Raw genomic sequence first — 283,973 nt, forward strand, 5'->3', positions numbered from 1 at the left:
TTCAGCAGTGCCCACCAGCTGAACTTGGTGGGTGTGGCACTAAGCATTCCCCACCCCCGCCACGTCTTGTCCCAATCATCCTGGGAGTCACACAGATCTACAAATGTGTGCGTTTTAATTTTAAGATCATATCTAAGATGTTGCAAGGAGCCAGTGCCCCAAAGGGGGAAGCAGCAGGGCCTGTCTGGCCTCCAGTGTCAGCCCCCACTGCATCTGGAAACTCAAGCCTCTCAACCAGAGATCTGGGCCATGAAAGGTGAGTGGTGAGAGGGCTCAGATTCTGCTCAGGGCAATCCTGGAAAATTGAAGGTTGGCACCTGCCCCCTGGGCATGTGGGCTCTGTCCTCAGCGCTCCAGACAGTCTGCCCAGGTCTGCTTCCTGTGAGCTCAAGATCCTTTGCCTGTGAGCCAGGACATGTCACCAGTCCTGCAGGAATGTGAGAAAGTGGGGTAGAGGGTTGTCTTAGGGTAGAAGAAGAAGAGAACAAGTGCCCCCCCTTGCCCAGAATGGCTGGCCCATCAGGATGAAGGGGGACCCCACTACATGCCATGGCCGCCATGAGAAAATACACATACTTGCTTTGCAGCATAAACAGCCTTTTGGAAGGCAAGAGAGAAAGACAGAGAAAGCCAGGTCCTGTCATTCAGTGGTCCCTCATTGCTTCCAGCTGTGGCCACTGGAGCCCCTGCCCCTTGCCCCTCAGTGGCCTGCAGGCTTTCCCTAGCCCCTCATGATTATCCACAAACCACCCATCATTCCCACCCTACTGCACCCCACCTCTAACAGCCCCCTTTCACGCTAGCCTCCCTTGAACAAGTAGGTTAGCCGCCTCCCACATTGCAGCCCATACCCCACACACCCTGGGTCTAAAGCGGGAGGAGTCCTTCACGGTTTCCTTCCAGGCCTCACCCCCCCACACACACAACTTACTCCACTTCTCGCTTCCGGATGGCTCGGCCCGAGGCCAGCACCTCGGCCACCTTGGACACGATGGGGTCATAGTTCATGCTGGCCACAGCGATCACCTCATCACCTCTGAGGGGAAGGTGGCCAAGCCTGAGGACCAGCTGGCCATAGCCCCTTCCCAGAGGACCCTGACGGGCTGTTGTCCACCTGGGATAGGGACAGTGGGTGGGATCTTGCCCACCCACTGGTGAGGCAGCTGCTATGTGGAAAGGACCCGCATTTCCCTGTTTCTGTGTGCCGCTCAAGGCTAGGTTGAGTTCCTTCCCTACCTGTGTGACATCCCCAAAGCAGCGGCCAACATCTACTTCCAAGGACTGCAATGTACGTGCCACCTTTTGCAGCCACTCACCAATTCCGTCCCGTGCCCATCCCTTGGTGCCCCCCCCTACCCCCATCCCTCACTCCATCAGAGTGCTTTCTCACTTGGTGTAAAAAGCCACAAACTTCAGCTCTTCCAGGTCCCCCTGAATGATGACATCGTCGAATCCTTCGCCGTAACCTGGAACAGGTGGATACATGGATTGGGTGGGCTCTATGCCCTGGGTTGTTGTAATTCCTCCTTGCTAAAGTCCCCACTGCCCGGCTCCCCAAGTTCTTAGGTTCCTCCTCACCCAGCCCCCAGCAAGTTCCTCACTACTTATTCCCAGGGCAGTCACAGCCCCACCTCTCAGCCTCACCTCTGCTCCCCACTGACACTTGACCTAAACCTGCCCACTATCTTCCCAGCATCACCTGCCTCCCCTCCCCACCCCAAACTCCCCAGCATGCACTTGCACATTCAACACCACTGCCGCCCCCACCTCCACCTCTACCTCCTCTACCACCACCTCCACCATCACCTCCATCACCACCACCCTCACCACCATTACCAGCATAACGAAGGCTCTTGCCGAACATGGCTGTCCAGAGGTAGGGCACTGTGCCGATCTCAGCCTCTTGTGCAAGCATGTTCTGGGCCGCCACCCGCCCTGCAAGACTCGAGCCTGTGAGGACGCAGCTCTGATCTCCACACACACCCCACCTACCCTGGGAGCCATCCCCTTGTTCAACCTCTACCATCCTCTGTTGTAGCCCATGGGTGAAGAGGGAAACGATGCCTGGCCCTATGTCACCCACTGCAATTGAGTCATAAGGACCCTACAGGACAAAGTAGAACTGCCCTCTGGGGTTTCTAAGGTTCTCAGTCTGTATGGGAACCTACTGTCTCATCTTTGGTCCAGGGAGTGGCTAGTGGGTTTGAACCACCACCCTTAATCCCAGGGTCCCATAAGCTTGGAGTCCATTCCTACAAGACAGACTCATAGTAATCCTACAGGACAGAGTGGAAGTGCCCCCCGGGGCTCTCAAGGCTGTCAATCTTTCCCATGGCATGGTATCCATTGGGAACAGCAGCCCAATGCTTAAGTCACCAGGGTCTCATCAGCTGGCTGCTTCTCCTGGAGAATTTGAAATGAAATGGCCGGGCCTGGAAGGGCTGCCTGCTTGCTGGGGCTGTGTGGCCCAAGTGGACCATCCCAGGAAAACCCTTTGCTAAATGAGGGACTTCAAAAAGTTTATGGGAAAATCCCAGAATCTTTTCATCCTCTTTTCCCATGAACTTTTTGAAGCTTCCATGTATGTGCAACAGGAGTCCTGGGAGTGTAGTGGAGGTGAGTTGACAGATTCAATGGCAGCGAAATTGGATTGGATGTGTAGGTATCCCTGGTGGCGCTTTGGGTTAAGCCAGCGGTTCTCAACCTGTAAGTCGAGACCCCTTTGGGGGGTCGAACAATCCTTTCACTGGGGTCGCCCAATTCATCACAGTAGCAAAATGACAGTGACGAAGAAGCAACAAAAATAAGTTTATGATTGGAGGGTCACCACAACATGAGGAACTTATTAAAGGGTCACGGCATTAGGAAGGTTGAGAACCGCTGGGTTAAGCATTGGGCTGCTAGTATAGGGTCTCTGAGGCTGCACATCTTAAAAACCTTAATGGAAACCCATAGTCTCATCTTCCTCCCTTGGGGTGGCTGGTGGATTTGAACTGCCAACCTGGTGGTTAGCAGCTCAGCGCTAAATCCCTACACCATTGGGGCTCTTCGTCAGTGACAGATAAGTCCTCAACCTAATCGCTTTTGAGTTTTAAGAAGGGTAGATTAGCCCCAGGAGGGAGTACAAATCCAGGAAGACAGAGGCCATGTGAAGATGGCCAAGGAGCGAGCAAACGCTGGCACCAGAGAAGCTGAGACAAGATCTCTCCCCAGAGCCACGGCCCTGCACTTGGCACTATGAGAACAGAAATCTCTGTCCTTGGAGGACACCCACTGGTGGGGTTTCAGTAGTGCTAGAAGACTGCAGGGCACTCCCACTCAAACTCACTGACACTGAGTCCAGGCCACTCAGCAACAGGACTCAGCGACCCTACAGGACAGGGCAGAACGAGCCCTGTGAGTTTCTGAGACTGTGCCTCTCTGGGAGAGTCGAGAGCCCCATCTTTCTTCCAGCTGCTGCCCTTGAGATTACAGCCTGGACACACAAGCGCTGCATCACCAGGGCACCTGACACAGCACTATCAAAAACGGTTGGGGCACACAGCGACCTTGTACAGGGTTTCCAAGACTGGTCCATCTTCACAGGAGCAGGCAGCCTCCCACTGGCTCCCCAGGAGGAGCTGGTGGCCTTGAACTGTCAACCTTGTGGTGAGTAGCCAAATCCATGTCCAACCCACAGCACCATGGGCCCACCAGATGGTACCCACTGAGCCCAAGCCTCTAAGGCTGGATGGCCACCCCTCCCGATCTGTCAGGGGCAAATGAGCTAGCTGTGGCCCAAGGGAGGCGTAGACCCGGGCCCTCGGTAGACAGTCTTGGGAGGACGGGCAGGCCAGTCGGAGGCACACCGCAGGGCGTTTGTCCCCAGGACACACAGGACCAGGCGCGTGATGAGCTGAACAGGGTATTTGGTGTCTGGAGGGAAGGTCCCAAGGATGGGCTCACTGAATCCCCGACGGAGGCTGGAAGTCAGCCCTAAGCGGTGCCTTCAGGTGGACAGGGGTGGGCACCGCGGCGTGGGGGCGTGGCCGGGCGGTGGCCGTACCCTGCACATGCGCCATCTGCCAGTGTGGGATGTTGACCCTGCGGTTGTTCCTCCAGGCCAGCGGGAAGGTGACGGCGTCGCCGGCCGCAAACACACCTGGGACACTGGTCTGCATCATCTGTGCAGAGAACCGAACCGGGTGCCCGGGGTGGCCGGGGGTGGGGGTGTCAGGCTCCCGCGCAGACTGCACCGCCCCCTGACGCCCCCCCCCAATCTCTCCACAGCGCAGCCCCACCTTGTTGACTGGGATGAAGCCTCGGGAGTCCAGAGAGATGCCACTCTGCTTCAGAAAGCCCGTGGCAGGCACAGCGCCTGGGGACACGGAGGCCACGTTCTGGCCTGGCCCCGCCCACTCATCCCACGGAAGCCCCGCCACTGCCCCCCCACACCCCCGGGTGCGGCTGGGCAAGCCACAGCCTCTAGCCCCTGAACTGCTGTTTCTCAGCTCTGCCCTCAATAGGGGCACAAGGCTGGGCGTGGAAGGGGAGCGGGCAGTGGGCAGCGGGCACTGGGCAGCCTTCCTCATACCTGGCCCTAGGCACTCTCTCACTATGATTAAGTCCATTCGGACTCTTAAGGAGCCTCTAGGACAGTGCAGACCTGCCCCTGTGGGTTTCTGAGGCTGTGACTCAATGGGAGTAGAAAGGCCCCCGCCCCCGGAGCCACGGTTGGTTTCAAACTGTGGACCTCGCAGATCACAGCCCAGCGTGTAACCACTACCCCATCAGTGACGGTCCCATTTTACAGAAGTGGAATCGGAGGGTCAGGACGAGCTCCAAGTCACCAGAGTGTGTGTGTGTGTGCGGGGGGCGGGGGTGCTCGGCTTCCTGATGGGCACCCACTCACCAATGCCCACCACGCAGACATCAGCCCGCACGACCTTGCTGCTCTTCAACACGACCTCCTTCAGCTGGGGGGGTGGGGGGACAGGGAGGTGGGAAGGTTTGAGCAGGTGGGCCCGGTTCTGGGCCCAGAGGAGGCAGGCAGAGGGGACTGGGGACGGTGGCTCCCACCTTTCCCTCCTGAGCCCGAAGTTCCGACACCTCCGTCTGCATGTAGAACTTCACCCGGTAGTTCTCAAACATCTGTGGGGCAGGGGGCCCTGTGAGGGGCGCTCTCGGGGTCCCAGGGCCAGGCATGTGCTACATGGACTTGCCTTCATGAGGGCCCGGCCAACCCGCTCCCCCAGAAATCTCCTGAAGGGGGTTTCTTCCAACTCCACCACGGACACCGAGTGAGCTTTCTCCGACAGGTAGGCAGCCACCTCCATCCCTGTAGACGTGGGCAGGACAGCAGGCAGGCTGGCACCCTGTGCCTCCCCTGGCAGCTGGGCCACCCCATCCTTCCCCAGGACACCCCCCTCCCCAAGCTGCTCACCCAGGAAGCCAGCTCCCACGACAACAGCGTTGCGGCCCCGGGCCAGCCTCACCACGCGGTTGGCATCCTCCGGCGTACGGATGGTGAATACGTGCTCCACCTCTTTGCCTTTGCAGCTCAGGGTCTTGGGACTGAGGCGCTGGCCAGGTTGGTGAGGGGTACCCCACCCCTCACCCCAACCCTCCCTGCCTAGCCCAAGTACCCTGCCCTGCTGGGGTCCCACCTGCTTCCGGGTGCCAGCAACAGCTTGCTGTATTCCAGCTTGAAGCCGTCCTTGAAGACTACCTTCTTGTTCTTCACGTCCACGGTGACCACCTGCGATCCGCCAGGCAGGGCGTGGGCCTGGGCACCTGCCTCCATTGGTACCCCTTCAGTCCTCTGGCTACCCACACTGGCTTCCTTCCACTTCTACCTGCTGAGTCGTCCTTGCTCCCTGCCCTGAGCAAATTGGCTGTGTCCCCACAAGCAAGCCCCAGTGCCACCCCCAGGGCAAGCACCGAGATCACCTTTAGACCCGGGCCTGAACAACTCCCGCTGGGCTGAGGGACCCATGCAGCTCACACTGTCCACCTGGGCCTCAGTTTCTCCAGCCTGGGCCACTGACCTGCGCCTCTGTGAGCACTTCAATGCCGTAGGCTCGGAAGAACTCCTTGGGCCGGAGGGTGAGCTGCTCAGGCTGTGCCTCCAGGGACTGCAAGAGACACTGGGTTCAAGACGGGGCTGGGCAGCAGCTGCTTGGCTTTACAGTGGAGGGCCAGAGCCCCGGGAAGCCTGGGCCTGGGGCCTGGGTCCCTTGAAGGTGGCAGACAGGATTCAACAAACCACCAGACTTTCTGGGCCCCGTAAGGGGTGTGGAGTAGCCAGATCCCCAGGGGGCCAGTCAAGTAAGAACGACGCCTGGGTGGGCCTGACTGGGATGGCAGGACGGGAGGTCGGCCCTGCCCAGTCTTCAGCACCCCCTGTTCCCCACCTTGCTGAGCTTGGGCCGGTCGTAGGGGAGGTGTCGGTCCAAAGTGCACAGGACGATCCGATCGGAGAAGCCCTCTTGCCGCAGTGTCTCTGCACACACAAGGCCAGCTGCCCCTGCGAGGAGAGGCTGTGGGCCAAGGGACCCTCCCCAAGCCCCTCCCACCCGGCACCCACAGTCCGTCTCCCAACCTGCGCCCACAATGAGCACGTTGGTGCTGCCGCTGTGGCCCAGGCTCGGGGAGATACACTTGGCCATCACCTTGGTCCTCCGCTGCAGTTGCAGGGCCTGGGAGTGGAGGCAAGGGGTGGGAGGAACGGGCCCATTCATGCAGGTTCCCAGCCCACCCCACCCCCCAGGAACCAGCTGCCCTCCCTGCCTCTCCCTGGAGCCTCCGCCCTCACCTGCTTGCTGGCCCGGACGTACACCTTCTCCTTCTCCACCTTCACCTGCAAGGGTCGCATTGCTTAGCACCAGGCTCCGAGTCCAGCCCTGAGGCCAGCCACAGCCCATCTCGCACCCGGCCCCACCTGGAACTTGGGCAGACTATCCAGGCCTGGGAAGTCCTCTAGGTCCCCAGTGCTGATGTTGAAGCAGGCGCCATGCCAAGGGCAGCGTACTCGGCCTCGGGACAGCACCCCTGTGAGGGAAGATGCTAGGCTGGGGCCCCCACACTTGGAGGCTGACCCAGGGGGCAGCGTGGTCCCACCCCACCTCCCACACTCACCTTTCACCAGGGGCGCCCCATAGTGTGGACACTTGTGTCCCAGGGCATGGAATTCACCGGCCTCCTTCACCAGTAGTACCTTCCCCCAGCCCAGCTCCACCTCACGCATCCTGGGGAGGGTGGGCCTCAAAGGTCAAGTCAGAGCCAGGCACCTGCCAGCCAGGGGGCCAGTGGGGAGCTGCCCTGCCCTCCCAAATCCCTGCCCTCTGCCCCTACCCCACCCCTGAACCCTGGCGGGCCCAGCACCCACTGGCCATTCTCCAAGTCCTTGAAGTGGCAGACAGCAGCCTCCAGGTAGTCCTGGGCGCTGGGGTAGGGGTGGGAGGTGGGCAGGCGCTCCTCAGAGTGGAAGTGGCGGGCTGTGCCATTGCCCGGGTAAGCCCGGGGGCTGCTCTTGGCACTGGCTGACAGCTCTTCCTTGGCACGTTCCTTCTCGGGCAACACCACCTCAATCTTGAGCTCCACTGTGGACAGAGAGGCACCTGAGCAGGGCAGCCAGGCCCCCAAGTTCCACCCCACCTGCCCTGACACGGGCATCTCCTACCAAGAGCCCGAGAACAGACAAGCAGCAGGGTCAGCTGGGGGCTGTCTAATGCATGTCTTCCCCCCCCCCAATCACACAATTTGGAGGGAGACTGCAGGAGGTTTCAGCAGACCGTCAGGTGGAGGGTTGGGGTGGCAGTGGACACACTCCACTGCTAAGCAAAAGGGTAGAAATTCAAGTTCACCCGAAGGTGCACCTTTTGAAGAAAGGCCTGCCACCCCATTCCTGGAAAATCTGTCACAGAAGACCCTAAGGAGCCCAATTCTGCTCAGATGCACACAGGAGTGTCAGGAGGCAGCATTCACAGCAGGGCCTTTTCCAACCCTGCAATGGCTCAAGATAAATCGAGAAAAGACGGAGGCTGTCGAGGACCCACCATCAATACTCACAGAAGCAGCATCCAAGAGACCAAAAGCCACGGTGCATCGAAGAAATGAGAATGCAGAATGAGGCCGCTTCCCAATAGAAATGAACTCACTGCCACAGGGTCGATGCCAACTCAGAGCAGCCCTGTGGGGCAGGGTGGAACTGCCCCCTGGGAGTTTGCAAGAATGTAACTCTTGACAGGAGTTTAGAACCCCGTTCTCCTGTGGAGCGGCTGGTGGCTTCAAACTGCCAACCGGGTGGATGGCAGCCCACTGCATAGCCGTTACACTCCCACGGCTCCTTAAGACCTCTTTAGAGTATTGAAAAACAAGGATGCTACTTTGAGGACTGCTGAAAGGACACACTGATCTGTCTTGGAAGAAGTACAGTCAGAGTGCTCCTGAGAGGCCAGGATGACGAGAGTTGGTCTCATGTACTTTGGCCGTGCTGTCAGGAGAGACCAGTCCCTGGAGAAGGACATCCTGCTTGGTGAAGTGGAGGGGCAGCAGAAAGAGAAGGCCCTTAAGGTGATGGCTGTGTGGCTGCGAGGATGGATTCAAGCACAGGAATAATTGCCAGAGTGGAGCAGAACTGGGCAGTGCTCTGTTCAATTGTGCACGGGCTCGCTATAGGTTGAACAGACACAGTGGCACCTGAAAACATCCCCACTGCCTCCGAATGATGGTGCCGGCAAAGGAGACCGAATCTCCATCGGGGAGCCAAATGAACAAACAAATCTGTCTCTGGAGAAGCAAAGCCAGCGTGAGCTTTAGAAGTGAGGGCGGGAGACTTGGTCTCATGCACCAGACGATATTCCTGCTCAGAGCAGTCAATGCACAGAGAGGACCATAGGGCCAGCCCCACCGCGAAACAAGATGTCCCTCAGGGACTCATAGGGCTATGGGGGACAACACTGGAGGCACAGTGTGGGAATTGTGCCCGATCTGACCCCACCACACCAGGGCAAAAAGCTAAGGGGTGCAACAGAACAGCAAGGGGAGCAAAGCAATGAAGTCTGGGGAATACAAAAAATAGACTTTGGGGCCAGGGGGTGGCACCCCATTAGACTCGACCAAAAAACACTCCTAAATTGACCTGGAACTATTTATAGGCGTGTTTGTTTTTTGTCGTTGGTTTTGTTGTTGTTGTTTGGTGTTTTGCTTTTCTTTTGTGCTCTGCCATGTATTTGTGCTTATTATTGTCTCTGTAGGTCTATCTAGATAAGATAGGTGGGATAAACAATTTGGAGGAGAAAACAACCAAACTGATGGTTCCAGGCAGGGGTGGTGGGGGAGGAGAGACATGGAAGAAGGAAGGCAGTGAAAGGAAGTGGGTGTAAACAAACCCCAGAGGTGGTTGGGTGGTGGTGCAGGAAGTGGTGTTAACAACTCCGGGGACTAGGGAACAACAAGTGATCTAAAATCAATGGTGAGGAGGCCGTAGGATGCCTGGTAGGGCTTGATCAAGGGCAATGTAAACAAGTGAAGGTTGAACATGATAGTGGATGAAAGAACTAGGAGACAAAGGGAATTTATAGAGGTCTAAATACAATCATGTACATATGTAAATATATTTATAAATGGTGGAGAAATAGATCTATGTACATATATTTATATGTTAAGTATCAAGGTAACAGACAGACATTGGGCCTCTGCTCAAGTACTCCCTCAACACAAGAATACTTTGTTCTAATAACCAGCATTCTGTGATGCTCACCTCCCCAACACGATCGTTGAAGACAAAATGGGTGCATAGCAAATGTGGTGAAGAAGGCTGATAGTGCACGGCTTTCAAAAGATACAGTGTTTGGGGTCTTAAAGGCTTGAAGATAAACAAGCGGCCACCTAGCTGAGAAGCAACAAAGTCTACCAGCCTGTGTGATCATGAAGTGTCCATAGAATCAGGTATGGCATCAAAGACCCAGAACAAAAAATCATATCTTTGTGAATGAAGGGGAGTTTGGAGTGGAGACTCAAAGCCCATCTGTAGACAAGTGGACATCCCCTTACAGAAGGGTCACAAGGAAGAGACGAGCCAGTCAGGGTGCAGTATAGATAGCCCTGACGAAACACACAATATTCCTCTAGTTCTTTAATGCTTACCCCCCCCATTATCATGATCCCAATTCTACCTTACAAATCCAGCTAGACCAGAGCATGTACATGGGTACAGATAAGAGCTGGAAACACAGGGAATCTGGGACAGATAAACCCCTCAGGACCAATAATGAGAGTAGGAGGGGAAGGGGAAGGTGGGGAGGAGAAAGGGGGAACTGATCACAATGATCTACATGTAGCCCCCTCCCTGGGAGACGGACAACCAAAAAGTGGGTGAATGGAGACATATGTCAGTGTAAGACATGAAAAAACAATAACAATTTAAAATTTATCAAGGGTGAGGGAGGGAGGAGGGAAAATGAGGAGCTGATAACAAGGGCTCAAGTAGAAAGAAAATGTTTTGAAAATGATGATGGCAACAAATGTACAAATGTGCTTGACACAAAGGATGGATGTATGGATTGTGATAAGAGCTGTATGAGCCCCCAATAAAATGATTTAAAAAATAAGACGGTGTTTCTAATGTCTGAGTGTGCAATGAAACCTTAAAGGTGCACACAAGTTTGTGCAAGAGAGTGTATCTACATGTGTATATATAGGTGTTTCTATAAGTGCTTGTGTTTATATAAGTATGTGTCTGTGTGTGTGTGTGTTTGCATGTCTGCGTGTTGCATGGGTGTACGTGCATATTTATGTCTTTCTGTGGGTGTCTGTCTATGTATATAAGCATCTGTGTATATATATTTGTGTCTGTGTCCCTATGAACATGCCTGTGTGTCTGTGTGCACATCTGTCTATGTACATGTCTGTGTGTCTATGTATGTACACATCTGTGTATGTATATATGTCTGTGTGCCTATGAACATGTCTGTGTGCATCTCTCTATGTACATGTCTGTGTGTCTGTGTCTAGGTATGTACTTATCTGTGTTGACATGTGTGTGTCTGCGTGTGTATGCAGAGCATGTAGAAGGGGTCCGAGGCTCCCCACCGAAGCTCTCTCCCCAGCAGCACCTCTACACGGGCAAGAGTAGTGAACTGGAGACAAGCAATCTCTCCTTTCTACTTGTCTGCATTCTCCAAATTCCCTACCTCGTGCTGGGACTATTTTCCTCATTAGAAGGGAACAATAAACAGAATTTGAGCAGTGATAATCCGGACTCCTGGGTTGCTGCTGCGCGGGGAGGAGGGTAGAGCAGGAAGCTGAGCCCCGGTGCAGTGGGGCCTAAGTGGGGAGTGGAAGTCCCCCTCCAATGTCCCTAAGCCCACAGGCCACCCCTGTTCTACTTCCAACTCAACCCCAGCCAGATAACCCCAAAACAGAGAACCCCAAGTGTGGCAGCTGAGTCTCAACCTGGCCTTGTCCTTCCTGGCTTTGGCCAACACCACCCTGTCCACCGTCACACAGGCCCCTGCCTGGTCACCTCACTCTGGTCTACCCTGGCTGCTACACCTTCTTCTCAGCTCATCTCCCAACAACGGAGGCCCAGACCCCACAGGGGGCTCTCTGAGCCCACCCAGGCGGAGGGAGCACACGTGGATACACGTGGATACACGTGGTGATGGCGGGGGCAAGTGGGAGACGAGGAGGGGCTTCCTCCCACACAGACACTTTATGTCATCGCCTTACAATGTTTGCAGAAGAAATAAAAAGAAACACACTCTGGACTCCGCTGACATCAGCTGTGTGAACTGTGGCGAAGGCACTCGCAGGGGCGGCCTGGCGGGAGGCCAGAGAATAGTCAAGCCAGGCTGTCCTCATCTTGCACCTCCTTCCAGAAGATTCTACACTCCCAGATGCAGTCTCATAAATTCCCCAAGTCAAGCCTGCTGCCATCGAGTCAATTAAGTGGGTCCCTCTGCTCACCCTTCAGAACCCCATCAACCTGGTTTCCCGTCTCCCCGCTCCATTGGTGTCAGGACCCACTTTCAGCTCTGAGGCTCAGCTGCCTCTGATAAAAACAGGAGGGGGGGGGGGAGAAACAGCATGTGCCTGGATGATGATAATGAGTCTGAAGGAGACCATCTATGTCAGTAGTTCTCAACCTTCCTAATGCATGACCCTTTCATACAGTTCCTCATGTTGGGGTGACCTGCAACCATAAAATTATTTTCATTGCTTCTTCATAACTATAATTTTGCTACTGCTATGAATCAGGTGACCCCTGTGAAAGGGTCATTCGACCCCCAAAGGGCTCGAGACCCACAGGTTGAGAAGTGTTGATCTATGTGAACGTAGACTAGAAGCTCCAATTGAGGGTGCTCTGTCTCAGCTCTGAGCTTCCTAGCAGCTATGGGGAGGAGGGAAAGCCTTGAGATAGCCCTTGAGGCCTGGCAGGAAGCCCTGCAAACACTGAAGGCGTTGGCTGCTAAAGGCAGGCTTGCAGTTCGAGGTCTCCCAGAGGCACAGTGAGAGAAAGCCTTAGAGATCTTCTGATCCGTCCAAACCAGACTCTTTTCCATCAAGTCCATGCTGACCCAGAGCGACCCTACAGGATAGGGTAAAACTGCTCATGTGGGTTCTCGAGAGTAACTCTTTACGGGAGTAGAAAGCCTCTTCTTTCTCCCAAGGAGGATCTGATGGTTTTCAACCGCCGACCTTGGAGGATGGCGGCCCCACACATCATCATCGTGCCACCAGGCCTCTGAAAATGCTAACGGAGCATGCAGTTCCATCCTGGGACACCTGGGGTCCCCGCGAGTAAGAATGGACCCAACAGCCACTGATGGGCTTTGTGTGGCCGATGAAAAAGAAGATGATCAAATGCCAGGGAGGCACCTCCTCTGAGCGTGGAGCTCAGCAAAGGGCTGGCTGCGGGTTTGCTGTGAGAAGCCAGAGTCACTGGAGCCCTGGAGTGGGGGGGAGGGCTAGAGTCACTGGAGCCCTGGAGTGGGGGGGGGCTAAAAGGAGAGCTTCCAGAGTGGGGTAGCGGGGTGGCGCTGTAATTTCTCCCAATCACAGAATTGAAGAGAGGAGAAAGTGAATTCTGTCCCACTCTCCCCACCTCCTCCCGGCCGGCCCTCATTTCCTGTCTCACTCCCCAGCCTGCTCTGCCTGGGCACCTAACACTGACAGTCTCCCACAGGAGTCCTAAGGGGAGCTTTCTCCAGGGCTGGTCATGTCCCTTACTGGGGTGGACATGACCCCCTGGCCCCATTGTACACAGGAAGAACTGGAAGTTCAGAAGTGAAAAATCACCTGCCCCAGGCCTGGTGACCTAGTGATGATGCATTATGTTACACTAGCCACAAGGTCAGCAGTTCGAAACCACCACAAGAGACAGATGGGCTTTCTACTCCATACTCCAGTCAAGAGTTACCAAACCCATAAACAAAAACAACAATAACAAAAAACCCCTCACTGCCATTGGGTTGATGCTGACTCATAGCGACCCTATGGGACAGGGCATACCTACCCTTGTGAAATTCTGAGACTGTGACCCTTTATGGAGGTAGAAAGCCCTATCTTTCTCCCACGGAGCAGCTGGTGGTTTAAAACTGCTGACCTTGTGGTTCGCAGCCCAACATATAACCATGATGCCACCAGGACTCCTCTAACGAGTTACAGGCTCAAAAATTCACAGGGGTCAGTTCTGCCCTGCCATAGAGGGTCACTGTGAGTCAGAATTGACTCGATGGCAGTGAGTTTAGTTTGGGGAGGCCAGACAGCCAGGAGGGGGCAGCCCTGGGTTCGGGCTCAAGCACCTGCGTTCTTACACCACCTATGGAGTGATCAGCGTAGTCAGGCTTGATGGTGTCATGGGTAAAGCGCTGGGCTGTTAACCATAAGATTGGGAGTTCAAACCTACCAGTCGGTCCAAGGGAGAATGAGGAGGCTGCTTCCTAAAAGAGTCTGAAAAAGTCTCGGGAGCCATTCCCCCTGCCCTTTAGGGTCACCATGAGCGGAAATGGACTTGACAGCAGTGGGGGAGTGGGGGAGTGTCTCCACGAAAGCTGATGCAGGTACGAAAGCCAATGCAGGTGGCAGAGTTTCCTGCCAGCCCATCAGTCCTGCAGGCACCTGGCCAGTGCCAGCTGGCCTCCTCCTGGCACTGTCTCAGGGAGAAGGCTAGAGTCAGAACAATGAATGGCCTGAACCCCCAGAGACAGGAGGGCAGCAGGATTCACTGAGGTCAAGCAGCGCACAGCTCAGGAGTCAGGGAAGATGGACAGGCCTGGGCTCCCCCTGCTTCACTGGGTTCCCACGCAGACTCAGGAAAAGAAAGAGACAGCTGACAGGTTCCAAGGTAATGGAGCCCGATGGGTATCAGGTAAGGGGAGCTGGGGTGAACTGGCTGGGCGGGGCAGACCAAGCGGGGGCCCTGGAGGGGTGCTGGGCACCCTTGCCTCTCTGCTTGTCACGAGGAAGGAAAGTGGGGTCCACAGGAAGTTCCCAGTAGAGACGGGTCTCCAGTAAGGAGTGGGTCTGGTTCTCAGGACGTACATCCCCACCCCTGGCCAGAGGCAGCAGGGTCAGGCCAAGGGAAGGGTTTCCTGTGCACATGGGGAAATCTGCCCAGCAAGGCCAAGCTGGAGGCTCAAGGTCACACAGGAAGTCAGAAGAGCAGAACCCTGGGAGCCAATTTAAAGACAGGGAAACTGAGGCACAGATAGGTAACTTGAGTGTCCTGGGTCACACAGCCACTGAGGGAGGCTCTCCAGCCCTGGGGGGTTGGGGGACATAGCCCCCACCTCCACCCCTGGGCAGAAGGCATTCTCATCTCCCCTTTCCAAGAAGGTTCCAGCTACTACCTCATCAGCACCCAAAGCCCCAAACAAAAGAGGGGGGCCCACTTGAAGGGAGCAAAGCGAACAGCTCCAAGCCCCTCCCTGCTGGCTCCCATCTTGGGCACATTAACATTCCTAGCTGCTCCAGTCTGGCTTGACCTACTTCAAGTCCCACGGAGTGCAAAGCTGGGGCGGGGGAGGGGAAGGAGGGAGGAGAGGGAGCAGGTACCTGGCTTGGGCTTGGAGAAGCAGCCACCCATGGCGAGTGGCCTGGGGATGCAAGGTGGGCAGGCGTACAGGTGGTGGGCTGTCAAGCTGAGGCCAGACCCCTTGTGGAACCTTCAGGATGCCATCCTTGCTGGAGTGGCCACCAAGACCTGGAAAGGAGAGGGGCAGATGGGAATCAGGACTGGAGCTTCGATGGGGTTAGGAGGTGGGGAGAGACCTAGATAGACTATCCCACTTTGGAGCTGAAAGGCCCCCTCCCGTAAAGACAGGTCTCAGAGAAACCCTGTCGGCCCTGCCCCCCAGCAGCACTACCGTATCTCAGGTGCGTGCCTCTTCCCTGCACGCGTGTACACACACACACACACACACACACACACACACACACACACACACTTGCCTCTGACCCTCTGCGTGGGAGCAGGGGATACCCCTTGCCTTCTGTTGCTGCTTGATTTCCCCTTCCAGACTCCTAGAGCACCATTCCTAGGGCCCAATCCCAGGCTACCTTGGGCCGGTCAGCACCCTCCTGTCCTTGATTTCTCCTACCTACAAACAAGGAGGGGATTTGGGTCTCCCCCACCCCACCCATTGAGTCCCACTGGCTGACAGTCCCTGGGTACCCACCTTCTCAGAGGGCAGCCAAGGTTCTTCTAGCCCAGCCGGGGACTGAGTAGACCTGCGGAGGGCTGGGGTCCAGGAGGCAGTCCTGCCTTGGCCCTTCCCCCTGATTGAAACTGTGGCCAGGAAGGACTGGGAGGCTGGGCCGTTTCCCTGGTCCCCCAGGAAACCCAGTTCAGCGGGGAATAAAAGCTGCCTGCCAGCCAGGGCCCCATGGGGTGGGAGAGAGGATGGCAGTCACTGAGCCCTGCTACAGCCCATGCCCAGCTGTCTGGGCTGCCACCCCCCAACCCTGGTTCATCACAAATGCCCACTCCAGGAATGAGCAGATGGGAAACCTGAGGACCACAGGCTCGCTGAAGTCACACAGTTGGTGGGGTGATCCCACATGGCCGCTCCCTTTTTCCTGAGTTCTAAGATGGGAAAGGGTCCAGAAAGGCCCTCCCCACTCACTCTGAAGGCCCTGCCTGCAGGCCACCTGGTTGGGAGACAGGCCTTCGGATGGAAAGCCCAGGACAAAGGTTTGACCACCTTCTTTACAAGTGACCTCCTCCCAGCCCATCCACTGGCCCCTCTGTTTCCCCTGAAAGGTCTTCCTAAAATCTACTTTGAATGAGGCTGAATCTTACTAAGGGAGCCCTGGTGGCATAGGGGTTATGTGTGGGTCTGCTAACCACAAGGTTAGCAATTCAAAACCACCAGCCCCTCCTCAGGAGAAAGATTGGGCTTTCTATGCCTGTGAAGAGTTAGAGTCTTGGAAACCCACAGGGACAGTTCTACTCTGCCCTATAGGTTTGTCATGCAATGAGGTGAGGCTTATCCAGGCCGATTCCAGGCAGAACACTGGGAGTGGGCAGGGTGCCTCAGAGTCAAGGGGGCAGAGAAAGAGAAAGAGAAGTTGGGGAAGGGCCATTTCTCATCTCACCCGTACAGGTGGGCAAGTGGTGGTTCAGAGGCCACTGAGCAAGCCCACACTCTCCCCTTGGTGAGCCAGGCTCTATCAAACTTGGTCACCACCTACCCTACCAGCTGCTATGCCCCCACCCCCTAGGGGCTCCCCTCCACACCCAGGGCTTCCGGCTCCCCTCTGGCTCAACCCTGAATTCCTTCTGGCCAGTCTCAGGCAGTTGAAAGGTCAAGCCTGGGCAGAACCATCAGCTGCCCCCTCCCTTCCTGGGGACCCCTTTTGTGTAACCCCTTCCAAGACAAGCTGCAGACACATCTTCCCGTGGGCCCTACGGTGTGCCAGGCGGGCTGGGAGCCCCAACTTGGAGGCAAAAGTCCTCACTTGGGAGGGGCCCCCAAGTCTTCGCAGTCCTGATCTAACCACTGCTACTCACAGTCTTAACAGCAGTGGTCCTGGCAGAAGCGAGCCACCCCCACAGGACCCCGGTGCGGATCGATCGTCCCCTCACAGATAGGGAAACTGGGGGGCATACAGCTTCCCCAGACCCCGCTCCTGGTGCAGACAGAGCAGGAGCTCACTGGGGGTCTCGGACAGAAGTCTCTGGCCCATCTTCAACCTCTGCCTCCCAGGCATGATTCTCCACCAAGGATCGAGGGGGTCTATCCTATGCCTTTCTTCGGGGCTGCTGAGGACTTGGGGGGTGGAGTGCAGGGGTGGGGGTGGGGGGTCGCTGGATTCAGAGCTCCTCAGCCCCCTGCCCAGTGCGCTCTCAAGCTTTGGCACTTGGATGCCCCATCTGCTCCGAAGCTGGTCCTCGGCATCCAGCGTCCCCCCGCCCCCCTCGAAGGAGGGGCTGGCACCCCGGGACCCCCCCCGCCCCCCCCGCTCTTTCTCCCCTCCCCCGACAGCTCGCCCATCCCCACCCGGCCCGCCCAGGGTCAGGTCCGATCCTAGCGAGCACGCGCGTTGCTCTGGGGCGCGCAGGGGACGGGGTCGGCCCCGAGGAGCCTGGGTCCCGGGGGCCAGAGTCCCCCCGGGGCAGGCGCTCACCTGAGTTGGGCGCCGCTCAGAGCCGCTCCGAGGCGCTCGGGGCCGCGGCCACCGGGGCAGGGGGGGCGGGGCGGGGCGGGCGCTGCGGCGACACTGCGGTTGGGAAGCCCGCGGCGCCCAATTCCGCCTTTGGGGTCGGGCAAACCGAACTCGGGGTCCCAATGGGAGTCCGGGGCGCAGGGTGATCATCGAGGCTCCCTGGCTGATCCTGGGTGCCCCCGGTGTGGCAGGCACCCTGGACTCACGGGCGTCCTGTTCAATAAAGTTCAGGGGCGCAGGCTGCGGAGTGCCACGGACCGGGGTCCTGCTTGCTTGCTTTCCAAAGTCCCGGAACCATCCGTGGGTGGGAGGGCGGGGAGCTCAATCGGTTGGGGGAACCTTCCTGAGAAAGAGAAAGCCGAATCATGCCCAACCTACCTGGGCCAGCTTTGGGGATTCGGTATCCTAGCCCCCTTTGCCTTCTCCGTATACAACAGGATCTTTTGGGGGGGGGGCGCTCACCTCAAGGTCAGCAGTCTGGAACCCATAGCCGTTCCAAGGGAGAATGAAGAGGTTTTCTACTGCTGAAAAGAGTTAAGAGTCTCTGAAATGCCCACGGGCAGCCCTAGGCTGTCTGATAGGGTCGCTACGAGTTGGAATCCACTTGCTCCACGCAGAGAGTTTGGTTTGGCTGGTAGTACAAGATCCCTAACATCAATTTTTATCATGTGAGTCATTTTTTGAGTGAACCAGTCAGTGAACAAGTGCAGTCATAACGGTAACCATCATCAACTTCTACATCCAGATTTTAAAAAAATCAATTTATTGGGGGCTCGTATAGCTCTTATCACAATCCATCCATGGATCCATTGTGTCAAGCACATTTGTACATTTGCTGCCATCATCATTCTCAAAAACATTTGCTTTCCACTTGAGCCCTTGGTATCACTCCTTATTTTTCTCTCCCTCCCCCCCTCCCTCCTTCAGGAAGCCTGATCAATGCATTGTTATTTTTTCATGTCTTTTTCATGTCCAGGTTCTGCTTGAGTACAATGACGACTCCTGGAATTCCCATTTTCCTCAAGGTTATCCATAGCTTGTTATGATTCTCACGGGCATATGCCTTGGCACAGCCAATGAAACACCAGGAAGCATCTTTCTGGAATTCTCGGCTTTCAGCCAACATCCTTCTGACGTCAGCAATGATATCCCTGGTTCCATGTCCTCTTCTGAATCCAGCCCGAACCTCTGGCAACCCCCTGTGCATATACTGCTGCAATCGTTGGATGATCTTCAGCAAGATTGTACTTGCATGTGATATCCATGATATTGTTCCATAATTTGTGGGTTCAGTTGGACCACCTTTTTGGAGAATATATACAAATATGAATTTCTTCCAGTCAGTTGGCCAAGTAACTGTCTTCCAGTTTTCCTGGCATAGATGAGTGAGTGCTTCCAGTGTTTCCTCAGCTTGTTGAAACACTGCTATCGATATTCCCCTGATTCCTGGAGCCTTGTTTTTGACTAATGCTTTCAGTGCAGCTTGAACACCTTCCTTCAGCACCATTGGTTCTTGATCATATGCTACCTCCTGAAACGGTGGAATGGTGACTAGATTTTTGGGGTACAGTGTGTGTATTCTTTCCATCTTCTTTTGCTGCTTCCTGCACCCTTCGATATTTTGCCCATAGAATCTGTCAATATTGCAACTCGAGACTTGAATTTTTTCTTGAGTCCTTTCATTCTAAGGTATTCTGAGTGTGTTTTTCCTTTTTGGTTTTCTAACTCTAGGTCTTGGCAGATTTAATATAATATTTTACTTTGCCCGCTCACACTGCCCTTGGAAATGTTCAGTTCAGCTCTTGACTTCATCATTTCTTCCATTTGCCTTCACGACTTTAGGAGTAAGAGCAAGTTTCAGTATCTCCCCTGACATTCACTTTGATCTTTTCTTTCTTGTCTTTTTAGTGATCTTTTCAAAGTTTTCTTCCTGTATGATATTCTTGATGTCATCTCAGAGCTTATCAGGTCTTCTATCATTAGTGTTCAATGCATCACTGTTCTTGAGATGGTCTCAAAATTCAGGTGGGCTGTCCTAAGGTCATATTTTGGCTTTCATAGACGTTAAAGAGTTTTCTTCAACTTCAACCTGAACTGACATATGAGCAATTAATGGTCTGTTTCACAGTCAGCCCCTGGCCTTGTTTGAGCTGCCAATATCCTGCTTCTCCATCAGCTTTTCCAGAAGATAGAGTCCATTTGATTTCTGTGTCTTCCATCGGGAGTAGTACACATGCGTGGTGGACACCATTTGTGTTGTTGGAAAATGGTATTTGTGATGAACAAGTCATTGGTCATGTGATCTCCACCTCCATTTCTATCATCAAGGCCCTATTTTCCAACTACGATTCCTTCTTCTTTGTTTCTGACCTTGGCATTCCAATGACCAATAATTCAGAACGTATCTTGAGTACATGTTTAGAATTCCCCAATTTCTGCACCACTAGCTTTCGTGGTTGGTGCATACATTTGAATAATAGTTGTATTGTTTGTATTTTCTCTTCGATAGGCCTTACCTTATCACAGACAGCATTGCACTTCAAGACAGATCTTGAAATGCCCTTTTTGACAATGAATCCATCACCATTCCTTTGGACTGTGTCCTTCTCAGCATAATAAACCATCTGATTTGCTGATTCAAAATAACCAATACCAGTCCAATTCAGGTTGGTAATGCCTAGAACATAGATCTTTATGCATTCTCTTTCATTTTTAATAACTTCCAATGTTCCTAGATTCATATTTCACACATTCCAAGTTCCGAGTACTAACTGATGTTTGTAGCTGTGTTGGTTTTGTTGTTGTTGTTTTCTCATTTTGAGTCATGCCCCATCAACAACTGAAGGTCCTGAAGGCTTTACTCCATCCATGTCACCATGCTGGACTCTATTGGAGAAGGCAGCTCTTCCTCAGTCATATTTTAAGTGCCTTCCAACCTGAGGGAGAAAGAGGACACTTTCTGCTTCCATATAGAGTTACAATCCCCCCACCAAAAAAATAAATAAAAGAGTTACAGTCCCAGAAACCTGCGGGCCAGTTCTACGCTGTCCAATGAGTTGCTGTGAGTTGACATCAGCGACTTTCCGAACTGAAGTGCTCACTTTCTGGCCCTGTCTCTGACTCAAAATGTCTAGCCTCTATTCATCAGGTTTTCAGTAACTGACAATGTTTTTTAAACTATCCACAGGGCTTCGCATAGCTAATTCCGCTGAAATGGGCAGCCCATTCCTACTTTGTAGTCTGCTCTTAGTCTGGAAGCGCTGCTGAAACCTATTCCCTTGGGACGACACTGGCGGGATTTGAAATGCCAGTGACACGGTCAGCAGCACACACCCTATCACAGTAGGACAATGACAGGCATATGGTGGTGATGGACTGTAGCCCAATACTGTCCTCACGGCCGATGGAGGCTTATTTCTTTGCAGTCACTCTGTTCCTTCCATTTTATTTCCTATGGTAATTGTTTTGCGTTTCCTTGATGTATCACCAACGTTTGCATCCGACTTACCCTTTGGGAGCCTGCTTACAAGGATAAGTAAGAGGAAAATGTAGGCCAGTTGTCGAGTCAGCCTAAGTTTACAATCAGCACCGTATTGTGAGCAGCACCATGCGACCGAAAAGGTGGCCTGTGTTCCCGTGAGCCGAGGAGCGGCTGCAGCTGCAGCACCCTGGTTGAATGAGCATCAGAACGTGATGAGTGTGTCCCGTATCACAAACCATTGTATTCAACTCAAACATTCAATACAAGAACCTCTGGCCTTAAGTAGATGCCTGCTGAAAGCCAGCCATGCTTAACCTGGGACTTTAAAGGTTTTGCCCTTCCTTAATAGATTCCTAAGTATTTTATTCTTTTTGATATGACCGTGAATGAAATTGTTTTCTGATTTCCGTTCCAGTGTACTTGTATATAGAAACACAACTAATTTTTAAAAAGCCTTTTATTTGAGTCTTCCTTTGCTGAAATCTGGGGGTGCGCTGGGGAGATGCTCACAAAAGGCAAGTCAGACATTGGGTCTGACTATCCCAGTTCATTAATCCTAAGAGAAGCACCTTTTTGCATTTTAACATCTCTTGATTAGGAATGTATGTTTCAGTCGATGCCATGCCACAGCGAAATTGGCAGCATATTTTTTTTCCCACAACCTATTTTTTGGTGCTATCTTTAAAAAAAAACGTTTTATTATCATTTCATCCACATACCATACAATTCAATAATTCCATCATATCAGGAAGAGCTGTTTAATCATCACCATAATCAATTCTAGAACATTTTCTTCTTTCTTGTACTCATTTTATTCATGTACTGATATTTTTTAATTGTGACAAATTCCATGTATAATTCAGTACCATCGATTGTACTCTTCGGTTTGTACAACCGTTACTGAGTTCCTTGTCCAACACCATTCACATAACCTCAATGCCCGCTAAGCAAAACTCATCTTCCTTCACCCATGATAACCATTGGTCAAATTTGGTTTGTTTGTTTGTTCCTAATCATTTTATTGGGGGCTCATACAGCTCATCTAACAATCCATATATTCATTGTGTCAAGCACATTTGTACATATGTTGTCATCATCCTTTTCAAAACATTTTCTTTCTACTTGAGCCCTTGATATCAGCTCCTCACTTTTTTCTTCCCTAGCCTACCCTCCCTCCTTCCCGTCTTCCTTCCCTCCCTCCCTCATGAACCCTTGATAATTTATAAATTATTATTATTTTCATTACATAGAACTGTTGTCCCCCTTAACACACGTTTCTGTTGTTCATCCTTGTGGTAGTTACATAATCTGGTGTCAACTTGCAAAGGGGTGAAGCCTAGCCGGTCAATCGGGTCACATCTTGATGACCTCATTTAGAGGTGCCACGGAGATAAATACCAGGAGCTCACTGGAGGCTAGATACGCACAAACTCTCTGCTCGTCTTCTTGCTGACGAGCCAGATGTTCTATGCTGATGGAACCAGGATCCTTGGGCTGGAGGAGCCACATGGAGACTCACGCCACACTGAGATGGTTCCACGGCCACTGCATTCACAAGACTTTCCACCCACAGGCCTGTGATCTTCCTGCATTTGGCATCATTGCACGGCTGTGCGAGTCTAAAGAGGAATTTATGGACTAATATTGACATATGGCGTAATATTGGACTTATGGACTTGATCTGGATTGGGCTGCGATGTTTTCTCAATATTCAATTGCTCTTGTATATAAAGCTCTGTCTTATAAATATATGAGTGTCATGAATTTGTTTCTCTAGTCAATTGGTGTGTGTGTGTGTGTGTATGTTTATACGTCAATCATTGTGATAAATTCCTGTTTCTTTTTGTAAATAGTTTTCTTGATATAGTATTCACTAGTTAAATTGCTTTTTTAAAGAGTTGTATAGAAAAAAAAATAAAGAGTTGTATAGATAGCATCTAAATCAGTTCTATTGCTCCCGCATTTATTGTTTGCTCCCCAAATCCCCTTCCCCACCCGCTCCCGTCCAGGATAAACCCATCAGCTAATGTCTCTATGCATCCACTCCTTCTGTGCTTCACAAACTCAGAAACACCACAAAAAGAAAACAACTGCAAGAACATAATAGTTAAAAGATGAAAATAAAAATAAAGAGTAAGTAAGACAGAAAAGACCACCATCAGTATTTTAAAAGCCAGAGCAGAAATTTGTGTTTTAGAACAAGCGAGAAATATTTGAGCCGAGACTCAGCAAGTTGGGTCAAGAGGGAGGTCAACTGACCGAGTAGCCTATTGTACCATGGTTCTACCCCCCATCATTACATCAAGCTGACGATCATCTCTGTCTGATAGGGAAGCTGTCCCAGTCCCGTGCCTGAGGCTCGAGGGGATCTGCCAGAGGCTGACGCTGACTGCAGGTGGGTTTGGGTTCCCGCTGTCCTCTGCAGCCTTCTACAAAGTAGGTAGTCACAATTTAAGCTCTGATATTTCCCCCCACATCACTTTCGGATTTTGTTATCATCATCTTTGGATCACACAGCCTGGTTGTGTTGACTTTTTACCACGTAACTTTGACGGGTTTTCTTTTTTGTTTTTATTTTTATTTTTTGGATGGGTTTTCGCATTAGCTCGTTACACTTGTTTTGTGTTTTGTTTTGTAAATTCTGCAGGGTTTCCTACATGGACGATCATGTCATCTGCAAGCAAAGATAGTTTTTACTTTTCCCTTGGCGATTTAAATACCGCTTCCTTCCTTTTTCTTTACCTCCTTGCTCTGGCTATAACTTCTAGTACGATGTTGAATTGAAGCGGAGAAAATGGGCATTCTTGTATTGTTTCTTATTTTAAGGCAGTGGTTCTCAACCTTCCTAATGCCGTGACCTTCAATCCAGTTCTTCATGTTGTGGCGACCCCCCCAAGCATAAAATTATTTTCGTTGCTACTTCAGAACTGTAATTTTGCTACTGTTATGAATCAGGTGACCCCTGTAAAAGGGTCATTTGACCCCCAAAAGGGTCGCAAAACACAGTTTGAGAATCACTGTTTTAAGGGAAAAGCTTTCCGTCTCGAACCGTTGATCATGTGTTTCCTGTGGGTTTTGCACATGTGGGCTTTATTGTGTTAAGAGGTTTCTTACTCTTCCCCGTTTATTGTGATTTAAAAAAATATATAATGAAAGGATGTTGAAATTTATTGACTACTTTTTCAGTATCAATTTAGATGCTCTTGTCCCCTTGTATTAATGTGGTGTGTGAGGGGGCTTTAAAAAGCTTAGACAGTAATCACTCATTTCCACTTCTCATACAAACATTCAAATAAAACATAATGGGGGGAATAGGGAGCTAACAACAATGAGCAGCAGAAGAAAACATTCTGAAATTGATGGAGGGGATGATCGCACACGTTCTTAAAATGACTGCATGTTTACATTGTATGACATGTGAAGTATATGCCGATAAAATGTTGTTGTTTTAAGCCTGGTCATGGCGTCTATACTGTTACGTTTGGCCTGGCTTTGGCATCAAGGTAATGGTGGACCTCTAAGGTCAGTTAACAAGTGACCCCCCTCCTCCTTCTTTTTGGAAAGAAAAAGCTGGAGAAGGGATGGGGTTAGTTCCTCTTTAATTTTCTCTACCCTAAAACGATTGAGACCTGGATTTTTCTTCTCTGGGAAGTTTATGGTTTTTTGTTGTCAAGTGTGATTGTAATCCATTTAAGTTAAGATCAGATAATTCCATTACACAAGCAGGTAACTCTAAAGCTGCTGTGAAAAATCTGGACAATCAAGAAGGATTTCTTTGGAGACTCTGCCCTTAGTCCTCTGTTACAGGAAATGTAAGATAGTTGTCCTCACAGGACATATGGACCATTGATAATTAATCATTAAAGTGGTGCGTGCTCTATTCTTTGGGAAAATGCTGGAAAAACTAACCCATCGACTCTACCAAGCATAATGTCCTTCTTCAGGGACTGGTCTCTCTTGACAACATGTCCAAAGTAGGTGAGTCGCAGTCTCTCCATCCCTGCCTCTAGGGAGGACTCTGGCCATCAGTCTTCCAAGACAGATGGGTTTGTCCTTTCACAGTCCCTAACTACTATGAAAATATTTTGTTTCTCTCCTTTCTTGTTGCTGCTTTTTGTTGATTAGTTTATGTTTCTCCCTACCTTTTAAAAGTGTTTTGTTGGGCATACAACTTTCCTCTAGTTCCTAAATGCTTCCTTCCCCCCGCCGCCCCCGCCAACTATCATGAGCCCAATTCTCCCTTGCAAGTCTGGATAGAGCAGAGGATGTACACTGGTACAGATAGGAGCTGGAAACACAAGGAATCCAGGGCGGAAGATCCCTTCAGGACCAGTGGTGAGAGTGGCGATACTGGGAGGGTGGAGGGAGGGTGGGGTGGAAAGGGGGAACTGATTACAAGGATCTACATGTGACCTCCTCCCTGGGGGATGGACAACAGAAAAGGGGGTGATGGGAGACATCGGACAGGGCAAGATATGACAAAAATAATAACTTATAAATTATTAAGGGCTCATGAGGGAGGGGGGAGTGAGGAGGGAGGGGAAAATGAGGAGCTGATGCCAGGAGCTTAAGTGGAGAGCAAATGTTTTGAGAATGAGGAGGGCAATGAATGTACAAATGTGCTTTACACAATTGATTTATGTATGGATTGTGATAAGAGTTGTATGAGCCACTAATAAAATGATTTAAAAGAATATTTTGTTGGGAATTGGCTATGAGTTGGAAGGGTGTGTGTGTAACAGGCTTCGCCACGGCCCCAGGGTTCTCCGTGCAGAGTCTAAGTTCTGCTCTACTGCTTATCTGCTCTGTGACCCAGCCGTCTGGAAACTCCTCTGACCTATATTCCCTGAGACAGGTGAGGGTCGCTTCATGGCCTCCCTCCTGGGATGCCACCAGGACCCCCTGACAGGTGCAAAGGCGAAAGAGCATTAGGAGGTGGAAGCAGAGGGGAGCTGCTGGAATTTGGTGTGAGAGACAAGACAGGGGTGACAGAGCAGTGTGGGAGAGCTTTGGAGAAGCAGGTAACCTGGGAAATGTCTGACACAAGTACATTTCTAGTGCCACCCTTGGCCTTAAAACTGGGCTCGGGGCTCCTGATGACCTTGGTGGAGCAAAACAAAAACCAAAAAAACCAACCAACCTCACTGAGGTCAATCCAACTCACAGCGACCCTGGAGGACAGGGTAGAACTGGACCTGGTGGCTTTCCGAGACCGTCTCTCTTCACTGGAGTAGAGAGCCTCGTCTTCCTCCTGCGGAGCGACTGATGGTTTCAAACTGCTGGCCTTGTGGTTCGCAGCCCACTGTGCCACCAGGGCTCGTCCTTGGTGAGGCATCAATGACATCATGAAGTAAGAGTTTTTAAAAGAGAGGCATGAGTTTAAAAACAAACCCAACGGGAGGCTGGGAGTGCAGCCTCCCTGCGGGCCCTGAGACCTGGGAGAGAGTTGATGTGGAGAAGGGGCTCAAGCAGAGTAGGGAAACCCCGGGAGGCGCACTGAGCCTTGACCTGCCTGAGGTCTTGATATTGTTCCAAAGATGATTCTACCAACGCAGGAACCATTCCAGCAGTCTTGACAATACAGCCAGGGTTTGGGCAAAGTGGGGGAAATCATGGCCCAGTCGGGAGGTGGTGTGGTGACCAGGGTGGCTGAGGACCCTCCAGTTCCAAGAGACAGCTCTGAAGCTGGGGTGACTGAAGTCTGAGAAGATGAGGAAGACAGGGAGCAAGGAGTCTGAAGCTGAGAGAGGGCTGGGTCCCTGAGTCTTCCTAGTTCTGCACCTTCCCAATCCTACATCAAGGCATCCCCTGCCTTCCCACCCGTCCTGAGAGCATCCCTCGGTCCCCACTCACCTGAGCTCAGGTTCTCCATGCCATCAGAAGCAGGTGGTTTTGTTGTTTTTTTTTTTAGTAAGTGAGAAAGCGGGGCTCTGCTTCAATCCCTAACACAGGCCAGACACTGTCGCCCTCTGGAGGCCATTCGGGATCCTGCGTGGAAGGGTTAGGTTACCGGAGGAGTTTCATTCCAGTTGGGGAAGAAATGGGAGGGGCTCAGTTTTCCTAACTGACACCAGGCATGTTGAGGAGCGTGACTCAACAGAGTCAAGATTTTAAACAGGGGCCAGAAGGGTTAGGGGGCCTGGCCCAGGACAGGGTACTGAGGCAGGTGGGAGAGAGGCAGCAGCTGCAGAGCGGTGTGTGCAATGGAAGCCTATGCCAGGCTCCTTTCCAAGTGCTTGACTGCAGCCCAGCCTGTCCCCAGATAGACATGTCGACATGGGTCCGGCCACTGTGTCCCCGTGACCCTCTGGAGTCTCTGGGGCTCCTAGCTCCTACGGACGTCTTAGGTCAGGATGATGAGCTGCTGCTACCTGTAGGTCCTGGTTCCTGGCTCTCGGGGGGCTTTGCACAGGTGGTGACAAAGCTGAGAGCAGATGGGCTGGAAGGAGCTTACCAAGGGGGGAGCGCCCAGACAGATGGAGCAACGTGTGGCCAGTCTGGAGGATGCAGCATAGGCCAGACCATGTAGCTCCAGTGCCGGATCTGGGCAGGGATCTCACACGGGGACAGACTGGCATGTCAATGCCAGGGAGGGTCATCGGGTGAGGGGTGGGCTGTCATCACAAGCATGTTTAGGCAAAAGACACAGCAGTAGTTAGATGGTGAAGTTAGGTCCTGATGGATTGGGAGAGGGCAGCAGGGCATAAAGGTGGCCATGACCTTCTGAGAAATTGCTGTCCTCAAACGTTTGGAAGCCCTGGTGGTGTAGTGGTTACACATTGGGCTGCTATCCTCAAGTCCCTTGTTCAAAACCACCAGCTGCTCCAAGGAAGAAAGACGGGGCTTTCAATTCCCTTAAAGAGTGACAGTCTCAGAAACTCACAGGGGCAGTTCTACCCTGTCCTGTAAGGTCGCTATGAATTGGCATCAATTTGACAGCAGTGAGTGAGTCTCCAAAGCCCAGCGACAGCTTGGTTGGTGTGAGCTGCCAAGGTATCTACGGGTTTGTAATAACACAGTGTTTTCTTTCTTTTTTTAAAAAAATGGAAACCCAAAGGATTATTTGGTATTATAAAGACATCAGATGGAAATTCACCAAGATTTATATGGGTGACAACAGGATGGCTTCAGAGAGTACATCCCAAGTGGGGCAATACAGGACAAGAAACAAAGACATTACAATAAGATTATTGATTGGTTTGTCTTTGATTGACGGGACACACACACATACACACGCACACACACACACACTCAAAAACTCACTGCCATAGACTTGATACCAATTCATAGGGACCCTATAAAGCAGGGTAGGAACTGCCCCTGTGGGTTTCCAAGACCTTATTTCTTCATGAGAGTAGAAAGCCTCATCTTTCTCCCAAGGAGCAGTTAGTGGCTTCAAACTGCTGACCTTGTGGTTAGCAGCCAAACCAGTGTTCTTTTCAAGAGGGAGGGCTAAAGCAGAGGACCACTTCTAGTGGGTACTGATGCTTACATATGTTGGGGTGGGCATAAACATGTTCTTATACATCACTGGTCAAATTATAAATTAAGGCAATCCCCAGGGAGGGAAATTTGACAATAGCTACTGTTATGGATTGAATTGTGCTCCCCCAAGTAAGGGCTAAGGAACGAGCCTGGTCGAGTAGTGGTTATAAGTTGAGCTGCGATGATCCACAGTTGGCAGTTTGAAACCACCAGAAGCTCCGAGAGAAAAGTTAGTGTCGAAAACCTACGGTGGGAGGGATGAGGGAGACCTCACTATGAGTCAGCATTGACTCAGTGGCAGTTTTTTTTAATTAAATACTTTTATTGGCAGTTCTTACATCTCTTATCACAATCCATACATCCGTCCAGTGTGTCAAGCACATTTGCACATATGCTGCCATCATCATTTTCAGAGCATTCTCTTCCCATGTGAGCTCCTGATATCAGCTCCCTAATTCTTCCCCCGCCTACCTTCCATCATGAACCCTTGATAAGTTCTACAATTTTTATTTTCATATCTTACATCATCCTCCGTCACCCCTCACCCACTTGTTCTGGGTCTTTGATGCCTGATACCTGATTCCATTGACACCTCGTGATCACACAAGCTGGTGTGCTTCTTCCATGTGGCCTTTGTTACTTCTCAGCTTGTTGTTACTTCTCAGCTTGTTGGCCGCTTGTTTATCTTCAAGCCTTTAAGACCCCAGATGCTGCATCTTTTGATAGCTGAACACCATCAGCTTTTAACACTTGCTCTAGCAGGGCAGAGGCCAAGAGGTTGTGTGACCGAGAGACTGAGGATCAGGGAGAGACGTGGCTGGGAAGAGGAGGTACAGACAAAAGAACTGTAGCCTTAATGTTTTCTGATCCTGATTTGTAACCTCTTAACTTCCCTAATGAACCTCCATACTTGTAAGTATTGTCTGTGAGTTCTGTATGGTCATTGCAATGGACGATCAAACCCAACAGTGAAGCAAGAGTGCTGTGGGAGAGGCAGTAAGCGTTAGAATAAGGCATTGGTGGGATTCAGAATTGATAGCTAATTTTGTATTGAGTTTGGCAAACGGGTTGTTAAAATGGCACTTGTAATCTGGGGTCTCTCGCAAATGCACATCCCTTACTCTGACTTAATGTCCATTTGTGCAACAGCTTAGTACAAGCACCCCTCGTAATGTTCATTCCATCCATAGGTATGAAAGATTAGATAGAACTATGCTTGTAATACTTATTTATGCATTTCATAAAACTTGTGATACTTTTGATGAAACACTGCATTTTTATTTCCCTGTGTTTGTTACTTCTGTAAACAAACATATAACTTTAAACGCCAGACAACCAGAGGGTGACGTGCCGTCATTTGCTTCAGCTTTCGGTAACGCCCCAAATTTCCACAAGACCTCACGAGTGCGTTAGTATCCCCCCAATTGGTAAAACCAATAAAAAGCTAGGGCACAATGAACCAAAAGAAATGTTAAGGGTCTATACAAAACCAAAGTTGCTGAGTTAATTACTTCAGACACATTCAAAAATATAAAACCATCAATTTGTCGGGCATCCCTGGGAACAACTTTTGGAAAACACTGTAAAGAGTCTGAAAAAAAGACTCATAGATTGTGAATATTTAAAAGCATGTTGTAACCAATTTCAAGACAGGAATGAACTATAATTTCTCAATTTTTTGAAACCAGATTACTGGACTATCAAAGAAGTATTAGTTCTATGGAAAGTAACTAAAGAACAATTGGTTGTATCTAAGTTGACATTTTTTAACTACCAAATCGAGTTAATGATTATTGAGATTTCATGGAAAACATTCTAAAAATTCCCGGAATTATGCAGTCCAGAATGTGTTCAAAGAGCCAAAAACATTGTCAGAACAACGGCTGTTACAGTGCACAGAAGCAGAAAGAGCTTTTTCAAAGATGAACTTATTATGTTCAGAGAAGAGAAGCCGCCTGCTTCTAATCGATCGAACACAATGACCATTCATCTCCCTGGTCTACCGTGAAGGAATGGGACCCTACTCCTACAGCACAAAGTTGGTTACAGGTAAGTCACACAGACCATGATGCTCAGATAAAAGGGAGGAATACTGCAAGTGAGGACGCCAATCAGGAAGCAGGATGAACACGAGGGAGGGAAGGGGGAGGGAACATCAAAAGAGGAGCAGAGACTAAGGGCTCAAATAGAAAGGAAATGTTTAGAAAATAATGATGGCAACCTATGTACACATATGCCTGATACAATTGATGTATGGACTGTTGTCCGAGCTGTAAGAACCCCCAATAAAATGATCTTTAAAAAAAAAAAGTATCTTAAATAAGTTTTATTATTTTTTGGTCAGGTATTATGTACTCCTTTTTCATTCATATCTTGAAATTATTCCTTATAATCTAGTTTTGTGTGCCTCTTTCTTTGTTCTCATTTCGGTATTATCTGTATGAAATAATAAACTACCTTTAGCTTTCTTTTTTATGTCCTCAAAATGGTCCCGAGGGCAGGAAACTGGTTGTGAAGTTATTCACGTCCTACCACTGGGATGAGGTAAAGGAGGTTCGAGGGTCTTTCTCTTTTTCACTGCCTCTCTACTTCACCGAACATGATGTCTTCCTTTTCGGGTTTCTAACTGCAGCGCTTGTGTTCCTCAAACGATGAATGGATAGACAAAGTGTGGGTCACACACACCAACGGAACCAGCCAGTCAGTGGAGCTTGGAAGATGTCATGGTGAGGGGAATAATCCAATCACAAAAGGACAATTGTTGGAGGAGCTCAACTATATAAGAAGAAAAGAGAAGGCCAATGCACAGAGTGTAGAGACCAACGTTTACTGGTAATTACCAGGAGCAGAAGGAGTTTATGGGAGTGGAATAATTGCACAGCTGTCGATGGACTGTAGGCCAATGTCAATATGGCATGGGTGTGGTGGCGGACTCCTCTGCCTTCCCACGGGGAAGACGACGGTTTAACTGCATCCGCTGCCCAGTTTCTATGTGGCTGAGATCAGACACATCTCTTTGCAACCTTTTTAGCAGCCAGCTGTTCCTCCATGGCATTCTTGACCGGGCTTGACTAAATGTTGCAATGGCCATACAGAACTTACAGACCATAGTATGGCTTATTATAGGAAGGCAACAGGTTATAATTCAGGATCAAGGACATCCAGATCTGGTCATTACCAAGGCTTTTAGAATGTGGTTTCTGATTTGCTGTGGACATGATCATAGACAATTTCCCAGGAGGTTTTTGTCTTTGCTACCTTGCTAGCAAATAACCGATTGGGGACATTGCTGAGATACAATACAAGAAATATTGAAGCTTCACACATTTCCTCTAAGTTTTATCTTATACTCAGTAAACGTTTGTTTCTGCTTTTTCAAGATCTGTGATAAATGCCTACTGGACGACGGTGGCGCCTTGAAAAGGGCTACCTTGAAGATGAACTTTTACAAGATTTTGAGCCAACTAACAACAGATGGATGACAAAGACATGGAGAGAGACTTGAGTTTTCAGAGGATTTGCAGAAGAGCCTGAGAGAATACATTATGTTAGAGCCATTTTTAACTGAGAAAAGCCCTTAGGACAAGAACCTCGCTGGAACATACCTGTAGGCTTCACAACCACTGGAGGGTTTCCAGTGACTCTTACACCACGCTCCTTTATCCCTTTCTGTCTCAGGGTCGATCTTGCAATAAATGGTTTTTTCCTTTTTAAAAAAAAAAAAAAAAAAAAAGAACATCCAGATCACAGCTCTTCAATCAGGATCTTTTCCTAGCTGTGCTGGCAGCTGGCCACTCTCTAGCCCTGGACCACACGGACCCTTTTGGCCTATGCTCTGCTGGACGAGCGTTACAAAATTCCTTTATCATCCACCAATAAATGCTTGTTGTTAAGTGCCATCGAATTGGTTCCGATTCATAGCAACCCTGTGTACGACAGCACAAAGCATTGCCCGGTCCTGCGCCAGCCTCACAATTGTTCTGATGTTGGAGCCCATCAATGCAGCTACTCTGCTGATCTATCTTGTCGAAGGATTTGCTCTTTTCTGCTGCCCGCTACTTTACCAAGCTTGACGTCCTTCTCCAGGGACTAGCCTCTTCAGACAACTTATGCAAAGTATGTGAGAAGTCTCGTCTTACTTGCCTCTAAGGAGCACTCTGGCTGTACTTCCTGGAATACAGATCCGTTTGTCATTTTAGCAGTCCGTGGCACTTTGAATATTCATCTCCAGCTCAATTCAAAGGCACTGATTCTTCTTCAGTCTTCCTTATTCAGTGTCCAACTTTCACATACATATGATTGAAAAGACCATGGCTGGGGTTAACCTCACCTTAGTCCTCAAAGTCACTCACCTCCCTCTGCCTAGACCTTCCCCTGCTTGGCATCTGCCTTTGCCTGAAAGGGTATCCACTAGACCGATCAACTACCAATTTTACTCCCTCTGGCCCCTAGTTCCTTTTCTTGGGTACGTAGGGCCTGGATGGGCAAGTGAAATCTTTGGAGCTATGTGATTACATGCCATGGGGGCATCTCACACCTGGACTCCCTAAGCTGGGCACTGGTGACAGACGGGGTCTTGGGCCAACTGATAACATGGCTCCAGTCTGGTGACTGAGAGGACGGCCTGCAAGGCAGGAGGATGAGTGGCAAAACACCAGAGATGTCCTAGGTCCGAGAATGGGACAAGACAGGGCATCAATGTTCTAAAGGGGGCTATAGGTAAGCCTGCAACAGGGGAGGGGCCCCAGGAAGTCAGTGTCATGTTTGCCAATGGTAGGTGTTTCCAGGCCTGGCCAGTGGCCTCCAGCGACCCGATAAGCAGTCCCACAACCTAAGGTCACATTTCTGAAGGGTTCTGAGCTCTGCCCAGCACTGCTGACTAACACACCTACCTTTTCAGACTGAGTTTTCAAAGGCATCTCTGGGGAAGTTCTCTCCCCCATCTCTGGGCCCTGTGAACATCCCCTGGTCCTATTTTCATATCAAAGTGTTGTCTTTCAAATTCAAGATCATCATGATGCTCCTAAGGTTTAGGCTTCCACAAGAACACTTGGCCCTATCAGCACACATAGGTGTGAAACAGGTACAGGTGAGACCAGTTATGTGTAGAGGGTTGAGGGCAAGAGGCAAAGGCCCTGGGTGAGAGACCCCCTGCAGGCCTCCCCAGGAGCCTCTCAAGCTAATTCTACTAGAGGGCCATCCAGAATTCAGTACAAGGGCATCCATGAGGGGGCTTCAAAAAGTCCTTGGACAAATGCAACTAAAAGTTAAATGGGATTTTTCCAGCAACTTTTTGAAGGTCCTGCATAGACTCGGATTATGGAAACCAATAGATGCCATCCCCTAGCCTAAGCTGGGATGAGGTAGCCTACATGCCCATGACTCCCACTCAAATCAGACTATGAAGGAAGACATGCAATTCAAACCCATCAGCCACTCCTCGGGAGAAACATGAGGCAGCTTCAGAAACCTCATGTTACGAATTAGAATCGGCTCGAAGGCGGTGAGTTAGGAAGAAACCCCAAGTTCTCCTTGGTGATGCAACATGTGGGAACTAGGGCTTCATCCTCAAGCCCCTGAAGGCCAACGCTGAGTGCCAGACTCCCCTGGAGTCACTCCCACCCCCAGGGAGCTTGGAACCAGCTGCTCTTTCTTTTCTAAGGAGGCAGTATGTGGTTCTTTGGGTGCCTGAGTGACAGAAGGGGCCACACAACCCCATCCTCTGAGAAACACCAGTGGTCCCAGGGCTGGCCAAAGCTTGGGAGAGGCTAGAGCTGGAGACTGCTGGGAGCACTGTGCAGACACGGAAACACCACAGGCGCTGTCATCGCCACCGCCGGCTGATGTGAGTTTTATTGAGACAATGTACAAACAGGCCATGGAAAACAAGGGTCTTGGCGCCAGGACCAGTAACGCAAAATGGAATACAAAAATAAAAAGGCACTGATCTGTTAAGAAAAAGACACTCGATGGATTCTAAGAATATAAGTCATTTAATACTGTTAATCTTATAGCACAAAATAAAACAAGCTATGATCCCCAAAAATAATTTTAACAGCATAACACAGAAAATATTATTGCCTGAAATTGCTGATCTTTTAAGTTACAGGTCAAAGGGTTTTGTGGTGCGATGATGGTGTCGGTTGAGAACACACAGTGAAGATCGTCTCAGAAGCAAGGCCACGGCGCCTCCTGTCCCAGGGAACCGCCTCTGCTCCAGCTCAGTGGCCACACTGACAGCAGTTACCAGGGACAAGGCTCTCCAGTCCCCGTGGGTGGGTCCTGAGGCAGAGCTCAGTGGAGTCCACAGAAGCATTAGTCTGAGGTCTTGGGTTAAAACACTTGAGAAGTCACTCGTCTGAAGAGGTTAATGAACATACTGTTAAAGGGTTAAATTAAACACACCTGGCACAAAGACACAGCATCCCTTTTCCCAAACAGATGTTCATATTCCTCTGAGCCAATGTGACAAGGGCAGTGGCCTGGGGCCCGACCGTCCTGTCTGTAAACAGCTGTGCAGTGCCATGTCGGGTGGGTGCTTGGGCTCCAGCTGTCCTTTCCTGTGAGTCAGCGCTCTGGCCCTGGGCACAGCAGGGGTCCATTCTGGTATCCCCAATGGGTCAAGTAATGGGTCCTTCCCGTGGGTTGTGCCACATGATAAGACCACCCAGCTCAGAAGCAACCCAGATGACTCCCATGGGAAGGGTCCTTCCCAGGGGAAACAAGTTTTGATTCAAATGATCAAGGGCCTTTAAGTCCATGATTTATTTTCTTCCCAAGTTAAAAAGACAACAACAAACAATCAACAGCCACACTCATCTTTTAAGTGATGTACAGAGGAAAGAGCACAGTGACCAGTCACAAGATGGCCCCCTTGGCAGCGCTGCGTTGTGAGGCGCAGGTGGCAGCTCCAGGCAGGTGGGGGACCTGGGCACACTGCCGCTCTTCCCAATCAGGGTGGAGTGGAGGTGAAGAAGAAAGCAGATCTCCTGGCCTGAGTGAGAATGACGGGTACCCAATAAGAAGTCCCTCCTTTTGGCACAGATACCTGGTTTGGGCTGAGACCTGTGGGTGGTTCTGGAAAGGCCCTTGTGGGTGAGAGCCCCGAGCTGACTCGCTTTGGGATTGACCCTACATTAGAAAGGGGGTGGGCTCTGAAGGACTCCGCTTGAGGTGGGTACTGCCAACAAGGCTGAAAGGAACGCTGGCATTTCCTACACATGGAGATGGCAGTTCCCAAGCTCATACCTGCTAAGCCCCTCGGCACAAGTGGCTTTAAACAGCCTGAGGGCTTGTACCCTCTTTGAACAAAGCAGCATTTTCTGCCCTCTATGGAACCGCTACTGCCAAGGGTGGAGTGGAGCCCACTCAAGGCCGACATGGTGGGCGAGCAAGTTCGTTGGGTGGGCTCACAGGGAGATATGTCACAGGCAGGCACCATCAGAGCAGAAGGCAGCCATCGTTCTCACTGGGCAGGGAGGGCTGATTGCTGTTTTCTAGGATATCCATGGCCAAGGTGATTATTTTCCCAATGAACCATGAGTTTTGTCACAGGTTCAGGAGTCTTTGCTGTAGCCTGATGGGATAACTGCTGCAGAGAGAAATGGAAGAACAGCTGCTTGGCGGTTCTGTCACCAACATATGGTCAACACTGCCAACCCCTCTAAGTGACAGGGCTATGGTGCCAGTCTCAAGTCAGCAAACAGCACTGAATAACCTCTCTGTAGGTTGGTGTGACTCTGCGGAGTGGCTGAGAGGGAACGGACGGTCCTGGACCCTTTGTCTGTTCTGTGCACTAGACTTGGGCATGGGCACGCATCTGTACTCGCTGACAGGTGTAAGCCAACAGGGTAAAGTTTACAACCATACTGGCAGATGGGTTAAGGGTTCGCTTCAGTCACTACTATGTGTTAATGTCAAAGGCATTGGCTGATTTCCAGAACATGCTTTCCCGCTGGCCTGAGAACTTAGTGGATGTTAAGACTCAGGAGCCAGGAGTAGGAGCAGGAGCAGGAGCAGGAGCAGCAGGAGCAGCAGCAACAGCAGTGCCCGGCCTGGCCAACCTCAAGAGAGCTAAAACAAATGCAACAATCCTGCAAACCACTTTACTCTCCAAAGAAATGTTAAACTCCAGACCATAAAGGAAGGCATCCACTGGAAAGGGGGGCAGAAAACACCTTACTTGTGATAAACGACTCAGTCCCCAGCAACGTAAGAAACCGTTTCCCCTATCAAGGCTTTTGAGGACAATGCAATAATCCAAGAGGCTGTGCACACACACTGCAAGCCATGTTGATGGGTTCTGGTTTGTTAGGGTTTGCTAGGTGTCAGAAGGAAGTGCGATGGCACCACCAGGACAGTGAAGGCCCAGGCCCCGCTGCAGCAGCCCCCTGCCCCCAACCCCAGTTACAGCAGCCTCTCTGGAAGCTCAGAGGCACATGGCATCCTTTGTGATGTCCCGAAAACCTAACCTGCTGCTTCTCTGCCTGTTTAGAACTCACACACACACACACACACACACACACACATCTAACTAATCAGTCTTCCCAAACCAAACCAAAAGCAAAACCAAGCCAGATTTGGGGAGCTTAGGTCAAAATCCTCTCGTCTTTCAAGTAAACGTCCTCTGTTTACCAAAGGGACAAGATGACGGCAGCTGGGTCCGGTCCGTTTGGTGGACCCCACCTTCAAATGTCCGCCAGACTCGAGAGCATCGGTCACAGTACCATCAGGAGAGGGAGCGCCTCTCCTTGTCAATACCCCTTCACTTCTGTGAGCTTCCACTCGGATTTCCAGTTTCTGATCCAAAAGAACTCTAAAATTGGCTACTCGTTGACAGTACTATTATACAAATACCAGGAGGCAGCAGCCTGCTGTGTGCATTCCAAATGTGAGAGAGAGAGCGCCCATCTGCAGAGAGCACAGAAGGGCGTTGCGATGCAGTGGGGCAGGCCCATGAGAGAGGAGGTGTTCCCACTTGGAAGGAGACTGTGACAGGCAGAACATGAAGCAACTGGAACAGGCAGAGGCCATCATTCATTTTCGTCTGGGTTTTGAGGGTCAAAGATTTTGACATGCGTAAAGGGGAAGAGCCCTTTGCGCCCATTCACCTCGCCTTCCCATTGGCCATTTATATTCATCCTTGTGACCTTCACAATGTCACCAACCTGCAGGGATGGAAAGAGAGGACAGTTAGCACTGTTTCTGCCACACAAAAAAAATGAAAAGCCAGTTCGTACAAGGTTACAGACACCTAGAAACGGTTTTTGGAGGGTCTGTCGTTCTCGCCCCGTCAGTGCTCAGATGTAAAGGTGACCTCACTGATGGCACCTCTGATGGTAAGCACAGCCGCCTTCTCCTCTTTCTTTCTCATATGAGCTGTTCACGTCTACAGGATGAAAAGGGACATCTGACTCACTGAGGATGGTTCACTCTGCCTAAGAAGGGAACTGCTATCACAGAGACCTCCCACACGTGCTACCTACAAGCTGCTGCCTGTCTTCCTGCTCTGTGCAGCTTTTTGCATCTACTTGTAACTGGAAAAAACAAATCAAACTCACTGCCATCGAGTCAATGCTACCTTATAGGAAGAAATGAGCAGAAATGCAGCTGTGGGCTTCCAAGACTGTAACTCTTTATAGGAATGGTGCTTGGCCAACCTTACTGAATGTTTGGATCATAAAAATCTATAGGAGCAAAAAAATTCTATAGGTGCAAACAAAGAGGGAAGGAGAGAGAGTGGAACACATCCTGGCCCACCAAACCCTGAGGACAATATTCTTTCTCAGAGCAGCCAATGCAGAGAGGACCAGAGGGCCAGCCCCACCACAGGACACAACATACCTCACTGACCCATAGTGCTTCAAGGGATAACACTGGAGGCACAGTGCAGGAATTGTGCCCCATCTGACCTCACCACACCAGTCGGGGCTGAAACGCTAAGGGCGTACAACAGAGCAGCAAGGGGAGCAATGAAGCCCCTGGGTAATACCAAAAATAGACTTGGGGCCCAGGGCGTGGCAACCCATCAGACCTTGAACTATTTATAGGCTTTTTGTTGTTGTTGAATTTTTGGTTGTTGTTTCTGTTGTTCTGCTCTTTTTTTGTGTGTGCTTATTATTGTCTCTGCATGTCTATCTAGATAAAATAGGTGGGGGATAAACAACCCGGAGGAGAAAACAACAGAACCAACAGTTCTGGAGGAACACAGGAGAGGGAGAGATGGGGGAAAGGAAGTGGGTGTTAACAAACCCAGGGACAAGGGAACAAGTGATCTAAAATTGATGGTGAGGAGGGCATAGGATGTCTGGTAGGACTTGATCAAGGACAATGTAACCCAGAGGAATTACTGAAGCCCGAACATGGTGAGTCAAAAGTAAAAGAAACAGAAAAGAAAGAACTAAGAGGCAAAGGGCGTTTATAGAGACCTAAATACAGGTATATACATATGTAAATATATTTACCACATATACTCGAATATAAACTGACCCGAGTATAAGCCAAGGTACCTAATTGTAACCTGGGAAACCAGAAAAAATGATTGACTCGAGTATAAGCCTAGAGTGAAAAATTCAGAAGCTATTGGTGAGTTTCAATCAAAACAAATGAAAATAAAATTACTAAAAGTTCAGACATCAGTGGGGTAATATATTTAAATATTTATTTTAAATAAAAACATAAATAAAAGGACAAGTCATTTCACATTAGTAAGCCAGCAAAGTGGAAAATAGGTTCAACAAAAACAATAAGGTATCAACAATGAAACCTTAAGAGTATTATTCCCTGAGCTCAATCAGCAACCAAGCTAAAATGTAGAGTTAAAATCCTTCAAAACTGGATTCCTCATCATCATCCGTATCCCAGTGCAGAGCTTCAGCTGGTGTGAGGTCATCATAGACGCTGTCCTCACTGAGATCGCCGTCATCACCATCACTGCTGTCATTTTCATACAAAGCGCAGTCTTCACTGCCATCTATAGCATTACTAATACTACATTTCTGGAAAGCACATCGCACCATGTCTTCTGGAATGTCTTCCCATGCATCTCGAACCCACTTTGCTATTGACTCTATGTCAGGCTTCATGAGATTTCCTCCTTTTGTTAGTCAGGCTTGACCAGATGACATCCATTCATGCCACATCCTTCAGACACGGTCTTTAAAAGGCTTATTCAAAGATACACGTCATAGGACGGCTCTGATTAGTTAGATAAGAGTAAACACATTCAAAGCCCTGCAGTGTCAGCAGGTCTTCGAATGAACAGTGGAGAAATGGCAATCACCTGCGAGATAACGGGTGCTCGTCCAGTTATGGAGGGTGGGGTGGAAGCAAGATGCTACACCTCGCTGGGGTACCACTGACCCATGTATATGCCGAACCCCAGTTTTTCAGCACATTTTTTGTGCTGTAAAAAACTCGGCTTATACACGAGTATATACGGTACATATAATGATAGGGAAATCAATCTATGTACATGTATTTATGTTAAGTATTAAGGTAGCAGACAGACATTGGGCCTCTTCTCAAGTACTCCCTTAGTGCAAGAACACTTTCTATTAAACTGGCATTCTACAATGCTCACCTTCCCGACATGATTGCTGAGGACAAAGTGGGTGTGTAAGCAAATGTGGTGAAGAAAGGTGATGGTGCCCGGCTATCAGAAGATATAGTCTAGGGTCTTAAAGGCTTGAAAATAAACAAGCAGCCATCTAGCTAAGAAGAACAAAGCCCACAAGGAAGAAGCACACAAGCCTGTGTGATCATGAGGTGTCAATGAGATCAGATTATCAGGCATCAAAGGACAAAAAGATCTTATCATTGTGAATGAGGAGTGTAGAGTAGAGATGAGCTAGTAAGGGTGCAGTATAGCAATGATGAAGCATACAACTTTCCTCTAGTTCTTTAATGCTTCCTCCCCACCACTATCATGATCCCAATTCTACCTTACAAATCCAGCTAGACCAGAGCATGTACACGGGTACAACTAAGAACTGGAAACAGAGGGAATCCAGGACAGATAAACCCCTCAGGACCAATATTGAGAGTAGGGATAGCAGAAGAATAAGGGGAAGGTGGGGGGAGGAAAAGGGAACCAATCTCAGTGATCTACATATAACCCCCTCCCTGGGGGACAGACAACAAAAAAGTGAGTGAAGGGAAACATCGGTCAGTTTAAGACATGAAAAAAAAAAAGTAGGGCAGGGAAAAAAAATGAGGAGCTGATACCAACGGTTCAAGTAGAAAGAAAATGTTTTCAAATGATGATGGCAACAAATGTACAAATGTGCTGACACAATGGATGTATTTGAGCATTGTGGTAAGAGTTGTGCGAGCCCCCAGTAAAATGATTTTAAAAAAATCTATAGGCGAATCCACACAAAAAAAGGAGGAAATACAAAACGGAATTTCAAAGTCTCATGGAGTCCAAACTTTCTGGAGCCATGGTGAAACCCTAAATGAACCTCTGAAACTATTGCCGTGAGTTCATCTTTAAAACCCAAGCCAACAATATGACCCCAAAGTCTTCTTTAATCCAAACAACTATTTAGCTTAAATAGTAAAGAAGTCTGCCTTAAACATTACACTTTTAAAAGAAATATTTACCAAGGAACATCAAAAAATCCCCGGAAAAATTCTATAATCTTTTTTCATTGTCCCTGAACCTTTAGTAGTCCCCTCAAATATACAAGGCTGCAAATGCTGTTACTTTTTAAACATAGTCAAGTACTCCATGAGAATTGTTTTCTTGGTTTGAAAACTTAGAGGACTAAGTTTTGGGGACTGACATAATTAGTTCATAGGAAAGTTTATGTTGTACATTTTCATTTGGTGATTAATGTCCCAGGGGTCTGAAAAGTGTGGGAGTGGCCATTTCAGACACGACTACTGCTCTTTATTTATCTGCAACAAGACAGAAAGAAATCCAAGAATCAGAGAAGGAACTGTTCTACATAATGAAATGTCTCTATGAACCATGGCTTCCTCTACCTTGAGACCAAAATAACTAGATGGTGCCCAGCTACAGCTACATTCTGTTCAGGAGCATATTCCACAGATTATGGAACCATGGAGACAAGGAAATCCCCAAGACTACTGCCCCAAGACACTCTTTAATCCTTGAACTTGAATGATACATTATCAAAAGCATGACTGCTGAAAGAACAGTTCTTCACTAAATGAAAGAACTTCTGCTCTGTGAAGAGACTGAAATGAGACTGGCAAGGGGGGAGTCCTCTGAAAACAAAAATCTTAATTCAGGATGCTGAGACTATGTCCATAGTGGCTTATCAAATGTAACAAATGTCAAAAGAGGAAACTGGTGAGGAGAGAGAAGAGGCATGAGGGCACTTCAAAAAGTTTGTGGGAAAATGGAATTGAGAGAGTGCATTTTCCCACAAACTTTCTGAAGCCCCGCATATGTAGAAACCTCCTACACTTTCTGTAAACTAAATTTTTAGGGGTGCATGCATCAGAGGCTTCCAAGGTCTGATGCCTTTGTTTTGTTCACTGCTGTATCCTCAGCCCCACTACCAGCCAAGCAAGCAAGATCAGAGACATGTTTTTGGAGATGTCCAAGTTGAGAAAAGAGGCCCAATGGATTTGGACACCACAAAAAGCTAAGAGCATTGGAAAGATGGCCTGATGAAATGCCCCAGCTTATCCTTATGGCTTGTCTTACTCTTAGATTTATAGCAATTCCACCCTAAATCGATTCAAGCCTCACTTGTGATCTGAGACCTTATTCTTTTCCCCCACAATATATTTCACAGGAACTCTGGTTCCCCACCCATCCTAGGTATCCCCACCACTACCTCCAGCTTCCAAAACATCTCCAAATGTCTTCTTAACCCATTCCAGGGAAAAATGTGCAACTGCAGCTCCACAGAGTACCCAATTTCACGCATCTAATACTCCCGACTATGTGTATTCTGGGTTAAGCACCATTCGGAAGGTGCTAAGAAATTTCCTTCCTCCCCTTTCCAGTTGAGACCATGTACTGGAATTCAAGTGTTATGAAAATGTTTAAAAAAGAGGACCTGATGCAAGGGGCTTAAGTGGAGAGCAAATGCCTTGAGAATGATTGGGGCAGGGAATGTATGGATATTGATAAGAGTTGTGTGAGTCCCTAATAAAATGTAAAAAAAGAAAAGAGGAGAAAAAAATGATTAGGGCAAAGACTGTACAGATGTGTTTTATACAATTGATGTATGTATATGTATGAACTGTGATAAGAATTGTATGAGCCCCTAATAAATTGTTAAAATTTAAAAAAAAGAAAATGTTAGAGGGAGAATGAAAAATATGTTCTAAATGATTTAAAAATCCACTGCTTATGGGACAAGGCAAGTCCCATGTTCCCAATGAATGGAGCCGGTAAATTCTTCACTTAGTCCTCTGTAGATGGTGGAAGCCCACCATCTCTCTCCGTGTCCTTTTGCCCAGCATGCCCAGTGCTTTCATTTTCCTGCAGCAGTGCATGGGTGTTCTCTCATTCACACAACCTTCTCTGACAGCCTCACCTTCTCCCACTTCACTAAGCTAACTTCTGTTTATTCTTTAAGACTCAGTTCACGGATTACCTCCTCCCAGCTTTCCTGATCTGCAGTGCCCACCTACTCTCAACAACTCCCTCAACCTTTCTCCTAACCTCTGATCATAGCACTCACAACAGATTGTCTTGGTTTACTCGTTCTTTTATGGTCAAACTCCTAGGGAGCAGGATGCAACAGGGCACACCCAAGAGGGCTGTGGGAATGGGCGATGAAAAACAAATTCTCAGCAACTTTCAGAGCCAGGATGTAAAAACTAAGACTTGACTGCAGGCTCACCATCTTTCTGGAATCACACCAAGTCTCAATGGTGTCATAGAACGCAACTCTGACCACATGTGCTGTTTTCCTAACGACTCCCTTCTGGTCTGCTCTGCTCCAAACAATCTCTTCTGGTCAATGACCTATTTTGGAAAAGAGCTACCTTGCCTCCCTGAACCTGAGAATGTTCCAGTGGGGCAACTTGTTCCACATGGCCCTCACAAGCCAGGCACCCGGAACACAGAGAGCTATGCTAGTCTCTGGGTATAGGGACATGCATTATCACTCATTATGATTCACAAGACCAGAGTTCCCTGTCTCCTCACTTCTGAGAGAAGAGCGGTCAATGAGAAAGAAAGAATAACTCAACACAGATCTATTTTAAATTCTCTCTTCACGTGCAGGAATGCCCCTTAGAGAACCAGGCTTTATGAAGAAAACAAAACCACTTGTCAAATAATTTCAAGGCACAAACCTCCTATGTGCTACTGTCCAGGGGCCTTGTTACTGGCACATTTTGTCCTACTTGTTTCACTGTTTCTCATTTTAATTAGAATACTTTCCTTAGTAACCTAATTGCAATAGTCCCAGAGGAAGAGTTGTTTTTAACATGATCTGACAGGCAGGCAGCGGTGTTCTAGCAATTTTAGAAGATAAATAGATTCAGAATGCTGAACCACTTACCTACACTACAGTCAAAAGTCCGCCTGCATACAGACTAAAGAAGGCGAGTGAGAGGAGTGGAGCCCAGGTCTACCTCTTGGGCCCCATCCTCACTCTGTGAGCTCTGTGAGCTAAACAACGCCTCTGGTGAGATTCAGATAGATGGGTTGGCATCACAATGAGGCTTTGGGTGTGACATCCCCTGGGGTTTAGAGAGAGAAAACGGGTAGAATGGCCAATTCAGTGCCCTCTGGAGTACCTTCGGGCCTTTAAGTGGCTCTGCTACAGAAACTGAGGTCCTTCTGAGCACTCTCCAGACCCCACCCAGAAGACAGGAGTTTTTTCAACACACACTATAGAGCCAGAATCTGCAGACAAGAGCCCTCAATGGAGTCTGGTTTTAAACCTGACTACCACTAGCCACTCCATGGGAGAAAGATGAGGCTTTTTACTCCTGTAAAGAATTAGTCTTGGAAACCCACAGGAGCAGCAGTGTCCTGTCCTGTAGGGTCAATATGAACTGGCATGGACTTGATGGCAGTGAGACTCAAATGACAACTCCATTCCAGATATCTTGACTGGGAGGGGACTCAAGACCCGATGCTTGCCATTGCTCTGACAGGGTTGTGTCAGTGAGTTATGACTAGTTATAGTTATATCTATATCTATGAGTTAGTTACAAATAGTTATGACTCGTGCAAGTCATTCCAACCCTGGTTTAGCCACCCTAGTGCCCACCCTGCACTGAGGTGGCAGACATCAGCTAAAGGCTGAAAATTTTTGGAGAAAAATGCCATCAAGTTGATTGTGATTCATAGTGACCTTGTAGAACAACAGATGGAGCTGCCAGTGTGGTTCCAAGATCGTAACTCTTTATGGGAGTAGGAAAAACCTTTATCTTTCTGGTGGTTTCAAACTGATGATCTTGTGCAGGGGTCCTCAAACTTTTTAAACAGGGGGCCAGTTCATTGTCCCTCAGACCCGTTAGAGCGCCAGACTATAGTTTTAAAAAAAAAACCATAAACAAATTCCTATGCACACTGCACATATCTTATTTTGAAGTAAAAAAACCCAAATGGGGCAAAAACACCCGGTGGGCTGGATAAATGTCCTCAGCAGGCCGCATGTGGCCCGCGGGCTGTAGTTTGAGGACGCCTGATTCTTGTGGTTAGTAGCCCAACTCATAACCCTTAAGGCTGGAACCCACTGTGTAAATCGGAGGGCCCCAAGTGTTCAAAGTACCCAAACTGTTTGACAGCACTGAGATGTGCACTGGGGGGTGCTTGTGTGGGGGAAAAGGTGGGCTTGGCTAGAGTTCTTTTAGGCACTGCCTCTGCCTGTGTGCCTGTTCTTCATAAAAGTCACAAGCCTTAGGGTTTCACTCTCCCCTTCCCCCCAACATGAGAGGGAGAAGCAACTGCAGACTGAGACAGACCTTCAACTGATAATTCACTTAGGCAGTTTACCTCAGGCTCAAAGACAACTGGGGACAACCAGAGGGGAAACCCACAAAGAATAAATCACAGCTGCCCTCTTATTGGTTAGGCTGCGTGTCCTGTGGTGAGATTTGCTCTTTGAAAACAACAGCATTAGTTACATCAACCTTCTGTATGAACCTGGGTTATCTCGCAACCCTCCCCAGCTCCAACTGAACAGTCAGACAGTCACCAACCTCATCTGAGTTTCTGTCACATGAGGGTTCAAACCTTGTGGTTAGCAGCCCAACGTATAAACACCCCTCTATGCCACCAGAGCTCCTTAGGGGATCTGTGAGGCCAGTTAAAATCATAGTAGGGAGATCAGCTCAAAAGGTTATGGTACCCCACTATCATGATCCCAATACCACCTTGCAAATCTGGCTAGACCAGAGGATGTACATAGGCAGATAGCAACTGGAAACACGGGAATCCAGGGCAGATGACTCCTCCAGAACCAGTGATGAGAGTGGTGATGCCTGGAGGGTAGAGAGAATGTGGACTAGAAAGGGGGAACTGATTACAGGAATCTACGTATAGCCTCCTCCCTGGGGGAGGGACAGCAGAGAAGTGGGCAAGGGGGAGATGTCAGACAGTGTAATATATGACAAAATAATAATAATTTATGAATGACGAAGGGTTCATGAGGTAGGGGGAAAATGAGCAGCAGATATTAAGGGTTCAAGTAGAAGGCAAATGTTTTGAGAATGATGATGGCAACAAATGTACATATGTTCTTGACACAATGGATGGATGTATGGATGGTGATAAGAATTGTATGAGCCCCCAATAAAATTATTTAAAACAAAGGTTATGGCAAAGGGGTCACACTTTGATGGATTTTCCTGATCTATCAAGGGGTGATCAGAGGCTTGTTTTAAGAAAACAGAAAACTGCAGGGGTGAGATAAAAGGCCAGTAAAGTTGCACCATGGGATCCACCCACCACCCCACCCCAATCACAGCAATGCACTTGATTGTTCTTTGCAACAAGGGCTTACCCTATCCACTCTACACTCCTGATCTGGACCCTGAAGGTGGCTTTTTGTTCCCCAAACTCAAAGGACATTTCAAAGGAACATGATTTGAGTCCCTAAAAGATGTCAAAGTCATTGTTTTGATGTAATGCAAATTGAAGAACACAGAATTCCTCAGGGAAAGGTTAGAGATGGAAACACCATTTTCAAATGTGCACAGATGTAGATGGAGGCTGTCAAGAACAGTAACTTCCTTTGGCTGTTTCTGTGATCTTGGAGCCAATATATTTTGAGTCACCCTCATATACAGACACTGATTTCCGCAGAAAGAATATTAAGTTTGCTACTGAGTGACACTTCCACGACAGTTTATGGTTTAGAAAGTATTTCCATAAATGGAATTTCGTTTGGCCTTCCCAAAAGCCAGTGAAGGCAAAACAGAGACATTCACTTTACAGGTAAAGGCAGAGAAGCTCAGCGGTTAAGTGGCTGTTCTTGGGGGCACACAAGAAATGACAGAGAGGGGAGCGGGGAGGGAGGGGCAAAAAATGAAGAGCTGATACCAAGGGTTTAAGTGGAGAGCAAATGTTTTGTTGAGAATAATTAGGGAAAGGAATGTACAAATGTGCTTTACACAATTGATGTATGTATGGATTGTGGTAAGAGTTGTATGAGTCCCCAATAAAATGATTAAATAATAATAAATTTAAATTACAAAAAAAAAAAGAAATGACAGAGCTGGGACATCTTGGACAACCCCCCCCCCCCCTTACTAACAGGCTGGGCTCACCTCATTGTGTGCACCTCACAGTGCAGTTAGAAAGAAAGCATATGGAACATTCTCCTAGCACTCAGAACCGTAAAACAAACCCCAACTTTTTATTTTATTATCAGCTTCTGCCATCCCTGCCCACTCAAGTCTTCGCTACCATGGAGCCTGTTGTTTCTGGTCATCTGAACTTAGCAAATGTCTCCCTAAACATCAACATGCTTTTATAAGCAAGAGGTTCACCAACACTCATCTTTAGGACTGGTGTGCCTTTCAGGATGCCATGCTAACAGGTTAATCTCTGGAAAGTTTATTTTTGCTGTTTTTTTTCCCCTTAATTTAGTTAATGCATAGCTAGAGGACAATGATTTAGGGATTGAAATACCCACGTTCTCTCACATGCTATTATAATTCATAAAAAAATCCAATAAGCTAAGCCTATTATTTTACACCCACTCTGCCTACCTGTAAAGAAATTCTAGCCATTCAGTACTATTTCTCTTCAACTGGTCATAGAGTTAGAAATACAAACGCTAATAAACAAACAAACAAATAAATAAATAAATAAATAAAAGGAAATACAAAAGTGTACAAGTGGCTATTTTTGAATGTGAATTTCCCTCTGAGTCCTGTGTCCTTCTGAACCCCCTTCTGTTGCTGGGATGAAAAGCAGCTACCGTTTGCTTTCAAACGTGGGTAAGTACTGCACGGGTTCACTTTCAAGCATATCTTTCCCCTTTTTGTTAGGGCAGTATGTTCAGGTGTTGCGAGTACTCATCTCAACCGACACTGCTGCGTGGTCCTCATCCTATCCATGTGAGCACCCAAGAACCTTAAACCCCTCACCTTCCTCGAGAGGAACTAACTGCTCGTGCAGAGTTCTCAGTAGATACCCAAACCACCTGAAATCACTCTCTCTCTCTCTCTCTCTCACACACACACACACACACACACACACACACACACACACACACACACACACGGGTAGGTGGGCCTTGGGTAGGTGAGCCTTCACAATTCAAAGCTGTATTGTTTGAGGGTCAACTATATTACTGTATATACTCATGTATAAGCCAAGTTTTTCAACACATTTTTAATGCAGTTTTTGTGTTAATTAGGTGCCTCAACTGATATTTGGGTCAGCTTATATTCGAGTATATATGGTAAAATGTGGATTTTTTTTCCCCACTGTGCAGGAGGTTCTCTGATGCTTTGGAAGAAGGAAAGAGAGCAGGCTGAGAGCCTAGAAGAAAAACCAAGGATCAGGCAATCCCTTCATGACAAAAGCATTCTGTGATCTCCCTAGATCACTTGGTTGTCACAGCCCTGTGAATATAACCTGAAATCAGCAGCCACCACTGAGCAAACACTCAACTAGAACTAAAAACCAAATGTCGAAGGGCCACCCCACAAGCCATCTTTACTTTACCTCTAAGGCCAAGGCGGTCTTGTCATAAGCACAGGGCACTCTTTTCTGGATTGCTTTCGCAAAGACAGGTCCATTCTGTGTGGATGGCAAAGGGTTGATGGCTGCCCCAGGAGTACTGGGAACCGCAGGTAGAGGCGTTGTGGTCTGAGGTTGAGCGTAGGCATGGGCAGGTTCTGGAATTCCGTAACTGTTGGAATTCCGGTTTCCGTGTTTCCCGTGTGGGGAAGACCTCACCAACTTTTCGACATAAGGGACAGGGATCATGCCGACCCGGCCGTCCTTGTTGCGGGCGCTCCACCACTGTTCTTCAGGCTTCTCGATGATCACGAGGATCTCGCCCTTCTTAAAGGGCAGGTCTTCTGCATCATTCCCAAGAAAATCATAGAGAGTCCGCACATACTCCAGGTTTTCTTCTGCGGCCGGCAGGTTAGGGGCGGTCACTGATGCCAGGAGTGGGCTTGGATACCTTAAGTGAGACAGAAAAATCACTTTTGAGAGAAAAATCTTTTCACATTAAGATTTCACAAACTTTTAAATAAACCACTCTTCCCTAAGTACCCTGGGTAGTACAGCAGCTTGGGCTCTGGGCTATTAACTAAAAGTTCAGTTGTTTGACTTCCTTGGTAGAAAGATGAGTTGGCCCCATAAAAACAGAGCCTTGAAGACCCTTTTCCTATAGATTCGAGGAGTCTGAATCCGTGGATTTGGTGTTCTCTGCGACAATGAGTCAGATACCTTTCTGTAGTCTCAGTTCTGCCACATCACTTTACTTTATGCAATCCAGAATATGTCTTTTTAAAAGACATGCTAAATGCATTCATACACCTTTCCATTTCTCTTTCACAAGACTGTCTTATTTACATAGAGATACCTGGTCTGAAGTTACTCTTTCAATCTCAAGTTCAATCTAATGGCCCCTTCCTTAAAAGGTCATTCCAAGACCTCAGCATACCCTGGCTCCCTGCCCTGATCTGTGGCACATCTGCCCCTTTCCCCAGGGAGGGGAAAAGAGGCACACAGGGTTCTGTCACTGACTGGACATTAAGATCATGCTGAGGGCCTATGAGAGAGGTCTTGTGTCTCTCCAGATAGGAAAACCAGAAAAGCGCTTATCTACTTCCCAGAATTAAAAATAAAATAAATAACAGAAAACCCACAGTGCACAGCTCATCACGAACCTCTTTCCTCTTTGGGCTAAAAGACAATTCTTAGAGCCATGTGCAAACCAAAGATGAACCACCTGTCAGCTTGGGTATGCATACTTTTTCAATTTAAAATCTCAATTGTGTTTAAGAACTGATATGCTCAATATCCAGTGAGATGAGACATTCTGTGAAAAGATATAAAAACAAACATCCGGGAGATGATAGTCTATTCTTTTTACATGGGTGCATGCATACTGAAAAGTATTCTGAGCAGCGTTTTATCCTGTTGTATACAGGGATGCTATGACATGGTACCTAATAACAGCAATAAGCATGCTCTTTTGTAAGCATGAAATTGTTCAGAGTAAAATTTACATGCACGCATAGAAGAATCAGTTCTCTAGTGGGACTGTCTTGGGTCTGGTGACCATTCTTTATCAGCCAGGCATTTTATAGTGGGGACCTCTCTCTCTCTCTCTCACCATCACTCAAAGTTCTTTTAAGCTGCCTCACTGCTTGCTCCCACAGCACCTCTCCCTCTGGTCACACCTTTATTATTAGACTTGAAAATGTTCAAGCCTCGTCTCTCTCAGGATAGCACACCCATTTGATGACTGACCACTACCAGGCTGTCAAGGGGCGCCTATTAAAAAGGATTCTTTGTTTTCCTCACCCTGGATCCTCTCTCAATTAAAGGCCCACAGGCTGCTACTCTCTACCTTGATCCAGATTCTTTAGGTTGCTCTCCAGTAGCGACCCTTCAGGTTCTTGTTCCACAAGCCTAACCAGAGCTGTTGCTGACCAGCAAATCTTCACTGGCAAGGCATTCTAATTTGTACAATACCCTGACTGTCTCAAAGGCAAGGAGAAAAACAAACACTAGGTAGTCCATTCTGATGGAGGGAGACCCCATAAGATCTTAGCAGCTGTAGTCTTTCAGCAGCAGATTGCCAGACCTTGCTTCTGTGTTGGCTATGGGTGGATTTGCACCTCCAATGCTTTTGGCTAACGGCCAAATGCTTAACTGTTCCCTGGGACTGCTTCATGTTGTGTTCCCATTAGATGCTGTGAGTCTAGCACTCTGGTATGAGACACATTAAGTCTTGAAGTTCCTGCTAATTGGATAGAAAATTGCAAAGACAAATGGAAACAATACACATTTACAGCTCTAGTCTTCTTTTCATCCTGAAAACATTCAGTCTAATTTCCCCAAACAGCATTAATTCTGTTAAACAGACCAGGAGAGAGCCTGTGTCCCACCTGACTCACTCTTGCTCCGATTTCACTGCTCCCCCTTCAAAAATTGTAATAAGACAGCCAACTCTGGAATCACTGACATTCCCACTAGTAAGGGGGTGGCCCCTGTTATATATTAGAAGGAATTCAATGTTTCAAGAAGCCACGGTGGTATAGTGATTATGAATTGTGCTACAATTCACAAGGTCAACTGCTCAACACTACCTGCCACACCCCAGGAGAAAGATGAAGCTTTTTATTCCCATAACAGTTACAGTCTTGGAACTTCACAGGGGCAGTTCTACCCTGTCCTATAGGGTCACCAGGAGTTGGCATCAACTTGATGGCAGTGAGTTTAGTTTTATAAAAATGGTTTCAGCCTCAAGGTCCTGTAGAAATCATTTTATTTGACTTACTGGCCCCTTTTCGGGAAAAAAAAAAAAAATTTACTCAGCGCCCCACCCCCAACCCAGCAATGAAGTATTTTTGTACTATAGCCCATATTCCAAGATAAAGTATAAGTATCTGCTTTTGAAGCCTCCCCGGGTTGTTCCAGTATCACCCACCACTTTGGAAAAAACACTGATCTAGTCTACTTGGCTCATAAAGACAATTCTTACATAGGCGAACATTTTGTGGAGGTGAGCCTTAAAACACAAGAGAAAAGTTGCACATCAAATTGCTAGTGGTCGTTTTCAGGTGAGAGGGGCATAGACAAAAACTGCCATAGACAACAAAACATATTTCTTGTATCATATCTGAATCCACTTCAGATAATTTAAACTACTGATCAAAAGCAAGTCTAGGGTTTACTGACGGAGTTGAATTTTATGCTGATCAAAGTTCCTGGTAACGCTTCTCTCATTCTCCTCATCATTAAATACCAGGTCTGAGTTCCCTTAAACACTGATGAAGGGGAGGGGGAGACAGTGTAACAAGAGACAGCCCCGTGGTTCCCCTCTGTACTCTCAGAGGTATGAAGCCTAGAGTCTCTTTCTTGCTCTGGTCAGCTGGAGCATCTTTTCTGCTTTACAGCACGGTTGTTGTTTTTTTAAAAAAGGTGGGTTGGAGGGAATGAAGAATAGAATTTCCAATTCTCAGAGACTAAACTTTCTGGGTGAGCCCAGGAAACAACTATCCTGAGAAAATCTTTAAACGATAAAACCAAAGTATCCCCTGAAGCCATCTCAAAACTCATCAACAGTCTAGCTAACCACTGAGCTTTATGCTCTTTGATGAACTTTGTATACGGTGTCAAACTGATAAAAATAACTCAGCAGATTTGATTGGAACCTTAAGGAGAAGTGAGTTTATGTTAATTGGGAAGAGGCAATTCAGAAAAACAGTAAAAACAGCTCAAAGAATGTAGTCCAACTGAAAGTTATAAACAACTCAAAAGAATGTCACTGACTTAAAGGCAGGAGAGAATTTTTTCAAGAGTGAAAAAAAGCAAAGAATATCACTGACTTACACATGTAGAAACTTGAACTGGCAGATAGCTTGCCACGTCTATTCTCAACAACGAAATAAATGAAATTGTCCCGAGAATAAAGATTACTGTCAAGAAACCCAATGAAGCTCTTTTATTCTATAACACATAGGGGTTTTTTCATGCATTAGAATGAAAAAGAGAAACAAAGAAAAGAATGGAATATTCCACAGAATTGAAAATGCAGAAATAAACTCACACGTTTGATTTCGGACAAAGAAAACAGTCTCTTCCAACAAGTGGTGCTAGGACAACTGGACCTCCACAAAAGAAAAGAATGACGCTGAGCCCCTATTTCACGTAAATCCATTGCCACTCACAGAGATCCAAGGCAGGGTAGAATTGTCCGAACGGGCTAATGCTGAAATATTTGCAGAAGACCAAAAAACCAAACTCACTGTCATTGGGTTGGTTCTGACTCATGGTGACCATGGAGGACATGGAAGAACTGACCCCTGTGGGTTTCTAAGACTGGAACTCCTTGCAGAGTAGAAAGCCTGATCAGTCTTCTGCAGAGAGGATGGTGATTTTGAACTGCTGACCTTGTGGTTAGCGGCACAATGCGTGACCATTGTGTCACCAGGACTTCAGTCTGATTCCTGCAGAGCGGGCTTGTGAGTTTAAACTGCCGATCTTTCTGTTAACAGACAAACTTAGCCATGGAGTCGTACACATGTGAAAATTAACTCAAACTGGATCAAGGACCTAAAAGAGAACTAAAGGACTAATTATAAGGACTAAAAAAACTCAGAAAACAAGGAAACGCTTCAAGACCTTGTGTTTGATGGTATGAACAAACACATGCACACCCATGTTCATCAGGACACTGTTCACAAAAGCCAGAAGATGCAAACAACCTAAATGGCCACCGGTGGAAGAAGGTACTGCACAGCTTAAAGAATGATGATTAGTACCTTAAATGACATAAATTTGAAGGATGTTATGCTAAGTGAAGTAAACCAAAACACAAAAGGACAAATAGTGTATGTGATCACTGATAGATTAAACTCTCAGCTAATTAAAAGTAAAAAATTGGTGGGAGGGAGGGCCTGTGTGAAACTTTGCTTTTGACAATAGATTTTCTTAAATAACACCAAAAGCATGAACACAGAATAGATGAAAAGAATCCATACAACGCAACAAAAACAAAGAGCTTGAATGGCCATTTCCCCAAAGAAACCTACAAATGGCCTTTGTGCCCACGGAAAGATTCTCATTACACATAACCCATAACCATCCGGTTAATTCCACCTTAGAGTTTGAGACCATTATGAGAGCAGACTGTCTCACCTTTTACCCTAAAGAGCAGCCAAGAGGTTCAAATTGTTGACCTTGTAGTTAGCAGCCCAACACTTAACCCACAGTATTTGTGTGTGTGTGCTTCTTTTTAAAAAACATCATTTTATTGGGGGCTCTTACAGCTCATATAACATTCCATACATCAATTGTATCAAGCACATTTGTACACATGTTGCCGTGATCATTTTCTAAACATTTACTTTGTATCTGAGTCCTTGGTATCAGCTTCGTGACCCCTTGATAAATTATACGTTATTATAGTTTTCATATATTTTTTCTTTTTTAAATCATTTACTGGGGGCTCGTACAACTCTTATCACAACCCATAATACATACATCCATCGTGTCAAGCACATTTGTACATTGGTTGCCCTCATCATTCTCAAAACATTTTCTTTCTACTTGAGCCCTTGGTATCAGCTCAATTTTCCCCTCCTTCCCCACCACGCCTCCCTCACAAACCCTTGATAATTTATAAATTTTTTTTTGTCTTACACTGTCTGACGTCTCCCTTCACCCACTTTTCTGTTGTCCGTGCCCCAGGGAGAGGGTTATATGTAGATCCCGCTTTCTACCCCATCTTCCCTTACCCTCCTGGTATCACTGCTCTCATTATTGGTCCTGAGGGGTTTTTCTGTCCTAGATTCCCTGTGTTTCCAGTTCTTATCTGTACCAGTGTGCATCCTCTGGTCTAGCTGGATTTGTAAGGTAGAAGTGGGATCATGATGGGGAGATGGGGAGGAGAAACATTAAAGAACTAGAGGAAAGTTGTAATGTTTCATCATTGCTATACTGTACCCTTATGGCTCAACTCCTCCCCACGACCCTCTGTAAGGGGATGTCCAGTTGCCTACAGATAGGCTTTGGGTCTCCACTCCGTACTCCCCCTCATTCACAATATGATTTTTTTGTTCTTTGATGCCTGATATCTGATCCCATCACCACCTGTGATCACACAGGCTGGTGTGGTTCTTCCATGTGGGCTTTGTTGCTTCTCAGATGGCCGCTTGTGTAACTTCAACCCGTTAAGACCCCTGACGCTGTATCTTTCGATTGCCAGGCACCATCAGCTTTCTTCATCACATTTGCTTATGCACCCGTTTTGTCTTTAGCAATCATGTAGGGAAGGTGAGCATCATGGAATGTCAGGTTAATAGAACAAAGTGTTCTTACACTGAGTAACCCACAGTATTAACAGGGTTCCTTTTCATTCTTTGTTACAGATACAAATGAAAACAACTAAGAAATCCCATTTCACACCCACCAGAATGGATTGTTTTGGGGCGGGGTGTGTGTGTAATTTGCACTACATTATCACTGTGGGTTCAGTGTTGGAAGCAGTTCCTGAAGAAGGGTAAAGCAGCGAGTCAATGAAAAAGAGGAAGCCCTCTGTGTAATAGACTGACTCAGTGACTGCAACAATGGGCTCAAACATGGCAACAATAATGATGCTACAGGGCACTCCGGGTGCTTCCTTCTGTTGGACACAGGGTTGCTGTGAGTTAGAACCAACTTGATGGCGCCAAACAACAGAATAACAACTATTTTCCAGAAAAACAAACAAACTTGAAAACAAGTGGTGTCCCAGAAACTGCAGTGGTGATGTAGACTAGACATTGGACTGCTAACTTCAAGGCTGGCTGGCTGCCCACCAGCTGCTCCACAGCAAGCAGATGAGGAAGATTTACAAACTGAGGAAAACCCTGAGGTACAGTTCTACTGAGCTGTACAAGGTCACTATGTACCCGAATCAATTCAATGGCATTGGGTTTGGGCTTTTGGGGGGATGGGGGTGGGGGAAGGGAACCCTTTTGCATTGCTAGCGGGAATGTATACTGATGTTGCTTCTGTGGAAACCATTTGGGTAGTTCCTCAAAGTTACACACACTCCTGGGTACATACCAGTACTTAAAAGACACAAGGGCAGAGGCTCAGCTACTTATACACCACTATTCACTGCAGTGGTATTATTAACAGTCATCTAAGTGTCCAATGGAGGAATAAACATAAGGTGGTATATAGGACGTTTCCAAAAGTTCATAGGAAAATGCCATATTATCTGTCAATTCCATTTTTCCACGAGCCTTTTGAAGCCCCTTTGCATGTACAATGGCGTATTATTCAGTCATGAAGAGAAACAAAGCTAGGGCATCAATGACCTTTGAACACAGGCCGAGTGAGAGGACTCTGACATTAAAGAGCAAATACTGCAGGATTCCACTTAAGAGTTATGTGAAATAGGTAAAGGAGACAAAAGTCTATTAGTGGTTACAATGTGTTAGCAATGGGGTGAGGAATTGAGCACACCGTTCCTGTTTGACTTAATGGGAAAACAAATTTTTTAACGAATAGTGGTGATGCTTGCACAACGTGGTGAATGTATCAAATGTTACCGCACATATCTGAGAAGCCCTGGCCTGTGGTGGGTTACCTGTTGGGACACTAATTGTGTGGTCAGCAGTTCAAAACCAAAAGCCGCTTCATCTGGGGAAAGGCGCAATTTTCTACTCCTCAAGAGTTACAATTTGGGAAACCCATCACACAGGGCCGCTATGAGTCGGAACCAACTCAATGGCAGTGGGTCTGGGTATATATTAAAAAAATGGTTAAAATGGCAAATTGCTAAATATATTTCACCACAATAAAGTTTTAAGAAATTGTCCAATATTAAAACAACAAAACTAGAGAACAAAACAGGCACCAGGCCTTAAATCCAGAGGTAGACACTACAGTTAGGCACGTTACTTCAGCAAAAAAAAAGAACCATGAACCAAGAAGCACGAAACACAGGCTTCAGGGGTCAATTCAACCAACTTCATTTATTCTGTTTGGAGCACAAATCAGCATCGCCTGTTTAACAATGGGCCAAGGCTCTTCTAGCTGTCCAAAGATAATTTTTTGTCAAAGGCTACTGACATGTCAAACCCCTAATGTCAAATAGACCATCTGGAATTTCTCACACGGGAGAGAAGAAATTAGAGATAACAAAGTACATCTGGCCAGGACGCACTCTGGTGTGTGCACTGTGACTGCTCTGAGATTAATCGAGAAAGCACACCTCTTATTGACGGCAATAGGCTAGGGGTGACAGCAGAAAGCAAGCAAGCTGACCGTGAGAGGGAAGGCAGGTAAGCGAAGGAACTACACTGGTGTGATTTCCACAGAGGAAGTTAAAGGCATTCAGTGAGGAATCCAAAACCTGGAACAAAGTTGTAAAGGGATGGCAACCAGGGGACAAGGGAGCAGATTCATGGGGCTGCACAGAAGGATGGGAGGAGTTGGGCAAGCCAGGGTGACAGAAAGATCCATGTTGCATCTAGGAGGGCGCCTGTATGAAAAATGTGGCTCTCAATTTTGTGGGGAGTGGAAGCCACTGGCCCATACTTTCCCTTCTAGAAAGGATCGCCCTATTAGCATCAACTTTTTGAAACACTGTACATGATAGAACCTGCCACCTCAAATGTGAGCACAAAACTTTGCCTATAACATCGCTTAATGAACGCTTGAAATCAATTATAAAAGTCACCATCTCAAATTAGGGCAGTAATTTATTATTACAATCTCATTACAGTGGCTCTAATATTCTGCCCAACCTCTCCTACTAAAATTGCATATGCTCCAAGTTAACAGCATCTGTAGCACTGGGTGATGGCAAGGGTTAACTAAGTGTTGAGAGCTGCTCACCTCAGGCTTGAACCCAGTAACTGCTCTTTGGGAGAAAGAGTGAGTCTGCCTCCATCAAGATGGACACCCTCGGAAACCGTAGGTGGCAGTTCTATTTGAGTATGAGTAGGGCTATGAGTTGGCATGGACTTGATAACCATGGTTAGGCTTGCAGGGTATTTGGGGGGTGGGGTGGGTAGGGTGATGGTGACAGGGGCCAGAGTTGAACATTTCCCCAACCCCAATACAGTTCATTATATAGTATTTGAGCAATGTATTCTGATCATGCTTCCTCTGTCCACTTAAGTTATTACACTGTCCTGGCTTTATTTTGTGTTCCTCTAGTCAACAGGAGAAAAATATGCTCCAGTTGGTGCTTCATTTACTATCATCTCTCTCTCACTGCCATCAAGTCAATTCTGGCTCATAGCAACTCTACGCTAGCGCTTAACATTTATAGTGCATTGGTAAGTTACCTATGAAAACTCAGAAATGTAAACAAACTCAGAAATGTCTTATCTCGAAAAATCTGTCCCAATGATCTGTCCTCTTAAAATAGATACAAGAAACTAACTAGACACTGAGAAACTTAAAAGAATTCTAGGTAACTTCTTCAGCTTATATTTGGCATACTTTAAAAACTATCTACTTAAAAAAAAACTACTTCTCAGGCAACCTGATAAAATACAAGGGACTTCAAAAAGTTCATGGAAAATGGAAATGATATAGGCATAGTCCCACCTACATTTTTAAGCTACTCCCCTCCATTCAGCACTTATTATATAGCAAAGTAGAGCAAACAGTTGAATACTGTTTTACTTGGAAAGCAGTTCAGATGGTGTAGAGGACTAAAGTTGGGGTGCAAACCACAAGGTCAGCATTGGAAACCACTGCTCCTAAGGAGAAAGGCTTTCTATTCTTGTGAAGTTACATTCTGGGACACCCACAGGGGTAGTTCCACCCTGTTCTATAGGGTCACTGCCAGTCAGAATCGAGTGGATGGCAGTGAGTTTGGATTCGGTTTACTTGGAAAAGTGGACAGCAGATGCTCGAGTGACACTGTGGGTTTCTAACTTTAAAGCAGATAGTGAAATCATCAGCCTGAAAACAAAAACATTGGAAATTGTGCACAGATAGAATTTAGACAAGTGCCAATCTAAATCTCCCTTATGCTAGACTTCCTCCACCTTAGGGAGGGTAAACAAAATACCAAATGGTTCTCTAGTTTAATCAAGGTCCCAATGCGAAGAGAGAATGCAGTAAAAAGAAGAAAAAAAAGATCTTCATCCTTGGTGAAGCCAACTAACTTTTATTTCTTGGTAATTTATACATTACTGGACTAGGCTTGGAACCATAAGTCTGTGGCTCAGACCCACCAGGATGTTCCACGGGAGAAATGTGTGGCTGGCTTCTTCCATAAAGATGAAACAGGCTTACTATGAGTCAGAATCCACTTGATGGCAGTGGATAAAATCTATAAGGGGCCTTTAGTGGCACAGAGGGTTAAGCGTAAGGATGCTAACAGTGGTTCAAATTCACTAATGGGTGAGTATATGGAGAGGGGGTGGTGTTAAGTGTGTTTGAGGCTGGCCGCTGCTTTAAAGATTCAGTCTGGAAAACCCTGGAGAGCAAATCTACTCTGTCCTGCAGTGGCGCCGTGAGTCGGAATCCACTTTATGGCAGTGGGTTGGGCTTGGGGCTTATTAACTAGATGAAGCCTGGTTCCCGTCAAACTTAGCGGCAGAGTGATCAAAGCCTGTTCCGAAGATTTCCACCAGAAGATCGGAGACCTATAATCGCTAAGGCTGCACGTTACTTGTCAGCTTAGTTCCACAGACTGAAATTCGGAGTTCGGAACCTGGGGCGGTGAGATCGGCGGGGTGCCCCCCAAATCCGATGTTACGGCGGGGGTCCAAAAAAAAAAAGACCAAAAACCCGCACACCGACAAGAACCCTGCATCCGCATGAATGCCACAGAGCGCAAGTGACAAAAAGGCACAAAGCAAACCTTTTACACTAGGCACTGGCTCTCACCCACAGTGACCCAAGAAGACCCTGACGGAGCCTAGCCTTCCCTTTCGAACGCGTTCGGGAAGCGAATCTGGTTCCGGATGAGGGGCCCCGCCCCTCCCCACCCCAGCGCGTCCCCGCCACCTCCCGGGTCCCGTACCTGGACGCGGGCTCGATCAGGGTGGTGGTGTCCAGGTAGTGGATCTTGTAGAACTCCAGCAGGGCCGGCAGGTGGTCGAACTCCTGGTCCCCGATCTTAAAGCGGCGGTTGGGCAGGGAGTTGATGATGTAGTGGGAGACGCGTGAGTTCTCGGACACGGACAGCACGTAGTCCCCCGGGCAGGTGGACGAGTCGCGGACGAGGAACATGCCGTGGCGCTGGCCTTGGAGCCGGGTCTGCGCCTCCTGGCGAGACACCGGCCCCATGTACCAGGCTGAGCGATCCGAAGAGTCGAAGCGGGCGGAGGACATGGTGTCGGGCTGGGCGCTCGCTGGCGGGTCCGGGCGGCGGTTCTGGAAGCCTTTGCCCTGCAGATGGCTGAGGGGCCCCGGCAGGGCCTCCGGGCACAGCTCGCGGCGCGCTCACTGGGCTGACCCAGCACCTTCCCCGCGGCACCGGGCCCGCAGCATCCTCCGCCGCCGCTTGCCTCACGGAGGGCGCCGGCCCGGGGAAGGCGGAGCGGGCAAAGACGATACCCGGCGGAGGCCGCTCTGGGGGGTCTCTGGCCGGCTGGTGGACCGGGCGTGGCTCCAGTGACTCCCAGCCTGGAACAACGCGGCACTGCACCCCTAAAGTCGCGCACTGACCCCCGCCGCCGTGCGAAGGACCAGAATCCGAGGAACGTCGCGCCTCCGGGCCGCTTTGGCCCCGACCGTTCCCAAGAGCCACAGCAACAAAATGGCGGACGCGGGAGAAGCGGCCAGCCACCTCCCCCTTCCCTCAGCGCGCTCGCTCTGCGCACGCGCAGCCCTCGCGCCGCGCCGGGGCCCCTCGCACGGCGCAGCCAATCAGGAGCGTGGTCACGGCGCTCCGTGGTCTGCGTCGCCCGCGCCTGCTCCCGCGTCCCCCGAGCGAAGGAAGGCGGCGACGGCGGCAGGGGCGACGGCGCCGGAGCCGCAGCGGCGGGCGGCACTCCCTTCCTGGGCCGCGGAACGCCTAAGGGGCCGCTGCCATCACGGCGCTTGACGCTGGCAGCAAGACTGCTGGAAGTCTGAGGAGCGGCATGCCGAAAACCGTCTTCTCGGGAACAAAGAGTAACGTGCCGAAGCGAAGGCGAGAGATAGAGCGGATCGTTGAGGTGACCAGGCGCCCCTCAAGGGTCCCCCCACAACGAGGGCCTGGCCGACCGGGCCAGTGGGACTGAGGTGGTCTCCAAGTAGGGGGATTGGTGGCTCAGACCCGACGTGCTAGTTAGGCTTCTTTACGGAGGACCGTGATGGGGCAGTGGGTGAAGTGATAGGCTGCCAATCGCAAGATCCGCGGTTCAAACCCACCAGCCTCATCTATAGCCTCAGATCCCCTATGGGGCAGTTCTCCTGTGTCCCACTAGGTCCCCGTGAATGGAATTCAACTTGACAGCAAGTACCAAGGTGGGTGTGAAGGTTGGGTTGTCTGGAAAGCTATCCATCACAAGTAGGAGGGAGCATTTTAAAATCGTGGACAAATTCTATTATCTTTCCATTCATCTCCCCACGAACTTTTTGAAGCCACCTCTGGTACAGTGGTTACTCCTTCCAGCCTGATGATACGACCGCATCACCGACCCCTTGCCCTTTGGTTACTTTTCCAGCTTTTGATTATTTCCACCCCAGCTCAAACACCCATTTCAGGACAGCAGGTGTTTTGTCTGCTGTGTGTACACCTGTGGCTTGGAGTTGACTCAGATATTTGTGGCCTGAATTACGAAAACACAGCGACTGCCTGAGATCCCGTTCGTGCTAGCACTATTCCTGGAACTGAACAAGCAAGAAAGGCCGCCCCAATGGTCCCTGTGCCAATGGAATTTTACTTGGCTCTGTGCACCCTTCAGGTTAAACATACCCTAGTCTGGTCATGAGTGGAGTAATGCCCTAGATACAGTGAAGGCCAAGGTCTAGTGCCTTCTATGACTCAGCATCTGTAAATTTTCATCTTCCCCAAAGAGACATGCAAATTGTATGGCTCCCAGGTTCAATTTTAGTAGCACAAAATTTGAAACATTAAATTCACTTCTATAATTTAGGCTATGGCTACCGGTTTATGTTTGCCCTCTCCCCCTTTGGGAAGAGGCAAGGAGAGAGACACTAATTTTCTTCCTGCCTCCTAATATAGATCGTGTCTCTGCCTCTATTCCCTGGTGGTGTAATGGTTACACACTGGGCTGTGATTCACAAGGTCAACAATCCAAACCTACCTACCACCAGCTCCTTGGGCTTTCTACTCCCTTAAACAGTTATAGTCTTGGAAACTCTCAAGGACAGTTCTACCCTGTCCTATAAAGTAGCATCAACTCAATATCAGGGAGTTTGTTTTTCTTTTAAAAAAAATTGTTTTAGCCTCAAGGTCCTGTAGAAATCGTCTTACTTGGCCTACTGTTCCCTTTTCAGGAAAAAACAATTACTTGGGCAGTTCTACCCTGTCCTGTTGGGTCACTATGAGCCAGCACTGACTTGATGGCAGTGAGCAAGTCATTTGTCTTTAGCTTCTAAATGCAGAAGCTCAGTCCTTCCTTTGTCTCTCTAGCTTTTCCACTGTTAGCCTACTCATCATGATGGCATTAGGGCTCACCTCCCTGTTGGTAACTCCAAAACACGTATTCTAAAAATGGATCCAAAAAAAGGCCACATCCTATGATTACCATGTAAACCCCGCAATTCCAGCCTAATATAATACTTATCACATTCTATTGTAGGTGTTTATAAGTGTCAGTTCCTCCCTAATGTAAGAGCATCTTAGAAGCTGTCAAATTCGTTTTGTTTTCCCAGTGCCCACATATAATACATAGGTATACTTAATTTTTAAGAATTAATGGTTTTAAATGTTGTCTAAAGTATATGATAGGGGAAACATGTGCTTTAATTAAATAAACATTATACCAGTGCTGCTGGCAAAGTTGAAGATTACGCCGAAAGTCTATAGGAATAAAAGCCAACTTGTCCATGAAAAGACAGTGAGGGGAAAAAAACCGATCCCTTTGAAACAGCTACAAAGAACAAAGCAGGTTCACAGTGGTTTGTATCAACAGTATGCATTTTATGACAACCCAAGGTCATCAAGTACCCTCATCCAGAGGCTCAGAGGGATTGAGTGACTTGCTTCAAGCTACGTAATTTGTGAGAGTCAAGCCATCATTCCTTTTTTTTTTTCCCCCATCATTCCTTCATGTATTTTTCCCTCGTTGGTTGCAGCTTATAAGCGCTCTTCAAACTGTTCGTGGGACAACGGAATTAAAACAAAATAGAATTTTTCCTGAAATGTTTTGAAGTCCCTTCATACACAACCACACACATCTGTTTAGTTTCTACACAAACAGTTCTGTGACACTGGTTACATCATATTGCGTCACCTCTTAATACGTCTACCTGTGTTGTCTCAGTAAAGTAAATCACCTGATGTCAGTGTGAACTCAGAGCACAATGCACAGGTAAACATTCTTAATTAGGTTAAACTGGTACTTAGTTTAACAGTGGCTTAATGGGATAGATTTGGTCAAGGTTGAAAGATTTTTTTCCCCTGGTATTCAGGGGCTCCTGTCAATGGATCTAGGGAGTCTGGTTTCCTATAAGCTGGAAATTCTGCTTCATGCTCTTTCTCTTTGTGATCTCTTGGATTCTTCATCACAACGGTCTGTAATGGTAGCTGGACACGGTTCCTCCTGCTCTCATGCTAATGGAGGTAGTAGTTTATGGAGGTAATTAAACCTCAGATAATTTTCTTTGCCAACTCTTGGGTCTCTTACTTTGCTATTACAGCCCCGTAGAGGCCAGTTATATTTGACCACTCATAAGCTTTTTTTTAAAAATCATTTATTGGGAGCTCTTACAACTCTTATTAAAATTCATACATCAACTGTATCAGGCATGTTTGTACATATATTGCCATCAATCTTTTCTAGACATTTACTTTCTATTGAGCCCTTAGTATCAGCTCCTCTCCCCCCTGCCTCGTGGCCCCTTGATAGATTTTAAATTATTATTTTCATATCTCACACCAACTGCTGTCTCCCCCCATGGTTTCTGTTCTTCCCGCTGGAGGGGGTGTGTGTGGTTATGTGACAAACATTGTGATTGGGTTCCCCTTCCCTCCTCTCCCCACCTTCCTCCTACCCTTCTGGTATCTCTATTCCCATTCCTATTCCTGGATTCCATGTGTCATGAGCTTTATTTCTTATCTATACCTGTGTATATGCTCTGGTCCAGTCCAGAGTGAGAAGCAGCACTAGTAATGACGGGGGTGAGGAAGCCTCAAGGAACCAGAGGAATATTGTGTGATCTATTGGTGCTCTTCTGCACCCTGGTTAACTCATCCCTTCCCTGTGACCCCTCTGGGGGGATGTGCCATTGTCTATAGATGGGCTTTGGATCTCTGCTCTGCCCCCCTTTTTCTCAACAATGTGTTTTTGTTTGTGTGTTTGTTAAGAATCTTCCGATGCCTGTTATCCCATCCCGATGACACCTCATGATCGCATTGGCTGGTATGCTGCTTCCATGTGGGCTTGGTGCTTCACTGCTGGTTGGCTGCTTGTTTAACTTAAGACCCCAGATGCTATATTTTTAATAGCTGGGCACCATCCACTTTCTTCACCACATTTGCGTATGCACCCATTTTGTCTTCAGCAGTTATTGGGGGGAAGGAGGGGTGAGCATCACAAAATGCCAGTTTGTTAGAACAAAGTGTTCTTGTATTGATGGAGGGTAACTCATAAGCTTTTAAGACCCTGTGTTAGCCTGGGTTGTCTAGACAAACAAACCAGTAACACTCATCTATGCACAGGAAATAATTTTATATCAAGAAGCAACTTAGATCAAGAAGGTACTCCAGCCCAGTTCAACTCAAGTCCATAGGTCCAATGCTAGTCAGGGCCCTTGTCCGTAGCTACAGGCTGATAACAGAAAGATGAAGCGGGAAGCAGGGAGTTCTCAGGCTGGTGAGTGCAGAGTCATGTGGATCCAAGGTCAGTGGAAGCATGGCAGGGCTCTGACAGCTCTCAGGGTCCCTACTTGGGGCCACCCCTGGAAGCAGACACAGATTCCCAGTGAAGTCCCAGCAAGGAGGAAGGCAAAAGGGCACAGTGGAATCCTCTCTGTTTGATCTTGCTCTTTATTTTTATCTTGCTTTTATACAAAAGGCCACGCCCACAGGGAACTGTCATCAACTTGATTGACAAACTGAACTCAACCCGCAGTCAGGAGTGTCTAGTTGGCATAATATCTAGGTACCACAGACCCCTTGTACTACTCATCAGATAGAAGAGAAACTTAAAAACCAAGTTAGGCCAGTTGACTAAAAAGACTGACGAAGCTTTTCTAGGCCATCTTGGTCTGGAAGTTCTCTTGAAACTTGATCAGCATCAGAGAAAAACACAAACTTACACTGACAGATGGGTAGTAGCAACACATGTACATTGGCTGGGATTTAACCTCATGCATTCACTCATTTACTGTCATTGAGTGGGGTCCGACTCAGCAACCCTATAGGACAGAGTAGAATTGTACCTGTTGGTTTCCAAGACTAGCTCATTATGAGAGTAGAAATCCTCATCTTTCTCCCATGGAGTATCTGGTTGTTTCAAACTGCTGACACTGTGGTTAGCAGCCTACTGTGTAACCCCACTATACCACCAGATGCTTAACCTAGGTCTCCCTACCAGTGAGCCATCACTGGCCCCATGGGGTATAGGTTGTGTGGACAAAGATGACACAGGATTGGCCATTGTTGATATTTGTTGGGAGCTAGGTTATGTGATGTGTGTAGGGGTGTTTAATTGTATTATACTTTTGTGTATGTTTGGAATTTCTCATAATAAAATTTGTTTCAAAAAGTCCATTTTAGAAATTCCTTTAGCACAAGTGTACCATTTTTACTAAAAATGTTTCTTAATGCCATAATACATTAAAATTGAAATGCATGGAGAAACAACAAGAAAGCTTTATTTATATTTTTTTGTTTTGCTTTTTATTTACATTTAAAAAGTCATTTTATTGGGCTCTTATGACAGTCCATACATCCATTGTGTCAAGCATATCTGTACATATGTTGCCAGTATCCTTTTCAAAAACATTTTCTTTCTACTTGAGCCCTTGGTATGAGCGCCTGATTTTTTCCTCCATTTCTCACTGCCCCACCCTCATGAACCCTTGATAAATTATAAATTATTATTATTTTCATATCTTACACCGGCTGCTGTCACCCTTTACCCATGTTTGTGTTGTTCAAGGAAGCATATTCTAAAGGGATTTCTTTCTTCACTTGTACAATATCATGGTTTCCATATAGTCACACTTTTTTTTAAACGTTTTATTAGGGGCTCATACAACTCTTATCACAATCCAACATATATCAATTGTGTAAAGCACATCCGTACATTCATTGCCCTCATCATCCTCAAAGAATTTGCTCTCCACTTAAGCCCTTTGCATCAGGTCCTCTTTTTTTACCCCCTACCCCCTCCGTCATGAGCCCTTGATAATTTATTAATTATTATTTTGTCATATCTTTCCCTGTCCGATGTCTCCCTTCACCCCCTTTTCTGTGGTCCATCCCCCAGGGAGGAGGTCACATGTAGATCCTTGTAATTTGTTCCCTCTTTCCAACCCACTCTCCCTCTACCCTCCCATTATCGCCACTCACACCCCTGGTCCTGAAGGGATAATCTGCCCTGGATTCCCTGTGTTTCCAGTTCCTATCTGCACCAGTGTACTTCCTCTGGTCTAGCCAGACTTGCAAGGGAGAATTCAGATCATGATAGTGGGGGGGAAGGGGAGGAAGCATTTTGGAACTAGAGGAAAGCTGTATTCTTCATTGGTGCTACTTCGCACCCTGACTCATCTCCCCTAGACCCTTCTGCAAGGGGATCTCTAGTGGCTGACAACTGGGCTTTGGGTCTCCACTCTGCACTTCCCCCTTCATTCACTATGGTATGATTTTTTTGTTCTGATGATGCCTTATTACCTGATCCCTTTGACACCTCGTGGTCTCACAGGCTGGTGTGCTTCTTCCATGTGGGCTTTGTTGCTTCTGAGCTAGATGGCCGCTTGTTTACCTTCAAGCCTTTAAGACCCCAGATGCTATCTCTTGATAGCCAGGAGTCTTACACTTTTTAAATTTTTGTTATGTATCATTGAGATGGTTCCACCACATGGGTGTCCAACAGAATGAAGCTCTGCCCCACCAGCACCAGCCTCACAATCATTGCTCTGAGCCCATTCTTGCAGTCATTGTGTCAGCCCATCTTGTTCAGGGCCTTCCTCGTTTTCAGTGGCCACCACATGTATACTTTACTAAGCATGATGTCTTTTTCCACAAACTGGCCACACCTGATAACTAGTCTAACGTATGTCAAATGAAGTCTTACCATCCACACACCTAAGGAACATTCTGGCTTTACTTTGTTCTGGTATATTTAACACTAAATTTAAGAACATTTTTAATATCTCTACTACCTATCTAACAGTTTTGACACATGAGTGGAACTGCACCTTTAAAAACCAACTTAAAAACAATAATTATACATTACTAACATAAGTGAAACAATGTAGAGAATATATGTAATATATACTATTAGAGAACTTGTAATGTTTAACATTTGCTATAATGGATTTGCTGTAAGAGTTGTTTGGGTCAGTTAGTATGACTGTCTTCACTGCATTATTTGTCTTTACATTTGATGTTTACTTTCTAAGAACTTTTGACTATGCTTATTATTAAAATAATGCTTTCATGAATAAAACCAATATACTGGAATTAATATTCCATTTATATTCATGTCAAATTGACATGTGTCCATAGAGAGATATATCACACAAGTTCAAGATTAGAAGGATTAGAAGAAATTAAATTTGAGTTTTTATTTGAATTGTTAAATGGATAAAAGTCAGCCTAAATAAATATGCTTGAAATAATTGATGTATGGAATGTTACAAGAGCTGTAAGAGCCCCCAATAAAGTGATTTAAAAAACAAAACAAGTCAGCATAAATAGTAAGCAAACAGTCTCTAATTTCCGTTGAAGAAATCGAAATGCGTCAAAAATGACATGTCCTGTAACTCTAGTGTTAATATTCTTTGCCCGTATTCACCACCACCTAATTTAAATGCATCAATTTTCTCCAGTATTCCTTATTCATTTTCTAGCTTTCGCATGCTTATGAGATGATGGAAAATACTATAGCTTGAGTCAGATACACCTTAAAATCTCTGAAATCAAACTTACAGCCTTTGCATCAATTTGAACTCATAGCAACTCAGTAGGGCAGAAGAGAACTGCTCCTCAGCGTTTTCAAAGCTATAAATCTTTACAGTAGGAGAAAACCTCATCTTTTTCCCAGGAAAAAGTGGGTTTGAACTGCTAACCATACCACCAAGGCTACTAGGCCAGGTGCACTTTACTACTATGACATCTTTTTTACACTTTAAAGAGCTTTTGTGCAGCAGATTGGCCCAATGCAATTATGTCATTTGATTTCTTGACTGTTGCTTCTTTGATAACTGCAACTTTTCTATCTTTATCATGATGCTGTTTTCTATTCAGTTGTAAGGAGGTTGCTTTCTTTGTGTTAAATTAAAATTCATATTGAAGGCACTAAGGAGTCTTTGATCTTCATCAGCAAGCTCTTCAAGTCCTGTTCATGCTCAGCAATCAAGATTGCGTCACTTGCATATTGAAGGTTGTTAATGAGCCTTCCACCAATCTTCATGCAAGTTCTTAATTACATAGCCTAGCTTCTCAGATTATTCAGCAGACAAACTGAAAAAGTATGTTGAAAGGATCCAAGCCAGGCACATACCTTTCCTTATTTTAAACCATGTACTCTCCTCTTGTTGTTTAATGACCTCATGTTCTATGTATACATTCCACATGAGCATAATTTAGTGTGGAATTCCTACTCTTCATAATATTATTCATAGTCTAATGCACAGTGGAATGCCTCTGTGTAGTCGGTGAAGCACAAATACTTTTCTTGCATTCTTTCAACTAAGGCAAATCTGATGTCAGCAATGCTATCCTACTTCAAAGTACATATACAGCCATTATGGGAAACAATGTAGTGCTACCTAAAAGGTGAAAAGAAATACGAGGTGGCACAGCAATCTTGGCATATACCCCAAAGAAGTAAAGAATACTCACAGAAAGATCACAGGGAAGGGATGGGGCAGCCAGAGTGCAGTATAGCACTGACTGAACACACAACATTCCTCTAGTTCTTTAATGCTTCTTCCTCCGCTATCATGACCCCAGTTCTACCTTACAAACCCGGCTAGACCGGAGCATGTATACTGGTACAATAAGAGCTCTCACACTCACTCACTCCACAACTCACTCACTCCACAGCTCACTCTCTACAACTCACTCACTCACTCCACAACTCACTCACTCCACAGCTCACTCACTCACTCCACAGCTCACTCACTCATTCACTCCACAACTCACTCACTCCACAACTCACTCACTCTACAACTCACTCACTCCACAACTCACTCTACAACTCACTCCACAACTCACTCTACAACTCACTCACTCACTCCACAACTCACTCACTCTACAACTCACTCACTCACTCCACAGCTCACTCACCCATTCACTCCACAACTCACTCACTCCACAACTCACTCACTCTACAACTCACTCACTCCACAACTCACTCACTCTACAACTCACTCACTCCACAACTCACTCTACAACTCACTCCACAACTCACTCTACAACTCACTCACTCACTCCACAACTCACTCACTCTACAACTCACTCACTCCACAACTCCACAACTCACTCACTCTACAACTCACTCACTCCACAACTCACTCTACAACTCACTCACTCACTCCACAACTCACTCACTCCACAGCTCACTCACTCCACAGCTCACTTACTCCACAGCTCACTCACTCCACAACTCACTCATTCACTCCACAACTCACTCACTCTACAACTCACTCACTCCACAACTCACTCACTCTACAACTCACTCACTCACTCCACAACTCACTCACTCCACAGCTCACTCACTCACTCACTCCACAGCTCACTTACTCCACAGCTCACTCACTCCACAACTCACTCCACAACTCACTCACTCCACAACTCACTCACTCTACAACTCACTCACTCTACAACTCACTCACTCCACAACTCACTCACTCCACAACTCACTCACTCTACAACTCACTCCACAACTCACTCTACAACTCACTCACTCCACAACTCACTCCACAGCTCACTTACTCCACAGCTCACTCACTCCACAACTCACTCACTCACTCCACAACTCACTCTACAACTCACTCACTCCACAACTCACTCACTCCACAACTCACTCACTCTAATTCACTCACTCACTCCACAGCTGACTCACTCCACAACTCACTCACTCTACAATTCACTCACTCCACAGCTCACTCACTCACTCATTCCATAACTCACTCACTCCACAGCTCACTCACTCACTCCACAACTCACTCACTCACTCCATAACTCACTCCACAATTCACTCACCACAACTCACTCCACAGCTCGCTCACTCACTCACTCATTCACTCCATAACTCTCACTTCACAACTCACTCACTCTACAACTCACTCACTCACTCCACAACTCACTCCACAGCTCACTCACTCTACAACTCACTCCACAGCTCACTTACTCCACAGCTCACTCACTCCACAACTCACTCACTCTACAACTCACTCCACAACTCACTCACTCTACAACTCACTCACTCCACAACTCACTCACTCACTCCACAACTCACTCACTCTATAATTCACTCACTCACTCCACAGCTGACTCACTCCACAACTCACTCACTCTACAATTCACTCACTCCACAGCTCACTCACTCAATCACTCATTCCATAACTCACTCACTCCACAGCTCACTCACTCACTCCACAGCTCACTCACTCCACAACTCACTCACTCACTCCATAACTCACTCACTCCACAGCTCACTCACTCCACAGCTCACTCACTCCACAACTCACTTACTCACTCCATAACTCACTCACTCCACAATTCACTCACCACAACTCACTCCATAGCTCGCTCGCTCACTCACTCATTCACTCCATAACTCTCACTTCACAACTCACTCACACACACACACACACAAAAAGCTTTCAACACATTGACTCCAGGACAATTAAACCACCCAAGAATCGACTTGTAACCTACACCCCCAAGGGACGAACAACAGAAACGTGGGTGAAGGGAGAAAGCAGAAGGTGTTAGATATGAAAACAATAATTTATCAAGGGTTCATGAAGGGAGGGGCAGAAAAAGCTGATACCAAGGGCTCGAGTAGAAAGAATTTTTTTTAATGATGTCAACATGTGTACAAATATAATTGATACAATTGATGTATGGATTGTTATAGGAGCCCCCAATAAAACAATTTCTAAACACAAAAAAGTAAAACAATATAAGAACAGATATGCCCATCCACGTTTACCATGGTGCTATCCACAATAGCATAAAGATGGAAACAACCAAAGGGCTTACCAGTGGAGGACTGGATAAGTAAACTCTGGTACATACACGATATAATACTATGCGTCTCTTAAAAACAGAATGGTGGCACAGTAATGTGTTGGGCTGCCAGCCACAGGTCATCAGTTCAAAACCACAGCTGCTCTTTGGGAGAAAAATAGGCTTTCTACTCCATAAAGAGCAAAGAGTCTGAAAAAAAAAAAAGAAGAGTGAAGGTGGAAAAAAAAAAGAGTGAAGATGCAAAACCCACAGTACCCTGCACTATAGGGTTGCTATGAATCAGAATGGACTCCATCATGGCAACGGATTGTTTATTTTTTGTTGTTTTGTTTTTAACTATGAAGCTGTCCATAACCTCATGACATGGACAAAATAAAAAGACATACTCAGCAAAGTTAGTCTATCTTATAAAGACAAATAGTATATGACACCTATTATACTTTTTTAAATTATCTACACCAAAAGAATCCCACTTTGGAAAAAAAAAAGAATTACACTTTGAATACTGTAGGGAGGCTAGGGGAGGGAGGTAGATAAGAAGAAAGGGAGTGGGGCATGGGAGAAATATATTATCATTTCAACATATGATCAATTAAAAAAACAAATGTCAACCAATTTTTTGTACCACTAATGATGTTTTATTCTCATCTTTTTTTTTCCAGTATGATTTTTAATTGTAAATGAAGTGAGGGTTTACATTTCATATCACCAATTTTGTTTTCAGTTTAAACTACTTATCAACCTCCCCAAAAGCTTACCCTCTGAGTTTTCTTTCATGCATTACTACTTTCTCCTTGATTCAAGTGAGTACTAGTCAACTCTCTAGTCTATTGTTTTATCTTCCCTCCCTTGCCCTCTCCCCCTTAGTTACCTCCAAAATCCTTTCCCTTTGGTATAAAAGTCTTTGACTCACTATGCCTGTCTATCTGGACAAGATAGGTGGGATGAACAATAGGAGGAGAGAACAATGGGACCAATTGTTCCAGGGGGGACAAGGAAGAGGGAGAGCTGGGGGGAAAGGAGGGAGGTGCCAATAAACCCAGGGACAAGGGTGTCAGGGGAAGCCAGCCCCTAACACATCATTACGGGTCCGGTAGGCGCAATTGTACAGCGATAATAAGTAAAGATCATAGTAAAGTTATTGAGAGCATGAGAGATAGAAGTGAAGTACTGAAATAAATGGAGTCAGACACCATTCATAGTAGCATGCTCACCTCTGCCCCACTCGATGGCCCACGTGGAGAGAGGGAGAGAGAGATCTTTAATGCTAGCCCAGGCTTTTTATATTCTCTGGGGACGTGCAAGCCCCCTAATTACAGGTGAGGACATATGTCCCAGGAAGGAGATGTGCTATAATAGGAAGAGGAGGGATTGGGGATATACATGTGACAAGATGGGCGGATCCTAGGTTTAGGATGGTGGCTTAACTTTGACCTATTCTCTAGATCTCCATAGGAACCATTATCAGTAGGGTGTAAACCCTACCAAATAGATGACTGCAGGTGTCCATTGTCCTTAACAGCAGGGAGTGGGACCTACAGCCAGACTGGCAACTGATGGCCCTCAGGGAGGATGCCTGTGAGCATCTGACCTCCCCCCACACAAGGGAAGAGTAAGTGATCTAAAATTGATGGTGAGCAGGGCATAGGATTCTTTGGGGGTGGGGTGAGAGGGAGGACTCAATCAAGGGCATTGTAGCCAAGAGGAATTACCCAAACCCGAATGCGAATGGAGGCCAAGCATGATAGTGGGATGGGAGGAAAGTAAAAGGAAATAGAGGAAAAAACTAGGAAGCATTTCCCAGTTCATTTATAGAGGTCTAAATATAGGCACATATATATGTAAATGGATTTATATACAATGATGGGAATAAAACTATGTACATATATTTATTTATAAAGTATTACGGTAGCGGATGGGCATTGGACCTCCACCCAGGTACTCCCTCAACCCAACAACAATTTGTTCCACTAACATGGCACTCTGTAATTTTCATCTTCCCTGACATGATTGCTGAAGACAAAATGGGTGCATAAGCAAATGTGGCAAAAAAAGCTGATGGTGCCCCGCTATCAAAAGATAAAGCATCTGGGGTCTTAAAGACTTGAAGATAAATAAGCAGCCATCTAGCTAAGAAGCAACAAAGAAGCACACCAGCTAGCGTGATTACGAGGTATCGATGGGATCAGGTATCAGGCATCAAAGACCCAAAATAAAACAAGCAAAAAGCATATCAATTCCCATGAGGGGGAGGGCAGAGTGGAGACCCAAAGCCCATCTGTAGTCAATTGACATTCTGACAGGGAATGGCCACAAGAAAGAGAAGAGCCAGTCAGGGTGAGTATAGCACCGATGAAACACAACCTTCCTCTAGCTCTTTAATGCCGCCCCCACTGCCTCACTACTATGACCCCAACTCTATCTTACAAATCTGGCTAGACCAGAACATGTATACCGGTACAGATAAGAGCTCGCAACACAGAACAGATAAACCCTTCAGGACCAATACAGGGAGCAGTCATACTAGGAGGGTAAGGGAAAGTGGGGGCAGTACGGGGGGAACCCATCACAATGATCCACATATGGCCCCCATCCCAGGGGGACAGGCAGCAGAAAATGGGTGAAATGAGACAGCAGTCAGGACATGAAAGAAAAAAAAAGAACTTATAAATTATCAAGGGGGCATGGTGGGGGGAGGGAGGGAGAGTGGGGGAAAAATGAGGAGCTGATGCCAGGGGCTCAAGTAAAAAGAAATGTTTTGAAAAAGATGATGACAAAACATATGTGCAAATGTGTTTGATATAATTCATGGGTGAATTGTTACAAGAACTGTAAGAGCCCCCAATAAAATTAGTTCTTAATAAAAAATCAATATGAGATATCGCTGTGTGTTGAATGTAAATTCTTTATTAAGGCTTAAGTTGTACTTCAGTATCTTCCAAACAACTATTCAAAACCGCATAAGACTGAAAATAATATCAGTTTGTGAATAAAGCTGCTGGGCTCTGTCCAGAGCCAGAGACCACAGTCCCTTTATGGGGAGTTGGGTTATTCGAACTTTAATGTGGCCACAAGGAGCTGGGAAGAGGTGGGATGGGCAAACAAAAACCAAGCTTCCCTGCTGTTAGTTGTTGCTCGCTGTCCATTCAATTGGTCCCGATGCATGGTGACTTCATGAACAAATAAATGAAACACTGCTTTGTCTTGTACCGTCCCCCTGATTGCTTATGGATTGGACGGTATTCTGTTGTCAGCCACAGGCTTTCCAGTGGCTGACATTTTGGAAGTAGGCCATCAGGCCTCTCTTCCTAGCTTGTCTTTGTCTGGAAACACAGCTGAAACCTGTTCAGAACTAGCACTATATAAGCCTCCCAAGGAGCTCTGATGGCCTTGTCAGGTAAGCACTGGACTGCTAACCACACCAAGCCTCCTCTGACAGAAGAGATAGCTGTGCGTGAGGTGGATTGGCCAGGAATCAAACTCACGTCTCCCGCATGCCAAGCGAGAATTCTATTGAACCACAAATGCCTTTCCGACTGCTTAGATGCTGCCATTTTCTTGATTCGGCGTTTGCCGAGTTGCTGGAATCCTTTGGTTTCCAGAGTTTTGACAAAGGTGGTTCTACTAATTTCTGCTCGCTCTTCGTTGGTGTTTTTTGGAGCACAGAAGAATGCTGCTGCTCACAGTGCTGTCTTGTTCTGGATTTCATTCTCTGTTCTTGCACCAAAGGAAGTATGAAGTCCATTCTTCTGTGTCTTACTTAAAAAAAATGTTCTAATATACCACACATTTCTATAACCAAACCCAAAACCAAGCTTACTGTGTGTCTGTACCAGTTTATTTCTCCATTGTTGGACATTTTGGCTATTTCCATCTTTTTGCTATTGTGACTAGCACTGCAATAAACATGGTGTGCACGTGTCTGTTCCTGTTTTATTCTGTCCCTTTCTTTGGGACATACAGCAGGTGGAGATATCGCTGGGTCATATGGTATTTCTATTCCCATTTGCTTAAGGAAGCACTATTCTGGTTTCCATAGTGGCTGTACAATTATGCAATCCCACCAGCAATGTATGATCTTGGCCTGGATGTCACCTTTAGTAAATTGTTCATGTATTGTGCCCATTTTTTATTGGGTTATTTGTGCTTTTACTATTAACGTGTTGTTTTTCTATAGATTCTTTAAAATTAGTCCTGATTTGATGTATTACTGCCAAATATGTTTTCCCAGTTTGTGGGTTTTATTTTTACTCTCTTAATGGAGGCTTTTCATGTACCTAAATGCAGTATTTTTAGAAGATCCTGCTCCTTTGTTCTCTGTAGTGTGAGCATTTTTCATTATGTTTGGTAATATATTTATGCCCTGTATCAGGGTCGTTAAGTTTGTCCCTATTTTTCACTGGTGATCCTTATATTTAGGTCTTTAATCCATCTTGAGTTCATTTTTGTACATAGTGTGAGGTATGGGTCCTGTTTAATTTCTTGCAGGTGGAGGTGCATTTATTCCAGTACCATTTATTGAAAAAGCTACTTCTTTTCACTTAAGGTGTTTTAGTCCTTTATAAAAAATCAGGTGTTTAGAGGTGCCCTGGTTTTATTTCTAGTTTCTCTATAAATCCATTGGTGATCATATCTCTCATTGTAGCAATACCAATCTATTTTGATTACTGTGATTATATAGTACAGCGGTTCTCAAACTGTGGGTCACGTCACGACCCATTTGGGGGTCAAATGACCCTTTCACAGGGGTCGCCCGATTCATAACAGTAACAAAATCACAGTGATGACATAGCAAAGGAAATAATTTGATGGTTGGGGGGGGGGTCACCACAACATGAGGAACTGTATTAAAGGGTTGCGGCATTAGGAAGATTGAGAGCCACTGGTATAGTAGGATTTGAAATTAGGGAGTGAGAGGCCTGTTAGTTAGCTTTTGTTTGTTTGTTTGTTTAATATGTGATATTAATTCCTTTTTTTAGCTATGTAATTCCTTTAGAGATCTCTTCCTTTATACCACCCAGATCATTTCACCCAAGTCTCTTGTCTCTCTCATCAGCAATGGTGAGGCGACACCCTTCCCTTGGGCAAAAGAAATCCATGGTTTGTTGCCTTTACCAATAACAGAAACATTGGAAAGCCAGGTGGCAAACCTTTGCCATTGGCATCTTTCACATGAACCATATCTAAAGAGCCAGGATCTCTCTCTATATATTGGTGATCATATCTGTTCTTCCCAGGTTAGCACCTACAGTCACCATACACACCTGACCAGTACTGAACTTGATGAACTCTTTCCAGTCTCCAAATCCATCTGAACGGTGTCATTCACCCTGATGAGGGGATCAGGGTAGCACATGGTGGGAACATCATGAGTCCCCAGGTGAGGGATTCCTTTTGTGTGTCCACAAAGATCTTTCTCACTTTGCACAACTTGTACTTCATCTCCTCAGGTTTAATACGATCAACAGCCAAGCAATCCTTGGTGCCATAGATCAGACAGAAATTCTCCCCAGTTTTGTCAATGCTGATGACAGCCATAAAACCAGCAAGGTAGTTTATATCAGTTCAGACCTAGCCATCAAATTTTTAAAAATCATTTTATTGGGGGCTCATACAGCTCTTATCACAGTCTGTCCATCCATCCATTGTGTCAAGCACATTTGCGCATGTGTTGCCATCATCATTTTCAAAACATTTTCTTTCTACTTGAGCCCTTGGTATCAGCTCAATTTCCCCCTCCCCCACCGCATGAACCCTTGATAATTTATGGATTTGTTTTTCATGTCTTACACTGACTGATGTCTCCCTTCACCCACTTTTCTGTTGTCCATCCTCCTGGGAGGGGGTTATATATAGATCATTTTGATCGGTTCCACCTTTCTGCCCTACCTTCCCTTACCCTCCTGGTATCGCTACTCTCATTATTGGTCCTGAGGGGTTCATCTGTCCTGGATTCCCTGTGTTTCCAGTTCCTATCTGTACCAGTGTACATCCTCTAGTCTAGCCGGATTTGTAAGGTAGAATTGGGGTCATGGTTGTGGGGAGAGGGGAGCATTAAAGAACTAGAGGAAAGTTGCATGTTTGATCGGTGCTGTACCGCACCCTGGCTGATTCGTCTTTTCTTTGTGACCCTTCTGTAAGGGGATGTCCAATTGTCTACAGGCCATCAATCTTCATGAACCACTGCATATAAAAATTTTTTTAACTTAATTTCCTGTCAGAGCATACTTAAATCGATTTAAAAAATTAGCAGCGGGAGACATTCTCAGCTTGTGGGGAGCAGTGGATGGACGAGGAGAAAACACAGCAGTGAGTTTGTCCAGCATCCAATGCTCTGGAACAGCTATGTGCTTAAGATGCTTCTCAGGACCACGAGCCATGGCTGCATTGAGTACCAGCTTTAGTTTTTTAGTAGTGTTTTGCTGATCCTGTGTTTCTTTCCTTTCCATATGAATTGTTTTAGGTTTTCCATTTCTTAGAAGAATTATACTGGGACTTGGATCAGAACTGCATTGACTTTATAGTGTTTTCAGTAATACAGAGTCACTGTGAGTCAGAATGGACTCATTCCAGCAGTTTTTTATTTTAGTATTAGGGCTTTTCTATCTGTAGGATTATGTCCTGTGAAAATAAGGAGAGTTTGGTTTCTTCTTTGTCAGTTTGGATGCCTTTGATAGCTTTTTGATGCCTTATAGCTTTGGCTAAGACTTCTAGGACTATATTAAATAAGAGTGGTGATAAAAGGCAAACCTTTTATGTGTTTGGTTCCTGTTTAGAGGGGCAATGTTTTCAATTTCTCTCCATTAAGTAAGAAGCTGGCTGTGGTTTGCAATATGTTGCCTTTATTATTTTGAGGAATTTCCCTTCTATTCCTATTTTATTAAGTGTTTTTGTCAAGAAGAGATGTTGAATTTTTATTAAGTGCCCTTTCTGCCTCTGTAGGTATAATCTTATGGTTCTTTTATTTTGTTTATATTGTGGGTTAAATTGGTGATTTTTCTAATGTTGAACCATCCTTGCATACCTGGTGTGAATCCCCCTTGATCATGTATTTTTAAAAAATGTTTTGCTTAATTCTGCTAGCTAGAATTTTGTTAAAATGTTTGGTATCTATATTCAGCTACAATGTTCAATTCTGGTGATATCTATGTCTGGCTTAGGTATCAGGGTTATACTTGTTTCATAAAATGAATTTTGTAGTATATTATCCCTTTCTATATTCTGAAATAGTTTATGTAGGATAGGTGTTAACTCTTCTCTAACTGATTAGAATTTCCCAGTAAAACATCTAGTCTTGGACTTTTTGATGTTGGGAGCTTTTAAGTGACTAGATCTATTTCTGCTGTGTTATAGGCCACGTAAGGTTTCCCACATCAATTTGTTATTTAGACAGGTACTGTGTCTCAAGAAAAATTTCCATTTCTTGTAGGTTGCATGGGGTGAGAGGTATGCTGGTTTTTGCCCCAAACTGGCACACTGAGATGGCTGGTGAGCAGGTGCATGATCGTGGTGGCAAAACCAATCCCCGTCTACCATAATCAGGCCTTTTTGGTCACACACTGTTACATAATCTTTTCAGAACCTCTAAATAGAAAGCTTGATTAACAGTCTGACCTGGTGGCATGAAGTCCAAATACACTATGAGTCGGCCTTTTCATCCATTTGAGAAGTTGATGGAAGTCCAGAACAAGGTTAATCATCAATTGACATTTCACTTTTTTTGAAACAAGGGAGTACTTGAGTAGAGGCTCAATGTCCATCTGCTACCTTAATACTAAACCTTTAAATATATGAACATAGATCTATTTCCCCATCATCATATATAAAAATATTTACATATGTACAGGCCTGTATCTAGACCTCTATAAATACCCTTTGCCTCCTAGTTCTTTCCTCTATTTCCTTTTACTTTCCTCTTGTCCCACTATCATGCTCAGCCTTCATTTGGGTTTCAGTCATTCTTCTTAGTTACATTTTCCTTGATCAGACCCTACCAGGCCTCCATTTCCCTCCTCACCATTGATTTTAAATCACTTATTATTCCCTTGTCCTTGGGTTTATTAACACCACTTCTTTTCTCCCGCCTACCCCTCTCCCATGTCCCCCCCAGAACTGGGGGTCTCGTTTTCTCCTCCAGATTATTTATCCCATCTATCTTATCTAGATAGACACGCAGAGATAATAATGCACAAAAACAAGACAGAGCAAAACAAATCAACAAGATGAAACAAAACAACAAAAAACCCATGACAAAAAAAGCGCCTATAAATAGTTCAAGGTCTTTTTTTGTTGGTTTGTTTTTGTTTTAGTTTTTTTTTTTTTTAGTTCAAGGTCTTTGTTGGTCTTTAGGAGTGTTTTCCCCAGTTGAGTCTGATGGAGTGCCACGCCTTGGCCCCAAAGTCTATTTTTGGTACTTCCTGGGACTTCCTTGCTCTGCTCCCCTTGCTGTTCTGTTGCACGCCCTTAGTGTTTTGCCTTGGTGTGGTGGGGTCAGAACAGGCACCATTCCCACACTGTGTCTCCAGTGTTGTCCCCTGTAGGGATATGGATCAGTGAGGGATGTCGTGTCTCATAGTGGGGCTGGCCATATGGTCTTCTCTGTAGATTGCCTGCTCTGAGCTTCGTGCCGGTATGTTGTATTCACGTCTTGGTCTTGGAGCACTGGGTTGAAGTCTGGTCCCTCTTTTCCTGTAGACATATAAACAACACCCTCCCCTTGGGTGGATTAGTGTTGTTCCCCCACTACCCATGTCTTTCCCCTCCCCCTCCTTTTTAGTTGGCTACCATATGTACCCTGGATTTGGTCTGGCCCCTGCCATACTACCTGGACCTCATCCCAGGAATGTATGTATACAGTAGCTTTTTCCCTATGCCCTTTTGCTTTGTTAAACTTACTTCAGCGGACTCATGTTGTACTTTTGTCTTTTTGTGCTTGGCTTACTTTGCTTAGCATGATCTCCTCCAGTTCTTCCAATGCAGTGCTGTGGTTCATGGGTCCATCCCTGCTTTTTAGGGCTGCGTACTACTACATTGTATGTATGTAGCACACTTTTTAATCCATTTGTCTGGTCCCCATCTTGCCCCTCCCATCAAATCTTCCTGTTTCATTTCACTCTGTGTATTGCTTAAGTAATTTAACATTATCATTATTTATCAATAATGAAGTCTTATATGACTATTTTAGGTCGCTGCTGTTATTGATACTTCCCTTAGTATATTTTTAATGCTGACGTTGTTTCTACAAATTTCTTTTAGTTTTTCCTTTTCTGAAAATTATTTTATTTCTCCCTCACATTGAGGGATACTTTTGCTGGGTACAGGATTCATGATTGGCAGTTTTTCTCTCTCAATATTTTGACTATATCATTCCATTGCCTCCTTGCTTACATGGTTTCCATAGAAAACATGAGCTTATTATTATTGTTGTGTGTGATCCATTGAGGTTTTACATCACCTTGCTGGCCCCGGAGTGGCCAGGGGTTTTGAACAACTGCCCTTGCAGTTTCCAGCCAAGGAGTCAGCTGCCACGCCATGGCAGCTCCTGCTCCATAGAGCTTTTTATTAGCTGATTTTTGTAAATAAATAAGATCACCCGGCCGTGCTTTCTGAGATTACAGGTTGTTATTCTTTTTACCCTGTGTTGCTCTCAGGATTATTTCCTTTTCTTTGATGTTAGAAAATTTAACTGTGATGTGTTATGATAATTTTCTTTGGGGTCAATTCCATTTGGGGTTCTCTGGGACTCTTGGAAAGTTATTTTCTATTTGATAATAAGGTTAGGAAAATTCTTTTAAAATATTCCTTCAACTATTTTCTTCTTTTTGTTCTATATTGTTTATCAAGCATAAGTTGTTTCTTTTGATGGTGTCCCATAGGATTCTTAGTTTTTGGTCTGTTTCTTAATAGTTTGACAGGTTGACTAGAGAAATAAATCCAGGGACACTCATATTGGTGTAATAGTGAGCTTTGTATAAAAACATAATTATATATCAAGCAAACATTCCAATCCAGTCTAGATCAAGTTGATAAGTCTGATACTAGTCCATAAATCCCTCTTCAGACTCATGCAGCCACACACAATGATGCTGAATGCAGGAAGATCACAGGCCACTGGATACAAAGTCTTGTAGATCCAACGGTGGTGGATGTATCTCCAGTGCTCTGGCTGCCATCAGTGTGGCTCAAAGTGGCTCGTCCACAGGAAGGTGAAGCAGAGAGAGGGGCAGCAAGCCATTTATTTCAGTAGCCTGCCAATCAAGCTGTGACCTGATTGACAGACTAAACTCTGCCCACATATTCCTACAGTGGCCTCAAAAAGCTAATTATCACACCATTGTTTCAATGTTTCTTTCAAACTATTTTCCAAGGTGAACAAGCGGCCATCTAGCTCAGAAGCAATAAAGCCCACATGGAAGAAGCACACCAGCCGGTGCGATCACGAGGTGCCAAAGGGACCAGGTATAAGGCATCATGCAAAAAAAAAAAAAGAATATATATATATATATGTGTGTGTGTGTGTGTAGGTATATGTTTATATATATATGTATGTATGTGTGTGTGTGTGTGTGTATATATATATATACCATAGTGAATGAAGGGGAAAGTGCAGAGTGGAGACCCGAGGCCCAAGTGTCAACCACTGGAGATCCCCTCATAGAGGGGTTTAGGAGAGGAGACGGGTCAGTCAGGGTACAATGTAGTACCGACGAAGAACACAGCTTTCCCCCAGATCCTGGATGCTTCCTCCCCCCAACTACCATGATCCGAATTCTACCTTGCAGGACTGGATAGGGCAGAGATTGTATGGGAGCTAAGGCGCAGGGAATTCAGGGTGGACGATACCTTCAGGACCAGGGGTGTGAAGGGCAAGGCTGGGAGAGTGGAGGGTGAGTGGGTTGGAAAGGGGGAACTGATTACAAGGATCCACATGTGACCTCCTCCCTGGGAGATGGATGGCAGAGAAGGGTGGGAAGGGGGATTCCGGATAGGGCAAGATATGACAAAATAACAATCTGTGGATTATCAAGGGCTCATGAGGGAGGAGGGAGCGGGGAGGGAGGGGAAAAAAAAGAGGACCTGATGCAGAGGGCTTAAGTGGAGAGCAAATGCTTTGAGAGTGATTAGGGCAAAGAATGTACGGATGTGCTTTATACAATTGATGTATGTATATGTGTGGATTGAGATAAGAGTTGTATGAGCCCCTAATAAAATGTTTAAAAAAATATTCTGATAAACACTAAAAAAAAACCTGTTTTCCAATTCTAATATCTTAGTTTTTGCTTTTTATATTAGCATTATTAGTTGTCAAATTATTCCTAGTTTTTTATTTTGTCAGATTGCTCTGGTGCTTTCCTGAATTCTTCTATCTTCTGTTTTGTCTGCATTTCTGTCGATTTTCCCCCTCCATTTGTTTAAGACAGCTGAAGATCATTCTCCTAGATTTCTTCATGGGTACATCTAAAGCCTTCACATCTTCCAAGACTTCCTCTATATCCAAACCTCTATATAGTCCCCTCAATTGCCATTTCCCCCCTTGGTTTCACATGTGCACAGAAATTGGTTATTACCTTGGAGATATATCTCTTTAAGTATTTATTCCCGCAAAGAACAGCACTCCCTGAGCATTTGGGGTGGCTCTTGAAGAGCAAGAGTGGCTAGGTCACTCGGCGCTAACCTGTCCTGAGCATGGATTTATGGCAGGAAATAGTTGAACACTGCCCATCAAAATCCTGGTCCTGAGTTTGACTCCTGACTTTTCAACGAGGGTAATCCAATGACTAAGAACAACTGACATGAAGTGGGAGAGAAGAGAAAGCCACTTTCTTGGACTGATCACCTGCCCAAGCTGCGTCCCCTAAGTCTGTACATCAGAACGAGTCCCAGGGTCTATTTCAATTAATCCTCTCCGAGTGTGCACCAACGGGCAGGCTATGTCTCTCTAAACCAGGCGTCCTCAAACTATGGCCTGTGGGCCACATGCGGCCTGCTGAGGACATTTATCTGGCCTGCCGGGTGTTTTGCTAGTTTGCTTTTTTTTACTTCAAAATAAGATACATGCAGTGTGCATAGGAATTTGTTCATAGTTTTTTTGAGTCCGGTCCTCCAATGGGTCTGAGGGACAGTGAACTGGCCCCCTGCTTAAAACGTTTTAGGACCCCTGCCTAAACTTTGGGTCCTTAGAGAGATGAAGTTTAAACTCTCCAATGCTACTTTTACCTCAATGCAGGTCGTCTATTTTGCATTCCCCTGCATTGGCTAGTTCCTTTGGTATGCCTGTTAGGTTTTGAAAGTAAGCCTTCAGCTGATTTGAATCATTCCTATCTGTCAGGAATGCAGTGAGTGGACTGTGACTTTTTCAACTGGAGAGCTGGAAGAATATGTGAATTTTCTCACCAAGTTCAATCCCCTTTGCTCTTCCCCACTGTGGACTTGACTCTCCCTGCCCAAATTCATTGGGAGAGAAGTACTACTGTCCCTCTTTGTGGTGTTAATACTGGGGTGGATGTGGAGACATCAGACAGCTCTTTTCCCTCTCTTTCTCTGAGTGCTGGGTAGAGAGGCAGCTGCTTGGTCACCCTTTCAGGACAGCATAGAATCATCCATAGCTTTTTAAAGGGTTGTTCTTTGCTCTGTCCGCCTCCCTCTGAAATACCAGGTTGTAATTGGTAGAGTTTTCTGTTCGTCTGAGAAGGTTTAGAAATCAGGGTCTTGAGTTTTTCCTTATTTTTTAAATTCAAATTTTGTGTGAAGAGCCTCTAGCTATGCACCCATAGTTCCCCCAAGATTCCAAGACCAACCCCCTGCTTCCTGTCAATTGATTGGATCAGGATTGTGATCTGCATCCCACCCTGATCTTTAAACTGATTGGCTGCTCATAGCTGATTCCATTATGGAGGAGATTACATTGTGTTACATCATATCACGGGGAAATCCTAGCTCTTAACTGCCCAACCACTGATAATCCCAGCTCAACTAACCTGACACCATTTTTTTTTTTTGGACACAAAATCGTAACTACCACAACCCGTATTTTTTAAAGCTTCAAAACTAGTTTGCTATGGCGACTTTCTTACTCAGTTTAGAATTTCTATCTGGGAGATAAATCTTTTCTCCTTCAGGGTAGAAGAATAGTGGTGATTGACCTTGTGAAAACCCATTTACAGCCAAGACCTTGATGACTTTTTAAGGAATAGCAATAGTTTGAGTCTCCTTATAAAATGCTTTTCAAACAATAACTTTAGTATTAGTGCTACATAACTTATGTACTATAGTGGGAAGCAAGATGATCATTTTGTAATAGACCAGACTAGAAGTTCAGGATTAGTCCATGTGGCTACCATCTGTTTTAGGATGGGTTTTCTAGAGGAGCAAAACTAGTGAAGTACATATAGAGAGATTTATTTAAAGAAAACGGCTCATGTAATTGTGAAAATTGGCAAGTCCAAAATCTGTGGATCAGGTGTCAGGATGGAGGCTTCTTCTGATTTGTGTGGGTGCAGAGGCTGATGAACCCAAAATCTGTAGGTCAGATGGGAGGCAGATGTAGTTAAAATCTGATTTTTAAGGCTGCTGGCTGACGTTTCCTCCAAGAACCAGAGGTCAGACTATAAGATAAATGCACATTAATAGAGACTTGCGAGCTTTGCCAGAACATCCATATATATTGGATGCAGGCCACACCCCCAAGCAAACTACTGGTCCTTTGATTGGCTGCTCACATCAGATCACTTAAAAGGGAGGATGCTTACATAATACCTGCCAAACCACTGAGAACCATGGCCTAGCCAAGTTGACACATAGCCTTAATCATTATGTCATCTGTTGAAAGGTGTAAGGTCATTTTAATGATACAGAAAGTGGGCAGAAGACTGCAATCTAAAAAAAAAAAAAGACTGCAATCTAATGTCCTCATTTGCTTTTTTTTTCTGGATGAAATTTACATTTATTTAGCACTTTATATTGATGTCCTCATTTGCTAACACAACACCAAAACATAAAAACCCAGTATACTTTCAACTTCTCTTTTCTTCCTAGTCGGGTTCCTGTTTCCACATTTCCCTTCCAAAATAGGGCAGTTTCTCTGGACACATTTCCTTCTTAAACCTAAGACTTTGTTTAAACCTCAAGATCAACTAGGGTACTTCCATTCAAATCCTACTCCAGAATCTGTGCAAAAAGTCGTCGCGACTGAGGTCAGGATCTAACTCATCTTGGATCAGGCAATCAGATCGGTCTGTGTCTGCAGCACATGAGTGACTTGATTATCTTGCACACCATGGATTCACAATATAAAAGTTTTAACCATCCAAGCAAGATTAGCATACTTCCTCTGCAATATTAGAAAACACAGTTCAAAATGGTTGTGCCAAAGAGATTGGTTATTTCCTTTGCCATCCAGCTCCAGATACAGGATGTCCAGAACTTATGTCTGCTTCTCTGTGATGCTCTTGGTTCGAGTTTCCTTCAGACTTTGGTTTCATCCTGTCTGGTCGCTAGAGGGCTGTAGCCGTGCCCAGCATTACATCCAGGCAAGACAGTGTCCAGTGGGAGAAGGGAACTGTCATTTTCTTTCGCCCCTTTTTGAAAGCAAGGTGTACTTCTTCTAAAAACCTTCTGGAAAATACTCCGCCAGAATCAGGTCTCATGCCCATTCCTAAAATAAGCACCCACAAGTATGAGGCTGGCATGATTGAGTTTGCTTCCCCCGGGGAGCACTGGAATGATCCAGAGGGGGCTGCAAAGGCAAATACCTACACTTTATCTGGGATTTTAAATCGCTAGGCGGGTGCTGAGTAATTTTTTTTTTCAGAAGAGGGGGTTGTATGCTAGTTTGGGAATGTATGACTTAGCCCAAAGAAGATTGTGGCTTTACCATAAAAAAATAAAAATATGACTGCGGGATGGACAGTTGAGCCAACACGGACTAACAAGGCTCCTGTTTGCTAACTCAGGAAAGGTTCTTTCTAAGATCCTGAGATACCGAACCCTTCATTGAGGAATAAACTCAGCAAATAATGGATGACTTCTGTGAGCTAGGGCTGGAGAAGCACAGGTGGGGTCATGGTACTCAATCCAGGGGAGATATGAGCACCAAGCATCTCTTGGCTCCTCAAGTAGCCTTCCTATAAATGAGGGTCCATGCTTGCCACTGTGATGAGAATTTCAGTTTCTAGCCCTCTTCTTACCATTCACTCAACAGGAGGCCACCGAGCACGTACTGTTTGCCAGACATCATGCTCTGGGGTGACATCGTCAGAAAGCTGAGGTCCCGGCTTTGATTTGAAAATTATATTTCTCCTAGTCAGTGAGTAACTACAGCTTTCTTATTTTTGCATGGATTGTGATTTTTGTTAGTGTGATAGTTAGATTGTGTGTCAATTTGGCTGCACCTGTAGGAGGATGGAAGTGGAGTGCAACTTCTCACACTGGTCACAGGCTGATGATGGCTCCTTGGGAAGGTGGCCTATTAGATAGCTACAAAGAAATGTTCTCCTTCCTGCAGGCATGGATCGTGCATCTGGGTCCTGGGCTGGCAGCCATCATGTGCCATGCCACCCCTGGGAGCTGCTGGTGGTCTGCCATGTTCCCTGCCACGAATCCACTTGACTCTTTCTCTATTAACCTATAGTCTTCCCACCTTCTGTTTCATTTTCCTGAAGCTGCATGAGTTGGGTAGGGCCTCCCACCGTGAGCCTTGGATTTGACTCCGACTGGGTTGGTCTGCTCTACAGCAGTGATGTTTGCTTTTATTTATTTACTTACTATAATTTTTTTTTGGTGTGTGTGTGGTTTTGCTTTCTTGATATAAATGTCTTTCTTGAGCATTTGTAAGTGTCCTGATTTTCACTCTTCTAGAAAACCCAGCCTAACACAGGGAGCCACCTTTTGGCCTGTGGGCCTAGGACTGCCACAATTTGGACCATGGAAGTCATGCCATGTGCTGCCCAAACTGGCCAACTGGCTTCCCTAAATGACACTTCTGTCACAACCACCATCAGCGCCAACAGAAGTCACTAAGTGGTGGCACAGTATGGTCAGCACTAGCCCATTGCAGCGAACTCCAATTTTAGAATAAAACAAACTAGCGGGAGTGGGAAGGGAGGGGGGAAATGAGCAGCAGATATTAAGGGCTCAAGTAGAAGGCAAATGTTTTGAGAATGATGATGGCAACAAATGTACATATGTTCTTGACACAATGGATGGATGGATGGATGGATGGATGGATGGTGATAAGAATTGTACGAGCCCCCAATACAATGATTAAAAAATCAAAATAAATAAATAAAACATTGAAAAACAAACCAGAAGGAAACAAGGCCCATTCTGTGGACGGCAGAAGCTGGTTTTGTCTTCATTTCTAAATGGCCTGGAGGAGCTCTGGGGCCTTTGTGGTTTTGTCTCCGACCTCAGCGGGTACTGCACCCTTCATGTGTTACCCCTGTGGGTGAACAGCTTCTTTTCACACCTAAGAGGACTAGTTTCACACCCTGCTCTGACATCACTTTCAAGTCAAGTCATTTGGGATGTTCTTCTGGGAAGGTTTAGCGCATTCAAAGGCAAACAGCAGCAGCAAGTCACTTTTGCTTCCAGTCCTCCTCTGAGCTGAGCTCCTTCTAGCACCTAGACCTCACCTTGGACCCTGGTCAAGGAACCAAATGCTTGTCCTAGGCCTTCGGCCAGGCTGCTGACTTCTAATCCGCCTTCACTGGCTTTCTTAACCAGCCCAGTGCCAGGGGATCTACTTTGGAGATCCAGCTGCTTTGGAGGGGATCATCATCTGCTTTCTGCTAAGCAGCCAGGAAACCAACTGAGGTTATGAGGCTAAGCCCCTGTTACTCTGAGGATTAAAAAAAAAGATGCAATGTGTTTCTTGTTAGTCATTCCAAGTCCTTCATCTCATCTGGCATGGTGACAGTCCTTTCCTTGGCCGTCTTTCATGATCAGTTTCCACTAGCCTCTCAGCCTCATGAAGATAGATGTTGTCAGAGGTCAACTCCTTACCAGCTACAGACTTACTTGCATTGGTACCCACATCCTCTTTACTTCTTTTTCTCAGAAAGAGGTAGCTCTTCTGGGGTCAGAGGCTGATACGTCTTCTTCTAGAGTAGACTTCTCTTCTTCCCTGCTCTTTCCCCTTAGCCTTTATATAAGGTCCAGTCTATCCTGTGATCCAGTGTCCCACATTCATAGCTGCATCTTTTCTTTCACAGCCGAGCTAAGAGAATGATCTCCTCTTCCTGACTTCACATTCCCTCTGCAGCCCTTATAATCTGGAGTCCAGTTAGAATGGCTCCTCTGCCTTCACTGTGTTTTCCCGACCGTACTTGAGGACGTTGATCACTCTCTCCTTGTAACTTTGCCTTTTACTTTCCGATCACTGCTTTCTCCTTATGTCTTGAATAGGGTTCTTCCTGGGCATTGCTTCTGGCTGTCATTGCCTTCCCAGGGCTATGTTTTGACTCTCCTGTTACTGCCCCTGTGTGGTTTCCTACACTCATATGACTTAACTCCCACCTATACAGTCAGTTCTTAAGAGGACAAAGGCGCATCTCACCCAAGCCATTGCCTTCCCTGTTGGTGGAAGCTGGGCAATAAATAAGGAAGACCAGAGAATGATGCATTTGAATTATGGTGTTGGCAAAGAATATTGCCCAAAAAAGGGAACAAATTAGTTTTGGGGAGCAGCATAGGCAGGATGCTCCTTACAAGCGAGGATGGTGAGCCTTTGTCTCATGTACTTGGGACATGTTATCAGGAGCGACCCGACTCTTCAAAGTGACGTCATGCGAGGCCAAGTAGAGGGCCAGCAAAAGAGAGGGAGATCCTCCACGAAATGAGATGGATTGACACAATGGCTGCAACAACGGGCTCAAAGATAGGAACGATTATGGCTGCAACAACGGGCTCAAAGATAGGAACGATTATGAAGGTGATGCGGAAGCTGAAGGAGCCAAGGATCTTCTTTCCGAGCTTGACTAAGTAAGTCTTTCCCTGGAGTTGGCACCTGACTTGGGACTTCTAGCCTCACCTTTGGACACATACATTTGTTGGTGAGAGCCACTCACTTGTAGTTTTATTTGGCTAGCACTACGTTACTAGGGCACCAATAAAAATATCAGGGACATAGTGCAGGACTAGGCAACTTTTTGTTGTGTGTGATGCAGGTTTGCCATGAGTGCGAGCCAATGTGATGGCAACTAACAACATAACAATGACTGGCCAGGACTGACTGAGGTTCTGGTGGTGTAGTGGACGACACATTGCGCTGCTAGACACACGGTCAGTGGTTTGAAATCACCACGTGGCTCTGCAGGAAAAGATGAGGCTGTCTACTCCTGTGAAGGTTTAAAGTCTCAGGAAAAGTAGACGTTCTACTCTGTCTTGTAAGGTTAGAGTCAGAATCACCCCATGGCAGTGTTTGGGTTTTGGCCAGAATCATCAGTATTATCTTCATCTCCTCCCACTCCTTCATCCCTCACTGGAAAATCCGCCATTAAAGTCTGCCTGATTGTGAAGATTGATTCAAAATCAACAACCATGGTAGTGGCAGTCAAGACATCAACCGAGTCTAAAATCACTTATGGCACTAATGATTGTACAACTTCTTGGTATGATTGAACTATTGAATTGGATGATATGTGGATGAAGTGCCAATAAAAGTGTTAAAGAGAGAAAACTTAAAAAAAAAAAGAGAAAACTTATTTTTAACCTCAAGTGTTCAGAATTTCCCTCAGAATTAAAATTTTAATCTCAAAAACAAAATCAACCAATGCATTGGATTGGACAAATCTCTAAAGTGCTCGAGAGCAAATATGTCACTTTGAAAACCAAGGTGTGCCTAACCCAAGCCATGGTATTTTAATTTCCTGTACATGTGAAAGGCGGGCCAATGAATAAAGACGACTAAGGTAAGAATCGATGCATTTGAATTATGGTACTACTGAAGAATATCGAATTTAGAACAGATGGCCAGAAAAAAAGAACAAAGTACCGTGGAAGGATCACAGCTAGAGTGGTTCTCAGAAGCAAGGATGGAGCGGCTTCATGACACATACTTTGAATACATTATCTGGAAGGGCCAGCTATCATGCTTGGTAGAGGGTAGGGGAAAAAGAGGAAGGTGCTCAACCAGATTAATAGACACAGCGGCTGCAACAATGGCCTTAAATCTACCAATGATCGTAAGGGTAAAGCAGAACTGGGCGCAGTGTTTTGCTCGGTTTATACTGGGTCACTGTGATAGGCTCAACAGCAAGTACCAACACAGCCTGCCCCATCCAGTGGTTTCTGGAACCCACCGCCCGTCCGCGCCTGGCCTGGAATCGCTCACAGTTGAGCCTCTGCAGTTCTTGCTTGGACCATTACAGAACTTTTCATGTTCGTCTCCTCCCAGGTCCCAGCTTGTCTTCTTCACCAGTGTAAGGGTGGTTTTTCCTTTTTAAAATACATATATGTATCTTCTCTAAATAATTCGAACATACTGTATAGAAGTCTTTTTTTTTTTAAATAGTTCAAGGTCTGTTTGTTGGCCTTTACGAATTTTTTTCCAGTCGAGTCTGATGGGGTGCTACACTCTATCCAAAGCCTATTTTTCTTGGTATTCCCTGGGGATTTCATTACTTTGACCCCCTTGCTGCTCTGTTGTTTGTCCTTAGTGTTTTGCTCCAGCGTGATGGGGGTCAGATTGTGCATAATTCTTGCACTGGGTCTCCAGTGTTGTCCCCCGCAGTGCTATGGTTTAGTGAGGGACGTCGTGTCTTGTGGTAGGGTTGGCCCTATGGTCCTCTCTGTGTGTTGGCTGCTCTGAGCAGGAATATTGTCTTCAGGGCTTGGTGGGCCAGGATGTCCTCCCCTCCCTCTCCATCCCTTTTCATTTCTCCCGTGTGTTCTAATCAGATGCGCCCCTCCCCCAAGCTGTAGCCCCAGAGCTGCCCTCTGAAATGCATTCTTCTGCAGGTGTGTATAGTAGTCTATGTCCATTCTCCCCTCCACTGATCTTGCAAGCACAATACGGTAAGTTCGTTGAAACAGTTTTTCATTGCCGCAGCTGTATGGGTAAATCATCACTTATTCTATCATTACCTGAGTTATGTTGTTTCTTTCTTTTTTTAATTAATTAATCTTTTTATTGGGGCTCATACAACTCTTATCACAATCTGTACATACATCAATTGAGCAAAGCACCCTTATACATTCGTTGCACTCGTCATTCTCAAAATTCACCTTCCACTTGGGTTCCTGGAATCAGCTCGCTTTCCCTTTTTTCCCCTCCCCCTCCCTCCCCCCGGTCCCTTGATAGTTTATAAATAATTATTATATCTTATCTTACACTCCCCGGCATCTCCCCTCACCCACCTCCCCATTTCCCATCTCCCAAGATTGGTAGTTATGTTGTTTCTAGGTTTGTGGGGTTCCCCCCACCCCCTCTTAGACACAAGGCTCTCACAACCAATCTTAGAGATCCGTGTCTGCTTCTTTATGTCTTTCCAAACTGCCAAACGGGGGACCATGTCACTTTCTTGCCTGCCTCTAGAGGAGACGTTCATCTTGAAGCTTTCCTATCAGGACCTATTTTCCTTTCTAGAACCATCACTCTCCCACAAGCCTTCCCCCACTGAGAACCACCTTCGATGGTTTGGTTCATGGTTCTGCCTATAGAGTATCTTCCCTTTGTAACCCCAGAAAAGTTTGCTGCCCAAGTTCAAGCTCCCGGCTTTTCTCATCACAGTTCAAGCTCCTGAAATCATGAGTGCCCACTGGGTCCACTGATGGAGAAAATGCTCTTGCTGGATACTGTGGTTTTACTAGGTCTGGTCCAGCCCAGCTGTCCGGCGCTTCCTCAGAACTGTCAGATCTTGAAGCAATTCCAAGGCAGGAGGTCAGATGTGAAGACAAGGGCAGGCAGGACAGTGCAGCCAGAGTCTGGAATGGCCTGCTCTCTTTCTCAGTGGGCTACAATACTGCCCTGTTGCAGGGGCGGGGCCGTTGGCGGGAAACCAGTTTGCAGAGTAGAGTGGCCTGAGGACTTCTCCCTGTGCCCCTAGGTGTATCTTTGAGCAGTCTACACAGAGGATGGCCATCTGTGGCTTCCAGGACAAAGGTGACTGCCAGAGGGCCTCCCATGAACGAAGTAGCATTTACATTTTCAAATGGTTCTAAAACAATCAAGAGTATTCCATGACATAAAAATGCTACGAAATTCAACTCTCAGTGTCCATAAAGTGGACTGTGTTGGATGACTGCCATCATCACTTGTTTACATACCATCTCTGGCTTCTGTGATGGGAGTGAGTAGTTGCCAGGCACTGTGTGGCCTGTGAGCCTAGAGGGTTTATTCCCTGACCCTTTACCCAAGTGTACTGAGCCCTGGCTTGGGTGGTGCTCCAGAGTGGGCTGGAAGGCATGGAGAGACCTGAGGAGCACGCTGATGAGGATGCCGGACAAAGGTGGTATTTGGTGCCAGATGTGGCCACGAGGACCAGACACCAGAGTCCACCAAGATGAGCTTGTCGAGTCCACCCTTTGAAAATGACTCTATAGGAGACAGAATCTGATTTAAAAAACAATTTCACATTTTATTTTATGGAGTCTAGTCATTTGTTGGGTTGAAAGCAATATGATTAAGTTCTGATACAGATGCCAAATAAATGCACCGCCCGCCCCACACAGCACAAGGAGCACTTGCCATGGACGTAATTTATCAGTTAAAGGTGATTAGCAGCGCTGGTCAACCGAGAAGAGGAAGTCCCTCATCAAGGCGAGTGACGCAGTGGCTGCCCAGTGGGCTCAGCCTTATAGCTGTGGGGATGGCGGAGGGCCGGGCAGTGCTTCACTCTGTTGGACACAGGGTTATGTGAGTGAAAACCAACGTCGCAGCACCTAATAGCAGTAGCAACAGCACTGGCAGCTTACAGGGGCTCCACAGCAAAAGACCTGGCTAGACAAAATGACGAGCTTTTTACTTAACTGGTGTATTATCTACTTTACATAGATAAATGAGAAAGAAATGCTAGAAAGGGTTCTAAGTAACTTATTCCCACCCACCCCCAAACACAGCAAAAAAATTGAGTTCTACTCAGGTCTTCTTACAGAATGAAATAAACACCCCACCCCAAAAAAAAAAAACACCCATCCAGGAGACACCCTCACGATGGCTGCTCAGTCACAACTGCTGTTAGAAATGGTTTCCTATGAAGGAGAATGCACTTGTTCTTAGGTTAGTAGCACACGTAATAATGCATCATCTAAAGGCAGAAAAGTCACCTTTTGGAAGGCACAGCTTGTGTCCAGCTCCCCAGTGGAAATCAAAGTCTGTGTTACAGGCTATAACGCCTGGCCAGGAGGAGCCCGTGCCCGGAGCCAACCCCAGCCTGGGCACCTTTGTGGCGTGTCCCCATGAGGTGTGCCTGGGTAAGAGGCTATAGGATGTTTTCTTTCTGATTTCAATCATCAGGTGAAACTGCAAGCAACTTCGCTTTATAAAGCAGCACCTGGAACCAATCACTGATGGCAGGAGAGCACAGTGAAGACAGAGCAGAACAAGATGGCATGGCATGCAGGAGCTAAGGAGTGCCTTGGCTAAGGCCTTAGAATGAGAACAAAACAAAACAGGAGCCCTCAGGCATGTCACCGGACACATTTCTAGGAAAATGAGGGTAAAGCTTTTTCCACATGCTTGTGGAGAAGAAAGATTGGGTTAGGGGGTCGGATATTGGCTACATCAACGTAACAAATGCAGGGAGGGTACAATGTCAGTTGGCTTCCAGTCAGTTACATCACAAATGCAACTTGGCGTCGTTCGCTAGGGAGACCGCCCAAGACTCTTCGTTGGGGACCTTGAAAGTGCATTCAGTTGACAAAACAGGTTCAGGTCTAGGTAGTTTCCCAAGAGTATATCTGATGGTGGAGCCTTGGTGGCCCAGTGAGTTAGGCATTGGGCTACTAATCACAAGGTCGGTAGTTTGAATCCATCAGTTGATTCATAGGAGAAAGTAAGACCTACAACCTTGGAAACCCTACATGGGGTCACTAGCGTTAGAGAGAGCCAAGCCACGGTATTTTCCATCACTGCATATACTTGAGCATAAGCCTACCGGAATCAGCTGGGCTTACAGAGTATATACAGCACCTCATATGCATATGAAAATTAGACACCGAATGAGGAAGACCAGAGAAGAATTAATGTGTTTGAATTGTGGTGCTGGTGAAGAATATTGAAAATACCATGGGCTGCCAAAAGGGCAAAGAAATCTGTCATGGAAAAACGTATGACCAGGGCGCACCTAAGAGCTAAGGATGGTGAGACGTCACCTCAGACTTTGGACATGCTGTCAGGAGAGATCTTGTTTAGTAAAGTAGAGGGGCAGCGACAGAGGAAGGTCCTCGACAAGATGGACTGACACCTTGGCTGCAACAATTGTGAGGACCGGGCAGTGCTTCGTTGCGTTGCGCAGAGGGTGGCTATGGTTGGAGCCGACTTGATGGCACCTACTGGCGACAACATGAGTTGGAGTCAACACAGTGGTAATGGGTGGTGGGTATGGTAGAGGAGGAACACGTTGTGACAGATGAGGGGGTTTCCAAATTCTCTTAGGCAAACGGCATCAAGCAATCATGGAATCGCTCCACCAACTTTTGGAAGACTCGTTGGACATGAAAGCAGGTCTTGGAGGAAGAAACAGGAATGGAGGGGGATGCTTGTTTGCACTGGTTTCAGACACTGGAAAGTAGTATTTGCCCAAATTCCCTCTGACTAGGGCTAGGCCGAGCTGATGTTGAAAGGGTTCCTTTTCTCGGTAATCCAAGAAACACTAACTGTGAGCCCATCGGATGAACAAGCCTACAATGAGACTATCTAGGCTATTCAGAAAATCCCCGGTGGCAGCGGGAGCTAGGGACTGGGCTGCTACCCGCAATGGAGGCATTCAAATGCGCCAGCCTCTCCTTGGGAGAAAAACGAGGTAGCCTGCTCCTGTCAAGACAGACCATCTGGGAAACCTTGGACGAGATGGAATCAACTCTATGGGTTTGGGAGTGACTCCCTGGGGCACTGTCAGTGTCAGGGAGCCTGTGTCGGCCGATGAGAACTGTCAGTACGATTAGGGGAGCCTGCATCCTGAGAGGGGCCTGAATCAAACAAGCTGCCCCAGAGAGATGGGTGGCCAAAGGCCTTTTGTGTGTCGCACAGCGGGCAAAATGACCAGCACGGTGCTGTGGGGTTGTCCTGCTCTCAAAACCAGTCCCTCTCATCTTACCACTTCTAGATTATTCTAATTATTTTTCTCTTTAAAAAAAAAAAAGAAAGAAAAGGCCCAAACCCCAAAGACCAGAGCCTTGTGGTGTCATTTCACTGGAAGTCACAAAGAAACCCATCTCCGAGAAGCCAAATGACAATGCCTGGAAATGATCCTTTTTGTGAAATAAAGCCAGCTGGAAGGGCTGGCATGGATTCCCTGTGCATGTGTGTGTCTGCGCAGCGTTGGGATCGTTTATGGCACGCAAAGCTCTAGTCCTGAAACTGGGTGACAGAGCAATGGGGTGATTCTGGTCACCGTGGCTCACCTCTCAGCAAGCGTTGTGATGGGGGGGTCCTGGAGAAGTCAGAAGACCCCAGAGACTACTAAATATACACTGGCCACAGACCAGACTCAGTCAGAAGGATGTGCCTCCCAAGAGGGTGGGTGCTCAGTGGAGGGAGAATCCTGAATGGTCTTTAGGCTTCAAGTCATGTTTATGGATTCTTTGTTCCCACACATTCTAGTAGGTCAGCCAGGCAGCCGTGACCAATCCAGACTGTTGCTAAGCCCAGAGGGGAGCACTAGAGATGGCCATGTGGGGTCCCCACTGTACTGAGCCCTGCCAGCGATGGTGCGAATGGGGCAACAGTGATGGAAAGTAGCCAAGGGTGCTCTGCCATAGTCCATTCCAAAATCTAACAGTCTTCTCTGGGGAGGAGGCTGAGGATCACGATTTGGGTGGGGAGGCTGCTCAACAAGGTGTGTATAAGTGTGTGTGGGGGGCCCTCTCTGCTCCTTCCCTCGCTCCTGCACACATGGCCCCCTCAGCACTCGGCTGAGGAATGAGAGTTACAGTCAACAGAGGAAGCGACTTGGGGTTTCCGAGATTGAAACCTTTCCCACAATCTCTCCCACTCCAGCCTGGTAAACATAGGCCCAGGGCATTCAGGGCCAGGTGACTGCACATGGGCCAAAACACTAGGTGTTCTGTGGACAGACCGCAGATATTGACCCCCAAGAAAAAGTGGAGACGCAGTTCCTTATAACCACACAATCTCTTATGACCCATGCTGGCACATCAGCAAAAAACAGAGTGCAAATCACATAATCAAATAGTCCATGAAATTTCCTGGGCGTTTCCAAAAAAAAAAAAAGAATTTCTCCACCCCATGCAGTGGACGCCTGGTTTTAAAGTTGCCGGACTTGCTTTTCTGTGCTTTTTATATTCACGTCTAACTTATCCACTTTGGTGGTGAGCCGGTCCAGGATGTCATCTTGCTCTTCCAGCTCCGTCTGCATCCCCAGAGCTATGTCCTTCAGGCGGCCCAGTCCCACCGACAGCTCTCCTGCAGGGGAAGGACGATACACAGGCCTCAGCACACAGTTACATCACTGGGTCTGCTTCTTCTAACACCGGCTCTGGTTACACGTCCCAAAATGGGTCCAAGTGAAAGGCTATGTGCTCAAGAAAAGGTAATTCCCACTTTTATAGACCCTTCGGGCCTCCTGCAGGGAGACCTACTGCTAGTACTTCGAGGTCTCCTGGTAGAAGCCTTGCTGGCACACTGGGTTAGGTGGTGGGTTGCTCGCTGCAAAGCTGGGTGCCCCTGCACAGACTTACCGTCTCAACAAAACCTCAACAGCACGGGTAGAGCATGTCTTAAGTCCCACGGAATCAATACCAGCTAACATCACATGCCTTGCCTAAGAGACGCAGTTCTAACCATCGCATTCTCCCTCACTGCCACTGAGTCAATGCTGACTCACAGTGACCCCAGCGGGTTTCTCCATGCGGATGGCAGCCCAACATGTAACCACTACATCACCGGGCTGCTAGCCATCACATTAGGGGCGAGTTAATTAAACGTTGACCCAATAGAGCAGGCTGGTGGTGCGATGGTTAGGCATTGGGCCGTGATTCACATGGTTGCCAGTTCAAAATCACCAGCAGCTCCTTGGGAAAAAGACTAGACTTTCTACTCCCAGAAACAGCGACAGTCTCAGAAAACCACAGGGGGTTGCTATGAGTTAGCACGGACTGGACGGACTGGACGGCAGTGAGAGTGAGTGTCTAAGTTGATCATTTTGTATGGCCCGCAAATGTTACAAATATCCAAATAGCTCTTGCCAGAATAAAGGTTCCCCACCCCTGCTGACTCCGTGGCCGTGGGTTGGGTGTCTTTGGTTCTGGCCTCTTGGTAGAGGTCTTGGGAGTGGTGCCAGTGGCCTGCATCTGAGTGTCCCCAGTTGTTCTGTAGCAGGAAGGCCTGGAGATCCACTTCTATCAAGATGACAGCCAAGAACCCCCCATGGGACAGTTCTCCTTTGTAACACAAGGGGTTGCCAAGAGTTGGAGCTGACCTAATGGCAATGGGATTTGGTTTTTTGGTCCTCCCCATTTTTCCAGAAACCCATCCAGATCCACACTGGTTTCTGGCTGCCTTGTAACCTCCTAGCAGGTTGTGGCACAGCACACGCTCTTTGTAAGGGAGAGCTGGCTGGCCACAGCCAGCCTGATCTGCTGCCCCTAAGCCCCATCTCCATGGACAGAACCCAACAGCGCCTCCCTTCCTGGCTCCCAGAGGTGAATCAAACCTGTGGGCATCTAAGAGGCAGGCCTGCAAGCTGGAACCCAAACTGAGCTACCACTGGGCCAAACTGTCCACTCACCAACCTCCGAGGGTGGCCGGAGTAGGGAGCCCATCCTGCCCTTGGGTTTGGGCTACCCTCCCAGGTCACACCAGAATGCTACCAAGACTCTCACTATGCTGCTGAAAGCCACTCACTCACCACTGCCACTCCCGAGACCCAAACACAGATCAGTGCTGGGAACAGCAGTCAGCTCACAGTTCCCACCACCTCCCGGTTCCACGTGTCCAGGAGCAGGCTCCCTGTGTGTGTCAGAGTATACATGTGTCTGTGGGTTTTCATGGCTGAAGCTGGAGAAGGTAGCCAGGCCTTGATCCTGAGGCACCTCTGGGTGGATTCAAACCTTCAACCTCTGAAGCTTGATTCTGATTTGAGCCCCTAACTTATCTGTACCACCCAGGGCTTTCTTGAAAAGAGTCAAAGGGAAAGAGAAGAGCTGGAGACTTGGAGCCACTCCCCTCAGGAAGTCAGAATACCCAGATACAAGAACCTGAGACCCCAAATCCCTCACTGACCCACAGCCCTACAGGGGACAACACTGGAGACACAGTGTGGGAATTGTGCCTGATCTGACCCCACCACACCGAGGCAAAACACTAAGGGCGTGCAACAGAACAGCAAGGGGAGCAGAGCCCGGAAGTCCCGAGAGAGTACCAAAAATAGACTTTGGGGGCAGGGTGTGGCACCCCATCAGACTCAACTGGGAAACACTCCTAAAGGTTGACAAACACACCTTGAACTATTTACAGGCGCTTTTTTTTGTCATTGATTTTTGTTGTTTTGTTTTCTTTTGTTGCTTTGTTTTGCTGTGTCTTATTTTTATGCATATTATTATCTCTGCAGGTCTATCTAGGTAAGATAGGTTGGATAAACAATCTGGAGGAGAAAACAACAGGACCAACGGTTCTGGGGGCATATGGGAGAGGGGAAGGTGGGGGAAAGGAAGCAGTGTTAAGAAACCCTGGGACAAGGGGACAAGTGATCAAAAATCAGTGGCAAGGAGAGGGTAGGAGGCCTGGCAGGGCTTGATCAAGGGTATGGTAACTTAGAGGAATTACTGAAACTAGATGAAGGCTGAGCATGAAAGTGGGACAAGAGGAAAGTAAAAGGAAATAGAGGCAAGAACTAGGAAGCAAAGAGCATTTATAGAGGTCTAAATACAGGCATGTACATATGTAAATACCTATATATGATAGGGAAATAGATCTATGTGCATATATAGTTTTAGTATCTATGTGCATGGATAGGTTTAGTATTAAGGTAGCAGATGGACTTGAGCCTCCACTCAAGCACTCCCTCAATGCAGGAGCACTTTGTTCTATTAAACTGGCATTCCATAATGATCACCTTCCCGACACGATCACTGAAGACAAACGGGTGCATAAGCAAATGTGGTGAAGAAAGCTGATGGAGCCTAGCTATCAAAAGAGATAGCGTCTGGGGTCTTAAAGGCTTGAAGGTAAACAAGCAGCCATCTAGCTGAGAAGCAAGAAAGTCCACATGGAAGAAGCACACCAGCCTCTGTGATCACGATGTATCAATGGGATCAGGTATCAGGCATCAAAGAACAAAAAAATCATATCATTGTGAATGAAGGGGAGTGCGGAGTGAGAACCCACAGCCCATCTGCAAGCAACTGGACATCCCCTTACAGAAGAGTCTTGGGGAAGAGACAAGCCAGTCAGGGTGCAGTGTAGCAATGATGAAACATACAACTTTCCTCTAGTTCTTAAATGCTTCCCCCCTCCCACTATCATGATCCCGATTCTACCTTACAAATCCGGCTAGACCAGAGGATGTCTGGTACAGATAAGAACTGGAAACACAGGGAATCCAGGAAAATGATCCCTCAGGACCAGTGGTGAGAGGTGGTGGTACAGGGAGGATGGAGGGAAGGTAGGGTAGAAAGGGGAAACCAATTATAAGGATCCACATACAACCCCCTCCCTGGGGGATGGACAACAGAAAAGTGGGTGGAGGGAGCTGTCGGTCAGTGTAAGATATGAGAAAATAATAATAATTTATAAATTATCAAGGGTTCATGAGGGTGGGACATCAGGGAGGGAGGGGAAAAAGTGAGGAGCTGATACCAAGGGCTCAAGTGGAAAGCAAATGTTTTGAGAATGATGAGGGGAACAAATGTACAAATGTGCTTGACACAATGGATGTCTGTAAGGATTGTGATAAGAGTTGTACGAGCCCCCAGTAAAATTATTTTAAAAAACACCAACTATGAAAATGGCAAAACAAACAAAAAAATAGCACCAGAAACCGAAATGGAATTGGTATTTTTAAAGACGTCTTCAATGGACGCTTCTTGGGTTTACTCACAACTCCCAAAACAACAACAAAACAAACTCCTTGCCATCGAGTCAATTCTGACTCACAGTGATCCTATATGGCAGGGTAGAACTGCCCCTGTGAGTTTCTGAGACTGTAACTGTTTATAGGACTAGAAAGCCTTATCTTTCTCCCTCATAGTGGCTGGTGGTTTCATACTGCTGACCTTGTAGGAAGCAGCCCAACGTATTTACCACTTCACCATCAGGTCTTCTTACACCTAGGATCCTCCACAAAGGGCCCTGGTGGTACAGTAAAGTATTTGGCTGTGAATGGAAAGGTTGGCAGTTCAAGCCCATTGGCCGCTCTTGGGAAAAAAGATGCGGCAGTCTTGCTTTTGTCAACGTTGACAGTTCCCCTCATCCCCAAATTGGCAGCTAAACAATAAAACAGGTAAGGATAACACTGGGGCTGTGTGTGGGGATGGGTGGGGAAGACACACCTTAGAATCATCAACCATTGGTATCTAAAGGGTTGCATTGGCCTCAGGACAAATTTTCAAAGGGTTAGGAGAGGAGGAGGAATGGGAACAGGATGCGGGGAGGATATGGGATGAGTGCTGATTCTATTGTGTGGTGCCAATCAATGAGAAGAAACAAGAGGTGCTCTAGGAGGCCTGGTGGGTAGTGGAGACGCCGCCTCGGGCTGGTGATGCAAGCTGTGAGTGTGAGCCCTCACACCTGGACAATGGCGGCCAGCTCTGTGCAGCAAGACATGACTCTCCGGTTTGTTTAGTTTGGCTTTTTCTAAACCAACGCGCTGCCAGAGGCTCAACTTCCAGCCATACATGCGGTGTGTGGGAACAGTAACTGCAGGGAGAGCTACACTCCTGAGAACCCACCAACCCAGCCGGGAGGAAGAGGGCAGCGTTTGACCCAGGACAAAGGTCCGCAGGCAGAGTGGGTTAGGAGAGGAGGGAAGGCAGGGAGGACGCGGGATGAGGAACGCATGGACTGCTGAATGGAAACCGAGCTGCTCGGTCGACCTTTGCCCAGCACCCAATAAACACTTAAAACAAACAAACCCCAGTCTTTCCCTTGTGTGAAGAATTTTTTTGGGGGGAATTCCATTTCTAGTCGCTTAGATATTAATATGTGGTCAAAGGGCTCCACATACAAATAGCTGAAAGATCCAAAGTCCAGACTATGGGAAGGCACTAAGAAATTATGCTTTGGGGGTAAATTTTATAGCGTTTAGGAACATTTTTGCAAGATGGGGTAAAAGTTTAGGAGAACACTGCCCAGCACACACTGAATGAGGCAGGTCCATTTGACGACAGTGGTTGCTGTGGGACCGTGGCACCCATCCCCACAGTGTGTCAGAGAGACTGGGGTCCCAGGGCTTATGGGAAGGAGGGGCAGTAGGTGTTTATTTCCTCAATAAGTACACGCATGCTCAGAAACATGGTGAGTGACCAGGCAATGAAAGGTGCCTAAGACATCCTCAAGGCTTAAGTGCCTCCTAGATTCCGCTAAAAGAATGGCGATTTTATCGTTGGTCTCACCCACTCTACTGAGGTTCCTGAGTGGGCCCACAGGAGGGTGAAAGCACTCCGCAGCATCAGGGAGGCTTCCTGGAGGTGGCAGCAGGTGGAGACACCCTGGGATGAGCCAGAGGATGCTAGAAGACCAGCTCACACTCCCCACGTAATAGTGCAAACAGCACATCGGCTTCTCCTGAGGGAGGCCGGTGGGTGGTGCCTGTCTGCGTGCTGGGCCCTGCCCTCTGGGGAAGCAGGAAAGAGAGAGGAAGTTTCCATGCTCCCTGGGCTCATCAACAGTGGGAAGACAGCAAGTAACAGCAGCTCTAACAGGGGACTTGCAGAGGACAGGAGGCGGTGACCAGCAGAAGGGTCCTGAGGCAGAAGAGATGGCAGCCTGGGGGCTGAAATGTGGCAGCAGCAACGCAGGCCAGATAGGGCTTCGAGGTGGGCTGGGGGTGGTGAGGCTGGAGGCCAGGGAAGGAGGCTGGTGGCAGCCACAAGGAGGCTTGCTAAGAAAGCCAGGCAGCTGAGCGGTGAATGGGTGCCAGGTCCTCTAAGTGTGTTATGGTGTCAGCTCATAAGGCCCCTGCCTGGCCCTCAGAGACTGAGTCCGCTCCTGCCCTCATCTCCTGGTGGAGAACACCAGGGCCCCTGCCAACTGACCCAGATGGAGCAAGGGGGTGTGGCTAACCCAGCTGAGGCCACTGACTGCCGCCCCAGCTCTCAGGAGAAGGGGGATAAGGGGACCGGCCCTTGAGATGCTTGGGGTATGTGTGTGTGAAGTGGCTGTAACTTGTCATGGGGTCTGACAGGGTGATGGTGAGCCAGGCACCAGGTTTCCCTCTTGAGCCAGCAGCTGCTACCTGAGCCACCTCACAGCCACCTGTGCTGAGGAAGCAGGAACGGAAGGAGGAGGGTGGGAAACTGAGGCACAGACAGGATGTGGGATAAGGGGTGCCCCATGGTGAGAACGGCACTCAGTGACAGGAAGCAGAATGTGTGTGAACTGTGGAAGGGACCACTGGCTTCTGGGAGGCGGAGGCGGCCGCATATCTTACCCAGGTTGTTGTCGATCTTCTGGTGGTAGGCACGGAGGTGCTGGTTCTTGGGGTACGGGTCACAACTCACAGCAGCACTAGCCCCTGCAGGGATGGTGTCTACTTGTAAACAGAAACACCAAAGAAACAATCAACAGTCATTTTTCTTTTTAAGTCACTGCTTCACAAAATTCATCTTAACCTGAGCGAATGGGTTCAGAGCTTAAGCTGTGAACACTGGTTTGCAGAGAGCTATGGGTAACAGTGGAAGCCCAAAGTCTATTCACAGGGCCCCCACCTGGATTAAGTCCTGGGAGACTGACCGTAGTAGAGGGATGGAAATAGCCTTGGTATCAGGCAGCGTGTACTGTAAGGGGGAGTATGGCAGACGCAGTTAGGCTAAAAAGTAGTGACTTATTATTTGATCTGCCTTTGGACCATTTTTAAAGTGGTTTCTGTTTTAAAGCGACAGGGAAATCCACATGGATGAAGCCTCCCGTGAGTCCCCTCCGATCACAGACCAAGGGTGTGAGCAGCCTTGCTAGCATGCAGAGCACACTAGAAAGGAGATGACAGCAGATGCAGTTAAGATTTAGCATCTTATCAGTCGATCTCCCTTTGGACCCATTTTAGAGTTGTCCCGAGTTTTCAGTATTTTCTGCTTTCTTTTCGATTGAGGATTTTGCTCTGATTTACTTTGTTATTGTTGTTAGGTTTGGGGGTGGGTGGGGGGTGTAGGTTTTTCTGTCTGTGAAATCCAGGATGGATAAATCTGCAGAGACAGTAACTGGCTGAATGGTTCCTTAGAAGGGCGGCAGGGGAGGCTGGGAGGAAATGGGGAGTTAATAACAGCGAGTACAAGAAAGGAGACACTATCCTAAAGTTGGTGGGAGTGATGATTGTACTACTCTTCGTCAGATGAGTGAACCTGAATTGTGTGAAATGTGAATTATATGCCAATAAGACTGTTGAAAAACAAACCAAATTCATCATAACCTGGAAAAATGTGGGACCAACACCCGAGTGAAGTGAGTAGGCTCTGGCACTGGGGCAGAAGTGGGGGGGAGGGGCGCTCAGGAGAGAGATGTCCATAGACAAGCGGGGGTTCCAGTCCTTTGGTAATCACAGCCAAACACCGGGGTTGCAGGTCAGATCCAGGTACGAGCCCCAGAATGAAATAGATCCATCTGGGTAACAAATAGGGCAGTCGGCCTGCAATGAGGCAAACCTGCTGCAGGCCTGCCAGCTCACAGGGCAGCTTTTCTCACACCAGGAGCAGCCGTCTTGCTCTTTGCTGACCCTCAGTTCTTCCTTCCAGCCTCTCCTGAGGCAGACCAGCGTGCGGTCCAGGCCTTGAAGAATGCGTCCCTGCAGGGCCAGGCAGTGTTTTGTTCTGTTGTTCACGGGTCACTGAGTTGGAGCCGACTGGACAGCACCTCACAAAAACAGAGGCAATCTGCATCCTCGGGCTCAGACTCAGGGCCCCTTCCTCCCCCTTTGAAGCCAGCCATCTTCAAATATTCACCTTTGTCCCCTCTTATTCAGGTAGTGATAGAGATTATGTCAACTTGACTCTCCTGGGTAAGGGGAGGGGCAGGGCCCAACCTATCAAATGGGTCACAGCCTGATGGCTACCTCTTAGGTGTCACAAGCCTTTGTGTGTAAGAGTGAAAGAGACTGGTGAGAGAAACAGCCCTCTTTTTCTCTCTTACTCTGCCCCTCTGCCTTCCTGCTTGGTAGCATTCTGCCTGCCTCCAGGGATGGCCTCAGTGGGTCGCTGTACCCTGAGAACTGTCAGTGCCCTGCTACGTGTCCACCAATCTTGGATCCACGTGACTGCACCCACCGGCCTGTGATCTTGCTGCACTCTGCTTCACCTGCTTCACCTTTCTGCACCACTGGCCTGCAGCTATGTGAGTCTGAAGAGGGCCCCGGCTTGCACTGGACTTATGGACTTGAGCTGGATAGGGCTTGGATGCCTTCTTGATACTAGATTACTTCCTGATATAAAGCTCTTTCTTATGCATAGATGAAATGTCACTTGATTTTGCTTCTCGGGCAGCCCGGCCTAACACACAGGTTTTGTGGTTCCTCTAGCGTTCTCCAGGTCAGCTGACGGGCATTCTTCACTGATCTCCATCCACACCCATTTTGACATGTCACCCCACACATCCACAGGCTCCGGGGCTGGGACGCCGACATCCCTGGAGCCTTTATCCTACCCAGCTCACGCGTTCTCCTGCAGTTGGCATTTCAGAGTTCTGAGCTCCAGGGGGCAGGAAGGGAGGGTGGGCTCTCTCTTTTTCAGTGGGTTGCAGCCTCCACTTCCTTATTCATCCTTCCATGGGGGGTGGGAGGGCAGAGGGGTAGGAATGAGCTCTACTTTCTGACACACTTCCAGTCACTTTCGCTTGTCAGGCAGCAGGGGAACAGCACCTATTCCATGCCCACCACCAGGACCCCCGAGGCCATAGGCCAGTGAGCACGGGGGCCCACTAACCTGAGTCGTCCAGCTTTCTGAGGTTTGGGTGGCTGGCCTGGTATTTTGACTCCTGTTCTTTACTTGTGGTTATGGCTTCTTTCAACCTTTAAAGAAAAGAGAGAAGAATTTGAGCAAGGGAAGTGGCCTCTCACAGTGGAGCCAGGCTTAGACACAGGCCTCCTAGACCCAGAAAACCCAGTACCATCCCAGCATTCCTTCTAGTATTTCCCCAGGAGCTCCTGGGAGCCTGGCAGAGAGCCACAGGAAGCTTACAGGGAAGTCAGCTCTGGCAGCTTAGCATCTGACCACAGAGCCCAATCTCAGAAAAAGGCCTATGATCAGGCAGAGGAAAGCCCCATGCAATGATTAAATGAGTACTTTGGACAGCAAGCCACAACCACAAGTCAGATGTAGCCTGCTTTCCCCCAGGGAGAGTGGGACAGCAGGGAATACTGGCTGATGCTCATAGCAAATCCCTCCTTTCCCACAGCACAGAGCTGCTCACATTGGAATGTCTTGTGGAGTCCCACAGTGCACTTGTACAAACTCGAAGGTAAGCACTTCTGGCTCAGAAGTGGGGCAATGGATTAGGCTGTTCACTACAGGGTCAATGGTTCAAACCCACTAGCAGTTCTGAGGCAGAATGATGAGGCAGTCTGTTTCCATCAAGATTTATAGCCTCAGAAACCCTATGGGTCTGTTTGTTTTGCTTTGTGTTGGTGGCTCAGTCATTTAAACAGTAGGCTACTTACCAAAAGGTCAACAGTTCAAGCCCACCAGCTGCTCCTCAGGAGAAAGATGAGGCTGTGTCTGCTTTCATAAAGAATTACAGTCTCAGAAACCCTAAGGTGCAGTTGTACTCGGCTCTATAGGGCCATAAATCAGAATCAACTTGGCAGCAGTGTGTTAGATGATCCAAAAATAAAAATAAGAAACTCAATGTTATCAAGTAGATTCTGACTCAGAGTGACCCCTCAGGGTACAGTAGAACTGCCTCTGTGGGTTCCCAAGACTGTGACTCTTTACAGGAGTAGAAAACCTCTTGTCCCCACTGAGTGGCTAGTGGTTTTTAATTCCTGACCTTGCAGTTAGCAGGCCCAAACAAGTATCGACCACACCACCAGGGCTCCTAGGTTAGATGATCGAGGACACTCACTCTGAACAAGTCAACCCTGGGTCACTGGTCCTTTGGCTGTGAAATTCATGGTTTCATCACTCTTCTCCTTAGTAGGCTTATCTTACCTGCTGACTAGTATTTCTCCCAGTCTGAGTCTGTCATGGGTCTCCACCTCCCAGGAGGAAGTCAGACTCTTGCAGCGGACTGTGAAGGGATGCACAGTAGAATGTCACAGCACCGCAAGGCAGCCTGGGACTTGGGGATCGTCAGGAATATGCCACTGAGTTCCCCAAGAGTGAGAGCAAGCCTAGAGTGCTGCCAGACTGAATGCTGGAGGGAGATGCTTGCCTTTGTGCTCGCTGGGTGACCAGCCAGCCTGCACCCCTCACGGCCAAATGTCTTTCATCTCTGTGCCCTCAGGTATAGTTGTTTTAGATACTGTCAAGCTAGTTCCAACTCATGGCAACCCTACTCACAGGAGAGAATGAAGCACTGCCTGGTCCTGCGCCATGCTCACTATCGCTCCATTTGAGTCTACTATGGTCACACATTGGACTGCTAACTGCAAGGCTGGCCGTTCGAAACCACTAGCTAGCTGCCCGTTGGGAGACAGATGGGACTTTCTAATCCTGTTAAGAGTTACAGTCTGGGAAACCCACAAGGGGAGTTCTACCTTGTCCTATAGGGTTGCTGTGAGTTGGCATTGATTTGAGTGACAGTTACATAATCTGTTGTCAATTTGAGACTCGTAAGAGTGAAGGAGTGGAGTTTAGCCTGTCAGTCAGGTCGCAGCTTGATGATCTCATTTGGGGTTGGTAAGGAGATAAATAGGTCACTGGAGGCGAGACACAGACTTACTCCCTGTGAGACATTCCTGTTGACAAGTCACATGGAGCTATGCTAGAGCCCTGGAGCTGGAGAAGCCATGTGGAGACCCCTGTCAGCGTTGAGATGTTTCTACAGCCACTGGATCCACAAGACTTTCACCTACTGGCCTGTGATCGTCCTATATTCAGCATCATTGCATGTGTTGCGCAAGTCTGAAGAAGAATTTTGTGTTAGTTCGGGTTGACTAGAGAAACAAATTCATAGACACTCGTATGTATATAATAAAGAGCTTTATATACAAGAGCAATTGAATATCCAGAGAACATCCCAGCCCAATCCAGATCAAGTCCATAAGTCCAATATTAGCTCATATGTCCTATACCAATCTGTAAAGTCCTGTTCAGATTCACAAAACACATGCGAAGACGCCAAATGCAGGAAGATCACAGGCCAGTGGGTGGAAAGTCTTGTGAATCCAGTGGCAGTGGACACATCTCAATGCTGGCAGGGGTCTCCACGTGGCTTCTCCAGCTCCACGGCTCTAGCACAGCTCCATGTGTCTTGTCAACAAGAATGTCTCACAGGGAGTCTGTGTCCCGCCTCCAGTGAGTTACCACCTCCAAATGAGGTCATCAAGCTGTGACCTTATTGACAGGCTAAACTCCATCCTTCACTCTTAATCCTCAAATTGACAACAGATTATGTAACTACCACAAATTTACAGATTGGTATTGGACATATGGGCTAATGTCGGACTTATGGACTTAATCTGGACTGGGTTGAGATGTTTTCTTAATACATAATTGACCTTTGATATAAAGTTCCCTCTTACATAAATATACATGTCTTTGGTTTCTCTAGTCCAGTGGTTCTTAACCTTCCTAATGCCAAGACCCTTTAATACAGTTCCTCATGTTCTAGTGACTTCTCAACCATAACATTATTTTTGTTGCTTCTTCCTAACTGTAATTTTGCTACTGTTATAAATCGGGTGACCCTGTAAAAGGGTTGTTTGACTCCCAAAGGGGTCACGACCCACAGGTTGAGAACTGCTGCTCTAGTCAACCCAGACTAACACAACTTGATAGCAGTGAGTTTGGTTTTTGAGCTTGGTGATATACTAGGAGCTCTGGTGGCATGGTGGTTGAGAGTTGGGCTGCTAACGGCAGGGTTAGTAGTTCAAAACCACCAGCTGATCGTTGGGTGAAAGACAGGGCTTTTGACTCCCAGAAAGAGTTACAGTCTGAGAAATCCACGGGCTCAGTATGAGTTGCCATGGCCACGATGGTACTGAGAGAAAGGAGCAGCCATCTGCTGAAACCCTACGGATCACGATGACCCAACAACCGTGCTGTGGGTGAGACAGGCACAGCTTATTGAAGCGCCTATTTCTAGAGGTCCAATTTATAGAGTTTCAACTGGGCTTTAAGCAAATGAACTTAATCACAAATCACAGAGATTTCTGGTTTCAGAATATGAGGGGCTTTCCCTTCCATGAGAAACAGCCTTTTGCAGCCCTCCAAGACACTTGATACAGACTGAAAATCTTGACCATTCGCCCAAGATCTGCTTTCTGCTGCTTTCTACCGGCCCTTCAGACCCGGGCAGCTGAAGCCACACTTACCTGCTGTTGGGTTGGGCAGCCAGGACACCATTCTGCTCAGGGCGGGTCTCTGCTGGTTTCGATTTAAAGTAATTGACGAACCCCCCAAACATGCTCTTGATGCTGTTGATGTGCCTCTGGCTGGTCTTCAGGTCTTGGTCCATAGTGTCCACCATCTTCTCAGTGCGTTCCAAGACGCCTCGCTGACGGACGAGTTCCTTGGGAAGGAAACGAGAGGGGCGGCATTACTTCCCTTTGGTCCATGTTTCCTCTACCTGTGGAGGTCGCGTGCAGTGGGGATGTTATGAGCCCTGTGGCATACGGACAGACATGTGTTGTCTCTGAAAGCACATTCCTTTGTTCCCACCCACTGCCCTCACCTCTCCTTGCCGTTCTGCTCCAGGGGAGGCTGGTTCACAGGACAGTATTCTTTAAGGATGAATAATTGAAGTATGAGCTTGCGGGGGTCAGAGTCTGGGGCCTGGGCTGGTGGTAAACCCTCACCCTCACTGGCCCCTCTGTAACTCTCTACCTGTCTCCACCCTGCACTTTGTCTGGCTACTTCCTGCCCAGAGATGGAGTCACCTGGATACCTCTTCAAACGACCTCCGTTCTTGGTGGTCTTCAACATTTACATGGTCCTTCAGCTCCAAAGATGTGGCCCGAGAACCTGGCAGGCTCTGTTCGTAAAACTGTTCCCTGACCATGTCCCTCAGAATATTCCAGGTGGTGGTGAGGGAAACAAAAAAAGAGGCTGGTGTTTTGGCTCCTCCTGTGTGTTAGTCTTAGACCATCTTTTCTAACAAAGTAGGGCTTTAAATGGAGTCTCCACTTATTCGCTCCAGTTTTCTTGTGTGCATTTTTTTACGGGGGTTGCTATTTAAGAGTAAGTCAAAAAATATTGTTACTGGGGTTCCAGTCCACATATGTAGAGAAACAGACCCAGACATGTCTCTAGGATCAGGGGACAGCTGCATGTAAGTTCTCACAGCAGCAAACTTATCTTCGTCTCCGTGTTGTTAGTGCCAGAGTCGGTTCCCTCCTAGCAACCCTATGGACAGAGCCGGAAACACTGCCCAGTCGGCGCCACCCACACCATTGTTCTTCCATCTGAGTCCGTTGTTGTAGTCTCTGCGTCAACCCATCTTGTCAAGGAGCTTCATCTTTCTCACTGCCCTCTACTTTACCCGGCACGATGTCCTCCTCCAGGGACAGGCCTTTCCTGACATGTCCAAAGTATGTGAGACGCAATCTCCCCATTCTTGCCTCTAAAGGGCATTCTGGCTGTACTTCTTCAAAGACAGATCTATTTGTTCTTTTGACCGTCCATGGTACTCTCAAGATTCTTCACCAGCACCTTCATTCAAATGCATTGATTCTTCTTCAGTCTTCCTTATTCAATGTCCAACTTCCACACGCATAAGAGGCAACTGAAAATACCATGGCCTACGTCAGGTGCACCTTCAGCCTTAAAGTACCATCCTTGCTTTTCGACACTCTAAAGAGATCGTGTGCAGCAGATTTACCCGATGCAATGGGTTGCTTGATCATCACTGACGGCTGCTTCCATGAGTACCGCCTGTGGATCCGAGCAAGACAAAATCCTTGGCAACTTCAAGCTCAAGACCCTCAAGGTCTTACCCTTTTTCGCTGCCCCCCTACTCTAACAAGCATGATGATTTTTTGAAGTCTTGTTCATTTCAGGAGTTTGAACTGGGAGATGCTTCGAGCAGCTGAGGGTAGGGGTGGGGGTTGGGAGTGGAGGTGTTGGGGTACTACCCAGAGCAGTCTGCATCCCCTGATTTCCAGCAGTGCTTTCTTCTCTGCCTCGGGCGGAGAGACCACCAGGATAAAGGACCCGACAATACTGTCCCCAGTTCCCCTTGAGGGCTTGCTTTCCTGTCTGAGCCTTTCAGACCCTCAGTGTACGTGTGACTGTGCTCACTTGGACGAAACACAGTATGTGGCTTGGCTGACGGAAGCCCACAGGCCGGCATGAGGCAGAGAAGCCTGTCCCGCACCTGGAGCTACCCTCTAAAAGGCTCTGTGTGTTGACACTGGGGCACACCTGCAGACCTGAGGGGAGGAGCATCAGCTGATGAGGTGACTAAACACACTGTGCTGGTGACCCCAGCCCAACAGGCAAGGAGGCAGGCTTGGCAAGGCACAGGCCAGGAGCATTAGGAGATCAAGCAAAGATGGCCTGGAGAGCCAGGCCAAGCTCCATCTTAGCCTGTACAAGGGAGGTTGCAGGTACTGCAGTCTCAAGGTGTTCCATTCCAGATTGGGGCCATCAGTCACCATGACAATAGGTTTCTGAGGCCACAGGGCTGTAAGCACCCTCAGTTCTAGGGGTGTGTTCACCAACTGCCCAGGTGTCAGGATTACAGAAAATACAGGTGCTTCTTCTCCCTTGCACTCTAGAAAAAGGAACTGGCTGGGAGGTGCCGTGCCCCAGGACCACCTGAAGAGGGCACTGCCCGCTCTTGGTCTGAGGCTTTCTGTCCAGTGGAGTGGTGCTGGTTGGAGCACATGACAGGGTACACAATGGCCTGAGGGAGGCTCCACCCAGAACAAAGGACAGTTGGGCCCTCCACAATCACATAACCCACAAGCAGGGTGTTCTGAGACTTCAGTGTGTAGGTCCATGTGAGTGCCCACTCGGAGCTAGGCCCAGGCCCAGGTGCTGGGCTCGGGAGTGAACTCAGCCACTACCAGTTTCTGCCTTCAGAGGTTACTAGATGAGGGAGGCCCAATCAGGTTCCTGACAGCACTGTGGTGTTTCCCTGAGTTTAGGCCCCCTCTCACAGGGGCAGAAAGAAAGGAGGCCATCGCACACACTAGCTCCTGTGGGAGTGGGGAGACGGATACTGCATTGTTAAGGCACTTCCCTGAATGGGTGGGGACATCTTTCTGGCAGAGGGGGCAGCATACAGCCTGGGGCGTGGCAGGGTAGAGGAACTGAGAAAGGAAATGGAGTTCTGCTCCTTGAGCCTGGAGGGCGGGGGAAGGGGAAACACCTGGCAGGAGGCCAGCAGGGCCCAGGGAGTGGGTGATGGGGGGGGGGTCTTCAAAGGACAGTAAAAAACCAACCTCACTGCCATCCAAGGCCATGCCAACTCACAGTGACCTTATAGGACGGAGTAGAACTGTTCCTGCAAGTTTCCAAGATGAATGCTTTAAGGGAACAGAAAGCCTTCTCTCCACTGGTGGCTTCCGGCTGCTGACCTTGCAGTTAGCAAACCGACCAGGGCTCCTTTCCCGGGGCAGTAGTCATCACCAAGTGCATCTCAGATGGGTCTCCGTCGTCCTGGCAACACTTCAACAGCATAGGCTTTTCATCCCATAATTCCCCCATTCTAGCTGGGGTTCAAATGAAGCACTGGGATTAAATGACACATTGCATTGGGAACATCGGTTGCACAAGACCTCTTCAGAGTTCAGTCTTGAGGTGGCTTTGAGGACGAAGTATGCGTATTTTCAATCACCTCATATGCATGTGAAAGTTGGAGAATGAATATGGAAGACCGAAGAAGAATTGATGGGTTTGAATTGTCATGCTGGCAGTACCATGGACTGCCAAAAGAACAAACAGATCTGTCTTGGAAGAAGCACAGCCAGAGTGCTGATGAGTGGCAAGGATGGCGAGGCTCCGCTTACATACTTTGGATGTGTTGTCAGGAGAGACCAGTCCCTGGAGAAGGACATCCTGCTTGGTAAGGTGGATGGGGCAGCGGAAAAGAGGAAGGCCCTCCAGGAGATGGACTGACATGGTGGCTGCCATCAATGGGCTCAACCACAAGACCAGTTGTGAGGGTGGCAGAGGACCGGGCAGTGTTTCATTGTTATGAGGAGGGTCACTGTGAGCTCGAACCAACTGGATGGGCCCTAACAAGAACTAGCGTTCTGGGTCACTGTGCCGGAACTGCTGCGAAGCCCTGTTCCAATGGACGACAGCTCAGGAAGAAAGGTTTGGTGATCTACTTGTGCAACGTCAATGAAGGGCAGCAGCATGGACCCCCTCAGTCCAGCCCATAACCTGTCACGGGGATGGCTCAGGGCGGCCCAGCATCTCCTTTCACTGCCTAGGGAAGTCCCCATGAGGGACGAGGACTTGCTGACAGCTCAACAACAACGGATCGACAATGCACGAAGGCCCAACTGGAGCCCAGGGGCTGAGCCTCAGGTTTGAAAGGCAGCTTGGTTGTTTAACTCCTTTCCACAAAGCCCACACATGCGCAGGTGCTGGGAGGATACAAACGAGGGGCTTCAAAAGTTTCCTGGGGAAATGGAATGAGAAGATGGTGGAATTTCCCCCACAAGACTTTGAAGGCCCTGCCTCGGTTGTGTACACAAGAAGCAAACCCAGACTCTCTGAGAAGCTGGAGAAGGTTCAGAGATAGGCTAGCAGTTAGGCTGTGTGAGAAGCCCTGCAAGGTGAGGAGGCCCGTGCCATGCATAGGTAAGGATGAACGTGCCAGCCTGAGTGGCCCATGCCTTCCCTATACACACTCCAAAGGGAGCCATGTCCTTGACCATCCCCTAGGAGGAGCCTCTCAGCCCTTGGAATGTTCTGCCTGACCGAAATGTTCCTGTTAGCTGGGAGCCAACAATGTCACTGTGTGGGTGTGTGGGTGTTGGGGGGTGGGGGAAAGAGCGGGGAGGGCGGGCCACGTGCTATCAGCCTGACCTCTGCAGGGGCAGTCAGCTGTGTCTGGGAGACCAAGTCCTAAGAAGAACCCTGAAGTCAGAGTTTCCAGGAGCATGCCTGGCTGATATGTGCTATTCCATATCACTGCTGGGACAAGGCGATGTAAGTTTCCCGCCAACATTTTGCAGTCCTCTTGTAAGCGCTGCCACACACTCCACACTAAGAAGACCACTGGATGCTCCCCAGTCTCCCCCAGACCCTGTCCCGAACACCTTCTTCCTTTCTCGAGTTCATTCTCTAGCTTCCCACTGTCATGAACGGCAGCAACCGTGAGGAGAAAGAGTACTGGTCAATGGCTGTAGCAGAGGGTGGTCTTACAGACCACCAAACAGCATCTCCCACCATCAGAACAGTCACTTGAGAGCCGGAAGGTTGGAGTGCACACAGCTGCCTCAGTTTCCCTCAAGGTGCTACCTGGCCGGCCAAGCTAGGGGCCTCAGTGGAAGCAGCAGGTCTGGCTGGATGCCCTGGCTCTGATGCAGCATGTCCTGATCTACCTGAATGGTAAGGAGACACCTTGTAGCCGAGGGGCTCATTCTATTAGTGTTCATGCACGCCATCTGTGACCAAGTCCATTCCGACTCAGCGTGACCACGTAGGACAGAGAAGAACTGCTCCTTAGGGTTTCCAAGGCTGTGAATCTTTACAGGAGCAGACTGCTTCATCTTTCTACCCTGATAGTCTGGTGGGCTTAAACCAGACTTCGTGTCCTAGTGGTTACACAGGGGGCTGCTAATCTCAAGGCCAGCAGTTCAAAAATGACCAGACGCTCCTTGGGAGAAAGATGAGACTTCTCCTGTAAAGAATTAGTCTCAAAAACCCACAGGGGCAGTTCTACCCTGTCCTATAGGGTCACTGTAAGTCAGCATCACCTCGATGGCAGTGATTTGGGTTCTTCATCTGGAGAGCAGGCAACACAGAGGGCGGGAGCCTGAAGAGGCTACCCCTCCTCTTCCTGAGCTAACTCCCACAGCCATCGAGAAGTTTTTGAGCGAGCAGCTGACTGCGTTCTCCACTAGCTTTTGCTTCAGGGCAGCTCTGGGCTAAGAGCTCTGGCCCCATCAGGACCACCATAGGTTACCTCAGAGGGATAATTCTGGTTGGTGCGACCCCTTAAGAGTGGAGGATGGCTCTCTTCGAGAACTAGCTTCTTGGGGTAGGAGGGCACCACCCTATGGGGCACCTTGAGCATATGCTCCAGGAGACTTTTTCCTGGAGGAGAGTGTGGCTGATCACTGTCTAGTGGGGGAAAGATACTGAGACTGAGGGGACCCTGAATGTGAACTCATGTAGGAAGTGCCAAACAAAAAAACCAAACTCACCGAGTCAATGCCAGCTCATAGTTGGTTTGAGTTCTTCCAATGGGTCTCTGAGTGAACTCAAACTGCCAACCATTCCTGAGCTGCGACATTCCTTCATCTAAATTAAACCTTCCTTAAGTTTGCAAAACCCTAAGGCCTCCAGACTAGGATGGCTGGGAAAGCAAGCCCAAGAGCATACTCGGGAAAATCCGACAAGGAAGGATCATAATGGCATCCAAACGTGGCGACAGCACAGGGGCAGGAGGCACTTCATTGTGCTGTGTGGGGGGTGCTCATGCGGCAGGGGCCAACTCGATGGTGGGCAATATCAAAGTAATCGGATTTGTGAGTTCTTGATCCTTTAGGGACACCTGACATGCCTGGTCACATCTTAGAGAGCTGCGGCCCGCAGGTCCTAGTCTAGTGGGAAAGAGAGCATCGTCCATTAAGGGTTATATGGGGGCCTTTTCCTGTTACTCACTTGAATGGGAAACTCTCCCCTCAGACTCTGAGGGGAAGGAGTGAGTCAAAGACCAGTTTGGAAAGTGGTGGGTGAGGCAGAGTGAGGCTGCCTGGGAGTAGCAAAAGATTAAGCAGTAGGCTACACACCAAAAGGTTGTGCCTCTAAAGGCCTGGTGATCTACTTTCCAAAAAGCAGTCACCGAATTCTGAAGCAAAGTCCAATGATTTCTACATTGGACTTCGGCTAAAAATTCTTGCTCTGAATTGTTGTCATGGTTGTCTTCCAATCGATTCGATTCTGACTCAGCAACTCCGTGGACACCAGAGCGAAACACTGCCTTGTCCTACGCCATCCTCACAATTGTTCTCATGTTGTTCTTGAGCTGAGGGGGCCCAATAAATGGCAACTCAGACTATCATATACTTTCTCTTTTCATACTCTGCAGAGTTCTGCCTTTATGAATGAGGGCTATCCAAAGTTTGGCCCAATTTCTAACCCTTGCTGCTTGTGTAAGTAGTGTTCAGCCACCGAAGTTGATAAACTGGTACAAATCATCAATCCATGTATTTCTGGTCTAAAAACCTGTCCTATACATGTACACTTTGCTTTTCTCAACAGTGTTTTAAATTCTATACCATTGGTTAAATTAATGAGAACATCAATAGAACTACTATATTCCCTGATAGGGATGATTTACAATGTTCTAAAAAAAAAATGATGTCTCTAAAGTGAATCAGGTATATATATATAAACTATAGCTGTAGGAATGGATTTTGAGCTTGCCTTTAATCATAGCCTTCATCTAAAACCAATTAGTTCTTATGACATGGGCCTGCTTAATACTTGCCCCCGTGATGAGATCACTTGAAGGAATGGTGCTGTAGCACAGTGTGGTGAAGAAAGCAGATGGTTTCTTGCTATCAGAAAGAACAGTCTGGAGTCTTAAGGCTTGTCTTAAAATAAACAGCCATCTAAATGAGGCAAATGCGAAGCACACATATGGAAGAAGCACAACAACCTGTGTGGTCCAAGGATGATAAACAACAAAATCCAAATCCTCAAGAGGGAAAGGTGTTAGAGCTTAAATCCTCAACACCTGGTTTTAGGAATGCTTTGGATGTCAGTGAAAGCCCCCAAGCCATTTGCATGGCCCCCCATTCGGATTAAGCCTCTGGTGAATCCCCTATGACTACAGTTCAGGGACAGGAATGGCCTCATTATCAGCGAGCACAAAGGGGAGATCGCTGAGGTTGTAGTTAGGTTAAAATGCGACACCATAGGGAAAAAATGTGACACCGTGTCATTTGATTTCTTTTGGTTCAATGTATATTTGGTCCAGTGTTTAACATTTTTGACTTTCTTTTCAAATGTCTTATGTCATTGGTGTTGGGTTTGTTTTTCTGTATGTAAAATTCAGGATAGGTCAATCTATAAAGACAGCAACTAGATTAATAATTTCCTATGGGCATGGCAGGGGAGGTTGGTGGATAATGGGGAGCTAACAACAATGAGTACAAGGAAGAAATGTCCCCAAATGAATGCGGTGATGGTCACACAACACTTATGAATATGATTAAACTACTTAAATATATGATACATAAATTATATGTCGATAAAACTTTTTTTTAAAAGTAATTACTGAAAAGCCAATGGTGGATGGTTCTACTCTGACAGACAGGGTCACCCTCCCTGCTGCATATCTGAGTTGATAGCAACTAGTTTGTTTTTTCTTCTCTGGGGGATGGGGTGTGAAGTGGCAGAGGCGATCATTCCTTCTCCCAGGGATTGTGAATGTGGAGGACTGCGTCAGCAGTATAAAATCTTGACCTTTAATCAATTGTTCTGATAGAGAGCCAGCCACCTGCCCAGACCAGGCCTCTTGGAGCAGGCTGGGGCTTGTCACCACAATGTCCAGTTCTCCTAGGTCATGGAACTGCATCCTCGATTCTGGCCGCAAAAGGCTCTTACTAGGTTTCTTTCAGGCTTTCCCTCCTACACTCTGCCGAGCACATCTCTCCTCTGAATTAGGGCTAGATCCATGCTTGTAACCACTCTTGTGTTCCCTGGGAGCTGCCCTCCCCTCCCTCCTCTTGTCTAAATGGCATCTTGAAAGGCAGCTTAATCTCATATTCTACTTGTTCTCTTTCCAAAGATTTCTCTTCAAGCAAATCTTCAAGTACGTGATCATTCACTGAAGATCTCAAAGAGCCCTGGTGGTACAAGGGTTAAGTACGGGGTGGATTAACCAGAGGGCCAGAGGTTCAAACCCACCAGCTGCTCCTTGAGAAAAAGATGAATCTTTTAGTCTGCGTACATATGTAAAGTCTCAGAATTCCCCAGGAGTAGTTCAACTGCCCTATAAGGTCATTATCAACTTGATGACAGTGCATGGGTGGGTTCACTTAAGACCTCAGGCCAAGGCATTTCCTGGAGACAAGAAAACCGTAGGTGTGAAATAAAGGACTACAAGATGGATGTCCTCAAATTAGGCTCAAGATAGGAAGGTGTGAAAATGATTTTGTAAGGCCAGGTGGCGAAGAGAAAAAACGCAAGACAGGATCAATGGAGTAATGATAGGGATGACGACTATTTGCAAGGTTAATTGATACACCCCAATACAGTCAGAGACTCTAAGCAAAAAGTCAGAAGGAACCTTGCCAGGGAAAAGAGCTATGGCAGAGGCCAGGAAAGAAAATGTTTTTGTTTCAAGTGTTACTTCTCAAATCTACAAATGCTTAAAGTGAATTCGTTTTAGTTGACCAGACCTCCTAACCCAGCGTTTCTCAACACCATTGGGGATCAAATGATGCTTTCACAGGGGTCTCCTAAGACCATCAAAAACACATAGTTCTGATGGTTTTAGGAACTGAGACACCTCTCCTCGATCCATTTCCATAATAATTTTATGGCTGGGGGTCACCACAACATGAGGAACTGTATGAAAGGGTCGCAGCTTAGGAAGATTGAGAACCACTGTACTAACCCATTGTAAAGAGCTTCCCCCCTCCCCCCCCACCCTGGGGCCCAAACAAAACTGTACCATGAGTAGACCAAGGAGAGTGTGCATGTAAGAAAAAAAACAAAAACCAGTCCCCAGTTAAGGTTCTACTCTCTGGAATCTTCTATAAATAGGAAAGAACTGGCAAGGGGGGATTGAAGCAATACATCATCCGATACCACAGTCTCTCTAGAACATCTGTTTGGGTTTGGGAAGTAGAAAACACTGCCCGCAACCATGGAGCAACCCAATAGGGCAGAGGAGAACTTCTCAGGGTTTCAAAACTGTCCATCAGGGGACCTTGAGAAGTCACGGTAACCCTAACTCATACTATGGCTTATCCAGCAGCCTTTCAAGACAGGATCTCAATGCTTCCACGGTGATGTGGCACAGTTGGGAAGGATAAAGACCTCAGGCCCACATACCTTAATGCTTCTGTCATCTGACACCTGTTAGTCACATTCCTCCCTGATGCCAGATCTCTCCAGGAACCCTGTACCCACAGTTCTTCGCAGGGAACTGTGGTTTACAAGACAGAAACGGTTCCTCTGTTTCCCTAAGCCAGCCTCTGCTGTTCCTTTGAACTTGGCATAGGCAAAAAAAAGAAGGAAGGAAGAAGTAAAGGAACAAGTAAACCAACTTTGAGGGGACACCCTTGACATCTTCTAAAGCACCCTTCAAGTTGCACATGAACTTTACAGAGCTAAACAGATGATCCTACACCAGGAAGTCACGAAAATACAAGAACCTAATTAATTTAGGCGACTGGAAGCCCTGGTGTCGTAGTGATTACACTAACTGCCAGGTCAGCAGTTTGAAATGACCAGCAGCCCCAAGGGAGAAAGACGAGGCTTTCTACTCCCATAAAGAATTACACTCCGGAAAACCCACAGGGGCAGTTCTACCCTATCCCAGTTCTACCCGACTCGCTTGGCGGCGAGTTTGGTTTGGTTGGAGAATGTGAGTTTTTCCAAAAGATGCTGAACATGTCTCGACGCCATGGGGCCGCCGGCCTTGCCCAGTCCGAAGCTCACCTCCGAAGTGGCCACCCCGATCTTCTCCGACTCGTACATGAGGGACAGCGACCGGTTGGTGCTGGTGGCCGCGGCCTCAGCCCTGCGCAGCACTTCCTGCCGCAGGCTAAGCTGCGGGTCGGCGGGCCCGTCCCGCAGGTCGCGGGCGTCCCGGCTGCCCTCGTCCTCCGCGTCATCGTCGTCGAACGGGTTGTAGCTCTTGGGGAAGGCCGACATGGTGGCTGCGCTGGGCTCAGTCTGGGCAGAGGGAGGTACGCCACCGAGGAAGGGAATGGCCTTGGCCGGGTCCGTCAGGACCGCCAACAGCAGCACCACCACTGCTGGTGGCCGGGTGCTGGTCAGCTGGGCCGCGCCAGGCGCCCCTCCTCCTTCCGCCCGCACCCCGTGGGCCCGCCTTCCTTCTTCCTCCTTCCGCCCGCAACCCGTGGGCCCGCCTACCTTCTTCCTCCTTCCGCCCGCACCCCGTGGGCCCGCCTACCTTCTTCCGGCCAGCGCCCGCGGGAGGCCCCGCCCCCGGATCCAACTTTCTCGCTCGGCGTCAGCGAGGGGCGGTCCTTTTTCAGGTGGCACCTCCCCTCGCGCTGTGGTGGAACCGCGCGGAGGCCGCGCTCCGCCCAGCGTCGGCTGTAGCGAGGTCACGTGCCAGGGAAGCCGGATGCGGCCGCGCCTGCGCAGCGAAGTCGGTGCGCGCGGGCCGGGCGCTGAGGTAGGGCTAGCCGGCTCCCTCCGCCGCGGAGTGCGACGATGGCGGCGGCCACGGCCCGGGGTGGCAGCGGCGCCTTCGGCTCCTCTTCGGGCGCCGGAGGTTCGCGGGATTTCTACTTCAACACGGTCCTGTCACTGGCCCGCTCCTTGGCAGTGCAGAGACCGGCATCCTTGGAGAAGGTAAACCTGGCCGCTTGGCTGCCGGCTGACAGGAGGAGGGGCCTGGAGGGCCCTGAGGGAGGCCGGGCGTGGGTCGCGAGCCGCCTCTGACAGGAGGGTGGGATGGGAGGGCGTTCGGGGATTAGTCAGCAGATCGGGGGAGCACGTCCGGGGGACAGGGAGGGGAGAGGATGGGCCGGCGGGAGTCCGGGGATCCAGCCTGGGCACAGCCTCGGCAGTGAGCAGGGCTGCGAACCTGGGGCTCGGTCACCGATTCCCCCTGGGCTCATTACACCTGTGACCTTGAAGGAGACGCCTGACCCCCCTCTAATGGGGGTGGGCGCTTTCACTTGGTGGCGCAGTTGGTTTAGCGGAGGATTAGGAACCGATCGGTTCTTCTCCCAAAAAGATTGACAGTCTCGGGACCACTGTGGGGCAGTTCTAGTCTGTCCAGTAGGGTCGCTGTGAGGCGGAATCAGTTCGCGTCGCCTGCGCTGCCCCCCCTCCCGCTCCCCAAGTGTCGGGGAGGAGCAGGTGACATCGTTTGTGCAAAGTGTTGCTTTGTCAACTGCAAGCCCAGAGGCAGGAGCGGACTGGAGGGGGCGAACTCTAAGACTGGTGGAGAGTAGGCGTTTGAAAGCCAAGGGGCAGCCGTGGGGCGAGGGGGCGAACTCTCAGTGGGCAGCGAAATTGAGCTTAGGGTGGCTTGGGAGCTGAAAGCCAAACTAACCCCAGAGGAATCTTGTATTTTGAGAGGTGAAAGGCACGTGAAAGTAGAAGGAACCCGGGGTTTTAAGGTCAAAGTAACTGTCTCTTACTGTGTCATCGTGGGCAGGTAATGTCACCACCCTCAGCCCCTCCCTGTTTCTTGATCAGTAAGAGAGTTCTTGAGTAAATGAGATGAAGGGTAAAGGTTGCCCTATTGCCATTGACCTGACTCCAACTCAAGGAGTAGAATTGTCCCATAGGGTTTTCAAGGCCTCATCTGTCTGCCCGAGAGTGACTGGTGGATTTGAATGCCTAACCTTGGCAGTTAGCACCCCAACATGTGACCAACCCACTGTGCTTCCAGGAGGACAGCAGATGTCAGTGCCCCTCCGATGTGTAACAGCACATAGCATTGTGTTAGCGCTGAAGGAAGGGGATTACTTTCCCAAACTGCTTTCTGGAGATGGAAAAAGGGCACACCTGACAGGAAGAGGAGAGCCATGGTGACAGGAGACCTGCCTGTTGCAGGTGGGGATGGTTTTCTAGCACCCTGGAGTGGGGGAGGGGCTGGGAAGGCTGTTTTGCCGCACGTGGGGCAAAGCAACTACTCCTTGACTTTGTGGTTCTAAAATGTGATTTCATCACTCACCTTCGGGGTGAGCCGGTTCTGGGAGACTGACACCAGTCTGATTTCTAGTTTAAGAATGATTGAAAGAAAATGGAAAGAGCTTGAGTTTGGGAGATATGGTTGGGTGCCCTTGAGTGGGTTGTGTATAGCGACCCTGTATACAACAGAATGAAACACTGCCCAGGCCTGCACCATCCTCACAATTGTTCTTATGCTTGAGCCCATTATTGCAACTGTTGTGTCAGTTCATCTTGTTAAGGCCCTTCCTCTTTTACTAAGCATGATGTCCTTCTCCAACGACTGGTCTCTCCTGACAACATGTCCAGAATACATGAGATAAAGTCTCGCCATCCTTGCCTGTAAGGAGCATTCTGGCTGCACTTCTTCCAAGACAGATGGGTTTGTTCTAACAGAAAAGTGGGTGAAGGGTGAAAGGAAGATGTAAGATATGGAAATAATAATAATCTGTAACTTATCAAGGGTTCATGAGGGAGGGAGGGAGGGGGGAGATGAGGTAGCTGATATCAAGGGCTCAAGTAGAAAGAAAATGCTTTGAAAAAGATGATGATAACGTATATACAAAAGTCAAATGTGTTTGACACAATAGATGAATGTATGGATTGTGATAGAGATGTCAGAGCCCCCAACAAAAGTATTTTATGTTAAAAAAAAAAAAGATGGGTTTGTTCTTCTGGCAGCCCTACCTCCTGGTCCAGTTGTGAGGATTTTAGTTTTCTTTACATTGAGTTGTCATCCTTATTGAAAACTACAATTCTTGACCTTCAGCCAATGCTTCAAGTTCCTCACTTTCAGCAAGGTGGAGGTATCTGCATATCCAACGTTATTATAAGCTTCCCTCTAATCCTGTTACCACATTCTTCATATAATCCAGCTACTCTGATTATTTGCTTGGCATAGAGATTGAATAAACACGTTGAGAGGCGACAACCCTGACACACACATTTCCTGATTTTAAAGCATGTTTGCTTAACTGCCTCTTGATCCATGCATAAGTTCCCCAGAGAATCTGGTATTACTTACTTAAAGCAACCCTGAGGAGACAGTACTTAGTGCTCAGCTGGTAGCTGAAAGGTCAGTGATTGGAACCCGCAGCCAACTGCTCCAAAGAAGAGAAAGCTGAGGCAGACTGCTTTGCCTTAGAAACTGTGAAGGTGGGCAGGGCCGAGGCAATTCTACTCTGTCCTGTAGGGTTGGTTGTTATGAGCCAGAATTGATTCAGGCAAAATGAGTTTGGTTTATTCTTGGTTAAGGAATCCAAGTGGTCCTGTGGGGTAAGTGTTGGGCTGCTCATTGTAACATCAGTTCAAACCCACCAGCTGTTTCATGGGAGAAAGAGGAAGTTGTCCATTTCTGTAAAGATTTATAGTCTCAGAAACCATATAAGAGGTTCCTCTGAGTTGGAATCAGCCTGATGACGGTGGCGGTTTTTAGTTTGGGGGGCATAATGGTTGAATGCTTTGCTGCCCATAGAAACTTCAGCAGTTTAAACCCACCAGACAGTCGTCTCAAACGGAGAAAAGACCTGATAATCTATTATTTCCTTAAAGATTTTGCCCTCAGAAACCCTCTGGGGCAGTTCTGCTCTGCCCTACACAAACCAAACTAAACTCACTGCCATCCAGTCAATCCAACTCATAGCAGACTTTTAGGACAGGGTTGACTGCCCCTGTGCGTTTCTGAATCTCTTAACTCTTTACAGGGTAGAAAGCCTTGTCTTTCTCCCAATGAGCAGCTGGTGGTTCCAAATTTCTGACCTTGCAGTTAGGAGCCCAGTGCACAACAACTACACCACCCACCAGAGCTCCTTCTGCCCTACCTAAGGGTGCTCCCAAGAGTTTATAAAAAAAACTCCATTCTCTTTTGGTTCCATTTCTCCACGAGCTTTTTGAAGCTCTGTTGTAGAGTCTTTCTGAATTGGAATCAGCTCGCTGGTACAGACAACAATGTCACGTGCAGATTGGTGTGACTTTAGGAAGGTCATCTCCCTGCTGTGAGTCTCTGCTGCCTCCAGTGAACAGCAGGGATGGCACTTGACAGGAGTGTTGATCCATGGCGTGACATGAATAAAGCCAGGCACGGGGGGCCACTCAGAAGCAATAGCTGGAGGGTGTCCCTTGGTTGGTTGTGTGGCTCGAAAGACGGTAGCCATGAGACCCTGGGCAGCAGATCTCCTCCACAACCCTTCAGTTTTCTAGGAGTCAGAAATCAGTGATGTCAACTGTTTTTTGTGGGTGGGATTACCATTTGGTAACCAAAACCAAACTCACTACCACTGAGTTGATGCTGGCTTATAATGATCCTATAGGACAGGGTAGAACTGTCCTTGTGGGTTTTCAAGACTGTAACTCAGGAGTAGAAAACCCTGTCTTTCTTTCCCCCCACCCCACCCCCAGTGGCTTGTGGTTTCAAACTGCTGACCTTGCAGTTAGCAGCCCAACATACAAGCACTATGCCACCAGGGCTCCTACAATTTGGTGATAGAGCTGGCTTAATAAATCTCCATTGCTCTTACCAAGAGCATGTACTCTTAGTCAGTAAAAGCCAAAAAGCCTGTCAGAAGTTTTATGGTTGGGTTCTGGGAAGAGAAGAGGGAGTACGAAGGAAGTTCTCTTGCAGCTCTGGCAGTGATGGCATTCTGTCCACCCAGCAGCACTTTGAAAAGCAGATCTTAAGTTCAACCTACCACCTTCTCAAGCCTTCTTCCCCACCACAAAAGGCACTCTGTAATTGCAACAAATTGTAATTGTAATCAAACTGTGCATTTGATATCTTGTGGTCACTGCCTCAGTTGTCAAGAGTACAATATGGTTTCAAGTTAATAACATAGTAGCTATGCGTTACAGTTTGGTTGGCGACCATGGCTCTCTGAGGGAGAAAGACGAGGCTGTCTGTTCCTCTTAGGCAGTGGTTCTCAACCTTCCTTATCCCTCGACCCTTTAACACAGTTTAATATAGTTCCTCAGCCATAAATTATTTTCTCTGCTACTTCATAACTGTAATTTTATTACTGTTATGAATCAGGCAACCCCTGTGAAAGGGTCATTCAACCCCCAAAGGGGTCGAGACCCATAGGTTGAGAACCGCTGCTTTAAAGCTTTACAGTCAGAAACCCTGTCTAGGATCACTATGAGTCAGAAGCAATTAAACATTTTTTATGAGGGTTTCTGGGAGCCATGGTGGCACAGTGGGGAGGTGTCAGGCTGCTAATAGAGTTGCTGATGATTCAAACCCACCAGCCTCAGAAGCCCTGTGGAGCAGCTGCACTCAGATGGCTGAGTTGGAATCAACTTGCTGGGTTTGGGTTAGGGTGTCAATTCCGTCATACCTTCCCTTACTTTTCAAAGTTGTGTCATTTTGCAAGAAGATGAGACTGTCTGCTCCCAGAAAGGTTTGCAGTCTCAGAAACCCTCTATTGGGTTGTGGTGAATAAGAAATGACTGGATGACTGGGTCTGGCTTTTGGGTTTTCTGTGCAAAAAGATGTTCACTGGGCAGGCCGATGTCCTTAGAAAGGCTTGCTTACAAGATTGGTCCTTGGCTGGCATCTTGGAATCTGGTGCAAACTCTGTTCCTTTCATTGCATAACTGATAAGAGTGCTTCACTGTGAGGGGGAAGCAGGGAGGGAGGGGGGAAAAAAAGAGGACCTGATGCAAAGGGCTTAAGTGGAGAGCAGAGCAAATGATTTGAAAATGATGAGGGCAAAGAATGTACAGCTGTGCTTTACACAATAGATGTATGTATGGATTGTGATAAGAGTTGTATGCGTCCCTAATAAAATGGTTAAAAAGAAAAAGAGTGCTTCACTGTGCCTGGATTGTATTAGGAGTACTGGTGGCATAGTGGTTAGGCATCCTCATGGTCAGCAGTTCAAAATCACCAGCTGCTTGGAGGGAGAAGATGATGGAAATTCACAGGGACAGTCTACCCCGTCTTAAAGGGTTTCTATGAGTCAGCATCGACTCCATGGCAGTGAATGAGTGAGAATTTTTCCTTTCACCCAAACAACTAACAAGTACATTTCTAGAAATGACTAGAGGTGCTTACAGAGTAAAGGAATGGCTGGTCCCCAGTGGGGGAACTGTTTGTTCATTCCTTCTGCTTCAGAGAGAGGTTACAGAACTTACTGATCTTGCTTAGTCCAGAGAGGTTTTACCCTTCAGGACCAGCCCTGCCCTCTCAGCCCCAGACAGCCCTAGCTCCCCTAAGGTGCTTCCAGTGGCATGAATGACCTAAGTCCTCTTATCTGCTGGCCCTGCTTGCTGCGCTAATCCCTGGCAGTGGAACCAGTTCCCTCCCTCCTTTCTCCTCCCTCCTCAGTAGCTCAGACCATTTGCTTTCCTTGATCAATTCATGCCATCATCCGCAGATTGCTTCTTGGTCACCTGTTGAGGGTGGGTCTCTGTTAGGCACAGGTGTGGACGAAATGGCCCTGCTGTGCTGCTCCCTTGAGAAGAACAAAGCAGATCTCTAAGCACCTGCTCCACTCTGCTCCTCTCTGGTATCCTGGCTCTGGTGACCAGGCTCTGCCATGTTCGGATAACCAGCCTCACCCCCTTCAGGCCCTTACCCTCTGCTCTGTGTCTGAGCTTTGAGCTTTTCCTGCTAAATGGTCCCCAAGACATGGGCTAGACCCTCCTCCTGAGAAGGCCCATTCAGCCCTTCTCCCTCTTGGAGACCCTTACACACCCACCTGCAGCCTGCTCCTAGATTCTCTCTACTTCCTGGCCTTGCTCTTGCCTCCTGGATATCCCAGAATGGAGTGAGCTCCCCCTGCCTCACATTCTCCTAGGTGTGCCTGCTTGTGCTTCTCTTCCCCCCACCCCCACAGGAAAGCAAAAGAATATTTTCTTGCTTTGTGTTTAGCCTATTTCAGAGCAATGAGGCCCTCAGCCCTGCCACACTGGCAGACCTGAGCAAAGCTGACAATATCCTTTACCCATTTTAGCCCTTGGTGGCAGTCTTCTGAGTTGGGCTTCGATCCTCAGCGTCTGCAGTTCAAAACCACCAGACACTCTGCAGGAGAAAGATGAGGCTTTCTACTCTCATAAAGAGTTACAGTCTTGGACAGCCACAAGGACAGTTCTTCCTGCCCTATAGGGTTGAATAACTTTGTTGAGAGGATTCAACCCTGATGCATACCTTTCCTGATTTTAGAGCATGTTGTTTTAGAGCAGTGAGGCCCCAGCCCTGCGACAATGTGCCTATCCTGGATTGGTTCTTTTGTTTGCTTACATCCTGTTTGTATTTTGCATGATTTTCTGTATATGGTAACCAGGATAGGTATATCTATAGAGACAGTAACTGGATTGATAATTATGTAGGGACATGGCAGGGGAGGGTGTGGGGAAATGGGGAGCTAACAGTAAAGAACATGAGAAGAAAATATTCTGAAATTGATTGTGGTGATGACTGCACAAATCTTCTTGATTTGGCTGACCGATTAAATCATACGATATGTGAAGGATATGCCAATAAAACTATTAAAAAAACAAAATGATTTTCCACCTCGGAAAGCCGCTGACACACTCAGTGAAAGGCTTGCCCATCAAGTCCCCCCAGCTCCCTGCACAAGTAAAGCCCGGTGAGCTGCTTCTGAGAAAACAAAGAGGAAACAGCCATTTTTCAATTCTGCCATGACACGCAGGGTCGCCAAAGGCAGGCTCCTGGTTGGCTATTAGAACACAGATCCATAGGTTCAAAGTAAGAAAACATTCCCCCAGAGAAAACGAGACGGCCTACCCAATCTGGATGACTGGGCCGGAAATAGCAGTTGAGAACCAGCCATCAGAGTGGTGGTAGGTAAAGCATTTAGGTTGAAATAAAGAAAACTATAATAGCAGCAATACGAGCTGGGGTATGATACCATTTTTAAAAGAGAAAGAATACCTTTTGTGATCTGAAACCTCTGGGAATAATCTTTCTGAAGAAACAAAATGCCCTGAGAACTAGAGATTAAGTATTAGTGCTATTTTGTTGTTGTTAACAACACTTTTAATTCAGTCCTTCTTAAATGTTGTGCCCTGAACAGAGTTAGCATTTTTCAGTGACTCAGAGTTAGCGTTATACACAAAGGTGAATTGATGATCACCTAGCAGCTTCTTCACTCACTGAGCCCCGCCTCACACAACAGACAGACACATCGATTCCTGGCCCATCTGTCTCATGAACTGCCCTCCAGCATCTGGGGAGCTGAACTCTATGATCAGGAGGTCCCAATCTCCAGACCAGCTCTGCCTGTGTTTAACTGCATAGCCCATGATGCCTGACAGCAACCTACCTGAATATTTCATATATTTCTGTGTTTGTCTTCTCTTCTGTAAAATAGTGATAAAGTGCCAAATGGTGTTTAGATGCAGAACCATGGAATTTCACTAAAACAAACAAACAAAACCCTCTAGATTCACTTCCATCAACTTGATGCGGACTCAAATTGATCCTAGAGGAGTTGGGTAGAATTGCCCCTGTGGGTTTCCGAGACTATAACTCTTTATGGGAGTAGAAAAGCCTCATCTTTCTCCTGTGAGCACTATGTTACAGGACTCCTCAATGAGATCTAAAAACTATGAAAACAAGAACAAGGTACCTTCCCTTAGCCTCAGTTTTTCTCACGCCTGAAAGGACCACTTGACCGAGTAGATTTTTCTGCAGTGTCTTCTCAGGGAATAAAACCATGTGATGCAAAGAGTCCCATCTAAAGCTGTGAAGGAGTAATGGTGCCTAGACTTATCTTTCAGCCATGAAACAACTGGGAAACAAAAGAATAGTCCATGAGCTAACTGGTAACAGGCCCACAGACTGGACTGTGTCCCTTAGAGAAAGAAAATGCAGCGAGCCCTCCACTGCCCTGGTTTCCTGACAAAAGATACATCTTATTTGTAGGGTTTCTGTAGTGTATCCTGTGCAGTGGGTAGAGATGAGTGGGGCCAGCCCTGTCTGCAAGAAGCTTATGGTTCGGGAGAAATGAACAAAGATAAGATGTGATGGAGGAAGGTCACTCTATTCATTTCTTAGGAGGAAACCTAAAACATTAGGCTTTTGTTCCCCTCTCAGTGTCAGTGTCTCAGGCTGGGTGCTCTACAGAAGTGAACTAGAAAAGTGTGTGTGTGTGTGTGTGTGTGTGTGTGTGTGTGTGTGTAGTAGTAGCAGCAGCAGCAGTAGTCGTAGTGGGGCAACAAAAAAGGGGAAGGCCCCCAACAAGATGGATTGACACAGCATAGGAACAATTGTGAGGATGGCAGAACTGGGCAGTGTTTCATTTTATTGTGCATAGGGTTGCTATTGGTCGGAACTGACTCCATGACACCCAACAACAACATAAACACACACACGGGAATCAAGCAAATGGCTCCCACATTGTAGAGATAGATGGGTTCTAAGTACTACAGCAGTGGCCTCCTGGTGCTTTTAGGCAGCTCTCACTCCCCACCTGGCCTGTGGGTCCTATGGGCATTGTCCCTGCCTGCAATTACTTCCTAGTACCCGCTCGCCCTTCCCCACTGTGCTGCCTCTGCCTCTACCACAGTGCTGGTGGCGGCCTCCTCCACCCTGCCTAAAACACTCATTTCCAATTGGGCTTGACCAGTTCCTTCTGTTTTGATCTCAGTGACAGGTACCTATTTAGAACCCCTCAGGAGCTTTCCTATCTCTGCTCTTGATCCAGTCTGGTTGGTCCAGGGGCTTCTACCATGCCCATTTCACAGGGGTCTGCTTAGTGTAAACCATGTACAATACCAGGAAATGGAACTTTAAAAAGCTCACGGGAAAATTCTATGATCTGTTTTCCTGTTTATTGGGAATTAGGTGGGGGGTTGTATTTCAAGTCATCATTGTTGTGTTCAACTACGTAAAACAACTCACCAAACCTCCCTTTCTTTAATTTTCTTTCTCCACCAACTTTTTGAAGTCCTCTGCAAAGAGGAGCCCTGGTGGCATAGTGGTTATTTAGCTGCTAACTTCAAGGTTAGCAGTTCTAATCTACCAACCACTCCGAGGGAGAAAGATAGGACTTTCTACTCCTGTAATGAGTTACAGTCTTGGAAACTCATAGGAGCAGTTCTACCCTGCCCTTTGATTCGCAACCTTCCTAATGCCATGACCCTTTCATATAGTTCCTCATGTTGTGGTGGCCCCCCCAACCATAAAATTATTTTCGTTGCTACTTCATAACTGTAATTTTGTTACTATTATGAATCAGAGGGAACCCCTGTGAAGGATATTCAACCCCCAAAGGAGTTGCGACCCACAGGTTGACAACGGCTGCCTATAGGGTTGCTATGAGTCAGTATTGAGTTTGGTTCTTGAGTTTTTGTGGTGTTGGGATACAGTAAAGACATAAAACCCATGGCCACTGAGAATTGAATCTATGTAGCTGCATAGTGACCCTTTATAGGTCTTCTGAGACTGTCCATCTTTATAGGAATAGACAGCCTCATCTTTCTCCCTCAGAGTGACTGGCCTTTCCATAAGTAGCCCAATGCTTACTCCATAGCGCCCCCCAGAGCTCCTTTATAGACACTTGAAAGATGTTATTGATGAGCCAAAGCCTAAACCCACTACCATCAAGTCGATGCTAACTGATAATGACCAAGTAGGACAAAGTAGACATGCTCCCTGGGAAGCGTCAGTTGTCAGTTTTTACGGGAGCAGACTACCTTCCCTTTCCCCCCAGAGCAGTTGATGAAGTCAGGCAGCCGACCTTGTGAGCAGCAGCCCAGTGCTGAACCCACAGCACGCAAAGCAGCAGCATGAAAAGTGCTTCTGGAGTGCCTGTAAGTGGTCCTGACCCGCCCGGGTTGACTGTGCCTGTGATCAACAGGGCGTGGTCTTGTCCATACCTCGAGCCAGCCTGCTAGTGGGCTGAGACTCAGTGCCGAAGTCCATGTACATGTCATGTGACCAGACATGGTCGATAAGAGCTTATTCATACCCAACAGAAATCCAGGATAGGCCCTCGAAGAAACATACTGCTAACCATAGCACTTGGAATTTTAAGTGCGATGGTGTTTGGCACGTGGAGCTTTGAATGAGTTGTCTTGCTCTCTGCTGCCAAGTCTTCCCTACATGTGATGAGGACTTCGTGCCCATCTTTTGTTGTTGTTATTTAAAATATATTTTAATGAAAACACCTTTCCATAGTCTTTTTTTCCATTTTATTTGGGGCTCTTTTTTAAAAAATTTATTTTAACAATTTATTGGGGCTCATAAAATTCTTTTCACAGTTCATACATATACATACATCAATTGTATAAAGCACATCTGTACAGTCTTTGCCCTAATCATTTTTTTCTCTTTTCTTCTTTTACATTTTATTAGGGACTCATACAACTCTTACCACAATCCATACATATACATACATCAATTGTATAAAGCACATCCATACATTCCCTGCCCCAATCATTCTCAAGGCATTTGCTCTCCACTTAAGCCCCTTGCATCAGGTCCTCTTTTTTTTCCCCTCCCTCCCCATTATTTGGGGCTCTTACAACTCTTGTTACAAACCATGCATCAGTTGTATCCGACATATTCCTACATGTATCCCATCGTTCTTTTTGTTTGTTTGTTTTCATTCCGTTTATTTATTTTTTAATCATTTTATTGGGGGCTCATACAACTCATCACAATCCATACATCCATCCATTGTGTCAAGCACTTTTGTACATTTGTTCCTAAATAAAATAATTTTAAAAATTAATAAAATTTCATTTTCTTTCCCTTTTAAAAGAAACATGTTTCATTGTGTCTAGTGATTGTGTGTTGAGCTGCAACCCACAAGGTAAGCAGTTTGAAACCACAAGATGCTCCATGGGAGAAAAATGAGGCTTTCTACTCCTGTAAAGAGTTACAGTCTCAAAAAAAGAAAGAAAATTGTGGCAGTTACATAATCTATCAACTTGTGCAAAGGATGGAGTCTATCCTGTCAATCAGGTCATAACCAGTGAGGCCTTTGTGTGGGCATCACCTTTTCATTAGGATTCTGGGAATTCCTGCCTTCCTTCCTAGAGGTGGGACACATACTCTCTGCTTCGTCTTCTTGCTGACAAGACACATGGAGCCTTGCTGATGGAGCCAGAGCCCTAGAGCTGAAGGAGTCACATGGAGACCCACGTTAGTGCTGAGATGCTTACACTGCCACTGGATCCACAAGACTCCCCACCCACTGTCCTGTGATCTTCTTGCATTCGGTGTCATTGCATGTGTTGGCGTGTGTCTGAAGAGGAATTTATAGAGTCCCATTGGACATATGGGCTAATATTGAACTTATGGGCTTGATCTGGACTGGGCTGGGATATTTTCCTAATATACAATTACTCTTCGTTATAAAGCTCTTTCTTATACATATATGAGTTTCTCTGGATTTGTTTCTCTAGTTAACCCAGACTAACACAAAAATGTTCTCAAACTGATTGTGGTATTGATTGCACAATTCTTGTTATGATTCAACTATTGAATTGTATGGTATGTAGATTATGTGCCAGTAAAACTATTAAAAAAAAGTTATAGCCTCTGAAACCCACAGGAGCAGTTCTGTCCTGTCTTATAGTGTCATTATGAGTCAGAATTGACTTGATGGCAGAGAGTTTGCTTTGTCAGGTGAAAGTTAACATAAAAATTAGGTGTTGCTATTGCTTTGTGTTCTTTTGCATAGGCATTTACTGAGAGGTGTGTAGAATTTCTTTTCTTTGTCTATATTTTTCTCTTGAGTCCCTGGACATTTTCCCTGATCATACGTGTAATGTTTTCCCATGCAACAGACTGTATAAAATACAAAAGAGTACAAAGAAAAAGAGCAAAGCCACTGGTCGTCTTGCCTTTCAAAACTGTGGACATTCTTTTATGTTTGAGTATAGCATTTTTTCTAGATACACACAAACCAAACCCCCTGCCATCGAGTAGATTCCAAGTCATAGGGACCCTAAGTAGGGTTTCTGAAACTGTCACCTTTATAGGACCAATCAGTTTTCTCCGTCTCCCTTGGAGTGGCTAGTGGGCTTGAACTGTCAGCCTTTTGGTTAGCAGTTCCCTGCCTGCCCACAGTGTTACCAGGACTCCTTTTTCTTTCTTTTTTTTTTAAGCAGGACTCCTTTTTCTATAGTGAAGATTACTCTAGTGAGTTTGTGGACATTTGGGACATTTTTTTAGGTCACTACTCTTAGAAAAATACCATTTCGTGTTTGAGGTAGTTTATTGTGCCAACCTGGCCGATAAAACACATGTGGGGCTAATTGAAGGGCAGAGGGATAAATGGCTCAGTGAACCTCCCCTTTCTTGCTTTGTGATGGTCCGACCAGGGTGCAACTGCCTTAGTCAGTTCCCTGCTTCAGCTTGCAAGGCTGACTTCCTGCAAGATATCTCTACGGAGAAGCCACATGGACCTACCCCGATGCAGCCCTGGGTGCTAGCGAAGCCATGTGGAGACCCCTGCTAGCGCTGAGATGCTTACACGTTCACTGATTCGGCTTTCTTCCTTCAGTCAGCATCATTGCGTGTGTTTTGTGAGATGGAGGAGGACTTTGTGGATTGGTGTTGGACATATGGGTTAATGTTGGACTTGGGCAGCACTGGGTTGAGATGTTTTCTTGATGTGCAACCTTTATATAAAACTCTCTCATACATGAGTTTCTGTGGATTTGTTTCTCTAAAGTACCCAGACTAACACAGTGTTATTTTAAAGGTTTTGGTTGTTGTTTAAGTGTTTCAATTTTTTTACCATTATAAACGACACTGGGATGATACCTGGAAGCTTCAAAATGCTTGTTGGGAACCTCCCTTATTTTTCAACTTCATTTTTCCACTACATTTTTGAAGCACTTCATAAATACATAAGGTTTGCCTGAATTTCTGATTTTTCCTTTAAAGTTTCTTCGAAGACAGAAAACTATCAGATGAAAAGCAGTGGTTTCCTGTTTGATACTCTCCCTCATAAAGAGATCAATGAAGATATGGATGCTATGGTAAAGTGTGGTGAAGAAACCAGATGGTGTGTGACTATCAGAAAGTATATAGTGTCTGGGGTCTTAAAAGCTTTTCTTCAAACAAGCAGTCATCTAAGCGAGGCATCGACTAAGTCCACATGGAAGAAGCACACCAGCCTGGGTGATCCAAGGATTGGAAAAAGTAAAATCTAAATCCAGAGAAGGGAGTGGTATCAGACCTCAGATTCTGAACACTTGTTTTACAGAGGGCTATGGATGACAATGGAGGCTCAAAATCCAGTTACAGGGTTCCTACGTGGACGAAGCCTCCAGTGAATCCCCTCTGACCATATCCAGGGATGTGAATAGTCTTGCTATCAGAGAGCATGATAAAGTCGATTGTGGCAGATGTAGTTAGCTTAAAATATAACACTTGCAGAGGCAGTGAATTACTTCATGTGACTCTTCTAGCCGGAAGTGTCTAACTCCCACCAAACAACCTTTCCCTGCATAGGTGTGGTAAGAAGGTGGGGGGAAGAATGGGTAGGATTCATTCATCTGTGCGCAATTGCAAATGGAATTCACTGCATACCATCCTGTTGAGTGTAAAATGAGCCCTCTGAGAAGCAGGAGGGGGCTCATTACAGACAGAACGAGGAGTGTAGTGCATTCTCTGGACCTGTGATCCCTGTGCAGTGAACCTCCTGGATCCAGAAGACAGCTACAACATCAGAGGAGCAGCGGCAGAACCAAGAGCCAGAGCAGGGAACAGAGGGATGGATTTCCCACCGCACACAGCAAGTAAAGCTGAGTGCTTTCATGCAGGAGGCTGGCTTATAGAATGGGGTGCCTCGGGGCATATAATAGGGGAAGGTGGCCTTGCCCCCCCTTAGAGCTGGAGCTGAATGCCTTTAGGTTGAGGCTTACCGCAGAATGGTATGCCCCTTTGGGCATTTATTAGCAGACTTGACAGAACTTTGTAACATGTTCTGATAAACAGCTCAATCTTGAGCATTTCTTACTGGCATTACAACTTGCTAACTTCCTTAATAAACCCTTTAACCGTGAATTTTGTCTGTGAGGTCTGTGTAACCATTGCAATGGATACCAGAACCCAGAGAGGTAAAAAAGAACACTAATTAAGACCTCACGACTCCTTATCATTTGATCTCCCTTTTGACTCATTGTAAAGTTTTTAGTTTTTAATATCTCTGCTTTCTATTGAGGGTTTCTCTGTCTTGTCGGGTTTTTTTTTACATGTGTTTGGTATGATTTTTTGTAGATGAAGTACAACACCCAAACCAAACTCAATGCCATTAAGTGGATACAGACTCATATATTGACTCAATGGCAGAGGGTTTGGTTTGGGGTTTACTACAGACCCTTGGCACTTGGTGGGTTTGGAAGCTGATCTGAAATTTTCCATCTATTTCCCAAGTTACTGTCTTTTTGGTCTGCTTGTTTACCAGGCTTCCAGCATATCTGGTGACATCAGGTGTTGCTTACTGAGCCCTTCATGTTCTGTGCGTGGTCCTTCAGTTTAATTAAATTTTCTTTTTTTTTTTTTAACCCCCCTGTGTTAGTCTGGGTACTTTAGAGAAGCAAATCCATAGAAACTCATGTATAAGAGAGTTTTATATAAAGGTTAAGTACACATCAAGAAAATATCCCAACCCAGTGCTGCCCAAGTGTACAAGTCCAACATTAACCCATATGTCCGACGCCAATCCACAAATTCCTCCTTCATCTCACAAAACACACACGGTGATACCGACTGCAGGAGGAAAGCCGAATCCGTGAATGTGTAAGTATCTCAGCGCTGGCAGGGGTCTCCACGTGGCTTCTCTAGCACCCAGGGCTGCATCGGGGTAGGTCCATGTGGCTTCTCCGTAGAGATATCTTGCAGGAAGTCAGCCTTGCAAGCTAAAGCAGGGAACTGGCAAAGGCAGCTACACTCTGGTCCAACCATCAGAAAGCAAGAGACCCAAGAACTAGAAAGGCGAGACTCACAGAGCCATTTATCCCTCCGCCCTCCAATTAGCCCCACATGTGTTTATCGGCCAGGTTGGTACAATAAACTAACTACCTCACCCACCACCCCAACGCCTGCCAGTGGTCCCAGTGGTATAGGCACTCCTCACGCAAGCACACACTGGGCCAGGTGTCTTGGTGAGCAGAGTGGCTGGGACGCACCTCTCTGGAACGCTGAACTGCTGCAGGCCTCAGTTTAATTTAATTTTCAAGAGAGCCCTGCACGTGGGCACCATTGCTGTGAGTCAGGTTGAGTGGCAGCAGTGATGGCCCAGGACTGGCTCTTACACTGGTGCTGTCCTTACTCTGGAGTGGTCAGTACTGGTCCTCCATTGTGCTCAGGCTACTCGGGCTGGGAAGGTGTGATGTGGTTGGTGTGTGCTGTAATTTCTCTGCCATTGAGTTGATTCCAACTCAATTGTGGCCCTCCGGGACAAGGTAGAACTGCCCCTGTGAGTTTTTCAGAGACTGTAACTCTTCATAGAAATAGAAAACTCTTTTTCCCTCATAGCAATTGGTGGTTTTGAACTGTGGACCTTGCAGTTAGCAGCCCAATGCATAACCACTATACCACCCTAGCTAGTCAGTCATTTCTAGAGCTGGATATATAGTTTTTAGGATCTTTCCGGGGGGTGGTGAGGGTGGGGTGGTAGGCTGTGGTACTACTGGTGTATTTGAAGGGGTGAGAGGGTCTCTAGCATTTTGTGGTTTGCTCCTCTCCGAGGGGTGGTGTGTTGCAGAGATTCATTGAGCTGTGGGAGCATAGCGGTATTTGGAGGTCAGATCTGTAACATTTTGTAGTTTGCTCCTCTGAGATGGTGGGTTACATGGGTTTGTTGAGTTGTGGGAGTATAGCTGTGTTTGGAGTACGGGTCTCTAGGTTCACTGAGCTGTGGTAGTACAGCTGTGCCTGGAATGCAGGTCTCTAACGTTTTGTGGTTTGCTTCTTTCTAGGTCCAGAAGTTGCTCTGCATGTGCCCTGTGGATTTTCACGGGGTCTTTCAGCTGGACGAGAGGCGCAGGGACGCCGTCATTGCCCTGGGTGTTTTTCTCATCGAGTCTGACCTTCAGGTAGGTCTCCACCAAATAAAAAGTATGTCTGCAGTGTAAAAGGGTACTTAGAATTTAAATCTTGTTTGCATAAAAATAGTAGATGCATGTGTAAAAACCCACTGCCTTCTATAGTCAATTCTGACTCACAGTCACCTACAGGAAAGAGTGGAACTGCTCCCCACCATCATTCATTCTTTCTTTCTTTCTTAAAGTTTTATGGCACTCCATCCACATATCATACAACTCAGTAGCTCAATCATATCGAGTTGTTCAATCATTACTACAATCAGTTTTAGAACATTTTCTTCTTCCTTGTATTCATTACTTATGTCGGTTTTTTCAATTGTGGTAAAAATATACACAGCAAGACATTCTCCAATTCAATTCCTTCTGCATGTATAATTCAGTGCCATTGATTATACTCTGCGTGTTGTACAACCATTACTGATAGCCTTTTCCAAAATAGTCCACCACCGTGAACATAAACTCATTACCCTCTAAGAAAAACGCGTCCTCATTCACCCATGGTAACCATTGATCAAGTTTGGTTTATTTTTTTATTAGTTTTCTTCATATTATACTCACATATCATATACTTACATAGTTAGTCACTTTTAAAGAGTTGTATAGACCTCACCACATGCGGTTCTAATGCTCCCTCCTCCCTCCCGAATTCACTGTTCACACCTCAGTTCCCCTCATTCTCCCCACCTCACTGATCTTGATAAAACGTTGCGTAAATTATTGTCTTAATGAATCTATTCCTTCTGTGCTTCATAAATTGGGAAATCTAACAAACAATAAAAAAACAAAATGAAACAGAAAGAAGAAAATAATAATATAAAGAAAAAATAACAAGAAAGAAAAGACCACCAATGATATATATATATATATGGAAAAATTAATTTTAATTTTTTTAATTCTCAGTTTTCTTTTATTTTTTAGATCATTTTATGGGGGCTCTTTCAGCTCTTATAACAATCTATACATCAATTGTATCAAGCATAGTTTTACAGTTGTTGCTATCATCATTTTCTAAACACTTACTTTTTATTTGAACCCTTGGTATCAGCTCCTCTTTTTTCCCTCCTTCACCCTCCCACCCTTGTGAAACCTTGATAAATTATAAATTATTAGTATTTTCATATCTACACTGGCTACCGTCTCCCTTCTGTTGTTCATCTTCCTGGAGGGGGGTGCTTGTTAATGCATTGTCGATCATTGTGATTGGTCTCCCCACATACCCCCTACCTGGTATCACTACTCCCATTTCTGTACCTGAGGGGTTTATCTGACCTGGATTCCATGTGTAGTGAGCTCTTACCTGTAACAGTGTATATGCTCTGGTCTAGCCAGAACTGAAAGGTAGGACTTGGAGTCAGGATCAGGGGTGTTGAGGAAACCTCAAAGAACCAGAGGAATACTGTGTGTTTCATTGGTGCTGTACTGCACCCTAGTTGACTCATCCCTTCCTTGTGACCCTTCTGTGAGGGGATGTCCTAATTTCTACAAGTGGGTTTTGGGTGTTTGGCCCACTTAGTTCTCAACAATATGTTTTTTTTGTTTTGAGTCTTCTGATTTCTGTTACCTGATCCATTGACACCTCATGATCACACAGGCTGATATGCTTCTTCCATATGTACTTGTTGCTTCTGTGCTAGATGGCCACTTGTTTTAACTTCAAGCCTTTAAGACCCCAGACACTATATCTTTTGATAGCCGGGCACCATCAGCTTTTTTCACACACATTTGCCTATACACCCAGTGATCGTGTCAGAAAGGTGAGCATCACAGAATGCCAGGTTGCTAGAACAAAGTATTCTTGAGACCACCAATATTTTTAAAGCCAGAAATTTCTGTTGTGAAACAGGTGAGAAATATTTGAGCCTAAAGCAAATTCATGTTGGGTCAAGAGGGAGGTCAGCTGACCAAGTATCATATTATACTATGATTCCATCCACTATAATCAAGTCTTCCATAATCTCTGTCGAATAGTAAAGCTGTTCGAGTCCTGCCGGTGGCTAGAGGGGATCTACCAGAGGCTTAATCTGACTAGATAGTCTTCAGATGGCGGTGTGTGTGTGGGGGGGGAATATGTCGATCATTGTGATTGATTCCCCTTTTCTTCCCCCCATCTTATCCTTACCCTCCTGGTATTGGTACTTTCATTATTGGTCCTGAGGGGTTTATCTGTCCTGGATTCCTTTTGTTGCGAGCGAGCTCTTATCTGTACCAGTGTCCATGCTCTGGTCTAGCTGGATTTGTAAGGGAGAACTGAGATCACAATAGTGGGGGGAGGAAACATTAAAGAACTAGAGGAAAGTTGTTGTATGTTTCATTCTTTGTGACCCTTCTGTAAGGGGTGTGGGGGAATGAGCTGATACAAAGGGCTCAACTAGAAAGAAAATGTTTTGAAAATTATAATGGCAACATATGTACAAAGGTGCTTGACGCAATGGATGGATGGATGGATTGTGATAAGAGCTGTATGAGCCCCCAATAAAATGATTTAAAAAAAGAGTGGCATTGAAAACTTTTGTAACACTTGCCCCAGGACAGCAGAGGCGGGGCCAAGAGACCTGAGTGACCAAGGGCCAGAGAGAGGCTTGCTTGAGTACAGCTGAGAGGAAGCTGTCCTGATTAAAGAACTGTATCTGGAGTCGTTCCTGATCCTGAATTGTAACCTGCTGTTTTCCTAGTAAACCTTATAATCATGAGTATTATCTATAAGTTCAATGTGGCCATTGCCACAAATTATCGAAGCCAGCAGAAAACTGGAGAGTGATGTGGAAGGGATGACTGGTGTCAGAATTAGTAAAAAATCTTGAGAACGGAGGCGTGTCTGACCTTCGCCTCATAGCCATCAGTCTTGGGCTGTTGATACTGACAGTGACTCTTCTCCCTCCTCTTGGTGAAGCTAGTCAAGTTCTGATGCCACCCACAGCCCACTTTTACACAGTGTCACCCTCTCCTCAGTTGTTCCTTACCCATGACCATTAATGCACTGCCTCCTATGATTGCTGTCTAATCTTTCTTTTGGATTTTTTTCTGCCTTTTTTTCCTTTACTTTAAATTTTACTTATTTCATTGGTTCTGTGTAATCTTTGAAGCCACTCTTACCACGTGGATCTCAGATGGACAGTTTTTAAAAGAACATCATGCTCAGTCAGGTATCTTTTAAAATATTTGGCAACATTAAATATTATTCCCCTTATGGGAAGCACATAAGAGGAAAGAAAAACAAAAATAACCAACGATAGATTATAGTGTTTTCACTGGGCTAATGTCAGATCTGAAGTGTAACGCTCTTTTTGAGAGGAACGAGGGAATGTGGAGGAAAGAAAGAGGACAAAGACCCTGGACAACAGAAGTGAGAAGCTCAGGACGGTTCAGAGGGTTTTTTCTTTTTGCCTTTTCCAGTTCATACATGTATGAGTCTAATCCAAACAGATCACGCCGGAACATGTCTCTGCAAACGGTGGACAACTACAAAGAAGCTCCCCCTGGCAACACATGCATATCAATCAGTCTTGCCCTCAAAAATGTGTCCAGTGAAAACAGCGCCTTCTGGGCGGATCAACTAGGCCAGTTAAACGCAAGGCCTAGATGCCAGCTCAGAGGGCTGTGGAGACCATTTTGGGATGTTTTAAAGGGGTCACACTGATAGACTTTCTGAAAGGACACAGGACGCTCATGGGGGCCCATCACAAAGAAGTTCCAAGAACATGGAAAAGTACATCAGTGAGAAAAGGCCAGGAAAACCTCTCCAAGGAATCTTCTAGCACTATGACAATGTACTTGACTGGCGCACTGGTAAAGCCAATCACAACAGGCACATCCCCCTGGGCCAGAGATGTACTGGCTGCTGAGGTAACGTTGAAGTAGCCAGCAGGGGTATGCCCATGGTGTGGGCAGTTTGGTCCCATTTGACATTGAGCATTGCAGAGACAATGCCAAAGTTGTCTGGGCAAAGGGATCATCAGATAATTCTGCATCAGTGCAGCACAGAGCTTGAGTCAACATGAGAGAGGATGTAAGGTCAGGTCTCACTCTTCTACAGCATATCTCTTCAGCCTGGCTCCACTTGTATTTGATTGACAGAAAATAGAGCCAATACCACAAATGCCTGCAATTTCATCCCCAAACCTTCCAGGAGCCACCAAGACCAGACTAGAGCCTGTCCAGAAGATCCTAACCTGGTGTCCTCTGATGGGGTTGAGGGCTGAGTCCCTCTCCATTTATGCACTTTTGATTGTGTGCACCCACACCTTCTAGGTGGGGACCTGCCCCCCTTGGAGACTTGATCCGTTGTCAAACCTTGAGCTCCAGAGAGTGGGGTGGACTGCTTCACCTTGACTTGACAGATCAGAGATCTGTTGGGAAAGAGGAAGGTGATTTGGTTGTGGATGTGGTTTACTTTGCTTTGAACTTCACTGACATGGAAAAGCTATGAATTAATGTATTAAATGTGATTTTTTTTTTCTTTTAGCACAAGGATTCTATCATTCCATACCTTCTTCGACTTCTCAAAGGTCTTCCCAAAGTGTATTGGGTAGAAGAAAGCACAGCTCGGAAAGGCAGAGGTAATTTTGTGTCATTTTTTCCCTGAATGCATATCTTCTTTGTTCTGTAAAGATCAAGTGTACTTAGGATGTTTCTAGCCAGTATCTTTCCCGGTGGTCGGTTGATTGTCTACCCCAGTATTGTGGGACCTTGACTCGCAGCCCCAGGATCAGGGAGGGAAGGCAGGGCTGAGCAGGCTGGTTTTCTCCATGTACTGAGTGAGCAAGAACTTTGAGACCTTCCAGAGCTTCGTCTTATGTCCCATTTGCCAGATTTGGATCACCTGCCTGTCTCCCAACTCTGTTACCCTTAGATTGACACACTCCCTTGTGGAGTGATATGAATTCTGTTGGCACAGTGACTAAAGTGGTTGGCTACCAACTGGAATGTGGTTGACAGTTTGAACCCACCAGCTGGCCACTCTGGGGAGCAAGATGCAGCAGTCTGCTTCCTTAAAGATTCACAGTCTCCGTAACCCCCATGGAGCAGTTCTTTGTCCTCTAGGGTTGCTGCTGTGACTCTGAATTGGCTCACTTCTGAATGGCAACAGGTCTTTGGTTCTCCTGGAGTGAGGTCAGTTTTCCTGGTGTTCAAAGGGATGAGTACCACGGATGTTGGGACTCAGCCAAGATGTTCACAATCACTAGATTTATCACTTTGCCACTGTTGCCAAGTCGTAAACAACCTCTAACAAAAGCATAAATGCATGCTTATTTCTTTTCTTTTTATAAAGAGCTTGGTCTAGAGATAATGCATACCTCATACACTTCCCTCACTTACAGTATGTAAGTCCATGTTTTCATTGTATTCACAGATAGACGTAACTAATCCCACAGTCAATTTTAGAACCTTTTCATCACCTCAGCAAGATCCTCCTACCCCTTAGCTATTATCTCCAGCTCTAAATGATTCCCAATCTGTTTTCTATCTTGATGTATTTCCTACATCTGAAGAAAAGAGAAATAAAAAGAGAGAGAAATAGATTTCCCACTTCTGGACTGTACAATGACTGGTATTTTATATATAATATATGTTTTTAATGACTTTCATCTTTCTCTTGGCATAATGACTCAAGATTCATCCATATTTTCCTGTGTATCAGTGTTTCATTTTTTTTTTCAACAACTGAGCAATGTCCCATTGCATAATTATGTCACTGTATGTCCATTGGTGAAGCTGAAGGACATTTAAAGTTTTCACCTTTTGGAACTCATAATACTGCTAAATAAATAAAATAGGAGGACTTGAAGCACTTGCTGATGAAGATCAAGGATTGCAGCCTTCATTATGGATTACATCTCAATGTAAAGGAGACCAAAATCCTCACAACTGGACCAGTGGTAAAATGATAAAAAGAGAAAAGATTGAAGTTGGCCAGAATTTTGTCTTGCTAGGATCCACAGCCATTGTTCATGGAAGCAGCAGTTGGGAGATCAGATGATGCGTTGCATTGGATAAATCTGCTACACAAGACTTCTTTAGAGTGTTGGAAAGCAAGGATGTTACTTGGAGGATTAAGGTACACCTGCCTGACCCAAGCTATAGCATTTTCAGTCCCCTCGTATGCATGTGAACGCTGGACACTGAATAAGGAAAACCAACGACAATTGATGCATTTGAATTATGGTGGTCGAGAAGAATATTGAAAGTACATGGACTGCCAAAAGAACAGACAAATCTATCTTGGAAGATGTAGAGCCAGAATGCTCCTTATAGAGGGAAAGGATGGCGAGACTTGGTTTCACGTACTTTGGACATGCTGTCAAGAGAGACCAGTCCCTGGAGGAGGGCATCAAGTTTGTTCAAGTAGCGGGGAAGTGATAAAGAGGAAGCCCTCAGCAAGATGGATTGACACGGTAGTTCCAACCATGAGCTCAGACTTAAGAACAGTCGTGAAGATGTACAAGTTTCTGTGTGAACACAGTCTTTCTCTAGAGTATATGCTGAGGAGTGGAATTGCTGGGTTTTAGAGTAATTCTGTTTAATTGAGGGACTTTCAAACTATTTTTCAAAACAACTGTCCATTCCTACCCATGGCTATGAAAAACTCATGGAAAAATTCCAATGTCTTTCAATTCCATTTTCCCATGAACTTTTTGAAGGCCTCTCACATATGTGACTTCCAAATTCTACACGTAGAGGTTTCCAACTTCTGCACATTCTCTACAACACTTGTTGTTGGACTTTTAAAATTCTAGCCATCTAATAGGTGTTCGGTTTCTCATTGTACGTTAGATTTTGCTTTGATTTTTTTGAGGGAGACAATGGAGAAATGAGTCCCAACGGAAATGGCCTTCAGAGAGCCTAGGAATATGGGGACATTGAGTATTCAGTGGTAGCAGGGTCATGGGCTTTCTGTCCAATTTCTGCTTCTCAGAGATTTCTACTTTATTGATACTTTGGTTTTCAGGGTACAAGAGCAACCAACAAAATTCAATTGTATTTCAATATAACAATAAAAGGGAATTAAGAAAACTTTGTAAACAGTATCAAAAAGAATAAAATGCTTGGGAATTAACCTAACCAATAATTTAAACCATGACGTGCAAGCCTTGTACCGAGAGAGAGAATTGAAAGAAGACCCGAATATGTGGAAAGACGTGTTCCTGGGTCAGAAGATTCAGTATTAAGATGGCAGTGCTTTCCAATCTAATCTATAGATTTAATGTAGGCCCTAACAGAATCCCAGCTCGCTTCTTTGTGAAAATTGAAAAGCTGATTCTAAAATGCGCATGGGATTGGAAGGGACGCAAGATAGCCAAAATGATCTCATCTAGAAAAGAACGAAGGAGGAAAACTCATCACCTTGCATTTGGGAAAGAATTCTCAGATAGGACATCAAAAGCACAAGCAACAAAAGAAAGATAAATTGGCCAAAGTAAAAAAAAATTTTTTTCCTATTCATCTTGGCAAAAATCTACATAAGACACCCATTCAACAGGTTCTGTATCAATTAATGCTTTTTATCACATAGTTACATTCTTTGGGCTGTTTCCTATTATTTCACCTCTATTGACATAGACTCACTCCTCCTATCCTCCTCACCCAACTTGAGAGTTATTGTCATCAATTTTACCTCGTACAAAATAATCCTTCGAAAGAACACTACTTATGGCAAACCTTCTGTACTAACTAGCAGAACTGTTGCTCTGAGCATGACTTCAGAGGAAACGTTTGGTTCATGGATTGAAACTTTTCTCAGATAGATCCCAGCCATTTTGATCAGAATTTATCGGAGATTCCTTGATCAAAACAATCAGTAACAGTAGCTGAGCACCATCCAGTTCTTCCGATCTCATGGCAGAGAAAGCAGTAGTTCATGCAAGTAGTTCGAGGCTATAGTCTGGTTCTTTCTCTGGGAATTTTCATCACCCCAAAAGGGCTTCTTCTTCCAGTTGAATAAAGGCCCAGTTGTATGCTGGATGACCTCTGGCAAGCGTTCAAGCCCCCAGGCACTACTCACCAAACGAGGGAGTACACCTAAACAGTATTAGGCTGGGGAAAAATGAGCTGATACCAAGGCCTCTAACAAGTAGAAAGAAAATATTTAAAATGATGATAGCAACATATGTACAAATGTGCTTGACACGATGGTTGCATGGATGGGTGGATAGATTGTGTTAAGAGCTGTAAGAACCTCCAATAAAATGATTTTTAAAAACAACCAGTTTTAGGCCAATTGACTGAGCAGTCCTATGAAGCTGTAAACATTTAAAGTCAGCAGAACTAATCTTATGAAGTGTTTGAATGTGCCTAAGTAGTATCAATAACTTGAACCATTTTTCAGGGTGTCAGTGACAGGTGACATGTAGCACATTATTTACTAATGTTTTCTTTTTCTGGTGTAGAATTTAGTGCTGTCAGTTACACCCAGCAAGTTGTACAGCCATTACAGTCAGTTGATAGAAATCAAAATCTTTAGGAAATCCAAAAGTGAAAAAGATAGCCCACCGAATTGGAGAAAATATTTGCAAATTGTACATGTGATAGGGGCATGTATACAGAATACATAGAGACCATGTATACTCAACAGTGAAAAACAAAAACAGTTGAAGAACGGAAAAAGATCTGAATAGACATTTCTTCAGGGAAAATAGACAAGGGGCTTCAAGGAGTTCGTGGGAAAATTCCGTGATCTTTTCAATCCATTTCTCCATGAACTTCCTGAAACACCCTTGTACCAAAGGCAAATAAACACATGAAAAAAAACTTTCATTATCATTAGTCATCAAGGAAGTATACCTTGAATCACAATGAGATGCTACTTGGTTGGATTCATATTTATTTAACTTGTATTTTGAGTTCTCTTTACGGTTAAAGGGAAAGTTTCATCTCTTCTTCTCATCATTTCCCCCCTCCCACGCCTTTGATCCTCTGTCCTTCCAAACTATTTCCATGGTTACGTGAGTCAGAATTGACTGGGTGGCAGTGAGTGCGGTATGTGCTATCTGCGAAGCATTGTACTAAAATAAACACTTAGAATGCCTCTGCTCTTATGTACTGATTTCCAGGGACTCCAAAATCCAGTGGGAAGACCGCCAACATTTTAGAATTAACGACTTACAAGACTGCAGTAACCATGTAATCTGCCTCTCTCTCTGACGCCTGTGGCCCACTTGTGGCTGCGAGAGGGCTGGTGCCTGTGAAGGACACTGTAGTCCTTTTTGGCAGTGGAACAGCTCTGATTTGTTGGGTGGGCCCTGTCTGGTCCATTGTACTTCTGAGCATCTAGCTGAACCTGCGTTTTTCTTGACTGTGGGCTTATCATCATCTCTGATGGCTTGCCATTGCCTGAAGATGACCTTTTTGGTCCCTGTCACTAAATGTATGCGTATATTCTAGAATTAGAAGGTCCACAAATGCCAATGGGTGGGGGGGTGCCACTTCTAAACAATTAAACATCTGTGCCCTCTGCTATGCTGTCCAATTTGGGACGAAGTAGAAGACTAGGAGGTTATGGTGCTGGTTTTTTTCTTCTTAATTTCAAAACAAATATCACTCCATATATGTGGATTGGATTCCTATAACAATTTAAGTTTTCCCAGGACTTAAGCATTGTTAAACCCAACCCCACTGTCACCTAGTTGATTTCAACTCAGAGTGACCCTTTCTCACGCTCCACCATTCAAATGCTTCCTTCTTACTGAGTGCCCAACTTTCACATGCATGTGAGGCGACTGAAATGTCCTGACTTGGGTCAGGCACACCTTAGTCCTCCAAGTAGCCTTGCTTTGAAACGCTTTCAAGAGGTCTTGTGCAGCATAGTTACCAGTGCACCGTGCCATTTGCATTCCTGGCTGGAGCAGAAAGCTTCTTCTTTGTGTTGCAGAGCCAGAGCAGCAGGGGGTGGGGTGGGGTGGGGGGGTGGGTTTCTCAGTCCACCCCTGCTGGGCTGTGCCAGCAGCATCCACATCACCTCGGGGGCAGGAGGAAAGCAGGCAGTCTGGGTTCTGCCAGACTCATGTCAGCTTGAGATGGATGAAGGGTGGCATCTTAAAAGCACAAAAGTAGAAATGTGACAGTCTTCTGCCATGTAATTTAAGTGTGTTAATAAAATAGCCTTATGAAAATAGTATTATGTCCTTGGATTGGTAATCACTATTCTGGTTGTTGGTTGGTTTTTTTTTGTATTCACTATTCAAAGTAGACCAAGTGTTTCATAATTGGGCCTCCAGGTGATGGTTTGAAGAGGCATCACATCTCCATGCTCTGTCACCTTTCACCTTCCACGTGTAGTGTCCCTTCTCCACTTTGAAGACCATGTTCCAAGAACCACCATCCTAGAAGGCTTTGTAGGGCGGTCTTAAGAACTTCAGGGGATAGAGCTAATCTTTGGAATTTCTCATAGGATTTCCCCCATCTGCTAAAATCCAAAGCAGAGAAACATAAGCAGCATTTTATTCAACTCAAAGGTATTGTCATCAGTATTCAACAACTGCCCTCTACCATGTCTTACTCTCTGATAAGACTGACTTCTTGCTTTCATTCTGGCTGAGTAACCATGGCATCTGCTCTGTTGAAAGCTCTACAGTCTCTGCACACTGTAAATTGCCTCAGGAAACACATAAGTTTGTTGGAGCAAAACAGCGTCTCAGCCAGCGTGTTGGGTCTACATCTCAAGGAGGGCAGCCGCGATAGCCAGGTCTCTTGGCTATTTGCTCAAGAAGGGAAATTCCTAATTGAATTGAGTTGTGGCCAGCAGGCCTGGCCCAGCATCTCATCTCTAAAGATGTGGTCTGTGTCTTTGTCTCCCAGGTTCCCTCCCAGTGGCAGAGAACTTCAGCTTCTGCCTGGTGACTTTGCTGTCTGATGTGGCCTACAGGGACCCCACCCTGAGAGATGAGGTGAGAGTGTGCTGGCTAGGTCTTGTTACCGTTAGCTCAAAGTAAGGGAAAAGGTAAAATATATATGTTTATATATATTGCATGGGGTGGTACTGTTTGTTCATGTCAATTTTATTCTGTACTATTAATAACAGTTCTAAGAAATATATATATTGGGTTGCTAACCCAAAGTTCAGAGATTTGAACCTACCAGTGGCTCCTGAGGAGAAAGATGAGTCTGTGCTTCCATAAAGAAACCTTCAAACTTTATTGACAGTCTCAGAGACCTTAGGGAGCTGTTCATCTGTGCCCTGCAGGGTCGCTGTGAGTCAGAACTGACTCTACAGCAATGAGTGAATGAAGACGTGAGCTATAGAATGAACTCTGGTGGCGCAGCAGGTTAAGTGCCAGGCTGCTAACTGAAAGTCGGTGATTTGAACCCACCAGCTTCTCCTTGGAAGAAAGATGAGGCAGTCTGCTTCCATGAAGATCCACAGCCTTGGCAACCCAGTAGAGCAGTTCTACTCTGCCCAGAGTGCTCCTCTGAGTTGGCATCAACTAGATGGCATGAGTAAGTGAGTCGGTTATCAAAGGAGGCTGCTAACCACAAGGTTCAGTGACTGAACTGGACCAGTAGGGAACATCATGATCAATGGAGAAAGGAGTGATGTTGTCGAGGATTTTGTCTTGCTGGGATCCACAGTCAACGCTCATGGAATCAGCAATCAAGAGATCAAAGGACACATTACATTGGCTAAATCTGCAGCACAAGACTTCTTTAGAGTGTTGGAAAGCAGCGAGATTACTTGAGAACTAAGATATGCCTGACCCAAGCCATGGTATTCACCACTGCATCATATGCATATGAAAGTTGAATATTAAATAAGGAAGACTGAAGAAAAATTGATGCATTTGAACAATGATGCTGGCGAAGAATATCGAAAGTCCTACAGACTGCCAAAAGAACTGGCAAACCTGCCTTGGAAGAAGTACTGCCAGAATATTCCTTAGAGGCCAGGATGGTGAGACTTTGCCTCATGTACTCTGGGCATGTCTGGAGAGACCAGTCCCAGGAGAAGGACGTCATGGTTGGTATAGTGAGGAAGACCTTTCACAAGATTATCACACGGCATCTGAAATCATGAGCTCGTGAGGATGCCGCAGGACCAGGTGGTGTTTCTTTCTGTTGGTCATTGGGTCGCTGTGGGTCAAAACAAGCTGGATGACATGTAACGACATCCATAAGGTTGGCAGTTTGAACTCAGCAGCAACTCTTCAAGGGACAGATGAGACTACTTTCGTAAAGGCTTCAGCCTCAGAAAACCAAACTCACTGGCATGTCGATACTGGCTCCAACTGATCCTATAGGACAGGGTAGACTTGCCCCTGTGAGTTTCCGAAGCTATAATTCTTTATGGGAGTAGAAAGCCCCATCTTTCTCCCTCAAAGGAGCTGGTGACTACTGACTCTGCCTTTATCAACCCAGTGAATAGCCACTGTGCCACCAAGGGTCCTATTCTGGGAAACCTTAGAAGGCATTTAGAGTCTGTCCGCAGGCCACCATGCAGGTATTCTCAGATCCTGCCAGGTATGCCACATTGCTTTCTGTGTGTTAAATGTTCCCAACTTCCTACACTTTTTGAATTCTTGTTAATGTTTAAAATTTTTTTTTAGATTTCTTGATATCAAATTAAACTCTGCTAGCAACTACCGGTATTTCTGTCCTACAGTCTTCACATCCCTTCCTAGCTTAGGTTCCACCTTTTATGTGTAGTTTGGCTCAAAAGATTGCTGTTTGAATTATGTATTATTATTTAAAATAGCAGGCTATATGTTAAGGAGTTTTCCATGAGCAAAATGCATCAAAATCAAACGCTAGAGCCGGGGACTTCATTTTTGTGGATGAAATGGAAACGATACTACTTTTCAGGTCTTCAGAGGTGTGAAGGCAATCCCACTCCAGTGAGTCTTAGCCATGTCACCAGTTTGATCCATCTAGCCGCAGGAGACTGACCACCTCGGTTGTATCGTCCCCCTCTGGCGCCACAAACGTGGTGGGTGACACGTTCCGCCCACTGTGCCCTGTGGAAATAGCAGCCACCCTTCTCTGCTCACTTTGTCTTTTTATCTCATTCACCAGGGCCAGGTCAGTGGCTACCAATCCCTTTTTTGACTCCTAGATCTGATTATCTAGAGCAGTGATTCTAGGGATAAACTAAAAAAACCCTGACTGCCATTGAGTCAATGCTGGCCCGTAGTGAGCCTATAAAGCTATCTTTAATCTTGCAGAAGAAGGGATACCAACACTTAGGGCGAGGGCTGGGAGGTGCTGAGGCACAGAGCACCCAGGTGGGTCCCCAGGAAACGCACTTACTGTCCTAAGCAGATGCTGCTGCTCTCTCCACACAGCAAGTCCCACAGAGCCGCCATCTTCCACGTCTTTCTCACTCTCCCAGGTGGCCATGATGCATAACCCCAACCTTCCGAGACAGGCAACATGGGCCTCCACATGGTCCTTCTGGCTCGATTAACCTCTACGCATCGCCCTCAGGTCTGGTCCTCCTTTCAGGAACGTGGACCAAGTTGTTTGCTGCCAGGGGCATCCACACCTCACAGTAGGCTAGCTATTTCATCATTCTTTGATGGTAACACAATATAAGAAACCTGACTTGCATATGAGCACGTCATGTCAGAACACTGTCGTTTTCTTCTTAGCTTGAGAGACGATGTGGATAGTCAAGTTGACCCTCATTGAGGCCTTGAACAACACCTGCTCTGACTTACTTCACAGATCAATAACATGGACTGAGAGTTGAGAGGATTCATAGAATTTGGGCAAGTGTAGGACTGTACCCCAGAGGGCGCCCTTACCATTGAAGCAAACCCGGGCCACTGTCATGCCCAAAGATCCCATTGGTAGAAGGCTAAAGCTTGGGGCCAAAGGCCTGTCCAGGGAGCCAGAGCTAGTATGGGAGCTCCTGTTGGGATAATAACAAGTAAAATGACTGATTGGGGCAGCATATATGAAAACAAACCAAAAAAAACTTTAAGCATTTTTCTTTGTAAAATAAACACATTGAGTCAGCAGTGTGAAGGGGTCTGCTGAAAACCTAATGTCCCACAAAGTGAGGCTGGAATCCACAAGGAGTGTACGACTTCTTAGGTGCGTCCGAGCTTTCATGTATCTGAGCCTGAGCTCCGTATTTGGAAAGGGATGCAGACAGGTTGGGCTACTGTGAAATCAGAGGCAGGTGGTTGGCACGGCAAAGAACTTGCCAACCTGAGGAATAGTGGAAGGGACTAGGGATAGCTGGGAAAGAGAAGACTTGGGGGCCTACCACCTGGCTCCAGACTATGGAGGAAGATGGAGACTTGTGCCTGTGGCTCCAGGAGTCCATGGATGTGAGCCCGTGTTGGAACTTAGTACCAGTCCAAAGGTAGATGGGGCCATGTTGGTGGAGGTGGTTTTCTGGCCCTGGAGGTCAGCTGGTTGGCACCTTTAAGAGCTGTAGTGGGAAGGGCTCAGGCATCAGCTCTAGACGCTCGAGAAGATAATGTCTAAAAGCTGCTGCTGGTCCTGCATGACTTCAGTGTTATTTTGTTTATAAACCTGTTTGTTTACTTTTTTCTCCCCCGTTTGCTTGGCTGTCACAGATTTTGGAGGCACTTTTGCAGGTTCTAAACACCCTTTTGGGAATGTGCCAGACCTTGGAGATTCAAGAAAAAGGTAGGATTTTAGATTTCTGAGGCATTTTTTTTTTCCCTCTAACCATGTAGTCAACTTTCTCCTGTTTCTCCGCAGACGTCTTCTCTGCCCTTGTGGATCCAATGTCACTTTATGGGCACCAGCATTTCATACATGTTCTCTTAGTTGCCTGTTAGTGTGCTGTGGGGCCCCATGGAGGTGTTGGGAGCATGGATAGTCCATATAAATGCTGGGGGACCTTGGGCAAGTAACTTCGCCTCTTTGGGCCTCAGTTTGTCTGTCTGGGTAGAGTCTGTGAACACTAAAGCTAATTCTTCCTGTTTAAGACCCTCCCCGTGCTCCCACCAATAGGGCCCTAGGAAGTAAAAGTATACTGTTTAGGTACCAGGTACAGACTAACATGACCTACGTTCTTGATGGTCATTTGCCCTGAATCAAGTCGAGCTCCCTGAGAGAGTAGCCTTGTGTGGTGGAGACACAGTCGGTCTCATATTCCTGTGATGGCAGATTGAAAGTATCATCTGTCAGTCCTTGGGATGGGCTCCATCCCCATGACTTTGGTTGGTTTCAGCCGTAGGTGGTTCCAGCCCAGTGCTGTATGGCCTGCCCACAGAGGGCTTCCTCTCACTCTAGCTCTCCCACTTGGTCTTCCAGAGTATCTCTGCAAATCCGCCGTCCCCTGCCTGTTAGGAATCTCCCGCGCTTTTGGGCGTCACAGCAGCACAGAGGAGTCCCTGCTCTCGAAGCTCTTCCCCAAAATCCCGCCACATTCCCTCCGGGTCTCGGAGGAGCTCGAAGGCGCCCGGAGGCGGTCCTTCAACGATTTCCGCTCCATCCTCCCCAGCAGTCTGCTAACGGTCTGTCAGGAGGGCACCCTGAAGAGGAAGACCAGCAGTGTGTCCAGCATCTCCCAGGTGGGCCAGGACCCCCAGAGAGAGGGGGCAGGGGAGAAATCTCGTTCCGTGTGCTCTGATTCATAGAATCCCATCTCCACTAAGAGTCCCATGGGAGGAATTTAGTGAAAGGCATGGAGTCGAGAGCAGGCAGTGGTGGTTCTGTGGTAGAATCATCACCACCCATGCCGAGAGCCCCAGGCTCCACTCCAGGGGCAGCCACCACCCTCAGGAGCAGCCAGGGCCACTGCAGGCCTACATGTTTCTAGAAGGCAGAGTAGGGTCCCCTGATCTTCCTGATTGAGACAGATTAGGAAGATAGGCTTGGTGGCCTATTGTAGAAAATTAACCAGTGACATAGGGTTGCCGGGAACTGGGACCAACTCGACAGTCATGAACAGCAGCAACAGAGAGAGCTGTAGCCTGCTGGGCTTCAGGGAAGAGGTGGGCTTGCACAGGGACTGGCAGAGAGTGCCTTGTCTTTTGCCATGGGACGGATTTGCATGGTCTGTGCTGGTCAGTGACTGTGGTGATTTGTTTCAGGTCAGCCCAGAACGAGGGATGCCCCCTCCCAGCTCGCCTGGAGGATCAGCCTTCCATTACTTTGACGGTGAGCTTGCATTTCTGCTGGGATTGTGGACCCAGTGATTGGATTTCAGGCCCTTAGTGATGTCCTCTTGTAACATTAAAGATGCTGATATTAATCCACTGCTCCATACATGTGGAGTGTCACCCTTTTAGGCAACAATTTTCACTTCCATTTAAATGTCTGAAAATTTCATTTCCTCTAGAGAGAAAAGAGTAAAAAATGAGCGTAAAACCAAAAAAGTCAACTCACTGCCATCGAAATGATCCTGACCCACGCGTTGTTTGGAGCGCACAGATTACATTTGCCCACAGCATTCAACCTGAAAAGATAGATGAGGTTTTACTGCTTTCCTATGGTCATCTCTCACAGCTCTGTAAACCTTCACTCTATTCACAGTAAAAAAAAAAAAAAAAAAAAAAAATTTAAAGGAAAAAAAAGGATTTTCAAACAACTCCACAATTTTAGATCCATATTTAGCACACACTAGGAGCTCTGGTGGCATAGTCATTAGCCACTGGACTACAAACTGAAAGGTCAGCAGTTTGAAACCAACAGCCAAGCCTTGGGAGAAAAACGGGACATTTTACTCCCCTAAAAAGTTACTGTCTCAGGAAACCACAAGGGCAGTTCTAACCTGTCCTATAGGGTCACTCTGAGTCATCATCGACTCCATGGCAGTGAGTGTGTGTTTATTTTTTACCCAACATTATTGTTCTACTCTTGAAACCTACAGTAATGTGGCCTTGGGGTCTGATTTTAGCAGTACAATATCTTGGGTCCTGTGGCTCTCATGCTTCTCCGTGTGTCTGCATGCAAAAAGGTGCCATTCTCCCTCTCCAGTTGAGAGTTTTGCGAGTGGTTATCCCAGCTGAGTTTCTGAACTAGGAAGAGGTGTCGCTTCCTCCAGCTTTTTCAACTGCTACTTTTTTTTCACTGTTGCATTAATGTAACTTTTGCTGTGTGTACATATGAAAACACTTTTTAACTTTTTATTGTGATTTGGGTAAAGGTTTACGAACAGATCATGAGTTTTGCATTCATGCAATTTTGTTTTAACTCGTCCATTGCCATCGATGGATGTACCGTCAATCCACTTGCTCCTTGTGTTTTCTGTTTCTATTCCTCCTCCTTCCCTGTCCCGCTGAACTCTGTGCTTGGGTAAATGCTGCCCTTTTGACCTCGCATGGTTCTTTATTCTGACACAGGGATGAGGTCAATTTCAGACCTGAAGGGTCACGGCCAAAGTCTTAAGGGTTCCACCAGTCTCTGTCTCACCAGTAAGCCTAGTCAGTGCCGTGGTTTTGAGCTCTGCTCCACACTTTTCTCCCACTCTAACCAGGACCTTCTTTTTTTTTTTTTTTGAAGTAACAAAACAAAACTTTATTACAGAAAGACAAATAGACAAAAAGACAAATCCGGATTTGGGCTACAGCATGGCCACGCAGGGTCCAACACTGCAGCCAACCAGGACCTTCTAATGCGATCTTTTTAGAGCAGTTGATGATGGTAGCTGGGCACCATCTAGTCCTTCGGGTCTCATTACGGAAGCTAATGTTTATATGGCCCGTTAGGAGCTCTGGTGTAGTGTTACAAGGTGGGCTGCTAACTGCAAAGTTGGCAGTTCAAAACCACCAGCCACTCTGTGGTAGAAAGCTGAGCCTTTCCATTCTTATGAAGAGTTACAGGCTTGGAAACTCCCTGTTCTCTAGGGTTGCTGAATCAGAATCAACTAGATGGTAGTGGGTTTGGTGTTGAGGGGCTAATTGTTTGCATGGGTCTTTCCTCTGGGCAGGGGAGATAATAGGTGCACCTTAGGTGGCTGTTCAGGAACTTCTCAAACCCTGGTGGCCATTACATTATGCCAGGTGACCACAGTGTCACCTGAAAGGAGGATACCCTGTATGTAAAAAGGAGCCCGGGCTGCCCCTTGGCGGGTTGCTGAGGGAATTGGCTACAGGAAGTGCTGTGACGTACTCACTCGAGTTCTCTTTCCGCAGCCTCCTGCTTGCCTGATGGGAGTGCCCTGGACCCGGATTACTACTTCTCCACCATCAGCTCCAGCTTCTCCGTCTCACCCCTTTTCAACGGCGCCCCCTATCGGGAGTTCAACATTCCCCTCGAAATGCTTCAGGAACTGCTCAACTTGGTAAGCAGTGCGTGGCAGTGTATTCAATCAGGGGTGCCTCTGGTGTCAAAGCCTGTGTTTCCTAAGAGAGCAATGGGGAGGATCTCCATTTTGGAGTGCAGCCTACTGGTCACATGTTTCCGGGACAACACAGGAGGGTGTGGTTCTGCCTCTTTGGACTGTTGCCTATGCCACACATCAAGGACAGAGGCAGAAGAGCCAACCCTCTGCTAGGGAAAGAACAAGGCTCGGAACGAGTGGGGGAGGCCTTGATGCTCACCTCGCACACCCGCTACAGAGAGAGGCTGCTCCTCCAGCTGCTCCTGTGCATGGGCGTCGGCGCCCGAGAGGGTGGCTGCAGGTCGACAGGCAAGAAGACTTTAGTGGGTGAGAGCAGAGCTGAAGGAAGTGTGAGGTCACCCTAACCTGGGTTTCTGGGCCCACCCCTTCCTGAGGACATTAAAGTCAAGGAAGAAAGATCTCCCTGCTTGCATCTCAGCCTTGGGATCCGGGCAGAAGGGCGCCTTCTCAAGGGTGACCTTTCCTTGTGTGACATCAAGGAATCCAGTGGGAGACTGGATATTGCCCTTGTCCCTGGGGGGAATTTTTTTAACTCTCTTCCTCTCGATATACATTAACTTAGCACGCTCGGGTATTCTTCTGTGCGAGTCTCCATTTCTTCTCTGTTGTTTGTTTTAGGCAAGTTTTTATTCCTTTTTTCTACACATTACTTGTTTATACATCAAATGACTGGTTTATGACTGGTTGCCATGAAATCACATGTATCAGAGTAGAGCTGGGCTGCACAAGGCTTCACAGGCTGATTTTTGGGTGTACACCACCTGGCCTTTCTTCCGAGGTGCTCTGGGTAGACTGGAACCATTATTTTTGGTTAGCAGCTGATCATTTAATCGCTTGCACCATCCAAAACCAAAAACTCATTGCTGTGGAGTTGATGCTCATTCATACAGACCAGGGGTCCTCAAACGATTTAAACAGGGAGCCAGTTCACTGTCCCTCAAACCCGTTAGAGTGCCGGACTAGAGTTTTTAAAAAAAAACTATGGACAAATTCCTATGCACACTGCACACATCTTATTTTGAAGTAAAAGCCAAAATGGGGCCAAAACACCCAACAGAGTGGATAAATATCCTCGGCGGGCTGCATGTGGCCTGTGGGACGTAGTTTGAGGACCCCTGATTCAGACCCTGTGAAACAGGATAGAACTGCCTCTGGGTTTCCTGAGACTGTAACTCTTTTTAAAAATAATTTTATCGGGGCCTCATACAACTCTTATCCATACACACATCCATTGTGTCAAGCACATTTGTTGCCGTCATCATTCTCAAAACATTTGCTTTCTACTTGAGCCCTTGATATCAGCTGAGACTGTAACTCTGAATGGGACTAGAAAGCCCCATATTTCTCACAAGGAGTAGCTGATGGTTTTGAACTGCTGACCTTGTGGATCACAACACAATAAGTAACCACTACGCCACCAAGGTTCCTGACTTGCATAACCCAGGGAACATCTATACTTTGAACATGTTCTCAGGAGAGATGCTGTAAAAAAGAGGGAAGACCCTCGATGAGCTGGATTGACCCGGTGCTCGCAACAATGGACTGCGCACGGGAGTGATTATGATTAGGAGGATGTGCAGGAGCAGCAGGGTTTTGTTCTGCTGTACAGAGTGTCACTGTGAGTCAGAACCACCTGAACGGTACCTCACAACAAACGTTTTGAAAATGGCCTGCGTTGCACAGTGTAACATGACAAAATAATAATAATATACGAATGATGAAGGGTTCATGAGGGAGGAGAGAATGGGGAGGGAGGGGGAAAATGAGCAGCCGATATCAAGGGCTCAAGTAGAAGGCAAATGTTTTGAGAATGATGATGGCAACAAATGTACATGTGTTCTTGACACAGTGGATGTATGTCGGTTGTGATAAGAATTGTATGAGCCCCCAATAAAATGATTTTTAAAAATTAAAAAAATAATAAAATGGCCTGCTTTGAGTATTGCAGCTGGGGAGGGGAACAGTACATCCCTTTACAAAATTCAGAGAAAGGGTGTAAACAGTTGCTTCTAAACAGGAGCCCAAACCTGCTGGTGTCATTTCTGATTCACTGCAACCCTATAGGACAAAGCAGAACTCATCCTTAGGGTTTGCAAGCCAGTACATCTGTACCGGAGCAGACAACCTCATTTTCTCCCCAGGAATGGCTAATGGGCTTGAACTTTGGAGTTAGCGGTTCATCCTTTTACTAAAGCAGCTCCAGCAAAGGGGTGGAAGCAATGCTAGTAGCCGTTGAGAAGATGTACTCTAGTGAAACCGCCTGGGTAGCATGTAAAGAGCCGGTCGTGCAAGGCCTGAGGAGCAGGAGGTGCTGTGAGCCCCTGAGGGCTGGCCAGGAAGGGGATCCCAGTGCCTGGGAGAGACAGAATGGGTGGCTCGTGGCAGTACTTTATCCATGACTGGACCAAGTGAGGTCTAGTATCAGCAAGTTTAAAGGAGCTGGGTCCTTCTCTTGAATTTGATGTCATTGTGAGCTAGATTAAGAAAAGCTCAAAGCAATGGCTGAATTTTCTGTGTTTTGTGCTAGGGTGTGAGCACAGCTGCTCACTGAGTGGCTGCTGGTGTGAAGGGTCTTGAGTATGAACACAGTCAGCCACTCACTGAGAAGGCGGTGGTATGAAGGTCCCTGGGTGTGACCACAGCTGCTCACTGAGAGATTGGCACATGAGGTGCCTCGTAAGAAAGGCCTGGTCCATCGCTCCTAAGACCCTAACGCAGCAGTCCTCCTATGCTGTTTAGGACCACCATGAGTAGGAACTGATGCCCAGGTGACAGGACAGTGAGAACAGATCCAATGTGGTGGACATGCAGCTCTCCCCTAGCTATGGTTGACCCATCGTACCTATCCCATTTGGTCCCGTGAGTGTTCTGTGGTTCTGGGTCTCGGTGTGGGTCGGCGTGTCATGTGGTCACATGTCCCCGGCAGGTGAAGAAGATCGTCGAGGAGCCTGTTCTCAAGTCTCTGGATGCAGTGGTAGCCAGCGTCACAGAGGTAGGGGCCCCTCAGAGTCCTGTGTGCAGAGCGCAGGCAGGGCGGGGCTGGGGCCACTCACACCCCATTTGAAACGGTGGCTGTCAGAGCATCCGAATCTGACTTCAGGGGCGGGAGTGCGTTTAAGGAGAGTCAGGTCCCACGAGGAGGAGGTCATGCTTACCGCTCTGCCCTCCACACTCCTCCAGTCCTGCCCCCAGCCACCCGCACACTGCTCTCTACTTCTCTGGGTTTGGTCGTCTGTGGCGAGAGCCACGCGGAGCTCACAGATCATACTTTATAGAGTTCCAGACTACAACTGGGCCTTGGGGTCAGGCACCAGGCAGGCAACGTCTGGAAGTGGCCCCCAGGTGGAGAGCCTGGTGTTTCCTCTGCACCACAGGACACTCCGGGTCTCTCAGCCAGGCGGGCCTTCAGGACAGCGTTCACTGCTCCTCAGGAGGGCTTCCAGTCTCCACTGCCTGCTCACCAGGCCTCTGACAAAGTGTGGGCTCGGCGGCCAGCCCCACCCCCAATGCACTTTGCCTTGTTTCTTCACCTGCACACACACAGCCCCCTTCTGGCAGGGCCAGCAACTGAGGGCTGTGACACGCAGGGGAGCTGCTAGCAGCTCCTGTCAGTGGTTCTCCACAAACCTGCTTTCCACTTTCCTGCCCTCAAGCCCTGCCTGGGGCCCCTTGGCACACTTGCCCTCCCCCCCACCCCCCGCCCCCTACTCCATCGGTCTGTGTGGGCAGAGGTTGGTGCCACCCCGTGTCAATAAATGTAATAAAGCACAGCTTCCCGCTAGGGTGAGCAGGGAAGCTCCTGAAGTGAAGGCCGTGGCTCCTCGCTCCACCTCCAGTGCACTGCCCCCAGAGTAAAAAGTGCTGCCAAAGCCCTGAACCACACCTCCACCACTGGGTCACTCCCGCTCATGGCAACCCTGTCACACAGGGTAGAGCCGCTCCCTAGGGTGATGAGGCAGTTGTGCCCCTAGAGCAGCAGTTCTCAACCTGGGGGTCGAGACCTCTTTAGGGGTCAAACGATCCTTTCACAGGGGTTTCTCAATTCATAACAGTAGCAAAATGACAGTAATGAAGATGAAGTGAGGGAGATTGAGAACCACTGCATTAGAGCTTGACAGCCTTGGAATCCCTCAGCTTTCAGTCTCTATGGGAGCAAACTGCCTCGTCTTTCTTCCTCAGAGCAGCTAGTGGGTTCAAACCACTGACCTTGTTAGCCGCTCAACACGTAACCCACTACACCAGGGTCCTTAACAAAGGTGTGTTAGTTTCTGGAGTGTCTGCTGCATGTGAAGGGGCCTGTGGTGTCAGGGACGGCATAGGCACAGCAGTGCAGGTCTCCGACCTGGGCTCCTGTCACTTCCACAGCCCTCTCAGGTCATAGACGGGGAGGGAGGTACACCAGGTGATGAGTGCTGCTCCAGTGAGACATCTGTGATGAGTGCCCCCCTTGTGATACAAACACAGCCTCTATTGCCACAGCTCCTCCAAATTCGAGTGGCAGGGGGACGTGCGGAGAAGCATGAGGGGAGGTTGTTAGGGGCTTTGCCCTGTGATCAGCATCTGGTTCCTGCAGGCCAATCCTGGGGCAGATCTCTACTACTCCACCTTCAGCGACCCTCTGTATGTGGCTGTGTTCAAGATGCTGCGGGACACGCTCTACTACATGAAAGGTAAGGAGCCGGGCAGGAGGGCAGGCATGGCGGGGGGGGGGGTGGACCCCCTCTGCAGACTGTGGCTTCTCTTAAAAAAAAATCTGTCAATTTGGGAGTCCCAGTGACTCGCTAGGACATAAGAGAATCGCCACATAGGGTTTCAAGACTGTCAGCCTTTGTGGAAGCAGACTGCTTCATCTTTCTCCACAGAACGGCTGGTGGGATTGAACCGCTTGCTTACCTTTGGGTTCTTAGCAGCCAGTCTCTTAGCCTACTGCACCATCAGGGCTCCACAGCTGCCTGCTTCCATGGCCATCAAGTTGACTTCAACTCATGGAGACCCTATCGGGCAGAGAAGAGCTGCTCCAGGGGTTTCAGAGACCGTCGATCTTAAAGAAGCAGACAGCTTCATTTGTTTCCCCAAGGAGAGACTGGTAGAATCAAACTATTGACCTTTTGGTTATCAGCCTAACTCTGTCATCCAAGGCTTCTTGGAAGAAAAAATAACCTCACGTACAAGGGGATACATTCACATTACTGACATTTAGCAGGGGGAGTAAATACAAGAAAGAATCTGTTTTAATCTTGCAACCCCGATATCACCAGTGAGGGTTTTTCCAGAAGTTTCCCAAAGGTATGGAGCCCTGGCAGTGTACTGGTTACGCATTGGGCTGCTAACTACAGGTCAGCAGTTTGAAAACACTAGCCACTCCGTGGGAGAAAAAGGAGGCTTTCGGCTCCTGTGAATAGTTCCAGTCTCAGAAACCCACAGAGGCAGTTCTAGCCTGCCCTGTAGGGTTGCTCTGACCCTCAACTCGATGGCAGTGGGTTTTTGTTTGGTTTTTGAGTTTTCCTTAAGGTGTCCTCCTAACCCATCCAGGTCATGTCATTCTAACCACACATCAAGTTTTCCACTTCTTCCTGAGAAAGGTTAGGCATTTTAAAGAAAAATACCGCATAACTTAAGTGAGGTATGTCCTAATGGCTCAGCACCCTACCCCTCAGCCTTCTGCCTTTCCTTCCAGCCTCTCATTGGTACGTTTTTTTGCTTACCTTTCTCACACGTTTTGGCGGCCCCAGAACATTCACTTAGAGGTACCATGGTTCCCTTGAGCATTTGAGTCTGGTTTAGATAACCCCCAGAAAGCCAGCCTGGCTGGCATGGCAGAGGGTTTGGGCTCAGCAGGGAGGTGCCATCCAGAGCACCTGGTTTTCCTTTCTGTTTCTGATCTGAGTCCATCCTGTGTTTCTCCTGAATCCTCCAGGCCCCCAGGAAGGCCGTTTGAAAAGACCACCAGCACTGGGTGACTAGGGAGTACTCTTGACCACTGCGGCCAGTGTGCGCCCCGCTATGCTGACCCATAGACTTTTTGCTTAGCATCATGGGAAGTGTGTCCCAGGTCGGGCTCACAGCCCAGCAATGGCTCATCCCAGTGTGTGCTTGAAGCAAAGTATGGCCGTCATGTCTCTGGGACACCCCCCCCCCCCCCCCGCTCTGCCTGCTGTGGAGACGTGTGTGGAGGCCCGTGGACACTGCCCCTCCATGCATGTCCTCAAGGACGTTCTCAGGGTCACTGCAGCCAGCAGCATGCCCCCCCTCCATGTGTCCTCAGACTAGAACTGCCACCACCCGAGTTCACTGTCCTGCCAGTCTCTACTCAGGCCCCTGCTCTCTCCTTCCCGCAGACCTCCCGACCTCCTTTGTGAAGGATATCCATGACTTTGTGCTGGAGCAGTTCAACACGAGCCAGGCGGAGCTCCAGAAGATCCTGCATGACACCGACCGTGTCCACAGCGAACTCAGCCCCCTCAAGCTGCGCTGCCAGGCCAACGCCGCCTGTGTGGACCTCATGGGCTGGGCTGTGAAAGATGAGCAGGGTGAGCCCAACAGCACCGCAGAGCGACGCCCAGCCTTGGGGCCCAAAGTCGCTCCCTCCACAGGTTCCCCAGAGGGCCATGGAGACGGCCAACATCTGACGCCCTGCCCGAGCAGCCTGGAGGGGCAAGTCTAGCACCCTGTCCCAAGGCTGAGGAAGCGGGGTCTGGGGGGCAGGTATCATACTCAAAGCCATGGATCCTGTGGTGTGTGGAGGGTGAGTGAGCATCCAGTGGCTGTCCAGTCAGCTGCTGGTTCCTGGCCACCCCAGTGTGTCGGTGTCAGGGCAGAGTGGGGCTCTATGGGGCTTTAGTCAGTGGCTGGTTTTGTTGTCTGTAGGTCACCAGGCCTTTCTTCCAAGCTGCCCCTGGGTGGACTCCAACCTTCCATTGGGCAGCCGAGTAGTCTCACTACCTGTGCACCCAGGGGTCTCTCAGGGCAGGTGGCAGGACACAGAGCACCAGCAGAGGCTCACAAGGTGCTATCCTAGGCTCACAGGGCACTGGGGTGGGGGCGGGAAGACCTGCAGGCTGGTGGCGGTGGAGAGCATTTGTTACTTGAGCTTCAGACACTGGCCTCCACTTGCTTTCTGTTGTCCCCTGCCTGTATTGGTGAACCGTGCTTAAAGCATGTCTCTTAAGATTTAATTAGAGAAGCCCTGGAGCAGAAAGCCCCTCCCGAAAGGCCAGCATTTGAAACCGCCTCCAGAGAAAGACAAGGCTTTCTTCTCCTGTAAAGAGTTAGTCTTGGAAGCCCTGCCCTATAGGGCTGTGGTGCATCCAAATGGACTCAGTGGCAGTGAGTTTATGTGTTTGAAAGTTTTGTTAAGTCATGTGACTCATTGATGAGTAAGAATGCTGTGGGGAGCCCTGGTGGCAGTGGCACAGTGGGTTTGGCATCGGACTGCTCCCCAGCAGGCCTGTGGTTTGAACCCCTGTGGTTAGCAGCTTTGCTCGCTATCTGCTATCTGCTCCCGGAAATGTGAACCGTTTGGGGAACCCCTGTGGGGCAATTCTGCTCTACCTTGTGGGTTTGCTGGTCCTGAGTGGTCTGATTGGGTAACATGCTTGACTAAGGCCACCCATAGGCACCTTGCAAGAAAGACCTGGTGATCTACTTCTGAAAAATCAGTCAATGAAACTCCTATGGAGCCTAGCTCTCCCCCAATGATCCACCCCCCTTCACATTGAAGGTGCAGAAAACCTGTGTATCAAGCTGTCGGAGAAGCTGCAGTCCAAGACATCCAGCAAGATCATCATTGCTCACCTGCCCTTGCTCATCTGCTGTCTGCAGGTCAGTCTCACCCTTAGCAGGGCCACTGGCCACCCACTGATCAGGGCAGTTGGCTTGGGCGGGGGCTGGGTCACCCCTGAGCTCAAGCCAGGCCTCCAGGAGAGTGGGGGCTATGTGTTGGGGTGTCCCCTGCTGTTGGTGAGCCCACACTGCCATGCCAAGACACCTCTGACTCCAGAAACCACTACTCACAACCCCGTTTGGTGTTCTTCTCCTTCACTTGCTTCCAGGAGAAATAAGGGTGTGTTCCCGATAGACAGCCCTCATAGGTGGAGGAGAAGGGCCGTGGAGGTGCAGCAGGCTAAGTGTCTAACCGAAAGCTTAGCGGTTCAATCCCACCAGCTGCCCCTGGGGAGAAAATAGAGTCAGTCTGCTCCCGTCAAGATTGGTGGTCTGGGTTGCTGTGAGTCAGGACAGACTCAATAGCATTGAGCTGGTTTTGTTTTTTGTCTCTTTGCCTCATGGGAAAGTGGCCTCCTGGCACTTGGACCTTGGGAGTGTTCAGTGCAGCGGGGGCACCTGGGAGGAGTCAGGCCTGGTGGGGCCGTGACGGCTGGCCCCTTTGTTGCAGGGCCTGGGCCGTCTATGCGAGAGATTCCCCGTGGTGGTCCACTCCGTGATGCCCTCCCTGAGAGACTTCCTGGTCATCCCGTCCCCCGTGCTGGTGAAGCTCTACAAGTACCACAGTCAGTACCACACAGGTAACCAGTTCCACCTGGTGAGGCTTGGCCCCTTCCTACATGGGCCCAGCTGAGACAGGGCACTTGGGCTCCTCCCCTCTCCTGTCTACCCCAGGTTATGCCCCAAGTACCTCCCTGGGCCTTTACTCCTGACAACCACCCAACCCAGTCTCCCTCAGGTACCTCTTCTGACTATGCGTGTTATGTTTGCCAGACACTGGGCTGCACCCTCCCCTCTGGCCCCATTGCCCATGAGAGCGCACATGGCAGTGCTCCTTGTGACCTGAGGCAGGCCCACCGTGATGGGACACACTTGGGCCTCTAACTCAAGTGGCTGGTCTTAACCACGTCTGAGGAAGTGGGCCTTCCCCGGCCCTTCAAATGAAGAGCCCCAGACTCAGTCACTTGTGAGGCCTGCCACGAGGGCCTTGCTGACTGTGAGACTCTTGCCCTCGTGCCTGCTTCACCCTGGCTGGCTGCAGACGTTGTTAGTTGACTGGATGTGGTTCTGAGGACAGGCCCTTGACTGGGGCTGATTGCCGTCACAGTCAAGAGTCAGGCTGGGTGCACTGGTCCGTTTGTCACTGTCACCTGCACATCCTCCTTTGTGTTTACATGTACTTGATCTCCCTCTTCTGTCATTCTCAGGCCAGCTCTGTCACTAACATGCTGTAGATGTCTTTAAAGCGATTGCTGTCATTCACAGAAAGGGAGCCATGTGCCCTTGGTGATTTGTTTAATGATGTGTTTTTAGCTTTTGTGTTTGTATTGTAAATTGGATAAAGGCTTACTGAGCAGACTAGTTGTCCATTCAGCCACATATTGTCTCCCATCACTGACAGCTGACCCTACCATATCACAGCCTTCGGCCCGCTTCCTCCCTGGGTTACCTGTCTCCACGTCTCCCTGCTTAACCCTCCTGACGTTCTCAATTTCATCTGTGGGATAATGCTGCTGCCTGGAGGTCTCAGGGTTGATTGTTCTCAGGTGTGCGTACCCGCCTGCAGGGAGGTGGCCCCCTTACAGACCCATTCACCGTGAGTTGCCATCAACTCGATGGCAGTGACAGACCTGCCTGTTGCTGAGTGGGAAATCAAGTCCCATGGGTGGTTCACTTCCAGACCTGAAGCCCACAGTCTCAGACTTCCACCAGTCTCTGTCCAGCAGCAAGCCTGATCTCTCCAGCCACGTGGAGTATCCCTCCACGTTTTCCTCCCACTCCAGCCAAGCCCGCCGAATGTGCCCCCTCTCAGAGCACTTGGTAGTAAGAGCAGCATAGCCTCAGTTTCTGAGGGATAGAGAGAGAGGCGGGAGGAGAGCCCTGGGCCTAACCGGGTGCCTGTCTGAATTCACGCACAGTGGCCGGCAATGATATAAAGATCAGCGTCACCAACGAGCATTCTGAGTCCACCCTGAGCGTCATGTCGGGAAAGAAGTGCCAGCCCTCCATGTATGAGCAGCTTCGAGACATCGCCATCGACAACATCTGCAGGTGGGCACACAGCAGTGGCCTTGGCCTCACTGAGAGAGGCCTTGCCCTCCTATACAGGAGACCTGGGCTCAGTGCACTGCAGGTACCTCCTTGAGGCTTGCATGTTGCTGTGCTGCTGAGCAGGTTTTCAATGGCCCTTCTGGATGAGGGCAGATGAGGGAGAAGTGCTGGGTGACCCACTCCTGAGAGTGGGACAGGGTCAGACTCCCTGCCACTGTGCTGGGCTCTCCTGGAGTCGGGGGCTGCCTTGATGGCAGCAAACCACAACAAACTTCTACACTTATTCTTGGTTGTTTCCCAACCTACCTATGGTGGAGGGGCCCCTGGTGGTGGAGAAGTTGTGCAGCTGCTAACCATAAAATCACCAGTTTGAAACCACCAGCCATTCTGTGGGAGTGAGGTGAGGCTTTCTACTCCTGAGAAGAGTTATTTCTCAGAAACCCACAGGGGCAGTTCCACCCTGTCCTGTGGGTCACTATGAGTCGGAACCGACTCAGTGACGGCAAGTTTGGTTTCCTCTGTAACTGAAGGGGAGGCATTTTCTCCTCATTCGAGGTCTCCCGCTTTGGGAAGTGGCATGAGTCAGAAACTGGGCACAATTCCCAAGTAGTGCACAGCTCTGTAAGCCTGGCAGACTGTCACCTTATTTGTTTTTTACTTGTACTATTGTTCAAGTTTATCCTTATTATCCATTTAACCTTCTAAAACTCAGACATTTTAATGTCTCAATGTCTATTGTTAGGGTATGTCAATAAAATTATTTGTATATTAAACAAAGCAAAAACCACACCCACTGCCATTGAGTAGATTCTGACTCAGAGTGACCCCACAGGGCAAGGTGGAACTGCCCCTGTGGGTTTCTGACCCTGTAGCCCTTTCTTCATTTCCTTATTTTTTTGTTTTGTTATTTTCCCTTGTGTCGAGGGCTGACTTTAATCATTAGATCGCAGCGAGGGAGCTGCTCTGCTACGTACGAAACCCCGACCCAGAAGCAGGTCGTCTACGAATGGTTTAGCACCAGGCTCCCCACGAACGTGCGTGACGGGTGAGGGGGCGGCCGCCTTTCCGGCCGCGCCCCGTTTCCCAGGACGATGGGCACTCCGCACTGAACCCCGGTCCCGACGCCGTGCGGCAAGGGCAAGGGCACGTGCGCCGCCCGCCGGCCGGCAGGGACAGCCTATAGCCCTTTACAGGAGTAGAAAGTGCCCCGTCGAGCAGCTCATGGCTTTGAACTGTTGACCTTGTGGACCACAGCCCAACTTGTAACCACTGTGCCAGGACTCCCATCATAGATTTGTGAGGACTAAAGCTGCTTTCCTTCTTTCCTCTTAAATAAAAGTAAAGCTGCCTATTGGAGGACACCATCGCCACAGCGTGGCCTCCGACTCGAGGTGCACCCCAGCTCGAGACTTGTTCATGGGCTTTCCAAGGGCTGAGCCTTTGCAAGTCAATGGCCAGGCCTTTCTTTCAAGGAACCCCGGGGAGGACTTGAAACTGCACCACCCAGGGATGCCTCTTTTTTTTTCCCATTACAATATAAACGTGAGCATGAGCAGTGGGCATTCTTGCTCTCTTCACTCAGAAACTGAGTGCATTTTCACTCACATCAGAACATGACTCTCCCTCTTGGCATCTGGCTTCCTGCTCTCATCAACCCAGTCTATCCAGGGTTACACACCAGTCTGTGGTTGAAGAGCCTGGTATGCAGGGTCAAAGACCTCATGTAAGAGGCCAGAGATTGAGGGGCTACTTTTTCTAGTCTGTGAAAACCTCCAGGTATCTCTGTAAGATTGCCCCCGCTCTCTTGGGGCCCTTCACCTTTGGAGTCCATTCAACACCCCATTGTCATTGAGCTGATCCCAAGTCCTAGAGACCTAGTAAGACAGCTGGGCTGCTCCATAGGGTCTCCCAGACTGTCAGTCTTTACGGTAGCAGACAGCCTTGTCTTTCTCCCTTGGAGCAGCCACAGAGCTTGGTGGCTAGTAGCCCAACCCTGGAGCCCATTGAGCCACCAGGGCACCTTAGTAGTTTTCAGGAACAATACAAGAAATGTGAGATTGGACTCAGGTAAGCGTGGCATCCCAAAGGAACTTGTTCTGGGCAAACTAATCAGGCTCTTGTTTCCAATGGGAGGTGTTCAGGAGTGTGTTGGGCTGGGTTGTCTAGAGAAACACATTCAGTCCCACTCATCTGTGTAAGAGAAAAGGTCTGTATAGGAGTACTTACATGTCATGAAGGTATCCCAGCCCAGTTCAACTCAAGTCCTTAAATCGATGCTAGTCCCTGAGTCCCTCCTTAGACTCATGGAGTCCCGTGCTGGTGACACAGACTAGTGTACCAGAAAGCAGGGCGATCACAGGCCAGGGGGTGCAGAATCACATGAATTCATGGTCCATGCGAAGTGGCAAAGTGCTGGCAGCTCTCAGAGGCAGGCGGCCCCACAAGGCCACCTCTCGAGGCCAGCAGAGTTCCAGCAGGCAGGAAGGCAGAGAAAGCAGGCCCCAGAGTCCCTCCCTCTCATACAGAAGACCACATACACAAGGCATCATCAAGCTGTCACTGTCATCAAGCTGACAAGTTTGACACCACCCCTAACCAAGAGAGTCTAGTTGCTTTAAAATCATCCAACTACCACAGCAGGGGTTGGGAACCTCAAGGTTGTGGTTTAAGCCTAGTGGGTGTCACCACAGAAGAAAGGTCTGGTTACCTACTCAAGAGTCCCCATGAGTCGCAGTCTACTGGAGAGCAATGGGTATGGTGGTTTCTCCTTTCTTGGTTTTCCACGGAGACACCAATCAAGTGGGCAAAGTTTGCCCTGCAGCCCTTGTCCAAATCCACACTGTATAATGACTTTCAGATGTATGGGGGGATGTCTGGTCTGTCATTTAAACTGTGTGGACTAGGGACTTGTAGGGGGAGGGGGCGAGGGGAAAACTGCTTGTGGGTGCTCACTGCCCTGTGGATGTCCTTAGGTGCCTGAAGGCTGGCCTGACAGTGGACCCGGTGATTGTGGAGGCCTTTCTGTCCAGTTTGTCCAACCGGCTGTACATCTCCCAGGAAAGTGACAAGTAGGTGCAGCCCAGGTGGGGGCAGGGAGGGGAGGGTATGCTTGGGAGCTGTGGACATCACCTTGCAGCAGACACGTTGACTCTGGTCCTGGTTTCTGAGAGCCAGATCATCACTGACGCCAGTGGAGGTGCTGATTGGAGCAAGGGAGACCACCTGGGGTCCACGCTAAGCATCCCACACAGGTGGCCAAGAAAGGCCTGGAAGATGGCAACTCAGTGGAGCTTCCAGGCTGGAGGAAGCTTGTCCCCTGGGGAACTGGCACACACAGCCTCACCAGCCTGTCTGTCCTCTCTTTCTTCTGTATTAGACCTTGTCTTCCCAAAAGTGTGAAATGTGCCGATGGATTATAATCTGGGATCGACTTGATGGCAGTTTTTTTAATGGTTCCAAAAAATGGCACCAGTTATCTCCCTATCTGTACTAGTCTTTGAGACACAGAAAATATACCATCAACCACTCTTCATTCTGCTTGCACATAGGGGGGCGGGGGAAATCAGGATAGGACATGTATTAAAAATGAAAAAAGTATACGACATGAAAACCTACTTATTTCATATCAAAAGCACAGATTTCTGATGCAAACTCTCTAATCATATGACTTGCAAGAAACTGGAAACCAGAGCTGATGGGGTCTATCCAGTGCAATTTTCTGAATTAAAACAAAAACAAACTCACTGCCATCAAGTTGACCCTGACTCATGGCGCCTCTATAGCACAGGGTAGCGCTGCCCCTGTGGGCTCTGAAACTAATTCTTCACGGGACTAGAAAGCTTCCTCTTTCTCACTCTGAACGGCGGTGATTGTAAACTGTTGACCTTGCTGTTAGCAGCCCAAAACATAACACTGTGCCAGTAAAGCTGCTTTTCTGAAGCAGCACCCCAAATGACCCCAGGGAAAGGCCTAGTAACCAAGACACATATCCCCAAATTTTTCTGTTGTTAGACTGTAATCAGACATAAGATACAGCTCGGGGCTGGTGCCTGCTGGTCAGGCGCTGGGTGAGTGGCGATGAGAAAGACAGGCTGTGTTGAACAGCGGGTGCCTCGCCTAGCTAGAAAAGGGGGCTGGGGGAGGCTGGGATTTCCACAGGACACAGTTGCCAGGAGGAATAGGGCTTTTCTTTCACCACACACGTAGCGTGGAGGTGGGTGGTCTTAATCCTTCTAGATGCTTGCGAAACAGCTGATGTTGATGGCAGCATGGGGTTCCCCGAAGTTGTCTGATTGTTCAGTGCCTCTTTCCGTGTCCTTGAGGGTTGTCACAGCCTTCATGCGACCTCTCCTTGGCAGCTGTGGGAGGAGAGAAGGTGTGCCATCCCAGCCCAGCACCAGGGTTTCTGGATGTTTCTCCTGCTCTTCCATGCCCCTGGCTAGCATTTTTGAATGCATTCCTCATCAAGGTCATGAGGCAGTGGAGGTCTGTGTAGTTGAGGACCCACAGTTGGGACTTTGGCTGGGACTTGGCAGATAGTCTTCACTGTCGAGGGCCAGAGGACACCGCCCACATGTTTCTGTTCTTCCCCCCTACCCACAGGGATGCCCACCTGATTCCTGACCACACAATCCGGGCCTTAGGGCACATTGCAGTGGCCCTGAGGGACACACCCAAGGTCATGGAGCCGATTCTACAGATCCTGCAGCAGAAATTCTGCCAGCCCCCCTCCCCGCTCGACGTGCTCATCATCGACCAGCTGGGCTGCCTGGTCATCACAGGAAATGTAAGGGAGCCCCTTCCCTGGAGGGCCAGGTGTGGGAACCTGCCCATCTGGTGCACACCTCATCAAAAGCCTCTGATTCCGACTAAAACAACAAATAAACTCTGCTACCTAGTCCCTTCTGACTCACAGCGACTCTGTAGGACAGGGTAGAACTGTCCCTGTGGGTTTCCAAGACTGTCACTCTTTATGGGAGTAGCAAGTCTCTTCTTTCTTCTTCAGAGCCTTGACCGGTGGTTTTAAACAGCAGACCTCATGGTTCAGAGCCCAAAGTGTAACTACACCACCTCCCGGGCTCCTTCTTTTCGCATGAGCTTTGGTGAAAGCTTTCGAACTGCATGCCACCGGCAGTCTGTTAGGGTTCGTAATCTCCCGCTGACTGAGGAAGGGAGAACAAGCCTTTTGGGGGTTTCTGGTGGGGGTCAGTGTGATGACGCCTCCCTTGTTCTTTTGCAGCAATACATCTACCAGGAAGTGTGGAATCTCTTTCAGCAGATCAGTGTGAAGGCCAGCTCGGTTGTGTACTCGGCCACCAAGGACTACAAGGACCACGGCTACAGGTAACTCTTAGGGCCCCGTTACCTCCTCCCGCCGCAGTAGCATTTCACTTCCTTTGAAAATGCGCCTTGGAGGTTGGGGACGCATTTTTTAAAGAAGCTTCCATTCGAAACAGGGGTCCTGGTAGTGTAGTGGCTATGAGTTGGCCTGTGATCTGCAAGGTCAGCAGTTCAAAACCACCGGCCTCTCTGAGTGAGAAACACGGGACTTTCTACTCCCACCAAGAGTTGGTCTCGGAAACTCTCAGGATCCATTCTACCCTGTCCTATAGAGTTGGCGTCAGCTTGATGGCAGTGAGTTTGATTTGAGGTTGGTTCAACAGACAGGGAAATCTCACCTGCGCACAGAGCAGCCGGCAAGGGTCTCTCCAGGCCCTACGCTCTGCACAGACTCCGCCGGTACCCAACCATTGTGCGTGTCGGACCAGTAGTGAGGATCCTCTTTGAAGGCGGTGCTTTGACTAGCCATGCCCTGAGCTTGGTCTCGGCTATCCCATTTTTCTGCCATTGAGCGCAACATCAGATAGCTGCATATCCATGAACTTCCCTCAGAGGCCCTCGTGGCACAAAGGGTTAAGTGCCCAACTGCCCACTGGAAGGCCAGAGATCAAACCTACAGGAGAAAGGTGGTCAGGCAGCAGTCTGCTCCTCTGGAGACTGGCGGAAACCCTGGCAGCCAATTCTGTTCCATCCTGTATGGTCGCTGAGTGAGAATTGATTTGGTGGCCGTGAATTTGGCTGAATGTTTCTCTTAGGAGCTTGTCTATATGGAGCAGTAAGGTTGAGGGAGCAAGGGAAGTGGGTGCTCTAGTCCATGAGTCGATGGAGACCCCTGAGGCTTGGCATTTAATCTGGGGCCAGTACCCGGCACCGAGCAACCTCAGCAACGGCAGAGGCTCTCCCCGTGTCTCCGCAGTCTTGGGCCCGGGCCACTCGGATTCCAGGTGTGCGGCTGAATGAGACCATGCACATGACATGTTAAGAAGCCCTGGTTATGCCTCAGGTTAAGCACTGGGCACCTGACTAAGGATCAGCAGTTTGAGCCCACCAGCTGCACTGTGGAAGAAAGTTGAGGCCGTCTGCTCCCATAAAGATGACAGCTTTAGAAACCCTAGGGAACAGTTGTGCTCTGTCCTAGAGGGCTGCACTGAGTCAGGATCAAGTCAACCAAAAAACTCTGAAAACCGAACTCCCTGCCATCGAGTCCATTCCGCCTCACAGCAGCCCTAGAGAACAGGGTAGAACTGCCCCTGTGGGTTTCCGAGATGGCAGCTCTTCAAAGGAGTAGAAAGCCCATCTTTTCCCATGTGGCTGGTGGTTTCAAACTGCCCACCTTGCAGTTAGTATCCACTCTGCACTGGGACTTATGTAGTCTGAGACCTAGGCTGCGCAGCCCCCTGCCCTCTTCTATTCGGCCCCCAGATACAAACCCCTGTTCCCCTGGTTGCGTCCATGCCCTTGACGCCCGGACCCTAGCACTGGAGACTCAATCTTTGCATGGCCTGTACTTGTAGAAACTGAGGTCCACACAGGATTGTGCAGCACGTCGTTGCCACCCACAGAGGGGAGCTCAAGGAAGCTCGGCTAACCTCTCTGGCTCGAGGCGTCCATGATGTGGGGGTGTCCTAGCCACCCTGCAGTGAAGCTGGCGGGATCCTGAGGTAGACATCTCAGGCCACAGATAACTTCCTAAGCAATGGTGTTAGTCCCCAAGCAGAGAGAATATCGGAATGGCAACTAGTTTTGCAAATGGTAACAATGAATTGACCTGCCAGCCCAGTGTCAAGCAGTTCAAACCCACCAATCTCTGGGAGGGAGAGAGATGAGGTTGTCTGTTCACATAAAGATGGGCAGACTAGAAGCTCTATGGAGAGTTGCTTTGTACTGGAATCAACTGGCGGGTTTTGTTTGGGTGATGATGAGTTTCCAGTCTATGTTGTATGAGGGAGGGGCCCTGCTGGCATGTGGGTGAGGTGTTAGCCCACTAACTGCAGGTTGGTGCTTCAAATCCACCACCCACCCTAAGATAGGAAGATGAGGTTGCCTGCTTGTGTAAAGATTGATCGTCTCAGCTGCCCTGCAGTGGGTGGCACTAAGTTGGAGTCAACTAGACAGCAGTGGGGTCCGTCATTTGAGGGTGAGTAGGATTGATTGGTGGTCAGCTCTTCCCCTTCCATCTGGGAGACCAGGGTAGTTTCTTCCCTGTGCACCTCCTGCATGAACCACTGGTCTGCCCGAGAGATGGGCCCACGTGTTGCCATCATGCTGCACAGATTTCATTGGCGCTTCCAGGCAAAGGTGGACTGGGAAGGCATGCCTGAAGCCTGGCATCCCGCATCCACGCAGTCAGCCAGTGAACCCTCCGTGGGTCCTCGCAGTCGATCCTGCTAGTATGGGGGCTCTTCAATTTGGGGGTAGACTCAGTGCCATCTCGAAATGCTGTCTTTAAGGGGGATGGGGGTGGAATACAAGCCCCAGCCAGGCCATCCCTGAGGTGAGCCCTGTGTGTTTTGTGCCCTTTGGCTGACCCTCAACATTTGTGAGCCCCGGAAATACTGACAGCCTCCTGGAGACTGTCCACACAGACAGTCTCAGAAGAAAGGGTAATGGCCGCCTGTCCATGTGCAGGGGCTCTTTTCAAGGGACTGCTCTTCTCACTGCAGTGGCTCTTCCTCACTCCTCCTGCATGTAGCTGGTCCCTGGGGGTCCAGCCCTGGAAATGGTGAGGGGCTGAGGGGCGAGGACAGGGCAGCATCTCAGGAGCCTGGTGTTTCCCACCTTGGGCTGATGGTCCCTTCTCTCAGGCACTGTTCCTTGGCTGTTATCAATGCCCTGGCCAACATCGCAGCCAACATCCAGGACGAGCACCTGGTGGACGAGCTGCTGATGAACCTGCTGGAACTGTTTGTGCAGCTGGGCCTGGAGGGGAAGCGGGCCAGCGAGCGGGCCAGCGAGAAAGGCCCTGCCCTGAAGGTAGGCTGTGCCTGACTTGGGTCTCCTGGTGCCATTTGGCATGGTTAAGGGGGGGGAGGGTTGAGGGAGTTTCCTTAAGCGATTTAAATCCAGCCAGTGGACAAAGCTGGAAGTGGGCTGCTTTGAAGTGCTACCCAAGGCTGAGGGGAGAAGGAGGGCTCACCTATCCCTGATCTCCAGCCCCTGGCAGCTCCCACACACCCCTGGATGGTGATGGCCTAGGCCCAGCCATTTGCTTTTTCTCTCACCCATACTGAAACTAGGGGCAGTGGCTGTGCCTCACATGGCTGTGAAGTGTTTTTGGTCAGAGTATAATGACAACATGAGGAGGGCTGTCTCAGGGCAAAGGTCCACGGGGCAGGCAGTGGCAGGTCTGGAACCCCCCACAGAGAGAAAGTAGGGGGCAGGGTGGTCAAGGCAGTTACGGTAGCTTCTTAAGGTCATGTGAACACCTGGCCCCTTTTCTACTCCCTCTTGGCCCAGCCAGCCAGGTTCTTGTTCAACTACGTCACACCAGGTTTCATCCTAGATCATACCAGGTTTCATCCTACCTGCCTTAGCCCAGAGGAGCCCTGCTCAGATAGTGTTTACTCATTGGACTGCTAACTGCAAGGTCAGCAGTTCAAAACCACCAGCCGCTCCTCGGGGGGAAAACAAGGCTTTCTACTCCTGTAAGAATTAGCATCTTGGAAACCCACAGGGGCAGTTCTACCCTGTCCTATAGGGTTGTTATGAGTTGGCATCAACTCAGTGGCAGTGGGTTTGTTTTGTTTTGTGTATGCATTTCCTTTCCTCTAGTCTTTTTTTTTTTTTTTTCCCCTTTCCTCTAGTCTTTGCCATGCCTTGTGTGTGAAGGAATTCCAACTTAACTTAAGTGGGGGTGGTGTGTGTGTGTGTGTGTGTGTGTGTGTGAGAGAGAGAGAGAGAGCGAGAGAGAGATACATGCTCTTCAGTAACATCGCTGCTCTCTCTCCTAGGCCTCCAGCAGCGCCGGGAACCTGGGTGTGCTTATTCCTGTCATAGCGGTGGTGAGTGTGTGGGCATCCCGTCCTTTGAAAAACACCTGAATCTGTGTCTACATGATTTGTGTTGTCTGGTGACACACAGAAGTTCCTTGTGTGTGTGCATGTGGCAGGGGCGAGGAAGGGATGGCATGCTCTCTGAATTATCCTGAGGGCAGGTGCTGGCCAGGACCACCCGCATCTCCCATGTTCTGCACCTCCCTGAACTCCCAGGTGCTTGGACCAGGGACCTGGCTCCCTTTCCATTCTTTCTTGGCCCTGCCTTTCATCCTCTCTCACTCCTTTGCCAGCCCCCTGCCACCTCTCCCTACCTGCTCCTTGTGAGATGAGGCTCCAAGCCCATTCTTTGGGGTCCAGGCTTGGAGTTGTGGCCTGCAACCTGCTGGTGGGAGGTGGGGGGACTGCTGGTGTGGCCAGTGGGTCCAGCTCTGCCCCCCAGGGCAGTGCTACTGAGCAGGGGTGGGGAGCCCCCTCCACATCTCGTCCCATTGTCAGCTCAGCCTAGCCCAGCCCAGCTGGCCTTTACAAACTCATTCCCCATCAAATGTCCAGGTCCTGTATTCTGGTGTGGTTTCTACCTGTTACTCCCTCCACCTCCTCCTCCCTCAGGCTGTTTCTGCTTCCCAGTCTGAGTGAGTCTCAGGACTCTGGTGCAATGTTCCTGCCAACTGGGCCCTGTTCCATCCTCTGACTGTCCCATATGCACCGTGCACTTCTCTATGTTCATCTTCGCTGGTCGGCAGGGCTCGCCTCCTAATAAGCTCTTCAGTAATAAGTGGTCCCGTTTGCTTCTGTCAGCCCACCGTCCTTTGCTACCTGGCCTTCTCTGGTGGCGCTATGTGTTAAGCAAGGGACTGCTAACCTTGAGATTGGTGATTTGGCGGTTCAAACACCCTGTAAAAGAAAGATGAGGCTGTGTGCTTCCATGAAGAGCACCCGTCTCGGAAACCTCCTAGTGTGGACGTGCATCAGAATCACTGTGCTGGAAGTAGTTTGGCTTTGAGGGGCTTTTCCTCAGTAAGGTGGTTAGTTGAGGAGGACCAGTCTATACAGACTGCTGCTGTCTTTCTGATGGTGCGGGAACTTGTCGATGGGCCTGCAGAATGAGGGAGGGCAGCCTCTGGACTCCCAGCCTGTGTGTTCCCTGGGGACATGGCCACCTCCCATTGGTAACCAGCTGGGCTGCCACAGCCTTCAGACCATTTGAGGTTTCTGGGAACTCTCTTCCTGAAGGTATTTTTAAAGACTTGTCTGTTTGTTTTTAACTTCATCATGACTCCTGACAAGCGAACAATTGGGTGTTATAGGACAGGAGGTGGGTAGTAGGCCCTTGGCTCTCCCTGGACCCCAAGGGCTGGCTTCCCAACAGAGCAGTTTTGACTTCATTAGTGGAAGTTTCCTCTTTGGGTGTTGTAAAAAAAAAAGCGCATGTGTTTGTGGCGGGCAAGAGGATGACAAAAGTACCCAAACCAGAAACTGATGTGGCCTCTCACACGGCTTCTCTCACTCCCTGTCCAGCAGGAGGTGGCAGGTTCATGGGGGCTGCTGTTGGGCAGGTTCCTTATGCAATGCATCCTGGCCAGAGCGAGTACCTCATCCTGCATGGCACTAAGCAAGCACCACCTGTGACTTCCACGGGGGTGGGGGGAGTGTCCTGGAAGCCCACTGCAGCCCTAGAAGGGCTTTCTTTCTGAGTTCCTTTTTCACAGGCACCTCAGGTCCCCCTCTCTCATGTAGCACTCCACCCCCACCCCCACGAGTGTGACATGTGGCCATCAGCGTCTGTGATGTGCGCTGCCGGGAAGGACGTGGGAGGGGAGGAAGCAGGCGCAAAGCAAGCTGGAAATCAGGGCAGTGAGTCATGGCAGGGGCTTGGGGTGATGCTTCCGTCAGTGAGCTCAAGAATCCCTGACCACTCTCACTCCTGGGAGTGTTCTAGATGCTTAGCAGTTGTCACATGGTGGTTGATCTGTGCTGAGAGGATACCCAATGGAAGCTCGGTCCCCTGTGAGTCTGCGTGCCCCTCTGGTTTCTGTGAAGAGGAAGGTGATGCTGTGTATGGCCCAGCATGGGCCTGGGGCTGGGGTACCTCTGTTTGCCTGTTCCCTGTGACAGTCCGTACACCCCTTAGAGACACTGGAGCTTCCTCCACCACTGCTACCTATCCCATGCAGGGGTGAGTGTGTGTGCAGCAGAAGTTAATGGTTAGATGGCAGAGGAGTTCACAAATATTTGATTTGGGTTGCTCAACGAGAAGCACAGAGAATGCGCACCTCGCGCTTGCCTTGGGGCCAGCCCGGGCACCTCCTGGAGAGCGAACTTCTAACATGGCTTCCTCACCCATTTTGCTTGCTCATCGTCAGAAGAGACTGTTCTGGATCTCCTAGGCATGGCAGAGAGTCTCTTTGGGGGAAGTACCCGTGGGCCTGGGCAAGGACTTAGGTTTCAGTGTGGCCTTGGGGACCTGCAGGAGCCCCAGGGGGCTGAGCACATGACTCTGAGGTCCCCCCATGCTGTAGCGATCTCTGCCCATCAGCTCTGCAATCAGTAGCCAAAGAACAAACCCAGGGCCACTGAGTTCGTGCCAACTGCACATAGGGCTTCCTATATGCATATGTAGGTGGTCCGTCTTCACCGAGCCCCCAGCCTGACCTTTCTCTGGTGGAACCTCCTCTCAGCTCCTCTGAGAGCCAGATGTATCATTCTCCCACCTTGCAGATAAGAAAACTGAGACACTGAGTAGCCATGTGCCCCCAGCTAGGAAGCTTCAGTGCTAGATCTGGAAGCCACCCAGGCAGCCTGCTTCAGAGTCATATGGTTTGTGAGTCGGAGGGGCCAATGCCCCTCCAAGTGGATGTGTCCAGAGCACCCTGTTCCCCTTGGGTGGAAGAAAGACATGGCAGAGAGCTAAAGGCAGATGGGCAGACCAAGAACCTAGAAGTTCACAGGTGGGCATCTGCAATAGAGGCATTCCTTTGACTTAGCCAGAGGGCAGGCATGGCCTCTTGTTCTCATCAGTTCACAGCCAGGTGCTAGGGACAGAGTGGGTGTGTGCAGAGACAAGGACAGGAGCAGGGAAAACTGACCATTAACAGCCAATGCCTGGGGGCTGGAATGACAGTCCCTCTGGGAACTCTTCAGAAGTGGGTGGTGGCAGCACCTACCTCAAGGCCAACATGTGGGCTGGGGAGGAGGACGGTGCTGGTACTGGTACCCAGTGAGGGAAAGCCATGGCCACTGTCCACATAGGGATTGGAGGACACTCCCAAGAGGACCAAGGGCGAGTCTGAGGCTGCTTACACACTCAAAGTACTCGTCACCCCAGCCTTAAAGCACCCCGGAGCATATTGGTCCTGTGTAGAAGTGTTTGCCAACCTCTGTTGTCTCTTTAGGAACCTTAGTTTCCCAGTGGAGTAGGCCTTGGTCTGCTTACCAAAAGGTTGCCGGTTCAAACCTATCAGCAACTACTCGGGAGAAAGATGAACAGCCTCAAGAATCCTAGGGAGCAGTTGTACTCTGTCCAATAGGTTGCTACAAGTTGGAATCGACTCAAGGGCATTGGCTGTGTGGGGTCCTGCAGGTTAGGCTTTGGGTTGCTGACCACCAGGCCAGTGGTTTGAACTCACCAGCTGTACCACAGGAGAAATATGAGGCAGTCAGCTTCCATAAAGATTAACAGTCCCCAGTGCTGAGAGTGGTGATACCGGGAGGATGGGTGGAAAGGGGGAACTGATTACAAGGATCTACATACAACCTGTTCCCTGGGGGGATGACAACAGAAAAGTGGGTGAAGGGAGACATTGGACAGTATAAGGTATGACTCATGATAATTTATAAATTATCAAGAGTTCATGAGAGAAGGGAGTGGGGAGGGAGGGAAAACTGAGCTGATGCCAGGGGCTTAAGTGGAGCGCAAATGTTTTGAGAATGATGTGGGTAACAGATGTAAAAATGTGCTTGACACGATGGATGGATGGATTGTGATAAGAGTTGTCAGAGCCCCCAATAAAATGATTTTTAAAAAGAGTGACGATCTCAGCAACCTTAGAGGCAGTTTCACTTTGTCCTGAGGCCCGTTCCTGTGGACTTCCACTGTTCCCACTGTGTTCTCTGCTAATTCCTTGAGCTTCCAAATAAGAAAGATTTGTCATCACAGGTTCAAGGAGTGCTGGCAGTGTACTGGTTACATGTCAGGCTGCTAGTTGCAGGGTCAGCAGTTCAAAACCACCAACCACTTCTCAGGCGAAAGACTAGGCTTTCTACTCCCTTAAAGAGTTCATCTTGATTCAGTGTATGAAACCTAGGATTGATGAACCTATTGGGACAGCAGGTGGAATAAGGGTTTCGGGGGGTGGGAGAGTAAAGGGAGATGATGACAATGTCAAGGAGTCCAGGAAGAAAAAAAATGTTTGGAAATTGATCGTGATAGCAATCGTACAGTTCTGCTTGATGTGATTGAATTATGGAATGATATATATGTATTAACTCCCAATTAGTAATAATGTTTTTTTAAGAGTTAGTTTTGGAAGCTCACAGGGGCAGTTATACCCTGTCCTAAAGGGTTGCTATGAGTTGGCATCAACTCTATCAATGGCAGCAAGTATAACGGTACATGGTAAAGGTGATTCTATTTATTGATCTCTTTAGTGGGGAAAAAGGGCCGTGTGTGTGCGCACGCACTTGTGCAGGCACTGTCCTCTGGGAAGCAGTGAGGGGACAGGAGAAGGCATGGTGACACTGGGCGAGACAGAGAAGGTTGGGCCTGGATAGGATTATACCTCGAGCACCCTGAGCACATCACAGGTCTCCCCTTCGCATCATGGGCCCTGCTGGGCATGCACCCTCCTTGGGAGGCCTGAGAAAGGGCCACTCGTTTTGGGAGCCGTGTTCCACTGGGGAGCCTGGGAAGACATGGACGTACCAGTTCCTCGAGCACAGACCCTCTAGCTCGATTGCTCGCTCTCGCTGACTTTCTGGGAGAAAGCTCTGACTTCATAATGCTCCCAGGGTCTCCTCAGTCACTGGTGACCGTGCGTGTAGGCCTCCTGTCCCGGCAGGCGCGTGAGATCTGGAGCGTTGCAGCCGGCCATGTCTGTTGTCTGTCATCATGTTGGGAAGGGCGCCCGCACAGTGTCCTGACAGCCACCACGGCAGCTGCCCGGAGCCCCTCTTTAGGACTTGGTGGGGTTGGTGACCCTCCCCATGAAGAGCAGGCAGTGAGTGCGGTGCTCGTAAACCAGAAACAGGAAGGGGCGGTCGATGGCGAAACGGACCTGTGTGGACAGCGGCATGAAGCCCACGCTGGTCACGGCAGCAGCCTGGGTGCCCTCCTCGTTCACCATGATGGTGCCTTGGTGCTTGAACTGTGGGCACAGAGCAGAGTGTTATCAGGCCCCATAGATGGACATGGCAGACAGAGCAAGGAGACCTCTTTCAGGAAGTGGGTCTAAAGACCGCAGTGAGCCCTACTCCCTCGTGGCCAGAGTGCCCTTGAAAAGGCCTGAAATCGCCTGTCTAGCTCAGTAATCGTGCTTAGCAGCCGTGGTGTGCAGCCAGCTTTGTTTCCACTCTTGGCAGTTCAGAGTGCAAGAGACCTATGGAGCTGAGCCCACAGGCCCCACTCTCACTCTCCAGCCTCCCTCTGGGGTACATGTCCATGAGGGGCCTTGGTCTACCCTGCCTCAGGTCCCTCTCTGGGGTGCATTGATGAGAAGACTAGCCTCAGGTGCTCTCTCTGGTGTGCATGTCCGTGAGAGGGTCCCTGGTCTGCCCCGACCTTAGCTCCTGCTCTGAAGTGTACATCTGTGAGGGACCTGCACGTCCATGAGAGGGGGCCTGGACTTGTGACTAGGTCAGCTAGTCTTTCCTGCTCTTTCATAGTCACAGGGTGAGCCTACGCAAGGCTGTACTTGAGTAGCTGCCCTTTGTGCAGTTGACCTTCCGGGGAGGCATGTGGCTGCCAGCTGTCCCCTGTGCAGTGGACTGTGCCCCCTGCAGGAGACACCCATTATGCCCCAGCCACCACCCTTTGAGCTCAGGCCGAGCGGCAGGGGCACGTGGGAAAGATTACCAGGTCGATGGTGATCTTGTCCTGAGAGATGCCCGACATGTCACCATTCTTATCAAACAGCGCTGTGATTCCCATCGCCTTCAGCACCTCCACCAGGTTGTAATTCTTCTCCAGCTTGAATTTGGGCAGAAGCACCTCTCTTGTTCTAGAGGATCCGGAAAGGCGGGGGCAGGGGGCTGTTACTCAGTTTAGGGAGTTTTACAACACAAGAAAAAAAATCACATTTTTATCTTCACCACTGACACCACAAGCTGCCTTTGCCCCAGAATGGACACTGCACTTCTTCAGGTCCTTAATCAGTGCCGTCCCAGGAGGACTCTGGGAAGAGGCCCCTCGTCAACCCCGCCTTCCCCCCTTCCCCAGGTTTATGGTGTAGAAAGTATCTGAAGAGAGTGTCTTGTCTGGTCCCCAGGTTCTAAGGTAACATGTGTTTTGTTCATAAGGGCCAGTGTTTGCCTCCAAAAGGAGCACAGGGGCTCGTGGGACAGGCTGCTAACGGGGAGGTGGGAGGTTGTGCCTGCTCTGTGGGAGAAAGAAGAGGCAGGCTGTCGACCTCTGTCAAGATTTGTGTCCTCTGCCACCCTCTGAAACACATCTGCTCTGCCGGAAGGGGTCACCGTGAGGTGGAATGTACTTGATGGCAGGTGGTTTAGTTCTGGATTGGAGAGGAGAAATGAGCCCTTGTGGTGCTGTGGATTAAGCCTTACACTACTAACTGGAAGACCAGTGGTTTTAGCCCACTAGCCGCTGTGAGGAAGAAAGCTAAGGCAGTCTGCTCTGGGAAAGATACACAGCCTTGGGAACTAGAGGGCCAGTTTTGTTCTGTCCTCAAGCTTTGCTGTAAGTCTGAATCCACTCCAGGACAGTCAGTGGACATGCTCAACTCTCTGCCTTGACATCAACCCATCCAGCCCCTCCCTCAGTGCACCCTGCCCTGAGTGGGAAGAGAGATGTGGAGCTTACACTCTGTATGGCAATCGGAGGTTCCCGGGTGAGTGGCGGTGGAAGCACAGACAGACAGCACTAAGACATAGCCAGCCACCAGTGGGTCTCGTCCGGAAGAAGGCTTATGGCCTGAGGTTGTCCAGCCCCTGGAAGCTGGTGTGGGTCTGAGGGCTTTGTGGAGCCAGTAGACTGCCCCTGGCATATCTCCCTGAAACCCTGCTCCAATATTTATTAATTATAATTAACTGTAGTATACTCTTTCAAGCCCGAGATTTGCAATGTGGAGTAAGAAATAACAAGAGTCCCCTCAACAGATAAAAAAAATTTTCTTAAGGAGCCCTGTTGGCATAGTGGTTACTCGTTGGATGGTTAACTGCAAGGTCAGCAGTTCAAAACCACCATCTACTCCAAGGGAGAAAGACAGAGCTTTCTACTCGAGTAAAGAGTTACAGTCTCAGAAATCCACAGGGGCAGTTCTACCCTGTCCTTAGAAAGTCAGGATGAGTTGACATCAAGTCGATGGCAGTGATTTTGGTTTGGGGGTTAGGGGATTTCTTGGGTAGGGGAGCAGGGGAACCGATCTTTGTTGGACACCTAGGGGTCTCAAGCACTGAGGGTGCTCAACATAGCTCATGCTATTGGTTTCTCCCAGAAGCCCCTTGGAGAGATGGAGCTGTGGCTAAAAGCACAGAGCCCAAATGTGACAGAATCGAATTGTCTCAAAGGCAATTCCAAGCCTCCTGTTCTGCCCCACCCCCAACCCCAGCATTGGCCCTGTCACTGGAGCACAGATGTGTTTTCAGCAAATGCTCTCTGATCAGTCTTGCCGCGTCAGGCATTCTTAGATATTTGTGTGTTTCCTCCCTTTTCTTAAAATCACCTCAGGCCCAATATCACTGCCCCCACCCCAAAAGCCCAGTGCCATCAAGCTGAACCTGACCCACGGCAACCCTACAGAACGGAGTTGAACTGCTCCCTGGGTTTCCAAGGCTCTCGGTCTCTACAGAAGTGGACTGCTGCGTCTTCGCCCATGGAGCCAACTGCCAACCTTTCTGCCCGCAGCCCAGTGCTTAGCCCACTCTGCCACTCACCCCACCCCCAAGCCTTTCTATATGGATCTGAAACAGCCCACCTGTTTGTCATACTCTTCTGCCACCGCTCCACCACCTGGGGCGTCAGCTGCGCTTCCAGGGTCTTCATGGCCGACAGCTTGTGGGGGACTGCGATGAGCATGCTGATGCCCCCGACATACTCCAGCTGCAGGACCTCACAGTCAAGCTCCTGGTCACTCGCTGCCAGGAAGGTCCCCTTGGTCTGCATCATGGGCACCTTGACCACCTCACGCTCATTCAGCCGGAAGTTGTGGTTGTGCGTCATTTCTACAGGGAACTTGTTCACCCAGGAGCCTGCAGCATGGCCAGAGTGAGAGCCCCCTTAGTATGCCTAAGAAAGAGCCCCCGGAACCCCAAAGGTTCGTTTACACTCTGACTGGGACAGCTGATACTAGTGGTCCCGGGGCCACACTCAGAACCACTGTCTCGGAAGAGACCCCACCTGAGAAGTTGCGAAAGTTAGCGCCCAGCAGTGGTAACGAGGTTTGTTAGATGCCTGGGGTAGACTGCATCTGGGTCTGACCCTATTGCCATCGAAAAGATTCCAATTTATAGTGACCCTGAAGGAGAGGGAAGAACTGTCAGTTTTTAGAGGTGCAGACAGCCACATCTTCCTCCTGAGGAGCAACTGGGGTGGATTCCTTCTGCTGACCCTGCGGTGAGCAGCCCAACGCATAGCCTGGCCTCTGGTGCACTTAGAAAATGTGCTCCTGTGAGCTGATCCTGCCCTCTGTGGGGTTGTCTTCACGAGCCCCAGGGGTGTAGTGGTTATTCGTTGGACTGCTAACCTCAGAGTCAACGGTTCAAAACCGTCAGCTGCTCTGTGGGAGAAAGATGGAGCTTTCTACTCCCAGAGAGTTCCAGTCTTGGAAACTCACAGGGGCAGTTCTGCCCTGTCTGCTGGTGACAGATAGGGGGCTAGGGATGGAAGGGCCATGGCTAGATGCACCAGAGATTGGGCCTTTACTAATAGCTGAGCCCTTCTGGTGCTAGTGCAGGGGGTTCAGCACGGGGCTGCTTACCACAAGGCTCCTCAGGAGAAAGGGAAGGCAGCCTGCTCCCATAGAGATGGACAGGCTTGGAAACTCACAGGAGCAATTCTGGAGTCAGTATAGACTAATTGGCAGTGGGTGTGGGCTTTTAAAACTTGTTCCTGTGGGCAGGCAAGTGATTATAAATGGATCATGCCCCCTCGTCTTCTCAGCCACCTGCTGGTGGGGCACTTGCTGTCGCCTCTGCCTTTCTCCATGAGGGGACGGATGGGAGAACTGTATTCCCACTGACAAGCCAAGGAACCATGGGGCCCCAGAGTCCTCAGGAAGGAGCCCTGGTGGCAGTAATGGTCAGCAGTTCAAAACCACCAGCTGTTTTGTGGGAGAAAGAAGGGGCTTTCTACTCCCAGAAACTCCCAGGGTAATTCAACCTTGTCCAGTAGTCTCACCCTGAATCGGAACCAACTTGATGACAGTGAGTTTTCTAGAGTCCTTGGGGATCAGCCCCAGCTTCTGCCTGCCAGATCTTGTGCAGGTAGGAAGAGCAGCTGTGTATGGTAGTGACCAGGCCTACTGCACACCTGCCCAGCTCTCTCTTCCAGAATCCTGGGTTCATGCGGGAAAGGGCAGCTGCCTCCAGCTCAGTCCTATTGGGGGCTTTGCTAAAGACAGGCTCCTTCTGGTCTGTATGAATTCACATGCTGTATTTCTAGTTCCCAGGGTGACTCTGCCCCTTCCTAGAAAGTGCCCTCGTACATGACTCGGAACAGTTATGTGAGAACAAAGTGTGCATTTCCCTCGCCCACTCATGCAAAAGACCCATAGCCCTCTACCCTTGAGTCAGTTCCAACTCATAGCAACTTTGTACAGGGTTTTCTAAGACCATAGAGCTAACGGGCCAACAGCCACATCTGTCTCCCCCAGAGTGGCTGGTGGTGTCCGCTGCCCAGCATGTAACTACTATGCCGCCACTGTGCTTCCTCCATGCAGAATCACCCGGAACAGGTCAGATGTTCATGCCAGCTGTTGGAGCTGACCAGTTTACAACAGATATGTTTTTTAGACACATCCCCCAAAATGGAAAAGCTCTACTGGCAGAGCTTTCAAAGAATGCATTTTTCCCACCAGGTGGGCATCAAGCAACTCGCTCTGAGTTAATGCACCCGGTGGCATCACCTGGGAAGGTTTTCTCTGGTCACAATGTTTTTTTTTTTTTTTGATGGCTGATTTAAAAGAGCAGAGCGTGCAGCTGTGAAATTGTTTCCTGCTCAGGAAAAATACGACAAACCTCATTCAGGACATCCTTCAACTTTCCGAATAGACAAAAATGCGGCAAAATTCCTGCACTTGTGCTTGAAGACTGACAACAGACCACTGAAGAGATGGGGAAGTTATCTGGAATACGTGGAGCTCAGTGTAGCAAAATTTGATGGAAGATTTGGGAATGAAAGGGTTGCTGGGAAATTTGTACCTCGAATTCTGACTGATTCGAGTGGAAACATACCATGCTTTGAAATAACAGCTCCAAAGTGACCCAGACTTTTATCCAAAGTTATTACTGATGACAAGACATGGTGGTATTCTTATGACCCCAGAAGCAAACGTCAGTCAAGCCAGTGGAAGATGTCATCGTGTCAACTCACCCCAAAAAAGCTCATCAAGTAAAATCAAAGATCAAGACAATGCACATTTGTTTTTTGATGTGAGGAGGATAAGGTATTTGGAGTTTGTTCCATCAGGTCAGACTGTTAATCAAGTTTTCTATTTAGAGGTTCTGAAAAGATTGCATAACAGCGTGTAACAAAAAAGGCCTGATTTGTGGCAGATGAGGGACTGGTTTTGCCACCACGACCCTGCACCTGCTCACACAGCCATCTCAGTGCACCAGTTTCTATCGAAAAAAGACATGCCTCTCTTGCCCCACACACCTGACCTCACTCCATGTGACTTTTTGTTTTCAAAAATGCAGAGGGACGTGAAAGGACAGCTATTTGACAACTTAGAAGAGGTGAAGAAAAAAACGAGGGAGGTGCTGTCAGCCATCCAAACAAATGAGTTTGAAAGATGTTTCCAAGAATGGAATTGCAATGCAGACAAATGTGTTGCGTGTCATAGAGACTACTTTGAAGCTGTTAAGGTTCTTTTGTCTTAAAAAAAAATTCTGTTTATTGGGAGGTACCCCCTCGTAGGTCTGCTTACTGAAAACAGGTTAAGAAAACCAATTCTCTGCCATTGAGTTGATGCTGACTGAAAGCAGCCCCAAAGGACAAGGTAGAACAACCCTTGTGGGTTTCCGAGACTCTAGCTCTTAAGGAATAGAAGGCCTGGTCTTTTCCCACATTGTGGTTGGTGGTTTCAAACTGCTGACCTTGTGTTTTGCAGCTCAACAGGTAACCACTATTCTCTCGGGCTTCCTTCCAACAACAGGGTTCAGACCAGAAAAAGAATAATAGCCCTCAAATCCATTTGACCAAATGCCTGGTTTGTGTTCTTCCCTGCACTTTACCAAGGTGGCTGAAAGTTCTCACCCTTGGCCACGCCCCTAACCAGCTCTGTGCCCTTGGAGCATCACTGTTTCCTGGGGACACCGTCCCACGGTTGGTGGGAGGATGGAGCAAGTTTCAACCCTTTGCGTCCCCTTGCTTGGGCCCTCCCTGCTCCTGGGCCTCTGAGGTGACCATGAGCCTGACGTCATGGGTAGCTGGCAGACGAAGGCCCCTGGCTGGCATTTTAGCCCCCTGCGTCCTGAAAAAGAGCTTGCCATTTTGAAGAGAGGCCATTTCTTACCTTTGAAATAGATGCAATTTAGGATCATCATCTGGGTTGCGGGGTTGACACTCTGCAGTGCGTCCTTGATGAGGCCCTTGGTCAGCTTCAGGACATGGTGGTTGGTCTTCTCGATGAAGGCCGGATCCTCGAAGTCGGCCGGCTGAGCCTCTGCAAAGTAGTACTCTTGCACCTTGGCCTTGAAGTCCTCCTGAATGGGGAAGCGCTCCTGGACGTAAAGGTCATTGACAGCCCGCAGCACGTACCCAAAGTTCCTCCGGAAGAGGCGGTGTGTGAGCTTTCGGAAGAGGTTGTGCACTGTCACCGTCTCATACTTTTTGCTGGCGTTGACAAAATCCTCAAAGTGCAGCACTGTGTGGACTTGGTCAAGGGCATCGCCCTGCAAGCCCAGGGAAATCATGCTCATGGCTGTGGAGATGCCCACGGGTGCTATGAAGATGTTCTCCGCCGCACCTACCTGCTCCTTGAGGGCCCGGTAGAGGCTGAAAGCGAACTTGGCATTGAGGATGTTGAGGCGCTGGATGCGGCTCTTGCCTGGGAAGAGCTGGAGGATGTTGCCGGCATGGGCCGCAGGGTCGATGGGCGCCACAGCGTCGATGATGTCGATGTAGTCGTCATCCTCGCTCAGGAGCTTCTCCAGGTCCAGGTAGTCCTCGTCCTCCTCGCCCTCATCCAGCCAGACATCGGTGACTGTGTTCTCCTTGTGGAAGTTGGCGGCGATGATGGGCAGGCCCGGGGTTGTGTTGGTCAGTGGCTCCGGCTCTGTAGGGCCCCCTGCCGGGCCGGCGCTCCCCCACCAGGCAGATGTTAGGAGAGCAAGGAGGAGCGAACAGAGCAGACGGATCATCTTGGCTGCAGGGAGAAGCACACACACACAAATAAACATAGTGAGCACCGCAGCCCAGCCAATGTCTGTGTGAGGTGAGGTCCAGACCCAAACCAAACCCACTGCCATTGAGTTGAAGCTAACTGACAGCAACCCTGTAGGACAGGGTGGAACTGCCCGGTGGATATCCTAGACTGTAATTCTTCACAGGAGTAGAAAGCCCTGTCTTTCTCCCATGGAGCAGCTAGCTGGTGGTTTTGAACTGCTGGCCTTGCAGTTAGCAGCTCAACTCATAACAGCTCCACCACCAGAGCTCCTCGAGGTGAGGTCAGAAGGTCATTATTAGAGGAGCCTAAGCACCACTCCATTCAAGAACATGAGCCCATTTCTAATACCTGGACACTGGTACTGTAGCACGTCCCCTGCCTGTGCTCAGGAAGGATTTGACTTGCTTGTCAAATCAGGTGTCGCTATCAAGTGAGTTCTGCCCGTGCCTAGGATATGGACTGTCACACGTGACCCCAAGGCAACTTCTTCCAACGCCAGCAAGAAGCTCAGGTTTTGCTGTGTTGGTTGTGTCTGTCATCTTGTAGTTCCATGTTGGGCTGCTAACTGCAGGGTCAGCAGTTCTAACCCACCAGCTGCTCTGTGGGAGATAGACAAGTCTTTCCACCCTTATAAAGAGTTACAGTCTTGGAAACTTACAGGCAGTTCTGCTGTGCCCTATAAGGTCACTCTGAGTCAGCATCGACTCAGTGGCAGTGAGTTTGTTTTTTGGGGAGGTACTTGAGAACCAGACTCTCAGCCTCCTATGTAGGCCAGGTGAGAGGTACTGACTCCTGTTGGTTAAACACTGTTGACACAGTGGTTTAGGCACTGGTCTGCTGACTCCAAGATAGGCAGTTCAAACCCACAAGCCACTTCACAGGAGAAGGATGAGGCCATTTGTTCCCATAAAGGTTGACAGTCTCAGAAACCCTATACAGGGTCCCTATGAATCAGAATGGACTCAGTGTAGTGGGTTAGGGTTACTTTATCTTTGAACTTGTGAGGACTGAAGATGGGACTAATGATACGGAGACCTTAGTTGGCACTGAGTGGACCTCCAGCCTCTTGGCTGCCATAGCTGAGCAGCTAGCTGTCATCACCACCCAGCAGCCTGGATACCCACTTGGACTGTGGTCAGATGTGTGGGTATCAGTAAGAGCAGCAACCATGACACTGCATGTCATCTCCCAGTGTCGCCTTCTTTGCCATTATACGGCCCAGGGGGTTGGTGAGGAGTGGGAGTGGGGTGGATGTCACAGCCCCAAAGGTGGCAGCAGCTAGACTCAAAGCAAACTGGCTGCCTCCCCAGCTACTCGGTGGCCTCTGTAGACAACCCCGCATTCTGCCTCCAGGCTCCTCCTCAAGTTGCTCCTTAAGGCTGTCCCCTAACCCCCTTCCAACGTCTCCCCCCAAAACCCTAAACTCATTGTTACCAAATCGATTCTGACGCATAGTGTGCTCCGTAGGACAGTGCAGCATGGCCCCTGTGGGTTTCTAAGGCTGTCTGTCGTTACTGGAACAGGGAGCCCCATTGCTTTCCTTTTTGGCGGCTGATGACTGGGGCTGCCACCTACCTTCAGTTGGGCACCCCTCTCCTGATACAGACACAGGAACACAATCTGCCCACAGGCTGTGTTCCTGCCATCTGAGAGATTTCTGGTTGCAGGCTTTCATGCGGGGAACCTCTGAGTGGCTAGCTTTGAAGGCATCTGTGTTCCCCACCCCCCAGTACTCAACACTGTGGGCCTTGGTGGCCCCTATAAAGGACTTGCCAAATAGCATTAGGTCCTGATTCTAAAGAGCTCGGGGCATGGGGTGTTGGTGGCAGTGCATTTATCAAAAAGGTAGGTAATCTCCCAAGCAATGAGGTAGAGAAGCCTGCCTGGCACCCATGAACCATATATCATCCTCACTATAAACCAACCCACCAACCAAAACCCAGCTCACTGGCATTGAATCAATGCTGACTCATAGCCACCCTTATAAGACAGTCGAACTGCCCCTGGGGGTTACTGAGACTCTTTCCCAAGGAGCAGCTGGTGGTTTCAAACTGCTGCCTATGCTGATTGCAGCCAAACATGTAAGCACTAACCACCAAGGCTCCTCCCACCCCCTCTACATGTACGTCTTAAAACCACCTCGACAGGAAAGCAGACCTCCCCTCAGCTGGGGTCATTTTCTCAAGAGGCAGGAGAGGGACCATTCAGTTGCTGCCATACAACATTGGGCTAAGGTCACCCCCACCAACAGACACTCACTTCCACCAGAGTGATAGGCTAACCTTCCTGGAAAGTCAAGTCAGGATGGGGGGAGGGCCTCTGGCCTTAAGTAAGGGATGGAAATAACCTATCAGAGAGTATGGAGAGACAAAGTCGATTACAGTGATAAATCTGACTTGATTGGTTAAAACTTGGTCACTGGATCTCCCTTTGGACATATTTTGAGCTTGGTGTGGCTTTTAGTATTTTCTAGTTTTGTTGTTTTTCCAGATTGGGTCTTATCTCTGCTTTATTTTGTTGTTGGTAGTGTTCTTGACTCTCTATTATGTGTCTTTCTATGCTTCTCGGTATATGAAACCCAGGTTGGATGAATCTGTAGAGACAATAACTAGAATAAGGGTTCCTGGGGGCTGTGGTGGGGGGGGGGGGGTTAGGGAGCCAATATCAAAGAGTACAAGAAGGAAAATATGTTTAAATAATTATGGTAGCGATTGTACAATGCTGCTTGATATGACTGAACTATTGAAGGACATGATGTCTGGATTATGTATGTCCTAATAAAATTATTTTTCAGAGTAAAAGGGAGAGAGGGACACACATGTCTCAGAGAAGGCAATTATATTTCTGCTGATAGGTAAATTTTTTCAGTAATAAGAGAGTTAGCTTGGTGGAAATCATCTGAATTGGGGAAGGCCTCTCAGATCAAGCAAGGTCAAAAGACAAATAAACCAGAATAAATAGGAGTTCAGGAAAACAAATTTGAGACCTGCTAGGGATCCGGGGGTGAAGGCAATGCATGCCTGTGTTTAGCCTGGTGTTCATCCAACCTGTTTGAAGCTGCTTGTACCCTGACCCAGTATTATATGATGAAAAACCAAAACTAATTTTCATTATTTTTCCTGAGCTAAAGGAGGAAATATCCTCAATGTTTTCTGTAAATCAAAATGAAGGGTCTAAGATAGTGGTTCCCAACCTTCCTAATGTCGCGACCCTTTAATATAGTTTCTCATGTGGTGGTGACCCCCAATCATAAAATTATTTTCGTTGCTACTTCATCACTGTCATTTTGCTACTATTATGAATTGGGCGACCCCTATGAAAGGGTTGTTTGACCCCCAAAGGAGTCGCAACCCAAGGGTTGAGAACCGCTGGCCTAAGAGGACCTTAATTGTCTAGCGACTGAAAGCCCAGTACCATCAAGTCAGCCGTCCTGGTGGTTGTCATGGTTACTTGTTGGGCTGTGATCCACAAGGTCAGCAGTTCAAAACCACCAGCAAGAGGCAGATGGGGCTTTCTACTCCTATAAAGAGGTACAGTCTCAGAACCCCACAGGGGCAGTTCTACTCTGTTCTGTCAGGTCACTATCAGTTGGGATCTTCTCAGTGACAGTGAGTTTGGTTTTGGTTTGGCCGTCCTGTTGATTCTGACCCCTGGGGAACCACCCTGTGGGATTCCCACAGCTGTCAGCCGTCATGGGAGCAGACAACTGGGGGATTCCAACTACAACCTGCCCACCTGAAGCCGAACACTGAAGCCCACTGCGCTACCAGGATGTCTTGGTTTGGCTGCTTCCAAAACCAAACCCCCTGAAAGTTTCTGAAACTATCTCTTTACAGGAGTGGAACAGCCCTGTCTTTCTCTAATTTTGCGATCTAGTACCACAAAAAAACATATAAGCCAACTTAAATTATAACTAGGTTTTTAGGTTATGTTTAAATTCAAAATACTTCCTCTGTCAAGAGCCATATTTTTTTTAAAGCAAATGGTTCAAAGTTTGTTTGCACAGACTTTTCATGTAACACGTTCTGATATTGACAACATGGAGCAGGTGGGGCTTCCTGGTGGTTCCCTGGAGCTGGACAAACCAGGACACCTTGTCCTTCTCAGGGGACAGAGACCTCCAGCAGCAGAAGTGGGAGGGAGAGCCTGGATTTAGAAAAAACACTTGGTTTTGATGTAACCTCTGGCTGCAGGAGCAGCATAGAGAGCAAAACCGTCCACCCACAGAAGTCACTGGGCTTGTGGACTTGCACGTCTGCTTTATTCGCTCTCCCCTCCCTACTTGTGCATGTGCTCACTGCAGGCCTGCGTTCATGCCTGTTCTTCGCTGAGCCATGTGAAAGTTGTCTGCATGTCTGACAGGGCTTCCAAAAGCTCAGGGGAAAATGAATGGAAAGCAACTGCAAATTAACCATATAAAAGGAAGAAAGGTAATTGAATTTTCCCATGAAGCCCCCTTGGATGTCATGTAGTCGCCCACCCTTGACACTAATACGTCAGCGGAGATTGCCAGAGAACAGGCGTATTCTCACACCTCACCCAAGCTCAGTTACCCAAGTGAAATACGTCTTAACAAAGACAGTATTTCCGTTCGCAGCAACAGCTCAAGGTCCAGTTTTTCCAGTTGCCCCACAGCATAACCGACCGACTTGCACCCCAAGCAGGCTGCAAGTAGGGAAAGCAATGTCTGAGAGACTAGAGAAAGCAGGCGGAGTGTATGGTTGGAGGGAGAGATGAAGCTCCTAGGGAAAGATTGCTAGTGAAATGTCCGAGACCAGACTTACCTCCCTCCATGCCGCCTAGCCGTGAAGGTGCCCGAATGGACGCCACCGAGGCCACCAGTGGAATTTCAACGTGAACTTTGGCGCTAGGCTGTTATTGCAGATTTCCCAATGCAAACATGTCCCAAATCAAACAGTACCCCTACAGCTTTGTCAGCACAAACCCTCGAATCGGCCTCTGCTCACTGCCAGGCGCTTGTGACTCCTCAGCTCAAGTTCTGGTGCCACTGCCGCCGGAATCGCCATGTCCGCTGGGGAAGCTGTGAGCTCGCAGAGCCCTTGCTTCAGGGACTGTCCTTTCTGAAGTCACCACGAGAGTCTCCAGGGCACAGTGCTCCCCTGAACGCAGAGGCTGCGCATTCATCTGCCATGTGTCTCTTCTCGTACAAAGTGCCGAAGGCGAGCTGCTTATACCCAGCCTTGCCTTACTCTGCTCTGCTGGCTTGGCAGGGCTGACCATCCCGGGGGCAGGGGCCCCATCCTAGAGAAGTTGAGGGGAACGTGTGAGCCTAGTGCAGGGAACCAGGGAGTAGGACCTTCCTGTGGTCAGCGGGGCCATGCTCTCCGACAGGAACGCGCCATGCTATCTGCTGTCAGAGAAGCAGCGGTTCTCAGACTCCAGTCCTTTCAGGCACTCCTGGACACCCGCTGGGTTATGATTAAGAACCACCGTCTGCACCTAGTCCTGGCTGTGTGTGTGCGTCCCCTACCCCACCCCCCAGTTCCCAGTGGGGAAGTTGCTGGAAAGGGGGTGGGATCGTTAGGCTTTTCTCAGGATAGGCTGGGCCCCTCCAACTTTCAGATGAGTAGCCAGTCAAGCCAGTCACCCTCACCATTCACAGACTCCCCCACTCCCAGAGACGGCAGGACTATGGTGGTTAGTCTGTGTGTGGTAGTGTTGTTGACTGCATTTATTCTTTATTTTAGGATCAAAAGCACTACCCACGTGTCTGGAACTGTCTAAATGACCACCTTATCCCAGAGCTTGCGCCCAGAATTTCCTGCTCTAAGTTTGGTGGTGTCGCCCTCTTGAGGCCGTTGAAGGGGAAGCCAGCCTCCCTGCCTGTAAGGCCTGTTGGGATGTCAGCTTGGCTCTGCTGTGAGGAACCCTGACATGTGAAGGGCTGTCCCCAGCACTGGGTTTCTGGCTGGCCTAGCACGCAGCCGCTTTGGCGAGCACTGTATTCATTCTGAGTCTTCAGTGTGAATGCGGTGATGCTGGCTGGCTCTGTAGATAAGGGCCTGTCCCAGCCGACCCTTCCGCTCCCTGTCTCTGTCCTACACACACGATGGCAGATGCCCTTAATCTTTCTGGGGGAGCACTCCCCTCTACCGCTGTCTGTCCACCACATCTAAATGAGTCCCCACCACTGCCAGTAGCCATGTCCCCTTCAGTATGGCCTGGTCTTTGTACCTGCTGTGTAAGGTGTTGTAAAGGCTGATGAGACCCACACGGGGACTGACTGTGAACTAAACGGTCGCCATTCATGTTTAAAGAGTATGTCGGTTCAGATGCCCTGGTGGCATAGTGGTTGCCTGTTGGGCTGCTAACCCCAAGGCCAGCAGTTCAAAACCACTCCTAGCCACTCCTCAGGAAAGACGGGGCTTTCTACTCCTGTAAAGAGTTACAGTCTTGGAAACCCACAGGGGCAATTCTACCCTGACCTATAGGGTCACTAGGAGTCAGAGTTGACTCAATGGCAGTGAGTTCGTGTTATTTTGCTTATTGTTTTGAGGTTTGGACGCAGGAAAGACCTTGAAACACTGTGGCCAGTTTTTAACCCTGGGAATGGGAGGCAGTGGGGAAGGTGCTCACATGGGGGCACCAAAAATTTTTCAGGAAAATGGAATTGAAAGATAGGGGAATTTTCTTCCACAAACCTTTTGAAGCCCTCCTGTACGTCTCCATTGGGATTCTTTTTGGCACGTGTGTATTGATTTGCCTGGCTCTGCACCATCTGTCAAAAACCAAACCAACCTCACTCCCCTGGAGTCCATGCTGACTGAGGTTCAAGACTTACATTTCATGGGAGTACAAAGCCCCTTCTGCGAAGTGGCTGGTGGTTTCAAACTGCTGGCCTTGCAGTTCACAATTCAACATGCCAGCCTTAGACAGTGTGGATGACTGAAACTCTTGACTGTTAACCGAGAGATTGGCAACTTGAATTCCTACACAGATGGCCCAGGAGAAAGGCCTGGCAAAGTAGCACAGGCCTCCCCTGACACGTGGGGTGACCTTGAGCCAGGCCAGCTTAATGGCAGCTGGCGTTTTGACCTATCAGTCGGTCATTTCTTTAACCAGAGATGTGTCCTGCATGCGTCCATTTCTGATCTGGGTAACCTGCTATTGGTAAGAGAAGTTGGTGGTCCTGCCTAAAACTTTGACATCTTACCTCTAACTAGAGGCCAAGACTCAGAGTGCCCCCCACCCCCACCCCATCCCCCAGAGCAGGACCTTCTGTCACAGACTGAGTTTGTCCTGTTTCACAGCTTACTTCCCACGCAGAGTCTGGTCAGGTGACATACCGTCCCTTCTCCCACGCAGAGTCTGGTCAGGTGACATACCGTCCCTTCTCCCTGCCTCAAAGACTCAAGGAGACGAAGTGAAACAGACACCTGTGCATCAGTTGTGCCTAATTCACACCAGCATTACAGTTTGTCACATCATTGTTGTCATCGTTATCATTTTGCTAGATTGTTAAAGATTGGATGTTGGGGACATTTAGGATTTTTTATACATATCAAGGGAGCCCTGGTGGTATAATGGTTACATATTGAGCTGCTAGCCACAGGGTCAGCTGTTCGAAACCAGTAACTGCTCCACAGAAGAAAAATGAAAGTTGCTACTCCTGTAAAGAGTGACAGTCTCAGAAACCCAAGAAGGCAGTTCTACTCTGCCCTACAGACTTGCTCTGACTTAGCATCGACTTGTTGGCAGTGAGTTTGGTTTTGGGTTTTACCAAATTAAGGCACCCGGAGTTGCTGTGGGTCGGTCAGTGGCATACTAACTTCAGGGTCAGCAATTCAAACCCATCAGTCACATCCAGTGAGAAAGACGAAGCTGCCTGCTTCTGTAAAGACTGACAGACACAGAAACCTTGTGGGCATTTCTCCTCTGTCCTGTCCGGTCACTGAGAGTAGGACTCAGCTGGACAGCCATAAGCAATGCCACATTGCTCTCCAGAGAGTATGGGCCCATTTGTAGCCCCACAGGCCTGAGCCTTGGGGCGTGGGAACATTTGGCTTCCCACGGGGTGGTTGTCCCTGTACAGGAACTGCAGGGTCCAGCCAGGGGCTGTGAGCAGACATAGCCACCTTACAAAACTTGCTGCGAAGCCCAGCCTCTGTCTGAGCAGAGACCACAGACTGCTGGCCCCTCGCCACAGCAGTACTTCCCGCGCTCCCTTATGTGTCAGTACCCAGCCTTAGGGTGGTGAGGTGGTTGCCAAGCCACGGTCTGCTGCTAAGAAGGACTGAAGGCAGACTTCACCCACACTCCCCATCCATGTGCTGTGTGCCTTCCGATACAGTCCCCTCTAGGAGCTAGACTGCCACACCTGCAACTCCTCTGTCTTTAACATGTTCAGGTGAAAGTTAAACCCTAAGCAAATCAGGTTCCAATTGAAGCTTTGAAAGAAAGAAAAGAAACGTGTACTTTGACATCTCTTAAAGTGTTGACTGCTGTGGGTCAAGGGAAAGAGGCAGCGTGGTGCACGGGTGCTACCGGAGTTGACAGGTAATGGAACTGGTGGAGTCTTACTCTCATACTCCACTCCTTCCTGCCTCAGAGCAGCTCCTTCCTTTGGACACTAAAAATGACTCCTGGGATTCTGTAGCTTTTCCCGCAATTAACACTATGCCTATATTTTACTGATCTTTGTGGCTTTATAGGAATATTACAATTGGGTTATAGGCATGGGAGAATCAGGTACTGCCAGTCATCCTTGTGAACCATTTTTGTACAATATGCTCTGAGGCATCGCTTTTCATTGTAAATTAGAAGAAGGCTTTACCGAGCAAATCCGTTTTCCGTTCAACCATCCAGCTTTGTTTTGTTTTATCTCCTTAGTTGACTGTCCACATCCTGTAAGGTCGTCTCTCCCACAGCACACAGCCCTGTGTTCCTTGTTTCCATCCCTCCTCCTCTTCTAACTCCTCCTACTGGCTTCTGAGCATTTCCCCTTCACCCGCGAATGCTTGATTCCACCCTCCCCCCCTCCCCCGGTGTGGTGTCCCCCTTGATGGGCCTGCTTGCCGTATGGCTGTGGATGGCACTGCGCAGATGAGTTCAGCTGCAGGCGTGACAGACCTCCTTCTCTCCTGGATGCCCCACAGCTCACCCGCCGCCTGCCACCCATCAAGGAAGCCAAACCAAGGCTGCAGAAGCTCTTCCGGGACTTCTGGCTCTATTCTGTGCTGATGGGCTTCGCCATGGAGGGCTCAGGTAGGCTCTGCGGTCTTCCCAAGGGACAGCCACCCACAGAGGGAAAGCACAGCTCTACACCTGCGTCAGCCACACCCTGCTGCTGCTTGCCATCGTGGATCTGTGTGACAGCGTGGGCTTGCCAGAGGATGCTCAGGGCTGAAGAAAACTGAGTTTCTCAGTGGAGCCCAGGCTCTTGAACACTCTGTTCTTGGCTGCATGCAAGGGGTCAGCCTCCTTAGCTGCTGTCCCATCGGTTCCTGACTCGTGGACCCCATGAACAACTCAACCCACAGGGCTCCCCACTGGCTGCTTTCGCCAACTGCTGCCAAGCCCTCTCCCAAAGCCATGTTAGAAGCTCTGCTGAAACTGCTGGCATCTCAGCAATACACAGCCTCCACTTACACAGCGGTGATGGCTGCACCTCGGGGGCCTTGACCAGAATCACACGTGGGCCTCCTGCGTGACCATCAGGCTTCTGCCATTGAACCACTACTGCTGCTGTTTGAGACACTGGCTTAGATAAATGACTCACACCTGTAGAATTTGGTAGACCATCTCAAAACCCAAACTCACTGCCTTCGAGTTAATTCAATTCATAGTGACTCTGTAAGACTGCACAGAACTTCCCCTGTGGGTTTCTGAGATTCTGACTCTTTCAGAGAATAGATAGCCTCACCTTTCTCCTGTGGAGCACCTGGTGGTTTTGAACTGCTAACCTTGTGATTAGCAACCCAACACATAACCACTACAGCACCAGGGCTCCCGCTCCCCTACAATTCAAGTCCATTTGGAGGCCTCTCTGAAGAAAGTCCTGGCAATCTATGGTTAGGTACCATCAGGTTAGTCCCAACTCAGGGCGACCTTCCATACAACCAGAAGAAACATTACCCGCTCCTGCACCACCCTCACCAGCACCGCAGTGTGAAGCTCTGTTGTAGCCACTGTCTCCGGCCCCTGTGTGGAGGGCCTTCCTCTTTTTCACTGACCCTGACAGTTTGCTCCTTGGGAAGCCTCCGGAGAGCAGTTCTCCTGTGACTCAAGGGGGGTGGCCAGGCATCAAAGCCCACCAGGGGCAGCTGGATTCGGTTGCTGCTCTGAGGCTGAAGCATGGGTTGTTTGCCCCCTTGCAGGGCTCTGGCCAGAGGAGTGGTACGAGGGCGTGTGTGAGATCGCCACCAAGTCGCCTCTGCTGACCTTCCCCAGCAAGGAACCCCTGCGCTCTGTCCTGCAGTACAACTCGGCCATGAAGAACGACACAGTCACTCCTGTGAGCATGCCTGCTGGGGGCGGGATGGCAGCGGGGCGGGGCGGTTTGGGCCCTGCAGTGGATGAGCACCTGGAAGGACCCTGTCCATCTTCATGTCCTGCTGCCTTAACCCAGGCTGTGGATGGGACTATGAGGCAGGGCTGCTTTCCTGAGGTGGGCTTGGTGAGCACAGGACCCAGGGGAAAGCCTTTCCTTCCAGGCCGAGTTGAACGAGCTTCGGAGCACCATCAACAACCTGCTGGATCCGCCTCCTGAAGTGTCCGCCCTCATCAACAAGCTGGACTTCGCCATGTCCACCTACCTCCTTTCTGTCTACCGGCTGGAGTACATGAGGTACGCATGCCGCCACTCATGAGCTGCCTGGGGAGCACCTTGCCCTGTTGTGCTTGGCTTGGGGCACCTTTTTACTTCCTTCTGAGATGCGAGGCCCTGATGGCATAGTATTTATGCGTTGGCCTGCTAACCACAAGGTCAGCAGTTCACAACTCCCAGATGCTCTGAGGAAGAAAGACAAGGTTTCTGCTCCCATATAGTGTTACGATCTCAGAGACCCACAGGGGGCAGTACTGCCCTGCCCAACAGGGCCAGCCAGTGTTGGCTTGGTTTTGTTTTTTCTTGTGAACCTTCCAGAGTAATTGGTGATCATGGCTGAGCAGCCTGCTGACTCACCCCCACCTCTGGGCGCACATTAGCAAAGTGCCTCTGGTTCTGGTTTTCCTTGAGTAACATTTCAAAGGAAATTCAGCCCAGACTCCGCCAGCTGCAGCCAAGCAATGCCAACATATTGTTCCCTTGGTGACCCGCCCTGCTGCAGAGGGGTCCCAGAGCCCTCAGCCTCTCATGTCACAAAGCCAGGCTGACCATCCCACAGGGCACCCAGGACAGACTCCGAGTCCCCGACTGAAGGGGATGCTGAGAGCGTGGGCCACCATCATCTCACACAAACTCAGTTCCTGCTCCGGACTGTCTGCGAGGCCCCAGTGGATCCCACAAAGTGGGCGATGGGGAGAACTCATCCAAAGTGAAGTGGCCAGCAAATTCCTCGGAAGCTACATGTGTGTGAATAAAGCCACCAGCCTGCCCAACATACAGATATAGCTCAGGCTGATGCAGCGCTGACTGTCCGCCTGTGGAAGCGTGTGACCTGGTGGGCCTGTAACCTAAGCACAACTTACAGAATGCCCTCTTTTCCCCTCAAGAAGAGAGATTTTTGCTTTTTTAACTATAAAAGTAAAGGAAGAGAGGGGACACAGACAAGTGGGCAATCCCGTCTTCTACCCCAAACGCTGGCCGTCACTCCCACAGCACACACACCCACTGGCCGCGGCCCTCTTGCACCCCCTTCTGGAAGCCGCCTAGGCAGACACAACCCACTGACAGAAAAACCCTGAGGGCCGGAATGTGCCTCCGCACTTCTGCAGCACCTGTTTCTTCACGTGACATGTCCCTGACGTCCTCTGTCCCTGCCCAGTCAGGGCCACCACTTATTTTGGCTGCTGGGTGACCTTTCACGCCACACCACTGGCTAGGTGGTTCTTTGGCTTACCTGGCCAGACTCCTGCAGGTGGAGACTAGAGTGAGCTCCGGGTGAGGGAGGAAAGTCTGTGTGGATAGAAGCCTGGTACCAGGCCTGTTGGGTTGGTTGTTGGTGGCTGGGTTGCTGGGCCAGGAATGGGAACCCCACATGTGCATTGTTGCCCCTCCAAACACTGCCGTCAGTGTGTGGTTGCTGGTCAGACCTCCCTCGCGGTGACCCAGCCTGCACTGTCCCATGGCCACGTGTGGCTCCTCCATTGCACTCCACAGGGTTTTCATTGACTGCTTTTGGGAAGTCCATCACCAGGCCTTTCTTCCTGGTCCTTCTTAGTCTGGAAGCTCTGCTGAAACCTGCTCAGCATTCTAGCAACATTTGGGCCTCCACTGACAAACGGGTGCTGGCTGCACATGAAGTGCATTGGCCGGAACTGAACCCAGGTCGCTCCCCTGGAAAGTGAGCATTCTACCACTGGGCCTGTCCTGGCTCAGCTCTGCCTTCCCTGCTTGGTGTCTCGTTGCCATGCCCAGCGCTGCACTCTGTGTTGGGCGCTTTGTTCATTCACTCGGCCCTGTTCTTCTCCATAGGGTCCTGCGCTCCACAGACCCAGATCGCTTCCAGGTGATGTTCTGCTACTTTGAGGATAAGGCTATTCAGAAAGACAAATCAGGTAAGCAAGCGTATGATCGTGGTGCCTCCTGGTGAATTGTGCTGTAGACAATGTTCAAAGAAGCCACATGGAGAAACCGTTTATGGAAACAACATACAGCATTGGAAGGGGCGTGGTATAGGATATTCAAGGCGCTGCAGAGGGTTTCTAGAGAAATGGAATTCAGACAATGGGATTTCCCCCCAATTTTTTGAAGTCCCCTAGCATGTCCTCAAATGAGAAATGTCCCTCTGGCTCTGCCAGCCCAGGTGTCGCACAACTGTCGGTTCTCTGCCCACTACATCTGGGCTCTGGTTCCTCCTTGAGGGAACCAGGCCTCTGGGCTGCCCCTTGATGAACCTTTCTTTACCTGTTGCGTGGGAGCAAATGTCAGAATCAGAAAAGACCACGGGGCTTTTACCCCACCTGCTTGTTGGCGGCAGCAGCGGTGGTGTTCTTGCCTCTTGGCCACCTCCACCCTGGCCTCTCTCCTGGCTGGTGGTGTTGGCGGGGTGGGGGTTAGTTGTTGTAGATGCCCACCTCTGCCTCAGAGAAGGAGAATGAAAGTGGATTATTGCAAAACAATGTATTTTATAATTTCTGCATCATCATTTTGAATCCCCTGGTTCCACACACACCAACTGTTTGGGAGTTCATGCAGAAAAACTGGAGCCATTAATGAGTAAATGTGGTCACATCTCTCCACTGAGTTCTGAGCTGGATAAGGAGACTCTCTGGTTGTCAACTTAATGAAGCATTCAGAGATGACATACGATGCTGTTCAAGATGAACTTGAGGATCACACAAGAGTACAAGAAGCCAGAGGCTTAGAACCAAAGACTTGTTTCCAAAAAGATGAGAGAGGAAACCTTTGGGAACAAAGAGGTTGATTTCAGACCCAGATAGAGAATGGAGACCCGGAAACACTCCCATCTAAGGCTGTCCAGCCTTATCCAAGGTCAGAAGTCTACAGACACTGGGAAAGCTCAAAGGCTACCAGCTTGTGAGAAGACACTGAGACGAGACTCTCCAGGCTACTGTCAACCGACCAAGGACTCTTCCTCAGAAAACCAGTACCTTTGGGCCTCGGTCAGCCAGGATGTGATGCAGAATCGGAGTTTACCAGTACCGGTGCCCATCACACCAGTCATAAACAGAGACACCAGCCAGAAAGGGGCACCTTGAGGAAGTGGAGAGAAGCCCGAGGAGGAGCGGCCCAAGCACAAGAAGAAAAAAACTTGTGAGGAAGTGGATTTGGACAAACACTCGAGCATCAAAGGAAGGAAACGGGTGGAAATGGTGTCAGTGCAGAAATGCTTAAGCGTCAACAGGAGAGAAAACGCAGAGAAGTAGCTTCTAAGAAAGAGAACGTCAGCAGAGAACAGAGGAATCCGTCCTTGGATTTCAGATTGACATAGTTGGTTCTCCTGAGATTCAATTGAGCAAAAAATAGTTGAGCTGGTTGGTTTTGTGGGTTTCATGTTCATATCACTTTTCTTACATGAACAGGTACTTTAATCTCTAACAAAGACCAATTGAGTGGGAAGAATTTAGTGTGCTTACTCTCCAACACAGAAACTACTTGTCCTTACTCTCTGAAAGCATCATTACATTTTTCTTATATGTACTATAATTTCCCTTCATGAAAAGGACTCTGCTTCTTACCCAACAAATTGCTACGATAGTAGAGTTATTTTCTTTCCTTTGGGAGATTGCTTGAAATTGGAGGACTAATAGGCTTTGCAGAATCCATTTCTTGGGTGGGGTTGCTCTGGTTTTAGTGGGACACTTTTATGTGTGTTGGTTTTCTCTGTGAGCAATTTAGATTGATTCTGTTCTGTGTTAACTCTAACATGCCCTGTATTTTCTAGGTTGGAAATTGGAAAATTAAACCTATTACAATAATAAGCTTAGATTAAATATGGTTTTATAAGTTTCAGAGTCCTAATACAAAATCAGCGTATATTCTGTAATTATTTCTAATAAAGTGTTCTAATTTCAAAAAAAAGAAAAGATCAAGGGGCCAATTTAAAGGGACTCTTAGAAGCCCCGGTGGAATAGTGCTTAAGTTAAGTGTTGGACTTCGTACTGCAAGGTCAGAAGTTCAAAACCACCAGCTGCTCCTTGGGAGAAAGATGAGGCTTTCTACTTCCATAAAGCGTTGACAGTCTCTGAAACCCACAGGGCCAGTTCTTCTCTGTCCTACAGGGTCGCTATGAGTCGACATCAACTCCACTACAGTGAATTTGGTTCAATTCATGGACAAATTGTCAACAGTTTGAACAGGAACGGCATTTGATCCCCTAATCTTGGCTAACTGAAGCAAGTTTATTGGGCAAAAGATAAGCATTTCTAGTTCTCAACACACACGCATACAGTTTTACATGGACGGGAGCGTCACTCTTCCAGCCGGGAACTGGACTCACTCTCGTGGGTCAGCTTCTCAGCTCCACAGTAGACGGGTCTGTCACTCATTCTCTCACAGCCAGTGAGTCGGTGCTGACTCATAGCACCCTGTTGGATAGGCTAGAATTAACTGCCCTGTGAGTGTCCGAGACTGTACCTATATACAGGAGTGAGAGCCTCATCTTTCTCCCAGGGTCAGGTCTGTGGTGGAAAAATTACACCGAGGCAGTACCCTAAGAATCACCACCAACCAGCGAGACCCGAAAGGCAGCATCTGCCGGAGGACAGAGTTCAGAGGAGTCAGGGGAGGAGGAGTAGAAGAAATCGGAAACGCAGGGAAGAAGTGGGATAAGGGAGGATTCATTCGGCAACAGATGAGATGAAAGTGTGTCTGCATTGTTGAATGAAAACAGCTATGTGCTTTGTGAACCTGAGAGTGGGGAGAAATGTTTGTGGGGAAATTCCATTATTTTCACAATTCTTTTTTCTCCCACTGTTAATGGGGTGTAGGTGCGTAGTTGCAGTGCTGTCTGGTCACAGTATTAGGGAGGTTCAGGCAGAGAGGGTGTCCCACGAATGGTGAAGAGAGACAGCCCTTCTCCACATGGCAAGCTGTGAAGGTGTTCTCCTTAGCCATGCCCCTAACCAGCAAAGGACTTCTGACCTCAGTAGCCACAGCAGAGCAGCCTGGATGTCAGTGGCCACGGGCCAGTTCAAGGACCACCTGGTTTCTGGGAAAGCTTCAGTGGGTGAGAACCTCAGTGAGGTGCAGACTCACAAGCTCCTCAAACCCTGAACACAGGGCAACCGTGAGCCTGAGCACTGAGGAGGAGGACTGGTTGTTAATGTCATCCAGTCAGTTCCGGCCTACAGTGACCTTACGCACCACAGAACCCAACCCTGCCCGGTTCTGCACTGTCCTCACAACGGTGCCTATACTTGAGCCCATTGTGGCAGCCACTTCTTTGCTTTTGCTGCCCCTCCACTTCACCAAGCATCCTGTTCCTCTCCAGGGACCAGCCTCTCCTGACGGCATGTCCAACAAGTCTCACCAGCCTTGCCTCTAAGGAGCATTCTGGCTGTACTTCTTCCAAGATACAAATGTTCTTTTGGCAGTCTTTGTCAACATTCTTTGCCAGCATCAGAATTCAAATACAGATCTTCTCCAGTCTTCCTTATTCAGTGTCCAGTTTTCACATGCATATGTGGCCATGGAAAAGACCATGGCTAGCAGTATGGCACACTGCTACCGCGTGCCCTGACCAGGAGGCCCAACGAGGCACACTGTCTCTGTAGTGTTTCCCATCAAACCCAAGGCCTTGGTCGAATCATGAGAAAGCACACACATCAAGATGGAGGGATACTCTTCAAAATACCTATGTTCTCCAAAGTGTCAGGGTCACAGGAGACTAAGACCGGAATTATCATTCATCAGAGGAGGATTCTGGGAGCACCTGGGTCACTGCAGACAGTCTCCAGTGTATTGATGAGGTGGCGCGCAGCTCCCTGTCTCCGTGACAACAGAAGACTTGAACGCCAGCCGAGCTGGGTGGAGGGTTGGTGGGAGCGCTCTGTTGTGTCTTGAGCACACTGCTCTGCAGGATTGGCGGCAGAATGACGAGCTGGCATGGTGCCGACCAGGGTCCTCTGTGCCAAGCCTTTGAGCAGCAGGATGCCTCTTCTGGTTTTAGGGATGATGCAGTGTGTGGTTGCCGTCGCTGACAAAGTGTTCGACGCCTTCCTGAACATGATGGCAGACAAAGTGAGTATCTGTCCGCGCTCAGCCCCACGGGAGCCGTGTCAGCAGGGGGTGCGAGGCCGTGCACTGGGCTGTTCCCTGATGTCTAGGCCAAGACCAAGGAGAACGAGGAGGAGCTGGAGCGGCACGCGCAGTTCCTCCTGGTGAACTTCAACCACATCCACAAGCGTATTCGAAGGGTGGCGGACAAGTATCTGTCTGGCCTGGTGGACAAGTGAGTCCATCCTACTCCTGGGCTGGGGAGGCAGGGTGTGTGTGTGCATGCAGGTGTAAGTGTATGTGTGCTCCTGGGGGTGTGTGAAGGTATATTTGAGTGGAGGCGAGGGTGCAATTCTGACTGGCTGTGAACATGAGTAGGTATGTGTGCCGGCATGGGTATGTGCAGGTATGTATACATGGTGTGAGTGGTTGTGTGTATGAGAATATGAATGGTTGAGCGTTGTCGTTGTGGGGTTGGAGGGGGTGTATACGTGAATGAGGAGTGTGTGTGTATAAATGAGTGTGCCTGTGTGAGTGGCTGTGTGTGGGGGTGGGTGGGGGTGTACATTTGTGAGTGGGCATTGTTTGTATGATTGGGTGTGAATGTGAGTGTGCATGTGTGTGGATGGAAATGGTTATGCATGAATGGGGTGAGTGGGTAGTGTGAGTGAGCATGGCTGTGCCCGTGAGTGTGTGCATCACAGTTGTGGAGTGGGTGTACATACGTGAGTGATTATCGTGTGAATGGCTGTGTGGATGAGTATGTGAATGGCATCCTGACTGCGAGAACTCTCAGCCTTGAGGCCACCTTCAGGCACAGACTCCATGGATATGCTGCCATCTTTGGCTTACATCGTGGTGGTGGTGGTGGTGGTGTGGGGGGCGGTGAGGAGGGGTGTACAGCCTGGCCAGAGGCATGGACACTGGGCTGTAGAGGGAGGTGGCTGTCTGGGGGCCTGGCCTCAGGCTTTGCAAGCTGGTTCTGGGTGCAGGTTCCCTCACCTGCTCTGGAGCGGGACTGTGCTAAGGACCATGCTGGACATCCTGCAGACCCTTTCTCTGTCACTGAGTGCGGTGAGTGTGGCCTCTCCTCAGGGGCTTGGGCGGGGGCAAGGGCACATCTCACCCTGGGGTCCCCAGGGCAGTCAGGACCAGGATGTCACCATGCTTGCAGGACATTCACAAGGACCAGCCATACTACAATATCCCTGACGTCCCCTACCGGATCACGGTGCCCGACACCTATGAGGCCCGAGAGGTAGGCCAGCGTTCACCTGCTCGGTATCTGTCTGAGGAGACAGTGGGAGGAGCCCACCATTTGTTCAGGGACTGTGCATACATGAAGCATGCTGCTGCTATGTGTCCCCTATCATGTCTGTCTGTCCTAAGAGCCTGCCCTCCTCACCATGTGGCCCCTAGCTGAGTTCCCGGAGAGCTTCTGTTGCTAGGCTGTGTTGTACTGACTCCTCCCTCCCCACCAAACTCACTGTTGCCTAGCCCGTTTCAACCCAAAGAAACCCCAGAGGACAGAGACCTGCCCCCTAGGGTCACTGAGGCTGTCAGTCTTGATAGAAGCAAACAGTCTCATCTTTCTCCCTCAGAGCAACTGGTAGGGTTGAACCACCAACCTTGCAGTTAGAAGCACACTGCCAAGCCTGCTGTGCTATCATTCTTGCTCCATAAAGATTGGAGCCCACTACCACTGAGTCAATTTCAATGCAGAGCAGCCCTCTAGGACAGAGCAGAGCTGCTCCACGGGGTGTCTGAGCGTGTCCAAGCCCACAGGTCTTTGCGGGCACGCACCACCTCATCTTCCTCCCCCACAACAGCACTTAACCCTCTGTGCCACCAGGGCACCTCTCTCCCTCCAAACTGGCTCAGGAACCCTCTCTGGGCAGGTTGAGACCTTAACTCATGCCTTTCCTGCCACAGTTCCATGCAGGGACGTGGCACTTGTGATGGCTTCTGGCCCCCAGAACCTGCCTTCCCCTCCCATTGCTGACTGGAAGTCGCTGTTTGCTGTCCCACCATAGGCCTTGGGCCATCGGGTGGGGGGTTATTCCCATAGACAGCAGGCTCTGGCTCAGATGCGGTCATCACAGCTCACACCTGGCCACGACGCAGGAGGGCTTGCCCAGGATTCTAGGCCTCGGCCCTGTCCTAATGGGTGCCCATGTCCCACAGAGCATCGTGAAGGACTTTGCAGCACGCTGCGGGATGATTCTGCAAGAGGCAATGAAGTGGGCGCCCACAGTCACCAAGTCCCACCTGCAGGTATGCCCCTTAGAGCTTTCCAGCACAGCCCACTGCTCCTCAGTGCTGCCCACCAAGCCTTCCCCAGATTCTGGGGTCGGGGAAACCCCTGTGCTACACGTAGAACTGTGCGTGGTAGGTTTCCCTGAGTTGGTTTCTGGGAAGGCCATCGCCAGCCCTTTGTCGCCAGACTCTTCTGAGTGGACTTGAACTTCCATCCATCAGCAGCCAAGCATTTGTGGCAACCAGGGATTCTGTGCCTAAATGCAAACCAGACCTGCTGCTGCTGGGGGGGGTACGCACTCTCAGTGACCCCTGGGGTTGCTCAAACTGCTAGTCTTTGTTAAAGCAGAAAGCCTCATCTTTCTCCCTTGGGGCAGCTGGTGAGTTTGAACCACTGGCCTTGTAGTTAGCTGTCTAGTGCCCAACCACAAACATTAGGCTGGTGCCTGGGGTGAGTGAACACTCCCGAGACTGTATGGAGTTGGGCCCATGGAGGTAAGGGGAGGGTACAGGTGAAGCAGGGGGGTGGGCAGGTGTGTGAAGCTGCAGACCAGCCCCCAGAGACTGGCTAGCAGGGCCAGACCAGCAGCACCACCATGTCCACAGGCAGGAGTCAACTGGAAGGGGGTCAGAGGTGAAGATAAGGCCCACAGAAGCAGCCTGGGCTGCAGGTGTTTGTAGCAACCTGACAAGGGTGCCTGGGGGCACTGGCCAGGTGCAGCTGGCCCAGCACAGCTTCTAGGCTGGGATCCAGTAAGGACAGAGCCATGGTGGTTGGGAAGGGTCTGCCTTCCACAAAGATGCAACCTCAAAACAAGCCTGAGCCAAAAGGAAGCCTGGACAGAAAGGCTCCCTGATGACCTCGGCCTGTGCACAGACGGACGGCAGGCCGTTCTCACACTGCAACCCTGACTGATGCCTGGTTCATGGAAAGGAGGACCTCAGTCGGAGTGGGACCCCACCTGCCCGAAGGCTGCAGCGGGTGGAGAGTGGGTGGTCAGTTTTCCCAGCATCCTCTCCAGGCGGCCTGAGGCCACAGAGAAGAGAAAGCTCGAAAGCCCAGGCTACTGCTCACCAGGCTTCCACCCCTCATCTGCCACCCAGTCCATTTTGACTCACCACTGCCCCCCGGGGCTCCCTGGGTGGATTTCTGGGGTGGCCCCATTGCGAGTGTGTGCTAGCAAGAGCTTGGCTGTTTGGCTGTTAGGAGGGTGTGACTCTCCCACCTGGACCCTTCAGTGCTGAAGCCTGTGGTCCCCCCCATATCCCCCACACACCTCTGACAGGTGTCGCCCCAGATAGACTTGGACATGTCTACCCTGAAGACAGACACACATATGCATGCACCTTTGTGTACTGATGTCCGTCTCACACACACTCTGTCTGCTCCTCTGCCCTTACAATCCCTCATTCCCCTCTCCCCTCAGGAATACCTGAACAAGCATCAGAACTGGGTGTCCGGACTGTCCCAGCACACAGGGCTGGCCATGGCCACCGAGAGCATCCTCCACTTCGCCGGCTACAACAAGCAGAACACGACCCTGGGAGTAGGTGCCAGCCTCCTGGAGAGCAGGTGGCCCCAGCTGGGGACAGGGTGGGGAGACGTCTGCTGCTGGTGAGGGACAACCCTAAGTTCATCGCCTCAGAAGCCCTAGGAGCAGTTCTGCTCAGTCCCATAGGGTTCTTACAAGTTAGAGCCCACGCTGCAGCTGCAAGTTTGGGTTTGGGGTTTGGATTTTACATTGCAGGCAGTAAGAGCAGCTCCCCAGGAGTGAGGGGAGCTGTCCCCCTGACTTCTGAGGCCCTTGTCTGTATGGGAACACACAGCCTCATCTTTCTCCCTCGGAGCAGCCGGGGTTTGCCCTGCCAACCTCCGCTGGCAAGCACTTAACCACTTTGCCACTGGTCTCCACTCTCAGACTCAAGGGTGTTCCTCAGTGCTTCCTTCTTCTCAACTTTCATGTGGACGTGGATTTCCACTTCGGTGACCACTTATCCTCCGTGTCTTCCCATGGTAGACGTGAGAAAGCCCTATCCACGCAATTGTCTGAGAAATGTATCCGTGTTCTTCTCTAGGCAACGCAGCTGACTGAGCGCCCAGCTTGCGTTAAGAAGGACTACTCCAACTTCATGGCTTCTCTGAACCTGCGCAACCGCTATGCTGGAGAGGTACTTCCAACCCTCAGGTCCTCGGGGTCCGAGCTGCTCCACCTGAAAGCTGAGTGAAGTGTCCGAGTGGATGTGGAGGGGACGGCCATGCTCACCCTAAGCTCTGGAACGTTCTCCCCAAATTCAACCCAAGCCTGATGCCTTTGAGTCTGCCCACTCCTGGCAGCCCTCGGGGGCACAGTAGAGACTGTCTATCTTAGTAGGAGCAGACTGCCACTTTTCCACGCAGAGCAGCTCATGGGTTAGAGTCCCGGACATTGCAATGAGCTGCCCCAGCTTAACCCTCTGCTCCACCAGGGCTTCTTTGAAGTCCATCCATGGCAGTTGTATGGCCTGTAGTGTCCATGACCCCTTTATTTCCACTGGCTGGTCTGTGAGCCTGGGCAGGTGACACCTGGTGGGCTCGTCTGGCCCCGTCTCTGGCAGAGCCTGCCTCACGCCATTTTGAGCACCCCAGTGGTGGACTTGTTTTTGTTTTGTTTTTAAATAAGTCAAATCTCTTTTGCTGGCAGTCTAGTAAATATGGAAGCCATGCTTTTTCTTACGGTGAAGGCAATGTGACTTGAAAGACAGTTACTCGTTGGCCCTGAAAACACTGAATCTACTTAGCCCTTCTTCGGGCTCTGCTGTAATGCCAGGTGACAAGGCCAGGCCCCTGTACACGAGGGATGCCTGTGGTCGTGGCAAGGAGCCCAGCTGGCATGGAGAACTCTTTGTTGGAATAACTAAAAGAGCTCAGCAGTTCGAACCCACCAGCTGTTCCTCAGGAGAAAGACGAGACAGTCTGCCTCTATTTAGATTTACAGCCACAGAAAGCCCAGGCATCGTCCTGTGGCCACTCAGTGTCCTGAACCACAAGACCAGCAAAGCACTCCTTGCAGGTGTACGGGATGATCCGTTTCTCAGATGCCACTGGCCAGACGTCTGACCTGAATCGGATGATGGTCCAAGAGCTGAACAGAGCGCTGAGCCTCGGCAGCCCTCAGCACTACACACAGGCCATGTTCAAGCTGACCGCCATGCTCATCAGCAGCAGAGGTGAGGGCCTGCAGGAGGCGTTCTGGAACCAGCAGGTTGGACAAATCCTTGGCCCCAGGTGTTTCGGACTTAGTGGTTGAGCAGGGATGGGGTTGGGAGAGGGGAGGTATCCTGGTGCTAGAATTTGAAGACATCTACGCACCTGTGGTGATTACACATTGGGTTACTAACCCAAAGTTGGCAGTTTGAAACCACCATCCACCCTGAGGGAGAAAGACAAGGCTTGCCACTTCAATAAAGACTTAGTCTTAGAGATGCACAGTGGGTCCTGAAGGGTCGCTGTCAGTGGGCATCAGCTCAATGGCGGTGCGTTGGTTTCTGCTGGTGTTTTAAGTGCCCCAGGAGGGAGCCCTGTGGGCACAGTGGACTCAGCATTGGGCTGTGAGCTGTGAGGTTGGTGGTCTGAACCCACCAACTCCAGTGGAGAGAGACACGGCAGTCTGTTCCCCTAGAGACGGCCAGCCTAGTGTGGAAGCCCTGTGGGGCAGGGTGCTCCTCTTTGGGGTCCCCACGGAGTCGGACTCAGCTCATCCTCAGTGGGGTTTGTTTGCTCACAGACTGCGACCCCCAGCTCCTCCATCACCTGTGCTGGGGACCCCTGCGGATGTTCAACGAGCATGGCATGGAGACCGCCCTGGCCTGCTGGGAGTGGCTGCTAGCCGGCAAGAATGGCGTGGAAGTGCCGGTAGGAGCAGGACGATGTGGGGAGAGCATGGCGGGTGAGGGTAGGCCCCTGTGACTAACCCCAGGGCTGCTCAGAGGACACAAAGAAGAGATGGGACAGGGCACCGCCCCTCACGCTGGGGCCATGGCAACTCTCAACTCAGGACGCCCCGGTGGCTGTGTCTGACTACAGGGCCTGCTTTCCCTTCTTTAACTTTCAGCAAGGATTGCTTGCATCGTGTGGAGCTTGTTTCCACAGGAAGGACTCAGCAGTGGTGGACAGCCTCACCTGCCTGCCTGTTGCCCACCTGCCATGTGGGCTATGTTGCTCTAGGGTTTTCAGTGGCTGCGTTTTTTCAAAAATGGATTTCCAGAGTGTTCTCCAAGGTGCATTTGGGTGGCACTGGACGGCCAACCTCTGAGGGAACAACCAAGCACGCTAATCTTCTGCGCCACACAAGAGGGGCTCCTAATGGAACTGTACACGCAAACCAGACCCACGGCCAGCAAGTCGCTCAGACTCCTAGCAGCCCTCCACAGGGTGTCCGGGCTGACCATCTGTATGGAAGCAGACGGGTTCAGCTTTCTCCCTCAGAGCAGCGGGGAGGGGGGTTGAGCCGCCGACGTTTTTGTCAGCAGCCCAACTCCCCTCACTGCACCCCCAGGGCTCCTTGCCAGCCACCAAGGTCATGCTGAGTCTCCCCCCAGGTGTTACCAGGTGCCATTTTTCAAAGGCTCGGGTGGGGGAACCCCCCTCTCTCTACCGAGAAGGGACAACCTGTTGAAATGCTGGTTAATCTGACCAGAGCAGTTGGGTTTGTGCACAAGAATATCTTCCCAGGCAGCAGTCTTTCCTGTCAGCCATGTTTCTGCCTTTGCTGCTGGATGAGGCCCACAGGGAAGGCAGTCCTCTCCTCTCAGCTGATCAGATAAACATCTAGGGGCATTCTGTTTCCTCAAAGGTCTCAAATGTTCTTAATGGCAGGGACCTTGACATGTGTTTTCTGTGTTGCTTAAGATCAGTTCCAAAAAAAAAAAATTCTGACTGCCATCCAGAGAACGCTGGGTTTCTGAGAGTGTCGCTCTTTACAGGAGAAGAAAGCCTGCCTTTCTCTCTGAGCGGCTGGTGGTTTCAAGCTGCTGACTTGGGGATAGCAACCTAACTAGTAACCACTGCACCACTGGCTCCTTTCAGTGCACAAAAAGGGTGTTTTGTTTTTCCTTTTCTTTAAGGGACATTTTGAACATTTCCCTCCGTGATTCTGAAATGTTCCAGGAAGATGGTGATGGCGGTGGTGGTTCTAGCACCTCTAGGACAGTGGTTCTCAACCCTCCTCACGCCGTGACCCATTCATACAGTTCCTCATGTGGTGGTGACCCCCCAATCAGAAAACTATTTTTGTTGCTACTTTATAACTTATTTTGCTACTGTTATGAATTGGGCGACCCCTGTGAAAGGGTTATTTGCCCGCCCCCCCCCCCGAGGGGTCACGACCCATAGGTTGAGAACTGCTGTTCTAGAATGTAAAATTCCCTGGGGTTTGTGTCTGTCATCCCATGCCAAGTTCTGAAGCCACATCCTGGTCCCCTGTACCCTGCAGCTGGGGGTTTTGAACTATGGACCTAGCAGTTGGAGCCGACTCATAACTTTTACACCACCACTCAGAACGTTTGGACCACCCTTAGAATTTAGTGGCTTAATAAGGAAATAACAGGTGCAACTCAGGATCAGGAAACCCACAGGCTGAGTCTAAAAGGTTCCCCCAAAGAAGTAGGGCCTCTCTCTCCATTCCTCTCGGCCATGCAAGCAAGCAGACCCTTCTCTGTCACGCATGCACGCTCTTGGCCATGCAGACCTCCCGTCAGCCTCTCCGGGACAGGCCTCTGACTTTGGCACCCCTACTGCTGGCTGGAGAGAAAAAGGGGCTTCCTACTCCTTAGAAGAGTGACAGTCTCAGAAACCGCCAGTGGCAGTTCGCCCTGTCCTAGAGAGTCGGTATGAGTTGGCATCGACTATGGCGGTGAGTTTGAGTTTGGGAAGGTTTCTGTTTTCCAGTTATACTGCTGACTGACCCTGCTGGTCACCAGGGTGGTAGCTTTACTTAGCATTCCAAGCAGCAGGCATCTGCCGTGGCCCCCCATCCTGGGCAGGGCCCCGCCCAGGCCTATCCCTTTCCAGACCCGAGTCACCGCTCTTCTGAGATTCCTCACCGTCTTGCTGCTCATCTCTTCTTTCATCCTTCTGCTTCTCTGTCAGTGGGCTCAACTGGATATGTGAGCAACCTCCTGCTCAGTTTCAAGACCTGGCCCTCCCATCGGGGCCATGGAATGACCAGACAGACCCCTCTCCTCTCGGTACACCCCACATTCACCTCATTTACATATCAGGCCACAGCCATTTTATTTGCATAAAATATCTTGACTCAGCCCTTTAAGGTGTGTAAAACGGACCAATCACAAGGGCAGGCTGCAGCCCAGGCCAGACAGGTAGGTAGTATAGATCCATCAGGCAGGTGGTTTACAGCTTACCCAGGAGGTATCAAAGCAACCTAGACAAAAGTATCGTGGCCTCTGGGGTGGACACTGAGGGCAGGGAGCTAACTCTCTCAAGCTGTTTCCCCAAAGGGCCCCATGGAGGACCTCGTTTCATTCTTTTGCATGTGGAGACACCCTGGCCTCACCCAACACCAATTATTAAGCATACTGTCCCCTCCCCGTTAGACCATCACCACGCTGGATTGCTTACTGGCTGTTTGGCACTCCTTGCTGCTCCATATAAATTTGAGGATTGGTTTGTCCACTTCAACAAAAGCTGTGTTGGAATGTTGAGGTGGGTTGTGTGGAACATTGAGGTCACTTTGGGAAATACTGACATGTGAACGATACCAAGTCTACCAGCCCATGAATACAGAATATTGAATGTCTCTCCATTTACGTAGGGTTTGCTTGTTCGTGTTCTGTCGTTGTCCTGGCTCAGGCATAGGGACATCTGAGGGCTGCAGCATTGGCAGTGTTTTGTTGTGTGTGCATGGGGCTGCTACGGGTCGGAACCGACTCAACGGCGCCTCACAGCAACGGAATCTTCCATGTACAAGTCTACCTCCTCCCTGGGGCACTGCATCCCTGTGGATTTTATTCTTCTAAACATCGTCATACTCAGACACACATCTTTCATAACTCGATAAGGAAAACAACATGACTCCTGTCTGCTCCCCGGTGTTGCTCACAGCCTCTTGTTGTTCCCAGTTCATGCGGGAGATGGCAGGGGCCTGGCAGATGACGGTGGAGCAGAAGTTTGGCCTTTTTTCAGCCGAGATCCAAGAAGCCGACCCTCTGGCAGCCTCAGAAGCCAGTCAGCCAAAGCCCTGCCCGCCTGAAGTGACGCCCCACTACATCTGGATCGATGTAGGTGCCTGGGGTCCCCTCTCCACAATGCTCTGCTGGGCTTGGCCCTTTCTTCTGCAGGCAGGGTGTCTCTAGGCCCCCAGGGTGAAGTGAGGGGGGTGTCCTGCAGGTGAAGAGCAGGCCCTTCACAAGGCTCCTCCCCCTCCCATGCAGTTCCTGGTGCAGCGCTTTGAGATCGCCAAGTACTGCAGCTCCGACCAGGTGGAGATCTTCTCCAGCCTCCTGCAGCGCTCCATGGCCCTGCACATCGGCGGCGCCAGGGGCAGCATGAACCGCCACGTGGCCGCCATCGGGCCACGCTTCAAGTGAGAGCCCCGCAAACACAGGCTCATGCGAGCAGACTAAAAATGTGGGTGGTAACATGGGCCTGAGAGAGAAGGGAATTTCTCCGCCAGGCTTAGGAGCCCCCTCATTTTAAAGGTTCTGCCCTCCGAGTACCTCTGGAAGGTGGTCTCCAATAGCCAAGGCAGGGTGCCCATCCACCGGGTTTTTTTCCTCCAAATGTTTAGGTCTTCAAGGAGCTCTGCCATGACTTTGGGGTAAAAATAAAAGGGTCGGTGAAAAGAGGGATGGCTACCACCCAGTCCTGACTCCCGGGAGCCCTGGCTACCTGAACCGAGCTGCACATAAGGTGAGGGTGGCAGGCCCCGGGCCCACCTGACATCCCGCGCCTCTTGCAGGCTTCTAACCCTGGGGCTGACTCTGCTGCACGCTGATGTGGTTCCAAACGCAACCATCCGAAACGTGCTCCGGGAGAAGGTCTACTCCACTGCCTTCGACTACTTCAGGTACCGCCGCGGCTCTCCCCAAGCAGCCTGCCCACCCCGACCCTGCGCCCAAAGTGCTCCTGGCCGCTGGGAGGCTGGTCCTCAGCCGCACACCTGGCATGCACCTCAGACTCCCTTAGACAGCCCCAGGGCGTTCCCCTGTCTCCTCAGTCCCATGCTGTTCCCGCACACACACCCAGAGCTCAGTACCCCTCCCCAGGCAGTTGCTGGCGACCAGCTCGAGCTCCCCCCTGTCACCTAGAGAGCCAGGACGGGCTCTTGTCCCTCTGTAACTTGGACGCTCCGACGTTGCCCCCTTGATGGTTTTCAGTTGTCCCCCCAAGTTCCCGACACAAGCAGAAAAGAGGCTGCGTGAGGACATCAGCATCATGATCAAGTTTTGGATGGCCATGTTCTCAGACAAGAAGTACCTCACTGCCAGCCAGCTCGCACCCCCAGGTGAGCAGTGTTCTCGACCGCCCCTGGCAAGGGGACGGGGTGGAGGGAGCATGCAGAGTAGAAAAGTGAGGCAGGGGTGGGAGTGCCAAGGATTAGACAAAAGAGCAGTCAGGAGGCAGCTAACCTCTCACGCAGACCATGCCTGGGTGCTGCGGCTCACCTGGGGTCTGGGACAGGTTCCCATCGATGGAGTCCAAGAGGCCACCAAGTGAATTGTGGCTTCTGTGAGGGGCAGCCATGGGACTGCCTACACACTAAGGAAGAAGGTGCGCTTGCTGGTAACAACTGAATCACCAGTTTACTTCAGGGTTTAAGCACACACACCATGAAGCCTGTGTCTAGAGGCCCATCCAGGGCACCACTCAAGGATAGACCCAGCCAGGTTCACAACTCTCTCTGGAGGAGGTGACACAGGCACCAGACCAAACGTGAAGGTGGACAGGGAGCCTTCCAGGCCCAGGACACTACAAGACACTACAGTGGAAGCAGCTTGTGCATGTGTGCCTCTTGATCATACTGGATCAGATCGTGTGACTTCAGGAGTCAACCACCAGCCTACTCCTAATCCATCCTAGTCTATAAGTTCCTCCCAAGCAGCTTCAGCATCTCAGCACCACACAACCCCCACATCCCCTGCCACTAGCGGCTTCCACAGGGAGACATAGTATATGTCCCATATGTCCCCTAACATAGCAAACCACTCACCACAGACGAGATGTTAGTTTCTACAGGCCACCCCCCAGCCGACAACCTGACGCCAAATAGGAAGGAGCTTTCAAAGCAGTTCCATAAGCCAGCTTTCCGAATGGGGTAACCACCTGAGCATGGCCTGCGTAAACCCACTGCCCCCGAGCCAGTTCCAACTGCTGGCAACCCTGTTGGTTACTGTCAGGAGACCGCCGTCCCTGGAGAGAGGCATTGAGCTAGATAAAGTGGAGGGGCAACTCACAAGGAGATGGGCAGACACAGTGGCTCAGCACAGGGACAGTGGGAGGACGGCGCAGGACCGACCGGGCCCTATTGCATTCTGTTGTGCACAGGCTCGCTATCCGTCAGAGCCCACTCAGCAGCGGCACCTAACAACAAAGGACAAAGCAGACCTGCCCCAGCAGGTGGTGGGTTCCAACCACGGACCTTGGCAGTTGGCAGCCCAAAGCCTAGCCCCCAGGTCCCGCGTTAGCACTATGTAAAAGGGCAGTGGAATGCTGACCAAGGATTGTCATCTGTATTTTCAGAGATTTTTGTTATTGTTGCCCTATCTTAAAGGCAAAGAGTGCATTACAATTAGAAAGCTCTTCATTGAAGTGGCCAGGATAACCCTTGGGGAACACACAATCCCAGAGTTTGTCCTGCAGGGTTGTAAGCAGCTCCTACTTGTCCTCTCCGGGACAGCACCCAGGCTCCCATGAACCACCTGGGCTCCAGTGACCAGCATCTCTCTCGAAGTGCTCATGCCAGATCACTGTCTCTTGTCACAGAGAACCAGGACACGCGGAGCAACCTGGACATAACAGTGGGCTCCCGGCAACAGGCCGCACAAGGCTGGATCAACACATACCCATTGTCCAGCGGCACGTCCACCATCTCCAAGAAGTCAGGTTGGTGGGTGCTTATGGGACACCTTGTGTCTGCCCCACACCCGCTGGGCGCTTTTTCAGATGGGGACCCACAGAGCATTGTACCAGCTGCACCAGGGCAGGGAGGGCACTCTGAGGAACTGCCTATGTGCTCTCCTCCCCCTCAGGGCTGTCAAAGAAGACCAACCGGGGCACCCAGCTGCATAAGTACTACATGAAGCGCCGCACACTGCTGCTGTCCTTGCTGGTAAGTCCAGCACCTCACCGCAGGGAGAAGGCTGGGCAGGCAGGGCAAGGTGGGAGCCTCAGTGTGTTGTCACCTCCCCAGGCCACTGAGATTGAGCGGCTCCTCACGTGGTACAACCCGCTATCGGCCCCAGAGCTGGAGCTGGACCAGGCAGGGGAGAGCAGCGTGGCCAACTGGAGGTCCAAGTATAGCAGTCTAAGCGAGAAGCAGTGGAAGGACAACGTTAACCTGGCCTGGAGCATCTCTCCTTACCTGGCTGTGCAGCTGCCTGCCAGGTGTGCCACAACCCAGCCGGCTCTACCCCGTGCCGTCCGCAATTACACACTTCTTCACACTGCCAGCTGGGAGCCCCAGCCTTCAGAGGCCATGTTGCATTGGCAGGCCAGTGGCACATGGGAGTCTCAGCTTATCCCAGGTGCCCACTGTTGGCACCCGCTGAGCCACCTGAGCCCTCATGGGGTCACAGGTGTCCCAGACTGATGGGAGCTGAAAGAGACTCCTGACATGCACCTGGTGCCCAGACAGTGCCAGCCAACTTCTAGGGCCTACTTCTAGGGGAACACGCTTACACCAGCTCCCATTTCTGGTCTGTGGGCCATCTGCTGGAGCAGGACCATAGCTGGGTTCTCCAGTCTCCTCAGCCTGGATGGTGGCCTGGAACTGGAAGCAGGTGCCCCCTTCCCCTAGGGAAAGCCTAGCAGGGAGGGGCCGATTGGAGAGCAGGACTCAGAGCAAGAGTGTGGGTCAGCCCTGCCCAGGTTTGCTGGCATTTCCTTAGCTGATCACGAGCCAGTGTCATAGAACTTCCATCTCAAGGATGCTGGTCACTGCCCTGTACCCTGCAGCTTGTCACAGTCCGTGGCCCCTCCTCTCGGGAGGTGGCAAACCTAAGTCTCGGGACAAGGTCCCTTATACATAAACCCATCTGCTGCAGGTTCAAGAACACGGAAGCCATTGGAAATGAGGTGACCCGCCTGGTCCGGTTGGACCCAGGAGCTGTCAGCGATGTCCCTGAAGCCATCAAGGTACCATGCCAGCGCAGTAGGGCCTTGACGACCCTGACCTGATTCCCCACAGGTGCCGGCAGGCCTGGGAGCACCTTGCTGGGCGGCAGAGTTTGGTTTGGTTTCCGGTTTTTTGCTTTCCGCTTCTGGTACGAAACACGTTTGCATCTGCAGTCCACAGGCTTTGAAGCACTGCTTTTTAGAAGAGGATCACACAGCCTTTCTTCCTTCACTGTCTTAAGTGGACGCCCCACCGGTGATCCTGCTGGTATTTGAAATGCCGGTAGCAGTGTCCACCCCCACAAAGCCACTACAGCTGGGCGGTCATAAGGAGGCCCAGGTTCAGGCCCATGCTGCGTTTTGCTTTACGTAAAGTCACCAGGAGTGGTGTCAACCTGACAGCAGCATGTATGACAGAAAACTCAACAAATTCATGAGTTTTCACCTAGTAGCAGCACTGTTGTTGTGGGAGCATGGTAGCAGAATGGCCTCCCATTGGGCTGCTGACCACGGCTAACAGTGTGAACTCCCCAGCTGCTCCCCGGGCTCGTGAGACACAGGTTTTCCACTCCAGTAAAGTGACAATCTCCGAAACCCCAGGGACAGCTCTGCCCTGCGTTAGAGGCTCACGCACTGGGAGTCCGCATCCACCCCATGGCAGTGAGTTTGAACTTTAGGTACGGTGGCGCCGTGGTTAAGCATTGGGCTGCTAACTGAAAGGTTGGCAGTTCAAACCCACCAGTCGCTACATGGGAGAAAGAGGAGGCGGTCTCTTTCTGTGAAGATTGACAGCCTCGGGAACCCTGTGGACACAGCTCTCACTCCTGTTCAGTCACTGTGAATCGAAATCGACTTGCTGGCCCTGGGGTGGCTGGTTTTTACCAAAGCATGTTCCCCAGTTGTTAAATTCTTCATAAATACGACTGACTTTGTGGCTGTGTAAGTCCACAGTCCGGAGTTCAGCCACGTCCCCACTCTGCTTGCAGTTCCTGGTCACCTGGCACACCATCGACGCCGACGCGCCCGAGCTCAGCCATGTGCTCTGCTGGGCGCCCACCGACCCCCCCACCGGTCTGTCCTACTTCTCCAGCATGTACCCGCCACACCCGCTCACTGCGCAGTACGGGGTCAAGGTGCTACGCTCCTTCCCTCCGGTGAGTGCCCACCCACACGGGAGAGGGCCTTTTCAGAAGTCAGAACCTGGCCCACCTAGCTTGGTCCTCCTACCATAATCATTCAGATTGTTACAGACCAGAAACTTGGTTCTAACTCAGAGATGTCATTCCAGAGAATACGAGAGGGCTTCACACCCTGGGAAACCCCATCTCATCATGGATTCCATTCCCAACCTCCACCCCGCAATTTGGGAAGCCCTCCCATATTCGTGTTTTACCCTTCATTGGGTGGTACAAGTTAAGGAGTGAAATTGGCTGGGGTGCGAGCCTTTGATGAACCCCAAAACTCACTCTCAGAGTCTCTGTCAGCTGTGCCCTGAGCCCTTCCCAAAAACCAGCCCAAGAGGGTATTTCGCTGTCTACCCTGAGCCACAGCACCTGGCTCTTCAGGTGGCGCCTGCCACCCCCTGGCCGTCTGCAAAGTTTATCTGGCCCTGGTTCTCCAATAGGCATGGCTCGGATGGGGCTGAGCGAAACAGGGCCGGGCCTGCTTGGGCCTGGACACGGTGGGTCCTTCTCTGTTGGAGGGTTCTGCAGGCTACAGAGCTCATAGCTCCCCTCCCTCCCTGCAGGATGCCATCCTGTTCTACATCCCGCAGATTGTGCAGGCCCTCAGGTACGATAAGGTAAGGCTGCTGCTGCCCCTCCCAGCAGGCCGCTGGCCACGGGGCCAGTCAGGTACCCAGCACCCACAAGCTTCTCAGCATGCTGAGAGCTGTGCTAGGTCAGAATGCAGAGGCCCCACGGGGGCTCATGGTCCTGACCCCCCCATAGATGGGCTACGTGCGGGAGTATATCCTGTGGGCGGCATCCAAATCCCAGCTGCTGGCCCACCAGTTCATCTGGAACATGAAGACAAACATCTATCTGGATGAGGAGGGCCACCAGAAGGACCGTGAGTACCCGCCTCCTGCCCACGGCCTGGCCCTGGAACCCTGGGGCCACCAGCCCTTACCTTGCTAAGCCCACCAAAGCCAGGAGCTTTTCCCCTGTCAATGTGAAGAGGGGCTACCTGGCCCGCTCCTCCCAGGCCGAGCCCCAGCTTGCAGCTTCTTTGGGCCCCCCTGCTGGGAGAGAGGGTTATTCACTAGGGTTTCCAAGGCTGCCTCAGCTTTCTTTCAAGCAGCAGCTGGTGGGTTCAAACTGCTGGACTTGTTGGCAGTGAGTACCAGAACACATGGGCCACACTTTGAAACCAGCTGACCTCAGCAGTTGGCAAGACCACAGCCTGGTGTCTGAAAGAAAGATTGGCTGGGCTTCCCAGGGAACCCTGGCGGAATAGGGGTTACACACTGGGCCATTCACCACACGGCCAGCAGGTGGAGTCCACCTGCCAGTTGCTCTGTAGGCGGTGTCTGCTCCTGCAGAACACTGACTGGATGTCAGTGAGTGATGGAAGGTAGGCTTCCCGAAGGGGCTGCTGGCTCACCCCTTCCCCTCCATGTCCCCGTCCCACCCCTAGCTGACATCGGGGACCTGCTGGAGCAGCTGGTGGAAGAAATCACGGGCTCCTTGTCAGGCCCAGCCAAGGACTTCTACCAGCGGGAGTTTGACTTCTTCAACAAGATCACCAATGTGTCGGCCATCATCAAGTAGGTGGCAGGGTGGAAAAAGCGTCTGCAGTTCTGGTCTTGTGACAGTGTGGCCTCACCTTGTCCACCTTCCCTTCCACTTTGTGAAGGCTCTTGGTAGCACACAGAAGAGATCGCCCTGTAGACCCCACCCCCACCCCATGCCCCCCACTCACGGTCCTGGAGCAGCTAAGGGAGCAACCCAGCTGGCTTCTCTGACTAAGGCCCCGCTTGTCCGACCCATGTCCCCAAGGCTATCCCTTGATAGAAGACTGAGCAGTGAGGGTGACCCTGGCACCCTGAAGCTTACTGGAAGGCAGGGGGGCACACGCATCACTAACTGGGCATCCACCAGGGGAGGGGCACCTGGTTGTACCTCATCCCTCCATCTCCAGGGCTCTCCATGGCCGGCCCAGGGCCCATAGCATGCAGACTCTGAGGGGCCTTTGAGAAGGCCATTTAAAGATGGGATGGTTTTTCCCACACATGCTTTACAAGGCCTTCACAGAGCAGGGATTTGAACCCAAAGCTGTGTCAGCATAGTCATGTCCCTCCCCCACATCCCAGATGAGGACTGCCCTGTAGGGGGAGGGCCCCCAGGGAACTAGCACCTCTCTCTCTCTCTCTTTCTCTCTCTCTCTCTGTCTCTCTTTCCTCAGGCCCTACCCTAAAGGCGATGAGCGAAAGAAGGCGTGTTTGTCTGCACTCTCCGAGGTCAAAGTTCAACCAGGTCAGCAGGGGCCCTGGTGGCTCAGCTCTCAACATTAGGTACAGAGGGCAACCTGCAGAGCTAGGAGCTACTTCAACCTCAGGGCCAGCACTGTGGGCTGCGGGCTCTTTCCTGGCGACCATGGTACCGAAGAGGGTCATGATCCCGGAACAGGACCTGGGCAGGCTCTGCAGGGGAGGGGGGATGGGCTGGCCAGCTGGCAAGAGGGAATCACTGTCACCAGCAAGAGCTGTTCTGGGGATGGAACCCGTTGCCTGGGCCCAGTGGCCATAGACAAGAGAAGTGAGAGCTAAAGGCCTGGGCATTTGCATTGGGGGGCTGCCTGCCATGGGGGGGTGACCACGCCTGGGGAGGCCACTGTTTCATTTCAAAATGTGGGTTCCATGTGGCTCTTGGGAGAGAAGCCATCCTCCTGAGGCCAGCCCCATCTTTGGGTGGAGGGGTGGCCACCTTCTAGGGGCGTTGTGACTCTGCATTTGCCCCACCCCAGGCTGCTATCTGCCCAGCAACCCAGAGGCCATCGTCCTGGACATTGACTACAAATCCGGGACGCCTATGCAGAGGTGAGGCGCACTTCTCCCGAGTGCTTGTTCTCACCTGCCTACTGGTTCTATTGCTGCCACCACCTTCTCCCCCGCAGTGCAGCGAAGGCCCCGTACCTGGCCAAGTTCAAGGTGAAGCGGTGTGGAGTGAGCGAGCTAGAGAAAGAAGGTCAGTGGGGCCCCTGCCCTGCCCAGGCCTCTCTGCTCATTTCATTTTCCCCAGCTCCCCAAGAAAGGGCTGCTCAGCTATCCAACCCGTAGCAGCTCTGAGGCTGGCCCCTGGCCCTCCACGTCCTCTGCGCATGTGTCCCCAAAGCCGCCAGAATGTTCCTGAGCCTGAGGAGACAGAGGCCTGGGGGTGGGGGCAGTGCCTGACCCTGGGGTGTCCCGCCCATCCCCCACTGCCATCGCCCAGCTTCCCAGGGCCCCTGGGGTTTCTTCTGGGTTCTGAGTAGGGCTGGCTTCTCACTGGGTGATGAGCGCCTGCCATCCTGCCCTGCCCAGGGCTACGGTGCGGCTCTGACACTGACGAGACAAGTGCTCAAGAGACAGACGTCCAGAAGATCTCCTGGCAGGCCGCAATCTTCAAAGTTGGGGACGACTGCAGACAGGTGGGGCTGGGGCATGGGCCTCTCAGTGCATTCTGGGGCTACAAGGCCAATTCCCACCGCCCACTGCCACCAATTCCATTCTGACTCTTAGTGGCCTGCAGGACAGAGTAGTGGGGTTTCCGAGACGATAAGTCATTCTCCCATGGAGCAGCTGGTGGACATGAATGGCCAATCGTCCAGTTAGCTACCCAAGATTTAACCCACGGTGCCATAAGACAGTGGTTCTCAACCTGTGGGGGTCTAGCAACCCTTTCACAGGGGTCGCCTGATTCATAACAGTAGCAAAATGACAATGAAGTAGCAATGAAAATAATTTTATGGTTGGGAGGTCACCACCATATGAGAAACTATTAAAGGGTCACGGCATAAGGAAGGTTGAGAACCACTGCACTAGGGCCTCTTAGCTAATACGCCCAGACTCGCTGCTGTCCAGTAGGTTCTGCCTCTCAGTGAGCTGGCAGGCCAGAGAACTGCCCAGAAGGCCTCCAAGGCTGCAGCTCTTCACAGCAGCAGCCAGCCGCCCCTTCCTGCCTTAGCTGGCTAGTGGGCCCAGCTCTGGAAACCCAGACTAGTCTGCTTTCAGCCTCTGGGGATGGGGGACTGCCCAAGGGGAAGTGGCCGCCAAGGATCCTCATTTCCCTTGGGCGTGGGCAGCCCGGCCACCCAGTGCCCATGGTGTCGCCCTCCTGTCGGCTCCCAGGACATGCTGGCCCTACAGATCATCGACCTCTTCAAGAACATCTTCCAGCTGGTTGGCCTGGACCTTTTCGTGTTTCCCTACCGGGTCGTTGCCACCGCCCCTGGGGTGAGTGCCCTCTACAGCTTAGCTCTCCCAAAGGGTGCTCCTTCTCCCTGCCAGCGGTCTGAACATGGCCACCCCCCTCCCCAGTGTGGAGTGATTGAGTGCATCCCAGACTGCACCTCTCGGGACCAGCTGGGTCGCCAGACAGACTTCGGCATGTATGACTACTTCACACGCCAGTACGGAGACGAGTCCACACTGGCCTTCCAGCAGGTACTGGTACACTTGGACCCCCCTCTTCTGCAGTCACATGCAGTGTTTCTGGAGACTGAGGACTGAAAGTCAAGTCCTGGGTGTGGGAGGTCTCTTACCCCCCCATGGGCCCTCTTGATGCCTGCTGGTCCCTGCACAGGCCCGCTATAACTTCATCCGGAGCATGGCTGCCTACAGCCTCCTGCTGTTCCTGCTGCAGATCAAAGACCGGCACAACGGCAACATCATGCTGGACAAGAAGGGCCACATCATCCACATTGGTCAGCCGCCCCGGGGCCTGTGGGGGGAGTGGGTCTGATTCTAATCTGGTTCTTCCTGGTTCACTCACACCCAGGGAAGTGGGACCAGAACAGGAGAAAACACAGTTCCACACCCTCTTAGAAAATACAGACACATGCTGCATAACAACCAACTCTGTTGCCCCGCAGTCAGAAACAGCCGTGCCAACCTCCAAGCCTGTCCCTCCACAGTCCTCAGTGGACTCACTAAGCCTGAGTGTCCCATCCCAGGGCTTTCTCCCATTCAGGTGATCATTTTGGTATGCCCACATATTAAAAATGTGGGTCTCTTCCAGCTTTGCTCTAGTGGCCATGACAACTGGTCCAAAGCCCTGCCCAGCTGAACTCTGGGAGGGGCCCGTTGGGAACATGTCTACAGTGGCCTCTTCTTCCACTCCTTTTCTGGAAGCCACAGCCCTGGGGCCTTGCTCACAGCTGCGGTAGGAGCTGGAGCTCCTCAGAGCAGCCCCCGGCCTGTCCCGCAATGGGCCTTTCAGTCACAGATGACTTTGGGGTTTTGTAGACTTCGGCTTCATGTTTGAAAGCTCGCCGGGCGGGAACCTGGGCTGGGAGCCCAACATCAAACTGACGGACGAGATGGTGATGATCATGGGGGGCAAGATGGAGGCCACGCCCTTCAAGTGGTTCATGGAGATGTGTGTCCGAGGCTACCTGGCTGTGAGGTAAGCCCTGGGCTACTAGGGAGCAGGCCCCCTGAGGCCTGGCATGTCCAGGCTGGATGGGCTCCCAGGAGTTGGGGGGTGGGAGGGGAAGGCAAATGGCAGGCAGCTCTATACCAAGGGCCAGCCTGTCCTGGGTGATCCTTGAAGGCCCTGTGGAGTGGACCTCTTTCTGGAGAAGGGATGATGTGCGCAGGACTAGTGTTGAGCGTTCTGCCAGAGTCTGCAAGGGCGAGGGGAGGACACAGGCATTGGTCACCCTGCCCACCCCTCTCTTACCCCCAGGCCCTACATGGACGCGGTCGTCTCCCTCGTCACGCTCATGCTGGACACAGGCTTGCCCTGTTTCCGAGGCCAGACAATCAAGCTCTTGAAGTAGGTTCTTGGCAGACACACAGGCCATTAGGGGACCCTTTCTATAAGGTCAGCAGTTCGAAACCCACAGGGGCAGTTCTACCCTGTCCTTTAGGTTCATTGGGAGTCAGTATCAATGGCAATGAGTTTTTGTCCATTTCCAGGGGAGCCTCAACTGACAAGTTCCCACACACCCGAAACCCCAACTCCCCAAATCAGACGACAATCATGCTAGGCGTGGTTGGTTTCCACGTAACCCTGCTCCCAGGGGTTTACTCAGCCCTCCTCCCCTAGAAACAGGTTTAGTCCCAACATGACGGAGCGAGAGGCTGCAAATTTCATCATGAAGATCATTCAGAACTGCTTCCTCAGCAACAGGTGAGCCCACCCCGGCCCACTGGCAGTGAAGCGGCCTATGCAGTGGGCCAGCCAGTGAGTCTTCAGAAAGACAGCAGGCCCCAAGATGGGAGATGCTGCACATGCCTTTCCAGCTCAGCGCAGCTGCTCCGCACTAAGCAATGCCCGTGGGACTCGTTGATCAAGATGTGAGGTGGGACAGGTGGACAGGATGGCTTTGGGATATGTGGCTGGAATGACTGGATTTACGAGATCCCAATCCCCTGCAGGTGGGGTGAAGTGGGTGGAACTTAAGATGCTGTTGAGATAGCAGATTGATGAACGGAGCCCAGGTGGCTCTGTTGAGTAAATACTGGTCTATCAACGGCAGGTCAGCAGTTCAAAACCTACCAGCCTCTCTAGGGGAACAAGATGAGCTAAGTCTGCTCCTTGAACACCCTGTGAGTCTGAACTGACCTGAGGGCATGGGGTTAGCGACGTCAGGGGTCTAGTGGACACATAGTAGGGAGATGAGTAGTGGGACCTGGCTCTGGCCAGTCCCTTGTGACGGTGGACTTGAGTGGATGAGCGCTCAGGGAAGCTGAGGTTGGTGGCCTGAGTGCTGGTCTTGTCAGTGCAATAAGGGGACAGCTGCTGAAGATCCCCTCCCCATCACCCTCTGCTCTTCTCTTGGCCTCCAGGAGCCGAACCTACGACATAATCCAGTACTATCAGAATGACATCCCCTACTGAGCACAGTGCCACCTGTTGTATGCCTGTGTGCTGGGCAGCCCCCTCCACAGCCATGAGCCACGTGGCTGCTAGGACAGCTGCACAGAAGAACCATACCCGGTGGGCAGTGCTGGAGCAGCACAGCTGGAGGTGAATGGCATCCTTTCCACAGGAGAACCACACCTGCGGCCCTTGGCAATCTGACCCTCCCTTAGGTATGGCTTGTCGCACTGCTTCCATGACAGTGATTTGATGGCACTGTCTCTCATCGGTGTGAATCCTTTGTTTGCACTGGACACATTCCTACCTGTATTATTCCATTGGTACCTGAAGTATTTGTGTGTGTGTGTGTGTGTGCATGTGTGTATAAAAATAAATAAATTACATTCAATTTGTACAAATGAACCCCCCCCCAAAAAAAGCTATCAAATATGAAGTCCATGTTCAGCTGAGGGGGTTTCCCAGCCAAGTCTTAGAGGAGGGAGGTGGCAGGCCCCGTATTGTTGGTTCTTACGGAGCCTTTCAGCCTGGGCCAGGCACACCAGCTCTTCAACAGTGGACCCTCCCATCTGGAAACCTAAACCATACAATCCCCACCACAAGTTGGGGCCGGCTGGGTGGATCCGGGACCAGGACCACTGCTTCCCGCCATTAGTGGGCCAAGTACAGCTTTAAGACCTTTCTTTCCCAGACTGCCTTCGCCTCCACACCCCACTCCCAACCCCGAAGGCCACCTTATTTTAGACGAAGACGTAGAACAGCTCAATATCTTGAAATAAGTTCTTTAAATGAAAAAGATGTGATAAAAAGAACATACTACTGATTGGTCATCTGAAGGAACAAGGAAATATCTGAAAACAAAACAATCAATTTTCAGAATCGATGCAGACCCCAACAACACTCAGCTTCAGGAGCCACCTTTGGGTCCTGAGTGATGTAACTAAAAATCAACATGTAAGTTAATCTTTACAACTGTAGACTTATAGCTACCCATGAACTATAAGGATCTATACTTACCAAAACATTAACTATTCCAAGTCAGGGATTATACACCTGGATTAAAAGCAAGACCCAACCCTGACTACAAGAGATGTACTCAAAGACTTAAGTCTCGATTTCTAGACTGAACAGACTTTTAAGCTTCGGGAAAAATTAGTTCCAGAATAATCTTAAAGAAAATTAATAAACTTCCTTATAATTAAAAAGGTGGGGGTGTTAGTCCAGGTTGACTAGAGAAACAAATTCATAGGTACTCGTGTATAAGAAAGACCTTTAGATAAAGAATAATTGTATATTAAGGAAATATCCCAGTCAAGTCTATTAGCCCATATGTCCATTTCCAGTCTGTAAATTCCTCTTCAGACTCACAAAACACATGCCATGGCACCGAATAAAGGATCACAGGCCAGTGGGTGGAAAGTCTTGTGGATCCAGTGGTGGTGGAAGCATCTCGGCACTGTCATGGGTTCTCTATGTGGCTCCTCCAGTTCCAGGGCTCTGGCTCCATCAGCATAGCTCCATGTGACATGTCATCAAGAATGTCCTGCAGGGAGAGAGTGTGCCCTGCAGGAGTTCCCAGAATCCTCAGGAGAAGGCCATGCCCACACAGAGGCTTCATGGCTATAACCTGATTGACAGGATAGACTCCACCCCTTCCTCGAGTTGACAGTAATTATGTAACTACCACAGGGGGATAATGGTTTATTAAATACTAAAATAGCAACAAAGAAAAAATTAACACAGGAAATTTTGTAGAAGAAACTAACTAATATGCTTCTATAAGAGACCTTAGAGACAGAAAGCATATTAAGAAAATGACAACAGAAGTGGCCATATTTATTTCTGACAAAATAGACTTTAAGGCAAAAACCAACAAACACTAAGAGACAAGGGACTCCAAAAAGTTCGTGGAAAAATTCCACTATCTTTTAATCCCATTTTTCCATAAACCTGTTGAAGCCCCTCCTTTGAAGAGTCAATTGAACAAGAGGGCATAAGTATAATAAATATCTATGCACCAATAAAAGCCTCAAAATAACAGAATTGAAGAGAAATGGGTAACTCCACCTCTGAGAATTCACACCCCTTTAAATGAAGGACAGAACAAGACATTCAACAGACAGAACTAAACGCCACAATCAACCAAATTGACACAGACCGAATCCTGCACCCAACAGTATCACACTGTGTGTGAATCTTCAACATACAGATTGTATGTTAGACCACAAAAAAACAAGCCACAGGAAGTTTTAAGCATTGAAATACATTACACAGCATTTTCTCAGATCACAATGCTTATAAAATTAGAAAGCAATAAAGGAAAAAATCAAATACTTTGAAACTAAATAATTCTCTGCTTAGAAACTACTAGATAATAGAAATTAAAAATTACATTTAGCAATTCCTTGAATGAAATGAGAATGGAAACACAACATGCCAACCTTTGGGTCAGGACAAAAGCAGTATTTGGGGGGCAGCTGATAGCAATAAATGCACACATCGGAAAGCCAAACTCGACACTTTATTCCAACATCTCCAACAGAAGCCAAGTAAGCCTCCCGTCATAGAGAAAGAAGTAGAAAAAGAATCAGACTAGAAACATTGGTTCTTTACACATAAATGTTGAGTTGTCACAATAGAAACAACTGAAATAATAACAATACTACGAAGAACTATAATCCAACAAATGTGAACACCTAGATGAAATGGACCAACTTCTAGAAACACTACCTACCTAAACCAACTCAGACTGAAGTAGAAATGCAATCAGCTACAATGAAAGAAGAAATCACTTAGGTCATTAAAACACTCCCAACAACAAAACATTCTGGGTCCAGGCTGCTGAACTGATACCAAACTAATCCAGAATATGCAATTGGATGAAATATGCCTGTATTCATTTAAGGAAGCAAGCATAACTGATACCAAAACCAGGTAAAGACATCGCTAAAAATTTTAAGTACACAAATTACAGACCAGCAGTTCTCAACCTGTGGGTCACGGCCCCTTTGGCGGGGGGGAGGGGGGGCAAACGACCCTTTCACAGGGGCCACCTGATTCATAAGAGTAGCAAAATTACAGTTATGAAGGAACAGCGAAAATAATTTTGTGGTTGGCGGCTCATCACAACATGAGGAACTGTGTTACGGTCGAGAACTGTTATAGACCAATGTCTACAGATGTAAAAACTCAAAATTCTAGCCAATAGATCCCAATAACCTATCAAAAACTAATAAGACATTATGACAAGTGGAACTAATACCAAGCATGCAAGGATGACTCAACCATAGAGAACAATCGATGTAACAACCCACCGTGTAAACAGCCAGGGGAACGAGCCACTTGATCTTGCCAGGCTAATCAGAAAAGGCCTCTGCCAAAATCCATCTCTCCTTCCTGAGCAAAATGACTTAGGAAATGGGGGTGAAAAGGGAAACGTTGCACATAAAGGCACACGCAAGGAGGCCCCAAGAAGTTTGAGGAAAATGACCACTCTTTCTATGGGATTTTCCCAGAACCTTTCGAAGCCCCTCTCACACAACTAGCCCCTCTAGTTTGATGCACACCATGTTCGTGGCAACACTTACCAATAGCATAACGATAGAAACAACCAAAATGCCTTGAAATGGAAGAATAGACAAACTATAGGACATACATACAATGGAATACTAAACAGTGCTAAAGAAGAGTGTTCACTGTTAAAGAATCAACACCTCTAAAGTAGTCACAAAAAGACAAATATTGCATGCGACATTCTTGTTTTTAGGGCGGGGGCATTCTTACAAAAACAGAAGAGTTTTCACACTAAAGAAGCCTTTGATGGTTACCAGGGAAGAGAAGGAAGTGTAAATTACTAGAGTAAACAAATAGTAACTTGAGAGAGAGACAATAAGAGTATCGGCCAATAAGGGCAGACACGAGAGGAATATAAAGGTTAAAGATATAAACACTCCTGCAGTGAATAGTAATAACAAATCTATGCATACACAAATACAAGTGGAACAAGTATGAAATAGGAAGATACCCCTGACAGAGTTTATTTCTACTTAAGGGTTTACAAATGGTATAAATATATCCATGAAAATGGTGGAGCATACAAGAGACAAAGTTATGAAAGTTTCTTGACACCTTGAGGGCTGGGGGCCTCAGGACCTTAGTCTTGGGACACCAAGGTCAACTGGCCCAACAGTTTACAATGTTCAACATTTCATTTTAGTGACTAGAAACTAGGGTCTTAAAGACTCATGAGCAGCCACTGCAAGTTGCAAGTAGTAGTCTCTCCCCAACTGGAGGAAAAGAAAAAGGCATGTATAATTAGTCTAGTGGACTAATGGACTATGTGAGCATCAGCCCCCACCCCTGCCGACCCTGAGACCAGAAGTAGAAAGTACCACCCACTCCTCTGGTATGGGTGGCATTAGAAGGTCCTGGAAGATCACGAGAAAAGTGTGAAATCTCAAAATCATTAAAAAGAGAAAAGACCTACCCTTCCGTGCGTGCTAAAACTCAGACTATGGCCCTTCCTCATTCTTCAGGTCTAGACCTGAACTCACCCCTGAGGCTCAATCTTCAGCCGAACAGTACACAAGGTTCTAATGAGAACAGTAACACGAGTAATGTGTGCACTCCTCAGAATCACCAACCATTTGAGATAAAAAAGGTACCATGTTCCCAAGGGCAAAGTTTAGAAGGAAGGAAGGAAAGAGAAATGGACACACAGCATGCAGAGATTGTTCAGGGAAAAGTGACTGCTTTGTGGGAGTTGCAATCAATGAAGGGAAACAAAATGCAGGTGAATTGTTGAATGGAAGATTTGCTCTGTAAATCATCATCCAATTTTCAGTTAAAAGGACTTACAGACATAAATCCCAGGTTAAAATAACCAAATGGGAGAAAGTAACCATGTGTAGATGGTTAACAGTCTCCGTGTTAAAGGCATGCCCCAGCGTGGAGCCAATTCACAAAGACTGGGAGAGCTCTATTTGGAGGGGAAAGCCGCCTGGCAGTCAAGGAAGTCTCGGGCTAAATACACATGAAGTCTTCAACTAGCAAGAACAGCAACTCCTGGGGAAGGGGGAAAATCTCGTTTCCAGAGTTACCACATTATTACATTTAAAGAAAAGATCACACAGCTTCAAAGAAAGAACGGATAAAAATCAAACCAAACTCATTGTCTTGAGTCAATATCCAGTCAGACTCCTAGAGATGCTCTACGGCAGAGTAGAACTGCCTCTGTGAGTTTCAAGGCTATAAATCCTGTTTGGTTTTTTTCCCCTTCAAAAGACAGTTTTGTAGACATGTAATACAAATCAATTGTTTAATTATATTAAAAAGAGTTGTCCAACCATCACTACAATCAATTTTAGAACATTTTTTTCTTTCTTGTGCTCATTAGCTTCCCACATCCCCGCCGAGGGCTGTACATCTTCATTTACACCACAGACACCAAAAATGGAGATGCTGCTGGTGAGGAAACATGAGCAAGTCCAACCAACTGTACATTTTAAACAATAAGACTATACTTTTTAAAAAAAAACCAGGAGAGAGAAAATCCATAAACAAAAGGAACTCAGCACAGAATATCATGAGGAACACTAACACTACCAAATAGTATTAAATTCATACCTATCAATAATGACATTGAATGTGGAATGGATTAACCTAATCAGAAAAACAAGACTTGTACAAAAAATAACTATCAAGGCTTTAAGAAATCCAAAGATACCCACATAAATAGAATAAACGTTATGGATAGAGGACTTTTTTTTTAAGGGATAAATATTACCATATATCCTCGAATATAAGCCAACTCAAGTATAAGCTGAGGTACCTAATTATTACCTGGGAAACCAGAAAAACTGATTGACTCAAGTATAAGCCTAGGGTGGAAATGCAGAAGCTATTGGTGTTTCAATAATCAAAACAAAATAAAATCACTAAAAATTGAGATATCAAAAAAATAAAAAAATTTTGAGATATCAGTGGGGTAATATGTTTAAATATTTTTAAACAAGACTGGAATATGTTCTTGACACATTGGATGTATGTATGGATTGTGATAAGAATTGTACGAGCCCCCAATAAAATGATTTTTTTTTAATGACTGAAAAAGAACTTTCATGGTAACCCCCACCACCACTGTGACATGTTAGCCCGGAGGAGGTGGGGGAGGCTGTGCGGGCGCGGGATGCAGGATGTGAATTAATACAGAGACCAGAGGGGAGAGATGGAGCGCAGCCACAGACACACCCTTACCAGTTCAGCTGCCTCAGTAAGTGAATCACTATGGGTGCTTCTGCGAATTGGAGCCGTCCACATCATAGGACGGCTCTGATTGGTTAGATGTGAGTAAACAAACATTCAAAGCCCTGCAGTGTCAGCGGGTCTTTGAATGAACAGTGGAGAAATGGCAATCACCCGCGCTCATCTGTCCTGTTACCTCAGGGGCCCCAGCGAGATGTTATACCTTGCTGGGGTACCACTGACCCATGTATAAGCTGAGCTCGGCTTATACACGAGCATATACGGTATTTATTATTTTCAATTAAATGTATCAGTACCTAGAAATAACACAGGGTGCATTATAAATATACAAAATAAGTCAAAGCTTTAGCTAAAGTAGAAAACTTTGTTATTTTTAGAGGTATATAAATTAAAATAAGTCACATTTATTGATTATCATTGTAATTTTATGCATTGCAAAAATGCAAAACTTCAAAAATATTTTGGTTCAAATTGCTAAGTACCTATCTGGAGCCAAATCTATTCAAGTATTTTTGAAACTGGAGATAGCATTGGTGGCTCTGGGGATGGGGGGTGCTAGTACATGGACCGCAGAAAGCATCGGTGGAATCTTGAGTATTTCTTGAGCAGAGTGGTTCTCGAGCTTCCAGTAATACTACATCCAGGGCGTCCCCTTTAGTCTTAAGAGTCATGGTCGCTTCGTGGCAGGCATCTCTTCAGCTTCAGGGCGCTCCAGTGATCTTTTGCCCAGGAAATTCTCATCATTAATGATTTCCTCCTCCTCCATTTCATCATCATCTTCCAAGGGAACTTGCATGACTTCGGCTAATGTGCTGCCATCAGTGGGCACCTGTTCCTCTTCTTCCTCTTGAGAAGACACGATGGGTGGCAGTTAATCAGGATGTACTCCTTCCTTTCTTCTGCATCTTTACTTCCAGGTTGAGGAAACAAGTACATTGTTCTTGCTAACAGGAAATGAAGGAATTTGATTTGGGAAAGTGACAGGTTCAATATTGTGGATATAGTCTTCTAGTTCATGAAGATTAACTCCCATCAGCTGGAGAACTTCACCAACATCATCCAAAATTGGGTCTGTTTGCCATCTTAGCAGAGCCCCTGATTCATCCTCCAGGGCCCCCATGGTGGGGAAATTGTCCCCCCGACCCTGGAAACCACCTCAAAGCCTCAGCAACAATGGAGCATGCCAACCTGAGAGTCGCCATTTTGGACTCACTCTGCCTCTTGTGAAATAATACTATCCAAAGTCATCTACAAATATAATGCAATTTTAACAATTTATGAATTACGAAGGGTTCATGAGGTAGGGGGAGTGGGGAGGGAGGGGGGAAACGAGCAGTTGATATTAAGGGCTCCAGTGGAAGGCAAATGTTTTGAGAATGATGATGGCAACAAATGTACATATGCGCTTGACACAATGGATAGATGTATGGATAGTGATAAGAATTGTACGAGCCCCCAATAAAATGATTTTTAAAATATATAATGCAATTTTAATACAGATCCCAGTGTCATTCTTTAAAGATATAGAAAAATCAACGACCATCTTTGCATGATACAAAAGAGACTCAAGATAAGCAAAGCACTATTAAAAACAACAAAGTAGGAGGCCTCTTCCCAACCTCAAAACCTACTGCACAGCCATGGTCTTTAAGACAGCTTGGTAGTGATAGGAGAAATGCACAGACCAATAAAACAAGAGAACCCAGAAATAAATCCATCCATTTCCAGACAAAGGGAAAAATCCTTTCAATAGGGAAGAAATTGCCTCTTCAACAAATGCAGGCAAAATTGGATTTCAATTTGCAGAAGAATGGGACAGGGCCCATACCCCACTTTACACACAGCAACGAGCTCAAATCTTAGAAATATAAAAATCATTAATGAAAATATAGACAAACTTAGGGGCCCTAATTAGATGGCACAGATATATCGGACTTAATGGGGAAAAGAAAAACAAAGGCATGAGGACACATCTGACCACCTCTGGTCAGACAAGGAGACCGAGAATCCAATCCCACAAGGCAGAGGTCAGACATGCCTCCAACCACCTTATTCTGACCAACCATTCCTCCCACGGCACTCTTAATTCTCTGCTGACTTCAATAATCCATTGCAATAACCTCAGACTTAGACAGGGGTTTCTTAGGGAATTTAACAGGTTGCCATCAGTCAGCAGCAGAAAACATTGAAGATAGTCACTGGTCCCAGCAAGACTTCTCAGCCCACAGCCAAGTCTCTCCCTAGGCCTCAGCCTCTCAGCCAAGTTGTTCCTTGGCCTCGGCCTCATTGATCCAGGAAGTCCACCTGCCTCGCCACCTCACAGACCTAGAGCCTTCAGTGCTGCTCCTCTGCCGTCTCATGGTTGGCCTCGGGTTTCAGGGCGGCATGGTTTCTACTGCCTCTGCCACTTCAGACAGGATTTCCAACACGCTCCACAGGTGGCTCTTCTTTGATGGTCCTGGGACTCCTGAGTCAACTGGCTCTCTTATGCACAAGGACATGGCCACCAAAACCAACCAGTTTTCTTTGTGGCTCACACACCCTATTTGCATAGTCCCAGCCAGGGGGTTAAAGACACATGGCTAAAAGAGCCATATGAAGAAATTTCACTTCACACACAAAAGACTAAGACTTTTGAAAAGTAAGGCACTCTGTGCATTGCAAGATTTCAGCAAGAGGGAAAAAAAGAGAATCCACAGATGGGAGGAAATTTTGGCAGTGACATATTAGACAATCCCCCAAATCTTTAGAAAACAATCGCCTCAGAAAGGAAAAAAAAAATAACCCAATTTTAAAATGGACAGAGGACCTGAAAGGACAGTTTATTTTTTTATTATTTTTTATTATTTTTTAAAACAATTTATTGGGGCTGATACAATTCTTTTCACAGTTCATACATATACATACATCAATTGTATAAAGCACATCTGTACAGTCTTTGCCCTAATCATTTTTTTCTCTTTTCTTCTTTTACATTTTATTAGGGACTCAAACAACTCTTACCACAATCCATACATATACATACATCAATTGTATAAAGCACATCCATACATTCCCTGCCCCAATCATTCTCAAGGCATTTGCTCTCCACTTAAGCCCCTTGCATCAGGTCCTCTTTCCCCCCCCCTCCCTCCCCATTCCCCCCTCCCTCATATGCCCTTGGTAATTTATACCTCGTTATTTTGTCATATCTTGCCCTATCCGGAGTCTCCCTTCCCCCCTTCTCTGCTGTCCCTCTCCCAGGGAAGAGGTCACATGTGGATCCTTGTAATCAGTTCCCCCTTTCCAACCCACTCACCCTCCACTCTCCCAGCATTGTCCCTCACACCCTTGGTCCTGAAGGTATCATCCACCCTGGATTCCCTGTACCTCCAACCCTCATATGTACCAGTGTACAGCCTCTGTCCTATCCAGCCCTGCAAGGTAGAATTCGGATCATGGTAGTTGGGGGGAGGAAGCATCCAGGATCTGGGGGAAAGCTGTGTTCTTCATCGATACTACCTATGAAAGGACAGTTTATTTACCAAAGAAGATAGTCATGCAGCCAAGAAACATGGACAAATGCTCACCATCACTAGCCATCCAAGAGCTGCAAATTGAAACAACGGTGAGACGGTCAGCCCAGAATTGACAGCAAAGTGAGGGGAAAAAGAGGCATAAAACAAGTACTGGAGAGGACGTGGAGAGACGAATCCTCAGACACTGCTGGTGGGATTTTAAAACAACCGGGAATAGAAATACCATGTGATCCAGCTCTCCACTGTTTGGTATATAACCTAATGAAATGAGCACAAACAGATGTGCATCCCCAGATTCATCACAGCTACTATGCACAATAGCAGGAAGATGGAAGCCCCCAAAGTGCCCATCAGTAGAAAAATGCACAAACAGACCTTGGGACATATCACAATGGAATACCACGCAATGTCACAGCATATGGTGCAACTGAAAGACCAGGGATAGATTTGAGTCTCTCACAAAAGAACAAGAAAAGGTTTTCATAGCAAAGAAGCAATTTAATGGTTAGGGGGGGGGGGGAGTAATGGAGAGAGGGCAGGCAGGTGTGAACTTGAAGGTAGTCTCCAACAAGGGGGTGATGGGAAGGGAGTGGGAAGTGGGACAAGCCACTGGAAGGTTTGAAAAGTTGTAAACATGAGTTCATGTATAAACTAATTCACACAAAAAATTTATTTTAAAAACATTCTACATGAAATTAAAATGCTATTAAGACAGGAAAGAAAGGAAACATCAACGTGAGGAAAAGATGCCCACTTTCGCCACTCCTGTTCAGCATAGTGAGGAGCCCTGGTGGTTACTTGTTGGCCTGCTAACTGCAAAGCCAGCAGTTTGAAACCACCAGACACTCCCTGAGAGAAAGACGAGATTTTCTACTCTCTCAGAGAGTACCTGGGGAATTCACCGAGGCAGTTCTAACCTGTCCTATAGGGTTGATTTGGATCATTGCCTCATGGCAGTGAATTCAGCATAGTACTGGAGAGTCTAACCAGGGCTATTAGACACAGAGAGCTAGATTAATCCGAATCTAATCTGCATCAATCTACAGGTAAATGACATGATCTGATAGATATAAAGCCCTTACAGAATAAACTCAACCAATAAGTACATCCAGCAAAGATGTAGGACACACAAACTCAATTCACAAATTTCTCTCCAACAGCAATAAATGCAAAAAAAATGAAATGGAAAAAAAATCCGATCACCATAGCTTCAAAGAAAATGCAATCTGTCAGAATAAATTTATTTCAGTTTATTAGATTTTATTTTATTTAAAGAGCGTTTTATTGGGGGCTCTTATAACAATCCATGCATCAATTGTATTAGCATGTGTACATATGTTGCCATCATCATTTTCTAAACATTTATTTGAGCCCTTGGTATCAGCTCCTTTCTCCTCCCCCTCCATTAGAATAAATTCAGTGAACACACACATTGAGGGTTGAACCATCATCACTACAGGTGAGCTAGGAATAGGGTAGGGGTGTGACTGGGAGCCAGTTAGCCCATAGTCCTATGGGGCTCAGATTTCCTAAGGGGAGGATGGCATCTAAAATTCCAGCAGGCAAAATCGATTATGGGTATGGATCACCTGGGGTTACGGGAAAGGATCCCTTCCAACACCTACTGCCCAAGCCAGTGTCACCCACGCTGGCGTCTGCTCCCCATCATGACTCCCTGGGGCCCCACAAACCACGCAGAGACCCAGTGCAGGTGGCCGCGGCCAGCGTGATGCGTTAAGTGGGTAGCAACCGGCGTGGGCTCAGCCGGAGCAGCGGGGACAACGTGTAGCGCAGGCGGCGGAGGCCGGCGGCCGAGCGCAGGCGTGGGAGTCCTCGGCAGAGCGTGGCAGCGTTCACCAGCAGCAAGTAGAGGAGTGGCAGCGCCAGGAAGCCAAACGGGAGCAGCAGCAGCATCTGCAGCACGCCCAGTGCCCACAGCCTGCAACAGACGGCGGGCGACGTGTGGCTGCGCCTGCGCCGTCCGGACTACCCGCCCGCGCGTGCTTGCCCGCCGCCCGCCCGGGGCGCTCACCTGATGCCCACGGCGCCCAGCAAGCGCGTCTCCTGCAGGGACAGGGAGCGGGCGTCCAGCGCGGCGCCCAGGCTCCGAGAGATGGGGGGTACGGGGCTCTGACTCCACCGAGGAGCCGGGAAGGGGCGCGGAGCGGCGTCCGCGGAAGTGTCCCCCTTGGGTGCGGGCCAGAGCCCCCGTGGGAGGTGAGCTACCTTTGACAGTGGATTCCCTGGGGGCAGTGGGTTTCCCCCAGGGTCGGGGTGCCTCGTATGTGGGGAAAAGGGGTCTACCCTAGGGACGGGTCGCATTCACCCCGCCCCGCCCGGGCCCGCGCTCACACAGTCGGCCTTGGCCACCTCCTCCATGAGCGAGCCAGCGCCGTGCTGGCCCCGGTGGAGCTTCGAGTCCCACCTAGGAAGAATGGCGCCTGGGTCGGCATTTCGCGAGCCCCACCACCGTCCCGCCGAACCTCACTTCCAGCCTCCTTACGGTTCTAGGCCGCCCCGGGAGGCGTCCAGCACAGCCGCTGCCTCCATCACCTTCCCCTGAAGTTCCTGGGAGGTCGGGGAGGGAAGGCCTCAGCGCCGGAGAAGGGGGCGGCAGAGACCGCCGAGGAGTCAGAGGAGAACGCCTAGCGGAGCCGAGGGGGCGCGGCACCTGGAGAACCATGCTCTGCTCCTGGAAGCTGGCCCAGGCCTCCTCGGTCCGCCACGCGCTCTGAGGGGCGGGGTCCGGGTCAGAAGAGGCGGACACTTGCGCCCCACACGGGCTCCACCCACACCCAAGGCCGACTCGGTCCGCACCTGGCGCAAACCCTCCGCCTGCACCGCCTGCTTCGCTTCCACCAGTTCCAGTTGTTTCTTCCAGGGGAGCCCAAAATGTCAGGGTCATACACCAACCCCGCCCCCTAAGCCATGTGGCCGCAAGCCCGCCTGCTCGCCCCGCCCCTGGCTCGGCTTAGCCCCACCCACGACCCGGGCGCCTCTCCAAACCCGCCCTCCACTAGACCCGGCCCGTTCCTCTGCGTTTAGCCCGGCCCCAAACAGCAAGGGCCTGCCCCTATCTCAGATTAGCCCCACCTGCGACCCGCATGGCTCCGCCTCTCCAAGCTCGCCCTCCAATAGGCCCCGCCCATCCCCCGATCCGCCCCGCCCATTACCTTCAGAACCCTAGCCCCACTTTTCCTTAGCCCCACCCTTGGCCCAGGCCCCGCCCAGGTCTTCACTTCACCCCTCCCAGCACCTGCAGCGCCACCAACTGGGTCCCGATGTGCTGCTCCGTGCGCTGCTGATTCAGCTGTTCCCCTCCATAGTAAAAGAGCTGGGAACAGGGCGCGAAAGGGTGCAGTGGGAAAGGTGCTCGGGGGCGGGTGGCACAGGGAGTGGGCAGAGTGGGGTTGTCCCCGGACTCGAGACTGGAGGTTCCTGCGCGTACCTGACTGGACAGTTCCTCCCACTGCTCCTGCAGCTGCTGGTTGTGTAATTCCTGCAGACAGGTCCGTCGGGGCACGTTTCGGGATGCTCCGATGTCCCCGCCCCCGCCACGCCCATGATCACCTAGCCCCGCCTCTTCAGCCACATGACCCGCCCCCACCACGTCCGCCACACCCCTCTGGCCACCGGTCCCGCCCCTGTCAGACGCGAACCCCTCCCCTCTGCCCAGAAGGCGCTGGCTCCTCGGCGACCTAGCCTCTCTGGCTACCTGGCCCCTCCTCTGCCAGCCCCGCCCGCCACACGGGGACCCCGCTCCTCTGCCCAACCGGCGCTGACTTCTCCGGGCCCGCCCACTGGCCGCCCGGCCCCGCCTCCGCCGGCCACGCCCCTCACCAGATCCCTCTTGCGCTGCTCCGCCGCCTCCAGCAGCTCGCGCGCTCGCTCCGCGCGCTCCCGCGCCGCCTGGCGCGCTTCCCCCAGCAGGTCCTTCGCCGCCTGGCTGCTCCTTCGCTGCAGGCTGCAAAAGAGACCCTGAGAGCGGTGCCGCGGACCGGGCAAGGGGCCCGGGAGCGGGCGGGCGGTGGGGGGCGCCCGGCCCCACGGCCGCCCCGGGTAGCGCCGCACCTCCGCTCGCGCTCACACAGGTCCTGCAGGCGCCTGGTGAGGCTCTCGCTCTCCGCCTCCAGCCCGCGCACCAGCTCTTCCAACTCCTGGTTCCGCAGGCGCCCGTCGCGGTTGTCTTTCTGCAGCTGCAGCAGCTGCTCCTGCGTCTCGGCCATGGTCCAGCTCTGCCGGCCTCGTCCTGGCCTCTGCCAGACCCCCCGCGGCTGCGTCACAAAGCGTTTGGGCCCGAACGCAGGACAGGGCGGGCAGGGTCACCACAGCACCTGATGCCAACCCCCCCACCTCAATTGAGACGTCACTCCTTGAAAGTTGGTAGACCTGTGTGTGGGGAAAACCTGGACATCCATGCCAAGATCCACAAATAATAGTCATCTTTATTGCGCCAGATGACCCACTCCTTAAATTTATCCAGAGAGGAATTTCTAATCATTTTATTGGGGGCTCGTATAACTCTTATCACAATCCATACATCCATCCATTGTGTCCAGCACATTTTCACATGTGTTGCCCTCATTATTCTCAAAATATTTTCTTTCTACTTGAGCCCTTGGTATCAGCTCCTCATTTTCCCCCTCCCTCCCCAAGGGAGGAATTTTTTAAAAAGAGAAGCTCAGCATCAAATTATGCAGTGATGTTTTCCGCTACCGTGGCCTTAAAAAGAAAACAAACGTTACTATTTGTCTCCGTTATCTACTGCCTTTATAACACATACCCATACGTCGATGGCATTAGGTACTAGATTAGGCTCTCGCAGCTTGGGATTTCAGATCAGAAGCTCTAAATTCTGAGTCCCGGCCGTAGGGAAGGCTTTCTTTCTGTTTCGCCTGATTCCAGGCTTTGAACTGTCTAGCTAACATTTACAGGAGCCCTGGAAGTGGCTAGTGGTTATTAATTGGGCTAAGATCCTCAGGGTCACCAGTTCAAAACCACCAGCAACTTCTGAGGGAAGCCTACTGGGCTTTGTTCTCCCCTAAACAGTTACAGTCTCTGAAACCCACAGAGGGTCGCTATGAGTCAGCATTGGCGCAGTGGCAGAGAGAGGTGGCCTAGCAGTTCTCAACCTGTGGGTCTCGACCCCCCTTTGGGGTTGCCCCTTCCATAACAGTAGCAAAATGACAGTGATGAAGTAGCAACGAAAATAATTTCACGGTTGAGGGAACGACCACACACGAGGACCTGTATGAGAGGGTCGCGGCATGAGGAAGGTTGAGGACCACTGTGCTAACCAAAGGTCCTGCAGTTCAAAACCACCAGCTGCTCCACAGATGGGGCTTTCCACTCCCGAAGAGAGTTAGAGTCTCTGAAACCCACAAGGTCAATATGAGCTGGAATTGACTCACAGGCAACGCATTTGGGTTGGGGGGGGCTTGCATTTAACAGGCGTGGAACCCAAGCAAAGTTTCCTCCAGGAACTAAGGAACACCTACGTGTCCCTCTCCCCACCCCCCACTGCAAAGGTCTAACAGTGCTGGAGGGCTTACGTGAGGTTTAGAAAACAACGAAATATGTACAAAAAGTATGCAGCCACTGATGGATACATACCTGAAAGCTACTTCCCTCTTCCTCCTTCCCAACCCCACCCGCCCCACCCGGCTCCCTGCCATCAGTTGACTCCCTGCCATCAGTTGATGCCGATGCGGACCCATAGCAACCAGATGGGGCAGAGTAAACGGCCCTGTGAATTTCCAAGATGGCTACTCTTTCTGGGAGTAGACAGCCCCCACTTTCTCCCTAGGAGCAGCTAGCTGATCCTTTCAAACAAGCCCAAGTCGTAACCACTACACCGCCGGGCTCCTTGGTCAGAGGGGGAATTTGTTAAGTGGGACACACCCTGAGACAAACACCTGTGACAAGAAAGCCATTGGCCCTAATTAGGTCACGTCTGCAGCTTTCTATTTCTCACAAGACTTCTTGGTGCTGGTGCTCCGGGTGAGGAGATGGGTACCTGGTTGTAGACAGCCAACCCAAACTCACTGAACTGAGCATCTAAGACCTGTACATGCTCTCCAACAAAAATCAAAATCCGTGCCACTGAGTGGAGGCCGACGCACAGCCACCATACCGGGCAGGGTAGAACTGTCTGAATAAGTTTTCCAAACTAGGACTCTTGACGGGAATAGGAAGCCCTCCTAAAGCCAAACACAACCAACCTGTGCCAGGACGCCTACTCTTAGCAGGACCGCGACCAGAAACCTGACCTGTCCTACAGGGTTCACGACAGCCCCTCTCCACAGTGACCAAAAGGTGGAAACTGCCGAGATGTCCCCCGACAGATGCTGGACATGCAGACAGGTGGGCTAGCACTCAACCAAGAAGAGAAATGAACCAGTCAGTCACAAAAGGACACACAGATTAAGTGCCACTTAATCTGAAATCAATGCTTCGCTGCTGGAATTACAGTCATGGAGAGGGGAGACCTGAACCCCATTCTCTGACTATACTCTGCCTCCCCATCCCCTGCTCCCCAAGGTCCATCCTCCATACAGGTTCTCTGTCCCCTCACAACCCCACATCCATATTTGGTGTCAGCTGCCAATGTCATTTCGGCTGCATGGCTGGGCATGAAGGGCAGGGCCCTGCTGGGATTGTCCATGGGGTATGGAGGGGTTCCCATGAACAGTGCCCCATCCCATCCCGTAGGCTCGGCCCCTTTCTCCCTCTGCTCACTGGTCTTTCTGGTGGTGGGATTTCCACCATATATGCCAGTTATCAGTCCTTGGATTCCAAAGGTTGCAAGGATCTCTCTGCATTTACCATCCCTCATGAATACTGCTCCTGATGTTTCCCTCCCCACCGCCGCCCCTGCTTTTCACAAACAAACCAAACCAAATGGGCTGAGAGTTAGTTAAAAGTTTATTGTGCCAACCTGGCCGATATACACATGTGTGGTTAATTGAAGGGTGGAGAGATAAATGGCTCAGTGAGCCTCGCCTTTCAAGTTCTCAGGTCTCTTGCTTTGTGATAGTTGGACCAGGGTGCAGCTGCCTTAGCCATTCCCTGCTTCAGCTGGCAAGACTCACTTCCTGCGAGACATCCCTGAGGAGAAGCCACATGGACTTATCCCAATGCAGCCCTGGGTGCTGGAGCAGCTGTATGGAGACCCCTGCCAGCGCTGAGATGCTGACACATTCACTGACTCGGCTTTCCTCCTGCAGTCGACATCACTGTGTGTGTTTTGTGAGATGGAGGAGGACTTTGTGGATTGGTGTCGGACATATGGGTTAATGTTGGACTTGTAGACTTGGGCAGCACTGGGTTGGGATTATTTCTTGATGTGCACTTAACCTTTATATAAAACCCTCCCATATACATAAGAGTTTCTGTGGATTTGTTTCTCTAAAGTACCCAGACTAACACAGGCTGCCATCGAGTGGCTTGTGGCTTACAAAGACCCAACAGGACAGGGTGGAATGCCTCCTGTGAGTCCCTGAGACTGTGACTCTTTACGGAAGTAGATGACCTGGTCTTTCTCCTGGCTGGCGGCTGGTGGTTTGGGACGGCTGGCTGTTCAGCTGGCGACCCAATGCATAACCACTACCCCACCAGAGCTCTTCAGACAATTATGCGACTAGTAGGCTTGGGGGCGTTAACTGATTAAAGACACCAAATTTGCTTGGTTAAGCACGGCCAACTCCTTTCAAATGTATTTCTTAAAACTGTCTTCAGTTTTCCATTCAATAATTTGTACGCATTTGGCTTCATGTCTTTCACTGTGATCCTCTCAATACAGCATCACTTAGTCCTGGGTTTGCCACACCCACTTTCCCCCCTTTTTCTCCTAGCTCTCTAAGCGCTGCCGTGAGGTAGATGCTGCCCTGTGGATCTCAAACAGTTGATGATTCTGAGATGTGTGAAACCTGCCCAGCGTCTCTGTTCCCGTACACACCTGCTCATTGTTTGGCTAGAAATTGCGCCCCAGGGTGCGTTCCATTCCAGAACAGAAAGTTGATAAAAGGCCACTATCTCCGAATTCCACTAGTCCCTACCCGACCAGTAAACCTGTTCTCTTTTATGACAAGTTGTGTCCTATCTTGTCCTTCCACTCTGTCCAGCACCTGCGAATGTGATCCCCAGCACAATATTTGGCTCTCTGGTGATCCGACCAGCGTGTGGCTGCTGTAGCTAGTTCTCTGTCTCAACTTGTGAGCTACACTACCTGTGGGACAGCCAACCCGTGGATCATGTCTCTAGAGCTTGAGGTTCCTTGGAGACCTTCTTCACCAAGCTGCTGGTGTGAACATCACTTGAGTTTAAGACTGGTGGATCCGGTCATCTTGTATAGCATAAGTTCAATATCTTGTCTTGGGAAGAACTTGTTCGGCTGGTGTCAGGATTTTCAGAAAATGAAAATCCTCCCAACTGAATAGCTAACCGAGGATCAATGACCAAGTTGACGTCAGTGATGTCATTCTCACCTTCAAGGCCCATGGAAGCCGCAGTCAATAAATCGCATGGTATATTTTACTGCACTGGGAAAATCTGCTGCTCAAAACCTTTTTTTTTAAGTGTTCATGTCACTTTGAGCATTAAGGTGAACCTGACCCAAACCTGGGTCTTTTCAGGCACCTCGGATGCTGGACAAGGAAGAGGGAAGACAGGGGAGCTTTGGTACAGCACAGCGGTGGTGTGGCTGGAGACGATTCAGTACAGCATGGACTGCCAGAAGACGAATCAAGCTGGTCTTGGAAGACATACGATCAGAAGGCTCCTTAGAAATGAAGATGGCAAGACTTCGGCCAGCATCACTCGGGACACATCAGGAAAGGCCGGTTGCTAGCAGGTCATCATGACTGGTAAAAGTAGAAGTCAACAAAAATGAGGAAAAAAACACTCGATGGCATGGATTGGCACAATGGGAAGTCCAACTCCGCGACACTCACGAAGGAAGGGAACACAGGACTCCTGGGGCCCAGAAGCTGTCCTGAAGCCGAGCGGACTTGACACCACAAAGCCACCACATCCTCATTGACCTGTGAGGTTACGATTTTGGAAAGCCTTCCATGAGGTGGTTTGGCACAGTGGCGGCCGCCATGGGCCCAAACAGCAGTGGTGGTGAGGGTGGCGATGGCGCAGGACTGGGCAGTGTTTCCCTCTGTTGTGCACAGGGTCGCCACGAGTTCGAGCTGACTCCGTGGCCACCCAACAACAACGTCAACGGAAAGGCCGGGGGTTCCAGCCCACACCTCCCCTAGACGCGCCTGGTCACCAACTTCGCAGCGACTACGGCCGCTGAAATCCCACGGGACACAGTTCTCGGACACGCACGGACCGGCGTGCATCAGAGCCGGCCTTGCTGCACCTCGGACCATGGTCTGGGTAGGATTTGTCCTAACAGCTTCCTGTTGTGTTCACTCTCCAGAGAGAAAAAACACCAACCGCGTCCAAGGTTGGCTCCTCCCGGGACTTCTGGGTGTGTGCGTGCGTGCGTGCGGCCAGGAAACTGGCAAAAGCTGGCTTGTCATAAGAGCAGTGGTTCTCATTCCCAGTGCTGTTTGCGGGGCGGGGCCCAGTGTGGGAGAGACCAGGAAGTGCATGGGCAGGGCGTGTGAGGTTGCACAAGGGCCAGCGCTCTTGGTCAGCTAGCTGTACACGGCCTGCAGGCTACACACACACACACACACACGTACAGCCTGAAGGCTCCACACACACACACACACACACACACACACAGCCTGCAGGCTCCACACACACACACACACACAGCCTGCAGACTACACACACACACAGCCTGCAGACTACACACACAGCCTGCAGACTACACACACACACACACAGCCTGCAGACTACACACACACACCCATACACACACAGCCTGCAGACTCCACACACACACACAGCCTGCAGACTACACACACAGCCTGCAGACTCCACACACACACACACACAGCCTGCAGACTACACACACACACCCATACACACACAGCCTGCAGACTCCACACACACACACACACACAGCCTGCAGACTCCACACACACACACAGCCCGCAGACTACACACACACACACATACACACACACAGCCTGCAGACTCCCCACACACACACACACAGCCTGCAGACTCCACACACACACACAGCCTGCAGACTACACACACACACATACACACACACAGCCTGCAGACTCCCCACACACACACACACACAGCCTGCAGACTACACACACACACACACACACATACACACACAGCCTGCAGACTACACACACACACACAGAGCCTGCAGACTTCACACACACACACAACCTGCAGACTCCACACACACACACACACACACAACCTGCAGACTCAACCAAGCACGTGTTCAACGAAGATGCCGGGAGCCCCAGGGAGAGGCGGGAGAGAGACTCTCCTGGGGTTCTCAGCCTGTCTCTCCAGTCCTTTCCTAACTTTCAACTCCCACCTATCAGAGCCTCACTCAAGTGAAACTGAGTGTGAGCAGGATGGGACAGGCCTTGTCTCCAGCTGAAACTGCAGCTCGGTCTGCAGAGAGGAGAGAGACCCTGGATCTTGTCCCTTTCCCCAGGGCCCCCCACCCCCCACAGGCTCACTTTCCTTCTCTGTGGAATAGGGCTAGTGACTCAGCCCTCCCATACGGTGTGGTGAGATGCTGCCCAGGGCTAGGTACGTGCTACCCTGAGGCGGCTGTGCCTGTGAATGCCTGTCATCCAGCTCTCTGGACCTAGGTGCTCTGGACCCTGGTGACCTGGCCTGTGGCTGTGTAGACGCAGTGCCATGTGGCAGTTCACTAACACCTTGGGTCTTCATGGGTCAGGATTTACTCAGTGGCGGTGCTCAAAGAATTTAGCATTTTAAGTATAAAAAAAGTAAAAATAATAAAAAATTAAATTTAAAATAATTTTTAAAAGGTAGTTTATTATTCCATGCAGTGAATGCTTAAAAAAATAAGAATTAAAAGGGGCACAAAACTGAATTGTGTCATGAGAAAGTTTTATAATATTAATGAAAAAATTAAGTAGAGTGGGGGAGAGAGGGGAAAAAATGAGGAGCGGATAACAAGGGCTCAAAGAGAAAGAAAATGTTTTGAAAATGATGATGGGGCAGAGAACGTGAGTCGTGCTTCTGCCTGTCCGTACGGCTGGCCCTAGCCCACGCAGCTTTTAGTGATGGCCTCTGGCCTCCGGCAACGCACACATCGGAAAGCCCACCCGCCAACTTTCAGGACAGGCCTGTGGTGGACAAGAGGGTGAAGCTTTCCGACTACAGAGGGAAGTATGTGGCGCTTTTTGCCCACCCTCTGGACTTCACCTTCGTGTGCCCCATGGAGATCATTGCTTTCAGTGAGCACACCGATGACTTCCGAAAGGTGGGCTGCAAGGTGCTGGGGTCTCCATGGACTCTCAATTCACCCACCTGGCTTGGATCCCTGGAAGGAGGGAGGCTTGGGTCCCCTGAACATCTCCCTGCTGGCTGATATGACCAGAAGCTTGTCCCATGACTATGGTGTGCTGAAGGAAGATGAAGGCATCGCTTACAAGGGCCTCTTTATCGTCGATGGCAAGGGTGTCCTTCATCAGATCACGGTCAATGACTTGCCTGTGGGGCGCTCCGTGCACAAGGCTCTGAGGCTGGTCCAAGCTTTCCAGTACACGGATGAGCACGGAGAAGGGTGTCCCACTGGCTGGAAGCCAGGCAGCGACACAATCAAGCCCAACGTGGACGACAGCAAGGAATACTTCTCCAAGCACAACTAAACCTGCCAGCAGGACAAGTTTGGGTCTTCTCTTCCCACTTGCGCTGACCCAGGAAAGACCAGCCTGCCCCCTTGAATCTCCCTCATCTGGGACCTTAGAGGACTGGGCTAAGGACTTCTCATGCCCCTGGTAGCTAATGGATGGTGACCCCACACACACCCCTTTTCCAGATGTCCATCCACAAGGGTACGGGCCTAAGGTGACCAATAAAGTATTAGGAACAGGAAAAAAGAGAAAATGATGAAGGCCTACAGATGGGCTTTGGGTATCCTCTCTGCACTCCCCCTCATTCACAATGATATGATTTTTTCTCCTTTCATGCTTGATACCTGATCCCATCAACACCATGTGATCACACAGGCTGATGTGTTTCTTCCATGTGGGCTTTGTTGCTTCTCAGTTAGATGGCCACTTGTTTATCTTCAAGTCTTTAAGACCCCAGGCGCTATATCTTTTAATAGCCGGGTACCATCGGCTTTCTTCACCACATTTGCTTATGTTGCTTTGTCTTCAGCAATCCTGTCAAGAAGGTAAGCCTCATGGAATGCTAGTTTAATGGAACAAAGTGTTCTTGCATTGAGAGAGGACATCCCCGTACAGAAGGGTTGTGGAGAGGAGATGAACCAGTCGGGGTGCAGTGTAGCAATGATGAAACATACAATTTTCCTCTAGTTCTTAAATGCTTCCCCCCCCCCCACCATCATGATCCCAATTCTACCTTACAAATCTTGCTAGAAGAGAGGATGTACACTGGTCCAGATAAGAGCTGGAAACACAGGGAATCCAGGACAGATAAACCCCTCAGGACCAATAATGAGAGTAGCGATATCAGGAGGGTGAGGAGAAGGTGGGGTAGAAGGGAGGAACCAATCACAAGGATCTACATATAACCACTTCCCTGGGATACGGACAACAGAAAAGAGGGTCAAGGGAGACATCAGTAAGTGTAAGACATGATAAAATAATAATTTATAAATTATCAAGGGTTTGAAAGGGAGGGGTGGGGTGGAATGGGAGGGGAGGGGAAAAATGAGGAGCTGATACCAAGGACTCAAGTAGAAAGAAAATATTTTGAGAATGATGATGGCAACAAATGTACAAAGGTGCTTGACACAATGGATGGATGTATGGATTGTGATGAGAGCTGTATGAGCCCCCAATAAAATCACTTTTTAAAAGAAAAATATTAAGTAATATCTGACAAAAAAACCAAGAAAGCTGTTATTTAACATATTTCCACGTTGTGTCTTTTTTTCTCCAAATGTTAACATTTTACTATACTGACTTATCATTCTCTTTCTCCATGCTTATTTTTTAAAATAATTTTATTGGGGGCTCTTACATCTCTTATCACAATCCATACATTCCTCAAATGTGTCAAGACATACTTGCACATATGCCACCATCATCATTTCCAAAGCATTCTCTTCCCACTTGAGCCCCTGACATCAGCTCCCCATTTCCTTCCCGTCCCTCCCCCTCCACATTGTGTCTTAATTGACATCCTCACAAGAAAAGCAATAGTAGAAGCATAGTTTTTATTACAAGCATAGTTCCATCTATGAACGGAATGAACATTACTGTAGGAGTCACTACTATTGCAAAGAGGAAGGTTAAAAAAAGGGTAAGGAGACAGCACTGAAGATACAGCCCGGGGAGAGGGACACGTCTGCCCAGACCAGCCAGGAGCAAACGAAGAAGGAAAGAGAGAGAGTGGACGCCAACCTGGCCCATCAAGCCTGGAGGACGAGGAGGATGACGTTCCTGCTCAGAGCAGCCAATGCGCAGAGAGGACTGAGGACCGAAGGGCGGACCCCTCACTGACCCATAGCGCTATGGGGGAACACAGTGCAGGAATTGTGCTGGGTCTGACTCCTTCCTTCCCCCGCCCCCCCCCCACACACACCTGGGCGAAACACAAAGGGCGTGCAACAGAGCAGCAAGGGGAGCAAAGCAATGAAGTCCTGAGGAATCCCCCCAAAAAAGACTTCAGGCTCGGGGGGCAGAGTGTGGCACTTCATCAGGCTTGATCAGGAAACATTCATAAAGGTTCGCAGACAGACCCGGAACTATTTATATGCCTCTTTTTTTCCCTCTCTTAGGGGACAGGGGGTGGGGGGAAGAGGGCAGCCCAACAAACCGAGGGACAAGTGAACAACAAGTGCTCTAAAATCAATGGGGATGAGGGTGTAGAATGCCTGATGGGGTTTGATCAAGTGCAATGTAGCTGAGAGCAATTACTGAGAGCCGAATGAAGGCCAAACATAATAGTGGGGCAGGCAGAAATGTAAAAGGAAAGAACTAGAGGCAAAAGACATTTATAAAGGTCTAAATATAGGCATGTATATATGTAAAATATTAAGATATAATGATAGGGATATAGGTTTATGTACATATATTTATATGTTAAGTATTAAGGTAGCAGACAGACATTGAGCCTCTCAAGTTCTCCCTCAATGCAAGAACATTTTCTTCTAATAACCTGGCATTCTGTGATGCTCACCTTCCCAACACAATCACTGAAATAAAAATGGGTGCATAAACAAATGTGGTAAAGAAAGCTGATGGTGCCCATCTATTAAAAGATACAGTGTCTGGGGTCTTAAAAACTTGAAGATAAATAATCGGCCATCCAGCAGGGAAGCAACAAAGCCCACACGGAAGAAGCACCAGCCTGTGATCATGAAGTGTCAATGGGATCAGGTATCAAGCATCAGAGACCCAAAGCAATCATATCAATGAGAATGAGTGAGGTCAGAGTGGAGACCCAAAGTCCAACTGTAGGCAATTGGACATCCTCTCACAAAAGAGTCACAAGGAAGAGAAGAGTCAGCCAGGATGCAGTGTAGCACCAACAAAACACAAAACATTCCTCTAATTCTTTAATGCTTCCTCCCATCCGCCCCCACTATCATGACCCCAGTTCTACCTTACATACCCGGCTAGATCAGAGCATGTATACTGGTACAGATCATAGCTCTTGACACACAGAATCCAAGACAGATAAATCCCTCAGAAACAATAATTGGAGTAGCGATACCATGAGGGTAGGGGAAAGATGGGGGGAGGAAGGGGAAACTGATGAACAACAGAAATATGGGTGAAGGGAGATAGCAGACAGTGTAAGGTATGAAAATAATAATAACATAATTTATCAAGGGTTCATGAGGGCGGGAGGGAAAAAAGAGGAACTGATACCAAGGGCTCAAGTAGAAAGAAAATGTTTTGGAAATGATGATGGCAATGTATGTACAAATGTGCTTGACACAATTGATGTATGGATTGTTATAAGAGCTGTAAGAACCCCCAATAAAATGATTTATTAATTTTTTAAAAGGGGGGTAAGGAATATAAGTCTGTGACTTCCACATTGGGGGTGCTGCCCAGCAGCCCACCTTGGAGGGAACCCTAATGACAAATGCCATCTTTACATCCGGTTCGCCCAACTCAACACAAAATCAGGTATCAGTTCTGCTGGACGGGCACGAACCAGCGAATTTCCCCCGGATTGACTCAAGAACAGCGAGAACCTTCACGTTGTTGGGTGCAATCAGTCGGTTCCGACCCATAGCGACCGACCCTGTGTACAAGAGAACAAAACATTGCCCACCCGGCACCATCCCACAATCGTTCTTCTGCTTGAGCCTATTGCTGCAGCCACTGTGTCAGTCCATCTTGTTGAGTGTCTTCCCCTTTTCCTCTGCCTTCCACTTTTCTAAGCATGCTGTCCTTCTCTAGGGACTGGTCTCTCCTGATGACATATCTTAAATTAGGTGAGATGGAGTCTTCCCATCCTTGCCACCAAGGAGCATTCTGGCTGTACTTCTTCTAAGACAGATTTGTCTGTTCTTTTTGGCAGTCCCTGGTACTTTCAATGTTCTTTGTCAGCACCATCATTCAAATGCATCGAGTCTTAGGTCTTCCTATATCAATGTCCAACTTTCACATGCAATCCTATGGCTGGGGTCAGGGGTACTTTAGTTCTCAAAGGAATGACCTTGCTTTTTAATACTAGAGAGGTTTTGTGCAGATTTACCCAATGTTGTTTGATCTCTTGACTGTGACTTCCCTGAGCGTTGCTTGTAGACCCAAGCACCATGAAATCTTCAACTCTTTCTGCATTGGTTAGTGTTACCTACCGGTCCGGTCCGTGAGGATTTGGGTTTTCATGACATTTCACTGTAATCCACACTGAAGGCTGCAATCGCAGATTGTTCATAAGTTCCCCCCACACACACCCAATCCTGATGCCCCATTTTTCCTCAGAGAATCTTCATACTGATCACATATTGAAACCATATCTGGCTGCTGACTAGAAGGTGGGAGGTTCGAGTCCACCCAGAGGCATTTTGAAAGAAAAGACTGGTAATGAGTTTCTGGACAAGTAGTCACTGCAAACCCTGTGGAGTCCAGTTCTGCTCTGAGCCGCTGAGGACATGCCAAGTCAGAGACCACTTGATGGAGCTGGTGATGAGACCTTGTGTGTACAGTCTTTGGAGGAGTCCTGATGGCATTGTGGTTGCACACTGGACTGCTAACCTCAAGGTCAGTGGTTCAAAACCACCAGTGGCTCTGAGGGTGAAAGATGAGACTTTGTACTCCCATAAAGAGTTTCAGACTTGGAAACCCACAGGGGCAGTTCCACCCTGTCTTTTTTTTTTAATCGTTCTATTAGGGGCTCATACAACTCTTATCACAATCCATACATACATCAATTGTGTAAAGCACATTTATACATTCACTGCCCTCATCGTTCTCAAAACATTTGCTCTCCACCTAAGCCCCTGACATCAACTCCTCATTTTTTCCCTACCCTCACTTCCCCCTCCCTCATGAGCCCTTGATAATTTAAAAATTATTTTGTCATATCTTGCCCTGTCTGACGTCTCCCTTCACCCACTTCTCTGTTGTCCGTTACCCAGGGAGGAGGTCATATGTAGATCCTTATAATTGGTTCCCCCTTTCCACCACCCCCAACCCTCCCAGTATCGCCACTCAAACCACTTCCACCCTGTCTTATATAGTCCCTATGGGTCAGAATCAACTCAGTGGCTGTGCGTTTGGTTTTGGGGAGTTTCTTTATTTTTTGGTTTCTTGTAAAAGTCTCTTATGGAAAGTGGACTACTGCAGATGGAGTTAGGCGAAAATTTAAAACCTTAACATCTGATCTCCCTTTTGACTCATTTTAAATCTGTCCTAGTTTTCCATATTGTTGGCTTTCTGATAGGAAATCCAGCGTGTGTGATCTACAGAAGCAGTAACTGGATGAATGGGTCCTTGGGGGTGTGGCAGGGGGGTTGAGGGAAACGGAGTTAGGCACAATGAACACCAGAAGGGAGAAAGGATTCTCAAACTGATTTCAGTGATGACTGTACAGCTCTTCTTCATATGATTGAACTGTTGAATTGTGCATGTGGATTATAAGCCAATAAAACATTTTAAAATAAAGCTTGGGCTTCGAATAAGTATAAGGGGTGGACGAAGCTTGATGGGAAGAGGGAAGGCACCATTATGGATTCCACTGGGTCTACCCACCCTCTCTCCCCACACCCCTAAAACCACAAGAGTATTGGAGAGCCCTAACCCCTTCCTATACCTGAGTCCCCTCATTCTGTTAGGGAAGCAGGCTTGCTTTGTGATGTTAATGAGGCCACCGCAGTGTAAGGCAAGTCCTAAACCTGATCCCTCAGGAGCAGCAGGGACACCGAGTAGCCAGCTGGAAGTGGGGTGGGGGATGGGAAGGAGCCAGAAGCCACGTGGACATCTTCAAGGGACCCAGGAAGCCAGGTTACAAAGCTGAGCAAGACAAGTCCCTTCCCCCAGAGATGACAGAGGCAGGACCTGCCTGAAGTCAAACTTCTAGCCTCTGGCTTGAGCTTGGAGAAAATAAATCTCTGTTCAGGAAAGTCCCCCTACTGTGGCATCTGGGCTTCCCCAGCTGTCTAGGAAAGGATGCAAAGCCCCCTGACCCTGGCCTGTGACTGTTGAGCTGGAAGCATGTGTGCACGCTGGGGGTCAGACGGAGCCTTGGGGACATCCCTGAGGAACAAAAGGGTTGGGTTAAGCTCAAGGGGCTTGACCCCCTGTACACAGAATGCAGGCAGGACACAGGGACCAGCAAGAAGCTCCTGGAGGGTGGCTGCTTTCTCAGGTGCCTGCTACCTTGGCCAGTCTAGTGGCCTCACAGCCCAGTCAGGACAGGGTCTGTGAGTGCCAGGGTAACGGCAGGGAAGGGGTGCCCTCAGCAGCTGCATCTTCAGGGTCAAGGCCAGCTCCTCCGCTGGGTCTTCATAGCTTCACGCCAGAGCTGGGTGCTCTCTTGGCCTCCCTCAGCACTGTTCACCTCAGGCGGCCGGCCAGCAGGCTGCTTCTGAGTCTCCTCTGGCTTGTCAGCAACTCTCCAGGAAGACCCCTACCGGTCTTTTCAAAGGAAACCTAGGATAGGAGCGACTGGCAAGTTCCCTCTTTCCGGGGATGGGGTAGAAGCCCCAGTGGACACCATAGCTCCCACCACCCCCAAACAGATGGAAGCTGTTGGATGCTCTTGTGAGAGGTGAAATGAGTCTCCCTCTTTGCAGACACATTGGGCCTGTTTACAGCAGTGGAGCCCCTGCTGTTAACGTGTTCACTGCTCACCAGGTGGGAGCCCACCCAGAATCACCTTGGCACAGAGGCCTGGGTATTTGTGTATATGTATGCACCTTCGCTGCAAATAGATCCATGAAGGTGGTGGAGCATCCAGGGAGCAGAGTGCTGGAAACTTCTGAGCTGTAAGCAAACAGCTTGAGGGACCAGGTCGCTCACTGGGCCTATGAGCACAGGACCATAATCCCAAGGGACACAAGGGTCAAGTAGCAGAACAGAATCCCTGCTTTGGTGAGCAGCGACGGAGGTCTTCAAAGCGCATGAGACTTCCGGCGAAGCCATGGCGGTTAAGACTGCCACCAACCCCTGGCAGCCGCTGCCTCTCGAGCTTGTGTACAAATGGACAGACACAAGAATTCACGGTGGTGATGAATAGGGACAAGAAAACTGTTGGCATGCTTCTAGGTTTTGATGACTGTCGATATGGTACTGGAAGGTGTCACTGACTTGGACATCACACCACACGGAAGGATTACCAAATTAGATCAGATTTTGCTAAATGGAAACACCATAATGATACTGCTTCCTGGAGAAGGACCTGAAGTATAGGTGGCTTTTCTTAATTGATGCTTGCTTCTTTTTTGGTTTATAAAGGTGTGGTAGTAGCATCATCTGTTGTCAATTTGAGGATTAAGAGTGAAGGGGTGGAGTGTAGCCTGTCAATCAGGTGGCAGCTTGATGACCTCATTTGGAGGTGCTAAGGAGATAAATAGCTCGCTGGAGGCAGGACACATGCTCACTCCCTGGGAGACACTGCAGCTGACAAGACACATGGAACTACACTAGTGCCCTGAGCTGGAGGAGCCCTGTGGAGACCCCTGCCAGCACTGAGATGCTTACAACACCACTGGATCCACAAGACTTCCCACCCACTGGCCTGTGATCTTCCTGTATTCAGTGTTACTGCATGTGTTTCATGAGTCTGAAGAGGACTTTATAGATTGGTATCAGGCTTAGGGGACTTGATCGGGACTGGACTGGGGTATTTTCTCAATATTCAATTGCTCTTGTACATAAAGCTCTTTCTTATACTCATGTGAGTGTCTATAAATTTTGTTTCTTTAGTTCATCCAGACTAATACAAAAGGCAACAAGATGGATTAAACAGTAACAATGTTTAAATCTTGAGAGTCTACCATGCTGTTTCCCATTGAAGGGAAATATTTCCAAGATGTATTGTAAATGCCAATTTTTGTGTAAGGTAATCATTATTATCTTGGGGGGGAGGGGGGAACAGTTTATTGTTTGAAGATGAAAATTAAGTTTTGGGGGGGTTAAAAAAAAGCTTATGAGTAGCCATCTTGTCTATCTCTGTCCAGGACAAAGAAGAGTGATGACAATTGAACGCTGATGGACTACACAAACATTGGTCTCCATAACTCAGAGACCAGAAGAACTAGATGGTGCCCAACTACTGCTATCAACTGCTCTGAAAAAGAGCACATTAGGTCTTGGATGGAGTGAGAGAAAAATATGGAACGAGGCACAAAATTGTAAATGAGACCGGATTTACTGATTGGATAGACTGGAGGAACTCTACAGACCAGGATCGGTGAACAGCTGCTTTTTTGAGAGCTACATGCAACTCTTTTGGTACATACATGTGGCTATGAAGTAAGATTGAAAAAATACATATATAAAGGATATTCTTCAGATCATGGTGATTCAATTGTTTGTGGAATTTTATTTATGGCTATTGAATCATTTTCAAATTGTTGTGAGGGAAAAAGGCTTGCCAACCCTTGACCTCACCAGGGGTCCTCAAAACTTTTTAAACAGGGGGCCAGTTCACTGTCCCTCAGACCCGTTGGAGGGCCGGACTATAGTTTAAAAAAAATTGTGAACAAATTCCTATGCACACTGCACACATCTTATTTTGAAGTAAAAAACACAACAGGGCGAAAACACCCGGCGGCTGGATAAATGTCCTTGGCGGGCAGCATGCGACCCGCGGGCTGTAGTTTGAGGACGCTTGACTAGACTATAGCTCTTAGTAACGCTTCAGCTCTGAGCCGGAACTCAATTCGGCGTCAGAACCATTGTAAGTGAAAAGGGCAGCATTGACCTAGTTTAGGAAGGTTAGGGGAGGAGGGAACACAGGATGAGGGGCTGTCCAGCGTGAAGAATATTCAAACAATAGCATGGACGAATTGTTCCGTATGAAAAGCTGACAATCTTTTCTGTAAACCTTCATCTAATTCACAATAAAAAGTGTTTGGTTGTCTTGTTTTTAAAGGTCCTGGATGGACAGGATGGGAGAAAAATGTGGGGTGAGCTAGAGTTTGGGGTGGGAACCCCAAGACCATGGCCCCTCCTCACCTGCAGGCCTGCAACTGGATTCACCCCCAGAGCTCAACTTTCAGCCCAACAGCACGGCTATCGGGGTGCACTCACAGCACCAGGGAGGTGTGCGCTCCCTGCAAGAGCCAAGCTTTTTTTTTTTTTTAATCGAAAGGGCAGAATTTATCCAATTACAAAGTTCAGAAGCATGAGAAAAGAGGGTTGGATGGGGAAGCAAACAGGAGGGAATAGAATGAGTGATGTCACTTGGTGGGCACGGCAAGCCTTGACAGGAAACAAAACATCTATGAATGACTGGCACGAATATGTTGTACCATTTAAGAGGTTGGGTTGGAACAATGTTATGATTTTATAACCACTGAAAAAAACGATTCAACATGAACTTGATACTTGGGTGTCAAGAGTGGTTCTACAGAACCAAAATCACAAGATGAGGTTTCTAAATTGGTTCTTAAGTCTAATTAGCTCTCACGACACTGAGAACTCTGCTCCCACTCGGCCTGATCAGTCTGCCATAATTCATAGAGGGCGCGGTTAACCCATGGTGTGAGGTGGCAATGGTAAGAGACGCGAGCATGTGCTATATATTTTTCCACAACTCTGTCCGGATGAGGATAGGGAAGTTGATAGTTGTGTTACTTACAATAAACAAAGGGGTGATGGAAACTCGGCTCAGGGCTTCAGAAGCACAGCTCAAGTACTGCATACAAGCCCTCAAAGTTCCATTGGTGCCCTGAGAGAAAGCCTTATTTAATCTAGTAACAGAACTGACATGGTCACGAAAACACAGAGTTGTATCATAAGAGTGGCGGAATTATTTGAGATCACATTTAATGATAGGCCTAATTTAAGAACAATGAGTTCTTATGACGTGGCCTTGCTTGTTACTTGCCCTCGTGAAGAGGTTACTGAAGAAAAGCGGTGCTTTAGGAAAGTGTGGTGAAGAAATCAGATGGCTCCCAGGCATCAGAAAGCAGTGTCAGGGGTCTTAAAGGTTTGTCTTAAATCAGGCAGCCATTTAAATTTCAAAACACTTTTAAAACAAAGCAGCCGTCTAAGTAAGCAAGCAGTCCAGTCCGCATGGAAGAAGCCCAGCAGTCTGTGTGATCCTGTGACACAAATAATAAAATCCAAGACCAGAGCTGGGTATTAGAGCTTAAATTCTGAGCAGCAGTTTTCAGGCTATTGAAGACAGTGAAAGTCAAAAATCCCCGAAAAATAAAAATAGGAAAAGTCAAAAATCCATGTGCGGGTTCCCCTCTGGTGAACCGTCTTTGAATATCGACCAGGGATGTGAAGAGCTTTCCTACCAGAAAGTGAATTGGAAGGTGGACTAATGCAGATGTAATTAGGTTAAAATGTAACACCTTATCATTTGTACTTGCCTTTGATTCATTTTAAATCTGCTCTAGACTCATTTGACACCAGTAATGCTCTCACTTCCTCATACCTCTCCTGGCCCTTTCTTTCCTCCATCCTCTTCCCATCCACCCACCCTCTAGTTTTGTTATTTTTTCACTGGCTCTTTTGACACCTGGGAATAAAAGGGCATCATCCATGGGCATCACAGAGCATCTCGTCACTGCTTTCTTGGGTCGGATGTTCTCCACTACACAGGAACTCATTCTGTGAGTGAGCTCCCGCACTCTGGGGAAATAGTGCAAACAAGTAAAGCATACCCTTTAGGCTGCGGTGCCTCAGTGACAATGGGGAGTCTCCACAGCACACAAGCAGCCACGTAAGGTGCCACTATTGATCTCGCCCCATCCAGAGGAAAGAAGAGTGACAAAAATAAGCACATGGAAACAATCAGCCAGTGGACTGTAAATATCAGTCTCCACAATCCTGAGATGAAAATAAACAGACTGTGCCCGGCTACTGTGAACTGCGCTGGAAAGGACCACTCTGGAACAGCCGTTCTCAACTTTCCTAACACAGGTCCTCACGTTGTGGTGACCCCAACCATAAAATTACCTTCCTTGTTAATTCGTCACTGTAATTTTGCGGTCATGAATCATCATGTAAACATCTGGTATGCAGGATGTATCAGGTGACCCCTGTGAAAGGTTCATTTGACCCCCAAAGGGGTCACGACACACAAGTTGAGAACCACTGCACTAGGTCTTTAGAGAGGTCGAAAATGTAGAAACTTAAAATCATGAAAGGGACCAGGCTTCCCGGTCAGACCCCTAACCCTTCAGGTCTGGAACTGAACTCACCTCCACATTAAACAACCATTTGATCAAAAACCGAACTCACTGCCATTGAGTCAACTGTGACTTATGGCAACCCTACAGGGCATGGTAGAACTGCCCCTGGGTTTCTGAGACTGCTTCTGTTTCTAGTAGTTTCGGAGTACTAATATACCTCATCTTTCTGCCGAGCAGCAGCAGGTGGTTTCAAACTGTTGACTTCATGGTTAGCAGCCCAACGCATAACCACTACACCATCAGGGCAGCATTTACCCGGGGACAAAGCTAGATGTGGAAACATGAAACTCGGAGGAAGTAGAATGAAGTGATAGCACACTGAAGGGACTGGAATAATTGAGTTGAAATAGCATGGGTATGCACTGTTGAAGTCAATGGCTTCTGACTCATTCTTTACCCTGTTGCCGACAGCCATTGAGTGGTCTGACTCAGGGAGGCTGTGTCCTACAGCACAAAATGTTGTCTGGTCTTCTTCACAATCCTTGAGGCCATTGTTGCAGCCACGGGGTAGTGTGTCTCCTAACTGCAAGGTCAGCAGCTCAAAACAAGGAGAAAGACAAGGCTTTCGACTCCTGTAAAGTTAGTTTTGGAAGCTCACAGGGGCAGGTCTACCCTGTCCAACAGGGTTATTGATTCTGAATTAACTCCATGGCAGTTGAGTTTTTGTTTTTTCCGTCATAGGGCCTCATCTCCCAGCATTGAGAAATGACCTGTTGTGACCCATAGAGTGGTCATTCAGCTTCATGGAGGGTGTGTGACAGGGCTCGAATGCTCTCAAATCCTTGACTAGTTTGCCACAATGAGGTCCTCATCCCTCGAAGTGCCATGGCCCCTAACGGCCTCGCAAAGATGAGTGTACCGAATGCACATACCTTAAGTGGCCAGTTGGGTTCCTGATGCCTTTTAGGGTCAGCATGAACAGTCACAGTCACCTGACACTTGAGAAAATAATATACTCACTGCCACTGAGTCAATCCAACACATGGCGACCCTGTAGGCCTGGGCAGAACTGCCCTTGTGGGTTTACAAGGCAGTTTCAAACTGCTGACTCTGCGGTTGGCGGCACAAGATAAAAGTGCACAAAAAGGGGGGCATCTACAAGGACACTAGATACAACGCAGACAACAGAAATACAAAAGTTAAAATTAAAAATAGCTTTAGACAAAAAGTTGATATTCATGGGGAAAAAGTGTAAAATGCAATAATCAAGGAAGTGGATAAAAAGATGACCAGATGTCCTGATTTTTTAACAATTTTTTCCGTGTCCCGTGGCATTTTTAAAAAGTCCCGATTTTTGGAAAGAATGCATGACAAGCTAGGGTATACGGTTTCCGGCTGCCATGTGGCTATTTTGCCAGGATATGAGTTTTATCAATGGTGTCCCAACGGTATCCCGCTTTACCAATGTTAAAAATCTGGTCACCTTAATAAAAAGGCTCTAAGAAATTAAAACCCAGTCTGTACACAAAAGGCAGGAGGCAGTCTTTCTCATCACACTGGAAAGTGAAAGTTCAGAGCTCCTAAATTTAGAGTAAACGAAGCCCAACCTACAATTCTATATCCAGCTCAAGTAGTCATTCAGTATCTTTTCAAAGGTATTTCAATGTTTGAAGGTTTTTCCTACAGGTCAGTCTGCAGCCCATGGCAGCAGGGAATATGAAGCCAGTGAGTACTTGGCTGGCTGTCCCCCTGCTTCAGGGACTGGAAGGAACTCGTCACACCCCTTCTTCTCCTCCTCCTCCTCCTTCACAAAAGCACCTCCCTCTGTCCCAACAGGGTACTGGGCCCAAGTAACCCATTTCTCTCATTCTAGGTCTACCCTCTGGTTGTTTACAAAGGTCCCCCTACTCAGTCGACTGAGCCCCAAATGCTGTCGATATGAAGTTCCCTGGCCCCACCATCTCCCGACGCCCACCACTCCGGCACAGCTAGAACAGACCCAACACTGGCTCGGTTTCAATCAAGCTTTTAATGAACAGACCATAACAGTTTTCATCACTGTACATTAAGACTGCACACTGCTGAGGTCGGAGAATTGCTTCCTAGTTCTTGGGCGAGCTGTCGGGCAGCTGAGCCCGAATGGATTACAACGCTTCAGGGATCTGAACTCGCTGTTGACCCAGTGGCTATGGTGGCCAGTACAGGAGTGCGAGTTGGGTTGCCCACCCCTTTCTGGGAAGGACATAACCCCTCTTCCAGCTCCAATTAAACAGAACAGTTGTAACCCCCCCCCTCGAGGTATTTGTGGATAGCCCTGTGCCCAACCTGGGCCCCCCCCTGGGGGGAGGGAGAGGGACAGTGATGGGTGAGGTACAGAGAGACTCCGTTGAGCACCTGGCCCCATGGGGCCCCACCAAGTGGAGGGGGGCCTGAGGGCCTCTCTGTCTTGGGTGAGGTCAGTGGTGCAGCATCTGAGGTAAATAAATTACAGAATAAATAGCAGGTGAGGTAGGGGGGACGTCTGGCCAAAAAGTAAAGTGAGGTGACCAAAGCTGGGGGTTCCTGACACGGGGGTCCTGGGCAGCCGAGGCGCTAACAACCCATGCCCACCCCTACTTTGGAATGTCAGACGGAGGCTCCCTAGCATTGGGTTCTGGGGACTCTTAAGGACCAGAGCTCTTGGTCCCTTTGGAAGGCGTGACCTGTTCAACCAGCTGGCTCTGCCCTCCCTGCTTGTCCCAGAGCACTGATGGGATGGGACGGGGCGGGGCAGGGCAGGGCAGGGCAGGGATAGGATGGAAACAGCCACCCCCTTCCCTGAGCCCTTGCCCTGCCCTCCCAGCTGCCCAGGCCTCACCTGACTCTAGACAGCCATGAGCATCGCAGAGGACAGTTGGGGGTGGGCCATGGGGACACCTGGCATTTGGTTGGGGAAGTGAGCCTGTTCAGGTTACAGGCTGAGGTGTATGGCTATGCTGTGGGTTTCCGAGGCCCAGCTGGTTCAGTTTTCGCAATCCTGGGAGGGCCCTTGAGGGGACCCCATCTGGCAGGAGCACAAAGAGGCAGGGCCCGGCCTGCCTCTCACCCCAAGTCTGAGAAATAAATACATTCATCACTGCACAAACATAGTGATACAAAAACACTGTAAGCGTGTTCGCACCGTCTGAAGATTAGGGCCAGGCCCAGCCAGCCCCTACTGTTGCCTGGGGATGTCGCTGAGGTCAAAGTCCTGGCGTTTTTTTGGCTTGAGGGGGACCCTTGCCATCAGCCTACCCTGGGCGGTGGGCAGAGAGGGGGGAGGAAGTCACCCCCCTGGGCCCCAGCCCAGACTGGGGTCCTGCGGCCAGAGCTGAAAGCCACCCTTCCCAGCAGGCAGTGGGGCTGGTCAGCATTGGCCCAGTTCTTTGGTTCCATCTGGGCTCGAGGCGGCCCCGGGCTGTGGAGGAGGGTTTGGAAGAACGCCCCTCTGGCCATGGAACGCCAGCACAGCACCCCACCCCCCACCCCAGCAAGTTGGGGCCTCCAGAGGGTGGGGCTTTCCTGGCACTGGCCTTACAGCTGCTGAGGTCGGAAAATTGTCCCGAGTTTATGTAAACAATGAGATAAATATATTAGCATCTTCTTTTTCTGAGACCAGAGGTTCCGTTCGCATTAAAAATGTGCTTTGGTTTAAAAAATAGGTTTTGGTGAATTTGGGTATGAGCTTGTCTTTTTTCTTCTCCCCCCCCCCTTTTTTAAAAATTCTTTCCTACATCACATCTGCTACTTTCCTGGTTTTCCCCCAAACATTCTGAACAGGCTGAGCACAGCGAAGAGCTGATTGGCTCCCCCCACAACTCCGCACGCAGGTGTGCTCAGTCACGCGCGCACGCTCAGCCACGTGCTCCAGAGAATCTGGGGAAATGACAAGAGGAAGCCTGTGTTTTCACTGTCCCGCCCGCCCCGCCAACCCTTGCAATCTTAAATATGAAACTAGTGTTTTGCTTTCTCATTAAAATACAGAAAAAAGGCTCGGTACAATACTAAAAGTGGGTACAATACTATGTCGTGCAGAAGTTATCGTGAAGGGGTCCTGGTGCCCCGTCCCTGAAGTTCTGCCAATAAGCGGCCAGTCTCCCGTGGCCTGGGGGCGGCCCGACCAGCGCATGCGCACCTTCCTGCTTGGGCTCGCGCGTACAGACTTTGTGTCACGTGGCTTAAGTGCTGAAGGTGGGCGGGGGTGGGGGATGTCTCCACGACCCAGATCCTGACTTGACCATGCTGGAACCTGAGACCCAATGAACCCCGAATCCACTCAGGGGCAGAGGTGTCAGCTTGGGGCTCACAGGGCCCCCTAAAGGTAGGAGGGGGGCTGCACACGGCACCCCTGACCCACCGTGATGGACCACTGAGGTCCCTGACCCGGGTTTCCTTTCAGCTGGAAGCTGTCTTGAAGGGTGGAGAAGGGGGAGGAGTACCTGGAGTTTTTTGGTCTAAACGTAAAACACCCTAGTCTATACCCAATGCTGTCTATTGGCTCAGATAGATGTCCAGTGACCTTGTAGGGCAGAGTAGAACTGTCCCATGGTTTCTGAAGCTGTGAATCCTCACCGGAAAGAGGCAGCAGGCAGCAGGGTGGGTGGCTTCTAATCCAATGCCTTACAATCAGGGTTCTTTACACTTCCAACAGAAAGTGGGGGGGGGGGGGGGGCTATGAAAAAGGAAAGATGATTATAGGGCCCACAATTCTGGCCAAGAAACTCAAGGACAACTTTGGGGGACAAAGATGTGCCCCCCCCCCCCAGAACTGATCGGCCAGGGGGCATCTTCCGGTCTGTGGAAGGAGCCTGATGGGCCTCCCTGCCCCTCTTGGGTCTACATATCGCTTTGGTCAAAGTACCCACCCCCTACATCCCTGCTCAAGCTCTTAAGGGGCTGCCTGCCCTCCCGCTCCCCACTACACTCATGGAGGGGATACCTCCCACCCTACCCCCACCCCACAGAAGCAGCAGCACCCACAAGGTGGGCATGGCTGAGCACCTAGAAATCTCCCCCACTGAGACCAATGGCTTTGGCCAGTCCTGGGCTCTCCCTGACCAGAGGGCACGACAACATCGCTGTCAGTCACCCAAGTATCGTTCTAGAAAAGTCAAGAGGTAGCAAATGGCCGGAGGGCTCCACCTTGGTACTGAGAAAGAGAAGCGGAACATGTCCATACTCGCCACACACACACACACACACACACACACACACACACACACACACACACACGGAAAAAATTTAAAACTTCGGGGGTGGGGAGAGGGAAGAAAGAGTCCCAAGGACTCTGTACCAAGTTCTGCCTACCCACACCCACCCTGCCCACTTAACCCCTGACCTTCCAGTTCAAACACTCACATAAATGTTACACTGGTTTTTCTCATAATAAAAATAAAACAAGTACCTATAAACAAAGAAGCCTCCTTGGAAACTACAGGGAAAGCAATGGCTCTCCCTGCCGGCTCTGGCAAAGCCTTTGGGCCAGAGGGCTTTCTTGGGCCTGTGGGGGGTGGGTGGGAGGTGCTCCCAGGTCTGCTCTGCAGCAGAAAAGGGGTACAGAAGAGGGCTGACCCCCATTACATTCCAGCTGCAGACCCAGGTTCCATCCTGGGGGTCTAGGAGACGGGAGCAACCCTGTTTTTTGTTTTCAAAAGAAAAACAAAACAGAAACACAACAACAAAATGAGTACAGGGAGGGGACAAACAGCTCAGTAGGAAAAAAGTAACCCGGCCCCAGCGGGGTCTTCAGTTGTAGAGGTAGGCGGGTCACCCTGACTGTCCCAGGGCCAATAGGTAGGGTACCCCTGGCTCTGGGGAGAGGGCACCTCTCCCTTGGGCACCTGCTCCCTGGGCCAGGGTCCCAGCCCTGCCACCACCCAGCCACAGGTACCCTCAGCACACAGCCCTTTACCAGGTGGGACACTGGGTGGGGGAGAGGGGCTGCCAGGCCACAGCGGACCGGGAGAAGGCGAGGTAGACAGACTCGCTGGGCGTGGTCCCATCAAATCTCTTCTTTGCTTCCCTTGGTATAGACACTGTCTGTTAAAGCTCTTGGGGGGAGGGGGAGAGGGGGAGCGGCACGTCAGGGCCAGGAGCCCCACTGGGTGCCCGCCCCGCCCCCACCTCCTGCTGGCTTCCTGGTGCGTGGCTCATTTGGGTGCCCGTGCTGGCGGGGGATGGGTCTTTGGCTTCTAGGACGGGGAGGTGTGCATGCGCAGGTGGCTGATGAGGTTGCGCTGCTGCGTGAACTTGCCCCCGCAGAGCTGGCACTCGTAGGGCTTCTCGCCCGAGTGCACGCGCATGTGCTCCGTCAGGCGGTACTGGCGAGTGAAGCGCATGCCGCACTCGTCGCAGGCGAAGGGCTTCAAGCCCAGGTGGCTGCGCATGTGGCGCGTCATGGTGCCGCGCTGCGTGAACATCTTGCCGCAGATGTTGCAGGGGAAGGGCCGCGTCAGCCAGTGCGTCTTCTCGTGCTGCCGCAGCGTGGCCGGATCCTTGTAGCTCTTCTCGCACACGGAGCACTTGAAGGGCCGCGGCTCGGCCGTGTAAGCAGTGCTGGGCGCCGACAAATCCTCGGCTTCCTCCTCGGCGCCCCCGCTGCCGGTCTCGTAGGCTCCCTCCTCCTTGATGAAGAGCTCCTCCTCCGTGTGTGTCTCCACGTGGGCGTTGAGCTGCTCTGAGCTGGGGAAGCCCTTGGCACAGGGAATGCACACGTACAAGTTGTCCCCGTAGGACACCGTCTCATAGCCCTCGGGCCGGTACAGGTAGTGGGAGCCCGAGGGGCCGCTGCCCGCCTCGCTGCCGCTGTGCCCGCTGTCCTCACTCCCGTCCTTGCCATTCTCTTCCTCCTCCTTGCAGGGGAGGGGCTCCCCGTAGGGCCCGCTGGGGCCGCCCCTGCCGCTCAGGATGCCGTTAGGAACCCTGTCCTCAGGGGCCTCGCTGTCTTGGGCCGGGCAGGCGTCTGGGGGCCCGCCCTCCCTCGGCTCCACGGTGGCGGCGGGCTCCTTCTTGTTCCATTCCTTCTTGCGGGCTGAGTGCCGCAGGCTCTTCCGAGGCTGCCCGCTGGGTCCCTCTAGCCGGCTCAGGGAGGTGTCCTCGGCCCCCTCAAGATCCATGGGCTCCTCGGGTGCACCCCCCAGCTCAGTGTAAGAGGCACTGTTGGCAGTAGGTGGGATGGGGACTGCAGGGGGCGAGCTGTGCTGGCTGTCACTTAACTGGGCCTGGTCTTCGGTGGGGAGGTGGGGGCCAGGTGTGGCAGGGGGCAGCGGGGGGCTCTTCTTGGACAGATCCAGGCCCAGCTCCTGCTCATAGCCCCCGCTGCTGCCGTTGGTGCTGCTGCAGCCGCCCAAGCCAGCCTCCCCACCGGCAGGACAGAGAACGTGGCCCAGGGCGTGTGGGACCTCTTGGCTGGCGCCTCTAAGGAAGAGCTCATCGTCTGAGCCTTTGGGCTGGGGGAGCTCCTGGGGTGCAGGGGCCCCTTGGTGCCCATCTCCCTGCCCTGGGTAGTGGACCTGGATGACAGAGGTGGTGGGCAGACGCTGGCTGCGGGGGGACCGCCCTATGCTGGCAGCCACTACACGTGAGGCACCGAATGGCTTGCCGGCCCGCTTGAGGCGGCGGCGGCAGAGGGCGGCCAACTCCGGGAGCTGGAGGTAGCTGGCAGCAGTGAGGAGCGTGCTGAAGTTGGGCTCAGCGGGCTGGTCGCCAGGCAGCAGCTTGCCGGTGTAGATGAAGTCGAGGATCTGCTGGAAGACGGCTGAGCTGACCATGTCTGTGTCCAGGTTGATGAGGTTGTCGTGCAGTACCAGGGATTTGAAGTAGATGCTGCTGGCTGCCAGCACATTCTTGTGGGCACGGAAGATGGAGTTCTCCACCATGATGACGACGTCACACAGGAAGCCCTTGGCCCTCTGCTGGTTCAGCTGCAGAAGGAGCTGCTTCGAGTGGCTGGGCAGCTCCATGTCGGGCCCCATGTCCCCGCGCCCTCCCCACGCGCACCACCTGCCGGGCAGAGAACAGGTAGGCACTGGTTAGTTAGGCTGGCAGGATGCGAGGGCAGAGGCTGCAGGCAGGGAAGGCCCATTTGCCCCCAGGGAGAAAGAAGGCTGGACGGCAACTGAGGCAGATCATGCAGATGCTGAGTTGGGAGTCAGAGGGTAGGCCCAAAGGTAACACTCAGCCTCCTAGGGGGTGGCGGGAAGGCTGGCCTGGCCAAGGCAGCCCTTGGGCTCTGGGATCCTCAGTCAGCTAACCTCCAGCAGGCAGGTTGGTACAGACACCCTCTGCTTCTGGAGGGCAGCCTGTGGGGCTGGTTGGTGCAACCTGTGGGAATAGCCCCGCTCCCCGCTATCCCCACCCCCAGCAGAGCACTGAGGACTGGCAGCTCAGACACTTGGGGACAAGCTAATCTGACAATAGGAAGAGCCCCTCATTCGGAGCCAGCAGCCCTCCTTCCAAGGTGTGCTCCAGGGCCTGCCTGGAGCTAAGAACCAGTTCAGCCCAGGCTGTGTTGTACCCACCCCCTCCTCTCAGGCCTACCGGAGTGCCAGGGGCCCAGAAACCATGTGAGCAGCAGCCAGCGGGGGTGGCCTCCTTTTGGGCTCGGCCTCCCTGGGGGGGCATCAATGCCTGGTCACCTGGGGACGAAAAGCAGGACAGTCAACTCCACATGTCTCACAGGGGACAATTGGGCAGGGCAGACAGTCCCTGATTCCACCCTCACCCTCCTCTCAAGATTTGGGGAACCCCAGAGGGACCTCAGCCAGTGTGCTGACAAGAATCCTGCCCCACTCCCTGGCCCCCAGGGTCGAGCTGAGCTTCTGGTTCATTCAACCCACACCAAAGGACAGTGAGTGGAAGGGGCCAGTGCAGGCCTGCTTCTACCTTCACCTTCCCCTGCCCTTCCCCCACCTGGCCCTCAGGGCCAGGGAGGCCTAGCAGGTCCCTCAGGAATGTGACCAGACCCGGGTGCGCCCAGGCCCATGGCTGGGAGCCTGAGCCTGGTCAGGCAGGCTCTGTCTCCCAGGGGTGGGCGTGGTTGGGGCTGGGGGCAGCTAAGACCCCACCAACAACCAGGAAAGCAGGTAAACTAGACCTGCCCGTTCAGTGGTGGAGTGTCCATCTTTAAAGAGACAGGCCTCCAGCCCTCACCCAAGAGGAACAAAGTCTCCAGCCCACCCTCCCAGGGACAAAGGAGGGGTGAAAGACAATCTGCAGACAGACAGGGCCACCACCATGCCTTCACAGGAGGGCCCCCACCCCCAGCCCATTACCAGGTCCAGGACCGGGACCTGTACATGCCACTGCCTGGGGTGGTGAAGCACAACCAGGACTTGGCTCATGAAGCTGGCAGCTTAATGCCCTCCCTACCGCCTCTGCCCCAGGCACAGGGGCAGGAGTCCAGAACCTCCTAAAATGAGGACAGCACCTGGCGAGGCTCCTGGCACCCAGCAACCCCTGGAAGCAAGCCGAGGCCACGTGCCAGTCGGTGCCAAGGCCCGCATGCCTGTCTGGGCCTGCCGCTGTTGACATGCCAGCTCTGCTACGCCCAAAAGCTGGGGCAGTGGGTCAGTTGGCCCAGGCTACGCTGGCCATTGGGGACAGGCATTGCTCCCAGGTTGGACCCCTGGTTCCTAGCTTTTCAGGGAGCGCAAGTCCAGCCACAGTACGGCAACTGACCCAGTCAGTGCTTGAGCAGAGCAGGCGGGCTGAAGGCCCCCCTTTGCTTTCAGCACGACCCCTAGCCCAGCAAGTCTATCTACACGGTGACCAGGCTCCAACAACCATGAGGGTGGGGGGGGAGGAAGAGAAGCCATCGTAGGGGCGGGCACCATACCCAAACTCACCCCTCTGCCACTGAGTTGATGCCCAGTCATTTTAATCCCACAGGACAGAGCAGAGCTGCTCCCTAGGATACGGGTGGCTGCGAATCTTGACAGCCTCAAGGAGCAGCGCCAACACTTCACTCACCACCCCACCAGCCCCAGCTAAAGCAGGCCACCTGGGGGGTGGGGGTGGTAAAGTTGGGAGAAACATCATCACTCCTTTATGTTTCTAATCTGGTCTGAAGGACATTTATGGCCCTAAAAACCACAGAATTCCAGAACAGGCAACGCCCTCAATAGAGGGACAGCCCTCTGAGGACAGGAGTATAGGTAAAGGTGGAGGCTTTCAAGGGAGGTGCTTTCTGAGCCAGGCAGATCACAGTATGTAAATTGTATTTCAAGCAAAAAACAAAAGCCCTAAAGCAGGGCCCCTCCTCCAGCCCCAAGCACCACCAGCTAACAATGAGTGGGCACTTCAGTGGGTTGCTAGGAGCTCAGGTGGCAACTACACGCAAGGCCAGTAGTCTGAAAGCGGCAGTCACTCCTCAGAGAAAGTCGAGGCTTTCTACTCCCGCACACGTTGCAGCCTCAGATACCACAGGGGCAGCCCTACCTGGTCCTAGAGTCACTCTGAGAGTCAGTATCAGCTGGATGGCGGTGAGTTTGGCTTTTGGACAGTAGGTGAGACATTGGGCTGTTGACCGAAAATTCAGCACTTCAAACCCACCCACCGCTTTGGGGGGAGAAAGAAAGGTGTAGAAGCCTGATTCCATAAAGACCACCAGCCTCATACACGTTCTGGAGCCGTCCCACTCCTGTCTACAGGGAAGGCTGCTGACTCAGATCACCTGCAGTCATGGGCTCTCATCTGGCTTGTTTTACATGTGTTGGGTCTGTGTGGGGCAGCAGCCTCAGTGCCTAGCTTGGCTGCTCCCAAGCAGTGTGAGGTTGGAGCCCACCCAGAAGCACCGTGGGGAAAAAAATGGGCCAACTATGACCCAAATAAGTAAGCACTGAAGTGCTGGTGAGCCCAGTTGGTGTTCCTCGGACCATCCAGAGTACCCAGCAGCTATACTGTCAATCTCCTGTGTCCTGGGGGGAGGAGGGGAGCCCTGGGGAACACTCAGTCCATGCATACCATAGCCAAGCCTTTATAAGGGACCACCCGCCAAGGGCAAGGTAAGCTGGGCTGGGCGGTTGGGTGAGTTTGAGTGAGTGTGTTGCCATGCAGGCAGGAGGGTCAGAATTAGGACCTAGCAATGGTGTGTCCCTTTGACTGCAGGCAGCCAGTTTCCAGCTCTGGACCACCCAAGGGTGCAGAATGGCCCGTTTCCCCACCTGATGGGCCCGAGAAGGTAAGCTGCTGAGGCATAGTGGGGGGGCTCTACGGGGGTCAGCTACTATTGGTGCCATGGGACACAGGTAGAGGTGACCACGGCCTCCATGACAGGCAGCACCCCCAACAAACCGCAGCGCTCCTGCTCGGCCCGGACTGCTCAGGATGTGATCCCCGGTGCCAAGGCCTTGCCTTAGCCAGAACCCTCAGAGGGTGTGGTCCCCACCCACATGGGCACACCAGCCCCAGGCGTGCAGAGAGCCAGACCTGTGGAGTGGTCTGGAGATGCCTTTCCTTCACCATCTCCCACCAGACCTCCTGCCACAAGGCACAGACTGAAGCTGGGCGCACTGCCCAGGGCCCATCTGGCAGACCAGGGGTCTGACCAGTCTGAGATAGTCACTCCACCCCATCAGCACAAGAAGGTTGGGGCTGTGAGGATAGTCACCCCCAAGCATTGTCTCTACTCGGTCCTGAAGGTGGGTGGGGGCCAGGAGGCAAGGAGGGACAGAACAGCCTAGACACCTAGGGCACCCGAGCCCAGCACCCCCCTTTCAGCTTCACTGGGGATCCCTCTCCATATATTCTCACCCCACACCCCAACATCAAGGTCACCACTGTGACCACATGAACATACGGAGCTGTCCCCACAAGTATCCCTGGCCTTGAAGATAAAATCAAGTGACCTTCCCTTGGCAGACAGAGAGGCCAGAGATGAACGCCCATTGCCCCACACACAAGGCCCTAGAGGCTGTTAATGTACAGTGGGCCTGTCTGCGGGGGCTCTGTGCCTACCTCTGCCATCTGTTCACAGTGGGTACCAGAACCCCAACCTCAAGGGCACAAGGAGGGTGCTGGATCAGGCTGGCTCCCCCGCCCCACTGCTCGGGAGGCAGCTGCTGCCAGGGTGCACCCCTGTGCCCTCCGTCACCCCGGCATCCTGTCCCTCCGGGCATGGCTGGTAGTAGGTGGGGCCCATTCTCCAGGCATGCCAAGCCATGTAATCTAGCCCGGAGCTGGATGCTGGCCAGCGGTTCCTGGCGCTCTTCCTACCAGCCTGAGGATGCCAGGCACCCCGCCCTCTGCCAGAGCCGCTACTCAACAACTGCTTGGGCGCACTTAGGAGATGCAGGGCCCCTCTGAAACAGGTTGGAAGGGCACTGACCTAGCCCCAACCTTCCCCAGCCTAGACTCCAGCCCGTGGGAACCTGGTGGCATTGGGTTTCCTGTGGACCTTTCCACATGGGGCCTCCCAGCACTGAGCATGCATCTCGTTCAAAACCCCTGGGCTTGCGATCCAGAAAATCCCATCAGTGCTCAGGCAGCAAGTGTCTTACCTGTGCCACAGCTTGGAAAAGTTAAGAGCAGGGGCTCTCAACCTGTGGGTCGTGACCCCTTTGGAGGTTGAACAACTGTTTCACAGAGGTTGCCCAATTCATCACAGTAGCAAAATGACAGTTATGAAGTAGCAACAAAAATAATTTTATGGTTGGGAGTCAACTATTGAAGGGTCGGGGGCATTAGGAAGGTTGAGAATCACTGCTCTAGAGAATCCATCCAGACACGGGCAATTTACCAGAAAGGCAGCACTCTTAAGAATCATCAACCACCTGAGAACAGAGGGTGAGGTGAGGAGGAGCAATGGAAACCGGAAACCCAAGGAGGAAGTGGGATGAGGGAGGGTGCACTGAGGGGACATGAGGAGGCAAAATGTGTCTGAGTGGTTAACAGGGAGGGAGACTGCTGGTCCAAGTGGTAAGCCTTCACGCAAATCACAACAAAAGGCTTTTTAGAGCAAGAAAACAGAGCTGCAAGTGGCTCCACCACCCCAGAATGCACCAGCAGGGCAACCGCCCAGCCGCTCACCACCCTACCTCTGGGGTAGGCAGAGCGTGGCCAGGATGAGGCTGGCAGGCACTGGAAAAGTCCGGGACTTAATTGTTCAGGATGGTGATGGTAAAGACAGAACCCCTGCTTGGCTCTAACCCGTCCCCCCAACCCACCCCCACACTGCTTCATCACCCTGGCCCCAAACAATGAGACCAGCGTGGGGGAGGGGCAGGGGAAGCCGGCCCCCCAATAGCACAAAGCAAAGGAAACCTGCCATCCCTAACCCCTCATGTCCAGAGTGGGGTCACCCCCCCTCCAAGTCATCACAGCTGTGACCTCTGGGATGCAGACCACCAGCCCTGTCCTCTGTGGCCCCTCTGGGTGGGTTTCAAACTATCAACCTTTGGGTGAGTAGATGACCCCCAAGGGTGGAGGAGAAAGGTTCCGTAGGATTCTGACTGGTCAGTCTTTACAGGAGCAGACAGCCTTACCTTTCCCTTGTAGGGCTGCTGGTGGCTTCAAGGCAGCATGAGAGGAAGTACAGGTATAACATTCAAAACTCACAACTCACTGCCATCAGGGCAATTCCGACTTAGAGCAACCCTGTAAGACAGAGTAGAACTGCCTCCTCTCCCCCCACCCTGAGTTTCTCTTTACAGAAGCGGGCAGCGCCATCCTTCTCAGATGATGCAACTGGTGGGTTCAAACTGCTGACCGTCTGGCTAATGGCTCAGTACGCAGCCCACTGGGCCACCAGGGTTCCTTAAAGAAGGTATAAGATACATAAACATCAAATCATAAAATGGCCTAAGTCATTGCTTCCTTATCAGCAATAACTGTGATTGTGGATAGGGTAAATGCTTCAATCAAAAAGGGCAGAGATTGGCAGAAGAGTTTGTTTTTTAAATCGTTTGGTTTTTCTTAATCACATTCCAACTATACACTGTCTACAAGAAACACATCTTGGGGCTAAGAACACAAACATCATATATATTCGTGTATAATTTGAGTTTTTCAGCACATTTTTGGTGCAGTTTTTATGGTAAAATTAGGTGCCTTGGCTGATATTCGGGTCGGCTTACACTCGAGTATATACGGTACTTTAAAAGTAAAAGAAGATGGGGGGGGGTATCTCCTGAAAATAGTAACCAAAAAGAACCTGGGTTTGCTGTTTTAATATCAGACAATATAGACAGTAAGCCAAAAGCTGTTGTCAGACAAAGGTGGACACATAGGTTGTGATAAAAAGGCTAGCCACCAAGAAAACCTCACTGTAAATATACATGTGCCTAACCTCACAGCTACAAAATATGAAAAGCAAGCATGGAATTGAAAGGCAAACTTCAAAACACTGCTTCCAATAATAATGGATGGTTAACAGAGGTCCTGGACGACATGGGAAACCACTCGGCAGGCCTACAACAGCACCATGCACACGCTGCAACTCCAGGGCCAGTAAGATATTCTCCAGGAGGGCCACCCCCGTGCTGACACGATGGACGTCTCGATGCACTTGAAAAGCGTGAGAGCCTACAAAAGACACTACTACCAACTTAGACATTATGAACAGCGGTGGGGGAAACCTTACCAACATAAGGAAATTCAACAGTGCACTAAATAAACAACCAATGAGTCAGGCAAGAAATCACGAGGGAATCAGTTAAGACTTAAGTCAGGGGAAAATGGAAGCACAACACACCAATCTTGGGGTCACAGGGGAGACTCCACAGCTGTGGGCACCTACACCAACCCCACCCCGGCCACACTCACCACTGTGGATGGATTTCAACTGACAGCGACCCGGCAGGGCAGAGCAGACCCGCTCCCTGCATCTTCTGACACTGTCTATCTCTGCGGGAGCAGTTTCCCCTTTTTCCTATGGACTCTGTGGTGGGTGGGTTTGAACCGCCTCGCCTCCCCTGGGATCAGGGGCTTAATGCCCCACCCACTATGCTGTCAGTGCTCCTTCCATCCAGGTGGAAGCTCACTGTCACCCAGACAATTCTGACTAGAGTGACAGAATGAGCCTGCTCCAGGGGTGTCCGAGGCTGTCACTTTTTCCAGGAGCAGACAGCCTCATCTTTCTCCCACTGAGCAGCGGCTGGGTTTGAACCATGTCAGCAGTGTAGCTCCAGGCCCAACGCTTACAATCTGTTGTGCCACCAGGACTCTGAAACCAGCCTAGTAAAAAAACAAACAGCAACAGATAAAGCCAACTTAACCGCTGACAAATTCTTGGACCAAACAAGCGTTCATCAGTTGCCAACCAAGCGGCGGACTCTGTCGTATGGCGCTCAGGTGTGCCAGAGGAAAACCCTCCATGGCTGGAGACTCAGTCCGGGAAGTCAAAGGCTGGACCTATCACTGAGACACCTCTTAAAAAAAAAAAAAGTCAGGCTCACTGCCATGCCGACTCACAGAAACTCCACCGGACAGGGCAGAACTTCCCCTGTGAGTTTCCAAGCCTGTAGCTCTTTCCAGCAATAGAAAGTCTCTCTCCTACAGAGTGCCTGGTGGCTTCAAACTGCTGACCCTCTGTCACCAGGGCCCAAAGGGGCAACCATCCGTTTAATAGCTGAAGGCTAAATCATTTGAGCCGCCCAGGGACTCCTTATACCAAGTAGACACTCGAATAATCATAAACTTGAAGCAGTCATCTATTCGCCAGAGAAAACATTTCAATGACCAGAAAGCAAAAGGCACCACCTCACCAAAGAGGAGTCCTTTCCAAGGAAGAGCAGCTGAGAGCCCTTTGGACAGAAGGGAAGGAGGTGTGCCATCTAGGCTAAAAGAAGCCAGGAGACCCAGTTCAGGTAGAAGGGAAACAGTCCCTGAATGAGCCACAGCACCTTGGCAGGACAGGTGGGGAAGGAATGTCAATCTGCCCTAACTGCCCCCTTGGGAAGAGGGCCTCAGTCACCAGGCCCCAGCTAGAGAAGCCTGGAAAGCTGATTGTGAGCAGCTAGCTTCATGTGCTCACGATGAAAAAGACAGACACAACAAAGGGCTCAAGCACAGGGACAATGGTGAGGATGGCACAGGGCTGGGCGGTGTTTCCTTCTGTTGTGCCACGGCATGTGCAGCTGCTGGCCAGCCTCTGGCAGGCACTCTGGAAAGAGAGGGCCCAAGACAGGGCAGGAGGGGAAGGGTCCCTGCAGACTGAGGAGACAAAACTCCCAGTCAGGGGGCTAGCTACTAACAAGGCAGCAAAGTAACAAACACCAGAAAAACATCTAAATGCGCTCCACCAGCAGGGGACCCATGAGGGCCGGAGTGACCTCAGTCACCCTAGGTGATAACAGGCACGAATGACCAACAGCCAGACCAAGCGATATCCACTGCCTTCAAGTCAATTCCGACTCAGAGCAACACTACAGAACAGCCCGTGGGGTTCTGAGATTTTAACTCTTTACAAGAGTAGAAAGCCAAAAAACAAAACAAGAGTAGAAAGCCTCATCTTTCTCCCTCCGAGTAGCTGGTGGTTTCAAACTGCTGACCTTGTAAGTTAGCAACCCTGTGCATCACCCCCACACCCCAAGCACACACCAGAAAAAAAGCACAGTAATGTTGGCCCCTGAGAAGACTCCTCGCCACTCAGCATCCCTGGTGAGGAAACTCGAGAAGAGGCCCGCATGCTCAATCTGGCCATGCAGAGGCTCTGGCAGGAAGATGCACAGGGGCGTCCAGGGAGGAAATGAAACAAGGGCGTCTGTATCTTTGTAAAACAGCCCAGTGTCACCTCCCATCTGCTAAGCTGGACCTGAATGACAAGAGGGTCACCGCTGCCTTCCGGAAGCAGGCAGGTGGGACCTGCACTGTCTTTCTGGGCAGCACACTCTGCTCAGGGCTCTCAAGAGAGCTCCTTGACACGTGAATGAGGGTTGTCCCGTGGGAGACCAGCCAGAAAACTCTGCTGTCCTAAAAGTCCAGAGGGTCCACTCCTGAGGGACCCAGAGGGGAACCCTAGGCTCTCCTGGGGCAGGGAAAGAGGGCAGAGCTAAAGCTAAATCCCAAACTCAGTCCTGCTGCCAGAGGGTGGATTCCACTCATAATGACCCTATAAACTCAAAAAACAAACCCTCTGCCACTGAGTCTATGCTGACTCAGTCATCCTGTAGGACAGGGTTTCTCAGGCCCTCACTCCTTATCAGGGTAGAAAACCCAGTCTTTGCCCCTCAGAGCAGCGGGTGGTTTCAAAATGAACTTGCAGTCAGCAGTCCCAACACATAACCACTAAACTGCCAGGACTCCTATGAGACCTAGGAAAATAAACTGCTCCCTAGGGTTTCCAAGATGTTCATCTTTCCGGGACTAAAATGCCTTTATCTTTTTCCCTTGGAAAGGAAGGTGGGCTCAAGCCCTCAACTCTTTGGTAAGTACTCGGATGCTGAGTCCTCCACACTGCAGAGTAGCTCCTGGGGAAAAAGTCCTAACTCCCCTCCAGGCCCTTGCCCTGTCCCAATAGCTTCCTCAGACCCACTCCACTCCCTACTAAAAGCCACTGTGGATGCCTGCAGTCACTTCCGCTTCCCAGGGTGGCCCAGCCCACCTTGTGGCCACTGCTCCTAGCTGATGGGGCACCCCTCCCCCTCCCCCACTGTCTGGGCTCCTCCAGAACAGCCAACAGGCCCAGGGTCCCCAGGAGGATGCCAGGCAGGCAGGCAGGCACTCACTGCTTGCCAGGTGAGCAGATGACAGCCACATGGAGAGAGATCAAGTCCGTGGTGGTGGTGAGGGTCCAGGGGTAAAATGCAGGGCCCACTCCTGGTTTGTCGGGCACTTCAAACCGAACCTGCTGCCGTCATTCCCATTCTGACTCATAGCAAGCCCGCAGGACTGAGCAGCACCGCTCCATTTAGGTTTCCAAGGCTGTCAATCTGTCCAGGAGCAGACAGCTTCATCTTTCTCCCTCAGAGGGAACACCTACTCGAAGTCAAATTCACTGCCACTAAGTCCATGTCGACTCGTAGGTACCCTCTACTGTAGGATGGAACTGCCCCTGTGAGTTCTGAGACTAACTCTTTACAAGAGCAGAAAGTCCTGTCTCCCTCTCAGGGAGCAGCTGATGGATTCGAACTGCTGACCTTGTGGTTAGCAGCACAACACTTAACTAAGCTGCCATTAGGATTCACAGGACGAGCCATGTAAAAATGGTTGCACCGGCAGATGTTCTGAGTGTATACAAAACAATAGGCACGCCCACAGAAGTGAGACATTGCTGCTACTCTATTTCAAAACCCACGCTTAAAAATTGTTTGCTGCTGTAGAGTAGCGATCATAAGCCCATTTCAAGTTAGCATGCATGACATTTTCTAAGGAAAATAAAAATGTTTCCAAAGAGGGAAAACAAACAAGCAAACAAACCTGTACTAAGAGTGGCAGCATTTTAGACTTTTGTAAACCACCTTCACACTGGGCTGAGAGGGGAGCGGGGCGCTCTCGTTTCTGCTGGGTAGGGGGCATGGAGGGTATTCCAGTAAGCTTTCAGATAACGCAGCTGCTCTTAGCTGATAACGCCCCCAAAGCGCACACGTGGAAGTGTCTCCAAAGTGAGCGGCAATGTAGAATCCAAAACCCTGGCAGCCGATTCCTCCCGCTATATTGTTAAGCTGAAGTCCACTGCTCTGCCTGGCACCCAGACCCGGGCAGGACTTTGTACTATAGGGGAGTGGTCATCCAGAAAATACTGAATGAAGTCCATGAAAGGAGTCCTGGTATCATAGTGGTTATGAACTGGGCTCCTAACCGCAGTTAGCAGTTCAAAACCACCAGCTGGAGGCTCCCCAAGCTGAAAATGGGGCTTTCTACTATCATGAAGAGTTTATAGTCTATGAGTCAGCAATGACTCTAGGGCGATGAGTTTAGCTTTGGTTTAAAGAGCTACAGCCTCGCAAACTCACAAGGGCAGTTCTCCGCTGTCCTAGGGTCGCTATGAGTTGGCATCAACTCGAGTTCTTGAAGTTCATGAACGGAGTCCTTGTGGGCTGGTAACCACAAGTCAGTGGTTCAAAACCACCAGCCACCCAGCTGAGGTAGAGCAAGGAGGCTGGTGTGCTCCCTGTAAAGATGTGCAGCCTTAGAAAGCCTAGGGAGCAGTTCTGCTCTGCCCAGGTTGGTCGCCGAGTCAGAATCCACTGCAGCGGGTTTGGTTTTGACTTCATGAGTTCTTCCCAAAGCCATCACATTCCACTATGCACTGCCAACGAGTCAATGCTGACTCACAGCGACTCCCTGTGGGTTTCTGAGACTAGAACTGTTTACAGGCATAAAAAGCCCAGTCTTTCTCCCTCAGAGCGCTGATGGTTTCGATGACAGGCCAACTATACAAATGTAGCCCAAGGCGTAACCACTACCACCACCAGGGCTCCTCACATATACTACACCTATACCACCCCCGGCCCTCCCCCAGAGCCCACAGATGCCAACATCCTAACAGTGCTTTTATCAGAACAATCCAGAAGAGACAAGATTTCCAAAGCTCGAATTCCCACTTGAAACCTCAATCTGACCAGGGGCAGCAAGGCGGGCCAACGGCTTCCCTGAAAAACACTGGTGTTTGAGCCGTTTTCCCAGTTGGTGACATTCCCCACAAGTGAATCACCCCATGATGTCAGCTGGGCTTCCCAGTCAAAATGAAGCTGCAGGCCAGGTCCCAGCTCAAAGGAGGCATGCTGAGGGCACTGGTGGGCTGTTGATGGAATTCTCTCATCCTCCGTGCCAGGAACCCCCCTAGCCCCCAAGTCCTGGCCAGCACACTTCATACACAGCCACTGCCATCGACTGATGGCAGCATGTATGTTGTCAACAGGAGGCTGAAGAATAGGTTTCAGTGGAGTTTCCAGACTAAGATAGACCAGCAAGAAAGACCTGGGAATCTACTTTCAAAAACAAGTCCATGAAAAATCCTACGGTTCAAAAACAAAACCAACCAAACAAAGCAAAGCAAAAAAATCAGGCATACAACACAACACAATTGGACCCGGGAGAGAGGAGCCTTGGAGGAGCCTTGAAAACAAAATGCTAGGCTGAAGAGGGCATGGGGAATGATGTAGAACTCAGGCATTTCATTCCGTTTGCAGGGGCTCATAGGGAATCAGGGGATATTTGGCTGTAGCCCTACTCACAGAACCCCCCACACACCCCACCCAGAAATGGGAGATGATCCTGCCTGGATAGAGTGGTCAGTGGGCGAGGTGGGGGAGGGAGGGTGCTAGCAGGAGGTGCGCACTACGGCCAGGGGTGTGAAGTCAAAGTCCCCTTCTGTCCGAGGCAACCAGGCCAGTCCTTATCAGCGTCAGCACATGCAAGGAATGTGGGCCTTTGGAAACAGCTCCAGGTCCACGCTGCAGCAGCCAGGGGTGCACGGTCCCCGCCCCAGTCCTGGCCCTAGCTCCACCACCGGAACCCGCCCCCCATGCAAGCAGCGTGGCACATAGAGCTGAGCGTAGCACCTGCTGGCACCACACCAGGGGCCTCAAAGGGCTGTGTGGCCTTGCCTGCAGCTGGGAAGGCTTCCCACCTCCATCTGCTCTTCAACACCGGGCTGGAGAACAGACCCCCAAAAGGTGAGTTCAGCAAATCTCTCTGGAATGAGCACCCACTGACAGAAGCCATCAGCACCCAAAACACAGGGATGGGCAGTGAGGTCATTAAGAGCAGACACAGAATCCAAAAAGGACCCTACCAGCCCAGGGCACCGCTAGGGTCCTGGCCAGTGTCCAAGAGCACAAAGCTACCCACCTAAGGGTAGACACAGGCCTGTAAAAGTGGCAGCACCACACACCAGACCCACCTAGAAGAGGCCTTCCCAGGACAGGTCCCAGGTCTTATCCATGCCGAGCCAAGTCTGAGGAAGCCAGCCCTTCCCTCTCCAAGGGAACCTGAGGCCAAAGAGAAGGGGCATGGGTCCCAGAGGCCCCCTCCTCCAACTGCCGAGTCATCATCCCTCAGCTGTGGCCACACAGGCTTGTCAGGAAGCCACTAGGAGCCCAAGCTCACTAAAGCAGGCCTGGCCAGTGACCAATTCTGCCTTAGGAATGCACCCAGAGCCTCCTGCAGCCAGGCCTCAGGGCTAACGAAGCCTGCTGTGCCCCAGGGGGCTCCTAGCTGCGGCCCCTCAGTGCCTCCCACTGCTTCTCCTGGGGAAAATGGGCACCCCATGCCCAGCACTGATAGCCAGCTGGTCTGAACACGGGGCAGCTGCAGCCCCTGCTGGGCCCACAGACTGATCAACACCTGAGGACCTCTGTGCCCCTCCTGGGCAGCACACTAGGGCAGCTGCCACAGCTGAGGGTTGCTTGGGCACCTGGGCTGAGTCCACAGGTTCCGGCTGAGCTAGGCGTTGGCCTGGACCTACTGAGTCCACATGGAGAGGGGCCACCAAGCCCCCAGCTACTTCTGCCTTCTCTTTCATTGTAGGAGCTAACTTGGGACAGCTGCTTGCCCTTAAGTCGGGTGTGGGGGGGGGAGAGAGACACACAGGAAGGAGCAGGGGGTGCTTTTCTGGCTCAGCTACTTCCACCTCCTCCACTCACTCAAAAGCAAGAAACAAGCACCTACTGTGCGCCACACCTCAGTGGAAGTGGCCCGTTGAATGCTGATTGAGGCTCCACCTTGCCGTTCTGACCTCCAGGCCACATGCCCCCACCCAGTGACTGCCGATATGAAAAACCCGATAGATGATGGGTGCTCACAGCCCACCCTGGCCCCCCTCCCCAGAAAGCAGCACCACATCCCTCAGATACCACCCCAACGCCGGCTTTGCTGCTTCCGGGTAATCCCTCTGCAGGCGCCCACCACCACCAACCAGTCTCTAACATTTAGGGTAAGGTCCCAGCATGCTTGGCAACAAACGAGACCCTCCACTGGAACCAGGGGCTGCAAACCTCTTCTGCCACCTTGTGAGGTGGCTGAAGGGACCCCAAACCCATGGCTCTCACCCTAGCCCCCCCCCCCCCCCCCCGCCTCCAGTCAGGCCAATTTCTTTCTGGTTGGCCTGGCCACTCACTTCACTTCCCAGTGAGAGAGGTTGGACTGTGGGACCACTGGAGAGGCAAACCACATTGGCCAGCTGATGCGAGTGGAGCCCGGCTGGAACACAGAAGCTGGGAAAGAAGCTCCCTTGCGGTGGCTCCTAGGGGCTTTGCCCAAGCCCTGAGCTCCGGAGGGCCCCCAACCCACCTTCCCACAGCCTCAGCCTCTCATTCCCCAGCTAAACCCTGAGCTCAAGAGGTCCCCTCCCCATCCACATTCATCTCACAAGACTGTTGGAGGGTCTGTCCTGCCAGGTACGCTCTCCGGGGTTGAAGTGTCTGCCCTGCTCCCAGCACTGAGCTCAGAGGGCGAATGGCAGGGCCAGGGTCTCCAAGGAGCCCTTGGGGAGGGGCCTGACTTGTTATCTCAGGGATGGTGAAAGCAGGCCAGACCAGCCCAGGGGGAGGAGCGCCCCGCCCCCACCCCCTGGGGTGATCAGGGCAGGCTAGCTCCCGTGGGCAAGACTACGTAGGGTGGGGCAGACTGCTCCAGGCCACGAGGCCTAGTGAAAAAGCAGAGTCGCCAGGCCCCCTGGGTAAACTGAACTTTATTCCTGCCTCCACTTCTGGGCAAAACCCTTCTCCAGGCCTGGCTGCGGAGTCAAGGCCCCAGCTGTCTCACACAGGGGCCTTGGTGGCAGAGACTGCGCTTGCGTGTTGGGCAGCTAACCAAAATGTCGGCAGTTCAATCCCACAAGCCACTTGGAGGGAGAAACACTCAGTAGTCAGCTCCCTCTGTGATAACTAGACTCTGATTCGCACAACCCTTGCGTGCGGGGACCTCCTCAAAGGTAATGGGTCAAGTATTGTAGGGCCACTAACCCAAAGGTCAGCAGTTCAAACCTACTCAACCACCTTAAAATCTGCTAGGGGCAGATCTGCTGGGTCTTAACAGGAAGAGGCATGGTCTGCACTGCAGTGGCGTGTTGTGGGTAGTGGTGTCGCACATACACCCGCCACTGGCACCACCCCCACCAGGTCTGAGCCTGGCAGACAATACGAAAGCCACCCCCCTACCCCCCCCCAATGAAGGCAGCAGGCCTTCAGCTCAGTAACACACGCAAAGCCCCGTGGCTCCTGCGGCCACAACAGCTGACTTCAAGTGGCTGGGGAGGCCGTGCTTATTAACAAATGAGAAATCCGATCTATGGAAAGAAAACACTCGGCAAGGATTAAGCCAGGACCTCAGCTCGTGGAGAAGGCTGGGATGCTGGCCAGGCTGGGGCACGGGGCCACGCAGACCTGCGCCCAGAGCAGGTTCTGCCCTCTGCTCCAAATGGCCACTGCCCCACTGGCGAGGCCTCAACTCCTTCCAGCAATTGTGGCAATCATCTGGGTGTGTGTCTGTGTGTGTGTGAGGGGGTTGCTTTGCTTTAATTAGAGCCAGGCTGCCTCAGGCTGCCCACTTCTCACTCCTCAGCCTCGGCCAGCACCAGAGGGGGATTTTACTTTTCAGGAATTGCTTGTAAAAGTCGAGTGACTAATCTACAAGTCCCAACAGCTGGCAGGAAAATACTGCAGGGCGAGCTGTTGGGCAAGCAAGCGGGCAGACCCACAGGACAGCCCCCAAGGCAGACGGCTGGCAAAGACGTATTGGCAACACCCTGAAACCTGCCAGCAGGAAGCCAGGGGCCAAAGGGAAAGCCATCAGGGCCTGCAGGCAGGTGGGGAGCTTCTCTGGGTACACCAAGGTACACCAAGGGCCCCAGAGTTTCATAATTGCTCAATGGCACTGGACCTGGAGGGTCACTGAAGGCAGGAGGGGACCCAGGCTGTGGAACTGCTGCTGGGCCAGGGACTCTGTGCAGCGAGTGTCAGCCTCCTCCCATCTCACTGCTCAGCTTTGTCTCTCGGGGCCAAGGCGGAGGCCAGCCCATCTGGCTCACCCCCCCACCCCCAGACCACTCCAGCAACCCTACTCACCAGGCTTTAAGCTCACACACTCCTACAGCCAGGACTACAGGAGGGTCACATGGGCCCAGGAGCGTGAGGGTCTGCTGAATTTGGACTCTGGCAGATAGGATCACAAGCCAATAAACCGCTCTCTTATCTGGGGGTGGGGGGACAGGGGTCCTGGGGAGCAGCAACCAAGTTCAGCTTCAAAATTCAACCCCCACCCCAACTACCTGTCAGCTCCTCACCACCCAGGGGCAGCAATCTAACATCAGTCAACAATTCACCCCACAGGATTCCTAGGGTTAAGGGCTTGCCCCCCACCCCCCACCCCAGATGACAGAGAGGTGGGCTCCCAGAGTCACACCCCTCCCGATGGGGTGGGGAGAGGGGAACCTCGCTTTCCAGATGTGCTTCAAGTCCTCAAAAGAGGGCACTTGGGCAGTGGGCACGGATCAAAGACACAGATAAAGAACTTCAAGACGTCCCTGACCACCCGGCCCCCTGCCCCAAGCTGCCCAGGGTGGAGCCGCCGCGGGCACTGCACTATCGGGTGGCGTCCCCTCCCCTCTATAAGTCGCTGCCCTCCCCCTCATCCCCAGCCTGGGTGAAGACGACCCATCTTAGAAGATAAACAGAGTGACAGTCCGGGGCCTTTCGGCCCCCTCCCCCTGCCAGCCGGTCCCCTCCCCCAAGCACATCTCTCTTCCTGCCAGCGGCTGCCTACGGGAGATCTGGGGGCAGGGCAGCGCGCCCACCAGCCACAGGGCCTGGCCCTCTGGGAGCGGTGCTGCAGGCCTCTGAGGGCGGACCCTGCCAGAGGGGCGCACGGGGAGGGGGCAGCGGGCGGTGCAGGGCCGCGGCCCGGAGTCCGCCGAGTGCCCCCGCGAGGGGCGGCCGGGGCGCAGCCCGCGGGTATAATGGGCGCCCGCCCGCCTGTCAGGCAGCGCCGCTCGCCCGACACCGCTCGGACTAGAGCGCTCCTGAAAAGGCACAAAGGGGCCGCGCCGCTCGCCCGCCAGCGCCAGGCATCCGCGTCCAAGTCCGAGGCTTTGTGGTCCCGGTTCCGTCGAGCCGCGGGGCCACAAAGCCGGGCGGGGACAAGAGGAGCCGCGTGCGCCCCCGGACCGGCGGACGCGCGCGCCCACGCGCGGGCCCGCGGCGCGCGCCCGCCCACGCCCCTCTGCCCCGGGGCGCGCCCGCTCGCCGGAGCCCCGCGCGCCTCACCTCGTGTGCGTCGGCGGCGGCGCTCCGCCCGCCGGCAGCCGGCACTGCCCGCGGCTCCCCGTCTTCGGCGCCGCCCGCGCCTCGCGCCCGCCCCGTCCACCCGCCGCCGGCCCGGCTCCCCGCCCAGCGCGCCTGAGCGCCGCTCACAGCCGCCCGCCCGGCGCCATCTTGGCAGCTTGTGACGTCGGCGCCGCCCGCTCGCCGCTGACCCACATCTGAATGGGCGCGCGGCGGGGCGGGGCCTGGTGGGCGGGGCGGGGGCGGGGCCTCGAGGGTCCGCGCGCTGGGCGGGGCGGCAGAGGGGACCTGGCCGTGGGGGAGGGGCGCGCCCGAGGAGCGCGGAACCCCTAACCCCTAGCGTCCACCGGAACCCGGACCTCGGGTGCGCGGCGACACCAGAACTCGCTCGCCCCCAAAACTCGCGGTCCGTACGCTCCTTCGGACGGAGAGCCGGGTCCCCCAGAGACCCACTCCCAGCCCCTAGACGCCGGACTGACACCCTTAGAGCCTGACGCTGACCCTTCAGAGCCTCTCTCCCCATCAGAAACCCCCAAATCCCTACACCCTGTTCCGCGGCCCCCCAGGAGCCCTAGT

The 283,973-nt window shown here is 49.5% G+C and overlaps 7 protein-coding genes, 1 non-coding gene and 4 pseudogenes across 12 annotated transcripts; 5 read left to right on the top strand and 7 right to left on the bottom strand.

The window, feature by feature from the left end:
* Positions 1-387: 387 nt before the first annotated feature.
* On the bottom strand, positions 388-15,070 carry AIFM3 (AIF family member 3). 3 transcript variants are annotated; one of them, XM_075534391.1, is made up of 20 exons: positions 15,040-15,070; positions 7,367-7,580; positions 7,117-7,226; positions 6,920-7,029; positions 6,794-6,838; positions 6,581-6,677; positions 6,393-6,505; positions 6,027-6,113; positions 5,646-5,737; positions 5,423-5,553; positions 5,202-5,317; positions 5,059-5,130; positions 4,892-4,955; positions 4,281-4,357; positions 4,046-4,163; positions 1,837-1,935; positions 1,391-1,466; positions 932-1,036; positions 577-597; positions 388-427 (listed from the first exon to the last, which is right to left on the bottom strand). In XM_075534391.1, the coding sequence occupies exons 1-20, from the start codon at positions 15,068-15,070 to the stop codon at positions 388-390; spliced, it is 1,818 nt and encodes a 605-aa protein (XP_075390506.1). The 3 variants fall into 3 exon arrangements, with proteins under 3 accessions (XP_075390506.1, XP_075390507.1, XP_075390505.1); XM_075534392.1 differs by lacking the exon at positions 577-597; XM_075534390.1 differs by lacking the exon at positions 577-597 and having other exon boundaries at positions 7,367-7,598.
* Positions 15,071-31,786: 16,716 nt separating this feature from the next.
* LOC142430095 (small nucleolar RNA SNORA32) lies at positions 31,787-31,907 on the top strand. The gene has a single exon (XR_012780568.1). It is a non-coding gene; the product is annotated as a small nucleolar RNA SNORA32 (small nucleolar RNA).
* Positions 31,908-34,437: 2,530 nt separating this feature from the next.
* On the bottom strand, positions 34,438-60,523 carry CRKL (CRK like proto-oncogene, adaptor protein). The gene is made up of 3 exons (XM_075535128.1): positions 59,743-60,523; positions 48,741-49,206; positions 34,438-37,785 (listed from the first exon to the last, which is right to left on the bottom strand). The coding sequence occupies exons 1-3, from the start codon at positions 60,051-60,053 to the stop codon at positions 37,651-37,653; spliced, it is 912 nt and encodes a 303-aa protein (XP_075391243.1). The 5' UTR covers positions 60,054-60,523; the 3' UTR covers positions 34,438-37,650.
* Positions 60,524-76,292: 15,769 nt separating this feature from the next.
* LOC142429637 (small ribosomal subunit protein eS4, X isoform-like) lies at positions 76,293-77,645 on the bottom strand (annotated as a pseudogene).
* A 15,171-nt stretch (positions 77,646-92,816) lies between these two features.
* SNAP29 (synaptosome associated protein 29) lies at positions 92,817-119,937 on the bottom strand. 2 transcript variants are annotated; one of them, XM_075534942.1, is made up of 5 exons: positions 119,548-119,937; positions 109,062-109,258; positions 105,511-105,596; positions 103,032-103,133; positions 92,817-96,847 (listed from the first exon to the last, which is right to left on the bottom strand). In XM_075534942.1, the coding sequence occupies exons 1-5, from the start codon at positions 119,761-119,763 to the stop codon at positions 96,690-96,692; spliced, it is 759 nt and encodes a 252-aa protein (XP_075391057.1). In that variant the 5' UTR covers positions 119,764-119,937; the 3' UTR covers positions 92,817-96,689. The 2 variants fall into 2 exon arrangements, with proteins under 2 accessions (XP_075391057.1, XP_075391058.1); XM_075534943.1 differs by having other exon boundaries at positions 103,032-103,130; positions 119,548-119,935.
* Positions 119,938-120,200: 263 nt separating this feature from the next.
* PI4KA (phosphatidylinositol 4-kinase alpha) lies at positions 120,201-227,295 on the top strand. Its single transcript, XM_075534533.1, has 55 exons — positions 120,201-120,432; positions 136,666-136,782; positions 141,254-141,347; positions 147,583-147,671; positions 151,305-151,377; positions 152,011-152,270; positions 152,793-152,859; positions 154,836-154,984; positions 157,971-158,036; positions 159,618-159,714; positions 161,383-161,574; positions 162,765-162,865; positions 163,437-163,566; positions 164,905-165,037; positions 168,010-168,105; positions 169,640-169,823; positions 170,277-170,380; positions 173,182-173,350; positions 174,328-174,378; positions 196,268-196,376; positions 197,489-197,625; positions 197,825-197,958; positions 199,747-199,829; positions 203,906-203,976; positions 204,063-204,187; positions 204,945-205,026; positions 205,127-205,210; positions 206,137-206,226; positions 207,636-207,755; positions 208,285-208,377; positions 209,259-209,415; positions 209,973-210,100; positions 213,325-213,483; positions 213,637-213,788; positions 214,164-214,271; positions 214,582-214,709; positions 216,188-216,307; positions 216,454-216,533; positions 216,615-216,808; positions 217,468-217,558; positions 218,524-218,691; positions 219,285-219,338; positions 219,487-219,607; positions 220,175-220,304; positions 220,943-221,013; positions 221,504-221,576; positions 221,654-221,724; positions 222,060-222,166; positions 222,867-222,971; positions 223,056-223,181; positions 223,321-223,441; positions 223,983-224,142; positions 224,425-224,514; positions 224,788-224,871; positions 225,531-227,295. The coding sequence occupies exons 1-55, from the start codon at positions 120,292-120,294 to the stop codon at positions 225,580-225,582; spliced, it is 6,291 nt and encodes a 2,096-aa protein (XP_075390648.1). The 5' UTR covers positions 120,201-120,291; the 3' UTR covers positions 225,583-227,295.
* Positions 179,544-187,125, bottom strand: SERPIND1 (serpin family D member 1). The gene is made up of 4 exons (XM_075534605.1): positions 186,279-187,125; positions 182,520-182,793; positions 180,443-180,587; positions 179,544-179,735 (listed from the first exon to the last, which is right to left on the bottom strand). The coding sequence occupies exons 1-4, from the start codon at positions 187,123-187,125 to the stop codon at positions 179,544-179,546; spliced, it is 1,458 nt and encodes a 485-aa protein (XP_075390720.1).
* Positions 200,490-201,226, top strand: LOC142429507 (lysine-rich coiled-coil protein 1-like; annotated as a pseudogene).
* Positions 227,296-236,722: 9,427 nt separating the features above from the next.
* TMEM191C (transmembrane protein 191C) lies at positions 236,723-239,569 on the bottom strand. The gene is made up of 10 exons (XM_075534667.1): positions 239,415-239,569; positions 239,184-239,307; positions 238,792-238,842; positions 238,600-238,677; positions 238,161-238,217; positions 238,015-238,074; positions 237,847-237,911; positions 237,669-237,768; positions 237,376-237,530; positions 236,723-237,282 (listed from the first exon to the last, which is right to left on the bottom strand). The coding sequence occupies exons 1-10, from the start codon at positions 239,567-239,569 to the stop codon at positions 237,078-237,080; spliced, it is 1,050 nt and encodes a 349-aa protein (XP_075390782.1). The 3' UTR covers positions 236,723-237,077.
* A 6,970-nt stretch (positions 239,570-246,539) lies between these two features.
* Positions 246,540-247,123, top strand: LOC142429639 (peroxiredoxin-2 pseudogene; annotated as a pseudogene).
* Positions 247,124-254,136: 7,013 nt separating this feature from the next.
* Positions 254,137-254,317, top strand: LOC142428888 (U6 snRNA-associated Sm-like protein LSm5 pseudogene; annotated as a pseudogene).
* An 8,875-nt stretch (positions 254,318-263,192) lies between these two features.
* On the bottom strand, positions 263,193-283,488 carry HIC2 (HIC ZBTB transcriptional repressor 2). Of its 2 annotated transcripts, XM_075534120.1 has the most exons (3): positions 283,380-283,488; positions 266,776-266,873; positions 263,193-266,238 (listed from the first exon to the last, which is right to left on the bottom strand). In XM_075534120.1, the coding sequence occupies exons 2-3, from the start codon at positions 266,799-266,801 to the stop codon at positions 264,429-264,431; spliced, it is 1,836 nt and encodes a 611-aa protein (XP_075390235.1). In that variant the 5' UTR covers positions 266,802-266,873; positions 283,380-283,488; the 3' UTR covers positions 263,193-264,428. The 2 variants fall into 2 exon arrangements, with proteins under 2 accessions (XP_075390235.1, XP_075390236.1); XM_075534121.1 differs by lacking the exon at positions 283,380-283,488 and having other exon boundaries at positions 266,776-271,377.
* Positions 283,489-283,973: the final 485 nt, after the last annotated feature.

Source organism: Tenrec ecaudatus, chromosome 16, assembly GCF_050624435.1.
Source record: "Tenrec ecaudatus isolate mTenEca1 chromosome 16, mTenEca1.hap1, whole genome shotgun sequence".
NCBI classification, from domain to species: domain Eukaryota; kingdom Metazoa; phylum Chordata; class Mammalia; order Afrosoricida; family Tenrecidae; genus Tenrec; species Tenrec ecaudatus.

Coding starts and splice junctions, on each gene's coding strand:
- CRKL (XM_075535128.1), bottom strand. CDS start 60,053: ATGTCCTCCGCCCGCTTCGACTCTTCGGATCGCTCAGCCTGGTACATG. Junction 49,207..59,742: donor CTGATCGAGCCCGCGTCCAG/GTACGGGACCCG, acceptor GTCTCACTTAAG/GTATCCAAGCCCACTCCTGG. Junction 37,786..48,740: donor AGACCGCCTTGGCCTTAGAG/GTAAAGTAAAGA, acceptor CCATCCCTGCAG/GTTGGTGACATTGTGAAGGT.
- HIC2 (XM_075534120.1), bottom strand. CDS start 266,801: ATGGTTTCTGGGCCCCTGGCACTCCG. Junction 266,239..266,775: donor TCTGGGCCCCTGGCACTCCG/GTAGGCCTGAGA, acceptor TCTGCCCGGCAG/GTGGTGCGCGTGGGGAGGGC.
- SERPIND1 (XM_075534605.1), bottom strand. CDS start 187,125: ATGATCCGTCTGCTCTGTTCGCTCCTCCTTGCTCTCCTAACATCTGCC. Junction 180,588..182,519: donor CAGAAGAGTATGACAAACAG/GTGGGCTGTTTC, acceptor CGGATCCTCTAG/AACAAGAGAGGTGCTTCTGC. Junction 179,736..180,442: donor ACAAGATCACCATCGACCTG/GTAATCTTTCCC, acceptor CTGTGCCCACAG/TTCAAGCACCAAGGCACCAT.
- TMEM191C (XM_075534667.1), bottom strand. CDS start 239,569: ATGGCCGAGACGCAGGAGCAGCTGCTGCAGCTGCAGAAAGACAACCGC. Junction 238,075..238,160: donor AGGCGGAGGGTTTGCGCCAG/GTGCGGACCGAG, acceptor CCCGCCCCTCAG/AGCGCGTGGCGGACCGAGGA. Junction 237,531..237,668: donor CGGGCCCGGGCGGGGCGGGG/TGAATGCGACCC, acceptor CCCGCACCCAAG/GGGGACACTTCCGCGGACGC.
- SNAP29 (XM_075534942.1), bottom strand. CDS start 119,763: ATGTCGGCCTTCCCCAAGAGCTACAACCCGTTCGACGACGATGACGCG. Junction 103,134..105,510: donor CAGAAAGCTGGACGACTCAG/GTTAGTGGGCCC, acceptor TCTGTTTACAAG/TAGACACCATCCCTGCAGGG. Junction 96,848..103,031: donor GAAGATCGACAACAACCTGG/GTAAGATATGCG, acceptor CTTCCCCTGCAG/GAGAGCTGTCGGTGGGACTG.
- PI4KA (XM_075534533.1), top strand. CDS start 120,292: ATGGCGGCGGCCACGGCCCGGGGTGGCAGCGGCGCCTTCGGCTCCTCT. Junction 165,038..168,009: donor GCCATCGACAACATCTGCAG/GTGGGCACACAG, acceptor GGATGTCCTTAG/GTGCCTGAAGGCTGGCCTGA. Junction 224,515..224,787: donor CAGACAATCAAGCTCTTGAA/GTAGGTTCTTGG, acceptor CTCCTCCCCTAG/AAACAGGTTTAGTCCCAACA.
- AIFM3 (XM_075534391.1), bottom strand. CDS start 15,070: ATGGGTGGCTGCTTCTCCAAGCCCAAGCCAG. Junction 5,554..5,645: donor TTGCTGGCACCCGGAAGCAG/GTGGGACCCCAG, acceptor CCAGCGCCTCAG/TCCCAAGACCCTGAGCTGCA. Junction 1,467..1,836: donor CAAGAGCCTTCGTTATGCTG/GTAATGGTGGTG, acceptor CACCTGTTCCAG/GTTACGGCGAAGGATTCGAC.